Genomic DNA, 227,605 nt, shown 5'->3' with positions numbered 1-227,605 from the left:
CTTGAGAACGGCACAGCTGTTCCATCTCCTCGCACTCCGCTTCTTCCAGGCGGCGTTTCTTCTCCTGAAAAAGGCGGGTCTGCTGTCTCCGCTTCCGTCTATAACGTTCCACGTTCTGCCGGGTACCTTGCTGCAGCGCGACCGCCCGCGCTGCGTCCTTCTTCTCTAGAATCTGTCTGCACTCTTCGTCGAACCAATCGTTCCGTCGACTTCGACCCATATACCCGACGTTGTTCTCCGCTGCGTCGTTAATGGCTGCTTTGACTGTACTCCAGCAGTCCTCAAGAGGGGCCCCATCGAGCTCACCCTCTTCCGGCAACGCTGCCTCGAGATGCTGCGCGTATGCAGTGGCGACATCAGGTTGCTTCAGTCGCTCTAGGTCGTACCGCGGCGGTCGTCGGTACCGAACATTGTTGATGACGGATAGTTTTGGGCGCAGTTTAACCATCACCAGATAGGGGTCAGAGTCGATGTTAGCGCCACGATATGTCCTGACGTCGATAATGTCGGAGAAGTGCCGTCCATCAATCAGAACGTGGTCGATTTGTGATTCTGTCTGCAGTGGTGATCTCCAGGTGTACCGATACGAGAGGCTGTGTTGGAAGTAGGTGCTGCGAATGGCCATATTCTTGGAGGCGGAGAAATGATTTAGTTCAATTGGTTCGATCCTAAAATGCTTTTATTTTCAGAGTCCAGAATGAAATCAGCGTTGCGTTGGTTGAAATCACCGTACATATGAATATTAACCTCTGGAGGGAGTCGTGATAAAATTTGTTCAGCACAATAGAAAAAACTTGCCTAGGTGCTGTTATTAGCATGGTATGGTAGGAAATACACTGAGGCAAACACGTGTATTTCACCCAAACATGCTCAAAATCACGGCACGGAAAATGCTGGGTAAAGCGTATCATTGGTACTTCACGTACCTGAAGGAATAAAATAGACCCCATCTCGTGGTCTTTAGTCTCTTACCCAGCAACTCCTATCCTCAGCTCCTTGTGGCCCTGCCGGGATACGTGCAACTATAGGGAAGATCGGGTAACCAACCCCGGTGGGAACTATGGTAGTATGCTATGTGCTGGGTTTACTAAGCATATGTTCTCCATGTTAGGAGCGGCTGATCATCGTCCGAGTGTCAGCGAGGGACTCTAAGTGAAACTGTGCACCATGGTCCACCGGAAATAAGAAGGAATGGTCCTCCGGAATTTAGGGGGCTTGGTGTCAGGCCCTGCAGGCAATCACGCAACGAATAATCAACAAGAGAGTACGGACTGGAACAATCGGTGAAGACCACTGCGACGAAAAGGGACTAGCGATTGGAAACTCGGTTCGTGGAACTGCCAATCTCTCAACATCATCGGGAGCACACGCATACTCGCCGATGTGCTCAAGGACCATGGATTCGGCATCGTAGCGCTGCAGGAGGTTTGTTGGAACGGATCAATGGTGCGTACGTTTAGAGGTAATCATACCATATAACAGAGCTGCGGCAACACACACGAGCTGGGAACAGCTTTCATAGTGATGGGCGATATGCAAAGGCGCATGATCGGGTGGTGGCCGATCAATGAAAGAATGTGCAGGTTGAGGATCAAAGTCCGCTCTTCAACTTCAGCATAATCTGCGTCCATAGCCCACACTCCGGAAGCACTGATGATGATAAGGACGCATTCTACGCACAGCTGAAACGTGAGTACGACAGCTTCCCAAGCCACGACGTCAAAATCATCATAGGAGATTTGAACGCTCAGGTTGGCCAAGAGGAGGAGTTTTGACCAACTATTGGGAAGTTCAGCGCTCACCGGCTGACGAACGAAAACGGCCTACGACTAATTGATTTCGCCACCTCCAAAAATATGGCCATTCGCATCACCTACTTCCAACACAGCCTTCCGGATCGGTACACCTGGAGATCATCACTGCATACAGAATCACAAATCGACCACGTTCTGATTGATGGACGACACTCCTCCGACATTTTCGACGACAAGACATATCGTGTCGCTAACATCGACTCTGACCACAATCTGGTGATCATTCGATCTGGAAATTGGTTCTGATCAAGGATGTTATCGATCATTTAGTAATCTGTGTTTTATCATTTAGTAGTTTGTCCATAACATATTCCAGAAGCTAAATAAAAAAATGTGCTGTTTGGTGAACTTCGAGCGCGAAGGTTTTTCTACAATTCTGTTTAACAGTTCTTTCTTTGAATTTCATTAATAACGGAGCTGTAGCGCTAGTAGCAGTAACTTATACTAAATGGTTGAAATTTGGTTATCATTTAGTATGAGTTACTGCAACTGGCCTTAACTCAGTTAATAATTCTTTTCTGATTGCTCGATTGAGCCCAGAATTGCAAAAAAGGCAGTTGGTATGTTACAGAACAATTTTTACAGAACAATGTACGATTACAAATGTGAAATTACAAAAATTCGTTTGTTCACATTTTTCACATTTGTCATCGGATAATGTTAAAATCCCTTGAAACAGATAAATTCGTTGCACTATCAAGCACTTTATTTCTTAACATCCTTTTACATCCGAAAAATGCGTATGCTTTTCATCAAAGTGCAAACTGTCATACGAAAGAGCTGTCGATAGGAGATGCGCAATGAGACCCCAGCTCTTCTTTGAAAGCGAACCATTTTATGAGTCGCTCAAAATCATAAATATTTATTTTTCGCCTAGCTTCTCTTAGAAAACTTCACTATATTCAAATAAAAACAACTCACGATTGCGTGAAATGTTTTTCGTGGAGCTTATTGAGGAAACCAATCTTTCCAACGCTGACAATTTTGTTGTTTGATCTGGTTTGGAACCTAATCAAAGGTTTAATTTTATAAAACATATAATTGTAAAAAAGGTAAAAAAAGCTAGCAATTAATATCATTATTATGGATCACCTGAAAACAATTTCAGATCGAATCAAGCTTGGAAACGACTTTACATAACCCTTATTATTGGTATATATATTGATTTTCATCTTAAAAATCACTAAAATCCCAGAAAACACGATAAAACATGAACATTTTTTCATGGACATTTGCGATAAAACTAGCATGTAAATTGTGGTGAAGTTTTGGCAGCCAGCATTGCTCATAAGTAATCAATATTGATCCAAAAATCCCAGGGCATGTTAGTAATACTATTTGAGAGTACAAAAACGAAAAATAATATGGAGATATCTAAAAATATTGTTTTTGACTTTTGGCCAGGATTTGTGCAGAAATACTTCTCAGTGCAGCGTTGCCGGAAAAGGATGAGCTCGATGGACCCCACTTGAGGACTGCTGGAATGCAGTTAAAGCAGCCATTAACGACACAGCAGAGAACAACGTCGGATATGTGGGACGAAGTCGACGGAACGATTGGTTCGACGTAGAGTGCAAACAGATTCTGGAGGAGAAGGACGCAGCGCGGACGGTCGCGCTGCAGCAGAACGTGGAACGTTATAGACATGAATGCTACATCGTCCCGGCCCTAAGTGGGGGTATGGCGAATGACCACAATTCACACAAATTGTTGAAAATTTGTATGATCAATTGTCTACGCTGGGGGAGGGAGTTATCTAAAACTGATCAAAACCTGTCCACGTGGTATATGGACAACCCCTTTGATTGAGTAAGCGGACAAGACCTTGAAACGTCCAATCATTCCTGAAGCGATCGTCTATGCTGAGGCAACGACCACACCTGACGATTGGTAAGCTACAAAGAAGATGCCTCTATGATGGATGATTTTTCTGCTTTATCGGTTAATGAACAACTCGTGAAAAGACTGCTGCAAGGTAAAACACTTCCGTTGCCGGTAGCAAATAGGTACGTTCACGTCAGGATCCTTGCAAGCAATCCGTAAAAAAGGACAAGTACACTGATTTTCAATGCTCTTGGAACCATTCGTCCAACTTCGGTTGATTATGGGGAAATTCGCCAGGCGAAGAATGGCCCGCATAATGAAGATACTTTAAAAGACATCGATAAATAGATAATGGAGCGATATTTGTGATATTTTTTTCAAAACAGCTATGATTATGAAAATGTATTTTTATTTTAAATATATAAATCTTCATATGTACAGAGTGAATATAATACAGATGTTCGACAGCAAAATAAATAAAATCCGGTCATAAAATACGCGCACAGCAATGGATACGTAAAACAGCTTTAAAAGCGTATAAAAAATCTGTTCACATCTTAAAAAGTAGAAATTAAATTGGCCTATTCCGTATTACTCTTTTTACACGAAGCTGCTAGTTGCGTGGTCCAAGAAAAGACTCCTCGTCTGCGACTGTTGTGCCTGCTGTTGCTGTTGCTGAGACTGAGAATGCCGTTCTAATGAGCCTCCCTGCTGCTCAGACGACCGCCTTTCTCTGCCACTGCTATTGCTACTGTTATTGTTATTATTACTAACACCGTTTTGACTACTACTATTACCACTAACACCATTCCCATTTGAGCTAGTTGATAAGTTGCATAGACTGGTGCTCATGCTGCTGCCCGTCGCGACATTACTAGTGCTAGAGCCTGGCGGCGCGTGACCCCAGTTGGACGGTTTGATGGGGAGAATTTTTGGCTTCGGTGGCAAAGGTGGTGGCCCTTTCTGGTTGTCCGCATCGCTGCTACTGCTACTGCTGGTAGTGGTACCGGTGTTGCTACTATTGGTACTGCTTGAGCTAGCGCTGCTGGTACTCGCCGTTAGATGATGATGGTGCTGCTGTTGCTGTTGTTGATAGTGATGAGTCATACTACCGGGCTGATGATGATGGTGGTGATGGTGATGGTGATGATAAGTCGAATGGTAGCTGCCCGAGGGGTTCGTGTCCTGCAACTCGGTCGTACATCCGGCGCTGGATGACAAAGGGTCGTAGCTATCGCCTGCGTTCAGATGAAAAGTTGACCCTCGATGGTGCGTTGAGCGGGATGTGGGAGACGTTTCGGGTGAGTTGCATGCATTGGGACCATGGGTGAAAACTAAGGTTGTATCTGGGGGAAAGGAGTAGAATAAGAAAAGTATGTTTATTATTGGCTTTCAGAAACTAATCTACATTCAACATAACGACGCTCATCCACATATATTGTGCTACCGTTTCTCAAGCTAGTGTAACTCTGGAAAACAACAATGACAAGACGCGATACACTAATTAAGTAAGAAATTGTATGGTTCTAATTAATCTCCTTCCCCATAGTAAGTTTTACTGATATAATAATTTTTTACTCGGACCGTAAACAATTACAGAATTCATGTATTTTTTTCACATTTTGTATTAACCCTTTCGGGACGGATGGGTCATATATGCCCGCTGCCCGTCATATAGCGCACTGGACATATATGACCCAGCCGTCATGAAAGATTCAAACCACTTGCCAGTCGAAAAATGTTCGAATGGTACATACGGAGTGAAATAAAGGAAAAGCAGTACATCGTAAGTACTTCGGCGCTGATAGGATTCCGTTAGGGCTGAACAATAGCGGATCGAATGTTTCGACTGCGGATGATCCTTTGCAAATTCCGGGAGTATAACTTGAAAGCCTGGATGAAACAGGTTGATGCGCTTTCAAATTCACTGTTCAACATTGAACTCAAAGGTGCGTTTAAGAGATCTGACGTGCACAGGAACGGCACTATAATCGCTCGGTCGCAAATGCTCCTTGACTTTGCTAACGACATCGACCTTATTGGAATCGTTCGCATGGAAGTAGGAGGATTTTGTTCTATTGACGCGGATAGGCTCAAGCATTAACTCTACTGAGTCAAAGTTCATGATTCCGGGTAGTGACTGAGGTAGACCTTGTGGTATTGGTGCTGAGGTAGTGCTAGAAGGGGGTATGTTTGAAATTGATGGAGACTTGGTCTACCTTGAAACGCTTGTGACATGTAACAATGACGTTTTCCGTGAAGTGGAAAGACGTATGGGCCAGTAGGAGAATTAGTTCGATATTCATTGCTACAAGAGACCAAGGAATCCTCTGCATTTCCATGAGCGTCACGGGAAAGGAATAGTAGGTTACTTGGGAAGGTAATTCATGGGAAGTACCTTGGTGAAGCGACTAAATATTTATTGTGAACGAAGTTATTTTAAAGACACGAAGACGAAAATCGTGCTTCAAATCAATCCAACGCGAAATGAATGAACTTCGTTTAATAAGTTTCTACAACACGATCGATTCCGCACTAATAAAATTTTTGGCTCTTCGGCGCAGAAATTATTTTTTCCACTCCGCGTTCTCCCGGATCAATCGCAAACTTATTTAACAAATTCCAAGTCTTTGAGACACCATTCTTTCATCTCGCGTTCTCCCGGACATGCTGGCGTCACCATCACCAGCACGATCGGACCCGCTCTAATTACTATATAACGCATGACAATCTATCCCACCAACAGAGGTAGCATAATAAAGTGGAAGATAAAGCTGTTCCTGTGCTAGCAGATGATGAACTAGCGGAACTACGGAGTTCAAGAAGCGTCCTTGCTACAACCGTGGAGAAATTGTGTAACAACTGGTGTCGAGTCAGCAGCCTTACTCCATTGCAACATGCTTGGGCATACGTGTGGAGATTTGATGAAATAACCAATACGAAGAAGAGAAATCCTATCTTCAAGAGATTATACAACATGAGGAATTCAAAACGTAGTTCAAGTACTTGCAGTCAGGAGATATAAAGCGAAACAAATTGACGAGTCCAACGGTTTCATCAGAGTTAGCGGACGACTGAAGTACTCAAACATTCCATACGAAGGCAAGCACCCAAGGATGTTATCGATCATTTAGTAATTTGCGTTCGATCATTTAGTAGTTTGTCAATAACTCATTCCAGAAGCTGAATTTCAAAACGTGTTGTATGATGGACTTCTAGTGCGAAGGATTTTCTACAACTCTGCCTCTGGTTCGTTGTTAGAATTCAACTAATAACGGAGTTATAGCGCTAGTTGCAGTAATTTGAACTAAATGATTGGAATTTTGTTATCGTTTAGTCTAAATTACTGAAACTATAGCTATAACTCCGTTACTAGTGTAATTCAAACAACGAACAATTTGGCAGAGGTGTACAAAAACTAATGGCGATAATGGCGATAATGAATTCACGTTCAATGTGCTCCTACTCGGACGACCCAAACGATCCTCAGGCTTTAACGCTATCGCATTCTTGATTGGGCGCCTTCATATTGTAGAGAAGTAATGTTAGATCACAACAGAACAAGCTGAAGCAACTCAGCTCAGTTTTTGATACCGAAGGCAGTGCATTCGATTCAGATTTTCATTCGTTCGACAGTAGTTGTTGAAATTAGGCTGCATCACAGCCACACATCCAGGCAAGGACAAGGTGGTACGAGTGGCCATCGTCAAGAGAAAAGGACAGTCTTTGGCCACTGTCTGTTTCCGGATGTTGAATCTATCGATCCGAAAAATCAAGAAAAATACAAATCAATCAAAATATATGAAAACAAAAGCAGAAATAGAAGAAAATAGAAATTTTTCGTTAATATTTTTTATTCGTTAACGGGTTTGGTAGTCATATGGCTACTTTGCTAATGGATATGCTGTGGTTTTCACGCATCGTATGTGACATCCGTGCACTCAGTACCGCCGCCAGAAGCTCCAGACGCGGAAAAGACACTTGTTTCAAGGGGCGACTTTCGCCCGGCTCATCACTAGCGCGCACTTCACCTCTCCACGCACCATGGCACGAAAATATGCCACACATCCGTACCCCGTCTCACCCGCGTCCGCAAAAATATGCAGCTGTACGTCACGGATTTCATCGGACCTCGCAGTGCCGAAGTAGCTGCGCGGCAACTTAAACGCCTAGACATTCGCCAACATGCAGCCAGTTCTCCACAGATCTGGAACCATCATTTTACCCAGGATGGTAACTGGAGCTAGGAATCCGGCCGGATCAAATTGTACCATGACTATGCTGAGTACCATCCGTTGGTGGGACGTTCTTCTCCTCGGAGGACTTTGGAACACTCGAACTTCGAAGCTGTCTCAAAACAGAAGACGCCTTCGATCGTATCCCATACTACGCCCAGCACACGTTCATACTATGCAGCCTTATCTTCGATAAAGTGTACTACCGACTCACCGCTTTGCTCGCCAACCTCCTGCAGGAACGCATTGGAGTTAGATACCCAGTTCCTAATTCGAAAACCGCCACACGAATGAACGTATCTCACTTCGTTGGCTCTCTGGATCGCTTCTTCCACGGTGTCCACACTGTCGTAGTAATTGTCCACGTAATGACGTTTGACTATTACATCTGCTGCATCCGGGTACCTCTCCGCAAATTGCTCCGCATTGATGTTCTTAATGTACTGCGCCGAACTGGGCGAACACGTGGATCCGAAAGTCGCCACGTCCATCACGAATATCTGTGGGGCCTCAAAGCTACTTGACCGGAACAGGAATCTCTGCGCCTGCTTGTTCTCCGATCTTATGCGGATTTGGTGGTGCATTTCCTTTTCCACTTTGCCTGGCTTTCGTGGGTTTATCACGACGTTTAGGGGCAGGTACCACACAGCAGATTAAATTGTCTCCATCAACTTTGCGTCGGTTACTTTGTGTGCGTATCCTTTCTGCTGGTACTCCTCGATCTGCCGACACACATTCTCCTTCAGCGCTGGATTCCTTTCTAATTTTCGATCGAGTGCATGCATTCGCCGCAAAGCCATTGGGTAGCTATCGGGGAATTTCCGGACGTCGCTGCGCCACAACAGCCCAGTTTCGAAGCGATGGCCCACTCGCTGTGTTGTCACTTCCAGGATCTCCCTAGCACGCTTCTCTTCCACCAGTTCTGGAACTGCGAACGATGCAACCGTTGTTTTTTTCCAGCACATACTGCTCCCGCATTAAACGATGGAGCTCCTGATTGCTCACCGGCGCGGTAGAATGAAGATTCAGGTATGTATGAACGCTGGCACTCCGTTTTTCGGACCCATATATTGTCCATCCGATCTTTGATCCGTGCGATCAGTTCGTTCTGTCTACCAACCAGAGTGTAAAATAATCGAAAATTTTTGGTGAAGTCAACCTTTCTTAACTTGTCAGCTTACTTCCAGACACATTCATAGGCGGCTGTCAATATTCCATTGAATATTAGTCATTGAATATTTATGTACATTTTACAAATTGATAAATTATTTCGAATATAAACACGTTTTAAATGAGTGGAGTAATTTTTCACATAGAACTGAATCCGATTTGCATCCGTGAGGCACTTTTAATGGTAAACATCAATATAAACAATGATAATTGTGTTTTTTTCTGCACATAGTAAGCACACTCAGTGACAGTTGAATGAATGAGTTCGTGGAATAGTCGTCTGACTACCCCATAAAACATTTGACAGATCGGAAATTTGCTGGTACACCGACGAAGTCGGGTGCCGACGAAACCAACTGTTTTTATCACCGACTAAATCGAGTGTTGACTTTGGTGTCGACGAAACAAACTGTTTTTATCACCGACGAAATCGGGTATCGTAAAAATCAACCTTCATGAATACCAACTAAATCTGGTGCCGACCAAATCATTTATATTGACAACCTTGTTAGTCGGGTGGCTCATAGATATTATCTAAATCGACGTATCAATCGACAGATTAAGTAGTGTTTATATACCTGATTTAATCGGGATAATGGATGATAGATAACATTGTATTGTTTACTTATACATTTGTTGTGTTTGTTGAGCAAAAAATGTTTGTTGAAATTAGTTAAAGTGTGAATATCTATATTATCTAAGTTGAAAAATATGGTGCAGTTCAATGGCAAGTACAGGGGTAGACAAAAAAGTGAAGATAGGCGATTTTTTTTCGAAATTCAAATCAGCAAATAACTTTGCTTAAAATAAACCGATTTTGATAAAACCTGGACCATCGGTCGCGGAAACTCTTCCATTACCAGAGATGCTCCGGGTTTTCCGAAGGCATGTTAAAAATGCTCTATTATTCTGGTTATCATTTTATGTTACGTTTACTATGTGTAATTGTATTTTCAGCTTTCTTCAAAACTAGAACTAATATGACGACTAATGCTGGTTGTACATTGAAAATCCGTCAACTATACGCAGAGATATGGCCATCTCCATGAAAACGGTCTGTATGTGTGTGCGCAGTATCGACATTTTTTCCGGCAACTATCCTTGTCTCGCAACAAGTTTCGTCGGGAAATTCTTTTTCTTATTAAAAATTAGCCGGAACTATGTGCTCATAGGCTATGGTCGAAATACATTCTTTTATATGTTTTCTTCTTATATTAATGAGTGTAAAATTTAGCATGATAAACCAGTTCTTGACTACAACATTCTATTCAATAACAAATAAAAAGTCTTGCTCATTTTTGGGCATTTATCTTAATAGCTATACTCTTTCACCTTCATCTGATTTGCTCGCAGCAAGTTGCATTCGACGAGGATTCCTATTCCACTTCCTATGGTAAATTGGCCGGATCATACTAGGGAATCTGATGCTAAGGTGAAAATGCATAATTCAACAAGCACCTAAACAAGTTTTTGCCAGATTATGGAGGCTGAATCGAACAGTTTCCAAAGATATTCGATTGTCAGTTTCCCAGTTTCCTATCTACTTTCTGTTATGTTAAGATTCATTTAATTTTTATGCGTATTTATTTTTGAACTAATTGATAAATCTCATTTTTATTATTTGCATTCATTTTCTGCCGGTTAATCCCAACGAGTGGCAACTATCGACACCAGGAAGACGACTCCTAGCCTGATCCTTGCATGTCGCACTTATAAATACATAAACGCCGGGATCTGAGGCCTTTTTGTCCTATCTGGAAGAAGGCAAGGCAAAACTAACGCCAACGGCGCCGACCGGAATCCAGGCATAATATGGTGTGCGGCAAGCTCTGCAGTGCAACTCAACCACCAGTTTGTTTGTCAACTAAATCAACTTATTAAATAAAAATAAATCACCATATTACGTCGGGTTATGTTTGTTTTCCGATTTAAAGATCCGATTTATGACTTATTTTAGAAGATGAAAAACAACCGATTTCATCGGGAATCGTATGCTATTCATTTGAATACAATTATTGATCGGAATATTTACTTGCTTTTCATTAGCCGATTTCGTCGGCTATATTTTATTATTTGATCAAATCAGTTGATTAATCAACCGATTTCGTCGGCTATATTTTATTTTTAAATTGGATCAGTTGATTAATAATGTGATTCTTTAGGTTTTCATCGGTCGATTTCGTCGGTTTTATTGCTTTTTTGCGCTAAACTACGTTAGCCGATTAATCTGCCAACTAAGTAGTTTCAAATCTGGTGATTTGGTTGGCCGATTTAATGTATTGTTTAATCGCTAAACGCCCCTGTTAAGCTCCCATAAGCGTCTGTGCAACAAACAACCGATTCGTCGGATACAAAGTAGGCCGATCCAACCGACGAAAACCGACTAAGTCGGGGGAAAAGTCGGTGGGATGTTTTATGGGGTATTTCATTTTATGTTTTGAATAATCTTGCGATGTTTGTCAAAATTCGGACTGAAGATGCTTCATGAAGATGAATATTTTAGGCTCTGCTACCAACACGTGACTCCAATTTCTGTAGGTACAATTTGCACGCGATGTAACAGAGGATGATGGTTTCTTTGGCAACCTCGCACCACACACCCGATCTTTGATGAGCAGCGACTACTATCATGTTTGTTCAAGCAGACTCCGCACAGTTTCTGCCTATCCACCTCTCTAAGCCTCTCGGCGATATTCATTCGCCGGAACTCATCGCAATTTCTGATCAGATGATCCGTTCGCTCACAGATCCAACACGGCCGACTGACTGCCTCGCTTCGCAATCCTTCGCCCCGCTTCTGTTCATATTCATGAACATGCACAAACTCCTTCTTCCTAGGATTTTCTCTCCCAGGACGCGCTCGCGCATTCACTGACAGTAGTGTAAACTCCGTAACCTCGGACACATCCGAAACGATTACGATTTACTCAACTTCGGCCATTTGTTTATATTTTCCCTTTTTACCTCTTCAACGTACAGTCACTCTTAAAATACGCTCAGTGGAAGCTCAGTTTCAAAGGAAATTAAATTGTTGGCTCGGTTGTTTTTAATGCATTTCAATATTCATCCCTTCCTTCAATGTATGCGTACATAAAATGGTTGAAATTGTTTCTCTAAAGTTTATTTATTTAAAAATAATCTCAAAATACGCCTGTTAGATGTGACAAAATTGAGCGTACAGCGAATTTTTTTTTAATTTTCTTTGTTAAATATCTTTGCTGTGCATATGCACAGCACATGTTTCGAAATGGACAAATTGATATGAAATTTGCGAAAAAGAATCCACCTGTCTTGGAGGGACTCGAACCCTCAACCTCCTACTCTCTAGATAGGCGTGATAACCCCTACACAACAAGACCACTTAAAGGTCACGTTTGCGGAAAAGCCATCAGAATCCGAGTACCAACCTCCACCGCGGTTAGCTCTTTGATTTGTCCAATCTCCACATGTGCTTTACTGTTGTATATCCACAGTCAAGCGAGTGCACCTTGCCTATTAAACGAGAGGATCGCACTCCATGCCCCCAAAAACGGACTGGGCGGATTTGTATAGAGCCTTTCAACCGTTCACATTGTGGGTTGGTTTGCGGCAAAGCGGCAACGGCAGAACGGCAACGACAGTTTTAGAACAATTTATTCCGCTCTGCCGCAGTTCCGTTTTGCCGGATTGCCGTTCACATTGTGTTTGGGCACTTATGGTTCATATAAAGCCTACTTCGATGTTTTAAAATCTATTGGATATTGGCTTGCCACCATATATCATGTCACTGCAGTCATTCCAGTTTGTGTTTTTTCTCTTTTGTTCACTGTGTTTAAGTTTTCGCTTCGTCGCATTGACGTTTTCCCCCGGATCCATCATGGGAGACTCGGTGACCGACTCGGACAAACCCCTCCAAGAATATTCTGGCAAACAACGTGTTCTCGTCGTTGCCACTTGACGACGCCGGCAATCCGCCAAAGAAGCACAAGAAGCAGCTGTGTTTGTGAATGGCGATCCGCCGGATTTGCACCCGAAAATTCGCCAACTGATCGAAAAGGGGCTAAATTGTACTTTTCGGCTCTGCAGCGAAGGCGTGAAAGTGATGCCGGCAATAATCAATCCGTCGTGGAATTTCTCGAGGTCCACAAGTATGAGTATAGTACCCCACTCATGACCACCTCGGCATGAAGCCGTTCAATGCTTTGCTGCGAGAACTCCACGAAATAAAGGAAGAGCAAAACTCGAAAGTTGAGACCTTAAGTCAGTGGCCATGCACAAGATCGCTTGTCACGACAAGGCGAAGAAGTATCGCGACCAGCTTTACCTTGTCCATCTGGAGCACGGCTAGACCGCCTGGAAGAACCGGAAGCTGATCAACGTCATAAATTACGATACCGGCCAATATACCGCAACATCACGCAGTTGGTGCGCTTCAACTTCGGGCACGGCACCCGGAACTGCTGCACTGCCGTAATCTGAAAAAGTGACGTATGCGCCAAATTACAACGTACTAGTTTTCCATTTTTCTGTTAAAGAGCACGATGAGTACCGTGACCTGCCCTAATTCCGCGCATTGCCTAATACCGTGGATTTTATCCAAATTGATAAATATAGAGGTACTGTCTGTCAAACACATCACATTATTTGGTTGAATGCACAAATATATAGCAGAAACTATTAGCAAATTATTATTGTGGGTATTTGTGACGTAAATTAGGCGCTAAAAAATAAATGTGAAAATGTATGGCTCGACCAGCCAAAATTTTCATTCGCTTAGCAAAACGCTTAAAATTAAAGTTATATTTCCAAGTCTTGTAACTTAATGTTTTAATGATATTTACTTCCAATATCTCATTGAGCCCATTTTTACAGCTATAAATTATGAGCTGGGTACTGAAATGGTATTTAAAATTCTTGTTTTTGCATTTTTATTGATCAAAACAATTGTCGCGGTATTAGGGCATCTTCTTCGCCAGTAGTGCCTAATACCGTGACTCGGCTATCGTGAGGTTGATACTCAGAAAAATAAAACGTAACCATCACATTGGATACATAGACCACTAAACAATATCGTACAGGTATTGAAATATTCATGTTAGATATCTACGACATTTTATGCGTAGGATAACTATAGGATAACTATAGGGGAGCATCATCCAGATGAATTACATTTTGCGATATGTATTATTGCAGTACTTCCCCAAAGAGAAACTTATGTTGGAAGACTTGAAGATGATATACATCTAATGAACATGCAAATCGTCTTTATTGTGTTATTCAGCACATACGAATATGATATAAATTTATATAAATATAATATGCATATGCGATATTTACCACAGACTATACACGCAAATAATTTTCCTGTACAGTTTCCTTTAGAAATGTAGGTAGAGTATTTTTCATCTAGATACAAATCTTCCTATTGTCTTTTAATCTACTTAGACACTGGATTGGATATCATCTATCTAAAATCTAAATAAATGTGAAGTAAATTATTTGAAAAAACAATAAACTCCGTTAATATTGAGAAGTTGCTAACTTCCCAAGGAAATGATTATTTTTGTGTAAAACAGTAATTTTTTATGACGTTTTTTTTAGTATGACCTAATAATTCAATTGAAATTTGTATATGATTTAATTATTTACATATTTTATTGTAAATGTGCTCTTAAGTTCGTCATTTCAGCTTGTTTGATAGGGCACGGTATTAGGCAATTTTGTGCGCGGATTTTTGAATCTTCTTCGAAATGTACACGGTATTATAGCCTATTCAGATTACGCCATTAATGACATAATAATTGGCGTTTCAGGGTAAATACGCTTTATGATGACATTATTTACGTAATATTCCATACATTTTGCGCTGTCAAAAGATACCCGCTAAAAAGAGTCATGAAGAATTTATTACGAACAATTATTATATACGAGAGAGCTTTCGTTCTAACTGGAATGCAGGGAGAAATTCAACAAAACAAAACTGACAAGCATCACGCTCTCTTTGCCAGAGAGAAAATTCTCTCTGTTTTCATTTCGTTTCGTAGTTGACAGTCATGCTCTTTCTGTCGCAGCAGGGTCGAATGCATGTTCGATGGAAATCTTCTGAGCGCTGAAGAATAACTCGGATTGTGATGGTTTTGTGGAAAGCGTTTTATATGATAAAATATAATGATGATAATTATTTATTCTCTCTAGAATTAACATGAAGTATTTAACTTAAACCTAGATTTTATAGAACAAATCGAATAAATTTTTAAAGTTCAAGGGCCAATGCGGAAGACAATTTAAAACGTAGGAATGGTTGTAAAACGAAAATATTTGATGAATAAACATGATTTCATAAATTGTTTTAATTCTGCTCCTTGAATGGCTTAATATACTTTGGATTTCAACATTTTTCACGTGGGACAACTGTACGATTTGAATGGGATGTATATATAAAGTAGAATAACCTTAAATAAAACATGGATTGGTAATGCATTAATTCATCCAAAATCCAGTTTAAATTATATCACATTCACACGATTCGATTTTGTTAGAAGCTGTATCATTGATTGTCGAGTAGAACGCAATGGTTCAGTTTCCATTTTTGAAAAAAAAAAATTGCTGAGTTGCCCTTCATACATGGAGATACTGGTGGAAATACATTTTAGTTCGATAATATTTCTTGAAAATTGGTCCAATCGTCCATTTTTTGTTTATTTGTGAGAATTCCCAAAAGTATCTACATTTTTCTATCAAATCTCCGTTCGATCATAGTACAGAATCAAAATACTTTTTAAACTTAAAAATAAATTGAGGAATAGTCTGATTCCCCGAAGAACGGCGCACCCAACTAATGAATGTAGCTTCGCTCATTATCCTTAATGAGAGCTTCAAATATTCTTCGAAAATTCCTTTTCATATTTTTTTTTTATATTTTTTTTTCGTAGAAACTTTGTTCAGAAAAAAATGTTCAATTGTCGCCACACAAATGCTTGATTTCGCAAATTATATTTGAAAACTCTCCTTGATTTCAACCCTGTATTAGCGTGTAAATGGGGAAAAATGGAAACGTCAAGATATATTATCTTGCTGCAGTCTGAACACCTCGTAATAATTGGATACCCTCTCACTTAACAAAGTCATAAATAGCCCAATCTGAATAGGCTATTATAGGCATATTCATAAGTCAAATGTCGAACACAGTGGCGTAGCCACGGGGGTGGTTTTGGGTATAAAACCCCCCCAAAGACAACATTTTTGGAAAAAATTTTTTTTTTCAAAAAAAAAAAATGTTCAGAACCCCCCCCCCCCCCCCAGACCAATTTTCTGGCTACGCCACTGGTCGAACACTATTTCCTTCATTTTTTATGAGTTGAAGTACAAAACATATTTTTCCCTTCGAATGTATTTAATATTGATTGAAGCGACATAGTTTTCAAGGGTGATTGTTACAAATTAAATTTTATATAGCGAATTTATTGTGAACACGTTCTTAACCCCACGGTAATAGGGCATGTCACGGTACTACTCTGCCGCGATTCGCATAAGAGTCCCATGTCGATTTTTGACGATTTTAATTTTCTTCCAGAAATAAGCTTAAAATGACCTTATTTCTAAGAAAAACTAATAAAATAATTGGATTTGTTCTAGAAATTTGAAAATCAAATCCCACTTGTGTTGTCCCATCTTGCTATTTATTCGCATAACAGTCACATTCCAGATTTTAATACACTTTTGCACAAACAAATAAATGTAACTAAGGTTCATTTATTAGTTCCATAGCAATGTATACAGATAAAGAATATTATGTTAAACTTTCAGAACGATTGCAAGTTTTATCAATTTTTTAGATTTTTTTTAATTTCTCCATGTAAAACGAGTTTGAAAACTTCAACGGCATATTACTCAAGGTCTAGAAAACTGACATGGGACGCTTATGCGAATAGGGGCAGTACTCATTAACACCATTTTCGGAAAATGGTTAAAACGTCACTTTTTCAGATTACGGCAGTGCATTAAGCCGCGCTGCAACAAGTTTTTTTTACAACCAAGTACTTTCCCAAGCGGGCGGAATTCCTGGAAAATCGGAAGAAGGCTTCCACCCTTCCTATTCGGCTGCGCGGATGTAAATCTCGTTTCGACCTGTTCTTCACTCTTGGCATGCTCATCTTTGAAACGCTTTGTCTCTCAAAGGCAAAACCATTGAGCTGAGGGATTTCCATGAGGAGAAGGAAATAGACGTGGCGTTCATCACCGAAACGCACCTAAAACCGATTAATGCCGTTCTACACATAATTGTTATCCCATGTTACTTTTGATGAAACATGTCAAACTTGAATCAATTTGTCCCACTGAAAAAATGAAGTTGTTGTTTGATGATAATAGAGACTGAAGACCGTTTAAATAAGTAGTGATTCGTTTTATGCCCTGGCAAAGTGCTGCCTACGCTCATAACATCCCAACAATATTTGATAAATTTAAAGATCCAATCGATTCTGAAACTAGTGGAACAAATTGACTCGAGTTTGGATTTTTCCATCAAAGGTAACATGGGACAATTATGCGTAGAATTGCAGCGGAGGTAAACGTCAACATCCCAGACTTTTGCATCGTGCTATAGAAGAAATTGATTCCTCAAGGAATCTTTCTTGTATTTCAGTGAAAAACTTAATTGAAGAACTTAGATCATTTCGGAATTTACAGAAATGAAGAGAAGAAATCACGAGACGAGCCAGCCCGGGGCTGAAAGTCTCGCTAATAAAGACAAAAAAACGTTTATAAGAACAAAAAATCTTTCTTGTACCTATCTAACTAATTAAATAATACTAAATGTTTCAACAAAACTACGATGAAGTTCTAAAATCGAAATAAACAGTTTGCAAATATGACGACGTACTCTACTTAAAACATGACAACACTACAGATTTCTTCAAAATGAACGACACAAACAAGTGCTACTGATAGCTGTGCAAAACCGAATGACACATAATACCCTACTACCGTGAAGATAAATACCATATTGCTGTCGGGATCGACATTTCAAGAAGGATGCGTCCTCATTTAACGCTCATGATCATCTCGATAACACTTGAAAAGCTTCCTACATTGGCATATCGAAGAACAAGAAAACATATGTTCAATAATTGCCTGGAAACGTAGAAAGTAATTATAATAAACCTACCTGCATAACTGTTCTCCGACTGCGATCCATTGCCATTGTCGTCCAACATCAACGGAGACGCATTACACCGTAGCGAAAGATTGTTCAAGTTACTCTCGCTGGAAGCCGTATGAACAGGGACAACACCAGGAGACGTTGGGCTACCCCCACTCCCTAGCCCTCTGGTGCAGGTGATGGACAACCGTGGGGCCGGTTGTGGTCGATTGATTTGCTGCAACGATCCTCCATTCGTGCTGCAACTCAGCGGAAAATCAACCGATGCGCTAGTTGTGTACTCCGGTCGCTTCACGCCGGGTTTCCGCGACAGCTTCGACGGCTGAGCTACCCCAGTGATATTTGCGGGCATGCTTGCCGGCGCTGTAGTTGTAGCTGCCGGCTGAGCACTGGTTGTAAAATTTTCTTTGTCTTTCAGAAAATCCGGCAGCTCGAAGTTTATCTCAGTTCCACGTTGATCCTCCAAGCGAGAGCGTTGCGCACGTTTTAGCCCTTCGAGCAGCTCTGTAAATAATTTAATAGATTTATTTAATTTAAATTTAAAAACATAGGGAAATAAGGCTGATTTACCATCGTTCTGTGAACGCGTTGGCATCTGCAATTTCACTCCAGCCTTCAGCTTAGCAATTATGGGTTTCTTTGTTCCAACGTTACTGACACTTTCCCCACCATCCTCCGATCCAGCTGTAGAGCATTTCTTGCTTTTAGCACCACGGGCACTGTCCGACGGGGCATTGGAACCCCGCCTGCGGAAACGATCTCTCCGAGTCGACGAGCTGTCCGATGTGCAATCGTCTGGAACTTTTCCGTTAGCAATTTTGCCGTTCATTAGCTCGTTAAACACCTTGTTTGTAATTTCATCCAGCATGTTGAGCTCCTGTTTGTTATCATCTTTCAAATCTTCCTTGCTCTTCAACTGCAAGTTATTATTGTTATTGTTATACGACTGATTGCTATACATATTTTGGGACTTTTTAGTAATGTAACTGGAGGTGCTTCCGTTGGAAGATGGCATTGCAAAACTGTGCGGCTGGGATTGTGTTTGTTGATGGTGCAATTGCTGTTGGAAGTGATTGATGATCTGTTGGTGCTGGGAGGTAGCGATTACAGGCAGCGGTGGTACCTGACTTGCGTAAGCCCTTTCGGATCGCGATGCGATGGTTCGTGTGAGGTCCTGATGAAATTCACTTTCGTTTCCATTGCGAACTTGCAACCACAGTCCATCCACGCTCGTAACCGGATAAGTCATATCCAAATAGGCATCTTTGGAATAGACATTCATTTGATCCAACTCGTAGTTATATTTTAACAGTATGGGTCGCAGGACGTCGCCCAATGGCTTAGTGGCTTTACTTTTGACGGAAATCATTTTTCGGTTCGGAAGGCTTAACTTGAACACCACCCGTTGGTCAATGTTCACCTCCTTCCCAGCAAGACTAGAAGATGGACCATCCAGGTCCAAAGGCTTGTGATTACCGGCCAGAAAGGCTTCATACGCATTGTAAACGATACCACGCTTTTCCAGCAATCGCTCGACTAGTTCCTTGATTGTTTCGTTGGACCGTGTTTGAACAACCGTTGTTGCTCCATTCGACAATATCACTCGGCACAAAATATTACGGGTGTCGTCCTGATCGTACGACTTGCCGATGGCGGCATCAAAGCTAAAATTACAAAATAAATGTTGACATAATACGATGTAAACGCTTCAAATAATCCAAGCAATTTGATGACAAAGTACTCACCTAGCTAAGGAACTCCTAGAACTATGAATATCACTAGTAGAATTAGTGGACATAACCTTTAGCGTATTACTACTGCCTCCGGTTCCACCACCGTTAGAAAGCGAAGATTTTGCGCTTTCTTTGCGGCCCTCGGACTCCGCGCGGTCCTTAGACTTGCACCGGGTCTTACGGTGCCATGGAAGCAAAGATTTCCGTCGCCTATCCTCAGCATTACTCAACGACTTCTTCAGTTTGGTCGTACTTTGTAGTGCGAAACCGATCCTCAGCAATGGATCCAACTGCTCTCCCGGATAGGGCAAAGGGTGACCTTTCGCTTCTGAATCCTGGCACGTTTTGTACATGTCCGATTTGATGAACCGTTGATAGCTATCGAACTTCATCAGGTTGAAAATTTGCTTCTGAGCGGCGGCAAACAGAGTTGGTTCTGCCTGGGGCAGATTTTCCTTGGCAATATTCCGAGCGATCGAGTCCACGTTCACCGGCTCACTGCAACCCGATTCGAGGTGCTTGGCAAAAATGGCTTGGGCCTCCTTAGCGCGTTCTTCCCGATCCGTAATCTGCCGATAGCGTTCACACGCCGTCCAGAAATAGATATTTTCGGCGGAGAACTCCTTTTTAAGAAATTCCTGAAGTAAAAGTTAAATATTAACACAATTCAGCTTGAGCATGCATAGATAAGACTATCCATCTACTTACTGAAAACGTGTGCAGTCCAGCTGCATCCTCTAAAAGTTTCTCAAACGAAGTTCCCCAGGATGCGACTCCTACCGGACCTCCGCTATTGCTGCCCGTGCCGGCCGTCTGCGTTGAATCGGTCGTTACCGTACTGCCAGCGTCAATGTACGGGTTGTATCCACTCTTGGTCGAACTGTAGTCATCGTCAATGGATTTGGTGTAGACGTCGCTCTCCGAAGCTGCCAGCGATGAAGGCCTCCGGTGAGAGGAACCGGGTGTTCGTTGGTCACCCGATCGGGACCGCAGCGATGACTGGCCCCAACGGCGAAACGGCGAAGCATTGTGATTGATTTGTTTGTTCTGAAAAAGTTTATACAAAACAGGATAAAAAATAGATCAGATATTGTGTGAAGCAATGTAACGCATTTCAATTATTTGAAATAATGAACACAGCTTTAGGAAATATGGGATCAACATGTTTGGTAGCCCTAAGGCACGAATGATAAGGGTAAACTTAAATACGCAAAGTTTAAAATACACCACACGTGCGAAACTTTCACCACCATCGGAAAGCTTCACGCGGCAATATGAAGCTCGCAGACATAGAGCTTGAGGCAGCTTTAAACTTTGTATTCGAAATCAGAGTCTATTCACAAATTACGTAACGCAAGAATCAGAGTTTTGACCCCCTCCCTCCCCCATATAACCCATTAAGTGAAAATTTTAAATGCAGGCTTTTTTTGAAGCATATGGGTTTAGGTATTTGTTTGAACACATGATCCACGGTCGATTACAATGCAGCTAGTTGAAACCAGAGTCTATTAGGTATATAGAGTTGGGCAAAGAGGATCTTCTTACACTTATTCTGAATGATGCTCTTGTGGAATTGTAGAATTGTGGTATTTTGTGTATTATTTGATTGTTTTAAAAAGGGGTGCTCATCTTGCCCCATATGAGATAAATTATTCAATCTTTTTAATCATGGTCAAACATTTTACTGTGAATATTTAAAATGGCTCTAAAATATTCGTTGAAGACATATAACATGTGTAGTTGGTCAAGATTTTCATTAAAAAATGTTCATGTTTTTAAAAACTTTATTTTTTAATGCTGATTTCTTAAAAGAAAATTCAAATTTTCACCAACTTTCACTAATTCATCTGTTTTTTAGAATCATTTTATTTTTATAATATTTTTTCAGTGTCAAGTCTTATGTTGGACTATAGTTTAACAGTGCACTATGGTCCAGGATTCAGATTTACGCGAAAAGATGCATTTTACGCCAAAACTATATTTTTTAGAAAAAAATGTTCTACAAAATTGATGGAAATAGTAAGGCCATCTTTATGGTGCTAGAAAATATTTTTTTTAAATTCTCGGAATACTGACAAGTTATGTTCTACAATGTTGTAGCACCGCTTATTCCAATTAATTTTGCTGAAAAAGCTTTTTCTGTAGCTCTTAAGTTGGCTGCTTGAGAGCAATTTTACCTAATTGGATTACGGTTTGCCTGAAAAAACAGTATTTTTATCTACTTTTTTTGTTTTAGATTTCTCGAAAAAGTCGTCTTCGGGTGACTTTTAGAGCTCAAAAAAATGGTGGGTCAATATGCTCAATATCTTTTTCCGATCAAAAGTTATAATCGTTTTTCTGTCAAAATTACATTTTTTTCATAAGTTGATATCTCCGGTTAGGGCAGACCAAAAAAATATATTCACACGGCATCTGAAAGAGAAATTAATATTCTTTATTATGTCAAAAAATTAAGGATATGTTATTTTTTTATCTCAAGTTTCACCAATTTTACTAAAATCATGTTTTTTTCAAATAAATTGATATAACTCGACAACGGAAGAAGATACAGACGATATTCTTATAGCAAAACACGCGTTTTAAAAAGCCTCAAAAGTTTTCAGAAGGTGACATCCGTGAGAAATGAAAAATGAAACGAGCAGATCATAAATATTCTTTTTTGAGGGACACCCTAATCCTGGTAAGTAAAATTACTCTAAACAAGTGAGCTTGAGAGCTACATAAAAAGTTTATATAGCAAAGTTGATGGGAAAAAGCTGCGCTACAACTTTGTAGAACATTTTATGTCAATTTTCCGTAAAATGAAAAAAAAATTCACATTTTTATAAAATGGCTCACCCTATTTTTCAGTAACTTTATAATAAAGGCCCAAGTATTCAGAACAACTTTGTAGAACATATTTTGTTTCTTAAAAGTATGCTTCAGACCGAAAATGCATCTTTTCTCGTAAATCTTGCAATACGATGATAATGATAAAATTTATAAAAAGTGTTTAAGCTGTAGATTTTTTATTTTCCATTTCTCACGAATGTCATCTTCTGAAGACTTTTGGGGCTTTTCAAAACGCGTGCTTTGCTATAAAAATATCGTTTGTATCTTCTTCCGTTGTCGAGTTATATTAATTTATTTGAAAAAACATGATTTTAGTAAAATTGATAAAACTTGAGATAAAAAAATAACATATCCCCAATTTTTTGACATAATAAAGAATATTAATTTCTCTTTCAAATGCTGTGTAAATATATTTTTTTGGTCTGCCCTAACCGGAGATATCAACTTATGAAAAAAATGTAATTTTGACAGAAAAACGATTATAACTTTTGATCGGAAAAAGATATTGAGCATATTCACCCATCAAAAGTTGCATTTTTTTGAGCTCTAAAAGTCACCTGAAGACGACTTTTTCGAGAAATGTAAAACAAAAAAAGTAGATCAAAAATACAGTTTTTTTGAGGTACACCCTAATCCAATTAGGTAAAATTGCTCTAAATCAGCCAACTTAAGAGCTACAGAAAAAGTTTTTTAGCAAAATTGATTGGAATAAGCTACGCTACAACATTGTAGAACATAACATGTCAATATTCTGAGAAATAAAAAAAAATATTTTCTAATTTTTTTTATATGATGGGCCACCCTCTTTTTTGGTAAAACCATAATGATGGCCTTACTATTTCGAACAATTTTGTAGAACAACAGTTTTTTCTAAAAAATATAGTATTGGCGTAAAATGCATCTTTCCGCGTAAATCTGAATCCTGGACCATAGTGCAGTGGGGCGATCTTGCCCCGTCCTCCCCTATCGAGGCCCAATAGCCTCTCGGTTTCTTATGGGACATGGAATCCAATGTTGCTTACAAATCCTGAGAGCTGCACTAGAAATTGTTTCGCCGGTTTTCAGTTCTCGTGTATTTAAATTGCGGAATTTTCGTTTTTCCGTTTCGAAGATATGCCTTCCAACAACCATTAATCGGAAAATTAACTATCTCCAATTTGTCTAATTTATATATCATATGAAAGTAGGGCCCTCCTTAGCCTTAGTAAAATGCGCGGCTACAAACCAAGGCCATCCTGGGGGTGGCTGAGTTCGATTCCCGGTGCCGGTCTAGACAATTTTCGGATTGGAAATTGTCTCGACTTCCCTGGGCATAAAAGTATCATCGTGTTAGCCTCATGATATACGAATGCAAAAATGGTAGCTTAGCTTAGAAACTTTGCAGTTAATAACTGTGGGCTGCGAGGCGGCAATGTCCCATTGGGGGATATAATCAAGGATGTTATCGATCATTTAGTAATTTGCGTTCGACTTTGTATTGTACATAATATGAATAGCAATCGGTAAATCGAAGGCTTTTGAATCCTGCGTGTCCCAACCAGCACAGTGTATCGGGGGCTGTGAGACAAAACAAAAAATAGACAAAACGTCGAATAAACAAATTTTTAAAATCTTCATTGCAATCTACCTGATTGAGACAAAATGTTGAATAATATGTTAAGATTATATTACTGAACCAAAATCAAAAATCTAAAAACAAATGACTCCATTTGAAAGGCATGAAGGCCCGGAAAGCTCAGTAGCTTCGTTGCCCCTTTCAAAAGGATTGTGAGCCTCCTTTCAAGAGGATTGTGAGCCTCCTTTCAAGAGGATTGGGAGCCACCTTTCAAGAGGCTCGGAAGCCTCGGATGCGCGGATGTCTCCTTTAAAGAGGCTCGGATGCCTCCTTTCAAGTGGCTCGGATGCCTCCTTTCAAGTGGCTCGGAAGCCTCCTTTCAAGAGGCTCGGAAGCCTCCTTTCAAGAGGCTCGGAAGCCTCCTTTCAAGAGGCTCGGAAGCCTACTTTCAAGAGACTCGGAAGCCTCCTTTCAAGAGGCTCGGAAGCCTCCTTTCAAGAGGCTCGGAAGCCTCCTTTCAAGAGGCTCGGAAGCCTCCGTTCAAGAGGCTCGGAAGTCTCCTTTCAAGAGGCTTGGAAGCCTCCTTTCAAGAGGCTCGGAAGCCTCCTTTCAAGAGGCTTGGAAGCCTCCTTTGATGTGGCTCGGAAGCCTCCTTTCAAGAGGCTCGAAAGTCTCTTTTCAAGAGGCTCGGAAGTCTACTTTCAAGAGGCTCGGAAGCCTACTTTCAAAAGGCTCGGAAGCCTTCTTTCAAGAGGCTCGGAAGCCTTCTTTCAAGAGGCTCGGAAGACTCCTTTCAAGAGGCTCGGAAGCCTTCTTTCAAGAGGCTCGGAAGCCTCCTTTCAAGAGGCTCGGAAGCCTCCTTTCAAGAGGCTCGGAAGCCTCCTTTCAAGAGAATTGTGAGCCTCCTTTTAAGAGGATTGTGAGCCTCCTTTCAAGAGGATTGGAAGCCTCATTTCAAGGGGATCGGAAGCCTCCTTTCAAGAGGCTCGGAAGCCTCATTTCAAGGGGATCTAAAGCCTCCTTTCAAGAGGCTCGGAAGTCTCATTTCAAGGGGATCGGAAGCCTCCTTTCAAGAGACTCGGATGCCTCCTTTAGAGGCTCGGAAGCGTCCTTTCAAGAGGCTTGAAAGCGTCCTTACAAGGGGCTCGGAAGCGTCCTTTCAAGAGGCTCGGAAGCCTTCTTCCAAAAGGCTCAGAAGCCTCCTTCCCAGAGGCTCGGAAGCGTCCTTTCAAGAGGCTCGGAAGCCTCATTTCGAGAGGCTCGGAAGCCTCTTTTCAAGAGGCTCGGATGCGTCCTTTCAAGAGGCTCAGAAGCCTCCTTTCAAGAGGCTCGGAAGCCTCCTTTCAAGAGGCTCGGAAGCCTCCTTTCAAGAGGCTCGGAAGCCTCCTTTCAAGAGGCTCGGAAGCCTCCTTTCAAGAAGCTCGGAAGCCTCCTTTCAAGAGGCTCGGAAGCCTCTTTCAAGAGGCTCGGAAGCCTCTTTCAAGAGGCTCGGAAGCCTTCTTTCAAGAGGCTCGGAAGCCTCCTTTCAAGAGGTTCGGAAGCCTCCTTTCAAGAGGGCCGGAAGCCTCCTTTCAAGAGGCTCGGATGCCTCCTTTCAAGAGGCTCGGAAGCTTCCTTTCAAGAGGCTCGGAAGCCTCCTTTCAAGAGGCTCGGAAGCCTTCTTTCAAGAGATTTTCCGCGCTGCAAAACACATGATATCCATTGCATAAAAACTCTCTATTGCTCTTTGGTACGTTCTATCTTGGAATACGCTATCGTTGTATGGACTCCTTACTATAAAAATAGAGTTCAACTATTAAAAAAAGACCAACGCAAGTCTATTCGCTTCGCCCTTCGAAGATTTCCATGGAGCGATCCGTTGAACCATCCGCCTTATGAAGATCGATGTAAGTTAATTGATCTGGAGTTATTAGAAACACGTCGGAATGTTTTAAAAGCCTCGTTCATTTCTGATGTTCTTCAGACCCACATTGATATTATGATACTATAAATAGTGTGTGTCGTGTGTTCAATCGCTGTTACCTTGTTTTTGGACTTGTCGCTGATTTCCACTTGCCCCGTGTCACCAATAAGAATCGTTATCGTAAGGTGTTAGCTAGATAGTTAGTTGTAAGTTAGTTAGTTAGATAATATATTAAGCAAATTTTGTATGCATCATTTGGTATTTTGTATACTGTTGATATAAAAAGAAGAGGAGGTTTTGCGCCCATTTGAGAAAGAGCTTTTAATAATAGCTCTACTCAAATGGGCTTTTTCCTGCTCCAGAGAATAAATAAAATAAAAATAAAAAATAAATAAATAGACCATTGAACTTTGTAGTCTGTTCCTCATTTTGGATAGTCTTTGAAACTAATAAAATTGTGCTGTTTCTCATACTGTAACCAAAGATTTATAATATTTTCTCTAACTTTTGATTTCGGCGCCTCCATGAGGCAAGGCAAGCGCCCTTGGCGGGAGCAACCCGGCCAACCACACGTTACGGCGCGAGTTCTTGTTACTTGTTTCTCATTATTGATTCATTTTTTTTACTACTACAAACATCGTGGTATTTTCAGGGGAGTTTCGGACAACTTTTAGAGGAAATTCGTAGAACTTTTCGAGAAACGAAAAGATGAGATGTTGAAGAATTTCTCGACGAAATTTCGTAGAATTTGCAGAAGAAAATATAAAGATTTTTTTCGTGGACATTTTGAAGAAATTTATAAGAAAATTTGAGAGAACTTTCCTTAGAAATTCCGGGGAGTTTTTCTTAAAAACTCCAGAGAATTATCGAAAAAATACTGAAGAATTTCCCGAAGAATCTTTGAAAAATAGTGAGAAAATTTTGAAAAATTTTCCTAAGAATATCTAAAGAGCAATTTTGAAGAATTTCCCGGCAAATTTCGGAAGAAATTCGCTTGAATATTCTGAAAAGATTCCTGAAAAAATCGGAAAAACACCGCCGTCACTGAGTAAAATGGGGACCAACACCGTCATCCACATCTAGCCCATTGGCCTTTCATTCATTTCGTTATGATGGGATGAACATGGGAGACAACTCTTTTGTCTTTTTCAGTAATTCAAAATCCTGTATGTCGAAAACTATTTTCACTGCCAATTACTTTTTGAGCCCTAGGGGGGCTAATTTTTTTCTAGGGAGGACTTAGCCCGCTACTGTGCCGAGATCTACTGTGATATTCTGCTGTACAGAATCCACACAGAATCTATTTTTAGATTTCCATTGCTCATTATTGTTGCCGTTGCCAGGCCATCAATGTGAGTGAGCAATTCCGAGGGTGAAAATTATGTAAAACAAGCAAAGGCATGCAGTGCCTTGTGCAAATATAGCTTTCTGAAGATTTAAGCAAATAAGTTAAAAATTCTTAAGTTTAAAGCTTGGAATCGTATATAAAATAATTTAAATTTGTAGCTCGTTTATTTTTTTCTCGATTTCATCATGTTGCCTTATTAAGTAGTGTGGGTGTTTTGCATCATATTCTCTTGTAAACAAAAACGTAAATATTCAATATTGCAATATAAATAAGTATTGGAGTTATTTGACATTGGGGGATAAATTCATCCCCCAAAAAAGAACAAACAGGCAAGCCTGTCAAAACCCCGGAGTGCCATGATATAAACATAACAGGGACTGAAACGCAAGTTATTGAAACTAACGATTTGAGAAACGTTATCAATGTAGCCAAGAAAATATAACTTAGAATTAGGAATAGAAATTAATGTTGAGTTTTTTTAGTATAATTAATATGTTATAGAACAGCGGTTCTCAACCTTTTTCTTGAGAGGTTCCCCTCCAAACTTTCGCATAAATTGAGGTACCCCCTCTTGAAAGTAGGCTTCCAAGCCTTTGAAAGAATAATTCCGAGTCCTTTGAATGGAGCCTTCCGAACCTCTTGAAAGAAGCTTCTGAATCTTTTGAAAGTAGACACCTCTAGACAAGAGGCTTCCGAGCCTTTTGAATAGCGGTTTTCGAGCCACTTAAAAAGAGGATTCCTTTGCATCTTGAAATGGCGCCTTTTGAACGAAGAATTATTTAGAGCTTCTTGAAAGGAGATTTCCAAGGCTCTTGAAAGGAGGCTCCAGATTCACTTGAAAGTAAACATTCGAGCCTCAAGGAGCCTTCCGAGCTTTTTGAAAGAAAACTTCCGGCTTCCGAGCCTCTTGAAAGTAGGCTTCCGGGCCTCATAAACGAGGCTTCCGGGTCTCTTGAAAAGAGGTTTCCGGGCCTCTTGAAAGCAGGCTTCCCAGCCTCTTGAAAGGAGCTTTCCGAGCTTTTTGAAGAGAACCTCCCAAGCCTCTTGAAAGTAGGCTTCCGAGCCTCTGGAAAGGAGGATTCCGAGGCTCTATAAAGTAGGCTTTCGAGCCTCATGAAAAAGGCCTCCGAGTGTCTTGAAAAGAGGTTTTCGAGCGTCTTGAAAAGAGTCATCCGAGCCTCTTGAAAGGAGAGTTCCGAGCCTTTTAAAAAGAACCTTCCGATCATCATGATAGGAGGCTTTCGAGCTTTTTTGTAAGAAGGCTTCCGACTTTCTTGAAATGAGCCTTCCGACCTTTTTTGAAATAAGGCTTCCGACCCTCTTAAAACGAGGCTTCAGGGTCTCTTGGAAGGAGACTTCCGAGCATCTTGAAAGGAGGCTTCCGAGTCTCTTGATAACAGGCTTTCAAGCCTCTTGAAAGGAGCTTTCGGAGTCTTTTGAATAGAACCTACCGAACCTCTTGGAAGTAGGCTTCCGAGCCTCTTGAAAGGTCAACAGTAAGGTCGTCTTCAGTGTCACATACTTAACTCGACTTACGAAATACGTATCTGGCAAGGTACAATCAAGTGTAGAATTAAATGGGAAGGTACAAACTCGTTTTAGTACAAGTGAAGACATTCCACTAAAAAGTTCAAAATAATTTTCGCAACAAAATTTGATTTACTGATCGCCATGCATATTATGTACAAGACAAATTTTTGAAATAAAACATTCACAATTATCAAAACTTCATCAATAAGTTTCGATTGGAATTTAATACGTCCGCCATCACGCATTTTTGTCCGAGATACCCCTAGGGCCAGCGAAGGTACCCCCAGGGGTACATGTACCCGAGGTTGAGAACCGCTGTTATAGAAAATAGAAATTATCGTACTACTTTCCTGGGCATAAAAGAATCATCGTGTAAGCCTTATGATATACGAATGCAAAAATGGTAATACGGCTAAGAAACCTCGCAGTTTTTAACTGGAGAAGTGCTGAATGAACACTAAGCCGCGAGGCGGCAATGTACCAGTGGGGGATGTAATGCCAATGAGATGAGATGATTGATTTGGGACCATTGTTCCATTGACGCTGAAGGTCTTAGGGTCGATTTCTTCACCTCCGCTTAGTGCTTAAACCCGGTTTAATCGTATGGGTAAGCACCGCTTAAGAGTTAAGCGGAGGTGAAGAAATTGGCCCTTAAACGACAAAAACCTAACCGTGTAAAAAAACTGTATATTAGAAATGAACAACTACAAAGTTTTCCAGAAGAAAAATTTAAATTTACTACAAAAATTTTTTTTTTTTTAATATTAAATTTTAAATTGAAGAATGTAAGAAGGGATGGATATATGGAATACGAATTGATAAGGGAGGAAATCTTGCAAATCGGACCATCCGTTCGGGAGCTATATTGCCTCGAAGGAAATGCGAACTCATTTTTATATATAGAGAAGAAGAAAATTATTGTTTTATCGGCAATTTCTTAATCTTTTATGCAAAATTACCAATTTCTTAGAAGGAATATTCAGTTAAATCGAATAAAAAATATAAAATTAATGCATGAAAATCTGCTGCTGTTAAGATTTCGGTGAATTGAAACAAAATTCACCAAAATCTGTAAAATGATTGAGTTTAACAATTTTGTGAATGCCACGCTCTAGCGCCCATTATTGGATGTAAATAAATTTCATTTTTCAAGCAATGGAGTGTTTAGATTTCTTCAATATAGTCCAATATTTATAGAAAAAGGATAAAAATCTTTAAAATCGGTTGGAAAACGGCTGAGTTATTAGCCCATACTTCCTGACCACTTTTCGTGACGGTCTCAAATTTGAATCTGCTGAATGACCCCCCTATCTTCCCGAAGGACGTAATCCTACGTCAAAAGTGAATTTTTTAATCCAAACGCTTTGTAGGAGAAAGATAGATATCGTCTATAACAGAATAGCAATTTACAACAGCAGTATCAAAACAAATATATCAATTAGTTGAAATGTTAATCATTGCGAAGACATTTCTGTACCAGAGAAAGTCCCATTCCAAATGCAGAACGCGTAAAGGAAAGATGAAAACACAGATTTTCTCAGTAGATACAAAGCCCAATAAAGTTTGCTTACGTCATCGTTGTACGGCTGAACCAGCTCCACCAAAGACGACCTCAGCGCCGACGGCACCACCAACGAATTATCCTCCGACGAAGTGTCCGTGGTACTCGAAATGATTGAGGAGGCCGTCGTCGCACCACCCCCGCTGGACGACGACGAAGACGTAACACTGTTGTAGATTTCGTCCTCCTTGATAAAGCCCATCACAAAATTGAGGTGATGATCGTGACCCGCACTGGTGAGGAGCATCGTCGATGCCGGCGTAGTTGCTGCGGGGCCCGACAGCAGCGATAGTTGAGGTGGTGGAGGCGAGCTCAGGAAGTTTCGCCTGCGCTGGTACTGCTGGAGCTGCCGCAGAGCACTGCCGAGGCCCCGCAACGAACCACCGCTGCCAGCGCCGAACGAGGACGGCGTTGAGGAGGATGATAGCGAGAGTGGAGTGGCCGACGACGTCGGCGAGGTCGATGATGAATCGCTATTATTGTTGTCAATTGTTGTTGTTTGGGGTGATGGTGCTGCCGATCCGCTGAAGTGTTGACCATTCATTCGCATTCACTTTGGCACCGGGTTTGCTTTTAGTTTTGTGTTGCTTTATTTTTAGAATCGAATACTTCAGGCACTTCCTAATCGAGTTTGTTTTCTTTGGATTGTTATACTTTTCTTCCACAATTGCCACGTATTGGAACTGGTTTCTTGCGATTATGCTGATTCTGCATTCTACTTCTCTACTAACACGTTGGCTTCATTTCGCTGCTTGTTGTTTCTTTTCACTTCGCTAATTGTTTCAATTCAACGTTATTATAATTTAATGGAAATTAGTCTTCATTTTTATTCTCTTCATTTTCTCACCGTGCGACTGCTTCTTCCTCACAAACTAACTAAATCACATTGCTTCCGTGAGTCGTTGCACGATAAAGCCAAAAACCTCAGGCCTGAAAATTCAATACATTGACGACTTGATGTGGAGCTGGAGAATCCCAAGAGCAAGCAAGGTGTGTCCAGAACCGTAATTGTTGAATAAACATAAACTTTAATCTTTTATTTATATCAACCAACATCTACGTTATTTAGATTTTTCTATATATTGGAATACGTAAGTCGGATTTTTATGATATATTGTTTATTCGACTGTTAATAATGGATGAACAATGTCAAAAGATTATTTTTTAAAAAAGAAACGATGTTCGTTTTTCTATAATAACGTTTTTGGGCACACCATGCGGTGATTAAGAGAACTCCACCGCATCCACTTAACCTGTGCCGGCGGTAGCAGCCCGTATTTGGCACCGAAAGATAATGAAAGGAGAATAAAATGCAGAGGACATTACGCACGCCAATATCAATGAAAATCAATTGGGCAAGAATCTGTCGGATTGGAACAATTTGTGCAAACCAGCAACGAAAATTACTGTCACCACAGAGGTGATTCCCACAATTTAATGCTCAAGGTGAAACCAGTTCATGCTTCAATTTTTCAGTGCTACGTAGTAATCCTTAAAAATTCGCGCATAAAATACAATGCAATAATGAAGTTCCATTGTGATTCTTTTTTTCTTTTCAACGTTCACGTAGAAATAAATCCGCAATTTCGTTACCAAAGATTCATCCTAAAACGGTCAATCACATTCACCTCTCTCTTAGCATTCGATTTTAAAACCCGAAAAAAAAAACAAATCTATCAACGTAAATTTTCACTGACAATTTGATTGGCCATTTCGCTCTTTCTTTGTCCCGTCGATCGAGGTCAAAATTATTTTGACATTTTCCGCATTTTATTAGCCACTTTTTTGGGTACTTTCAACGATTTTAATAGCAACGTTACTTCTCGAATATCGGGTTTCTTGAACTTCCACGTTCAAGCGGTAACTTTGTAATTTTACGATCTGCGTCGATTTGTGTTGTCTCCGCGCAGTTAAGAGAACATACTTTCGAAAAGAAAAAAAAAACTCTTATGAATTGCCGCCGGTAGAAAATCCTTACCGAAATGTGGCATTGTTAAAGGACTAGTTCCGTTAGTCGATCGTATCATCAGAAATACAAAGTTTAGTTCTTATTTGTCTGAAATCATCATTTAAATTCAAATGGCAAACCAGTGTCAATAATCAAGATCATATTGGGAGGCATATAAAATAAATTTATTACAATTTACAAAACAAAAAGTTGATTCTGTATAAAACTCCGGACTGCGATCAATTGCGAAGGCTATCTGCTTCAATGGGCATAATTTGCCGCTACCAGTTTCCAAACATGTGCGTATCCTACATTCCGTAACGATGAACCGGGTCCGGTACCGACAGAGATAGGTGTAGTTCAGCAGTCAGGCCAGCGCACCTACAGAAAAGGTGGGCAATCAATCCGATAGGGTTCCCTTTTTCGGCAACGATCTTGCGAGAGATTCTATTGACCATGATGGGTGAAATCACAGCAAAGTTGACGTAGTGCTAAGTACCGTTTCGATTCATATTCCGAACACTTAACTCATTTCGGAGGTCTGTATGTCACATGAACTAAAATATTTTAATATATTAATTGTTTCCATCGGGTAGCACAAGAATAGAAGTTTCATATAAGCGCTTGATATTCATATGGTATTGATTGTAACATATCAATACTGTATGATGTTATTCTGCGAAACATTATCGCAAATGGCCCAAAGGGCCCTCCTTAGCCGTGCGGTAAGATGCGCGGCTACAAAGCAAGACCATGCTGAGGGTGGCTGGGTTCGATTCCTGGTGCCCGGTCTAGGCAATTTTCGGATTGGAAATTGTCTCGACTACCCTGGGCATACAAGTATCATCGTGTTAGCCTCATGATATACGAATGCAGAAATGGTATCCTGGCTTAGAAACCTCGCAGTTAATAACTGTGGAAGTGCTTAATGAACACTAAGCTGCGAGGCGGCAATGTCCCAGTGTGGGGATGTAATGCCAATAAAGAAGAAGAAGATTATCCCAAATGCCGAACACGTATAGTAAAAATTGTCTTAAATTCCGAACACTTTGATTCAAATTACGTACGGTACACCACCTTAAAAGCATTAAAGTAAGAGAGAAGAATATATGAATCTCTTTTATTGGAATGTATTCAACCGTCTAAGACTAATTAAGTACTGTCCATTTAATTCCACCAGTTAATTTTCGTTATCTTTGCAGATACGTATTTCGACCACAACTGTGTGGTCGTCTTCAGTGCCTCGTACTTGACTCGACTCGACGATAGTCGTAAGTAATAGCAAAATGTTTCAGATTAATCTCCACGGAACGAGTGTTATAAGGATGGATATAAGTCTTTTTGGGTTTTGAGACAAAACGGTACGTTTATTTTTTCATTAAGATCATCGTTTGCGAAAGTAAATTGATGGCAAAGGATTACAAATAGTTGTGCAAAAATACATTAACCGAAATGAAAATCATATCACTTTAATATGGTTATGTAGATTCTTCGGTTTTAAGTTTTGCCTTTCTCGTACAACAAAGTTATATCGAAAGGCTATATGATTGTTCCGAAAAAGAACTTTTGATAGAAGGCCCGGAGACCCATAGTGCCATATACCGATCGACTCAGCTCGACGAACTGAGGTGATGTCTGTATGTGTGTGTGTATGTTTATGTGTATGTGGGTGTGTATGTTTGTGTATGTGTGTATGTGTACCAATTTTGTAGACACACTTTTTGGAACTTAGTATCATCCGATTTACTTGCATTCGACGCGGGATGCGGTCCCATTGTTTGCTATTGAAAATTAGCTCGATCGGACATTGCATTTCGGAATTATTAGAAATAAGAAATTGAGCAGCCTTTTTATTGGTATTTATCAAACGTAATATATGGTCACGTTAGAATAAAGTACCGCTATCTACACCCTTTGAGAAGTGGCTTTACACCGATTCTCAAAAATACGCCCTTAAAATAGTTTCACCTTCAATAAAAAAGATGAGGTAATACTGATTTTGACCATGCATCAACACTTTAAGTGGCTAGTGGCTACCGCTTCTGTCTATAAGCAGAAGGTCGTGTGTTCAATTTCAGGCTCGTTCCTTCCTACTTTGTATTTCTATCTTGGTTCTTTCTGTGTTTCACGTTCTACCAAAATGATTCCTACTGTTAGTTCCAAAAAACCCCTCCAAAACCAAAAAACCATCCTTCCCCTTCCTAAATCAATAACTGTGGTAACGGATGAAAGTGATACTACTACTCTTCTACAATGGTTCAGGCTTTTACCACCTACGAATTTGTGCGAATTGCTCAATGGTAATGCAAATGCTTCTACAAAAAAATAATTGTTGTAGCCAAGACGAGTTCAGTACTATTCCATTTAATTCTTCCACGTTGTAACCCTTACAGGTGCGTATTTAAACCCTAACTGTGAGGCCATCTTCAGTGTCTAATACTTGACTTTAGGAATGGAATAGTACTAAAATTGACTTATGACACGTGAAGACATTCCTCTAAAAGAGCTTAATAATATTCATTTATTAGATTCCCACCCAAATATATCCCGTGCCTCAGCCACCGAAACATCACTTTACTGAGATTTCGGAAAAATCATGTTTGCTGAAACTCAGCGATGTCCACCTTTGAAAAATAATCAAAAAAAATGCTAATCTCGGAGAAAAAATAATTGTCGGTGCTGAAGCTTATACATATTTTTGCTTCTACTTATGTTCGAGTTCAGTTTGGTTCAGATATCTGGTTTCGTTGCGTTCGGCATTTCAGAGTTTTACCTTTAAACAGAGCTCAAATCAATCAAGGTGTCCAACAAATCCACCAAATTCGTTTCAACTCATTTCTTAATTATTGAGCGCTCAGGAGCTTAGAGATTTAAGTCATTAGCTCTGCAGCTAGCCGAAGGTTGATTGAGTTGCGCTTAATAATCTACTTCATTGACCTACTCTACAAGAAACTTAGTAAAGAATAGGAGGGTCATCACTCATAAGTATTAACAATGATATCCGGCATCCTTTTGTAGTTACATATAATGAACTGCCAAGTTGATACCCGGAAAGGTCGGCTGGTGAAGTTTAATTTGACGATAAAAAATTATTTTCCTCTTAAAGCGTTGGAATTGGCTTTTGAGGTTTTTCAAGAATTTTCGTTTATTTCCAAAAGGGTTTCTAACAGGGATCCAACTTTGAGACATTATTCTCAAAGTTGGCATTTCTCAGAATAACGAAACGTTTTTGAATTTCTTTTGCAAATCTCGCCAAATAATTTTCAACGCGGGATCGCGAGTTCTTTGGTATTGCCTTCGCCTCGCATTTTTAAGACGGATCAGTAGCTGAAGATCGTTGTCAATAATAATGGAGTTGAGTCTAATTTCACATTAAGTAAGTGAAATGCCTCTGGTTTCGACAATTAAATTTGTCAAAGATTCGAGAGCATTATCAATATCACTTTTGTCATCGAGAGGATATCAATATAAAAATTCATATCTATATATGTTTAAAATAAATCCCAATCAGCTCTATGATAATGAAAAATGAAGCTGATTGGATTTCGATTGGAAGAAAAACAAGTTGGTCCATTGGGATATTGAATAGTATAATATCCCGCAGAACAATCTTCAAATAAAATTTTACCCTTGGAATTGCTTTGAGCATTCTTCCATGAATGGTGTTTGGCATTGATGTCACCAATTATGAAAAAATTGGATGTGTTGTGAGCAGGGAATCAATATTCGAGCAACGCCTAACAATATACCCTTTGTCATCAACAGAGTTTGTTACTGACAAACACACCTCGCAACAAGCCTTTATCAGAACCCGAACACAATATGACAAGAATCATTTGCCTTGCGTGTTCCGACATTTCCGAGAATACGATGCTTTTTTTTGTAATCAAAGTTGGATTCTCGAATATTTTCATAAAACAAGTAACTACGATAGAAAAAACGAAATTTGCTGTAGAGATATTGCAAAATAACGGAATGAAAAGTTAGCAACAAAATTGTCTTCTCTTTTGTTACTGACAATTTTTTTTGGATTTTTTTTAACTTTATTAGAGTGATTTTTAAGTTGTATACAAAGTTCATCACTTTTTTGGAACTTTGTCATTATTATTTCCGGCAAAAACCATTGCCCATTGCAATAAAAGAGAATTGTCCAAAATTTGTTTTAACAGAAACTCCCGAGGTTTCAAAAACTTTGATTTCGAAAGAAAAATATAATTTATGGCTCAAACCTTAGTCTATTATGCTGCATTTGAGCATATTTATTATTGTACATTCCCCCCACAATCATGGAACACTTTTGCAAAAAGTCATAATTTCACAATCAAATTCACTATTTCCAATGGTAAAATGAATTTCAATAAACAATATTAGATATCTATTTAGCAACCCATCATAAATTTGATTACTTTGTAAGCATTCAATGCTTTATATTTGATTTATTTGAAGATTTTTTTTAAAATTAAAATTTCATAATTGTAACCACGACAATATTTTCCCACGATTATGGAACAGTTTGATTTTTCCTCTATAATTTGCGATCAAAAGCAATAATTGTAGGATGGTTTCATATTACAGCAATTGCATTGGTGGTATGAACTAATTTGTAGCTAATATTTGCATTAAAACAGTGTTGTTTACATTCTTCGCCATGTTGAATACAAAGTGTTCCATAATATGGTGGTTCCATATTCGCCATCGATTGGAAGTTCAGTTTTTTTTAATCAAACGTATTTATGATTGGATATTTCATAGCAAATCGAAAGCTTAGATCCTAACTATGATAATGATGTATTAATATCTACATATGGTTGATTTTGGAACGTTGTAGAAGTAATTGAATGTTGAGAACATCGTTAAGCGTTCCATAACAGTGAGGAGAGTGTACATCAGCATATACTGGAGCTTTAACCAATATTATGCCATCATGCGACTTGCCTACTTTTGGTTATTGTGCCATGTTATTAAAAACACAATTTCTTATTGAAGCCGCCAAAAGTGTCGAGCAAAATGGATAAAATTTTGGCTAATTTTCCCAATATGAGCTTTATAGATCAACGCAAAATGAACTACCCTAAGAAATTATGACGTTTGAGCGGGTCGTAAATGAACTCAAAATGAACCTTTGTTCGAGTGAAAACCCAGCTCAAGTGTCAAAATCCATTTGGTGAGTGAATTTGATGAACTATGGTATATGGTCCAATGCACCGAATGAAAACAATGACGTTTGAGCGGTGCGCTGTTTACTAAAAATGAACCCTTGAATAAACTCAATGAATGAAAAAATATTCATTCTTAGTAAACAGCGCACCGCTCAAACGTCAATGATGAACTCGGTGCCTTGGACCATACGTGGATGCTGTTTTCAGCCCACTTGCGACAAGCGTAGGGTGACCATATTATTTTTTCCAAAGGAGGACAATTCACCCAAATCGTAGCGAAAAAGGAGGACATTTGGTTAAAAAAATATCGATCGATTTTTGATTTTAAAAACAAAACCAAGAGATCGCATTTCAATGCAAATAAGTGCACAAGTGCAGGCCGTATACGTATACTTTTCGTGAACTCAAATAGAGGAATGCGCCTATATTGCGGCCACATCGCACACTTATTCGCTAGCATATATGCAACTTTGTTTTAGCTTGGAGATACGACATTTTCTTCTTCTTTATTAACATTACATCTCCAGATGGAATATTTCCAACTGCCGTTATAGTCTGTATAAACTATAACACCTTCTTTGTAATGGTAAGATTTTAGCTTCAACTACTTTTAAAATCAAAAGTGAACAAATGTTGAATAGTATTATGCTGGCATGTTCAGCGATATTCCACAGAAATTTAACAAGAAATGCTGATCGTATATTATTTTGGACATTTGGCAATAGAGCTTGAGCTTGATCGACTGCTCGTAGTTGCTACTCCATTATGACCAGATCAGCTGTTCTTGCACAGGGAACCAACAGATGTTTGCTTGGGACTAGCACGCATCTTCAATGTACAAGTGCTGGTGATCTCATTTGTTAGGTCATACTGGCGCCTGCCACGTCAGAATGCAAGTCAATGTAGGGAAGGGGGAGGAAATGATGATACAATCACTCGCCCACTGCAAGCCGAATATACCTCTACACTTGTCACGAGTTCATGCGGAATTTTGTTGGAATTTTTGGGTTAGGTTCGAGAGGCAGAGGTCCATCTTGGTTAACGAGCTGCCAATGTGATAGATAGGAGAAAGCAACTGATGGATTACTTCTAGGAGATTACTGCTAGAATACTCAAGTTGAAGGTATAGGATAGAAATGGAAACGGTATGGAAGTCCATTTCCAGTTCTAGCGATTGCTAGAACATGAGAAATATAGAGAAAGATACAAAGTAGGAGAATGGAATGGACCTGGGATTGAACCCACGACCTCCTGCGTATGAGGCAGAAGCAGTAGCCATATGACTACCAAGCCCGTTATTATTTTGGACATTTGGCAATAGACTGGAAAAACATTAGTTTCTATAAGGACCGAACACAAGATGCTTAGTAGGCCTGTGGATTTTTTTTTCTTGGATGCCATTGAGAATCGCAATTTAAGGCATGTGAATGAGAATAATATCGTTAAGGTGATGCGGGAAGCACGAACAATCATCAAATCGTCATCATTTTCATCATTGAATGCTAATTTTTTTACCAACAAATGTGATTTTGAAAAAGTATAACCGGCCCATGCTTACTCGCAATCTACATGCTGATACATTTACAGTTACATCAAACAACTGGAAACAGAAATACCCCGCTCGAAAATTACGTGGTGATAATGCTAGAAAGAGACAAAAGATAGGAAAAATAACACGGTGTGTTGTGCCTCGTCGAGTCACCTTAACTGTATCACCAAGGTTTCGACTGAAGAAATTCAAAACTGTTCAGATTCAGACAAAAGAAACTCAACTGTTCAGATTAGTTCAGATTTCTATTCCATTCTAGGCATGGCATAGATGCTGCTCTTTGCCCCACATATTCAAAAAAAAACGAACCGTGCGATGTGTTTCAAAGGCAATTCGATGGATGTTTACTCGAAGAAAGTTTTAAAAAGCACTTATATTTTTCCTAATCCATTTTTTCCAAATCGATTCTTCTGCTATCTTCGACACCTGTGTTAGCATTTAATTTTTGATATTATCATTGATTTTATTCGAAAACTCAAAGGAAAATATTTCAATATTTCAAAAAGCGAAAAACGCAAACATGTGCAATTCGATTAATTTGCGAATGGATCTCTATTTCAGTATTGTTCATTAAACTAGAATTTCTACACAAAAGTTATTAATTCAACTGTTTTTTGAAAATATTCAAAAAACGGGCTTGGTGGTCATATAGCTACCGCTACTGGTTCAATCCCAGGCCCGTTCCATTCCTCCTACATTGTATCTTTTCATATATTTCTCATGTTTTAGCAATCGTTAGAACTGGAAGATTAGTTCTATCAGGTAACTGTTACAATTCGAAATAAGCCGAACCTCTGCCGTAAAACCTAACCCCAGATTCCAATGAAATTCCGCATGAACTCGCGGCGAGTGCAGAGGTGTTCTCGGCTTGCAGTGGGTGACTATTTGCATCATCAATTCCTTCCCATCCTCGATGACCGTGAGGACGTGGCCAGCGCCGTTATCGACCATCCAAAATACTAGAACTCTCGGACTGTGCACATTCAGGTTGGATCGCAAAATCCCATGCTTCCATCCTTTGGTTCCCTGTGCAATTGCGATTGTTCTGGTCGATCACGGAGTAGCAACTACGAAATGCACGGTCATCATGCTCATGCTCATGTTTTTTGAAAATATTCAAAAAGGAGGACATTTAAGCGTAAAAGGGGGTGATATTTAATGAAAAAGGAGGACATGTCCTCCTTTAGGATACCGAACATGCGAAAGATAAGAATGGATTGCTGTTTGGTTGGTTGCAATTTTACTTACGTTGAACAAAGGCAGCATCAAATATATTATATTAACAATATGGTTCACTTCGAGTTTTCCCATACATCGAAATGGCGAACAATTTGCCGGTGATAACAACATCATCTAGCGAGCAAAGAGGAATCTAAACATGTTTTTTCTAGCTTGTGCGGGAAACCCTCCTGCCATCTTCCGGTGAGTAGTCACACATTTGTTCGATGACATTTTACAGTGTGGGGATGTCCATACATTTTTAAATAAATCGATTACCGGAATATCGACTTTGTTAAATGCAAACACTACTGTAAATATTGCGATGAAGCTGTGCAATGCAGACAAACTACAATTTTGCTTCAATCGTTCAAACTGTGAAAGCCGTTCCGCAAACATTAAAATAATTTTTCCACTGTAAACATTTCAATCATTTTCTTCAGCAAGAAATTTGATTAATTATCTATGAATATTATCGATATTATTTCAATGCATCATTCTTCTTCCTCTTCGGTGTCCTAAATTCCTACTGGAACTTAACACCTGCGTTTCAACATATTGTTTTATTAGCATTTTCCCTATTATGAATGGAAAATTTTCGTTGCTCACCATTGATTGAATGAATATGTATCTTGAGCGGAAAGCAAGGAAGATGACACTCTCCGATTGCGTTTTGTTATGTTGCACTTATCATAATGGGTATGATTATTATGTTACGTTTAGACATGGAAAGTGAATTGAACAAGTCGCTTGGATTAAACGCGTCCAAACACCTTCGTTCAAATCACTTGAACGGACAGTAAGTCAATTCACTTGCCCTTTCAAAACGTAGCATTACGGTGAGATATTTCCGCTAAAATTAATTAGCTAATTTTATTGTGCTTTCTCGATTTCGTATCCAATATCAGATATTTTTTGGGATTTAATAGATTATTTTTCGATGATTTTGCAAAAAAAGCTAGTTGAACTTACCCGACCTTGCTCGAAATTATACTGCAGTCGCCTCTTCACCTCTAGACACGGCATACAAAAAACAAGGCAGGCACATCACGTATGTAAACATTCAGTTTGAATGTAAATATGTGACGTCACTGCTATCTGCGCATAAGCTGGATCGAGACGATGCTCTACGGTCGCAGCATGCTTACTTTTGTACTCCAACATGTGGCGATAAAATATGCGTCACATTCGAAGTGTCATTTTTCTAACGAGCCTACCTTGTTCTCTGTATACCGTGACCTCTAGATATTGAAGGGGCCATCGAGATAGGGAGAGATCGAGGAATGGAAGAAAATTTAAATGGGTACTAGATCCAAAAAAAGCTTGTTGCTATGCACAACGACAACAAAACAAATGTCATTACTTATTGTTGATGTGTTTGTTATCGTCCAAAGATGGTCTAGTAGCCTTAAAATTTGAACATATCTACCTAAGGAGAGTGAATCCACAACAAAATACGATTACAACACATCGAGATAGGGAGGTTACCCAAGCAACTAATTGGTTCACTATGGTTCACATCAAGTTCCAAGCATGCTTAACGGAACTTTAAAGTTCACTTAAAGTTCCGTTACATACAAAAAATTACTTAAAATGAGAGCTGATTAAGCCAAAATAGCCCTTCTTATCCGAACTTCTGGTTGCTTGGGTATCGAGGTGCAGAAAGCCAAAATGTGTGTAAATTGAAGGGACCGTGGAAACCATTGACATAGGGAGAGATATCGAGATATAGAACATCGATATATTTTGCATTCTTACTGTCAATTGTGGAGTTCATTCAGCGATGCACTCTAGAACATTTTTTGCGCCATCGTATTTCCACAATTTCTCAACTTTCTCCTCAAAATTCGGTAATATTATACCTATCTATACCTATAGAAATACAGCGGACCTGAAGACGAATCGATTAGTGAGAAAACCGTACCAATCGGTCAATCCGTTCGTGAGTTATATTGCCTCAAAGGAAATGCAAACTCATTTTTATATATAGAGATTGTACCACAAACGTAATTATATTTGAATTGTATTTGTATCAGACTCTCATATCGGGCAGATTGTTCACAAAATTTCGTTTCTCCCTGTCAAATCATATTAAAAAATTGATAACGATTTGGGAATTCTCAAAAATGGGATTATGCATGCTAGTGTGTATGGGGGACCTTTACGACAAAAAAATGAGCATCGCTAATACATTTACTACGTAAAAATATAGCTCTAAAGCTTTTATTTCGTGACTATTTGAAAAAAATCTACCGAGGGGTCCCGAATAACTTTTTTTTCTCTCTGAAACGGAACCTTTTAGTTGAAAAATTGTCAATTATTTACCACGTCCCTATTAAATGAGATTCCTCTATTTGTTTTCTTCCAATCATCACATAAACAAAGGAGGAAGCGATTATTACCAAGTTATAGTCTAAATAACTTCACTTATCATAAGACGACTCTCTACCTTCCCATTTAATTCCACCACTTGGTTGTACCTTGACAGATACGTATTTCGACCTCAACAGTAAGGTCGTCTTCAGTGTCTTGTACTTGACTCGACTCGAGTACGAGTCAAGTACGAGACACTGATGATGACCTTACTGTTGAGGTCGAAATACGTATCTGTCAAGGTACAATCAAGTGGTGGAATTAAATGGGAAGGTACAAACTCGGCTTATGACAAGTGAAGACATTCCACTAGAAAGCTCAAAAATTTTCTTAACATTTTTTTTACGTTATGTTATTTTAAGCCTTATTTATCTATTATAATAAAAAAGAATTGAGATTTCCTTCCTGACTATTTAACTCGGGTTGATCGATTTGCAAGATTTTCTCCCCAATCAATTCGTTTTGGGATCCGCTAGGTTTGTATAGGTTGGTTGGTGAGTTGAACGGGGAAAGGTAAAAAATCAATAGAATACAATTTTGGGTCAGCTGTTATGGAAAACATTTGAAACACGGAACACCCGGGCAAAGCTGGGTATTTTTCGTCAATTTTTTTTTATTATCAAAAATATTGGAAATAGTTAGAGATTGTGTAGTAGTTTTACATTGGATTTGGATTTACAATTAGACGAATTATTACTATTAAATTTAATTTCAGAAATTTGAAATCTTTCTCACCAGATATATGATTCGGATTTGTCGCAGACTAAACGTCTGGTTTGTTGTTGATCGTACATCTCGTAAATCGAGACTGCGCCCTTTCTTGTAGATATGAATATGAGGCCATAAGGCCAGATTGGAGGCGTTTGTTTCTCTCTGCCAGATCATTTAAATTCAGAGTATGAATGATACCAAGAACTTCTGAGGCTTTTGTATTGACCACCTCGCGGACTTGCTACCTTAAATGCGTTCAGATTCTCCCCAAAAAGATGTTTTTCGATTCGCTCGCCGAGTTTATGAGCGAATTGTTCCGCAATTATTTTACCGGACAGTCGCTGTTTATTCAGCTACATGATTTTTCTCTCACGCGTAGTGTTCCGAGTCGGTATTTAGATTTTTTGTACCAGTCGAGTCCTTGACTTATTTAAAGTCAAATTTCGCAAAGAACCATATTATTTGATGCTTCTAACTATTAAAACAATTAAATCTCAAACATCAGAAAAGTGTTGCATCGAGGCGCGCTGCAGATATAGGAACAAAACAGGCAAACAGCAAACTGGTGTAAGAGCAGAGAGCAACTACAATGCAAGAAGTGAATAAAGAATGGTAACTTTAACAGCAACCTGTTTTACCGTGCCTCAATTTCGATATGGTACACCAGCAGTGGTACCATTCCGTCGGGTACAGTTCAACAAGCAATTTCAAATTTATTATACATTTTAACAAAAATAATGGCTACCACACTTCAGCTACAACATTTGATTTTCGGATAGAATTCGAAAAAATTTAATCGATTAATTTCCCAGAAGAAACATCCGGCATCCCTATTTTTTTCATGATGACATTTTGAAGTGCGTGTGTATAACGATCCTCATATTTTGGGTAGTTTAATTATAACGTGTATCGACCTTTTTGGACGCGAGTTGGCGCCACATGTGGTGTCGCCTGAATTTCGTGAGAGTGAATCATATTGTTAATATAGTATATTTGGCAGCATGCAAACGAAAGCAAAAAATCAAAACTCATGCTCTTCGTGTGGCGATACGTCCGAGAGATTTTTTTTCCAAAACGTAAACAATGCGTTAGGTGGGAATGCCGCAAAAACGCACCAACGGAGATATTCAATTGTCAACCTTATTCTAGGCAATTACTTGCTTATTATTATGCATAAACAGCTAGAACTCTGCCTCTTATCTGATATTATTACGTCAAGATACATGATTACAATGATTGGATGTTTATTTTCGACGCACCGTACATTGATAGTTTTAGTTTAGTAAGTGCGTCTGATACCACTCCTCTCTAAGTCGATCAGCTGTTGTGAATCCTCTCAAAAGTCTTACGTGTTGTAACTTCCCGAGTAAGAAAAAACGCTTTTCCCATACCATATTTTGAATAATTGAATAATTATACTTTTTGCAAGCGAATTGTCTGAATTATGATGGAAGAATTAGGCTTAAAACTATCCACATGAAATGATCTTTGAAGTTCTTCAAATAGAATAAGCGATCCTGACCCATTATATCGTCGGATTATTATATGAGCAAATGTTAATATAATTGAGATATTTTCGTCGGGTTATCGTTAGAATGTTTCGATTTTTGATTTTCTCCTGCTGCTATGAATCGCATGCCGCTATTCGGCAACGGGTGCCCCCAATACAGTCCAAAAAAGTTTTGATTAATCGTGTCGCTGTCAAAATGAATGTTCATCCAAATTTATTGCGTTTATCAACTTACGGCACTGGGTGGGGTTTTGGGAATTTCTCCCACGCCTGTGGAAATGTTCCCATGCAACACGGACATGGGACATAATGCAGGCCTTCTCCAAACTTTTCATATTATTTAGTTCACTTTTGTTAAAAAGAATTAAATGAAATTCTAGTACCAGAAGTACCAGAGCGAGATTTCTTTTTCATCTTAATGACTTGGACTGGTGTAAATTGAGAAATTTAAATTTTAATCTCATCCAGTGATTTATCATCACTGGCGAGACCTTCCAATGCCGCTTCTCAGTTAAATACTAAAGAAGACGTTTGCGATCATAAAAGGATCCCGGCAAAACGCGACAGTCACCCTTCCTGGCCATCTGGAATGAAACCTTGATCCCCTGAAGGTTACTCAAAATTTCATTCCAAAAGCCAGAAAAATCGGTAACAGATACCACAATTGGCGGAGTCATTTGCTTCTTCGCATGAATCGAATCATCTGGGCTGGAGGTAGATTCGATTTGCTCATGTATTAAATCAAACGAATCGTCATGAATTAAATCGAACTGATTATTCAGTTCGATAGGAGACAAATATTTTTCAATGTTAGAGTTTAAAGAATTTTCTGAAGTTTCCAGCTTCCTTCTATTTTATTCCGCGCTTTGGCAGGACGATCTTGAAACTTTGCTTCTTGGAAGTGGAGAATTCAGAGATCTCTTCAGATTTGTTTCTGGAGAAAAACTTAATAACTTCTGGAAAAATTCTTGAGATAATTTTATGAGATATTCTAAGAGGAAAAGAAGAAGAATTCCTCGAGAAGCTGAATCAATAGTTATTGAAGAAACTGCTTGGAAGCGTTTCTAGGAAAACGCTTCATTCTCGAAAAACTCATGGAGAGCGTTCATTAACAAGCCATAAAGTACATTCAAAGTTAATTGCCTATATTCCGAGTATTAAGCGACCAGGAGTGGAAATCAATTACTATGTCTGAAACTCGATTATGCATATGCACAACATGTGATAGATTTAGTTCGGAAAACGTATTAGCTTAGCGGGTACTGAGAGAATTAGTTCTGAAAATGTATTGCGAGAGTTCGGCTACGTGCCCGGTGCTGGGTATTTGTTTTTATCAGCACCCGCAAAGCTGCGGAGGACGACGGAGGTCCTTCGTAGCTTAGTAGGGAAAGCACCTGCCTAGCGTACTGGTTTCGTGGGATCAAACCCCACCGAAGTGAGCGGTTATCCTCCAATACCTTTTCCGAACTAAATCTATCACATGTTGTGTATATGCATAATCGAGTTTCAGACAAAACATAAAGATTCTGTCATAACCAGGGTTCGTACTTTTCGTTTCGATGAGACAAAATCAAGCGATTTTCGGGAAGATAAACGAAAATCGTGCCAACTTGATGAAATTCTATTTTAGTTGCATCATTTTTATGCCACACTCACTTTTCGCGAGAATATTCGGGAACCAGTTATACAAAAATTATAATCGAAACGGAATTCGAACGTAGAACACCAACAAAAATGTCGTTGGGATGTGGTCACTTTAGCCATACTATAAAGCCAACATGTTTAGCAATCGGTGATGGCACGAAAATGATGATAGAAGTTTGAAAACGTCACGAGCAAATCAACTTTTCACGGCACTGTTACTGTTAATGAAGGAAAAATGGTTATTTCTCTCTCACCCGACCTTTTTTTCTCGGCGAAAATCTGCGTGAGTGAGCATTCTCTGCTCGTGAAGTGAGAATGAGTGAGAATTACTATCCCTGGTCCATAATTATGATTAACTATGATTTTCTTTTTTTCGGGAAAGCAACACAAACTTATTTCTGTTCAATGTTGACAGAATAAAAACAGTTGTTATACAGAAACACTACGTATGAATAATGAATAAAAATAACACAAAAACCATATCAATTATTTATCATTGGTAAAATTGGCGCTTGGCTTGCTAATCATTTGACTGCAAACATTTAACCGACATTTGGCAAACAATATAAAACGTGAAATTAGCAAAGCAATAACATTACTATTTTTTAAGCTCTCTTCTAACAGCTTCTTTAATCAAATCAAATATAGCCGTTTCGATCCATCTACTACGTTTTCTCATGATTCACGTTATGTCTGTTGGATGGGAGCAATACCTTTTTTTTTCCACTGAACTACCTCAATACCTACTTTCCGTGTTCTCTGCATACCATACCGACTGACTGCAGCAAATTCCATCCGTTTTGTACAACTTCCTCGTATTGTTGGGGGAGTTTCTACCATGGGAAGCAATTTTTCATTCGCCTCAACCATCAAAGGGAGCGCTTGTATTACGAACAACGTACACCTCGGTGGAATGAACAAAATGTTACCCGAAACAAAAGTCGAGTGAGAGTTCGTCTGATTGTTCATTTTTGATGGGTCCAAATGGGGCCCCCCTCATAATTCAATCAAGAGCACACGTAAAACGGTTGATAACAGTTCTGATTTATAAACCCCAGCTCGGGTGATGCTTGATGATGATGCATTGGGCACCATCGCCACACGGCTTGTCGGCTGCCCTGGCTGGCAATCGTATGAAACATGATGTCAGCTATCCGAATCGGAAGTCGGCGACGCATTAGGCCAGGGGCTTTCGAAGGTTATCAATGTAGGCAGCTGTTTAGAAATGCGACAGTGAAACAATTTAATTCAATATAGTCGGTCTTAAAACGACACTTTTGTGGGTTGCAAGATGTAATAAAAATTCCAAACCCAAACAGTCTTCGTCTCGGCTGTAATCTGGAAATAGTGAAAAAATGGAACAAGCAATAAATCTTAGGCAACGATTACAGAACGAGCACTGCTTTGTAAACGGCATAAAAACGGTCGATTTCTCCACTTCTGAGAAATGAAGAAATGAGCAAAACAAACAGCAAACCAAGTGACGTATCGTTAATCCAATGGATAATTACCATACGAACAATGGACCTCGCGGACCGTCAATAGACGAGCGCTTGTCTCCTCTGAAGTGTTCAGGAATTAGGGTGGGTGTAATTTGTTTTCTTTGGAAATGCTTTGGAAAAATAATTTCACAGCCATGGTTAAGAAGCTTATGGCCATCTGGGATTAATTGAATCGAGAGATATAATTACAAAAAAGCAAAACACACGTGGTTTGCTGATGCTGCATTTTATTAAATTTTCCATCAGACTTGTGCAACAGTTTTGAAAAAAAAACTATAAAGATAACAAATATGTAAATTCTGTTTGATATTTCCCCCGAACGATGACCCACTCTAATACACTTACTATCTCACATTCCAAAATGAATTGGCGCGAAATTTCTTTGTGACATCCAGCTGGATTCCCACTGGCGGCAACGGTCCTGAAGATATATCGAAGTCAGTGGGAACACCGACGGAAATTTGCGAGAAATTGTTGCGCAAACGAAATGTAAACACATCGCGTCGGTACGTGACAGCTTTCTTTGCTGCGAGTCTGAGCTACTCGGAATCATTCACCAAGGCTGCCTACGTCTCTTTCGAGCACTGGCGGTGAAATATTGGAAAGTGAGTTCATGAACCCATCTCAAGGTAAGTAATGGATATATGCGTTTTGTTCCGTTCAGCGTCGAACCAAAAATATTTTTCATAACTGGTATGGCTAAGTTTGATCATAGATATGTAACCAAAATTAAATAAATTTTATTCGGTATATAATGTGAGTGTGCTTTTCTCAAAACGATTTATTGCTTAATTTCAAATTGGATGCCCGAAACTTAAACGGTATTCGTTTGTCTGGCTAGGGATCGCTGATGTTTCGTGCCGAGAGTATCCCACTAATGAGCTGGAAGTTCATTTTATGATTTGAAAAGAAAATCCAACAAAACTTCATACGTTACGTGTACATCAAATCTTGATCAAAAATGTTCAACCTTATAAAAATATAGGATGTTCATTGCGTTCTGTATGCTCAACATAGTCTAATCACCTTAAATGATTTAAATTTCTCAAGAAACAACTTAGACTGAAAAGTCAGCTGTCTAACGAAGGCAATGACATCATTCGAGGAACGCGCAATTAGATTCGTGACGCTATACCCCAGTTGATTGGATGAGTCTCTACGAAGAACATTTCGTCACCGATAACTAGGTACATGGTCAGCTTCGATGCGATAGGAAATCGTGAATCGAACGGAACGAAAAAAGGTTTTAACGTAGCCTACATATAACGTTTCAATGTTGAATCACTTGTACCTCACTTGATATTTTCGAATTTGTTTTATCGCTGGTCATGAACGTAAAAATGTGTCCACCGTCAAAAGGACACCGAACGACAAGCTTTGTTATCTTACATTTCAATTATCGGCGTTCCGTTTGTCTGAGCGACGGAATTTCAGGACAGTGATGCGCCTTTTGTATGTGGTCTATGAGATGAGTCACGCAAGAAAAAATAGAAGTATGATTGCACTTGTCACTGGAAATTGAAAGTCATTGGTATATTAGCAGTAAGCAAATCACTGTATGAGGCTTGTTTCAAAGTAGGAACTGCTGAAGCGATATCTGACGGACGTACAAATACCGTCAAGATGCCAATCATAATTGGATTGTTTATCAAACGAAATATTAGGTTGTCTGTATTTCATAAGATAGAAAACGTTTTATTTCATCTCCAGCATGTTTTCTTGGAATTTGCTAAGTCACAACAAAACTAAATGGGTGAATATTATAAAGAATTAGAATAAATCACTTCCAAAATGGCAATTCAAACAATTTTATTGGAGCGGTGTACATATTTATCAACAAAACATTTTCCATTTCAAGCGTGCTCAAAATCAATTGCACTCCTGATATTCTCAAAAGACCAAATTGCTTTTGTCATTTATAATTACAAAGCTAACCCACTGATGTCGGTCGGTCGCTACAGGCCGTAAAGCTACCGAATTTATGGACTGCCAGCCAACAAACGTGACAGCCGCTGCATCTGAACCGGGCCTTTCCATGGCCATTTTTGGCCCTCTTCACCGGCTGTTGGGGCGCTGATCGTAAATCAAACGTTTTTATATATGTGCTTTGCTCTTTCAAGATTCTCCCGCTTGGAGATCCCAGGAAATCGGGACTGGAAGCTGGTGATGGAAAGCTGTCAACATGGGCGACAACGCAGCGCAGCGGTAGCGGCGAGATGCGAGTCAAACAACTATCACGGCCAGGGGTGAGATTTAATAGCTTACGATATCTGGATTAGGATCGGTTTCTAATGTTCCTTTGATGATTGGAGGGTTTGCCGAATAAATTAAAAATGTGTTGCCGAATGATTGATCGTTTTAATGCAGCAATAAAATTACTGCATATATGCGAAAGAGGGAAGACAATTTCTCTATCATATGCGATCACACGTGTATTAAAATGCAAAACCGTTGAGCTAAGCCTCTCTTGATTCACCACAAACAGCACTTTTTTTCCATTATGGAACTTGAGGCCGTCTAACGATTGAAGCGAATTTTGTTGCACTCACTTGAGCAGTAAAACGCGCCCGTCATGTGGTATTTTAATTAAAATGAATGATATTAACTGAAATGCGCGACACAATGAATGTTGAACGCGACCGGAGGCGTGTACGATGCAAGGCGACGAATATTAATGTGCATAATTGTCGGCTTGATTGGGGCAATAATCCAGCTGTTGATGTTGGGATAAATTTAAAAACACTGGTACTTCGTGCGCCATTTCTAGTAGGAAAAGACGAGTTTGCTGGTAGATTATTAAACTTCATCATCCATAAAATTATGTTTGTTTATGATCTCTTATTCTGAATAAATGGTGCACTAGAAAGAGATTAGTTCCAGCAGAAGCAAATCCAAATTTTCTCTTAATTCACATGATTCTGTACACATATGACATTTTTGTGAATTTTAAGTATATTTTCATGCACATAATATTGAGGTCATGAATATAAGAGCAAGATTCAATTTAATTTCACGGATAGAAATCCGTTCCCCGAAATAAGAAAATGATTCTTGATTTGGGGAATCCATCGTGTTTTCATGTTGTGAAAATACACCATAAATATTATTTAAGATTTCACAATTTATTTCCGCGTAACGTATCCAATGAGTTACGAATTGATTGTTGAGATTGAAAAATAAAAAAAAGTCTAACACAGGGCTCGATATCATATTAACAGGTTTCAAGGTATTCATAGAGAAGGGCTTATGAAAAATAAAAAAAAATATGAGGGGTACGTGACGTTATAAAAACGTTTGGCATAACAGACGTTATACATAATGGACGTTAGGCATAATTTACATTCCCGATTCTTTATTTCACACGAGGTGGTTTAGGATTGTGCCCGGATTATAAATATGTCCAAAAGTAACATTTCTTCAAAGGAGGCTTCCGAGCCTCTTGAAAGGAGGCTTCCGAGCCTCTTGAAAGGAGGCTTCCGAGCCTCCCGAAAGGAGGCTTCCGAGCCTCCCGAAAGGAGGCTTCCGAGCCTCCCGAAAGGAGGCTTCCGAGCCTCCCGAAAGGAGGCTTCCGAGCCTCCCGAAAGGAGGCTTCCGAGCCTCCCGAAAGGAGGCTTCCGAGCCTCCCGAAAGGAGGCTTCCGAGCCTCCCGAAAGGAGGCTTCCGAGCCTCCCGAAAGGAGGCTTCCGAGCCTCCCGAAAGGAGGCTTCTGAGCCTCCCGAAAGGAGGCTTGAGGCCTCGAAGGAGGCTTCTGAGCCTCTGAAAGAAGGTTTCTGAGCCTGAAAGGAGGCTTCTGAGCCTTCCGGAAAGGAGGCTTCTGAGCCTTCGAAAGGAGGCTTCTGAGCCTTTCCGAAAGGAGGCTTCTGAGCCTTCCGGAAAGGAGGCTTCCTGAGCCTCCTGAAAGGAGGCTTCTGAGCCTCCTGAAAGGAGGCTTCTGAGCCTCGAAAGGAGGCCTGAGCCTCCTGAAAGGAGGCTTCTGAGCCTCCTGAAAGGAGGCTTGAGCCTCCCGAAAGGTGGCTTCCTGAGGCCTCCCGAAAGGAGGCTTCTGAGCCTCCTGAAAGGAGGCTTCCAGGCCTCTTGAAAGGAGGCTTCCTGAGCCTCCTGAAAGGGGCTTCTGAACCTCCCTGAAAGGAGGCTTCTGAGCCTCTGGAAGGAGGCTTCCGAGCCTCCCGAAAGGAGGCTTCCGAGCCTCCCGGAAGGAGGCTTCCGAGCCTCTTGAAAGGAGGCTTCCGAGCCTCTTGAAAGGAGGCTTCCGAGCCTCTTGAAAGGAGGCTTCCGAGCCTCTTGAAAGGAGGCTTCCGAGCCTCTTGAAAGGAGGCTTCCGAGCCTCTTGAAAGGAGGCTTCCGAGACGTCATACATAATGGACGTTAGGCATAATTTACATTCCCGATTCTTTATTTCACACGAGGTGGTTTAGGATTGTGCCCGGATTATAAATATGTCCAAAAGTAACATTTCTTCAAAGGAGGCTTCCGTGCCTCTTGAAAGGAGGCTTCCGAGCCTCTTGAAAGGAGGCTTCCGAGCCTCTTGAAAGGAGGCTTCCGAGCCTCCCGAAAGGAGGCTTCCGAGCCTTCCGAAAGGAGGTTTCCGAGCCTTCCGAAAGGAGGCTTCCGAGCCTCCCGAAAGGAGGCTTTCGAGCCTCCCGAAAGGAGGCTTCCGAGCCTCCCGAAAGGAGGCTTCCGAGCCTCCCGAAAGGAGGCTTCCTGAGCCTCGAAAGGAGGCTTCTGAGCCTTCTGAAAGGAGGCTTGAGGCCTCCTGAAAGAAGGTTTCTGAGCCTCCTGAAAAGAGGCTTCTGAGCCTCCTGAAAGGAAGCCTGAGCCTCCCTGAAAGGAGGCTTCTGAGCCTCTTGAAAGGAGGCTTGGAGCCTCTTGAAAGGAGGCTTGAGCCTCTTGAAAGGAGGCTTCTGAGCCTCTTGAAAGGAGGCTCTGAGGCCTCTTGAAAGGAGGCTTCAGAGCCTCTTGAAAGGAGGCTTCTGAGCCTCCTGAAAGGAGGCTTCTGAGCCTCCTGAAAGGAGGTTTCTGAGCCTCCTGAAAGGGAGGCTTCTGAGCTTCCTGAAATAAAGCTTCTGAGCGTCTCGGAAGGAGGCTTGAGCCTCTTGAAAGGAGGCTTCAGAGCCTCTTGAAAGGAGGCTTCCAGGCCTCTTGAAAGGAGGCTTGAGCCTCTTGAAAGGAGGCTTCTGAGCCTCTTGAAAGGAGGCTCTGAGGCCTCTTGAAAGGAGGCTTCAGAGCCTCTTGAAAGGAGGCTTCCAGGCCTCTTGAAAGGAGGCTTGAGGCCTCTTGAAAGGAGGCTTCTGAGCCTCTTGAAAGGAGGCTTGAGCCTCTTGAAAGGAGGCTTCTGAGGCCTCTTGAAAGGAGGCTTCGAGCCTCTTGAAAGGAGGCTTCTGAGCCTCTTGAAAGGAGGCTTCTGAGCCTCTTGAAAGGAGGCTTCTGAGCCTCTTGAAAGGAGGCTTCTGAGCCTCTTGAAAGGAGGCTTGAGGCCTCTTGAAAGGAGGCTTCTGAGCCTTCTGAAAGGAGGCTTCCAGGCCTCTTGAAAGGAGGCTCTGAGGCCTCTTGAAAGGAGGCTCTGAGGCCTCTTGAAAGGAGGCTTCTGAGCCTCTTGAAAGGAGGCCTGAGCCTCTTGAAAGGAGGCCTGAGCCTCTGAAAGGAGGCTTCTGAGCCTCTTGAAAGGAGGCTTCTGAGCCTCTTGAAAGGAGGCTTCTGAGCCTCTTGAAAGGAGGCTCTGAGCCTCTTGAAAGGAGGCTTCTGAGCCTCTTGAAAGGAGGCTGGAGCCTCTTGAAAGGAGGCTCTGAGCCTCTTGAAAGGAGGCTTCCTGAGCCTCTTGAAAGGAGGCTTGAGGCCTCTTGAAAGGAGGCTTGAGGCCTCTTGAAAGGAGGCTTGAGGCCTCTTGAAAGGAGGCTTGAGCCTCTTGAAAGGAGGCCTGAGCCTCTTGAAAGGAGGCTTGAGGCCTCTTGAAAGGAGGCTCTGAGCCTCTTGAAAGGAGGCTTGAGCCTCTTGAAAGGAGGCTTCTGAGCCTCTTGGAAAGGAGGCTTCTGAGCCTCTTGAAAGGAGGCTTGAGCCTCTTGAAAGGAGGCTTGAGCCTCTTGGAAAGGAGGCTCTGAGCTCTTTTGAAAGGAGGCTCTGAGCCTCTTGAAAGGAGGCTTCTGAGCCTCTTGAAAGGAGGCTTCTGAGCCTCTTGAAAGGAGGCTTCTGAGCCTCTTGAAAGGAGGCTTCTGAGCCTCTTGAAAGGAGGCCTGAGCCTCTTGAAAGGAGGCTCTGAGCCTCTTGAAAGGAGGCTTCTGAGCCTCTTGAAAGGAGGCCTGAGGCCTCTTGAAAGGAGGCCTTCCTGAGCCTCTTGAAGGAGGCTTCTGAGCCTCTTGAAAGGAGGCTTCCAGAGCCTCTTGAAAGGAGGCTTCCAGGCCTCTTGAAAGGAGGCTTCCTGAGCCTCTTGAAAGGAGGCTTCTGAGGCCTCTTGAAAGGAGGCTCTGAGCCTCTTGAAAGGAGGCTTCCAGAGCCTCTTGAAAGGAGGCTCTGAGCCTCTTGAAAGGAGGCTTCTGAGCCTCTTGAAAGGAGGCTTCTGAGCCTCTTGAAAGGAGGCTCTGAGTCTCTTGAAAGGAGGCTTCTGAGCCTCTTGAAAGGAGGCTCTGAGTCTCTTGAAAGGAGGCTTCCTGGAGCCTCTTGAAAGGAGGCTTGAGAGCCTCTTGAAAGGAGGCTCGAGGCGTCTTGAAAGGAGGCTTCTGAGCCTCTTGAAAGGAGGCTTCTGAGCCTCTTGAAAGGAGGCTTCTGAGCCTCTTGAAGGAGGCTTCCAGAGCCTCTTGAAAGGAGGCTTCTGAGCCTCTTGAAAGGAGGCTCTGAGCCTCTTGAAAGGAGGCTTCCAGGCCTCTTGAAAGGAGGCTTCTGAGCCTCTTGAAAGGAGGCTCTGAGCCTCTTGAAAGGAGGCTTCTGAGCCTCTTGAAAGGAGGCTTCTGAGCCTCTTGAAAGGAGGCCTGAGCTCTTGAAAGGAGGCCTGAGCCTCTTGAAAGGAGGCTTCCAGGCCTCTTGAAAGGAGGCTTCCAGGCCTCTTGAAAGGAGGCTCTGAGCCTCTTGAAAGGAGGCTTCCTGAGCCTCTTGAAAGGAGGCTTGAGCCTCTTGAAAGGAGGCTTCCAGACCTCTTGAAAGGAGGCTCTGAGCCTCTTGAAAGGAGGCTTCTGAGCCTCTTGAAAGGAGGCTTCTGAGCCTCTTGAAAGGAGGCTCTGAGCCTCTTGAAAGGAGGCTGAGGCCTCTTGAAAGGAGGCTTCCAGGCCTCTTGAAAGGAGGCCTGAGCCTCTTGAAAGGAGGCTCTGAGCCTCTTGAAGGAGGCTTCTGAGCCTCTGAAAGGAGGCCTGAGCCTCTTGAAAGGAGGCCTGAGCCTCTTGAAAAGAGGCTTTGAGCCTCTTGAAAGGAGGCTTCCGAGCCTCTTAAAATGAGGCTTCCGAACCTCTTGAAAGGAGGCTTCCGAGCCTCTTGAAAGGAGGCTTCCGAGCATCTTGAAAGGAGGCTTCCGAGCCTCTTGAAAGGAGGCTTCCGAGCCTCTTGAAAGGAGGCTTCCGTGCCTCTTGGAAGGAGGCTTCCGAGCCTTTTGAAAGGAGGCCTCCGAGCCTCTTGGAAGAAGGCTTCCGAGCCTCTTGAAGGGAGGCTCCCGAGCCTCTTGAAGGGAGGCTCCCGAGCCTCTTGAAGGGAGGCTCCCGAGCCTCTTGAAGGGAGGCTCCCGAGCCGCTTAAAGGGAGGCTACCGAGCATCTTGAAAGGAGGATACCGAGCATCTTGAAAGGAGGCTTCCGAGCCTCTTGAAAGGAGGCTTCCGAGCCTCTTGAAAGGGGGGCCCTGAGCCTCTAGAAAGAGGCTTGAGAGCCTCTTGAAAGGAGGCTTCTGAGCCTCTTGAAAGGAGGCTTGAGAGCCTCTTGAAGGAGGCTTCCGAGCCTCTTGAAAGGAGGCTTCCGAGCCTCTTGAAAGGAGGCTTCCGAGCCTTTTGAAAGGAGGCTTCCGAGCCTCTTGAAAGGAGGCTTCCGAGCCTTTTGAAAGGAGGATTACAAGCCTCTTGAAAGGAGGATTCCGAGCCTCTTGAAAGGAGGCTTCCGAGCCTCTTGAAAGGAGGCTTCCGAGCATCTTGAAAGGAGGCTTCCCAGCCTCTTGAAAGGAGGCTTCCCAGCCTCTTGAAAGGAGGCTTCCCAGCCTCTTGAAAGGAGGCTTCCCAGCCTCTTGAAAGGAGGCTTCCCAGCCTCTTGAAAGGAGGCATCTCAGCCTCTTGAAAGGAAGCATCTCAGCCTCTTGAAAGGAGGCTTCCCAGCCTCTTGAAAGGAGGCTTCCCAGCCTCTTGAAAGGAGGCTTCCCAGCCTCTTGAAAGGAGGCTTCCCAGCCTCTTGAAAGGAGGCTTCCCAGCCTCTTGAAAGGAGGCTTCCCAGCCTCTTGAAAGGAGGCTTCCCAGCCTCTTGAAAGGAGGCTTCCCAGCCTCTTGAAAGGAGGCTTCCCAGCCTCTTGAAAGGAGGCTCTAGAGCCTCCTTAAAGGAGGCTTTCGAGCCTCTTGAAAGGAGGTTTTCAAGCCTCTTGAAAGAAAGTTTCTCGAGCCTCTTGAAAGAAGGTCTTCGAGCTATTTGGAAGAAGACTTCCGAGAAGCGTAGAAGGATGCTTCTAATCCTCTTGCAATTAAGCAACCGAGCTTTAGTGAAAAAAAAAACTTTCATGTCTTCCAAACGAAAGATTAACAATAGAGGTAATATACTATAGAGGACGATTGTCGCTGCGGTTCCCTTTGTTATCGTCCCCAAACATGTTGGATATCTATCTGTCAAAACGTACTGATTTTTCCTTCGTTGACATTTAGTGCCCTATCCTCGCCAGCAAAATATGTTCCGCCAGTGACGACAGCAACAATCTTCCTCTATAGTTTATTACCTCTATTTTCCGAACCATTAGATTCTCGATTTTAGTTCAGAAGCATATTCTTAACACATTTTTCATCCTTTTGTTTCGAACAGGTATGTAGATTGCATTAAAGATTTTTGAAATTTGTTCATTCGACGTTTTGTTCCGCAGCCCTTCATACATTGTGCTGGTTGTGGAAGGCAGGAATCAATTGGCTTTGATTTATTGATCGCATTGCATATTATATACAAGACAAAATTTTGAAATAAAAAATACACAATTATTAAAACTGTATTAATGAGTTTCGATTAGAATTGTAATACGTCCGCCATTACGCATTTTTGTCCGAGGTACCCCCTAGGGTCAGCGAAGGTACCCCCAAAGGTACATGTACCCCAGGTTGAGAACCGCTGGTCTATACTATTAACATCAAATTGATATCTCCGTGGAATTGGATTAAACGGAAACCGTCTGAGGTAAAAGATATAATGGAAGATTTAGAAAGTACTGAGAGTGATGATCGATCTAGATTTTCACTTTTGATAGTCTGAAAACCATAGAAATTTGAATTCAAGACCTGAGTTGTACATCGCTTTTGTGAATTACGCATTTATTTTGGAAAATCAAAAAAAGTCAATAGACATTTGGGGTAACGAATAAGCAGCAAAGTAGAAAAGTCGCTATAATACTTTAAGCAAATTCCCTTTAGTTTGTATTGCTTGCCATCATTTATATCGATCACCGCCTCACTGGAAAGAAAAAAATAATTTTTCAAATGGAACTTGTTATTAAAAACACTAACAACTTTTGTTTCTGACATATTTCAACTTTTTGATAGATTTGTTTCAGTTGTTTCAGATTTTCAATTTTGCACTTTGGTGCATAAAAGTAGCATAGGACAACGAAAAATAATTTTTAAAAACCAAATCAATATGATCGAAACTTAGGTATGGTAAAATTCAAGTTATACCTGAGCTCGAGTCCTTTCAGCAGAATTGGTTCACAATCGAGATCTAGATATCCAAAGTTGACCATTTTGTATGAAAAACGCCAAACAGGGTTATGCAGGTTACTGTATTTGAGGCCAAGTTCAGGTGCAACGACGAAGTAACACAAAAGTGGTTTAGTAAGTGGAATACCTATTTTCCAAACCAAGCAACAACTTTTATGTGCGTAACAGTACCTTGATATAGTTTCAAAGTAGAAAACCCTTAACCATATAGCATACTGTACCACAGCATCTGTTCAATTCGTAGCACTCTCTCGCTATGACCAATTATAAACGCTAATGATCAACAGTACGATCTACACTGCCTGCTAGGGCTCCACTGCCAAGGAAACGAAAGAAACTAATCGTTTAATCGGATCAGATGGGGCTAATCTCCCTTTGATCACCATTTCAAACCATTACATCAAATTAATTCGCTTCGTAGGTATTCTCGACTCGATTAGAATACACACGGAGTAGGCATCGGTGTTGGTCGTCGGTGGGTCAGCCAGCCAACCGGTGGTGTTGTTCAGGAAACCCACCCAAAAAAGGAAACGGAAAATGCGACTTGCTTCAACAGACGCGGACCGCCGCGCTCCAAGGTTGAAAATATAATTGGAAAATGGGTCAATTATCGTGTACTTCTGTAGCCTCTAATGCTGGGAGTCTAAGGTACGATACGACTTCGTCGTCGAGCGACCAATCGACGAGGCCGATGGCCATGGAGGCCAATTGTGGATTCACATGTGTTCCACCGCATACGAAGCTAAATGTAATGTATCTCCAAATGTATATCCACAATGCATTTGAATATGTACGCCGAAACGGCGACAGAGGGAGTCATCAACCTGCATCCGCGCTGCTACGATCCGAACAATTTTGAATCCAGTGGTGCGCATGCCGCTGAACTGCATAGATCTGCTGCGGCTTAGAGATGGCCGATGCAAGAGCGGACTACTTCTGTGCACCGTACGCAGACAGAGACACGTTTGGTTTTGATGTATGCAAAATAAAAGGCGAAAAAATGGTTGGAAACTTCTCCTAATTAATGATAATCGATTCAAATTGCTTGCACAGATCTCGGCTCTCCGGCTGGTTGGCAAGACTGACATTTGAATTGAATTCGTCGTTGTACATTTGTGCATTTTTGTTTTTACCATTCTGCTTCTCCATTAGTTTCGTAATGACTTCGGGTTGTTGGACCCAAGGGAAAAAGGGCTACTCAAAGAGTCCAGCATCCGTTTCGCATGATAATCCTACCCACTTTATGTTTAATTTATAGTGAATTTTAAGCTCGGCATTTCCTAGGTATAAAGTCTGAGTAATGTGAGCTGAAATGGCATCATGACCTACAAATTGGTACACAATGAATTCTTCGTAGTTATACCGTAAACGAGGTTGATTGGTTTTCGTGGTAGACACAAATTAAAACCGTTTGTGAAATAATGAAACGAGCCTGTCAATCAACTTTAAGGCTACTATTTTAATTTATTTTATAAGCTGGTTTTCATAGCATTGCTAATAAGCGTGTTTAATATGAGTTAATATAGTGCATGAGCGTGATGTCCTATCGGTTGGTACAACATATTATGGGTAAGATGTTCAAACTACTCGTGATGATATCATAATGCCACTTTCCATCTATGCAGGATGCTGATTACATAAGCGATGGGTCGCGTGATTCAGTTTCTATTGAATAATTTGGTTATATTATAAACGTCTACACATCTATAGAATTGCTGGACTTTCTTTTTACTCGTTGAAACAACTAAACAAGAACACGTCTATCCGTCCACGACTGTTGCTACTTGTTTGTGACCGAATCAGCTATGCTTTGACATTTTTGCTTAATATATAATGTAAAGTATTTACTAAACTAAAAATATTAAATTCATAAGTCATTATGAACATCAATTTATGTATTTGAATAATTGTTGACAATTGTTTATGCTCACAACAGGCTTTTAATTAAAAAGAGTAAAATTGAAGTATGGAAAAAATCACACCAGAGATTGATCTTCCATTGTTCACCATATTTCAGATGCTCACGGAGAAATTGGCTTCGGTGGCTTATTGTCTTCCACCACGCTAGGCTCGGTCGACGTTTCATCTCGCCCATCAGCCATCGTCGAAGAAACCAACACATTCATGCCGACGGTTTATGAATGGTTTTTGTACGAGTCTAATTTCCCCTCGGTCTGATGAGTTTCAACAGGGGGGTCGTCCGCTTTGAATGACGACTATGACAACGTCAGGCAGTGGCAACGCCGACGGTTGATGGTGGTACGCAATCGAGTGGAACTCGGCTTGCGAGTGCGCCGCGCCCGCTGCTGCTGCTGGTGTGGTGCTTGGCTCGGCTGTGAATTGCTCGTTCACGGTCGCCAAGCTTACAACAGCCCGTACGGACCCCTGCTGCACCGGGGGTGCGGAAATAATTGGGAAATTTTGTGGTCATTTCCTTTGGAATCAATACAAAAATTAAACGAAAAAGAAGCATTGAAGCACTAACGGTGGCTGACGGTCCCAGGGTAACTGCTGTTGCGTGTTATGAGGTAATATCACTAAAAATCCACCCGCTGAAGGTTTTACCACAGTTGTATCGCCGATCGAGGGTGGGAAATGGTAGAAACATGATGGCGTTAGATGCACTTTCTCCGTGAAGTATGCGACAATTGTGCGCCATCGGACAATAAACTTTACTGGCCTCGCCGTCAACTTTTCATTAGTTGAATGTAAATTGCATTATGAAAAAGTTTTATTATTCACAACGATTTCGTTTATTATTAAAAAATAAAATCAAAGTCTTGCGCACATTATACTGTCGTCGATTTTAAGACCCTTTTTTAAATTAGAACGTTTCATGATTACAAAAAGAGCAAATGCATGTAAAGACAGTCAATTCATAACTATGAAAATGCTAACGATTATACGTCAATCCACAAATGACATATATCAACGTTGCTCGACATAAACCGAAATAATTTCAATGCTAGTTTTAGCGCAAATGCGCATGAAACAATGCAAGGTTCACGTTTTATCGTATTTTTCTTAGTTTTCAATGACTTTTAAGATAAAAATCAATATAATTATAAATAATGCGGGTATACAAAACGTGTTCAAGCATGATTAGATCTGGAACTGTTTTCAGATGATCCATAATCATGATATTAAATGCTAGCTTTTTTATACCTGTTTTGCAATAATATGTTTTACAAAATAAAACTTTGGATTAGGTTCCAAACCCGTCCAAGCAACAAAATTGTCAGTGTTGGAAGGATTGGAGTTTTCATAACAAGCTCCACAAAATGTTTCGCTTCCAAAGAAGAGTGAGACTTTGATGAACACACCGATCTATAAAAAGCATACGCATTTTTCGGATGTAAAAGGTTATTAAGGATAAAAGCGGTTAATTTGCATTTCGTATTTATTGGATCTACCCCATTTTGATAACTATAAAATATTATCCAGGGACTTGAATATTTACTGATGACAAATTTATATAGCCAAAATAAACAAACAAAGTACAGACATTTCTCACATCTCATAAGAAATAAGACGTGAGAAGTAGGAAGCGAATTGAAACATGAGAAGTATAAAGTGAAAAGTAGGAAGCGAATTAAAACATGAGAAGTATAAAGTGAGAAGTGAGAAATGATAAGTGAAACGTGAGAAGTGAGAACTAAGATGTGAAATTCTAAGTAAGAAGTGAAAATTGAAAAGTGAGAAGTGAGAAGTAACAAGTGAGAAGTAAGAAGTGAGAAATGAGAAGTAAGAAGTGCGAAGTGAGAAGTGATAAATGAATAGTGAGAAGTGCGAAGTGAGAAGTAAGAAGTAAGAAATGAGAAGTGAAAAATGAGAAGGGAATAGTGAGAAGTGAATAATGAAAAATGAGAACTGACAAGTGAGAAGTGCGAAGTGAGACATGAAAAGTGAGAATAAAGATGTAAGAAGTGAGAAGGGAGAGAAGTACGAAGTGGGAAGTGAGTAGTGAGAAATGAGAAATTCCAAGTGAGAAATTAGAAATAATAAGTAAGAAGTGAAAAGAGACTACTACCCACTTCTTAGTTGTTACGGCACATATCTCACTACTCAGTGCACACTTCAATTTCCCAGTACTCACCTCTCATTACTCTGTACTCACTTCGAACATCTCTTTTCTCCCTTCTTAGCTCTCATTTTTCACCTTGTACTTCGAACATCTCACTTTTCAATCCACTTAATAAGGAAACAAATGTTAATTTTTCGGTCAAATGGCATTCAGCCAAATGGCGTTCAGACAAATGACCCTTTCGGCCAAATGCCATTTGGATAAATGATTCTAAACCATATTTCTACATGCTAAGGAAAGTGTTTACATTTTGTAAAAAAAATGTGTTCCCTATCTCAATACCTCCCTAACTCGATATCAATATCAATATAGAGAGTTTACTGTAGTTTAAAAATCAAAACTCAATATTTTCAATGAAATAATATTTAGTACAATTTGCATGGGATTTCAAAATTTAACCGTAAAGTTGGTATGTGTACGACAGCGCATCACAAAAAATAGACAGCCTAATTTTTCCTAATTTATATTTGTTCTCTTCTTTTATTTACGAGAATAAATGTTATGAAGAAACTGGAACAGTTTAAAAATCAAAACTCAATCTTTTCGATAAAATGTTTTTTTCGTACAATTTACATGGAATTTTAAAAAAAATATATTAGACCTATGTACTCAGATTTTCACGAGACATATAAAGCACACCAAAAGCTTTCGTTTAGAGGTTGTTGCGATGATTTCTGGCGTTTATACACCCAAAACAAAAAGTTGTGACATTTTTTGCATTAAGCGTTTTGTATCAAATCTCGCATGCAAACCGCTCAGAGAATATTATATTTGTTATGCCTGCTCATTGCATTAAGTCGGTTTATTTGGCTTCGATTAATACATCTAAACGACTTGCGTTGGTTCCTCCAGCAAAAAGAATATGTATCGTGTACAGGAATGTAACTTCGACTCACACAATCTTCCCGACTTCGTTGAACTTGATGGCTGACAAGGACGCAGATAAGCACTGTGTCAATTCTTCCAACATCATCCTTCTCTTTCTCTATTACCCTTCTAGTTGTGATTGTGATGATAATTATCACATTCACATAATACAGAACGAGGATTATGATGGTCTTCTATTACTGCTTCTCTATAATCCGATGTATAGTCCAGATGGCTAGCGCGTTGAATTTTTGATACTGGGAATTTCAAATCTCTGTATATACACTGGAGGAAATAAGTAAAAAGACAAGCTCGGTATCCATACAAAATGGTCATGTTGGGAGATCACTATCTCGATTCATAGCGATTCGATTGGGCTGTTTTTTTGCCAGCAGGCCTTGAATGACTTTAATTCTTATTCTAAAAAAAAGTTTCATTGACGCATATATTCTGCTTATACGCGTTTCTGTGGTGTGGTGTCTTTATTATTATTTACAGATACGCAAGTCAAAGTCAATAGAGATGTATACAATTCACTCAAAGACCGAAAGTTCAAGTTGAAAACAAATGCCTAGTAAAATTTTTGCCAAATCGAATCGCTACGAATCAAGATTTCGATCCTCAAACCTCATGAAAATGTATGAAAATCATGCTTGTCTTTATACCAGAGCATTAATGATTAATCATAGATTTAATCATGATTAATGAATAATGCGTTATTTAATCATTATTCATTAATCATAATCATCCAAAAAATATGATTTAATCATTAGTCACTAATCGTCAATCATATAATTTTACATTCAATCATTAAATACTAATCATATTCATAATTGTTTCGAGTTTATTCATTAATCATCAATTTTAATCATTGCATACATTGCTTTTATTCATTAATCTTTAATCAAAATCATATAATGTTATACCTTTCAATAACCCAATTTGAAAGAATGGTTTCTTGACTATTGATCACTATGCAAATCATTCTATTTGATTATTCATTATCACTATTCATTAATCATATCGATCGTTAATCATTAATCATACACATATTCTGTCAACATTTAATCACGATCGGTAATCGTTAATCATACTTCAAACGTTTTATCATAATCATAATCATAATCGTTAATCATAGAGTTAAATGATTTAATCATTACCAATTTAATCATTCATTGGAAGCTTTATTTATTAACGCTCTGCTTTATACTTATTTCCGGCGGTATATAACACGAAATTGGCATTGTCATTCGATAATGGAAAGATCGATTTGTGCTAATTTTTGTTTGTTTACTTATTTAATTGGAAACATGTTATGATAAAACTGTAAAAAAAAGGAAGAATCATTCTGTTTCCTAGATAAATTGTTTACACAAAAAATTGAATCAGAAAATAAATCAATTTTTGCCAAGACAAAGTTCGCCGCATCAGCTAGTATCTCTACATATAAACATGAAATGGTTGGTGTTCGTATCCGCATAACTCAAAAACGGTTTGATTGTTTTCCCTTCAATCCTTCAGCAGATACGTTCGTTATAGTTTCAGACGGGTTTATGTGATACATTCTCATGCGAAAATCACGAAAAAAAAAGTTGAGTTATTCGTGAAAAACTACAATTGAGATTCGTATTGAACGGGCTTGGTAGTCATATGGCTACTGTTTCTGCCTCATATGCAGGAGGTCGTGGGTTCAATCCCAGGACCGTTCCATTCTCCTACTTTGTATCTTTCTCTATATTTCCCATGATCTAGCAATCACTAGAACTGGAAATGGACTTCCATACCGTTTCCATTTCTGTACTACCATACCTTCAACGTGACTATTCTAGTAGAAACTGCTAGAATTCGAAATGAATGAAAAACTCGTTTCCTACATCCAATAAGAAATTCTATCAGTTGCTTCCTCCTATCTGTCACATAAGCAGCTCGTTTACCAAGACAAACCTGTGCCCCTCGAACCTAACCCAAAAATTCCAACAAATTCCGCATGAACTCGTGGCAAGTGCAGAGGATATTCGGCTTGCAGTGGTCGAGTGATTGCATCATCATTTTCTCCCTCTTCCCTACATTGACTTGCATTTTGACGTGGCAGGCGCCAGTGTGACCTAACAAATGAGATCACCAGTACTGGTACAATAAAGATGAGTGCTAGTCACAAGCAAACATCTGTTGGTTCTCTGTGCAAGAACAGCTGATCTGGTCATAATGGACAAGCAACTACGGGCAGTCAATCAAGCTCAAGCTCAAAAACTAAAATTGAGATTCGTATAGAATTTTTGCATGGGCAGTTCACAATGCGCTTTTTCGCCTACTATGCAGGACAACGTCTGCCGGGTTAACTAGTTCTGCATATAATTTAAGGACAATCGTCACGGAATCTAAAACTGAAAGCACTCGCGTTTTCAAGGGCACCCCATTCAAAACGGAAGCCACGCACAACTGTCATTTTTATTATTCGACGCAGCAAAGTTGAAATAATAAAAATGACAGTGTTGTGCGTTGCTTCCGTATTGAGTGTAGTGCCCTTGAAAACGTGGGTACATTTAGTTTTGGAAACCGTGAGGATTGTCCTTAAACAATGATTATAAAGCAAGTTCTACAGCATTGTGGTAATAATATTTGATATGAGCTCGAAGTTTTCCGTAAAACTGCAGCGTTTTGAACTTCAGTACCGATGCATATGGTCAAAATCAATATTATCTCACTTTGTTTTGCTGAAGCCGAAAATGATTAAGAGCCGCACCTTTGAGATTCAGTGTACGCAATTTCTCAAAAAAACATAAATAGCAGTACCTTAATCTACAAATCTATTTTTAGAAATATCAGAGTAAAAAACGACTGCTTTATTTCTTCTCACAAGCAATGGAGTAGTAAGACATGCACTAAACAAAGTACACAGGGATACTACAAAAGTTCAATTAATGGCGGAATAGTAAAAAATGATCTAAATAATTCCTAGACAGATTTTTTGGACTCGCAAAGCTTATAAATCTTTAGTAGGACCCTCAAACTTAAAGGAAATCAAAATTATGAAGACATTTTTAAAATAAGATTTTTCCAGTAACGCAGTAGTGGTTGAATAACAAAGTTTTCTAGATTTTGAACTCAACGGGGCATGCCGAAGAAATTTTTGAAGCTCCAATAAAATAGAACCATGATTTTCTAATCAGAAATTCAGTAATCTACATTTTCTGAATACGAGACTTTAATTATAAGTTTAATAAAAAATGGGAGACTAAAATGACTGAGACCTAGACTAAAATGTTGAGTTTTTGGTTCTGAACATTATTTGATTTACTCACAACAGGTTGCATTCGACGGGAAATGCGGTCTAGTTTTTGGATATTAAAAATTGGCCCGATAGGCCAGAGTTATTGAGAAAACATTGTTTTTTGCCAAGAATCCCCCTTGGAATAAAAAATGTACGATCGATTTTTTTTTCAGAAATTGCTGCAATGCATTCAAAAAACCGCAAATAAATATGGACTTATGGAAATTGTGAACTTTATCACCCAAAAGTGCTATTTCGACCTCTTTGATGTTTTTTCTCCTTTTTTAGAATGCGCGCGAAAGGCACCACCAACACAAGGTGGATTAATCTGTTTTTTCTTGTTTTAGCATATTGTTTTGCAAGTCATTTTTTCACGTAGATAGTTTATGTACACAAGGTAATTTTATCCAAATCAGCCAAAATTCAAGAATAAGCAAAAGTAGAGCAAAATCAATTATTCGTACCATCTTATTAAGCCCCGCTTAGGAGTATGGCAAGCGAATTTAACAATCATGAACGATTTTCAAGTATTCCGTCATTGACGACGCTTGGTGCGTTTTGGCAGAACCCCAACCAATTAAAGGATTTCGAGGCCTGCAGCATGATAAGAACAGGCGGCAACTCCGAACTAATGGTGGAACCAAATGAGGAAGCCTTCGGTTTGGATTCTACACACTCAAACTGGTAGATCGATACAAGGATCTTAGTATGTTGTTCAGATTCCGTTGGGTCACACGTAAATCACAAATTGGTTGATAATTGACGAAAAAGTAGACCCAAAAAACAAATTTGACAATTATTGTATAAAATCGTGGGATATACAATTATATACAATTCTGTAAGCTTTTAATACAGAATATAATACAAAGCTGTAAGATTTCAATACAACAATTGTATTAGAATCTTCCAAAAATTGTATTTGCCACATTATTATACCGTTTCTGTAGGGTTCTTGTGCATAACTGTATTAAAATCTGCCATCGGCTCTGGTTGGGTGTTCAAAAATCGCAATTGAACAGAGAAAAAATGGAGTGAACGTCCTTTAAAAATGCTGCCTTGCAGGCAAGAAGTACGTCATACGATTAGCACGACATGTCCAAAGAAAGTAAAGAAATTACCCCCCTGAAATAGCTTCAGGCGAATCGAAATTTGTGCCCAGTCAGCCCCAGCATGGTCTAGCTTTGTAGCCACCAGCGCATCTGCGGAAGGGCGGGTGAGACCCCAACAACAAAATACGTTTTCACGCTTCAAAACCATATCATGAAGGTACAATGGGTATCGCTTTACCGTATTGTGAAACTATCGCCCGTCGTCGTTTAATCTCAGCAGCGTTTGGAAAGTCATGGTAAACTTTAAAAACAATAGCGCTGTCTGAGTTTCCCATAGTTTTTTTTTTAATCTTGTCACTACAGTCAGTCGAGAAGCGCCTAGTTCAGTGGATGCCGTTGTGGAGCGCACAATTTGTTCCGGAAACTTTCCCAAAAGCACAGCAGCATACGCTATTTAGTTGAGGCCAAACTCACACGATCCATTATCTAGTCGTGGTTATAATCCAATCCGCCCCTTCCCCTGCTCAGCATCATCTAACAACAATTCAAAATTTGATGGGATCATTTTATCGCTTTCCCTTCTCATGGTCTCTCACTAGTCGCATGCAGTTAGTGGCTGCAGCAGAGGCAACCCTTCGCATGATCTTCAAGTTCTGCTCATCAATTTCATACTAGTCGTCTACTGATCCTGTTTTCAAGGTTGCCGATCAAATTTAGTTGATTTTTAATTTTATCATCGCCCTTTTATTAACGCTTCCATACATAGTGAACGCGATTTCCGTGAATTTTGAAAAACTGTGCTATGAAAAACTGCTTTCCTCTTTCATGCCAATCTAAATGTTTCGTGTGCTGTAAGATAGCGAAATTCAATTCAACTTTTACTCTTCATTTCGTAATAGAATCAACATTAATTGTTTCACTTATTCGCCTCCTCTCTGAATTTTGTTATTACTCTTCGACATGTTGTATATTGGTAGATTCACGGTTTTAACACTTGGTTGCTCTATGCAATGCTTGCGGAACACGCACATTGTTTACGGTGCTGATGGCTCGCTACTCGTGAGACTTACGAAAAAAAAAACACTCTAGACACTGTTACTTAAACGCCAACACCACGATCATGATCACGATCGAGCTCGATGGCCCAATTTAGAAACAACAACGTTGAGCAATCTATACGCATCAAGATCAGCGAAGCCACTCATCAGAACAACACAACCAGCAAGTGAACATTCTTCAAATGCTTTTCTTCAACCAGTTTCCTAGAATCGTTAATTCTTCTGGCAATTAAACGAGCGAAAATCCTCCTTTGCACTTCAAACAAACCGAGATAGACGATCACAACGCTTAAATTTCAAACGACAATGATCAAAGCATGATCCCCCTCCGAGAAAAAAAAAAAAACGATGCAATAATGGTCAACAAACTTTATCCAACGGCACCCAGGCTGGGTACAGGTTGTATCAATCGAACGCGCATGAAAACCGCCGAAATAACCGCGAACCGACCGCCAAGGTTTCTAACGCGAAACTAAATCCCATCCAGCGCTGCGGACGCATTCGAACCGTGTACGTTAGTTGCTTTAATCGACGAAAACAAAAATCACACTCTCTTGTTGTTTTCGAGTGACGGCCTGGCAGCAATCTTTTTCTCAGTTCATTCACGTAGCAGTCAGTGCAGTGCCAGTGGTGCGGCATCAAGCTTTCGGTTGTGGAGCAGCGAGCGGTTCATTTCTTGTGCTTTTGCTCCAGCGACATACAACAGGGTGAGCCATTCAGCCAAATGCAACTGTTACTCTTGGATATTATGGATACTGAAATACCTACGTCCTACTAGTAGATGCAAAATAGTTTTTCCACAATTTGGTTTAAGAACTTAGAAAAATTTGCATACAATCACGGCGTATTCAAATTTCCTAGATCCTATATAACACAAATTATTGTATACATTTCGTATGTAAAAAGTTTCATTCTATATGGTCACAAATTCCTCACACTAGGGTCGCTTTTTACGCGGGTAGATTTCGTCAACTTCTCTGTTAACATTAATTTCTTCAACTTTCTAAACACCACCTGACTTTTCTTTGGTTTTTTGGGGACTTTTGGTGGGGTCAATTTTTTTTTGTTAAATGCAAAGGCCAGAATAAGCTAATAACAACCGCGTAAAAAGCGACATGATATGGTGATATGGTAATTATTACAATTTTCAAGATTGAAGAAAAAGACAAGTCGTGGTGGATAGCAATTGACAAAAAAAAAACAAACTTTACAAAAAATATTTCACGTTCAAAGGAACTTTGATATTACAATGTGTCATAATACCAGACATCCATGTCACCCATTGACTCACCCTGCAGATAATATGTTCGCCATACGATGGAACAACCAGTTTGAATTCATGACGGCCGAAACAGGGAAATATGAACATGAATGGAAATGAACGAGCTACAGGTCGCGTAGGAAAAGAGAGCCGCTGAAGCTTTGCTATGAATGAATGAAACCGCAAGGAATATTGCCAGTCTGCTAGCGAGAAAGTTTGTACTTGAAAATGAAAACAAAATTTGTTGAAGCATATTAAACTAATTACTTGTTACTTATCCACTTCAACTAATTTCAACAAAATATCAATATAGCGCTCAATATATGACGTAACACTAATAAAAATCAATTAATACCAAATATAATATTTCCAAAAATATTCAAAGAAATGTTCATAAATTAAATAGTAATAAGACATTTCGAAATTGCCTTTTTTTTCCATGAAAAATACAATTTGTTATAGAAATGAAATTTTGCATAAACACAAACAAAATCCACTTAATTCACCTATCAAATATTGCGTCGGTTTCATGAATTATTAAGTATAATAATAGAAGAATAAAATGTCAAGATATCATAAAAGGATTCTTCTTCTTCTTATTGGCATTACATCCCCACACTGGGACAGAGCCGCCTCGCAGCTTAGTGTTCATTCAGCACTTCCACAGTTATTAACTGTGAGGTTTCTAAGCCAGGTTACCATTTTTGCATTCGTATATCATGAGGCTAACACGATGATACTTTTATGCCCAGGGAAATCGAGACAATTTCCATTCCGAAAATTTTCTAGACCGGCACCGGGACTCGAACCCAGCCACCCTCAGCATGGTCATAAAAGGATTATTACCCTATAATCTACGCGTTGCTATGTCACTTAAAAAAATAGGCGAAAATGTCTGTTTTCGTTTTTATTCACAGAAATGGTGAAGTATGACTCCCTCATAGGCTATAAGTAAAAGATAGGGTAACGGGAGATAATGTTAGCCTAGGATGTAACGTTGGCTCATCACGCAAATCAATCAATAATTCAACGATAATACATCGTTTTGTAGAGAGATATTTATCACTTCTTCTTTTAAAAAATGTATCAAGCATGTTTTACATTACATTAAGCTACATTCATGCACTTCTTCCACTGATAACGCAAAAGCTTGCGTGAAAAATCACTTTGACTAGGTTTCTTAGCAGCCGCTTAAACAGGCAGGCTGTGCAATTTTTTTTCTTTTGCCCAATGAAGTAGTTTTCTCAATGGACTTACCTATTTCCGTACATTAGATGAACGGATATTAATCACGCTATATTAGCATTCATATTAAACTCGCAATTTTAATTAGTATAGTGAAAAGACCAAAGCGACACGATTAGCCAAAAAAAAATTGGGACAATATTAGGAGCACTTGTTGCCAAACTTCAGCATACGATTTCCATTTAAAGCAGCACATCATACTTGCCTACCTTACGACTTTTACAAACAACTTATACACGCTTAAAACGATTTACACAAATTTATGTTCTATTCACACAAAACGGGGCTCTCCTATTATGAGTAACTGCCATGTAACTCATTTACAGGGTTGTTACGGAGATCCTGAAATATTTTCCGCGCCAACTAAAATCCAATCCGCGCCATTTCTGCGCGACATGAAATCTATTCCGCGTCAAATCCGCGCGATCCTGATCTAAATTTTAAGCAAATACACGTTAAATGTCAATTTATTGAACGTCTTCTCTTCAATTTCTTTTTTTTACAATATTACTGATTTCAAATAGGTATTTAAACTGTAACATATGTTTGTATCAAAACACTAATAGGACTAATAAAACCGCAGTAAGTATTACAACCTTACTAAATGGCCTTATTCACCACTAGAAGTACTGAATCTAAGGGAACAAGAACTAAACAGTCAAAACTATTTGCATAAGCACCGCTTTTTGGATTAGATGATGGCTTTGGCATGTTTTGTTCCGTTATTGTCAGGTTTTCTTTTGTTGATAGAACTTTATAAAATTCGGCACAAGGTACGTTGATATACAAATAATTGTTAAGGTGATTATAGAATGAAGCCAGAAATCGGCCGTTTTGTAAACCACGTGCTTTTCCAATAATTTTTTCAAGAGCACGAGATGAGAGAACCATAACGCGTATGGGGCTGAAATAATGGTAGATCGTTTGCTTGGTTATGCTGAACAATCATAATTTGAGTTTCGGCACTGTACGAAAACTATTACGCCAGATTTGGGCTTATAGAAATGTATGTAGATAAACGTGTGGTGAATTTGAAATTCACCACGGGCTTCATTCTATAATCACCCTAAGGCCTGATAAAGATAAACGTGGCAAATATTAAAAAATCTGCCAAAACCGCAATTTATTTTGAAGTAATTAATTATGCAGCTTTGTTGTAGTTATTGATCATAAGACAAACTTGCGTAGATATTAAGGAATTAGACAAAACTTCTGTAAAACAATTTAAATCAAGAAACAAAAAAATACAAAATCTAACATAGTTGCTCAAGCTCCGTTGATTTTTAAGTCAGAATCATTCGTAAATTCCTTCAAAAATTCTATAGGAATATTTTTAGAAATACGGCAGAATAATTTGCGCAAACTCCAACAGCAATTAGTTCGTTATTTCTCTTTCAATTCTTGTAACCATTCTTACTGGAATTTCATTTAAAAACTTCGAGAACTCCAGTAGAAATTCATTTTTCGTGCGCAGATTCATCCCAGAAATTTCTGCGGGTCATCCTCCGGAAATTCTCCCGGGAACTTTCATGGAAATGTTTGCAGAAATCCAACTGCCCTTGAATCTGCTGAAGTGCAGAAATCGCTCCAAATTATATGTGGGAATTCCTCCGAGTATTCTTACAAAAATTCCCCTGCGAAATTATTTTTTTTAATAAATAAATAAATAATAAAAATAAAAAGACAGAATCACCGTCTTCGAGCAGAGGTCGCACAGACTGAACACTTAACATCTAGCATGAGACAACGGACAGGACATTCACACAACACCCAGTGGACCAGTGGAGAACTTTTTCACTTTACGAAAAGTTTTCTCCTTACCGGGGCGGGAATCGACCCCACACTCCACAGCTCATGCTTCTAGACGATTGACGTCGCTAACCGCACGGCCACGAAGCCCGGAACTCATTTGGGAATTTTGCCGTGAGTTCAAGTAAATTCTCCACAAATAACCTGTGGAAAATCTTCAGAGCTTACTTGCAGAAATCCCTTCATGAATACCTACAGAAATCGCTTTAGAAATTCTTGCAGAAATTGATTGGTGACCTTCTGCGGAAAAACTCCCGGTTCTATTTTTGAGCACTTATTAAAGAAATTTCTAAATCAAGAAGTCTATTTTACAATTTATTCAACTTGTCATAAGACGAGTTTATACAATCCCATTGAATTCCACCACTTAATTGTATCTTGACAGATGCGTATTTCGACCTCAACAGTAAGGCCGTCATCAGTGTCTCGTACTTGACTCGACTAGTCGATTCAAGTACGAGACAACTGAACTTCTCTTTCTCAACAACATTTACTAAAGAAAATAAAGCCCATCTATAGACAGGCATCAAACTAATTTTCAAATAAACTTCCTTAGATTTAGCATTTTATTTATTAAATTTTCACCTAAAACTAAATTCGCGCTAAATCCGCGCGAAACCCTAAAACCGCGAAATCCGCGTAGTCGTAACAACCCTGCATTTAGTGTAACTGACACCGGTTTTCGTTGAGTTCAGTGAGCTAAGCAGCAGAAATCGGACCTAACCTCAATTGCATGTTTTGAAGTTTACGTTAAAAGAAGCCAATTTTCTCAGATGCTTTTTCAATTAACTCCAAAAAAGGTATTATTTGTTGCGATGCATTCTGGAGATAATCGCCATCTTGGCGATCCAAAGGGACTTTGACAGCTCGAGGCACACATATCACGCATCGCACTTGCATCTCTCACACAACATTTTCACACATATTGAGATTATGTCGTGGCATTGCCGTAATGTGTGAAAACTGAAAAGTAATCATGCGATGTGTAAATTACTTTAAGCGTGTATTGAATAATGCATCAAGCTTTTATGGGCAGCAAAAGCATCCACCGCCGGAGCGAAGATAAGGAAAATTTCCGAACATAAAGTCCATTTTGCTTGAGACTTTTGATGGCTTTAAAAAGAGATTGTGCACAAAATTTGTTGTTTTTGACTACTTGGCGTAATAATTTAAAGTAAGCAAGTCGCCTGGTAGCATAATTTAGGTTAAAGCTTCAACAAATTAAGATTTACAACGATAAAGGTGCCCAACTATAGTATAACAGGCTAAGATTTGAGGCGTATATTCTATTTAATAGTTTCCAAATGCTCCACAGAGAAGAATCATGTTTAATTTTTGTTAAATAAACGGTAGTGCCCATAATGTTAATACAAACGTACTCAATCATCATTGAATAGTATCAGAAGTCGAGTCGAGTCAAGTAAGAAACATAGCAGACGTCCTTACAGTTGAGGTCGAAATACGTATCTCTCAAAGGTCTTATGACCAGTGAAAACATTCCACTAAAAGCTCAATATATTTTTCTAATAAAATCAAAAATCAGTTTTAGTACAATTGAATCATCAGAATACGGTACCGGAACAGGAGAAATTAACTCAATAATACCTTATTCTGTTATTGATACCATACTCTGTTATGAACTAGTCTTGAATAAGAGGTAAAAAAAACAAAAAGAATACCAAAAGATAATACGCACAATACTTAACATAACATACTCTTTTATAATAATATCAAACGCATCACGAAGTATTATTCGTTTGGTATTGAAATACCTAAGTATGTTATGCCAAAAGTATTTTGCATATAAATTTTGGAAATAATTGTTTGGTATTTTACCACTTATTGTTCAAATTGATCAACTTCCTTTAGTTCGTTTATTTTCAATAACAAATTGAACAAGTTGATTCTATTTGTTCAATACGCTCAATTTGTTCAATTTGTTCGATTTAATCAATTTGATCAATTTGTACAAATTGATCAATATCTTTTAGTTAGTTTATTTGTAATAACAAGTTGAACAAGTTGATTCTATTTGTTCAATTTGTTTAGTTTTTTAAATTTGTCCAAATAATTCGAATTGTTCAAGTTATTCAATTTGCTCAATTTTTTTAGAATGATCTTTTTTTCAATTAGATTAATCTGTTCAGTTTGCTCAATTTTTATAGATGGTCACAATTTGAAAATTCCATAGCAAGGACGATGTTTTTTTAAGTTCATTGAAATTAAGATGTATGATTTATCTAAACTGATCGAGATACAAAAAGGAAGTATTCTTTCCCATTGAATAGCTCTTGTACCCATAAAATTATTGATACACATAACTTTCGCGTCAAATTCATGACGGTAAATTTTAAATACTTCATGGCCGCGAGATTTTATAGTAGTTGGCTAAATGGAATCCAAACTTGCGATACAGAAAATATCTTAGTTTTATTTTAGGACGATGTATATTGATTCAAATTAATATACAACGGAGCAAAAAGTGGTAGAATTTAAATTGAATTCTACAATTGAAAGGAAAAAAGAAAAAAAAATCATCGCATTCAATAGTTTACACAGTTTTACTGATTTCCATTCCATGTAACTACAATGTAGTAATTATTTGTGTTCCATATATTCACGAAAAATATAAATAATTCAAATGGCTGTGATCAATTTCGATCACTCCAAATGAACGTTGTTATGATCAATGGATAAATAAGTAGGTAATCAAGCCTTCCACCGTCGACTATTATCTGTGAGAACGAAAATAGCAAAATCAAGTTTAGCGTCAAACCTTCAACGGTGCAAACAATAACACTTTCTTGGTGACAAAATTAGTAATAATATGTGATCAAATTTGTATTTTTTTTATGATTTTATTAAATTTATTTTATTTTGTATTTTATTCTATCTTGTCTCAGAGAGCGAGTAATGGCGCTTAAACCTAGGCATAAGAGCCAGGACATATGGAAGAAATTCCTGTGTCCCATCCCTGGAAGTTGGATCAGCAAGGAGGGACACTAATCTTCTTAGCAAAGTCACTCCCAACGTCACCTTTCAATATACTCCCTAAATATGGAACGGTTGGTACGGCTGTCCCCGTTTCTTCCTACGTACAAATACCAACATTTTAAAATTTTAAAAATTTAAATGTTAAAAACATATTGAAACAATCTCATTGTATTAATCCTTTTCCGGAATTAAAAAAACAGTTGGTGACTACGAAAATAATATATTGAATATAATAAGCAATATTTCTGCACTGATGTCCGCACATTTTTTCACTCGCGCACTGGGCAGAAAAGAATTAACTTAAAACATCCCGAAACTATTTCGGCCAAGACTGCTCAACACAACACGTACCAAACACTCGCGCACATTATAGAATCTTGAGCCTCAACTCCAAAGAGACCCGAAACATTAAAATGAAAAAAATCAAGTTCCGGTGCCGTAGCCAAAATCACAAAAAAATCAGCAAAAATAATAAATAGAAAATTCGCTGTCAAAATATACAACACATTCGACCGCGCACAAAGCCTACTTCGAATCCTAGTTCATTTATTCAATTTTTTCAATTTGTTTAATTTTTTAATTTTTAATAACAAATGGAACAAATCAATTCTATTTGATCAATTTGTTCAATCCGTTCCATTTTTTCAATTTGTTTAATATGTTCAATTTGATCTTTTTTTAATTCATTTAGTTAACGAATTTGTTTAATTTTAATAATTCCCATATTTATCCAAAGTGTCCATTGTTTGTTGTTATTTCATTAGGTTTAGTTTAGTTCAGTTAGTTTAAATAGTTGATTTCGTTAAATTTGAATAATTTCACCAGTCGTTAGACGAGTTTACTATTGTACCTTGCAACAAAATGACAACTTTCGTGATCATCTTTCAATGCTTTCATAGATGTGAAAATTTTATCCGCAGTACAAATAGCACGTGCTATCGAAGCATTCATCGCCACAATCCACCACGTGGCGAATTTTCAAAAATATCAAAGTAGTTTTTTTTCTGGCGGTATATTTTTCTTAGGCGACTATTTGGCGCTCATTTTCTGTTGCGATTAAAAATAAGCGGAGTAGATTTTTTTATGAGCGGTACAGTACTATTCCATTTAATTCCATCGCGTTGTAATCTTTACAGATACGTATTTCAACCTCAACTGTAAGGCCGTCTTCAGTGTCTCGTACTTGATTCAAGTCGAGACACTGAATCTGGCCTTACAATTGAGGTCAAAATACCTAGATCAACATTTGAAAAGGGCGTAACAGCCAAAATTTATTCCTTCTGATTCTTTGTCTACATATACAGCTATATATGTGGACAAAGGATCAGAAGGAATTATTTTTGGCTGTTACGCCCTTTTCAATTAATTCAATAATCAATTTTCTTTGGAAAATTTTATTCAAATTGTTTTGTTTGTTTGAACTGTTGAATCAGATTTATTACTTTAGTTAGTTTATTTATCCTAATTTGATTATTATGCCTTCTTCTTCTTTTTCTTCTTCTTATTGGCATTACCTCCCCACACTGTCGGCCTAGACCGACACCGGGAATCGAACCCAGCCACCCTCAGTATGGTCTTACTTTGTAGCCGCGCGTCTTACCGCAGGGCCAAGGAGGGCTCCCTAATATCTTTAAATTGATGAATTCGTTAAACATGACCAATTCGTGTAGTTTGTACAAACTAATCAATTGGCTTCTAATAGTGGTTTAAATATTGCCGATTCAATTATTTTTTCAAATTTATCTAGATTACCGATTAATCTAACATGCACCAATTTTCATACATTGAAACTCTTTGGATTGACCCAAATTGCTCGATTTACATGATATCGTCAATTTATCAATTTTCCTGACGTAGATGATATTTCAGATTTCTGAATTCCCTTTTTGCTAGTTAATCTACGACATATGTATATTGAAGTCGGTTTTCACACGGGGGAGACCAAAATCCCCGTAAAAAAGACGCATAAAATGCGACCCCACTGTACTCACATAAACCAATTTGCCGATTAGACCAAATTATGGGACGTCGATAAAATATCCTATATCGAACAGAGAATCGTTTCCAGCCTTTTCCTTTTCGCAATGTAATGTTTCTGTCTGATTTATTTCATATGGCCGTATTTGCCATGCTTGCCAAGATACAAGACGAAACAAAGGACGCCCGACTAGAAGAGCATAACAGAAACTGAACACAATATTAACATATTGTGATATTTATAACTTATTTTGATACAATTTTGTTCTTAGTGGCCATTATCTTTCAAATGTTGTAACAGGATTTTATCATAATATGATTTAAAAAATGCTTAACACCGAATCGCCCAACAGTAGGCAATTAAAATAGATGTAGCAAAGTCTTCCGGCCATATAGATATCACAACGCTGATATAACTTGCAAAGGTTGCCTTATTTGTAATGTTGTTAGTTTCATGTTCTCGAAAAATATTCTTGTTCAGACAAAAACATATGTTTTGTATTGTTGATCACAATCTGGAGACCTATCACGAACTGTAAAAATGTGCAACTGCACAGAAACAATATTTTTGTATCTGATTCTGTTATAAATTTCTAACAAAATATGTTATTTTTATGATAAAATTGTAACAAAATTTGATAGTTTTTTGTTTCCAGTAGTGTGATTTTTGATAGAAATTTAGATATTTTAACAACATCCTGCACCACGTTTCTAACAAATTTTGTTATAAAAATTTAGTATAACATAATAACATAGGTTGATATAATTTTGATATGACCTTCTAGTCGGGTGTCAACAGAACCCAAGAAGTTGAATTTTTTATACGCTGGTGTGTAATTTATCATATCAAATTATTTGATATTTAATTTGTGTTTTGACAATATCTAAGGCAAACAAATGTTTCTTAAGCAATGAACAAACTACTAATTCGAATACAGTAAAACTACTATGTATAAGCAAACGTAAGTAACAACGCGTGCTAAGAAAACAAAAATATTGTGTTCACCATTTCTAATAAAATAAAACCTCCAACACTACTTACATCATCGTCAACCAAATTTGGCTCACTCACCTGTAACGAAAAGAAAGAAAAAATCACTCGATTAATCAACAGTCTATACGTTGACACAATTTAAAAATAGCTTGCATTCACAGTTGCTAATCGATGAACGATTCGTTTGCAATCAAATTTGCTACAGAGAGGTGTTTTTTTAATAGCGATGAGCAAGCAAACATGGTAAAAAAAACGCGGGGCAAAAAAACTTTCTTTGCGGTCGGCTGGAATCACCTGCTCCGATCCTCTACTTATCCATGATAATACTATTGATGCCCACGCTTTAACCAACGGCTATGTAAACAAGCGGACTTCTCCAAACGTGCGATGGTTTTTTTTGCTTTGTCCGACAGGTTTCGGAATTTTGATGCCATGTGTGCCAAAACTCAAAAGCACCGCGATGCCCAGTACTTACTTGTGCAAAATCGACGAAACTCGTTTGCTTAGCTTAACCCTAAAGCACTTGAAGTGAGTATCATGATTGTACGAATACCATCCTTTAGATATAAATTAGGATTCAAGCCTAATGTTGGAATTCTATAATTAAGAACAAATGAAGTTTTATACTTACAAATAGCTCAATTTGTATTTTACAATATCCTAGAATTGTAAAAAAGAAATGCAATCATTTTGTCCTCAATATAAATCCGCTTTCAAAATGGTCAAACTGTTAATTAGACACGAATTTCATCCGTTTATGAAGTCCTATCAATGGGGGCACATAAAGGTGTGTTGCACTACAAACATAAATATTAGTGGCAACAAAACTGTTGGTGGCGAAGTAGAGCCAAGTAACCAACCAGCAATGAACACCCGCTGGTAGAATTTTGTAAATATAGGAATAAGCAATGCAACACGTCTGCATGCGTGGTATAGGGAGGAGAGTGCTTTAGCTGTGATAGATTAGAGAAAAAAGGCAGTGGTCGATTTAACGAAAGTAAAATTTCACCAAACAAAACAAATGCGTATATTAATTGCACGTGCCTATTAGGGTGCAACAGGCCATAGTGCCTATATGCGGAATGTATAGCAATCAGTAGACAAAGTGTGTTTTGGATTGCACCCCGTTTGTGTCATGGATGAGTGCGGGTTCGGACCGTTGTAAACAAGCGTGAAATATCGCTCTCGCATATCTCAGAATTTGTAAACAGGTGATTTGAAGAACAAACAACGAGCGCGCGGCTATTGCTATCTTATTTGGTGGCCATTAAACCGATTGAGGAAGGTTGAGTATGTGGCTCTTGCGGGCAGAAAAAGGCGAATGGAATGAGAATAAACGAATGAAAGTCGTACAACAGAAGATCGTGGGGCAACAATTCTCGGTCTGTCAATATCAATCCTAAATATTCATATTTCCATGACCCCTCAAATATCATCGAATCTACACCGTCAATTGCGCAATTTATGCGGTAAACCATTTTCACATACACCATCGTATACATTTTATTTATATTTCAATTAGTTAGACATATTGTCTCTTCCGTCCAAATGCAAAAACTGATTCCCAAGAAAAAATATGATTGTCAATTATGAAGGCAAGTACTTTGTATGTGTGTAGTCAATTCACCGGCTAGATGCTTGCGCAATGAACCTGGACACTAAGTTGGACAAATCCATATTTTGTGAGTGTGATGTCTGGGTATAGTGAAATGGTATCACTAATAGGGGTAGGCGGGGTAAAATGGGCAACGGCTTGTTTATCCCATGTTTTAAGCATTTCATGCTCTCCGAACTATTTTAAATTATGAAACAACTATTAAACAGCTAGATTTTGGCCAAATTCTGGTAGCTTACCCAAACAAAATGCAAGTTTGATGTAATTTCGGCACTGTGGCATTTAAGCCATGAAAACTTTGGGTTAGTAGTTTTGAACCATTTACATCGTTTATGTTCCTTGTTATAAAGCGGTTCTGGTGGGTGTAAGATAGTTTTTTTTCGAATTCAGGATTTTACTATGGACGTAAATTGGTCATGTCGACCGGGGGTAAAGTGAGCAATGCAATGTTCTGACAGAGAAATGGAGATAAACTATCTCAAGTTTCTACCTAAATCGGTTCGGTTGACAGTGTGATTATTTATAAATCAGATTGAGACAAGGTAGAGGCAGCTGAAGGGAAGGGGAATTTGATTATTTACGCTCCATAAACATTTCGTACTATTTATTCATTTCTGAGTGAATATTTCCATACAATGCACCAAGTTCACAGAAAAGGCCATATATTAGATTTTTGTCGTTCGATCTATATCGATATAGATATATCAATCAACTTAGTAAAAGCTCTAGTTTCTGTAAAATAATATAACAAGTAAAATTATAGGCACGCAGAAAATAGCATTTTTGACAGCCCTCAAATAATCTAAAATTTCTACTGCGGTCAGAACATGATTTTGGACCAGTTTTCCAAAACTAGATGAATTTTCTACCGAACCATGCCAAAACCATTTGAATTTTGATAAAATTTTGCCCGCCCTATCATTTTGTTCGATCCTGACACGTCTGCTTGTCTGTGAGAACGAAGATTTTTTACCTGTCATGTAACATTTTGAATATTATTAGGTTATGTATTATGTAGGTATGTATTAGGTTTCAATTATTTTGACCAACTTATTTGCTTTAATTACAAGATTGTTCACTTTACCCCACCGCCTGATCATTTTACCCCGCCCAAAACAAAATTGGATTGTTTTGGACTAATTTTAAATGATCAAAATAACATATTTGAATATTTTTTTATTCACTACAGGCTTTGATAACCAATAAGATAAGCTTCGACACACCTGCATTGAACAATGCAATGGGCTTGATGGGCACTTGATAAACAGCAAAAGTTCTTAGGGTGTCCAATTTATCCCTACCACCCGCGCAAACGATCTTCTAAAAGAAGCCATGCCTTTATGCACGTCATCATTTATTATTTCTATTTACATTCGCTTTTTCCTTACTTTGTTCTCATTTATTCTTATTGAAGGTTGGGCATCTTGAGTATCAACAGTCAATTTATAGCTCGGCAGTAATTGACACTGATAGCAATTGTATCCAATAAAAGTTGACCTGCTTTGACCTAGGTCTAGGTCAGATCGTTGATTTTTCATTCAACTAAGCAGAAGCGACGAACTCGATAGCAGTAGTTGGTATGAAGTTGGGGTGAAAAAAAAACCAAAAACTAATATAAAGAGCCAGTTCGCGAGAAACGCGTCCCCTTTTCCAAGGGACATTGCAACGCTGTTCTTCGATTCGGATGAAATTTTCAGAATTTGTTCATATATGTAAAATGTTTAGTCGAAAAGACCATTTACCCGAAGAGGCCAGGACTAGACAAAGAAACATTATAATTGGTCAAAAGCGTTATGGGCACGAACATGAGCATTATGACCGTGCAATGTGTAGGTTAGGGCAGTTCACATTTCAAAAATGTTCGAAAATTCCAACTCCCATATGTCTATTAGCATCATTTTGATAATATAGGAGCCCTGGCAAAATTTCAGGGAATTCGGTGGCCATTTAGAGGTGGCGCGAAGTCAATTTATGTTTATATGGAAATTTGTATAGGAAAAACTTAAAATTTATTCAAATCCCCCTACAATTCTTAAATCGTGATGAATTTAAAAAACATCCCCAACCTCCATTTTTGGAATCTATTTGAGCTCAACCAGTGGGTAACTCATTAATTTTGATTTATATTGCCACTGCTACGTTGAGGCTAAATACACCATTTTAGCCATTTATCCCATATTCACACTGTCAATATAACCGTTCAATCCACTCATAACTAATGTGTTAACCGGAGGTCTCATTTATATAGATTCCAAAAAGGGAGGTTGGGGATATTTGTTTAAATTCATCACGATTTGACAGTTCTAGGGAGACTTGAATAAATATTAAGTTTTTCCCATACAAATTTCTATATAAACATAAATTGACTTCGCGCCACCCCTAAATGGCCACCGAATTGCCTGAAATTTTGCCAGGACTCCTATATTATCAAAATGATGCTAATAGACATATGGGAGTTGGAATTTTCGAACATTTTTGAAATTTGAACTGCCCTAGTGTAGGTGCTACTCCGTAATACACTAGAACTTGTACAATTGCACAGAGAACCATGTGAATGGGACTTGTGAATAGCTGAATGAAAAAAACTGCAGTTGCCCTTTTTTTAAATATTTTTTACGAAATCAGGGAAAAGTGATATTAAACAAAATAGCATAAATCATTACGATTTTGTTAGTGGTGCACTTCAAATGCCATTTAACCTTCCTAAAGCTATGTCCATTTAGAATCCAGAATAATAAAACATCTGTATCTAGGTAACGGATTGACATATAAATAAGGTTAATACATCAAAACAAAGGTAATTTACTGTACTTTTAGGAAAACAAATAAATGCAAATCATTTCTAGTTTTTTTGTGACAATTAGCACTTTCATTCTTTATTCCTCTCATCAAACGCTGTACACCTCCGGAGACAACTTCCTTGGCACATTAGTTCCGTATTTTGGTCATCTGAGTCGCGTCCCGAGCTGTTTATCCACTTTTCTCAAGCTTCCGCTTCATTATGTCCCGATGGGCCTAAACTAGGGGCAGTTGGGTGGATTATGTTTTTATTGTTGAAATCTACATTATTATCGCGGTACAACTGGATGACTTCCCGGCTGTAATGGGAACTCGCCAAATCTGGCCAAATCTTCACGGGACCTTCATTGGCTTTCATGAAACTTAGTACGCGGTTTTTGAGACATTCTTCCTTGTAGAGATTAGAGTCCATCGTCTTATTCGTCACGGACACTTTGGTCTTTGCCCTACAGCTGCATATCCCTCGCCAAATCATCAGTTGTGTAAGCAAACTTAATCTCGCAGGAACTACTCCTCGTGCCGTCGCCATGCAGATTTTTCGGCCAGGAAGCTATCCTAAATTTATTTTGACGTAGGTTCCACCGTCGATGAGCAGGATTATCAACGGGGGTGTGCAGATTTTTTTCTCTCATCTCGGCTTCTATCTGGAATAATTTTTGACTCGCTGAACGAAACACCATGAAATTTATACCACAGAAAGTGGGCGCCTAGGTGGTATGCCCATAAAAAATATTGGTGGTATGTCTGTAAAATAATGATTCCGGATTCTAACTGGACAGAGCTTTAGTGCATTAAAAAAAGTGGCACATTGTGCATTAGCAGGTCAAAAATGACCCCAACTTCAATTCGCTAACAAAAGTTCATTTTCAAACATGATTTTCAATCTTTTGGAACCAAATTGAAAGTATGGATTCCACGGATGTCGTTACGGACTGGTTTTTGTTTGTAATTTGGTCATGCTGGTTCCCAGGAATCGGTTTTGAAGGAACATAGACTCTTAGGCCAACCTTCAGATTGTTTCCTAAAGATTTAAAATTAGTTCGCAAATGATCTTTTGGGAGCGAACTCAAGTTGGGGGTCATGTCGCTAATGCACAATGTGTCCCTTTTGTTGTTATGGCGTTCCTAGAGGTCGCTGAAAGCTGGCTAACACCCAAAAATTTTCATTTCCAAAAGATAGGAAAAGTCAGAAAATCTCATTTCGTTACAAAACTGCACAACGTTTTTAAATCATCTCTGGGCCAAAATAGACCGCAATGCACTAGGCAGGTTAAAAATCACTTAAATAAAGTACAGGGCTGTTACAGACTAGTCGAATTCCAATCCGCGAAATCCGCGACTAGCAAATTGAAAACTGCGACTGTAAAAACAAATCCGCGACAAACAAAAATATGGTTTCTTACTTATAATTACACGCCTTATAATTTCTAAATTTTTCAATATTTTTGCTTTTAATCTATTGGCATATTCGTCAATAGAAAACAAAAAGAAAGAACATTCACTAATTTATGTAATATCTAAAACTGCATAGTTAACGCCTTAACCATATCATAAGCCACAGAAAATATATGTGCAGCGTTGAACTATGCCCGGAAGTAATTCAATGTTGCCGGGAAACCCCCCATTTGAATCGATGTTGTATCATTGCATTTCTTTATAAGCAAGTTGTGCAGATGACAGGCTGTCATAGGTAAATACCAGTTAGATCAAGGGCTATATTTGAATTATACTTTTTAGTACGCTATATAGTATTCTTCTAATCTCTACTATCGTTTTACAAGGCCTTGGACGCATCAATAATCCGTCAAGCTATTTATTGATCAGTCATTGCATTGTGTACTTCCATAAATCCGCCAGTTAGGAAATAATATAAGACTAATTTTTTTTAAAGCAAGCGATTCTCTACAGAACTCTGCAGAGGCCCGAGCAAAGCCTGACGAATCTGGTTTGAAAGCATTCAGGCGAAATGAAACCAGAAATGGACAGTAACGATTCTACGGCCTACGAATTTTTAAGAACTTGGATAATATTCACGATTTGAAAAATGATGTCATTATCACTACGTATGAGATAATCCCAAGTAACATTTTAAGTTTTATAACGCTCTTAAAGACCATAATTTACTCTACAAGAGTGTTATAAAACTAGTATAAAACCAAAATGTTACTAGGGAATGCATGGGTATTGCTAAGCTTATACAACACGGCAGACTCGATACGTTGTTCATTTCAGAAGAGTGTCAAGCGACGATAACATGCACTAGACATCGCAGAAGAGGCCGTAGGCTTCATGTTAGGCCACGTACACGATAGCGTTATGCCATCTATAGTGAGCATTACAACGTCGTATGTCCTATCCATCGTAGGATTCGTTTGGAGTCTCAAGGCTCGAATTCAGTCAGACAGTATGCTGCAACTAAGTAATACGAACGATGGAACGACTCTCAGTGGATATACGAACAGCGAGGAAGCTGAAGCGAAGGTAATGGAACAACAACTAGCAAAACAAAAGCTATTGGAATGCATAATATAACAAAGGATGAATACTGAATGGTTTGAATGAGATGCCTGCAATAGTCATCATTGAGCATGGTACAAAACTAGACGCAACTGATCGTCGCGTCGGGCAATTAAAAAATCCTCTCGTTCAACCGACGATATTCGGATTTCTGCATATCGCCCCAACCATTGAAAAGCAATCTGATCCTTTTTCACAAAAAGAAAGGTCGAACAATCCACAAGGATTTTCGGTTTTGCAGCTAATATCGGCGAGAATGGTCAAAATGTGACATTCCCAACCTAGACATCAATCCTTCAGCTTCAGCAGCAAGTTAACATACCACCAGAGTACAGCATGCATAGAAAAGATTACTGAGAGACACTCGAGGATGCAGATGAACCATAGGTATTTGTTTCACGTGATGAACTTATAAATTAAAAAAAAAACATATTTGCACCACCCTAGAAAAAAGCTATACAAAGCGGCAGGAACCCCACAATTCCAGTCCTCAGGGAGAAGCCGGAGCCGTCGGACCTTATCATCACAATTTGTGTCTATTTTATAAGTGTTTTTGTGTGTATTTTTTTTCTACCAAATTTTATCCTTACAATCATTTTAATGTGGTAAATTTTAATTCAAATAACTGGCGAAGCCCTTGGTTGACTCGCAAGACGGTCCTTCTTGTCCGGGCTTCCTCTTAATTAAAATGGCTAAATCCTTCTAATTCCTTTCCGCATTGGCGTTGAACCTAAAATTATAAATTTCAAAACACCTAAATAAAGACAGCTTCGATCAGCTATCAGTTCCGTCCCGGCAGTAGCAGGTGTGAATATAACTAACTGCGTTTGATCCGACTTTATCGTTGACCCTTTATGCAGCACAAGCTATCATAATTGTAATTCCGCAACTAGCAGCACAAAAGTTGTAAGCAATAAAATAAATAGCTCTCGGCATTTCGGTAATCCAGAAATGCAATATGATCGATCTGACAATTCGACAGACTTTCTATGTGTCCTCTTAAACCATACGACCATCCATTAGTGTTCATTAGGGACCTCCATAGATATTAACTGCGAGGCTTCTAAGTTGAGATGGGCGAACGTTCACGAGCCGTTCATTTGAATCGGTTCGTGAGAAAGAGCGAACAAACCACGACTCTATGATTTTGAGCCGCGGCTCTCAAATGAACGGTCGCTGTTAAAATGAATCAATGGCTCAAAAATAACGATCGCTGGTTCCTTCGTAAAGTCGTTCAATTTTGGTGTTCAAGAAAGCCTCGCGCTTTGAGAACCTTGTTTACGGAATTTTCTTTTCATTGTCGGAAATCCTGCCCATTTTGAATACATGGGTGGCTAATTTACCTGCCCGTTTATTTAAGAGCATCTATTCCCTCACATTTGGGACGAAGGATCTGATTGATTCCCTCACATTTGGATCTGATTCTTTGACGAAAATATTGACGTGCAAGTCAGATAATTGATGCATGCGCTAAAGTAGAGACAATGCCTTATTGCTTTTTTGTGCGTTAAAGAAGCATTACACCTCAGGTGAATTTTCCGGAACACTTTTGGCTCCCAGGTTAAAATACAGGCCGGAATTTCGATTCTATTTGTCAGAACCCTATCAAAAGCCTCCAGCCTATCGTTTTGAAAATATGGGGAACAAAATGCAAGGGCAAGATTCCCGTGGTGTGATGCTACATTTACGCCGGAAATCATCAAGAAACTTTGTTATTAACGGCTTGCCAGGATTTGCAGAAATCGCGCCCAATAGATAACGAACAACGATAAAAGGAAGACAAAATCTGTACCGGATCATAACAAGCCATGTTAACAAATTTATCAGACTTGTTTACAAGTGCGAAAAAACAGAATCGGATAGGCAGCCCACAAAGAGAAGTGATGATTCTCGCTTTGTACTCGTTCATTCTATGGACCGCACAGCTGTGTAGAACAAGATGAAATGCATCATCAGAACCAGTGCTCCCCGCATTTGGAGCTTTTCACAAGAAAATTGCCATGAAGTATAGCCTCCCGAATCAGTTCTATATCATGACAGCTTGCGAAAAAAGTCTCTCGCGGTATGCTACATATCGTATATGTATACAGAGATGAAAAGTGAGAGACTTGTTCTTTCTCTTTAGGATTCAATCCCTGCTGCTTGCAGGCTTGATATTTGTAGATAATCCAAAAACTAAAAATAGCAACAGAATTAACGTGCGTTGATCACTGCAAATGATTGGTGAGCAAGATTCTAGATTTATCTTTTAATACAATTTTCGAAGATGACAAGAATTTCGCTGACGTGAAGGACAAAAAAATTTACCCGAATGAAATCGGAGAGCAAAGAGCACATACCTTCTCACAGTTTCCTGATTCTAAATGTAGAAGGATTTAAATGAACTTTGGACTAGACGAATTTGTATTGCAAACAAGCACTTTAACATCAATACAAACATAGTTGAATGTACAAGATATCATATAAAAGTTTGCTTTTATGCTTCATTTGCAAAAAACTACTTTGTAATGAGTCAACGAGCCGTTCGAATGAGTCGACTCATTGTGAACGCTTGGCTCAGAGCCGCTCACTTGATTCAACCATTTTGCCCATCACTATTTCTAAGCCAAGTTACCATTTCTGCATTCGTATATCATGAGGCTAACACGATGATACTTTTATACCCAGGGAAGTCGAGAAAATTTCCAATCTGAAAATTGTCTAGTTTAAATTTAATCCAATATCAATCAACACAACACCCAATTCAAATCGTATCCAAACTCAATCTATTTAATATCATTCCAATCATTCCAAATTGAATTCCAATTTCAATACAATCCAAAAACAAAGCTAAATTTAATACAAATAAAAATGAATGCAATTCAAATTAAGGAGGCAGTTTGCATATGCCACCTGACATTTGTTTATTTTATTTGTTTATTTGAATTAAAAACTGATACGGTCGTATCACTTATCAAAGTGAATCCACATCCAACGATGCCTGCCGACTAGCTGATGATTCTTCCTGTGGTTTTTGTGGAGACGCAGAGGTAAACACGATCTTCAAATATAAAAAAACACCTACTAATATTCCTTTCCTCTTCCTTACTGACAACAAGGATGTGGCCAGTGCCGTTATTGATCATTTAAACATTTGAGTCACTGGAACTTGAACACTGAGAATGCTTGATCCTGCAATTTCACTGATTCTGGTCAATCATCAACCAATCATCAACCAAAGATATGTGTAGTCAGTCAAAGCTAAGCTAATATGTATGAATGTAATCTAAATCAAAGCAAAACTCAATCAAAATCCAATGCAAATCCAATTCTAATGCTAACCAAATCCTACTAAAATACGAAAAAAAATGGGGAGTTCTCGGTCCTCCTAAAATGTGTAAAAAACGTAAAATGAGCACCTAATGAAGATAAAACTTCTCAATATCCAACGAATGTCTCTACGTAACATTTGTGAAGAATATGCACTGAAGTCGAACAACCATATCAGTTGCAATGAACAGGTTCAATCGGTTAACAATATCCAAAGGCTGTACAACAAAACATTAACCACTTCAACTCATAAGGTTGAAGGCTTTGACATAGTCACTGACATTCAATTGCTCAGTCGGAAGCAACTATTTCAAGTGCAGTGGTGCGCTGCTGGAGCGTATCGAAACGGAACGCAACAAACCTGTTCACGTATGTACGTACTATGCAGGGCTGCCCACCACCACATCAAGGACCGTTTCTTATTCGATGTCATTATATCGAGCAGTATGCTGCTGATGTGAGGAAGCACTTTGTTAAACAAAAAAGTAGAATTTCAAGTATTCTTATTTCTAATTTAAATTGTTTGAGTTTGATTTGTGGCTTTCTGCATAAACTAAATCATAACTAACGCATTTTGTATACAACAAGGCAGCTCCATAGAAGATATTCAAGACGTTCGCTTAGACACAAGAAGGCGAGTTTCCTGCCAAACAAACCCGTGCAACAGCTACTTTTAATCAGCCTGGGGGCCACGATATGAATGTGGTTGCAACTGTTGCACAGATATAGGAATGATGGAGAACAATCATCATAAGTACGGAGAGAAATAATTCATTTGTTTTATTCCCCTCCTCCGTCCTTCGAAAATAGCATTACCTACGCACCAACGAGAGACGTGGAAGCCAATCCGGATAAACTAGAGAAAAGATCAGAGCAAATAATTTATGGCATATTTTTACAATCAATGCAAGAAATGCTGTACATAGGTTGTTGATAAATATTCCTCCATCGGTGGAACATAAATTGCTCGTCGGAAAGGGGAATGCTGATTTTCCGTTGGATTTTCCCAGTCGGGTTCAGATAACGGTTGTTGCAAGATTTTCGAAATAAATCTATGTCAAAGTGTTCTTTTTAAGGGAAAAAGTCAAACAACCTATAATCACATTTTCATGCATGAGCTACGGCGGTTGAAATGTGCGTCATCACTCATTACAAGTAATCAAGAACAAGACTTGCGTAAATTGATGCCTGCACTCTTAATCGAATCAGAACACGTGTTTGATGTGAGAAAACATGGCTCTGAATTCTGATATATGAAGTCCGAAGTCGGTTCTATGCTGGTAATAAAGAGAAGTCTAATTAGCTGATATTAGCGATTAATGTAAATATCTAAGAAGAATAAGCATGTTAAATAGGAATTATGCTCACGTGCGAAGTTGTGTTTATTGTATAATTTATAAGTTCTCGCATACTGTGGGTGAAGTCTATTTAGTAAGCAGTAAGCTCGATAAGTTCCATTTAACTGTAAATGCGATCAGAAGATAGTGCAGATTTCATTAGACTTTTGAAATGTTGTAAAAGTATTACTGAATGGTGCAAGATCATATTTTAATAAATTGTTTGCAAAACTGGCGTTAAACTTTTCGATGTATTCGACACATATCAACAATCAACACTCGACAACCAGTATACCCCTAATGTGCCTAAAAGTAATCATTTTTTTTCAACAAATGGAAACTATTAGGAAAATACATTCCGGTTTTCCAGAATAGGTGTAATTTTAATGAAAACGTTGAGAAGCTAAAATTGCCAAAAAAATCCACATATGCGTTTTCTCGGTCTAACGTTTGGAACAGTCACCACCAAGACACTTCATAAACTGACTAATTACGCCAACAGCGGTCACTTAATTACTGCTACTAATGTGAAGCGGCAAAGTTGCGCAAAGAAGAACCGGAAAGGCTAATCATTTGTAAGTGCCATCCAGATAATAGGGAAATTATCCACAATACCTTTGCCGCCATTACCCACCTATGCATTACAGCGAACAATACACCACTTTCATCCGAGAATCACACGCGACAAATCCCGTTCACATGGATTTGCCAGTTGAGCTCATGTTCTCGACGCGACAGCAACGTGAGAACTGGGAAAGATGTAAGAAAAAACCGCGAGCTACGGCGGAAGTAAGAGTTCTAAAGACATCATCCAGGGTACGAGTAGAAAAACTGAATATATTTTGCCACAACAAGCACATGTTTCGTACCGATCAACTGAGTGCGCATTCTTACTTCACTCACGTGCAAACGAGTAAACGGGTGAACAAGGGTAATTTTATTCGTTTTTTTTGTGCTGATGCATTCGAGGACCAACAACGACCGTTTGAAGTTGTGTATAGCGTTGTTCAGACAATTGAATCGCATAGGAAATCGTTGCTCATTTCGATTCTTCAACTAAACTACGAATGGAATAAATTAAACTAAAAGGGATAATGGGATTGCTGTTTGCACTCCTCCTTTTCCGGTATCCTGTTCCTTTTAAAACTGAAGGGTTTTAATTTAAATAAAGGCAGTTTGTATGTAGTTTATAAATTACAGGCAAGCGTGGGCAATTTTGGGGATGCTGAATATAACTACCATTCTTCTGCCAAGCTTCCAATCGAAAAGATATGTAAAAGTATCAGATTAGTATTTCCATATCATTGTGAAAGAATAACTTTTTTTATTCGAGTATATTCATTGTTCTAGTATGGACATTGGACTTATATCATTTGAACAAACCAAGATATTTATAGCATTACAAGTAGTACATTTGTTTGATGCATGCAAAATACACATTAAAGCACTTATGTAAAGCACTCCGATACTGAAAAATGGTATTGATGTGGCGTAGTATATTGGACTGATTCTTAGGCATTTCGCAGCAAAAAAAAACATAAATATGTATTACTTTATCTACGCTTGTCTCTTACTCGGTAAACACTAGCTAAATGATAAGACATCATCAGAAAACGCATGTTATGAATGATGAAAATGATCCATCAAAAACACGAGAAAGTGTGAATTTTGTTTTTCATTCATTCGTTACTCAACCCTCACATACGAACATTAAAAACAAATTGATTACACTCTAATGTCTGTTTTTATATATCTTATCACATTACTCATATATCCGGCCATTTTTTATGGAGGATTTCGTGGATATAGGGAAGTGGTCAGTATTTCCATCATACTATTGCGCTTCTGCAATTGAAACAACAGCTCTACAATTGAGTACAATGTTCATCCAATAGAAACTATTCGAGTAAACACACAGCAGGGTGACCAGTGAATTTTGAATTTCAAATTCCCGGTTATTTCTCGGTTTTCTCCCGGTATTATGAAAAATTTCCCGGTACAAAAAAATATATACAGGTAATCTTCGATATAACGTACCCCCGATTTAACGTACACTCGATATAACGTCACTCGATATAGCGTACATTTTTCCCCGTTATAACGTACACTTTGAAAATTAATTTTGGGTAGTTCTTACAAAATAATTTACTAAATTATTATGATCATTCAAGTAGGGATGACATTAATTGTATGGAGCCTAATTTTATCATCTAGAGGCATTAATTACTGTTTTCCCCAGTTTACACTATTCTCAGAGTTCTCCCGAGGTATTGGATGATATTGAATTAATGAGGTTTAAGCATGTCTATGGACAAATGACTAATTGATATTAGTTAAAGTCAGAATTGATGACGGGTTGTTTTCAGGTCTAAGTCAGCCAATGTCGAGTAAAGTATTGGTTTTGTAGATCCAGGCTTGAAATTTGTACCAGATTATTTTTAAGTTAATCCGAGAGGGAATTCTTGGAGGAGCTCCCAAAATAATTTATGGCGAATTTTGTGGAGGAAATCCTGTAGTGTAGGAAATTCTAAAAGAGCTCCAAAAAGAATTTCCAAATCAATTTTTTGAAAAAAAAATCTGATTGAATTCATGAAGCAATTAACAAAAACTAAAGAAATTTTCGGAACTAATTCGTAAAGTAATTTCTGGTGGAATATTTTAAAGAATTTTCGATGGAAATTTTGAAGGAATTCCTAAAAGAATTTTCGAAGGAGTTTCCTGAATGCATTTTTAAGGAACTCATAAAGGAGTTTCGGAAGTAACTCCAAATAGAGATTGCGAAAAAAATCCTAGATTTCTACAGGCATTCCTTCAGAAATTTCTTCAGTAGCTTCTTCCAGAATTCCTTCTGGAATTGTTCCATCTGGATTTTCTCCTGAATTTTCGTCGAAAATAGCCCCAGGTTGTTGTTCTTTCGGAAAATGGACCAGTAATTTATTCTAAAATTCCTCCAAAAAATCCTTTGAAGATTACTCCAGGATTTATTTCTGCGATTCCTGGAGGGATGTTTTCAAAACATCTTCCAGAAATGAGTCTAATTTCCCTTAGACTTTCCCATAGAAATTCCTGCAAGAATTCCTTCTGAAACTCCTTCACCAATACTTCTCAAAAAAGTTTAGAATAAAATTCAAAGGAATTCCTGGAGAATTTCCAAACGGGTTTGTTTGTGTTGGTTATGTTATGTGATGAGTGTTGCCGAGAAATTCATGAAAATGAAGTCTAATGCGCGAATTGTCTAATGCGCGAATTGTCTAATGCGTGAAAATGTAATCTGATTGAATTGTGAAAGGCAGGTAAAACTCGTCTTTATGTGTAGGTTTTTCCAGTACTTTAGCTGCAGTGGAGCAGGTCATGATTAGCCTCCACCACCCTATAAGACCGCATCCAAGCACTCACCATAGTCTTCCAACCCAACACCAGAGGGCCAGAAGCACCTTCGCTAAGTTGCGTAGTAGGGGTGGCGTAATTGGGTCGATACTATGAGACGAGGTGACTGACCTGGAAAAGGAGGTCATGACCGTGGGATGCGTTCACTATTACAAAGTATTTTAAAGCGAATGGATGTTATAAAGTTACATAGCTACCAAAGTTGAAAGTTGAAGAGTAGAGAAAAAAGTGTATGGAACAAGAGAAGGCGTTGAGAACAACCCCACTGCTTTTGGGTTGAAAACCCGAGCAAGAACCGTCGTCATTCCCTGGTTCCGTAGTCGGCCAATTCCGTCGATAGTCGATCGTCGGAAGATACCCCAGCTTCTCAGGAGATACCACCAGTAAGCCCGCAGCTAACAGTTTAACTAGCTTTAAGAGAGAGTGAAAACAGAAGCAAAGTGAAGCTCTGTGGTTTTCGCTGCAATTGATTGCGCGAGTTTCATGTCCGCAAGTTGCTTGAGGTGAACATGCCTACCCTGAGGTCATTGGTTCAGGAAGTCTCAGCACAGCGCAAATTCCTGAAAGATTTTGTAATTGAGCTCCTGAAGGAACTTCCGACATTCTTAGATTTCTTCAAGAATTTCTTTGGGCATTGCTTCAAGATTTCCTTCAGAAACTTCCCCAGAGATTTCTTTAAAAAATCCTCCGGAAACAACTTTGGAACTCCTCCTCAATGTTTCTTCGAAAATTGAAAGAATGAATTTTAAGAATTATTTCAGAATCTAGCTCAGGAGTTCATTCGGAATTCAAAACTTCCTCCTGGAATTCTTTCGGAAATTCTTCGAATCATTCATTTTGAAATATATTCACGAATTCAAATTCTCCGGAAATACCTTCCGAAAGTCCTTTAGAAATATCCACAGAATATATTTTGGTAATTCTTTCTGACATTCCCTTGGGGATTCGTTTTGGAATTCCTTTACAAATTCCTTCGGAAAATTATTAAGATTTTGAAAATTCGCGTAGGAATTGTTTTTAGATTTGTTTTTTAGATTTTTTTTAATTCATTTAAGAGTTCCTTCAAGAATTCCACCGGAAATCCCTATGAAGATTCTTTCACAAATACCTTAAGAAATTTCTTCAGAAATTCTCTCAAAAATTCCTGTTAGTGTTGAACTTATTTTCTAAATTAAAAAAAGACGTTAATAAAAATTTAAAAAAATCAGGATTTTCTAAAAAGACCTCCAGAAATTCCTTTAGAACTTTCTCATGCAAATCTGTCAGAACTTTCTGCAGGAAATTACTTGGGATATTGCTCAGTTTTTTCAGCAACTCTTTCAGAAATTTCTTTGGAAATTTCTCTGGAATTTTGTTCAGAATTTTCAGAACATTTTTAAACATTTCTGATGAAATTCCTTTGGAATGTTTTTCGGTAATACCAGCGGAAAATCTTTCGGAGAATTCTATCGATTTTTTAGGAATTTATTTGGGAAATAGTTTGGAAATACCAATTTCTTGGGAAATCCTTTTAGGAAATCTTTGACTATTTCGTTCAAAATACCTTCAAACATTTTGTTGGAAATACCTTCAAGGAAGTATTAAAATTTCTGGAAAGTACATCCAACAAACGGATAGAATTCAGGTATTTTGTATGGTTTTATTGAAGAAAAGAATTCCTAAAGGAATCTCTGAAAAAAAAATTAAAGGATTTCCAATGAAAAACAGCCTACATTTCTCCAGACTTTTATTTAGGAACTTCTCTAGACATCAGATTTTTCTTCAGAATAATGTTGGCGTAAATAATACAATTTCAGTGAAAATATTCAATTTGGCGAGTCACGTGCCCTATCGTGTCCTTGTTTAAATCCACTAAAGATACTCAAATGAATATTCATGCAAACGGTGCAACGAAAAGCAAGCCTTGTGTTTCCTGTGCCTCTTAACCTCTTATTTCCTGTGCTTTATATAGATATAAAATGAAGAATTCAATTCTTCGGGTACTTTTTCTTAGTAACGAAAAAGTTTGTAGGAATTGTTCACAAGAAAAGTTGTTTCACACTGCTAGCTGAGCCTTATATAAAAAAATATTATTCTTTCATAATGTACATGATAGTACAATATTTAAGTAGTGTAAAATAGGGATGACTACTCATGCTTCGATATAACGTACAACTTAGAAATCGATATGTACGTTATATCGAAGTTTACCTGTATAAGTATTAGAAAAAAAAATCAAAAACCCACGAATTCATAAATATTAAAAATAGAAAAGAATTTCCAAATAAACAATTATACTGCAACTGCAAAATTAAATGTAGAAGAGTGATTTTTGCTGGCTAAATAATACTATTTTTTTACTCAATTAGTTTGATTTTTTATTCTATAGTAAGTATGAACTCATGACAAATTATTTAAACATTGCGATTCTGCAGAAAAATATCGAAAAATATAAAAAAAAAACCAACTTTATTCACCGAGTGGTGATACTGCCTTTCTTGCTTTTGGCCAAGACACCAACCTTATATGGCGCTTTTATAGTTAGATTCTATTTCCTTAATAACCTTCAAACGCCATGGTCTATCGTTATCAAATTCAATAGTGATCAACGGTCGAATGCAATCGCAATCATCCATATTATTTTTTCTCAAGTACGTGCTTTCTTTTGTAGACCACAGTATCGAAGTGTGTTTATTCACTATCTGATGATTGCTACAACGACTCAAATTGATAGCGTATGGCTATTGCGTCTAAGTGTAGTAGCGCTCGGCTTTGTCCTGCACACTTAAAGGACAATATATGACGGATTCCCACCGGTAAGCAGTGGATATTTTGCATATTTTATAAATATTATATCTATCTATTCCAAATGAAAAAAATACAACATTCCTCCAGAGATTCCGCCGGGAATCCTCCCTCCCAGCATACCGAAGGGAACCTCCAGGAATTCTGAAGGAAGCCTCCAGGGATTCCGACAGTAATGTTCCAGGAAGTCCGAAGGGAATGTTCCAGCGATCCTAAATCTATGTCAACGGGAATCCTTCAGGGATTCCGACGGGAATATTTTAGGAATTCCAACGGGAATATTCCACAGATTTCGACGGGAATGTTCCAGGGATTCTAATGAGAATCTTCTAGGGATCCTCCATCCTCTAGGAATTCCGACGGCAATTTTCCAGGAATTGGAACGGGAATGTTCCAGGGATTCAGGCGGGAATGTTCCAGAGAATCCGATGGAAATGTTTCAGGGATTCCAATGAAAATCTTTTAGAGATTCAGAATGGAATCTTCCAGAAATATTGACGGGAATGTTCCAGGAGTTTCAACAGGAATGTTTCAGAGATTCCGTCGGAAATCCTCCAGGAATTCCAACGTTAATGTTCCAGGAATTTCGTAGGCAATGTTCCAGGGATGTAGAAGCAAATCGTCGAAGGATTCCGAAGCAATCTGTCGAGGGATCCCGAAGCAAATCGTCGAGAGACTCCGAATTAATCCTCCAGGGATTCCGAAAAGAATCCTCTAACGATTTCGAAGAGAATCCTCTAGTGATGTTGAGGGATTCCGAAGTAAATCATCAAAGGATTTCGTAGCAAATCATCGAATGATTCCGAAGCAATTCGTCGATGAAGTCCGAACTAAATCTTTGAAGCATTCCGAAGCAAATCGTGGATGTATTTCAAAACGAATCGTTGAATGATTCCGAAGCAATTTGTCGAGGGATTCCAAAACAAATCACTGAGGGATTTCAAGACAAAATGTCGAGAGACTCCGAATCAAATCTTCAAGGGACTTCGAAGCAAATCATCAAAGGATTTTGACGCGACTCGTCGAATGACTCCGAAGCTATTCGTTGAGGGATTCTAAAAAAAAACGTCAAGAGACTCCAAATTAGATCTTCTAAATTTCGAAGCAAATCGCCGAAGTATTCTAAAAAAAAATCGTCGAGGCTTTCCGAAGCAAATCTTTGAACAATTCCAAAACAAATCTTCGAACGACTCCGGAGGAGTTTCGAAGCAAATCAACGAGAGATTCTGAAGCAAATCCACCATGTATTATGAAAGGTATCCCCCACATATTTCCAAGGGTATCCATCAACGATATTGAAAGGAATCCAGTGTGAATTCTTCTGGATTCCGGTTGGAATACTTCGTTGATACTGAAAGGAATTCATCTCGGATTCTGACGGGATTGTGGAGATTATCATGCTGCTATGCAAGTGGAAGTGTGCTGGAAAACTGTTACTCCAATCCGTGATGGTTGACCACAGGCATTGAAAACAATCAGATCATGAGGAACTATCGACTAAATTTATGCCAATTTGATGCTCTACTGCAACCTAATCGATGATGCTGTCTAGATCGTTGAAATTTAACGTTCGTTGATTCAAAGTTTAAAGATCTCCATCGCTCACCAATGGGAGACAACTGAGCGAAGCCAATCACTTGGTAACCTAACAATGAGTGTTGTTGCCGCACGCTGTTAGAAAAATCTTTTCAGGCATTAAAAACATTTAGTCCGCTATTAGAATAGAACTCTCATACACTGCATGGAAGGCTTTGATACTTTCTCTCCTCCATCCCAGCAACTTGAAAGCAGAGTGAATCAAGCAGAACACCTGATGTGTTTTGATGTTTTAGTTTTATTCTAGTAGAGCAAGCGTAACACGAATGCTCAAGTCATTATTATTATTATTGTCTTTATTAGGGAGACTTTCAGCCCGAGACGTTCATGGATACCATACCAAGTTTGGCTTGGCGAACTCTGTTGCTCGTTGTTTACGCAGCAACGATCGCTCATAATCGTTGTTTGGTATCTATCTGAGCAAGGCTGTTCAGTTTTAAACAGGCATTGCAATATCATCTGAGCACAGGATATTATCTTTTCTTCTACAAAGATATTATCCCTAATCAAAGAGCACCCTGGAAAGATGTTATATGAGCATTTCATGATGATCCTGATTTTTTTTTGTCCATTTCATTGAACTTTTGTAGTATACCCGTGTCATTTGTTTAGTGCATGTCTTTCTGCTCCATTTCTATTGAGAAGAAATGAAGTACCGCCAACGGGGGTGTCATTGGGCCAAAATGTGGTATGCTCCAAATTAATGTTACAAAGCTCTAGTAGCTAACATTGGAATCAAGTTTTAATTAGTTTGGTACAAGCTTGAACAATGAATTTACCAATGCGTGGGGAAAAAATTTTAAATGAGGGAAATTCTTCAAAGTTATATCAAGACAAAATTTTCAAAACGACTTATCTGCTTTTGTAAACAAAGATTCAAACGCTACCTGTTGATGGTGTTAGTTTGCGTGGGAGAGCCATCAGATTCGTCAAATCGTCGTTTGAATCTTTGTTTACAAAAGCAGATAAGTCGTTTTGAAAATTTTGTCTTGATATGTTGTATAAAATTGGCCCATTCTCACCCCTCACGGGGGGTGACATTGGGCCAAGTACAATAAAGTTCAGCGGTGACGATGCAACGATTCAATCGTTCATTAAAAATAATTGCCTACATTACGGCTCTTACCAACTATGTATGGCAAATCAATCAAAGGCTTGGCCCAATCTCACCCCTTTTCAGCGTGCATTGCTCGTTGCTAAGAAAAACCCAGGCGGGTGCTAAGCTGTCAAATTTTCGTTGCCACCAATCGAGCGAATGCCGACGGCACTAACACCAAGCCATAGTCTATGAAAAATAAACACTGCAGTGAGTGAGAATGTTCTGAAACGCACAAAGTTTGGATAATGCAAGAAACAACTGTTTCTGCTCACCACAGAGTTTCTTCTACCAACATAATTATTTATGTGCATATTTCGCGTAAGGAATAAAGTGAAAACACTACATATTTACGGGTTTGGTGTATTTTTGTTCGTTGCGATCTTTAATTTAATATGTGCTTTCGACACCACTCTCTCTTGTAAAAACGGTAAACAATACAAATTTTTACAAATACCACCAAAATTTATAATAGTATATGAACATTTTGACATTGGAGTATAAATTTATGCGCCAAAAAAGAGGGTACTGTCATACTTGCCAAACTAAATATGAAAAAAAATCCGTTGTCCCCCCTCTGGAAAAACCAGAACCGCTATATAAATATTCATAAAATTCAATAAAACAATAACAGATTATCGTAACATGATAACCAGGTATCCATCGATCTAAAAACTAGTAATGTAATAGATTTGTGGGGCATTTCTGACACTATTTTAATACGGGATCATTCGATCAATAGTTTTACATTCAAATTCCAAGCATTATGGTACGAGCACAATTAGTTCTTGGAATTTGTTTTGTGATTTCCTAGACGTGAATTTTACTATAATTTCGAACCGTTTGAAGTTTTGATCAAAATTCGTAACAGTTTCTGAGATATTAGGAGTTGAAACATTTTTCGTTTTTGGCCCAACCTTACCCCCTAGGCCTAATGTCACCCCGAACGACGGTAGTCATTTTTTATTCATATATTTCTCAAGATTAATGTAAGGCCTCTTTAGATTAAGGTACCGCTATTTATACCCTTCGAAAAATGGCTTATACGAACTCTCAAAGGCGCGCCGCTCAATCAGTTTCGGCTCAACAATAAGTGGGATAATACTGATTTTGACCATGCATCGGTACTGAAGTTCAAACATATTTTTGCTTCTTCTTATGAGTTCCGAATTCGTTTTTGTATAGAGATCTTATTTCATTGCATTTGGCATTTCCGAATCTCACCTTTACACAGAGCTCTAATCAGTCAGAGGGTTCAGCAGATCCACCAAATTCGTATCCACGAATCATTCACTCACTTTAGAGATCCGGATCATTTTAACGGTTCCGGATCTAAACGCCAATCTCAAGTTAAGGACGGCATATTGTCAGCTTCAGTGTTGTACCGAGCCTGGCGATATGACCGGATTTACACCGTTACGCACTACTTCAGAGTATCCATATCCCAGCGTAACGGGAAAAATCGGGATCCTGATAGCCAGCGCGATTCAGGGATTGTTCATGTTGCGAGGGCGTTGCTACAACAAATGAAGTGAAAAAATGTTTCTCCATGGGGAACATTGCACTTTGTTTACTGAGCAGATAGATAGCTAAGATCGATATCTCTTCATACCATCAGTATATTTGCTCAGAAGATCGAATGATGAGATAAATTGCAATGCCTGGTTTTAAAGGCTCATCCTCAAATGATTAATCACTAAACATATTATATGAAAAGATGCGTCTCTTCTCGTCCAAACACATTCCAGAAGACACCAAGCATTCAAAATCGTCGGTTTAACCCTTTCCTTCCCATGGTAGCTGTAGAGCTCCATCAAATTTTGCACCTTCCAACATTCATCGATTTATTTCAACAACAAAAAGCAGTATTTGGCACAACTTTATGGTTTCATTAGACTGCAAATATAATCAATTTTGAGTAAAAATAGTGAAACTATTGAAAACAATTAAGTAACTATTGATTTACAATCAAAAACTTTTTTTTTCGTTTTCCACTAATTTAAAATTTCCAAGTAACTTTTGTTCTAGCATTTTGACGTAAACTACGTCTAAGGGGAAGACTCAGATACAGGGTGTAAAACGGAAATTTCCAAATTCGAGACCGTCACGAAATTAGGACAGATTTCAAACGCTAATAGCGTATTTATCTTTCGATGGATTTTCGAGATTTGCTTATCAATAGATTCGGAATCTCTCCAGCAATTTGCCAATTCTATTGATACTATTGTTTATCAACGTTAAACTATTGAAAATGTTTTTTTTTTCCAAAACGGGTGATAAATTCAATTCCGTTCATAAATCCCCAACACGGACATCAGATTGCAGTAAGGTACGGGCCTTTTGATCCACTGCTTCGTTTTCCCTGTGTATAAAAAGCCCCATGTTTCGCGTGCGCGCGACATTTTCATTCTGGATGTCACGGAGAACGGACCAGCGCGGATCCAGCGATAACGCCTGTGGTTTGGTCTGTTGTGGTGAAAACTCATGGACGATTCAAATCAAGCCCAACTCAGCACCTAGAAACTCATGGATGAGTTGAATCATCGTATGTTTTCTGTATGTATGTAGAATCACGAGCGCACGTCAAACGGAGAAGCTGCAAAAATGTATTCTCATGGATGACTATCTACTAAAATTATGCCTTTCTCTGAATCGTGCTCTCGTGATTCTACTACCGACGGAAAACAATCTGCCATCACCAAGCAATTAAGTTTTACTTTGATCAAAATTCATCTCGCCTCAAGTTGTGACTTAAAAGCTACTTTCATTAATGGTAGCCAATCGTTAGTAGGGGAAATTACGGCTTTGGCAGGTTTTGTTCTATTATTGTCAGGGGTTTTTCTGTAACTAATTATGCTCAAATTTGGCCTAAACATTCTTTTCATATAAAAGAATATTGTGGCCAAATTTTATAAAATTTGGTCAACAAACCCCCCTAAGCAAAAATAAAACAAAACCTGCCAAAGCCGTCATTCCTCCTACTTCATACAAGAAAAATTAAACTGAGCGCTGCTTATGTTAATGACGACGACCGCGCGACCCACACCATCATCGGGAATAAAATTTCCGGTAGGAGCTCCGCCGATGCCGAAGGTGATACCACGGTCTGCTCTCCGCGACATCTCGAACGAAATGGCTCGTGCGCGCGGAAGAGCTGCTTTCTTGTAATCAATATGTGCTATGATAATCATGAGTCATCAACAGAGTTTGCAGATAACGGAACGCACATCAACAAGCATTTTGGAAGCCCCCAAGCCACCCGTCACAGTCGAGCAATTCAGTTCTACATCATTAACAGTTTGTTCCAGCCATCCAAGTCGTTCCGTTCCTGTGTACGGCACCGGTGAGGGGGCTTTCACACTTGCAAACTCAGGCAAGTACGAAAAAACAAGAGCTTCTTCGAGCGTTCAATTCCGTCATATTTGCAGCACTACATCAAATGTTAATCTTTCGACCGCTTCATCCGATCATTCCACGGCGAATGTATCACAACATCAACCGAGACGCACCGTAGAAAGCTTTTTGGAAGGCCCTGATCTCCTCAACTCAGTCCCGCCAAACGCTGTCAACGATCATCGTAGTCGTCTCGGTCCTGCAGTTGAGGCAGGTGTCGGGGTCTTCCAGCCAGCTTGCCAAGGCAAGTATAAATTGGATTCAACTGTCGAACACGTACTTCTGTCTGATGCTTGTTCTCTTAAACATAGCTCGCCAACGACCGATTCGTTCACCGATCAACACCACATATCAACTACGAATCAAGACTACGCAGAAGCATGCTTCGCGGATGCAATCATGCCTCCGACAATCGATCGAGCTGCTGTTGGACGTGGACCCTCGACCAACGGGATGGTAAATATATATTATCAGAATGTTGGTGGTTTGAACTCGTGTTTGGACGATTACTTGGTGGCTAGTTCAGATTGCTGCTATGACATGTTAGCTTTCACGGAGACATGGCTCACTGAAAGTACTATTTCTAGTCAAGTATTAGACCGCCAATACGAAGTGTTTCGTTGCGATCGCGGTCCACATAATAGCAGAAAAGTTCGTGGCGGTGGGGTTCTCGTAGCCGTTCGCCGGGGGCTGAAAGCACACGTGATCGAAGACGTGGCTTGGAAAACCGTGGAGCAGGTATGGATTGTGCTAGACCTTGCAGACCGCAAGCTATTCTTTTGTGTCATCTACATCCCACCGGATAGAACGCGTGACAGTTCTTTGATCGATGCTCATACGCATTCAGTTAACTCGATCGTGGACCAAGCTTCGCCCTTTGATGACATCGTCATCATCGGCGATTTCAACATGCCGGAATCAGCTGGCGAGATTCTGGCAACGGTTTCCTCTACTGCGACGCTGGCCATTCTATGTTTAACTCGTGCACGACGAGTCTTCTGGACCATTACAGCTCAGCCACACTTCAGCAAATCAACCATATTTCGAATGAAAATAACAGATGCCTGGATTTATGCTTTGCTAGTCTTCGTGACACTGCTCCATCAATTTCATTATCTCCTGCGCCGTTGGTAAAGTGGGTTGCTCATCATCCACCACTACACATTATTATCGAGAAACACAACTTAGTTGAAGGCAAAGACGACATTCCACCTGTTATTTACGACTTCTGGAAAGCAGACATCGGCAGCATGGACCATATTCTTTCGACACTGGACTGGGATGACATATTGCATGCTAACAATGTAGATGCTGCAGCTCAAACTTTTTCCCATGTTCTGTCGTACGTGATAGATAGACATGTTCCCAAGCGAAGCCTATCTGTTAACCGCACTCCGTGGCAGACACCTAGACTCCGGCAGTTAAAAAAGCAGAAAAAAGCGATTCTGAGGAAGTACTCCAAGCACAAGAGTCAACCACTTAGAGACCACTACGTGCGACTCAATAATGTCTACAAGAGCGTCAGCCGTAGATGTTTTCTTCGCTATCAGAACAGCATACAACGTCGCTTCAAGTCCCAGCCGAAGTCTTTCTGGAAATACGTTAAAGAACAGCGCAGCGAATATGGGATTCCTTCTTCAATGCAATGGAATGGTGCTGTTTTATCCGACCAAGAAGCCATATGTGATCAGTTCGCATCGAAGTTCTTCGGCATTTTTTCGCAAGAAACTCTAACCGCTGAACAGATTAACGCCGCATCATGTATTACTGAGCCTTCAGGCTTCATTATGCCTATTATTAATATCAATGACGATTCCATAATGGCAGCCGCAGGTAAACTGAAAACATCGACTTGCGTTGGACCTGATGGCATTCCATCGGTAATATTGAAGAAGTCGATTGGTAGTTTGTTAACCCCGCTGCTTAAGATCTTCAATATGTCGCTCGCTACTGGAGTGTTCCCTTCCTGCTGGAAAAGTGCATTTATGCTTCCTGTGCACAAAAAGGGTGATAGGAGAGAAATCGATAACTACCGTGGAATATCGTCCTTGAGCGCTGTTTCAAAACTCTTCGAGCTCGTTGTGATGGATCGACTACTTTTCCACTGCAGGCGACATCTGAGCATTGACCAACATGGGTTCATCTCGGGACGCTCAACGACATCAAATCTTTTATGTCTCACCTCCTATGTGACTGACAGTATGCTAGAGCGAGCGCAAACTGATGTGGTGTACCTAGACCTTTCAGCAGCATTCGATAAAGTCAGCCATCAAATCGCTGTTGCAAAGCTTGAGAGGTTTGGAATACAAGGGACACTTTTGAACTGGTTCCAGTCCTACCTAAGCGACCGTCAGTCGTAAGTAGTCTTAGGTAATTCCACTTCGGCATCGTTTCCCATCACCTCTGGCGTACCGCAAGGCAGCCATCTTGGACCCATTATCTTTCTCCTATATTTCAACGATGTAAACGCAGTAATAGAGGGACCTCGGCTATCCTTCGCTGATGACTTCAAAATCTATTTTAATATACGCTCTGAAGTAGATGCACAGTTTCTACAACGGCAATTGGATGCCTTCGCCGATTGGTGCCAGAAGAATCGTATGACTGTTAATCCTGACAAATGTTCAGTTATTACGTTTTCTCGACTAAAGAATACACAAGTTTTAACTATTTTCTTTCTGGAGTTTAGTTGGAAAGGGTGGACGAAATTAAGGACTTGGGGTAATACTAGACTCCCAGTTAACATTTAAGCAACACGTATCTTTTGCAGTAGATAAGGCTTCCAAATGTCTGGGATTTATCTTTCGGATAACAAAAACGTTTTCGGATATTTATTGCTTAAAGGCACTTTACTGTGCCTTAGTGCGTTCGATACTGGAGTATGGCTCGACTATTTGGAGCCCATTCTACCACAATGGAGCAGAGAGAATCGAGTCAGTTCAACGGCGCTTCATTAGATTCGCACTCCGTCGACTACCATGGCAAGATCCACTGCATCTACCAAGCTACGAGGACCGTTGCCGACTAATTCGTCTGGATACCCTTGCAAGGCGGAGAGATGTAGCTAAAGCTCTTCTAGTTTCCGACATCCTCCAAAACAGAGTAGATTGCCCGAGCATTCTAGAACGAGTAGACATTTATGTAAGACCTCGAGCAATTCGGAACAATATGATGCTGCGACCACCATCTCATCGTACTAATTATGGAGTGAATAATGCTATTACTGGGTTACAGAGGACATTCAACCGTGTGGCTTCAGAGTTTGACTTTAATGTATCAAGAGACGTGCTTCGAGCTAGATTTTTTACGGTGTTAAGATAGTTTTAGTTTTTGTAATATTTGTTTTTTGTCAATGCACAAACCATCATTGGGGCTTCGAAGCCTGTTGATGTAGAACCACCCAAATAAATAAATAAATAAATAAATAAATAAAGTTGAACCTATAGCCACGCCCCTTTGGTGAGTGGGTGACGGTTACCTAATATTTGCAGTCATACCGGACAACAAAGAGGCGGGACTAATGAGCCATCTTTATTGATTATAAGAAAACTGCTCTACCGCGCGCGCGTGGCATTTCAGCACCTAAAAACTCATGGATGAGTTGAATCATCGTATGTTTTCTGTATGTATGTAGAATCACGAGCGCGCGTCAAACGGAGAAGCTGCAAAAATGTTTTCGCATGGATGACCATCTACCAAAATTATAAGTCTTTCTCTGAATCTTGCTCTCGTGATTCTACTACCCATGGAAAACAATCTGCCATCACCAAGCAATTAAGTTTTACTTTGATCAAAATTCAATGCGAATAAATTTATTGCAACGTCTCTCTCCGACAAAGTGCGCAGAATTGAATATGATTGCGTCGAAAAGTAAAGTTCGCAACATTCTGACTTTGGATTTTTTGTTATGACTGATTGGAAATGCGTATTATTGAAAACAAATTGGACTATTGAAAATAATTGGTTATTATCATTGCACCAAAAGGTTTTTCGTAGTTTACGTCGGGCGGTCGTGTCTTGCATACAACCCTTCTGATTTTTTCATAGATGATTTCTTCCTATTGAAATCTTTGAAAAAAAGTCGTAGGAAAGAGAGGGTTAAAAGTTATTCAATATTGATCATGAAATCGACGAGATCGAAGTACTTTCCAAAGAAATCCCAAAGAGTTTCTCTTGGAAATTGCAAAGAATTCACTGTAGAAATCTTAAAAAATGTTGTGCGAATTCCAAAGATTTTTTTGTCAAAAGAATTTAAAGAGAAAGTTTTAAATAATTTCGTATCAAATTCCAGAGAATTTATCGAGGAAATTAAAAAAAAAACTACGGGGAATTTTTGAAAAAAAATCTGTGGAAATTCCGAAAAATTTCCCATGGAAATTCCGTAGATTTTTTCGTGGAAATCCCAAAGAATTTTCCGAGACAATTTTGAAGAATTTCGATTTCCTATTTCTGAAGAATTAATCAAGGAGAGTCAAATGATTTTTTTTTTTGAAATTTCAAAAGAATTTCCGTGGAAATTCTTCAGAATATTCTGTTCAGAATTAAGAAAGGATACACCACTGTCTTATAGCAGCTAGTAGAAGCTTAAACTGCAATTTTTTTTAAATTAATTTAGGCATGACCTGGTGTTGTTTATATACCTACTTACAAAGAATAGTTTCTCCTGTAATCCTCTTGCAATGAACTCCCAAACTATGACTGAGCAGTCATAGTTTGTATATATAGGGGAACTGTTCCGATTTCCATCTCACTGAACATATATTCATCTCATCGCAAAACAAAGAAATACAACACCAATCTTGTCGCTTCTTTTTGCTAACCCGCGTGCTCACTGGTGAAAAAAATCACAAAAATAAGAAACAAACCAAATTCCTTTTCATTGCTTTGTTTTTGATGGGATGGAAATAGGAGCTATGGGATGCCGAACCGTTCCCCTAGTATATTTATATAATATGATTATTTTCACAGTAGGACGTATATAGGTTGCGAGAGGGGAGTTGAAATAGGGGTTGTTTTGTATTTTGAAACTACAGGCTTGTATATCAAATTCATGAATTCAAATGAATGTTTTATTGTTATATGCATACAAAACATATATTCATACAAAACATGATTATGAAGAAACATGAACGTAGCTGGAATGGAAGGGTAGTAGGGGTGTTCTATATATTTAATCTTAATTCCATAAATAAAGCTCACAAACTTCTCGATTCAAGAACTTTCCCATGGCAGTCCGTTCCTCTCTTTTCCTACCATGCAATTATTTGATCGATTGTCAATTAAGCTGTTGCATTTGAGACAAAATGTTCAGATTTGCCATTTATATCAATCCAATGTGGTTCCAAACCTGATGAAGCAGTCGCTCATTCGACAGACGAAATCGTAACCTCGCCACCATAGAACGATGTGTTTGGGTGCATAACAAGGATTGCAGAATTGTTCCCAATTGATAATTAACGACGTGAAAGACATGAAAACAAACTGCTTGTCACCTGATTTTCTGATTTTTTTATGAATTTCCACTGGCAATTTATCTGCATATTTAAAGAATTTCTTCAGAATTTCAGCGGAAGTTTCTTTTGAATTTCCACCGGAAATATTTTTTAAGCTACGCAGAAGTTTATTTTGAATTCCCACGAAAAAATCTTCAGCAACAAACGGAAATACGACTGGCACCAAGTAGAGATAGCAAGGATCTGTTAATGGTTATTATACGTGCGGATCATTGCCTATTTTATTGATTCTCAAAACCCCTTTTTGTCTTTCTCGGACACGAAGTATACCGAAAGGCTATATGTTCGCTCCAAAATACAAACATATTTTGCCTGCAGCGACTCAACGATAGAATCGCGGAGACTAGTTGCGGCGATAAAATCGCTTAGGTCTGGGGGAACTTGTACATTGTTTCCTATCGAAAACTGGATGGATCAGTTTCATTGCTTTCTGTTGAAAATGGACTTGATCAAACTTTGGGGTCAGAAATAATGGCCAAAATACTATTTTTTGTACAAAAAGCGCATGAATAGTCTAGCTACTTTTTGGCACCTATTCTCAACCAACAAGTTGCATTCAAATGGGAATCCTGTCTTATCATTCCATATTTAAAATTAGCTGGATAGGACTATGGATTCCAAAGTTATTGCTAAAATACATTTTTTCCATAGTACAGGGTTTTTCCTCAATAATTTCTAACTACACCACTGCAAATAAATTAAAACATAAGTTTTTCGTTAATTAATTGCAGATTCTTTTTTCTGGTGATTCGATTATCCGGAGGATCCAGAATGAAAAAAATCGATACTCCAGATAATCGAGTCCGACCTGTATTGATTGTTCAGATCTAAAAGGAATATGACCCACGAAAAACAAATCAGAACACGTATGATCTTCCTTCGTCATCAAACCGCAGATGATTATTACCTTCCATCTACGTTGGAAAAATATTTCATCTAGAAACCTATTGTTTACAAACAAAACCTAGAAATTAAACCGTGCGAACCGCTGCCAACAGCTGCCGCCGGCAGACCACACACAGATTAGTTACCTCACTACGTCCCGCCACTCTATGTTTTTACTCCGCGGAATCAATCAACGTACACATAACTTCGCATGCGAATTAGAATAGTTCAGCTAAGCCCCACAGCACCCGTACCACACACTGCCGTCACTGCGTCGTCGGTCCGCCGTAATCCCCCAGTATTCAACAGCTAATTATTGACCTGCTTTCCTTTTTTTTGCACAGCATCGCTTCTCCATCGCTCGCAGTTCGATAAAATCCTATCTCATCTCTCAAAGATTCCAGCGAAATTCTTCTCGCCGCTAAAACAATGTACCCAGGTTAGTTGGAACGACCGTATCTTCCCATCGGATGAGTTGATTGCAAGCAATTTGCCTAGGTCTAATAATAGACCGACCCGACGCGGAAACCGGACATGAGCTTGGGTTGGTTCAGTAGCCCGTGCGTAATGCGTTCGCACAATTTTCATACAAATTGGATCTTTTCTTTTAACAAGCAGTAACATTATTTGGGTGTGGGCAAAAGGTCTTCAACAAATAATTCAGTAGATTTATGTGAAGAAAATTATTTTGAGCTTTTTAGTGGAATGTCTTCACTTGTCATAAGACGAGTTTGTACCTTCCCATTTAAATCCACCACTTGATTGTACCTTGACAGATACGTATTTTGACCTCAACAGTAAGGTCGTCTTCAGTGTCGCGTACTTGACTCGACGACGACGACGAAGTCGAGTCAAGTACGAGACACTGAAGACGACCTTATTGAACCTGTAGTTGAAAGTTGATCCTTTAAAAATCTTCTGATAAGTCGACGGACTTAAGCCAAATACACTGGCATTTTTATTGAATTGATTATTGAATTCATATTGTGAAAATCAATGGAAATAGTAGAGTTCTACATGAAAAAAAAACAAATTCAAATAAAATAAAATAGAAATGAAGAAAAAACATGGTAAAAAATTCAAAAATTTATGCAAATTGATCAATTTTTCAAAATTTCCAAACAAAAGATTCTTTTGACCACCGAGAATCAAATCCGACACCTTTAGCTTAGTACCTTCATCAACTAGGATACTTATAAATAAAAGTGAAATAATCTAGTATAAACTAATAAAAAGATACTCACGCCAATCTTATCCAAACTACGCACCGAAGCTTCGTGCACATTGTGAAACTGAACGTGCGCCTCCTTCATGATGGCTACTTCCTCTTCGTCGGACTCACCAATGTCGGATGTCATCGGAGTACAGCTCAGACTGCGTGCCTTACAGTGGATCGGATCGCTAACGGAGCGCTTCATAATGCTGGTGGTTGATGCAATCAGATTCTGGGCCAGCTCTGAGGCGACGTTCGTCGCCTGTGGTGGATCAATCTTGAACGTGGGAACTATCGGCGCTTGCATTTCGAACGACGAATCAGGCGAAATGTTGAACTGCACCAAACGGGTCGCAATCGGGTGTGGTTCAATTTCGTCTTCCTCCTCCTCGACATCCGAGTGCGATGGTTCGCATTCGTAGGAAAAGTCGAAATTTTCACCCCAAACTAGCGTACGGTTGCACAGGTCCACCGTGCGAACCGTGCCAGACCATCGTCGAAGGTTTTCCTCTGTCAGCGTTGGCGAATTACAGCGACTTGCGTCGGAGCTGTTCTCACTGGTTAAAGATCTTTTGCTTTGGATTGGTTTTTGTACTCCTTCCAGGCTATTGCTTTTTTTCTTTGATGAGAAAAAATGAAGCAAATTTGAGTGGGAAGACTGTTTGGGCAGTTCCGAATTACGTCGTTTTTGAAATCGTTTCCTCAAGGCTAAAGGCGTTTTGAGTGCTTCTTCGAAAAATGCTTTGGTAGAAGACGACTTCCGGATGCGGTTGGGAGATTGCTGAGGAACATCCGGAGGCTCCGGAAAGAGCTCTTCCGGATTGAAAGGTTCCACTTCCTTGCGAGGCTCCTTTTGAAAACATGTTTCATCGAGTTTTAAACTTTCCTTGCTGCTGCACGTATCATATTGATCCTGCTCCATCGATTCGAAATCGGAATCAATGAACGATGCATCTGCTGGAGGTGTTGATAGATTCAATTTGTAATCAACTGCTTTTGGCGTATCTTTAGTAGCATCAGTTGAATCACTAACAATACGAGCTTTGATCGGAGTGGAGCTTGGCAAGGACAAAAAATCCCTTGGTTCGTCTACGTCATTCGATACCGTGAAACGCACGCCTTTCATCTCATCGCAAATCTTTGGCTTTTTGAACACTGAATCGTTCGCAGTCGTATCTGACCCCGAAGAGCTCAGACAATGTTTCGAATCTGAACAGTTTTCAATAACACTCAATTCATTCCGTTCTAGGCACGAACGCTCACCTTCATTATTGTTATTCACAATACACTCATTTTTGCAGCAAACACTTGTATTATGTTGGCTTAGATCACTGAGATATTTCCGAATTTCCAGATCCGAGTCTTCACCCGCAAGAATCTCTTTGGAACTCTTCAACTGTGGCGTCTGATTTGGCACTCCCAGCAATGATTTAAACTCCAACACATTCTCAAACGACGAGTCGTTTGCCGATTTCAGCAGAGTAATAAAATTTTTATTGAGTATCGGCTCCAATATCGCAGCTTGATTGCATCCCGAGGGACACTCGAAAACACTTTTTACACTGGTTGTCACCTCAATCGTACTACCTCCGCGATGAGCGCCCTCACTACATTCGCATTTCTTCGTCGCACTTCCATCCATCTTCTTTGACGTATTTGACACTAACGTTTTCATAATAATCGTTATCTCGGAAGTTTTGGTAGTCGTGACATTCGTCGATGAAGGAACCACGTTCTCCTTCGATTCCTCGCCGCTACTTGTGACCGCGATTGTGGCGGTGTTTTGCGTACAGCTCGCCATCGCTTCTTATCAACACGTTTGGTTATTTACACTACGATAAGCACTGCCGAGAGATACTTTCTTCTCTCCAAACACTAACGTTTGCCCTTCATGTTACCGCAAGCCTACCGCACTTGGGAAAGACCAAATGTTCTTGACACACATTTGTTTTTAGCTTAACGTAGCCAAGAACAAGAACAGTGTCGATCAAAACTGATAAAAATGTTCTTGCAGCGAAGAATTCAACGCCTCGAAGCAGCCGCGAGCCGCTGACTGCGTTAGATTCCAGATCGGAACTAAAGCTTGCGGTTTCTAGACGCGGATCAGTGCTGATTGATTCTCTACGGTTCATACTAAACACAAGCGCTCCGACGGAACACACCGGTTAATCATTAGCACGCGTAAGGAATAGCAAATGCGGTTAATTGCCATACGATCCGCGTACGCGTTAGCTAACGATTGATCACAATAGAATTGTGGGAATCGTCAGAGGGTTCTTTATACTTTCAGACTGCGGTTAGACCTGTGCGCCGCCAGCATCGATCATCATTTTCTCGCGAAGGTGTCACAGCAATAAAGCTTCCTTGCTGCCGCGTGAATTTCTTCCGAACCAATTAATAAAAAGGGGGACTATTCTATCAATAATAAAATAAGTCGATAGGCTCAACTAGAGAAATTTATCTCGAATACAATCAATCAGTCAGATAATCTACAAAATGACTAAAATTTGGTTTGGGTTTGAATATAAAAAGTAATAAAAAATCTCTCATTTTCCATCTAGCTGCAATCTGCATACACTCGCGAGGTAGCCGATCGTAAAAGTACATCTCTTACAATCCGATTAAAGAATGGTCAAATTGGGGGTTTATACTTGATGTTAAAATTTCCTTAAACAAACTATGATATAAAATGTGAACGGTTCTGATAACTATTAACATTTTAAGTATTTTAACTAATTTTAACACAACTGTGGAAATTCGGCATGTATGGACTAATGTAGGCAACAACGAACTAGCAAGAACGAAATCTTTTATCATAGTTTGTCGGTGAGGGCTGCTTTCAAGATTATGTTTTGTTCAGTATTTATCTCTTTTAATCGTATATTATTATCATTTGAGGTCAAATTTTGCAACCACTGCGTTTCACGATTTTTATTTTTAAGGAAACGATTCTGATGAGCCGATAAATACATAAATCGGCTTACCCAACAAACTCGTTAAGTATTAGCTGCCCATTAGTCGGATAAATCGACTAGCCTAATATTTACGTGAATTTTTCAATTTTGGTGATATACGAACAATGTGACGCCGCTGCCAACATGAAAATGATCCATGGCTTTGGACCAATGATATTCTAAACGGCGCAAAGATCTAACTATGTGAAAACGTACATCGTCTGCGAGCTTCAAGTCGATGCAAAAGTACAAAGCTAACACAGGGATAGTATGTCTGAAATTCAGATTTTTTGGACAAGGTAGAAAGAAAATATTCACCGGTCTTAAAATGGACCTTCTTTGATTTTAATGTAATGTAAACAATTATACTTTTATTAGGGCTCTGAATCATTGGGCGAATTAAACTTCAAGTGCCAGTTTGAAAATTAAAAAAAATCACCTGGTAATAAGAACTGCAGGTGCTACCCAGCAAGTCGAATAAAACATCTACCAGAAGTTATTCGATAATTATTTAACTGACACTTTTTATTTTATTTTGCGTTTAATTCGGAAAATGAGACAGACCATAAATGTTCAGTTGAACAAAATCATGTTTCATTGTGTTTACAAATTTCAAATAGGTATCTGATACTGCTGCCAAAATTGTTTGTTCTATTTTTAAATTCTGTTAATATTTTGGGAAGAAAAAGGAGTTTTCTCTAATATGTTTAATGTAGAAATAACATTTTTGCCAACCCATACGTTTATGGACAAATTTAATGTTATTGGTTTATTGTAATTGACTAATATTATCAAAACGAAAACTTTCCTACATTTCAATTAAACGGCGAACTAGAAAGTGTCCTGTAACACCCCTGCCGTTGATGCATGAGTGTCTTATTCGATTTACTCTCCTGTTGTACAGAGTAGCCTACTTACGTTAATTCTACAGTGTGATCCCAGACATGAGTATTGCGTGCGAGGAACTAAGTTTTCAGGTTATGTACCGTGAAATGGATCACTTTTGTACGATTTTATTTTAATATAAAAATACAGTAATGCCAAAAAATGCGAAACAAATTTCAAAAACCAACATATTCCCCACCGTACTTATAATTATATAACTTATTGTTCCCTACCGAACAATAATCCGACAACGTTGTAGGTATCAACGCATAAAAATATTACAATATTTTTTAGCGTCTTTGCAGAAATTACACAATTATTAAATGTAATTATTTGCCCATTCGCTCTCACTACGCAACATTATTTGTATCAGAAGATACGTACTTCCATCAATAACAAAAGACTGAAAAAGTTTTAAAAGTAGGAAATAAGTGTTGATACAAATAAGTGTGTGCAGTTGAGGAAAAGAGGAGGAAATATTTGTACAGCAAATAACTGCCTGTAAGTATTTGATATAGCATTTGCAGGAATAGAGATGAGAGTCGGTCGCAAGAATGTGCTAACTTTATCAAATTATCCTCTCATAAATTATCTTAAAACTAGCTGACCCGGCGAACTTCGTCTCACCTAAAATTGATTAATTTACAGAAACATTTATTTTTGTATTCAAAATTCATTTGGAAGGAACAGATCCAGAATTATGTTTTCATATCCAATGAATATCCAATTCTTGTAATAAATAATGAAGGTAACATATATAACATAGCTCTAATCAGTCTATCTATTATCGAATGATGATGTCAACTTCGAGAAAAGTTTGGATTTATATACCTACTACAAAAAAAATATGAATAAAATAGATTCGATATACCACTTAGTAGTTTTATTTGTGAAATTATTGAAAAGATTGCCAATCGTGAATATAATTAATACAATTTTCCACCAAATTACGGTACTTGCACACGAGTTTGTAATTCGAAATTTAATGACATATGGTAGATTCGTGCATCAGGCAGATTCAAGAAAAATTCTCAAACATTCAGAATTATACAACAGCAAGAATTCTGATCTCAATCGTTATGTGGGCAACGCTGTCGATTATTTCATAGTTGACGTAAGATTAATCGCATTTCAAAATAAATTTCAGATAATTAAGGGCCAAATATCGCTAACCGGATTTATAACACACTTGAAATTATAAGCAATACATGAGTGTGTGTCAGGGTTCGGATTTCTCACTCACTCACGCGACAACAGATCACTCCACCATGCATTTTATCCGGATAAATTACAGTGCGATAAACTCCGGCACAAGCGATGGTGCGAAAAATGTTATCCTTCTTCCCATGTTTCGCGAAAATCAAATGCTGCTTACTTTGCCTCTCCAAGCTGATTGAAGCTGACGATGCGCCACGATAAGCAGAAGGTTCAATACAGCAGTTTTTCCCATCGCTTTCAATCAATTCATGTGGTGTGGTGGCGTAGTTTTAGTGGGCGCTCTGAACATTTTAAAATTGTTTTGGGTTCGAATCCCGTTGCGGTCCTAAATTTTGTAGATATAGCTTGTAAAATTTATCTGATCTGATCGACGAGAAGGAAAATTTGTGGATTAAAATTAAATTATCCGGCGATCCGGCGCTCACGAATTTATCACCCGCCATTCTATCCGGATAAAAAATGTTGTGTGAGAATACTTCCTCACAGGGGGACCATGAAAAATCACACTTCGCTAAATGGATTAATCGCAGGTTTTTGTTCATATGAGTGAGAATTCCGAAGCCTGGTGTGTGTTCAAATTAGTATGAAAAAAAAACTTATTTCAAATTTGTCCAGTTATTCCGCTCTATTTGATGACTTGATGGTCTGGACAAAATTTCAGCCAATCGGTAACCTTTTGGACGGTGCTAAACTCGTTGGAAGTGTAGGGTATCTGTTCCTATATCAATAACAATAAGGCAAAGTGCATATGGAATACATTAATTTCTCACCCAATAATCAAGAAACATGAGAATAATTATGCTCAGCTCACATAATTTTTAGTTGAAAACAATTTGATGACTTCTAAAATGAAATAAATATCAATAAATATCATAAATATGAAGTATTGACCTGAAAAACATAACTACCGCCATGTACCTATTTCAATGACATTCGAAAACAGTTCATCTTATGCCTGTCTTCTTCTTCTTCTTATTGGCATTACATCCCCACACTGGGACAGAGCCGCCTCGCCGCTTAGTGTTCATTAAGCACTTCCACAGTTATTAACTGCGAGGTTTCTAAGCCAGGTTACCAGTTTTGCACGATGATACTTTTATGCCCAGGGAATTCGAGACAATTTTCAATCCGAAAATTGCCTAGACCGGCACCGGGAATCGAATCCAGCCACCCTAAGCATGCTCCTGCTTTGTAGCCGCGCGTATTACCGCACGGCTAAGGGGGGACCCTTAGCATGAAAATGACCAACCACTGGCAGTGTTGGTAAAATCACTCATAAATCTCAATCAACGAGCGCTCCCGTGCGAACGAAATCGTCTGCGATTTTAAAGGAATGCATCACGCTTGAATTTTTCATGCCAAAACGCATCATTTCACTCATTTACCAAAAAAAATCATTTTGGTTTAAAAACGCATTTGAAATCAATTTGGGGGCAATTTATTGCTTATACATAAAAGAATATCTAATATTTTAAGCGACAAACGTTAATTCATTGTTTTCAACGAAGGAGAACAAAAGAAAACCTACGATGATTCAAATGGATGATTCAACTCATCCATGAGTTTTTAGGTGCTGAGTTGGGTGCGTTTCAACTCACGCTTGATTTGAATCATCCATGAGCTTTGAGATTTTGAGTTTTTACCAACACTGACCACTGGCCCATTACTAGCATCTTGGACAATAAATATCGATGATTTCAGTAACATTTGATTATATGTTAAATAGATTTAAATAACATTCGAAAAAGACTGGAAATTTAAAAAATCGGTCTGATCTATCTTCAAACCGTTGTATCTCAGAACCGGCTGCACTTAGGAAAAAATTGACGTATACCTTTTCTATTGGAAATTTAACGTACTTTCATAAAATCAAATTGATAGAAACGTAAAAATAATATTTCAATAATTTTTGAAAAACCAACTTTTTTAAAAAATATCTAACTTTTAAGTCCATCATTTCTCTGGGCCCTGTTAAACCTCTATAAAAAGCTGCATGTATCCGCAAGTAGGTTCCACCAAAGCGACCGTATGCCCAAGTCCTGGTGTTAGGTAGGACGCTAAACAGACCTGCCCTCCGACAGGAGGTTTGCGAAGGCCCAATAAGTCGCCTTTAATAACAATTATTACGAACGACATAGAAAATAATACGACTCGATACAGTGGGCAACGACCAACAACACGATTACGATTGGAAGCCTGGAACATGGAACTTCAAGTCGCTAGGCTTCGCAAGTTGCGACAGGATAATCTACGATGAATTACATCCCCGCAACTTTGACGTCGTAGCGCTGCAGGAAATCTGCTGAACAGGACAGAAAGTGTGTGGAAGAGCGGGCACTTTCTACCAAAGCTGTGGCACCACCAACGAGCTGGGAACCGGCTGCATAGTTTTGGGCAAGATGCGTCAAAGCGTGATTGGGTGGCAGCCAATCAACGCAAGGATGTGCAAGCTGAGGATAAAAGGCCGTTTCTTCAACTATAGTCAACAAACATCATCAACGTTCACTGTCCATACGAAGGGAGACCCGACGACGAGAAAGAAGCGTTCTATGCACAGCTGGAGCAGACAAACGATGGATGCCCACTACGGAACGTCAAAATCGTCATAGGCGACATTAACGCTCAGGTAGGAAGGGAGGAAATGTATATGTAGACCGGTCATCGGACCGAATAGTCTGCATACCGTATCGAACGACATCGGCCAACGATGCATAAACTTTACAACCTCCCGCGGAATGGTAGTCCATTCCGCAAGAATATCCACAAGTCCACATGGAAATCACCTAATCAAGTAATGGAAAACCAAATCGACCACATTCTAATCGACGGTAAATTCTTCTCCGACATCAAGAACGAACACACTTACCACAGTGCGAATATTGAATCCGACCACTACCTCGTTGCAGTATGCCTGCGCTCAGAACTCTCGGTGTATAACGAGCGTCGAAGTCGGACGCCGCGGCTGAACATTGGGCGGCTACAAGACGGTAGAATAGCCCAAGAATACGCGCAGCAGCTGGAAGTGGCACTCCCAACGGGAGAGCAGCTGGGCGCAGCGTCTCTTGATGGCTAGAAAGATATTCGATCCGCCATTGGAAGCACCGCAACCGCTGCACTAGGTACGGTGCCCCCGAATCAGAGAAACGACTGCTATGACGGCGAGTTTGAGCAGCTAGTTGAGGAGAAGAATGCAGCATGGACGAGATTGCTACAACACCGCACGAGGGCGAACGAGGCACGATACAAACGGGCGAGGAACCGACAAAACTCGATTTTTCGGAGAAAAAAGCACCAGCAGGAAGATCGAGACCGTGAAGAGACGAAGCAACTGTACCGCGCTAATAACGCACGAAAGTTCTATGCGAAGTTAAACCGTTCACGTAATGGCAGGGCTGGTAGCGATCGATACCGCTCAAAATAGTGACTTTAGTGACCAAAGCTGACGAAAAAAGGAACCAAATAGTGACTTTCAGCTGCAAAAAAGTGACCAAATAGTTACTTTCAGTTTCAGTTGAAAGTTCGATGATACGAAATCAAGCGTTTTTGGGTCGAAGGAGGATTTTTTTTTTCGTAATTTGTGGTGGAAAACATCTTACACTCACCACTCTTTTTTTTTAAAACGAACTCAGAAGAGAAACGAAAATCGTACACGCTAACTTTTATCTACTCAGTGCCTGAGCAAAATTGTAATCCCCTTTCTTTTAATCCCACGGAAATTTATTATTATTATTGTCGTTATTTAAGAGGCTTTCAGCCCTTAGCTGGCTTACCTCTGGCTGCATACGGAAATTTTCACGCCACTGGAAATGAGCCAAACATGGTTATCAATCATAAGACCTGTTTTTCTTTCCCGAAAATGTTTTCGCGGCGAAAATCTGCGTGAATGAGCATTCTCTTCTCGTGAGAATGACTGAAAATTATGATCACTGGATTAGCTGAACACATACTTAAGAAAGATGCAGAGAACTCTACAATTTGTCATAGGTGCCACGAGAGTTTTTGGAATGTTTAGTGCGATAGGAACAGCAGTAGGGATCATTTTGGTAAAAAACGAAACAAAAATTATGATAATTCATGTACAACGAGCTTGGGATTGAACGTTGGACCTCCTACTTATAATGAGAACCATACTCTCTGAACTTTTTAATATTTTTCCTCCAAAATAAGCAGATTCTTCGACTTGCTGTCCGTATTCCGTCCGTATTCATGAACTATGGAATTCGACACCGCATGCAATCGTCAAAATTGGAGAGACTTGATCTCTTTTCTATGCCTTCATTACATCTGTAAAATCTACAAAAAATAGCCGCTTTATATTTTCTTGAATGTTTTCGACAAATTTTTATATGGATGACTAATGAGGGATCAAGTCTCCTCATATTGGGACAACAACTCAAAATTCAAATATCCTGAAATTGTGGTGGAATGTTGGCATTTTCATCAGAAAAGATCATTTAGCATATTTATGGCTTTGTGCTGTAAAAAAATGATAGCATTTGGTCATTATTGGGAGAAGTTGTTCAAATTGTGCAGTGCATGGCCACTGAAAAACATCTTTAAGAGGGATAAAACACAGTAAATAATAGAGTCAATAGGGTTGCCAATAAAAGAAAAAATAACTCGCATAACATAACGATCATTTGTTTAGACGATCTATTATCAAAATATGCTATAATAATACCACTTTAGTTCTTGGTAAAACAGGGGAGAATCAAATCTCCCAATGAATCAATTCTCCTCACCTTCCCCTACTGTATAAAGTTTGAGTTTAAAAAAATCAAAATCGGCAGGTCTCCTGCTTGCATGACGGTATACATTGTGACGTTAAACACCTTCAATTAGCTACTGGTGAAATTCCAATAAGAGCGACGAGTTAAATGACTGGCGAAGTTTCAGAGCGATCATTTTTCCAAGATCCGTAATTCTATTTCCGCCATGAGCATCATCCGACGGATACATAAAGCTTCATTTAAAAAAATGTTAGTCAATAGTTTCAAAATAGTTGAAAATAGTGACTTTTTGCGAGAAAAAGTGGTTCAATCAAAGTTAATTGCCTATTTCCGGGGATTAAACCACCCGACTTGGACGTTAATTTACAATGTTATGGAAACTCATATGTGAATATGTACGTTATGTGGAAGATATTGATTTGAAAATGTATTGAGGTAACCACTTTCCCTTCGATGGGACTCGAACCCATGACCCTACAGTACGCTAGACTGGTGCTTTAACCAACTAAGCTACGAAGGACCTCCGTCGGCCTTCGCAACCTAGCGGCTACTGAACGAGCTCGAGATTCCCAAATTGGACGCATAGTCAAATCACTCGCAATCCATTTCTCAAGCCAATACTTCCACATGTGTATTGTACACGTCCACATTAGAGGAGCGTGAGTATTTAGAATGTCTGGCGGCTATACACACATTCTTCATCAGCAACGGTACTGATCAAGTGAGGTTGTGTAAGCTATTTGCCAGTCGGTCGTCAAGCTCAGACCCGACCGCATTGCGTAGGCAAGAGCACGCAACTCAGGTTCAGTTCAATCAAAGTTAATTGCCTATTTCCGGGGATTAAACCACCTGACTTGGACGTTAATTTACAATGTTATGGAAACTCATATGTGAATATGTACGTTATGTGGAAGATATTGATTTGAAAAATGTATTGGAGGTAACCACTTTCCCTTCGATGGGACTCGAACCCATGACCCTACAGTACGCTAGACTGGTGCGTAAAAAGTGACTTTAGTGACTTGAAGTCGAAAAAAGAGACTTTTTAGTGACTTAGCGAAAAAAAGTGACCAAGTCACTAAAAAGTTACCCACTACCAGGCCTGTAATGGCCACGTACCACAGCCCGATATGTGTAAGGACATAAACGGGAACCTTCTTCAAACGAGCGTGAGGTGATCCAAAAGTGGTGGTATCAATACGAAGAGCACCTGAATGAGGATGAGGTTCTGCCGCATGAGTGGATGGAAGGTGTCGTGTGTCCTATCTACAAAAAGGGCGATAAGCTGGATTGTAGCAACTACCGTGCAATCACATTGCTGAACGCCGCCTACAAGATACTCTCCCAAATTGTATGCTACAGACCAGGTATTCGCCGAACGTCAGGTATTGCAGAAATGCCGCGAATACAACGTGCCCACACATAATTCCCAATTATTTGGTTTCACCGACCACATGATATTATGGCACGTAACTTTCAGAGGATGGAGGTAGCCTACGTCAGACCGAAAAGCAAAGCTAAACGGATTGGATAGTCATCAACACGTCGAAGATGAAGTACATAATAGGAAAAGGCTCAAGAGAGGACAACGTAAGCCACCCACTACGAGTTTGTATTGGTGGTGACGAAATCGAAGTCAGTGGATGAAGAATGTGTACTTGCTGCGCTCACTGGTGACCTCCGATAACGATACCAGCAGAGAAATTCGGACTCCACAAGACGCTCCGATCGAATAGAGTTCGCCGCCGTACCAAACTGACAATCTAAAAAACGCACAGTGTCCTCTACGGACACGAGACCTGGACGATGCTTGTGGAGGACCAACGCGCACTTGGAGTTTTCGAAAGGAAAGTGTTGCGTACCATCTATGGTGGGGTGTAGATGGCGGACGGTACGTGGAGAAGGCGAATGAACCACGAGTTGCATCAGCTGTTGCGAGAACTATCCATCGTTCACACCGCGAAAATCGGAAGACTGCGGTGGGCCGGGCACGTAGCCAGAATGTCGGACAGTAATCTGGTGAAAATGGTTCTCGACAACGATCCGACGGGAGCAATAAGGCACAGCGGGCAAGGTGGATCGATCAGGTGGAGAACGATTTGCGGACCCTCCGCATACTGCGTGGTTGGCGAAGTGCAGCCATGGACCGAGCTAAATGGAGAAGACTTTTATGTATTGCACAGGCCCCTCCGGCCTTAGTCTGGTAATAAATAAATAAACATTCGAAATGACATCGATATGACGTTCTAAGTAGGTTGTTCAGATAGCGTTGGGTCACACGTAAATCTCAAATTGATTAATGATAATCTTGGAGAGCAAACCTTAAAATGTGTTAACTATTTGAAAACCCATAGGACTAGAATCCTTAAGAACTCAACTTTACCAAACTGATTCTCCAAAGAGGTCCTAGAATGCGGTTTTCTTTACAAATTGCTCAATAAATGGTGTGCGAAGTGCAGAGTGGAGCAGCATGAACATCTATTGTGAGTAGTGGATCGTCGGATTTGCAACCAACTGTGATTTTCCATAAAGTCTCAATTTTTATAATGTGCTCAGGCACGATCAGTGTTGTAAAATGTCATCGGCATTCATTTCCGAAATCTGCTAGGGAAGACATTGCTATTATGAATTCTGAGGCATGGGGGGGCGATATGTTATTCAAATGACATTATGTCAAATGACACTGGGCACAAACAAACAAAGAAACGAGGAATTTTAGATCGTGAAATGACAAAAGTACTATATAGCAAATGGTTGGATTAAGCAATGCTGGGAGTCACTATGGAGCAAAATTGAATGCAGCGGAGGATCCGAAAGATGAAGCGCATCTAAACACAATTCTGGATTGCCGAATTATAGTATGATCGATTTGTCAGGTCAACAGACGGTATTGAGATTCTCACGTCCGAATGTGTGAGTGGCGATAAAAGGAAAACAAACACTCCTAGATGGTGCTACTCAGCAAAGTTTGGGTAAAAATGAGTATATTTCCATATATTTTTTGACTCCTTCGCAACCATCGTGATGACTCGATCAATTTTGAGGTTATGAGCAGAAGGAAAACAAACATCTATTTACACATGCCGAATTGCACATCAGTGTGCGAACGTTAAACGTCACTCATCTCTATATCAAATATCATGTGGTTATCAATCAACAATACGATAACTAAAATATTATTAGGGTATACTATGTTTGGATCCCAAAGTTTCGCTTATTCATCATAAACTCATATAAATAAAAAACATTTTGAATTTTCTAGAGAGTGTAAATTCAGATCCGCGAGTTTCGCGACAACATTGAAACGAACCGCGATTTTCGCGACTGGAAGAGCAAATCCGCGAAATCCGCATCTGTTGTCACAACGCTGTAATTATAAATCAATAAACCTCATAACCACCAAATTTTGAAGCAATTCGACCAAATTAATTATGAAATTCCTCTCGCAATGTGCTACTGATCGTATGTGTGTATGCAGAGATAGAAAGTCGACCCCTAGTTCATGTGAATAACATCGATTCGTAAAGCATTGCATCAATATGTCATACGAATGCATCTAAAAAGCAAAACTAACCCATTTCCACGTATGCAGCACCACATATGGTGCGGAACCTCGTTCCTGTTAGGATCGCATGTCGGCAGCCAGTCGGCATGCTTGTGTTTATTTATTTAAGTTATGACATACATCCAGAAACCGCTTCTTGTTCCACCACTTGCGTACGAAACCGGCACTTTACGATCGACGGTCCCCCACCGTTCGGTTTCCTATGGGGGACAACTGCTTCCACAGCTCTATCAAATTTCTTTAACTACTATCCATTTGGTGAGTTAATAGTTAAGCCGTTGTTTCACTGCATCGTTAGTCATTCAAAACAGTTGTACGGCGTATTACCGCACGGTGTTATTCCATTCGCCATCCCATCACCGTTTCACATGTTTTAACGAATGGTGCCATAGTGCACAGTCACCACTGATCATCACGGTAAACATTCATAAGTGCTGGCGGAGATCACTCACGGTGATTCACCCTTTTGGTTGAGATCAATTTTGCAAGAATTACTTGTCACTTGTACACATACTGAGCTTGTATCAGCGAAACAAACATATCAGCTTCTTTTTGAATAATCATATCCTCCTGATCGATACCTCTTGGGTCTCACAAAAATAATAACTCACTATTCCGAAACCGCACTAATCGATAAGTACTCTTCCAACCATCGATCCATCGTCACAAACATCCGCAGGTAAACTAACTGACTCAGTCCAACAATCGCCGTGCCCGGTGCTTGGGGTCCCCTTAGCTCGGAAACTAATTCCCTTTTCGATCGTGCAGTAGTAGCATCAATAACGGCAGCAGCAAGCAATGGCAAGGAAGAAAGACAGGCTCACACGCGAGCAAACTACCGTAAGTTAAGGTGTTTTCAAGACACAAATATATAATTCGTCGAATCTACACACTGTTAAATAAGAGAAAAGGGGAGATCAGTCTTGGAGGAACACGGCAAAGCCGAACCCCTAGACTATATACATAGGCAGTCAGTGCAATGACAAATTTCATCGGAAACAAAATCGACGGCACATGCCAATAGCACGGGCAGGCAAGTGCCAAAAACTACAACCTGCTGTCGCGCGTCCCCTCCGAGACAAACGAAGACATGGAAAAGCAGTTTCAAAAATAAACCTTCCACAGTTCCAGGTTGCATTAGGTTAGGCACGGCTGAGCTGTCCACCCGCCAGTACACATGGGGTGTGTAGCGTGCCGATAAACAATGTGTTAGGCGTACGACGAACGAAGGTAGTAGGATGATCCTTTGCCACCGCAAGAAGCCGGCTGTTCTTCGATCAAGGTAGACAGAGGAAAGAATTCTAGACAGGGCAGATTAGTAAAATTGGTATATGTGGTTTTAATTTGGTTAATATTGAGAATAAATTTGGTTCAACCTATTATACATGCACCACATAGGGGAGACTGGGGAGACTTGATCCCCTTTTCTGATTCCCGATGTATCACAGCAAAAAGAAAAACATACGCGATTTCCACACAGACTCTCTAAGGAATAAAGTATTTGACTTTACTGATGTATGACAGTCCTTAAATTATTGTTGTTATTGATACACAATCGATTTTTTGAAGAGCTGTCAAAAATCGACTTTTGAAGGGGAAATTGATCCCTCTCCAAGAACTTGCTGTGATAAAATTAGAAAGGTGCCCTCAGATTTTTAAAATATTTTCCTTCAAAATACGCGGAATTTTCGAATTGCTGTGCGTATACATGAACGATTTTTGTTATTGAATTCGACAGCAAATGCAATTTTAAAATATGGGGAGACTTGATCCTCTTTCTATGATATCTACGCAATAAGTAATTTTTTCTGCCAACCCTTCATCAAATCTGTCAAATCTACATAAAATTAGAAGCCTGAGAACAGATTTATATTTTTTTGCCAAATTTTTGTATGGGAGACTAATGGGGGATCAAGTGTCCCCATATTGAGGTAATAACTTCATATTTATGGCTTTGTGCTGTGAAAAAACGAAATCATTTGGTTATTCTTATGAAAAGTTGTTCAAATTTTGCGTGGCCAAAAAAAATCTTTAGGAAAGTCAAAACATACAAATCGCCCTGCAGAATAAATTCAATCCAAAAAATAACTAACCGCCAGGGATCGGATTTCTCACTCACTCACGCGACAACAGATTACTCCACCATGCATTTTATCCGGATAAATTACAGTGCGATAAACTCCGGCACAAGCGGTGCGAAAAATTGTTATCCTTATTCCCATGTTTCGCGAAAATCAAATGCTGCTTCACGGTGTGTCTGTGACCATTATTAACGAAAAAATGTCCATCCATTCTGATCTCGCCTTCGAAAGATATAATATCCAGGCGTCTGCTATGAAAATTTCAAAATCTTTCATCTAGGGAATCGAAAGTTATAGCAGTTACAAATTTAATGATTTTTGCGTCCGATATCTCACTAATATGCAACCATATATACCGTGAATTTCCTCCTGATTACATCCAAATAAATTATCATCAAATATGCAATTTGCAACCTCAATCAACTATAACCTAAAACCTATTCTTTAAATAATAGAAAAAAATAACAAAGGATGTTAGAGATAACATTGTACAAATATCGATGGCAAAATAGACAATACAACCAAAACACAGTATTCAAATTACAGAATTATTGCACTTCAATCTCCTAATCATACCAAAGTGTGAATATTGCCTATGACAGACAAGTAACTACACTCTGTATGATGATTCTGCTTTTATTAAATATGATAATAGTTGGTAACAAAGAATATCGCGCTGAAATAATGTTGTCTTTCATGGGTACTGGGTAGTTAGTAAGACTAGTAACCAACATTTAAACAACAATGTGCATCATTTGTTGTCAGCTATACAACATCATCCAGTTCGATTCAAGCAGTGGTACGAAAACGAGTTCCATTTGAAAAAAATGGGAAAGGCTAGATCACCCGAGAAAAACCGCCTTTTCCGAGAACGGTAGACGGAAAAAGCATATATGCACCACTTTGGAACGTCTCAACAATTTAACTGATTTGCTGAAAAACAATGCATTTACTTCATAAAATATATTTGTACAATGTTATCTCTAACATCCTTTGCTATTTTTTTCTATTATTTAAAGAATAGGTTTTAGGTTATAGTTGATTGAGGTTACAAATTGCATATTTGATGATAATTTATTTGGATGTAATCAGGAGGAAATTCACAATATATCTGGTTGCATATTAGTGAGATATCACACGCAAAAATCATTAAATTTGTAACTGCTATAACTTTCGATTCCCTAGATGAAAGATTTTGAAATTTTCATAGCAGACGCCTGGATATTATATCTTTCGAAAGGCGAGTTCAGAATGGATGGACATTTTTTTTCGTTAATAATGGTCACAGACACACCGTGGCTTACTTTGCCTCTCCAAGCTGATTGAATCTTACCATGCGCCACGATAAGCAGAAGGTTCAATACAACAGTTTTTCCCATCGCTTTCAATCAATTCATGTGGTGGCGTGGTTTTAGTGCCCGCTCTGAACATTTTAAAATTGTTTTGGGTTCGAATACCGTTGCGGTCCTAAATTTTTGTAAATATGCTTGTAAAATTTATCTGATGAAGCGACGAGAAGGAAAATTTGTGGATTAAAATTAAATTATCCGGCGATCCGGCGCTCACGGATTTATCACCCGCCATTCTATCCGGATAAAAATATTGTGTGAGAATACTTCCTCACAGGGGGATCATGAAAAATCACACTTCCCGCTAAATGGATTAATCGCAGATTTTTATTCATATGAGTGAGAATTCCGAAGCCTGCTAACCACATAAAGGTCATTTGTTTAGAGGATCTATACTAAAAAATACGCTAGAACAAAACTACTTTAGTTCTCGCTAAAACAGGGGGTGATCAAGTCTCCCAGGGGATCAAGTCTACCCACCTTCCCCTATATTTTTAGAAATATTTTTATAATTATCTGAAGCATACACTCAAAAGCAATGCACAAAACGGATTTTACCAATTTTAATACTGTTACTATTTTCTTCAGAAAACAAAAACTTTTTTGGCCAAAATGAAAATTTTATATACAAGAACAAAGTGGGCCTTGTATGCGATCGGTCGGAAATTTTGACGATACGTTGTAAAAAAAAAACCGTTTGAAAAAAAGAGTTGATTTAGGATTGTGTGATATGTTTGAGGAAATCTGCGAATAGTGTTATTTTCTCGTTTAACAACCCAACATTTCAACCGGATCTGGTGAGTATGTTCCGGTATAAATTGGACAGATGGATCCTTATGCTGGATAGATCGGAGTTTATCCAAAGTTGAATGTTTTCGTAAGAGTATGTGCGAGTGCCGCGATAGAGCGATCAAAAACCAGAGGAGCCAAAGTCTTAGCCCGTCAACGATACGCGGCTCTTGAGAAGGAAGTAAAATGCTCATGTCGACGGGACAAGCGAGCGTGGGCAGACTCTCTGGCCGGCGAAGGAGAGAGAGCCGCCGCAACCGGGGACATTCGCCTCCTCTACCATATCTCACGACGCTTAAGCGGGGCGAAGATAAATGCAACGATGCCTGTGAAAGACGCGAATGATCAGATATTGACCGACCCAACTGACCAACTGAAACGCTGGTTCGAGCACTTCGAACAACTTTTTCCGATCCGATCCTAAGATCCGACGTATAACACGCCTCAATACCGATGCTCCATCACTGCTATAGATTCAAACAGCCATCCAAAGCATGAAATCGAATAACGCCCCAGGGGTCGATCGCATATCAGCCGAGATGCTCAAAGCTGACCCCATGATATCCGCTCAACTACTGCATCGTTTATTTCGTAATATCTGGGACACCGCAACTTTCCCGGTCGATTGGATGCAAGGTATCTTAGTGAAGGTGCCCAAAAAGGGTGACCTGACTGTATGCGATAACTGGCGAGGCATTATGTTGCTGTGTACCATTCTCAAAGTTCTATGCAAAATTATCCTAGCCCGGATTCAGGAGAAGATCGATGCGACTCTCCGGCGACAGCAGGCCGGATTCGGTGCCGGAAGATCCTGTGTGGACCATATTGTCACGCTCCGCATCATTCTGGAGCAGGTCAACGAAATCCAAGAGTCCCTTTACTTGGTATTCATGCACTACGAAAAAGCTTTCGACCGTCTCAATCATGAGAATATGTGGGGCGCCCTGAGACGCAAGGAGGTTCCTGAGAAAATCATCGGCCTCATCGAATCACAGTACGAGGCCTTTTCATGTAGAGTACTGTACAATGGGGTCCTGTCCGACCCTATCCGAGTCGTAGCTGGTGTGAGGCAAGGATGTATTCTATCACCGTTACTGTTCTTCATCGAAATCGACGAGATTCTGGTATATGCGATTAACCGTGAACCAAACCGCGGGCTTTTATGGCAGTCTATAACCATGGAACACCTAAACGACTTCGAATTGGCTGATGACGTTACACTCCTCGCGCAACGGCGCTCTGATATGCAGAGTAAGCTCAACGACCTTGCCGAGCGCTCCTCTTCGGCAGGTTTAGTCATCAACGTCAACAAAACCAAATCGTTGGATGTAAACACGGTGACCCTTTCCAGTTTCACAGTATCCGGGCAACCAGTGGAGAATGTTGAAAGCTTCCAATATCTTGGGAGCCAAATGGCGTCAGACGGCGGTACCAAGATCGACATAGGCACACGGATCAAGAAAGCAAGGGCTGCCTTTGCGAGTTTAAGAAATATCTGGAAAAACAGGCTGATAAGTGAACGCACCTAAATACGAATTTTCAACTCTAACGTGCTGCGAAACATGGTGTGTATCAGTGGAGAACACTCAACGGCTGCAGGCGTTCATTAATAGATGCCTGCGGTATATAATTCGGGCCTGGTGGCCTCACTACTGGATCTCAAACAACGAGCTCCATCGTCGTTGTCACCAGAGGCCGATAGTAACAGAAATTCGGGATCGGAATTGGGGCTGGGTCGGCCACACTCTACGTAGGGGCGGAAACGAAATCTGTAAACAAGCATTAGACTGGAATCCAGCGGGACATCGCAGCAGAGGCAGACCCAGAGGCTCATGGCGGCGAAGCCTCAATAAAGAAATAAAAGAAGTCGACCGAAATCTAACCTGGCAACAGGTTAAAGCGATAACCGGGCAACGCTCAGGATGGAGATCTTTCAAGTCGACTCTTTGCACCAACGGAGGTGTACAGGATCCATAAGTAAGTAAGTAAAATGTGCGAGGTCGCATAAGGTTTTGGTATTTTGGTACTGGGTGGCTTTATTTACGGCTAGTTACCACGGCCCCACCTCTTTTTGTAGTATGTAGTATATTGCTCAGTATTTTTCAGTATGGAAGCTGAGAAGCCAGTGAAAATTTGAATATATCGACATAGGTAGAGAGAATACTGAACAAAATAGTCCAGAACACATCGAGAGAGAGAGGTTATCGAGACGTAGAAAACACAAACGTAAAACACGAGACAGAGAAAACCATCGACATAGGGAGAGATATCGAGAAACTGAACATCGAAATGTAGAGAGTCAACTGTAATACATATATAAAGCTGATTTGGCTAAAATACGAACTAGGATCCAACATATAGGGTTACTACTCTTGGACTTCATCTCATAGCTCCGATATTCATCTCACGAAAAACAATGCAATGAAAAGGTATTTGATTTGTTTCTAATTTTTGTGATTTTTTTCAGCAGTGAGCACGCAAAGAAGCGACGAAATTGGTGTCGTATTCCTTTGTTTCACACCATCTGTTTATTGATTTCAAGGCAGCGTACGATTCAGTGAAACGGAATGAATTATGGCAAATTATGATTGAACATGGTTTTCCGGCGAAACTGATACGGCTGATTCGAATAACGTTGGACAGATCGAAATCAAGTGTAAGCGTTGCGGAAGAGGCTTTTGTGCCTTTTAAGAGGTAGACAGCGAGGATTGGACTCACGATCAGCAAAATGAAGTACATGGTCGCTGGCAATCAACGTGGGTTCATTAGTGGTGGTGGTAGCGAAATGGTGCTGGATGGTGATAAATTTATGTTTAAATTTTTAGTTATTTTCACAAATTTGGATCAGTTTACGCTATGGAAAGACAAAATGCGTGAACGACAACCGTTATTTTTTTAAAGCCTTATAAAATCCTTGACAGGCACTCCGAAACGATTCATAATAAACCACAGGCGTCAATAGTTATTTCATGAAAACATTGTTGCTTGTGGTATTATTTAAATACGAAATGAAAAGAATGTCTAAAATTTTCAAACATTTTTGGAGTGACAAAATCGGATAGAAAACGGGATGAAATCGGGTTGAAAACGTGATAAAATCAAGAGTAAACAATATCGGAAAGTGGCAGAATCGGGTCTACACTGTATTCTGAATCCTCGTCCATAAATACGCATTCTGGCAGAAAAAACGATTTTTTCCGGAAATGTATGATTTTTTTCGTTTGTTTGAGAAGCAATATATGTACAGTACACGAACTTTGAACAGCAACTATGGAGTACTGCTTGCATTTTTCGAACTGGAATTGCCAAAGTTTTGCCAAAAACTATTGATCTGTATCGAAAAAAAAATCTAAGATCCGATTCCAAAAACCAAAATGGTCCAAAAGATCCAAAATGGATATATACAAATGATTCAAATGTCATGCTTTATTCATTTATTTATAATAAATAACAAATTCAACGTTGGAGCATTCGTCTCTTCATGACTAAATTTCAGCATACAAACACATCCATGCTTCACTGTAGGTAGGGGCTCACCCTGTTGTTCGTCCTGTCATTAGTGATAGCCGTAAAACCAAGGGAACCGCGATGAAGACGACATGTGCGTTGCAGCGTATCCAACACCACCCGCGCGCAATCGTACGCTGTACATCGTCTACGTACCTATCACATATTGCATCCTATCTACGAACATCCGTCCGGTGTTCGTGGACGCACACACACGGTCAAGATAAAAAAAATGTTCAATCAACGACTCTTCAGTCTGTTCTGTTGACTACTTAGAAGCGGGTTATTCAAACGAGACCTGCATTGCGAACAGCTTGCTGAATGAACGGCGTCGTTTCTTCCGAACAAATAAAATACGGGTGTACGCGACCCTGAATTAGTCATTTCTTCTTTTGACTGAAACGACGACGATGACGATGATCCTTTCCAGTTGATTATTATAGAAACCAACGCGAGAATGTTTATTTCGGTATTTCTTTGGAATATGAGTCAATGTTGTGCGACCGGAGGTTGTGCTGTGTGTGATTTTGCAGGTAAAGGTTGGGGAATTTTCATGATCCTTGTTATATTTATGCCTAGCGTACAAAGAAGAGGTAGATTAATCTTCTTATCTAGTGTGGAGTGTGGGTTCGATTCCCGCCCCAGTAAGGAGAAAACTTTTCGTAAAGCGAAAAGTTCTCCACTGGTCCACTGGGTGTTGTGCGAATGTCCTGTCCGTTGTCTAATGCTAGATGTTAAGTGTTCAGTCTGTGCGACCTCTGGTCGAAGACGGTGACCCTGTCTTTTTTTATCTACATCCCAGCTTTGGAAGACATTGCCAGATATTAACCCCTTTGTTGCAATAAATTAATGCAGCTCCTAGTTGTACTGTACATACACACGAACGATTCCCAGTCAGACAAAGGATATAATAACAGGAACAAACAGAAGGTATAAGAACAACAGTTTTTCTCGCAGGAAAAACGACGCTATAAAACCAGGAACTTATTTACATTTTTGCACATGACTTGGATTCGGTTCACCAGCAGACCAGCGCAAAATGCCAGTTTCTTCCTTATCGAAGTCCTTAGCTGGTTGGTTGACCACGCTCCGAGCCGCTGCTTGCGCAGTGAAGCAATGCGTTCTCCCTGTTAAGAATTATGCATCTTTGGTTTTCACTTTCTTCCACCGCCAGTTATCGATGGACTTGTACGGGTATAATTAAGTCAGCACAGTATAATAAAATAAGGGTGGGTAGAACTTGATATACAGACGGCGAATATGTGTAGGAATCTTGCCGCAGGTTGCATATATGTATATAATGAATAAAGTGGTAAATGAGACGGAAGGATATAAAACATTAGAGAAGAAGCAAACGCATAAACGAAATAATAAAAAAAAATCCGCTATGAACAGGTGTAAATTTTTAAACGAAATGGAACAGATGCATCATTTTTGGATAGATTACGGCGAAGGATTCCTGCGTACGTTAATATGCCTCGATTTTTCCTTGGCACGTTCCTGGTGATCCATTCAGCACAGAGGGCTGTAAATGTGTCCTGCGTTCTCTCAATAATCCATAATATATAAATATAAACTTTTCAGACCCGTTTTTACTGGAAAGTGGAAACGATACATATGACATTGCATATAGCGATACTCTATATCATAACATACAGCTCGTAATCTGTGGTAAATATTTAGTAACCTTGTAAGTTCGGTACACTATACGCATCACTCCGGAAATTAAGAAGTACAGAGCACAGCCGACTTTTTCTAAACTCTTCCAGTTTTATCCGTCACAAAAATAGTTTGCATACATACCACGCAAGTTGAATTTTCTTAAATGGTAACCCACCTGTAAAATAAACAAAACAAAGTAATTAATGGAAAATGTCGTACACGTAAAGATTATTTATAAGTATTATTATTATTATTGCTAATTACCACAAATTACGAATGAAATAAGAGATAATACGACTTTGCCGATCATCAAAGACCCAGGCGACGACTCTATAAGTATGTTTAAGGTGAAGGTACTGTAGTAGTATTGGTGTCGTATTTATAAAAAAAATAAAGCATATTAGTAGGGTGGTTCAAGAAACGACTTAGCTCCACCACGCTCACTCGACTCCGTCCCATGCTCCGAGTGTTCTCCAAAAGCCGATTTGAACAAAAACTGGTTGAGCACAAGCCGGTTCAAGTTTGTATGAAAACTAGTATGGGAAACTTAGCCTTTTATTACACTGGCTACAGCGCATCCAGAGAACCCACATAGGTGAAAGCAACATTCCAGAGTCTTCACTGAACGAAAATCGCACCGCAGGAAGGATCCATTGATTACCTAACGCAAAAAATAGCATTTTATACCCCGCTCACCCCCATTTCACACTTTTTGTATGAATTATCTGCCCCTAGTGTGATAGATATCACAGACAAATTCTGGATATTTTGTTGAAATACACGTTTCACTGATGCCTACTGAGAAGCCTAATTATCCTGCTAAACAATCTTAACCTTGATTGAAATCGACTCCCAAACTACTGGAACGACCATTCAATATGCATTGTCTATGGAGTTAAACTCTTGAATATTTCATCCAGTCATATGGTCTCCCCCCTCGCCAGCGCCCAATGACGGAGTGCCACAATCAGAATAATGTAAAATTCAACCTCGCCATATCAACTGTCATACAAACCTGAAACGACCTGTGCACGGTAAGCCCCTATTCAAACCAGCCCAAACCATCGAACGACACCCAAAATATGAAACATAATCGACTGAGCCTGGCGGAGCAAAATCATTTTTGAACCACCCTAAATATTAGTTTGCTGCGATCGCTCAGCGATCAGTTTTTAATCGTTTTTTTCGGGCAACAATAGCAGTTTATATTAAGTTTTCGCTTCAAATAAGTGACTGATTCCAAAAAGTAATGTTTAATTTGTATTCTATTAACATTTCGGGCTGCTCATGTGCGGAGAAGTGAGTAAAAACTTGATTTTTTAATGCCCTTTGAGAAGAAGTGAAGTGCAGTGATAAACCCACCAAATCGCGAACGGCTATTAAATTGGCACGAAACTGCTGATTTATGATATAATTCGAGCCGAAATACAAAGGACTCATTGAAGAAACATGTTCATTGTCACGGGAAGTAAATAAATATGCTGTGAACGGATTAGTAAATTGAATATTAAACTACATAGGACTACATGGAAGGTCCGCTGCCATATTGACTGCCATCCTGGTACTGTTCCAACTATGTCCTTAACATAAAAAAGGCTCATCACAGTGCTACGAAAAATTTCAATATTGTAATTGTTTATTTTGATAATATTGATGTTGAAATAAACTCATCTCTTTCTAAATACGCTTGAATTTGATCAGAAAAATCATTGTATAAGGTACCCCCTAACAAGTGGGACCTAAAAAACCCCAGGCTTCCAAAAATCTCACACATACATGGGTTGGACAGAATGATCGGGACAGGCAAAATTTTATCGAAATTCAAATGACCATAACTCTGTGAAAAAATCAACCGATTTCTTTGATTCTTACAGTGTTCGACTGGAAAATTAATCAAGTTTTGAGAAATTGTTTTAAATCCATGTTTAGACCGCTGGACACAGAAGATAATCCGGATTATTTGAGGGCATGTCAAAAATGCCAATTTTAATATTTTTAACATAAACTAGAGCTCTTTCTGAGTTGATTGATATATTCATGTCACAGCTCGGACAACAAAAACCTGAGATATGGCCGTGAAACCGGTTCCACCCATTATCGCACGAGAAAGGCAAAAAATTATGGGAAAATGGTCGAAGACGGTGTTTCTGTCTTCTTCTTTTTTTAATTACTAAACTACAAATATTTCGCTCCTCAAAGGTATACGAGCAAAAACACGGAGGAACAAAAAAATACTCAATTTTCAATATTTTTTAAATAATTTTAATAATTTTGAAAATTATTTGAAATCACGTTTAAACATGCATTGACGTTTATATCATTGATCGACATCAAAAACATTTAGAAAGCTGAACAAATGAAAATTACAAAAACCGTAGAATAATCCACCTTGCGGTGATGGTGCATTTCTTGTGTATTATAATTCAAGATAACACATAAGAGTATTTTTTTGTTAAATATCTTGGCTGTACATATGCACATCACATGTTTCGAAATGGACAAATTGATATGAAATTTGCGAAAAAGAATCCACGTGTCTTGGAGGGACTAGAACCCTCAACCTCCTACTCTCTAGATAAGCGTGATAACCCCTACACAACAAGACCACTTAAAGGTCACGTTTGCGGAAAAGCCATCAGAATCCGAGTACCAACCTCCACCGCGGTTAGCTCTTTTTTTGTAAATTGAATATCTTTCGGATGCTTGATTCGTCCAATCTCCACATGTGCTTTACTGTTGTATATCCACAGTCAATGTGCACTCGCATTGTTTATTGATACAGGTTTACAATGGCTTAGAAATTGAGAAAAAAGTTTCTTTTAAATAAATTCGTTCTTGTACATGAATAGCGTAACAAAGTTGGGAGTGTAACAGTGTTGGTAACTGTCCATACTACAAACAATGGGTTCCCGAACCAAAATGTTACAAAGTGGAGGAAAATTACAAATTTTGTATTCACAAACTAAACTCCACTCCCACCGGCTTTTTCCTATCAATAAAAGACAAATGTTTGGTTTTGCGTAGTACTCATTGGTATCGTCCATTAATAAGTTGAGTTAATTTTTTTTATTCGAATGGATTATGAGGCTTTTCCAAACCTATCTCTCAGCGCTCAATATCACCATGCACTTATTTGAGTAAACGTAACGAACAGTTTGCTCTCAAACACGGTTTCCTTCTACCACCTTCAATTGTTCGTTTATTTGAAAGGCTTATTTGACGTGAAGCGTAACGGAGCGAAAAATCTCAAAATGAATATAAAGAAAATTTAGTGAGGATAATTTTACACCTGCTTAATCATATGTCCCCGAAGCTAATTTTTGAATGCAGACCTAATTTCTGTCATAGGGGAGATAGATTCAGTTATTTCCATCAATTCACATTTATTTTCGTTCATTTGAATGCATTGCAGCATGAGGCTAAGTACAAAAAAGTGTGTCTCATATTTTTTTGTACACACACACACGCATACATACATACACACATGCATACACACATACAGACATACAGCATTGATGACTGCTCTACTGGCGTTCCCGGACATGTTTAGGACGGTAATGCAAAAATGCCTGGAAGAAGGCAATTTTCCAGATAGATGGAAGATACAGAAGCTGGTGCTGTTGCCAAAACCAGGTAAACCGCCTGGGGATCCAACATCGTACAGGCCCATTTGCTTGTGGGACACCCTCGGAAAACTCTTGGAACTGCTTATTCTCAACAGGCTATCAAAGTACACAGAAGGTGAGCGTGGTCTATCGAATATGCAGTTCAGATTCCGGAAGGGTACATCGACGGTGGACGCAATCCGGGCCGTCATTCAGAGGGGCCGAGATGGCCTCTAAGCAAAAAAGGAGAGGTGGTCGATACTGTGCTGTCGTAACAATCGATGTTAAAAACGCGTTCAACAGCGCTAGCTGGAAGGCTATCGCTGAAGCACTGCATAGTATGCGTGTCCCGGCGTACTTATGCAGGATTTTGAAGAGCTATTTCGAGAATCGTGTCCTGACTTACGAAACAAACATCGGGCAAAGGTCGATCAGGGTCACAGCAGGAGTGCCACAAGGTTCTATACTCGGACCCATTCTTTGGAATGCGATGTACAATGGAATACTAACGCTTAAGCTGCCCAAAGGAGTCGTGATCGTTGGATTTGCCGATAACGGGTGAGAATCTAGAGGAAGTGGAAATGCTGGCAGCTGAAACGATCGATATAATCGAAAACTGGATGGCTAGTGTCGGTTTACAATGGGCTCACCACAAAACAGAAGTTGTTTTGGTGAGTAACTGCAAAGTCGCACAGAGTGTGGAAATTTCTGTCGGAGGGCACGTAATTCGGTCTCAGCGTTCACTGAAACACCTGGGGGTGATGATAGACGATCGGTTAAATTTTAATAGCCACGTTGACTATGCCTGCGCGAAGGCTGCGAAGGCAACCACAGCGTTAGCCCGAATCATGCCAAATGTTAGGGGTCCGAGGAGTAGTAGAAGGCGGCTTTTGGCGAGCGTATCATCATCGATCCTAAGGTACGGCGTCCCCGCGTGGGGTAATGCGCTCAAAACCAAGCGTAACCAGGCAAAGCTAAAATGTATCGGCTCATGGCTATGAGAGTCGCTAGCGCCTATAGGACTATATCGTCGGAGGCAGTATGTGTGATCGCCGGGATGATTCCCGTCGGCATAATGCTGGCTGAGAATATTGAGTGCTACCATAGAAGGGACATTAGAGGTGTGAGGAAAACAATGAGAATAGAATCAATGGCCAAGTGGCAACATGAGTGGGATAGCTCGGACAAAGGAAGGTGGACCCACCGCCTCATTCCAAACTTGACGAGTTGGGTAAACAGAAAGCACGGCGAAATAGATTTTCATCTGACGCAGTTCCTGTCGGGACACGGATGTTTTAGGAAGTATCTACATCGCTTTGGTCACGCACGTTCACCATGCTGCCCGGTGTGCGAGGATGCGGAGGAAACACCTGAACACGTTCTATTCGAATGCCCTAGGTTCGAGACCATACGAAGAGAAATATCAGCTTTGAGCGTGGAGAACATAGTCGGTGAGATGTGTCGCGATGAAGCCACTTGGATGTCGTCAAAAATGTAGTATCGCACATTCTTACGGAGTTGCAAAGAACTTGGAGACGGGACCAGCGAGGTTAGGTTATTGATTATCAATCTCGTAATAACTTTCGTCGCCGGGGAGGTGCGTCGGTGTAAGCTAGATCTACCGTCGGGGACTAAGCCGAGTAGACCGTGACGCGTAAGAGTACCGGGTTCGGGTCGTCGAGGCGCCATTGAACCGGACGTTATGCCCCACCCGGAATCTCTGGATAGACTTCAGCACTTGACCGGTCACTCGCTGAAGTTAGAAAGGACTGAAGATTGGAGAAGACAAATTAGATGTTAAGAGTAGTGCATTCAAGTTGTAAGCAATATTGTTAGGAAGAGGACCATTTCAGCGTAGAATAGCGTAAATTTCCGCATGTCAAGTTTTACGCGCTGTTTATTTTTCATTATTTTTTTCTGTGTAGATCCGCCGCCGGGGATCATCTGAGTAGTCCGCGACGGAACTGGGAGCTAATTGGCTCAACGTTGATAGATGATGATGAATGGCACGAGAATGTTGTTAAAAGACTATGATTAGACCTATATCAGGCTAGGAGCTGAATGGCTCATGGACAAGGGAGAACAGATCCGGGGGAGATTCCGCCGCCGGGAATTTTTTCGTCGGTGTAGGCCAGATCCATCGCCGGGGACTAGGTCGAGTAGATCGCGACGCGTTGAAGGGCCGGTTTCGGGTCGTCGAGGCACCATTGAACCGGACGCTATGCTCCACCCGGAATCTCTGGATCGACTTTGGCACTCGTCCGGTAACCCGTTGACGTGAGAAAGTGCATAGGACCTGCTGACCAGGTGTATTAGTGGTGTTGAAAACGAAACAGCCTTCCACGGATGCGGGTCGTCGGTTTCGGGGGAGCTTCCGCCGCCGGGGGACTCCCCGTCGGAGTAGGATAGATCCGCCGCCGGGGATTATCTGAGTAGAGTGCGACCACGTTGGGAGCTAAATGGCTCGAAAAGGAGATGGTGCTGAATGGCACGAGGAAAAGATAAAGAATTTTGTGTGCTTACTGGTACAAACAAGAGAGCCAAATGGCCCAGAAGTAAATAGAAAATCGAAGAGAGGCGCCGTGAAACGTGCCATTTTGGGAGGAGTACATTTAGTACTGCCTATCCCCCAGAAGTAATACTGGAAGGTTGTCCCGGGGGGTTCAGCGTATTAGGGGAGAGGGTAACTCAAGTAACCTTCTGTTACTTGGGTGGGTTTAGTGGGTCCGGCGGTTTGGCCTTCTGCCTAACGCGTCAACCCCACTCCCTGAGTGATAATTTCAGGTGTCTGTATGCAGATTTGCCTTTATCCCTCTATAATAAATAAAAAAAAAAAAACATACAGACATCACCTCAATTCGTCGAGCTGAGTCGATTGGTATATCACACTATGGGTCTCCGAGCCTTCTATCAAAAGTTCGGTTTTGGAGTGATCCTATAGCCTTTACGTATACTTAATATACGCGAAAGGCAAAAAAAATAAATGTACCCGTCTAAAGGATATCTTACATCTCGGGAAAATTTTCCGCCGGATTTTGATCTCCGTGCTCACTCAAGTCCCGGGAATTCTTCCCAGAACTCTCCCGAAAAATTGTTCAGGGATTTTTTTACGGGAATTCTCCGTAAAATTCCTTGCGAAATTCGTCTGCAAATTCATCTGGCTATTTTTCCAGCTATTCTTCCGAAAATTTCTTCAAAACTCTTTCGCAATTACCCTCGTAAATTCCCATTGAAATACCTATGGAAATTATTTAAGGAATTCTCCCGGAGAATCCTGGAGTTCTCAAAATGCCTGCTGGTTCTTCGATTACTACACATTCCAAATGGAACTTGGCTTGCTTTTAGCATTTCCTCAGTTATTGATTGAAAGCTTTTCTATGCCCGCCATTGCACGACTATGTATCTTGTGTAGCAAGTACAATGGATACACTATGCCCCGGGAGTCGTGAATGTGTTCCAACCGAAACCAAAATACTTGATGACGATCATTGAAAAGCAATGGTAACTTGTTCAATGGAAATGCTGGCCAGCGAGCAAGTCTTTGTAACATGGCAATCAATTATGCAAATTGAAATGTGAATCTACTTCTAAATTTTCTACTATTTTCATTTATTACTCGCTTAATATCGAGCACTAAAATGAATGTGTAGCAGCAACTTCCCGACAAATTCAATCCAAATGGACTACCAAATAACACAAAGTTTGCATAAATTGCGTCGAAAAGTAAAAAGTTATCATAGGGCATATTATACCGTCTTACCCTAATAGCTTTTCCCGGTAGTTCAAGGTCATGATGAAGCAATAGCATTAGTATGGTGCCTCAAATGGTTTTCGATTTACTTTATACTTTCATTCATATTAAATCGTTTATAACTATTGATATCAGACATTGTCACAAAGTGCAATGGCTTTATTACTTAAAACAACAACAGAGCAGTAGGTTTATTGGAAACACAACGTTCTTCAAGAATTCTTACCGATAAATTCTCTGCCGAATTAAAACCACAAACTAAGCTCCCTAGCATTGTTTTTGGACGACTGCAACTGGTGACACACTTTTCAACACTTGACGCCCGACTCTCGAGTATAATCCACATATGTATCACAGCTTACGAGAACAATATCACAGCACTTGAAGAAGAGAAAATTATTACATCAAATATTTCACAATTTATGTGTTCTAAGTTGAGCTCAGAGTTTTTACGATGTTTGCTCCACCGAAACATACAATATTCCGAACTGTTTTAGGCCACCTTCAACTCTATCGGAAACTGATAACAGTAGTGATGTCACAGATTGGCAGAATAAAAACACGTAAAATTGAATACGTATGTCATTCCTTGCCATTCACACTGAAAACATTTTCGCTTTCACACTGATGTTGGTTCATTTGCTGCTCAATTCACTGCGTTGATATCAATCATTCCGATAAACATGTGATTTGAATCAATGGGATGGCGAATGAAATATGACCTCCCGGATGAAGAGAACAATCGAACCGATAAATGAAAGTAAATTAAGTAAAAATTAAGAAGGCTACTACACCAGAATGGCAACTCTTCTAAGCTGTCATTCGTGTTCGGTGGTACACAAATGAGCACCAATCATCTGCAACCGGCTTGTGCAAATTGACCTGAAGATCAAAGCCTTTTCCGGTTATTAACACCGATGATCAGACGAACGTCACCCACTGGTACATGAAGGCACTCAATTGATTCCAATTAAAGCCATTTTTAATTCAATCAACTTCAATTCCCTTCACTTGCACACTTGCCTATATTTATAATATTCACTCGTGCGTTCCGCCGGCAATGGAGAATAGACAACAGGCACCCTTCCCATCACGTATCATATGTCTTGTGACTTCTATGTTAGTTCCAGCAGGCAGCACACTTTCATCATAAACATACGACGATTCCACTTGAGTCACCATCTCAGGAAATTTACTGACGGCAGTTAACTACTGTAAATAATCCAGAACAGAACCGGAAATGAATTTGACATTCCAATAATGGGACTATATGTATATCGGTCGGATAAGGTTCACTATAAGTACATGTTCTTGAAGAGTTTTCACTTTCATTTTAATAAGCTTTGCGTGATAACATTCCTTTAATTTGCTACTTAGACATCAATGGTTCCTATTTTTATTATAATTTTGCACGCGATACAATGTCAGGCACTATATAGTCAACACTAAAAACAGGACTGATCGTAACCGATAAGTTTCGGATCACGATTCCGAACCCGACAACCACGCGCGTTGCACTGATCCAATAACTATTGGAGCTCGGTCGTTCCTCATTACAGACAACCACCAACGGGAGCAACGTACATTACCCTTACCGAACGTGTGCGGGTGCGTATGTACTCCGCAGCAGCTAACTACGGTGCCATAACTTCGGTTCATTTGACTTTTCTCAGGCCATTCTAGAGCGGTGGAGATGTATGCGCTTTCACCGCCCAGTCAGACGTCTTCGCGTGACACGAACCAGATGCCCCCCAGACGAAGATCCATTCATTGCTCATCTTGCGCGGTATCCCGCGAGGCGGAATATGCAATGCGCAAGCTAAGCAAGTTATAGTAGGTAATAATTTGCTACCATCTAGTAGTGTTTAGGATGTAGAACATTCACGGTATTCATTTGTGCACATTTACTCGATTGGACAAAATATTTCTTGATGGTTTCGGTTTCTAATATGTTTCAATAAAAGAGGCATGCAAATGCAACTATAGATGATGATGATGATTACTACCGTCTATTGTAGCAAGGCACTGCCGATAACACTGGCCATATCTGACAAACGATTTGATCATGATTATACTATAAGCAGAAATACTTATGCGAATCAACGGGATGAATAGAGAATCTCCTTCCAGAAGAAAGTTCGTACACACAAAATTATAATCTAGCCCTCGTTTCCCAGATTGACGCAATAGATGGGGAGAAGAGCCCGCCCTTTATCCACGAGATATTAACAACAGGAAGTTGGCGATAGGCATCCAATAGTTGCAAAAAAATCGGGCAATAACATTAGCTTTAGCATTAGCATTAGCACGGTGTAATTCGTAGATTGGAAACTAGTGATACTCATGTTCTACATTTGAGATCCTTATCTAGAATGCTATCAGAAATCAAAAACGGGAGTGGCTACAAATCCAGACCATGCTGAAGGTGGCTGGACTCATTCCCGCTCAGGTCCAGGTAATAATAACCTTGGAATTGTTTTATTAACCCAGCTGTGAGGCGGCAATGTCCCAGTAGGGGATGTAAAGCCAACAACAAGAAGAAGGCAATCGAAGAATTAAGGGTACTGATTGTTACACTATTCGGTCTATTTGATAAGCTGTTCGAAAATTGAAGCATTTATTTATTGTTGGTTTCACGTAACTACATCAGCTCAAGGATTCACCACCCTGTTTTTGGTCCTTCATAAAGTAGATTTAACAATTTGAATCTACATGCAGAATTAGAATACTGCTGGGATGTTTGTAAACTTAGAACTTAGAACATCTATATAAAAGAGAACTAAAACATTTAGTTGATTTTCAATGCGTTTTTCGTCAAAAACTTAAAAACGGCATAACTTGAAAATCTCATCAACGATTTTTTTAAAAATTTGTCCAGAACCGTAGAATTATAGTAGGAGTCGAATGGAGCCTACCATTTGAATGGTATATTTTTTTTCATAATAACGGTAAATGAAGCACCGTGCTAGTAGGACAATCGTAAGGGACAATATACGGAATATCAGGTAGAAATGACAGAATGCTTCATTACTTATTCAAAACTTCCATCACTTGTAACTATGAAACAATCAGCCATTGGCTGTGATTTTATTCTAAACATTCTAATGAATACCGTAATTCTACTTGCTTTTATATATGTTCACGTGTGAATTATAGCGAAGCCTGTTTCTATTTGTTCCTCTTTTGACTGGTGCCGCATCAAAATCAATGACTGGCATCGTCAAAATTCTTGGAATTTTATAATCCCATTGGATTATATTATGTGGGCATCGATGAAACACAAAGTATTCGGTGATACATCATTTACAGCCTTTTGCAAATAGAAGCCGGTTGCGACAATGCAAAAGGGCTTGTTTTTGACTTGAATTTTGAATCTTACTTTTCTTCGCATCGATAAAATTTTCAAATCCAGTTGTCAAGCGATATTGAGATTGACCTGTTGTAGAAAGAAAAGACCGCATCGTGCTTTCGTGCTGTGCGGTTCTTTCTCTCTTTGCGGAAGGAAGTTTTTAATACTACCCGAAGCTATTTTAATTTCAACAGTGCTTCTCAGCGCTATTTGTACCCACTGATCCCGTTACGATCTCTGCAAGGACCCGTGCCTTCGTTTTACGTTGGACCCGTTTGCGGAAGTAAAATCGTTGAGCAAATCGAATCTAGCCCAGGTGATTCGATTCATGCGAAAAAGCAAAGGATTCCGCCGATTGTGGTATCTGTTGCCGAGTTTTCTGGCTTTAGGAATGAGATCTTGAGTAACCTTCAGGGGATCAAGGTTTCATTTCAGATTGCTAGGAAGGGTGACTGCCGCGTTTTGCCGGGATCCTTTGACGATCGCAAACGTCTTCTTCAGTATTTAACTGAGAAGCGTCATAAATTCTTCACATACGACGACAAAACTGAGCGATTGTTCAAAGTCGTCTTGAAAGGTCTCCCCAGTGATGACAAATCACTGGATGAGATTAAAATTGAAATTTCTCAATTACTTGGATTTTCACCAGTCCAAGTAATTAAGATGAAAAAGAAATCCCATTCTGGTACTTCCCAGAGGGCATTTCTCAAGAATTTTATTTAGTTCATTTTAACAAAAGTGAACTAAATAATATGAAAAGTTTGGAAAAGGCCTGTATTATGTCTCATGTCCGTGTTACATGGGAACATTTCCGCAGGCCTGGGGAAATTTCAAAACCCCACCCAGTGCCGTAAGTGCCAAAAGTGGGGTCATGGAACCAAACACTGTCACATGGATGCTAAATGCATGATTTGTGGTGGAACCTCTCACGCCAAGGACGCATGTCCTGTGAGAGAAGATTCCAATAAATTTAAATGTGCTAATTGTGGGGGCAATCATAAATCCAATTTCTGGGAATGCCCTTCACGCAAAAAGTTTTGAATTCCCGTGCAAAATTGATGACGGGAAATTCCAATCGGATCCCAGATTCGACGGGTAGAAATTTTCAAACGCTCATATTTCGAAACCGGTTACCGGTCGAGCAATTCATACCCACCACAATTCACAAACAAATTTTGCCGCTCGTCAACGGGTAGCAAGCACTTCAGTAAATTCCAATTTTTCGAATGTACCTACGTATGCAAACATCGCTGCTGGTAGACAAAATTTCTCTTCTCAAAATGAGGTTTATACCCATGTCCCAACGGAAAATAACGGTCATGTTGCCGATTCAGGTAGCATGACTGCTACCGATTTTGATTTTTAACTGAACAATTGCATCACATGATTGATGCAATGTTCAAAGCAAATACCATTCCTGAAGCTGTTCAGGTTGGTATAAAGTACACACAAAAAATTGTTATCGGACTCCGTTTCAATGGATGCAAATAATTGTGTGAAAGTTCTAAATTGGAATGCCCGCTCTCTAAAGGGTAAGGAAGATGAATTATTCAACTTCCTTTCAGTTCATAATGTGCATATTGCCATTATAACTGAAACGTATTTAAAACCAGGACTCTCCATTAAAAGAGATCCAAACTATTTTATCTACACTCAACTAAACTATCTTAGGAACATCATAAGCCTCGTCTTATGAAGCGTGAATAAATAATCCAAATTCATTTTCATTGCGTCTCTTATGATAATTATTTGCCTGTTATGGAATTCATTTTTGTATCTTATGAAGCTCATAGGAGTTATTTGTAGAAAAAACATAAGAGTTTTCTTATGATTTTCATCACCACTCTTGATGTGAAAAACTCATAAGACAAATCTTATGAAATGAGAAGTCAACATGGCGGAATGTGTGGTAGACGCATAGTTCTCATCGAGGTCCTCATCGCAGATTTATTTTACACGGAGTTCGGAAAAAGCATAATTAACATTATCCACGATATTTAATAAACATTTCTCACGTGCAGAGGAGGAAAATAACCGATGATTAAACAAATCACAAACATAGTTGGCGATTAAACAACGGTCCTTGTGTGATAAACCATCTCAACGGAATATGAATCAGATGATCTTGGAATTATTCATATTTGTATATTGCATATAGTGTCTTCCAATGTAATGATACTTTTTACGACTTAGACTGGTTCAATTCGCGAATTAAAATCAAATCAAACCTAAAAGTTATAGTTCGAATATTGAACAATCACGCGGTTATAAGAACGGCTAGTGCTTCTCAACGAGAACAATGGAACATCTATCGAAAATTATTCGATGTAAAAAAAATCTTACTCTTCGAGCAGGTTTTTAAAATGATTAAACTGTTCATTTAAGTTTAATTTGATTTTAATTTGCGAATCCGATCAAATCCTTAAAGAGGAAAATATAATTATACAACGGTTTGCAGCGATTTCTGTATTTCTTTCCCTTATGATCTCGTGAGAGAGCACAGCATATTTAAAAATCGTGTTGAAAATATTATGAACCTCATATGCAAAAATGGTCGATGTTCATAAGATTCCCTTATGAATTCCTTCATGGGCTATAAAAAAACTTAATATTTTCATAAGACAAGCTTATGAAAATCATTATCAATCATATAACACACAGTTCATAAGAAAATCGTATAAAATTTGAAAGAAATTCTTATAGCAAAAAAACATAAGATGTTTGTATGATTATCACTAGTTTTCTTGGCTGAGTGTACAGAAATGATCGTCTTGACAGCGCCTGTGGTGGGGTCACCATTGTCATTAATAGACGTATCAAACATAAATTATTTTCTTCGTTTGAAACCAAAGTTTTTGAAACCTTGGGAGTTTGTGTTGAAACAAATTTTGGTCAATTTTCCTTCATTGCAGCCTACTTGCCTTTTCAATGCAATGGGCAGCAAAAGAATTTGTTGAAAGCTGATCTTCAAATTCTGACTCGCAACAAATCAAAATTCTTCGTAATTGGTGACTTCAATGCCAAACACCGTTCATGGAATAATGCTCAAAGCAATTCCAATGGTAAAATTTTATTTGAAGATTGTTCTGCGGGATATTATACTATTCAATATCCCAATGGACCAACTTGTTTTTCTTCCAGTCGAAATCCTTCTACAATTGATTTAGTTTTAACGGATTCAAGTCAGCTGTGTGGCCAATTGGTAACTCATGCTGACTTTGACTCTGATCATCTTCCTGTGACATTTGAAATCTCACAAGAAGCCATTTATAATCCAATCAGCTCTACTTTTAATTATCATAGAGCTGATTGGGATTTATATAAAACGTATATCGATAGGAATTTTGATGTTGATATTCCTCTCGATACCAAAAGTGATATTGATAATGCTCTCGTATCTTTGACAAATTTAATTGTCGAAGCCAGAGGCATTGCAATTCCTAAATGTGAAATTAAATTCAACTCCATTATTATTGACGACGATCTTCAGCTACTGATCCGTCTTAAAATGTGAGAAGAAGGCAATACCAAAGAACTCGCGATCCCGCGTTGAAAGTTATTTGGCGAGATTTGCAAAATGAAATTAAAAAACGTTTCGCTATTCTGAGAAATACCAACTTTGAGAATAATGTCTCGAAGTTGGATCCCAGTTCGAAACCCTTTTGGAAATTAACAAAAATTCTTATAAAACCTCAAAAGCCAATTCCAGCGCTTAAAGAGGGAAATAAAATTTTATTAACAAATGGCGAAAAGGCTCAAAAACTTGCTCAGCAGTTCGAGAGTGCCCATAATTTTAGTCTAGGTCTCACTAGTCCAATTGAGGATCAGGTTACACGGAGCTTCGAAGACATTCTCGATCAAGAGAATGTTTTTGACCCTTCGTTGGGAACTAATTTGGATGAAGTGAGATCTATTACTAGAAAATTTAAAAATATGAAAGCCCCGGGTGATGATGGTATTTTCTACATACTTATCAAAAAACTTCCTGAGAGCTCTTTATCCTTTTTGGTTAATTTATTTAACAAATGTTTTCAATTGGCATACTTTCCAGATAAATGGAAAAACGCCAAAGTTGTTTCAATTTTGAAGCCGGACAAAAATCCAGCTGATGCTTCTAGTTATCGCCCAATCAGTTTGCTTTCTTCAATAAGCAAACTGTTTGAAAAGATTATTTTAAATAGAATGATGGTTCATATTAATGACAATTCTATTTTTGCTGATGAACAATTTGGTTTTCGCCATGGGCATTCAACCACTCATCAGTTATTAAGAGTAACGAATTTAATTCGGCTCAACAAATCTGAAGGATATTCGACTGGAGTTGCTCTTCTTGATATAGAGAAAGCATTTGACAGTGTTTGGCATGAAGGTTTGATTGTGAAACTGATGAATTTTAATTTTCCTCTGTACATCATTAAACTGATCCAAAATTCACCTGTCATAAGACGAGTTAAAACAATCCCATTGAATTCCACCACTTAATTGTATCCTGACAGATACGTATTTCGACCTCAACAGTAAGGCCGTCTTCAGTGTCTCGTACTTGACTCGACTTCGTCGACTTCGTCGAGTCAAGTACGAGACACTGAAGACGGCCTTACTGTTGAGGTCGAAATACGTATCTGTCAGGATACAATTAAGTGGTGGAATTCAATGGGATTGTTTTAACTCGTCTTATGACAGGTGAAAACATTCCACTAAAAAGCTCAAAATAATTTTCTTATGATCCAAAATTATTTATCAGATCGCTCACTGCAGGTAAACTATCAGAATTCTAAATCTGATAGATTACCTGTAAGGGCTGGTGTCCTCCTAGGCAGCATACTGTGGCCCATATTGTATAACATTTTTACTTCTGACTTACCTGATTTACCACCAGGGTGTCAAAAATCTTTGTTTGCAGATGACACGGGCCTTTCAGCCAAAGGGCGAAGCCTTCGTGTCATTTGTAGTAGATTGCAAAAAAGTTTGGATATTTTCTCCATTTACTTACGAAAATGGAAAATTTCCCCGAATGCTTCCAAAACTCAGCTTATAATTTTCCCACATAAGCCGAGAGCTTCTTATTTGAAACCTTCTAGCAGACATATTGTCACTATGAATGGGGTTCCAATTAATTGGTCTAGCGAAGCTAAATATTTAGGACTTCTGCTAGATCAAAAATTAACTTTTAACTCACATTGAAGGCCTTCAAGCCAAATGTAACAAATATATTAAGTGTCTATATCCACTTATAAACAGAAAATCAAAACTTTGTCTTAAGAACAAACTTTTGATTTACAAACAAATTTTTAGACCTGCCATGTTGTATGCTGTGCCAATATGGACTAGTTGCTGCAATACCAGAAAGAAGGCACTCCAGAGGATTCAAAATAAAATTTTGAAAATGATTCTGAAGTTGCCTCCGTGGTATAGTACCAATGAACTTCATAGAATTTCTAATATTGAGACATTGCAACAAATGTCCAACAAAATAATTTCCAATTTTAGACAAAAATCGTTGCAATCTTCTATTGCAACGATTAACTCCTTGTACCCTTAGTATAAAATAGGTTAAGTTTAGTTTAAGTTGAAAACATTGTAATTCCTACATGGTTCAATTCAACCAGAGGAAAAATTCTAACTGCCAGAGGCAATTGAAATGTATTAATAATAACTAAAAAGTAACATAGCAAATAAGGATGATAGTGTTAAGAAAACACGGAACACCTAGTCTAAGAGATGAATGCATGTATTAGATAATTAGCAAATAAAATTAGGTAAAAAAAAAAAAAAAAACCTGTTGTAGAAATGGAGAGCTCATCGGAGTCGGATCTAATCAACGTACATTCTGATGTCGACGAATTCGTCTGGGATCTGAACAGCGACGAAGAGCTTTTTGAAGAGCATCCGTTTGCATACACGCTCATTTCGATTTTACTCACCGATGAGTAGTTTTGTATTGCCGTCTCTTTTTATCCCACAGAAATTTTACTCACTTTTTAAAAAAAGTGGAACTACTCAAATTGTGAGTGGTTCCACTTTTTATCAAAAGTGAGTAAAATTTCTGTGGGAAAAAAAGAGACGGCAATAGAAAACTACTCACTATTAAGTAGAAAAAAAAATGAGCGTGTACGAAGAGGATGAAACGACATTTTTTAACAAATCAGGAGATTTTAAGTGGTATTCCGAAGTTCGTAAAAATGATGCAAAACTTGAACGTGACAAAAGTTTCAATCTAAGTTTAAGTAAAATAAGCATAAGAATAATTGTGAATTTATATAATGTCGAATCAACAGCCAATAAATAAATAAATAAATAAATAAAATAAGTTTACCTAAAAAAGCATTTATGGAGTTTTTCGACGAGGAGATGTTAATGCTATAAACAAATACGGAAGCTGCTGCAAGGAGTGATACCAATTATCGTCCCTAAATACACGACATGTTTCGGAGCAAAATCGAAAGTGTCCCCTTTACAGGTTCCCTGGGGGCATTCCGGGCGTCACAAGAGTGGCCAAATTGACCATAGACCACTTTTATAACAACAGCGAGTATATTCATGAAAAATTGTGGAGAAAGAGCCGTCACACGACATGTTACGGAGCAAAATACAAATTGTCCCCTTTACAGGTTCCCTGGGGACATTTGGAAGCTTCCTGGGGATGTCCGTATGGAAGACTAATTTTCGGAAAAATCGCTATGAGACTCGTTATTAGTGTGGCAATATTGTTTTATACTGTTTGATATGGGTTTCATAGAGAAAAATTGAGTAACTGGCGAAATACCCCAATCACCAGTTTGCTGGTACCCCAAGAGAATCTGGAATAATTCCGGAACCATCCAGAAAGTCCGAGAAACTCAGTGTGCAGCCAAAACTAGAATAAAAATTGGACCTTGTGTCAAAATTTCATCAAGATTGAAAAAAAAATAAAAAAGTTATGATTTTTTCAAATATCTCTGTCTTTCAAATGTCGCTGTCTCAAAGAGCCTGGCCTTTTGGGTGTTAAGGATGTTGATCGCTCAAAAGTTCTCACATTCCAGCTTGTCGCCTTTCTTGTAGATGGGGCATATAACCCCTTCCTTCCACTCCTCCGGTAGCTGTTCAGTTTCCCTGATTCTGACTATCAGTTTGTCCAGGCAAGTGGCCAGCTTTTCCGATACCATCCTTACCAGCTGCTTTATTGGTCTTTAGCTGTTGTTAACTTCCCTCAATGTAGGTGCTGGTTGGCTTCTATCGTCCGCTGAACTGACGTAGTCATCTCCTCTGCTACCTTGACTTTCACTGCCTGTACTCTCAGCGCCATTCAAATGTTCCTCGTAGTGCTGCTTCCACCTTTTGTTCACCACACGTTCGTCCGTCAAGATGCTCCCATCCTTATTCCTGCACATTTCGGCTCGCGGCACGAAGCTTTTGCGGGATACATTGAGCTTCTGATAGAACTGATAGAGCGTGTTTCTTGAGAACGGCACAGCTGTTCCATCTCCTCGCTTTCCGCTTTTTCCAGGCGGCGTTTCTTTTCCTGAAAAAGGTGGGTCTGCTGTCTCCGCTTCCGTCTATAACGTTCCACGTTCTGCCGGGTACCTTGCTGCAGCGCGACCGCCCACGCTGCGTCCTTCTCCTCCAGAATCTGTCTGCACTCTTCGTCAAACCAATCGTTCCGTCGACTTCGTCCCATATACCCGACGTTGTTCTCCGCTGCGTCGTTAATGGCTGCTTTGACTGTATTCCAGCAGTGAGCGCAGAACTTTCCAATAAACAATAAACGGTCTAAACTCCTCCTCTTGGCCAACCTGAGCGTTCAAATCTCCTATGATGATTTTGACGTCGTGGCTTGGGCAGCTGTCGTACTCACGTTCCAGCTGCGCGTAGAATGCGTCCTTATCATCATCAGTGCTTCCGGAGTGTGGGCTATGGACGTTGATTATACTGAAGTTGAAGAACCGGCCTTTGATCCTCAACCTGCACATTCTTTCATTGATCGGCCACCACCCGATCACGCGCCTTTGCATATCGCCCGTCACTATGAAAGCTGTTCCAGGCTCGTGTGTGTTGCCGCAGCTCTGTTATATGGTATGATTACCTCTAAACGTACGCACCATTGATCTCTTCCAACAAACCTCCTGCAGCGCTACGATGCCGAATCCACGGTCCTTGAGCACATCGGCGAGTATGCGTGTGCTCCCGATGAAGTTGAGAGATTTGCAGTTCCACGAACCGAGTTTCCAATCGCTAGTCCCTTTTCGTCGCAGTGGTCTTCGCCGATGGTTCCGGTCCGTACTCTCTTGCTGATTGTTCGTTGCGTATGTTTTTTTAAAGGCTGGCTTGCAGGGCCTGACACCAAACCCCCAAATTTCCGGAGGACCATTCCTCCTTATTCCCGGTGGACCATGGTGCACAATTTCACTTAGACTTTCTCGCTGACACTCGGACGATGATCAGCCGCCCCTAACATGGAGAACAGACGCCGTTGTGAGGCGATCCTGAAATGGAGAACAGACACTCAGTAAGATTTGCACCTCCGGAGAGGAGCAACCCCCTCCCCCCCTTCCCTGTCAGCATATGACCATAGTTCCCACCGGGGTTGGTTACCGATCCTACCGATAGGGATAGGAGTTGCTGGGTAAGAGGCTAAGGACCGCGAGATGGGGTCTGTTTTATTCCTTCAGGTACGCGAAGTACCATTGGTACGCTTTACCCAGCATTTGCCGTGCCCCCATAATTATGTGTTCCATATCTAGATGTTTCCCTCTAATATAGACTCATAATACAAGGTAAACAAAACTCAGAAAGCACAAGAAAACCAATAAGAAGTTCATTCTAGCAACCCTATAACCAAAGATCGGCGGAGTGAAAATCTGTCGAAATGGCAACGTATGAAAATGCCTGAGATCGTGAAAATTATACTGGCAGCACTTTTTGCTCGCTTCTTATGGATGCAAAATGTAAACAAGTCGAATTGGAACCGCTTGTAACGGTTCGATTGGAAACAAGATGGCGTCTTCGCCGATCTCTTATTCTAGTATTTCTAGTTCATTCGTAAATTCCATTATGTGCTGGTCTAACACCGTGGAGGTATAATCATAGTAGCCAGAAACAGGAATAAACAGAACAGATGACAGTTAGTCTCGGTGAGTGGAAGACTGGAAGAACACGGATGCAAATAAAGTGCGCTACTAAAAGTATTGTTTCCTGTCATCCTTTATATGTAAACCTGAAGACCCAAAAGTCTACAACTATAACGATTTATTCGTGTCAATCAAATCAACAGAGTTGCCAATGACTTACCTCATCATACCGCAGATTCGGTTCACTATACGTTGCCTCCAGAATCTTGAAGCCACTTAGTCGTCGTTCCTGTTTCCGCTTGGACTTCTCACACACTTCAGCCCCACTCACTGTACCACTTCCAGCGTCACCGACACCAACACTATTATTATCCTCCTGATGTTTCGTGCTACTTCTCAGCTCCTGCAAGCTCCCCCAAATGGCGGAGAACCCCCCACTAAGCCTTTTCGTAGGTCTACTTCTTCGGTCACCTCCACTAGATCCATGTTCGTCTTTACCACTATCCTTGGACTGCTTACGTGCATCGCCCACCAAGGCAACACTGGAGATGTTCTCGAAACTCATCGACATGGGCCGCGACAGTCCAAACACTTTCGGGCTAAGCTTGTAGGACATCAGTTGCGAGCTGGACCTATTGGACGAGGACCCACAAACGGATGCATCGTCCACTGGTTTACCGGCAGCTTCATTTTTATGAGCACAAGCTTTCTTCGATCGTTTGATGGGTTTCGCCGGCTGTAAGAACACGTGTTCCTGCTCGACTGGTGTGAACGGCTTATCCGCCAATAGAGCTAGATCGTTGATGGAGAGCGGGGCTTTCGAGTCGAAGATTTCCCTTTCGAGAGACAAAATCATATCGTCGCAAGATCGAGCGGCGAGCATGCTATTTTTCACGTTATCATTGTTGCAACACTGGAGATCGAGGAATGTTTCTTCGAGCTTGGGAACATCAACGGGGCGTTCTTGAACAACGTTGCCTAAATCGTCGACGGTTTTTCCGGATACCCATCCATCGTCTAGTGTCGCGTGTTGCGGATAAAGCGATTCATACTTGGGGAGGGATTGATCGTTGAAACTGTTGAGAGCGTTGTCTTTACTCGGAGAGCGGTCAGATATGAACGCTTTTGTGTCCGGACGAGCTCGTACCGTTAGACGATCGATCAAACCAGAGGTCGATGGATAATTGTAATCGGCGGATTTTGATTTGCCGTGGTATATCTGAGGACAGAATTGATCAGGACCCAAAGTTGAACGAATATTCCGTATAGGGTCTAATTTTGGAGGAACCTCGTGGATAATTCCGGTGGGACGATTGGGTAATGCACCAAATGGGACAGATTTGCGAAAATGTGCACGAACGTTAGCTATCTGATGATTGGATATACCCGGAAAGTCTACCACAAGAATTCTGTCGGAGATGTTGCGACAGTCATTATGAAACCCAATACCGGAGTCCGAATTGCTAGACGTCGTTGTTATTTCACTGTGATTACTCGGCTGGGGAGAATTTGAGACCAGTAGATCATGAGCATCATCAATAGCTCGTGGGTTCAGACGAGGATCGTTGATTGCTCGATGATAGCCACGTGGAGCTTGATCTAGATTGAGACTTCGTGCCACAGGTGGTTTGCCGTACGGAACACCCTCCGGTTTGATAGGTGCTTTAAGGTTGTACATGCTACGAATGAGATTGACCACGTATTCCGAATTACTAGGAAATTCTAGGCACAGGTTTGTAATTGGATCTTTTGTACAAATTATCTTGAATAAATCAGCCTTTTCTAAATGTATGGGATGATCAACAAGTTTGGAATCAATGACAAACACGTGACAACTGTTGGAAATTACAAGATCCTTCCTTTCATTGAGTATTTCTGAATTTTCACACATTAATCCGTCGGCGTAGATAGCAGATGTAACCAGTCCAAAGTATCTGTTATCATTTTCACTGCTGCTGCTCACGTAATTCAATCGAACTGATGAATATTTGGCAATCACTGCATTGCTAGTATTGATCAAATTTAAACAGGACGGAAGGATCGTCATTAGAACGGTCGTTGGATTCCGTTTCTCTTGTCTCATCTTTCTGATGCAACTTCGAACCGTTTGCAATTTAGAACTTGTCGCTATCTGCTTAGGCATTTCAATGGTACCGAGGTAGCCGACAACTGCTTTGTATTCCAGCAGAACTTCCTGTTCTTCCCGAGTTTGTGACGGTCCTGCTCGAGGTTCCTCTTCCTGAGCGAGTTGAACCGATCGTACCATTGCACTCACATTTGAAATATCACAGCTGTTGCTCGCGTTAGGACTATGAATTACATTGTAAGCCGTTGGAGAATCGTTCACCATTATTGATGCGGCACTTTCACATGTTCCTACCAGATCGGCTGGAGATAGATTGGGCTGTTTCCCAACGACAGTGGTCCGATTGAACTTAGTCTTATGATGGGGATACTTTGGTCGAGCCCTTTGCTGACTGCCCTGAAACAGAATGTCATCATCCGAACTGTCCGAGTAATAATTCTCCGCAATTGCCATCTTAATTGCTCCACAAGTATTTCCAATAAGCTGTACTACAGCTTCATGAGGCAGCCTCGATACGTTCAGACCATTCACCGAGATTAGGAAGTCCCCTGCCCTCAGTCCGGCCAAGTCGGCTGGTGAATTCGCCACAATACACGACAGAATACATGGCTGCTGCCCGGAAATTGTGAATCCGAACCCATTGAATCCTCTGTTGACCTCCACCGTCCGAATGCCGTAGCTGGGACGTTTTTTCCTTCTTCTGTGACCGTGCATTCCGATTGTTAGTTCCCGATCAATTTCCACGATCTAAAAAATCAAGCTTTTTAGTACATTTCCTCAGTGCTTTGGGGAAAATCACGGAAACATGGTAACAAGGCCATACTCATTTCACCCCCGGACTCGATGTTCAATTTGTTGCCTTTCACAAGTAATCCACCGATCGTCGATCGTCCAATTATTTTTGCTGTTGTGAAACACTTCGATGGATGGGCCTGCTGCTGCATTCCTTTCCACTATTTATCACGCATACACATGTACAAAAATCTTTAACTATAGAAAGCTGTCATTATCTTCGAACATTACCCAGGTTCAACAATCTTCTTGTGGACAAAGGCTTTTCATTTTATTCAGCACTGTCTCATACCAAATCAGCTTCACCTTCCAAAACTTGGTACCCTTCAATAGATTCGTTCAGTATTTTGTATTTTGTTACAAGTCACACAATTTCATAATCCAAACTAGCAAAAATTAGACACCAAAACACGCATACAATCGGAATTTTTATGTTTCTGCCTCTCATCTCTCATCCACAATATTCATGACCACGAATGCGATGCTGCGGACCAACCGACCCGTTCCTTGCTGCAGGCGAATTGAAGTCACTGAGACTTTTTTTTGTCTTGCCTTGGCTCCGATATTGTTCAATTTTCAAACGGACTTTTAACCCCAAATTCAGCTTTTATTTTGATCAATTTTATAAACGCCTTCCACTAGGTATTGCCATCCACTGTTTTATTAAGGTTTTTGAACAAAAACAAAACTTTGGGACGGTAATTTTGCACTCGAAATCGCGGGACATAAACACAACCACCTAAACCAGAAAACGAACGACGATCGAGATTTTCTTCGTTGGTTTGGTTTACTTTTCTTCCACCCGTTTCTTTTTGATCTTCTCTTCATTACATATTTTCATCGGCGTGTTTGCTTTGTGCAAAGCGCCCAGCGCAAGCCGTTTGCGTTTGACGTTTGTTTTGGCATCATTATTTTCACTGAAATTCGAAACAATCCAAAATTAAGTCATTTTCACTCAACTTGACAGCTACACGGTTGTTTGCAAAAACCCATTAATGGGTGAAAAAACACCCATTTTCGCTAGAAGTGCCTCTCCCCATTTAATGGGTAAATCCAAAAGATATTTTAGTTACTAGATAAAGATTGTCGCTGTCGTCGCTGTCCGGAACATCTTTTGCTGGCGAGGATAGGGGAGCTAAATGTCAAAGAAGGAAAATCCATGCGATTTGACAGGTATGTACCACACATGTTTCGGACAGCAGAACAAAGGGAACAGTAGCGACAATCTTTATCTAGTAACTAAAATATCTTTTGTAAATCCTGTTTACTCATTAATGGGTAAAAGAGGTTTCTGTCAATAGATGGGTATTATTTTACCCATTAGGAAGAAACAAAATTGCTGGAAAATGGGTAAATAAATACCCATTTTTGAAAACGATTTTGTCTCGCCGCAAGCGAATTTTTCCGGATTTATAATAAATTTTTCAAGTAAATTAAAAATCAGTTAAATTTAAATTTTATTTATCAAATGTATCAACAAGTACATGTATATCAAATACTTCTTAGGGCCGATTTCTTCACCTCCGCTTATACTAATGACACACTGGTGGTATTCGTACCATGGTACAAGTTGTACCACTAGTGTGTCACCTTGTACCATGCTGGTACAACGTGGAAAACCATGGTACAATATGTACTAGGGTATATAACCGTGGTACTTGTACCACCAGTGTGTCTTTAGTATTAGTGCTTAAACCAGGTTTAAAGGCCCAAACGCAATATAACGGAACGGCGACGGAAACGGCAAATTTGACAGAAAATATATGGACTAACTGTCAAATTTTCTGTTTCCGTCGCCGTTCCGTTGTATTGCGTTTGGGGCTTAAGCGTATGGGTAAGCACCGCTTAGGAGTTAAGCGGAGGTGAAGAAATTGGTTCTTAAGGTGCCGTCAGACGTTGCAAGCAAATCACTCGCAACGAGCATTTTGCTCGCAGAAAGTGACAACTGTCGAAAATTTGCCTGTCTGACTACACTGAAAGTGATTGCATGCAAACAAATAACAACTCGTAAGCAAACGCTCGCTTGCAATGTGTGACTGCTAAGCGTTAAAAATTTTCAACTCGCAGAAATGAAATTGGGTTGTTTAGGGGTACATATGTTTTTACATATTCTGAATCTGCATAAAAAACTAAGCCTAACCCCAATTTTTCAGAATTTTTGGAGCCCCGGAACTATTTTTAATTTGCATTTGAAATTTATATGGGACTAAAAATTTGTTCTTATGCTGCATGGGCCAAATGTCATTCTATGAATGTTAGTGTCATTCTATCGATTAAAATGGCTTATTGTTTGCTGTATAAAAATGTAAATAAAAGGTTTACAAACAAAATAAAAATATGTCGGAGATCAGAAAAGCATGCTCTTTATATTAAACTGCAAAAAACTCGATATTTTTCTGAGCTAAACAACCCAATTGCGCTTGCTAGTGCAGCACTAGCAAATTTTTCGCTCGCAAAAGTGAAAATGTTTTCAGGTGGCAGTGCCCGTATAAAAATGTACCATAGAGCTTATCGAACAAACAATACATGTTCCATTTATTCTATGGTAAACAATAAATTCAATGGTATGCGTATTGTTTTGAAATTTAGTATCAAAATTGTATTACTGTTTTACAGTGAGTTTATAGTACAATATATGGTAACAATTTATACTAATGTATTTCTAATGTATTGTAACAGATTTGCTTAGTATCTAATTTTGATGTTTTTAATTTAGTCTGATGGTGTTACTAAAAAAAAACTAGATCCAATATGTATTCCCGGTGAAGGCCGTTTAGTATATAATCCAAGCACAGATCCTCGCACAGATTCCCGCACAGAATAGTAATGAGATCAATATTATTACCATGTTTAAGTTATTCAAAAACTTTGGAAAATCTTTCTGTCGAATTTTGGTGTATTTTAAATAAGAGATATTCATAATCATCCTTCCTCCCTCCCCGCGCATTGAAAGTTCATAGGAATATTTATTTTCAGTATCTTAACATGTAAGCGCATACTCGTTTTGGCTAATATGTGCTTTAGAAAATTTCACACAGTTGTTATCTCTTTTTGAAATAATAATATCCCACCCAACTCATAATTATTTTACAAGATCCAAAGTAATAGCGTGAATATTATCATGTTATTATTGTACCTAACATTTGTAAAAACGACATGCATTCCCTTCAGGCTCTTCAAATCCTTCTACAGAACATTATTGATTAGCTTTGTGCAAGCGCAATGATGAAGTTTTCTTCGAAATAGCATTGCAATAATTGGTTTTATGCCGAGAATAAGAGTCCCTGCCGGGAATTTCCAATCGTTATCATTCGGTAGTGGTACCTACACAGAAAAAACAAACATTATTTTTACAAATATTTTGAGCTTTCTATTTAAAAAGTAGCTAGTTTTCTTGAAAATAAAAGTTTTTTTTTCGGAAACGAAAGTTTTGCTTTTGGAAAAAAAATATTTTTCGTCGGGTTCCAGTATAAATTTAAAAGTTCTTCTTTTCAATCCAAAAACTGTTAAACGATCATTTCCCCAGACGAAAACATATCTTCTTTGACAGATAGTAGTTGCGCAAGAAAGAGAGGAAACTTGTTTACACTGTTTGTTTTATACTTGCGCGAAAAAACAGTTCGTTGTGGAATTTAGCACGGTTTTGTGTTTTGTACAAGTCCCGGAAAAAGTACGTCGAATAAAAATGGTACCCTTAATACATCCATCATCATTGCCAGAAAACACCAAACAGCATTGCCAAACGTGTTACAAGGGTTACAAGTCCGTAACGCTGATAATCTTATGATATCAAAAGGTAGGTGTTATTTACGATAACAAAAAGAGAGGCAGGCGTTTTGATCATATAAATAGAAGTCACAGTACCGGGGCTGGTTGGCATTGCGATCAACACGATATTTATTTCCTTTCTTTTCTTATGCATTTATAGATACATATTATCACCGAGAGGAAATTAATGTTGCAATCCCCACAGATAGCTACGAAGTGCACATTCATCTTGTCCAGGAGCTGAATCACGGACTGTGGGAGATGCCGCAGCTTGCACCGTCGGAGAGTAGTGAGGAAAAATGTTCAACATAATGAAATAAAATGTAAAAGATATACATTTGATTTGATTATTTATATTTAAGATGGAGAAATGACTAAGGGGTAGAAGGAGGGGAGGGGGGTTTACTTTAGTTGAAATGAAGATATTTTGCTCTATTTGTTACAGTATAAACATTTTGCATTTGACAGTTCTACTATTTAATTTTGAATGTTCAAACTTTTAATTTCAGAGCGGCATGCCACTTTTGGTCCATGGTTGTTGAAAAAGTTTGCGTACTTTTATTATGAACATGTGGTACTCTCTACGAAAAAGAACCAACGTAACTTTTTAAATTTACCAATGGTTTTTTTAATTTTATTATTGAATTTTCTTTCTGTGTATTCTCAAAGTATTATATGATGGAATAACTATGTCGTTATCTTTGTCGTCATCCTTAGAGTTTTTACTCATAATACAGATAATAAAAAAACACACCTTTACAGTAGAATTTTCGGAATCGTAAATCCACCTGACGGTTCTTCATCATTTGGCCATCAGGGAAATATATACTATAGTGATGGAATTAACATCCTACAATCGATTAAACATAATTTAATATTTTTATCTCTGACGCTAGATTGGGCAAGTGAATTGAACAAGTTATTTGACTGGTACGTGAATTAAACATCTGAAAAACTCTATAATTCACTTCAATTGAACCAATATTAAAAACGTTCAACTTGGTTACTCAATTGAATTCAACAGAACTATTCAAATCACTTGCCCATTCTAAAACATTACATACCTGAAAAACATCTTCGCTGCCAACTCAATCCCCTCTAACGATCTCTCATGGACCAGTGAGGAAAGACACAGGGACACACACAACACTACAAACCATCATTGGTTCGAAACGCAAAATTTAAATAAATGCAAAAAAATAAAGAATGTAAACATGTCAAAATATTATTTTTGGCGGAATCAACTTTTAGTTCTGCTTTACCGACCTCGCATCCAAACTGGAAGAAAAATGTGAAATATGTCACACATTTTTTTCCAGCTTGTAATATTTCATACAATAGAAAAACATTATAGTCTATAGTTTTTCAAATAAAAATGTATGGAAAAATGCTAAATTTTGTATTGTTACGATGCTTAACCACCCGTATATTCTATTACGAAAACTTCGATTACGATTCATTGAATAGTTCATTACAATAAATCGTATTGTGATTCTACAGTTATGCCAACATTAAAATTTAATGGAAACCTATTGTTTTCAATAGTAATGTTACATTACGTTAAATAGTTTTTGTATTATATTTTTTATTCGGGTGTTGCACTGCAAAAATAGGAATGAAATTAGATTCTGTGGCCGAAAAACAAGTTTTTCGTTTTTGTTTATATTTGCATGAGAGTAAATCTGGCATTTGCTAAAAGTAAAAAACTGCTACGTGTGACTGCAATTGCAAGTGCTCTCAGAAATCATTCGCTCGCACGAGTGATTTGCTTGCAACGTCTGACGGAGCCTTAACGCTGTATAGTCCGCACCTAAACTAAGCCGGGGTCAACCAGGCGAATAGCCAGTTAGTATGACTTTTAACCTATTTGGTATTTAATTTTTTCAGAGTGTAATCGTGTATTTTTCTATATAGTAATGTCGAATTCGTTTTTAAACCTGGGTCAGTGCCAACCCGAACCCTGAATAAAAAAACATTTTCAGGTCCATCTGTCATTGGATATGTTGGTGTGCGTAGCATCGTGTTTGTTTTGATTTGAAACATATGATCCAGGACATCCAGTGCACTAGCAGTGCGTTGGCCTTGACTTATCAGTACATGATAAATAAAAGTGTTCAAGTGCGTGAACTGTTTTTGCGGATAATGGAATTTACTTTTGGGCGGCGGATATATGTATTTAATTATTTACACTCAGAAGCATGTAATAAAAATTCCTCCTGATAAAGGTAGCCTCACACCTCGGGAATATTTTCCGCCGGATTTTCAATGGGGCCGGGATTTTGATTTTTCGTGCCCTTTCAATAGTCCAACATAGAAAACATAACAACGTTTTGCTCCGGAAGTTCCTTCAGGAATACCTCCCACTACAACACTCCCCCCCCCAGGTTTCATCTCTACATGTTCCTTGAGGAAATCCTACGAAAGTTCCTTGTGGATTTTTCCGGAAGTTCCATGAAAGATTCCTCAGAAAGTTCCTTGAAGGATTCATTCGAAGGTTGAAGGATTTCCTCCGAAAGTTCGTTCAGGATTGTCTCCAGAAGTTCCTTCGGGATTTCCTCCGGAAGTTGCTCCAGGAAATCCTTATAAGTTCCTCCGGAAGCTCCACCAGGAACTCCTCCGGAAGTTCCTTCAGGAATTCATCCGAAAGTTCATTAGGAATTTCTTCATTAATTCATTCAGGAATTTCTTCGAAAAACTTCCTGCTTCCTGGAGGAGCTTCCGTAAGAATTTCTGTTTTAGCTTCCGGTGAAACTGGTGAATGACTATCGGGGGAATTCCTGGAGGATTTTGCGGAGGATTTCTTGGAAGAACTTCCGGCAGAACTCCTCCAAGAACTTCCAGAAGAGCTACTTCCCTTCCAGAGGAATTCCTCAAGGAACTTCCGGAGGAATTCCTTAAAGACCTTCCGGGGGAATTCCTTAAAGACCTTCCGGAAGAATTCCTCAATAAACTTCCAGAGGAGTTCCTAAAGAATCTTCCGGAGGAATCCCTAAAGGAACTTCCGGAGGAATTCCTCAAAGAACTTTCCAAATTAATTCCTGGAGCAACTTTCAAAGAAAATCCTGGAACAGTATTCAAAGATATTCCTAGAAGATTTTCAAAGGAATTCATCTCGAAGGGATCTCTTGGAAAAAAAATATGGAGGAATGCCTGAAAGATATCAAGACAAGAATTCAAGAAAGAATTACTGGAATAAAATGCTGAAACGCACGAAAGAGTTTTTGGAATAATTTCAAAAGAAATTCTGCATATTATTAAAGAAAGAATTCTATTCGGTATTCCTCAAATATATTTGTCTGACAATCCGCTAAGATTTTGTGAACGGGTTTCGAGGAGAATTTCCAAACTAATTCCATCCACCGACCTAATTTAGAACACAATCTGTGAGGAAAACCCTGAACGAACGTATGAATAATTAGTAATAATAACAATTATTTTTTAAACTGAATCTAGACAACAGTACCGGATTAATTTCATATAAAACTACAATAATAAATATAACGAAATTCCTGAAAAAAAAATTCAACGCGCATTTTATTTGAATAACAGATAGTTTCGTTTTTCCCTCCTGCTTGTTTATTCCGCCCAGTCCCACGCACTCATATGGTTTTGACAGTTGAAGTACAGTTGTATTGGTGAACCCAGTGCGAAACCGTGAAACAACACAGTGCGAACCCGACAGCTTTGGGGTTGGAACTAGGGCGAACCTAGTTCCAACCTGAGCGAATAAAAAAACACTTTGACAGCACTTAGGTTGGAACTGGTTCCAACCTAGGTTGGAACTTTTTAAAAACGAATTCGACGTAATATAGCTATAGCGTAATATTTCAAAACCCCTTCGGACGCAATGGAGTGCGGCAACGGAACGGCAACGGCAAGCGGTTTGTCGACGGTTTGTACTAAAAAAATTCCGCATCATTGCCGCAGTTGCAAAACGCAATGCATGCGGATTTGCCGGACAGATTTTATATGACGTTTCAAGTTTTAAAGGAATTCTGATTTTTTCAAAGATGATTTTAATTATTTCTAGAGACGATTTAATTTCAATTATTTAAATAAACTTTTAAATTAATTCTAATTGATTCAGTGACTGCTTTAAATATATCAGAACCTCGATCAGAACAGTAGGAATACTATTTTTTGATGTCTTGAACCGCCGGCAGTTCCTGCAGGAACTGCAGAGGCTCAAAAGTATTGTACATAATTCCAATAAGGAAGCTCCATCACCAATTTCTCCAGAAGATCCATCACAAATCCCTTCGAAAGTTCCTTCAGGAATTGCACCGGAAGTTCATCAAGAAATTGTTTCGGAAGTTTTTGCTGAAATCGCTCCGGATATTTCTCTGGAGAAACCTCCAGGAATTCCTTTGGAAGTTCCTACATGAAGATGTTCCAGAAATTTCTTCGGAAGTTCCTTATAGAATTCCCAGGAAGTTTGTCTAGGAATTCCTCCGGAAAATCCTCCAAAAAGTTCACAAATTCCTTCGGAGTTCCTCCAGCGCTTCTTTCGGAAGTTTCTTCGGAAGTGGCTCCAGAAATTGTTCCAGGAATTCCTCCAGAAGTTCTTCCAAAAATGCCTCTGGAAGTTCCTCCATGAATTTCCCCAGAAGCTCCTCCAGGAATTCCTTAAGTTTCTTCAGAAATTCCTTCAGAAGCTCCTGCAAAAATTCCTTCGGAAGTTCCTCCACGAATTCCTCCGGCAGATCCTCCAAGAGTTCCTCAAGAAATTCCGCATGGAGTTCCACCAGGAATTCCTCCGAAAGCTCCTCCACGAATTCCTCCCGGATGTTCCTCAATATTCTGTCGAAAGTTTTTCCAAAAATTCCTTCGGAAATTCCTTTAGGAAATCCTTCGGAAATTCCTCCAAGAGTTCCTCTGGAAATTCCTACAGAAGTTCTTTCGGAAGTTCCTCTAGGAGTTCCTCCGGAAGTTCCTCCAGGAGTTCAGCCGGAAATTCCTCCAGGAATTTCTCCGCAAGTTCCTGCAAAAATTCCTTCGGAAGTTCCTCCGTAAATTCTTCCAAAAGTTCCTTCGAAAGTTCCTCCAAAAGATCCTCCGGAAGTTCGAATGCTTCTCCACGAATTTCTCCAGGAATTCCTCCGCAAACTCCTCAAGATTCCTTCAGAAGTTCCTCTAGTAATTCCATCAGACATTCCTTCGAAAGTTCCTCCATTAATTTCTTCGGAAGTTCCTCCAGTAATTTGTTCGGAAGTTCCTTAAGAAGCTCCTTCAGGAATTCCTTCAAAAGTTCCTGCGAAAATTCCTTCGGCAGTTCCTTCGTAAGTTTCCCCAAGAGTTCCTTCGAAAGTTGCTCCAAGAGTTCCTCTGGATGTTCCTCTAAGAGTTCTTCAGTAAATTCCTCCAAAAGTTCTTCAAGAAATTCCTAATGGAGTTCCACCAGGAATTCCTCCGAATGCTGCTCCACAAATTTCTCCGCAAGTTGATCATGATTCCTTCGGAAGTTCCTCCAGTAAATCCTCCAAGAGTTCCTCCGGAAATTCCTACAGAAGTTCTTCCAGAAATTCCTCCGGAAAATCCTCTAGATTCCTTCGGAAGCTCAGGAATTCCTTAAGAAGTTCCTCCAGGGATTCCTTCGGAAGTTCCTCCAGGAATTCCCCCAAAAGTTCCTCCTGAATTCCCCGGAATTGGTCCTGAAGTTCCTCCCGTAATTCCTCCTGGAGTTCTCCCGTATTTCCTCCGGAAGTTCCTCCAGGAATTTTTCCTGGTTCCTCCAGGAATTCCCCGGAAGTTCCTCCAGGAAATCCCCGAAAGTTCCTCCAGGAATCCCACGAACGTTCTACAGGAGAACCTATGAAAATTCATCCAAGATTAAAACTGGAAAGAACTCCCGATATTCCACCGGAAGCTACTCCTATATATCTTTGGAACGGAATTTCTCCTTGGAATTCCTGGAGGAACTTCGAGAAGAATTCCTAGAGGAACTTCCGGAAAAAACCCTGGAGGAACTTCCGGAGGAACTTCAGGTGAAACTTTCGGGGGAAATCCTAGAGAAACTGCCGGATGAATTCCTGGAGGATCTTCCGGAGGAACTCCTGAATTCCTGGGGGAACTTCCGAAAGAATTCCTGGGGGAACTTCCGAAGGAATTCAGAGGGAACTTCCGGGGGAATTCCTGGAGGAACTTCCGGAGGAATTCCTGGAGGAACTTTCGGAGGAATTCCTGGAGGAACTTTCGGAGGAATTCCTGGAGGAACTTTCGGAGGAATTCCTGGAGGAACTTCCGGAGGAATTCCTGGAGGAACTTCCGGAGGAATTCCTGGAGGGACTTCCGGAGGAATTTCTGGAGGAACTTCCGGAGGAATTCCTGGAGGAACTTCCGGAGGAATTCCTGGAGGAACTTCCGGAGGAATTCCTGGAGGAACTTCCGGAGGAATTCCTGGAGGAACTTCCGGAGGAATTCCTGGAGGAACTTCCGGAGGAATTCCTGGAGGAACTTCCCGAGGAATTCCTGGAGGAACTTCCGGAGGAATTCCTGGAGGAACTTCCGGAGGAATTCCTGGAGGAACTTCCGGAGGAATTCCTGGAGGAACTTCCGGAGGAATTCCTGGAGGAACTTCCGGAGGAATTCCTGGAGGAACTTCCGGAGGAATTCCTGGAGGAACTTCCGAGGAATTCCTGGAGGAACTTCCGGAGGAATTCCTGGAGGAACTTCCGGAGGAATTCCTGGAGGAACTTCCGGAGGAATTCCTGGAGGAACTTCCGGAGGAATTCCTGGAGGAACTTCCGGAGGAATTCCTGGAGGAACTTCCGGAGGAATTCCTGGAGGAACTTCCGGAGGAATTCCTGGAGGAACTTCCGGAGGAATTCCTGGAGGAACTTCCGGAGGAATTCCTGGAGGAACTTCCGGAGGAATTCCTGGAGGAACTTCCGGAGGAATTCCTGGAGGAACTTCCGGAGGAATTCCTGGAGGAACTTCCGGAGGAATTCCTGGAGGAACTTCCGGAGGAATTCCTGGAGGAACTTCCGGAGGAATTCCTGGAGGAACTTCCGGAGGAATTCCTGGAGGAATTTCCGGAGGAATTCCTGGAGGAGCTTTCGGAGGAATTCCTGGAGAAACTTCCGAAGGAATTCCTGGAGGAACTCCTGGAGGAACTTCCGTAGGATTTCCTGGAGGAACTTCCGTAGGAATTTCCGGAGGAATTCCTGGAGGAACTTTCGGAGGAATTCCTGGAGGAACTTCCGGAGGAATTCCTGGAGGAGCTTCCGGAGGAATTCCTGGAGGAACTTCCGGAGGAATTCCTGGAGGAACTTCCGGAGGAATTCCTGGAGGAACTTCCGGAGGAATTCCTGGAGGAACTTCCGGAGGAATTCCTGGAGGAACTTCCGGAGGAATTCCTGGAGGAACTTCCGGAGGAATTCCTGGAGGAACTTCCGGAGGAATTCCTGGAGGAACTTCCGGAGGAATTCCTGGAAGAACTTCCATAGAAATTCCTGGAGGAACTTCCGGAGGAATTCCTGGAGGAACTTCCGGAGGAATTCCTGGTGAAACTTCTGGAGGAATTCCTGGAGGAACTTCCGGAGGAATTCTTGGAGGAACTTCCGGAGGAATTCCTGGAGGAACTTCCGGAGGAATTCCTGGAGGAACTTTCGGAGGAATTCCTGGAGGAACTTCCGGAGGAATTCCTGGAAGAACTTCCGGAGGAATTCCTGGAGGAACTTCGGCAGGAATTGCTGGAGGAACTTCCGGAGGAATTCCTGGAGGAACTTCCGGCGGAATCCCTGGAGGAACTTCGGGAGGATTTCCTGGAGGAGCTTGGGGAGGAATTCCTTGAGGAACTTCCGGAGGAATTCCTGGAGGAACTTCGGAAGACATTTCTGGAGGAACTTCGGAAGACATTTCTGGAGGAACTTCGGAAGACATTTCTGGAGGAACTTCGGAAGACATTTCTGGAGGAACTTCCGAAAGAATTCCTAGGGGAACTTGCGAAGGTTCCTGGAGGAACTTCCGAAAGAATTCCTGGAGGAGCTTTCGAAGGAATTTCTGGAGGAATTTCCGAAGGAATTCCTGGAGGAGCTCTCGAAGGAAGTGGAAATTCCTAGCGGAACTACCTAATTTATTAGAAACTTTTTTTCAAATTAATTTGTTTAATTTTCGATTTTCATTTCCATTCAGAGTAATTTCCTTCGGAGTTTCAGAAAGTTTTCTCTTGATATTTGAGAGGAATTTTCTTGGTATTTTTTTGGAATTTCATAGAACTTTTTCGTTACAAATCAGTGGAAATCCCTTGTAGATTCAGAATAATTATCCAACAAAGCTAATTTTCATGGTAAATTAAGTTAATTTTCATGGTAAATTAAGAGAAAATTTTACATGGAATTTTTCTCGGAAATACAAAGGATCTGGGAACTCAAACTCACAATTCCAGGGATTTAATTTGGATGAATAGTGGATGTTCTATTGAAATTGGATTTAGGGAAGATCCATTAATTACGTAACGCAAAAAAAATGGATATTTTCAACCCCCCTCCCCTCTATGTCACACTTTTTGTATGAAACATCTAAAAATTTTGTATGGATCGTCACACTTTGCTGAACCCCCCCTCCCCCCTCTAAGCGTTACGTAATTTGTGGACGCTCCCTTACAAGTAGAACGGCGATTTTATGATTAATAATATAATCATTATTGTTTCTTCGAGGTTTTCACGATTTCCATAAATAATTTTATTCATTTTCAGCAATCCAGTTTAATCAAGTGGTCCTGATTATGCTTTCTCTGAAGTTCTCTGCTACTGAAAATATAATACAAATTTGAATAAAATCACTTCATGCTAAAAGTAAACAAATCTTTCCGCAATACCGCTGCCGCATTTTTTGAAAATTTTCAAAAAATATGCGGTTTTAGTACATTCCGCATTTGCCGTTACGCACCATTGCGTGCCGTTCCATATACAGCCGTGTATTCAAAAGTGACAGCTGCCGCATCCTGCCGTTGCCGTTCACTGATAAAAAAATACACGTTCGATTCATGTTTTTCGGAATATGGATATTTTCAATCGGCTTACACCATCAAGTCTGGTGTACTTCACATCGATGACATGTTCTTCACAAACTCATTTCATATGTCAATGTTTATGTCGTATTCCATACTTGTTCCACCATAATATGATGTGCATATCAATGGATACCGATAACAAATACACATTGGTCGTATATGTTCCAAAATGTGAATATTTCATTTCAATTTACACCATGGAGTCTAATGCATTTCACATCACTAAGATGTTCTTCACAAACTCAGTTCAAATGTCATTATTTATAGCAATTTTCATACTTGATACACCACGATTTCTTATGTTTGTCTATGAAATGTTATAAACTTTCTCAAACTAATAAGAGATGCATTCAAACAAACTTAATTGTGTTACTTTTTCAACGAGAAAGCACATGGTTCGAAAAAAACGCTGTAAACTATAAATAATTTCTCCGATGAACATGGACGAAATCAGGAGTAAAATCGGTAGGTTGATAGTTCCACCATTGACGAATACATAGACGGAGGGGTGGCCATTTTTCCGGGCACCACTATATACCCCTGGGGAGTGACGGATTACAATTATTACAATCACTCGACCATTGAGAAGCCCCTCAATTCGAACCACGTCAGTTTGACAACAGTTGTTTTTGGCTACGATCAGAGTCTATTGCATCATGACATCATCTGTCATGACAGTTCAATGTTTTTCCCTCGCGTGTCGCACAACTTTTTCGGTTGATTTTATTCATTTTATTTAAACAAAGTGTTTGCTTGTCGTGAGCATTGTTGATGTTTTGACCATTTATCTGCTACTCGGAAGAAAGAGTACGCACCCCGAGTCCGACGGCTCCCGGCCCGGATCGTCTCTGTCACTACGTAATATCGCCGGCAATGAGGGTGCCGCCGCTAGTTACCCCCAAGAGCAAAGTCCCAGGTACCGAGGTGTGCATCGAAGTATAATATTAATATCTGCATCGAGCACAAAACCTATCAAACGAGCCTCCAGTGGCAGTGTAACCTTACGTGTCGGACCGACAGCAGCAGTGACCGCTGCCTGGTGGCGGTGGCAACAACGCGATGCATCGGCAGCCATTGGGTCCGGTCCCACGGCGGTTGACAACTCCGGCAGTAATAATCACAGCTCGAAGGCCAGCAGTGGCATCTCGGAACGGATGTCAGTTAGCAGTAATTTCAAACGACAGAAGAAGGAGAACACTGCCAGATTAGCCGCACAAAACCAGAGGCCGGCGTCGAGCATAACCAAACCGCTCCAAACCATTCACATCGGCAGATAATTCATCGATCTCCAGCCCGGCGAAACCGCGTAGCACCAGTTCGACTCCGGCAACGGCAACCGGACGGTTGGGCCCAGTGCCGGCGGCATGATGCCAAGGCGGTCCACGACGCTGTACGAGAAGACGTCCTCGACGGAAAAGACAAATGCCACCACGGATAACACCATGGTGAATCTCAATAGTCTTACACCAGCCGTTAATTATTCCAGACAACCGGTTGCATTTCCCAGGAATATTCCATCGCGATCGATTTCCCACTCGGGTCAATCCAGATCCCGTAACAGTACGACATATGCCATTGCCGGAACCAACGTAGGCGACTCACCAACGTAATCGGCAAAACTTTCCTGCAAAGACTTACTACCAACTCCAACACACGATTCGAATGTCCTGCACCAACAGGAACGAAGTAAATTTGTTGTTTTGCGTGTGCAATTTATCGGAAAGCACGAAAAGGAACCGCTGGCAGTTAGGTTTATTGATATTGGAAGGAATTTAGAAACGCTCAGGAATTTTACAGAGAAAAAACTATCTCGTTTTAATTTGAATTGTGTGTTAATGTTAATGAATTTCCCCAGGATTCCTGAAAGAATCCTCCGGCTTGAATGGTTGAATGATTGGTTGCTTGATTGGTTGATTGGTAAGTAGGCTGGTTAGTTGATTAGTTGTTTTGTTGGTTGCTTGAAAGGTGGATTAGTTGATTTCTTGGTACATTGTTTGCTTGGTTGATTGGTAGCTAGCTTGAATGGTTGGTTGCTTGATTGGTGGGTTGGTTGATTGATTAGATGCTTATTGGTTGGTTAGTTCATTGGTCTTCTTCTTATTGGCATTACATCCCCACACTGGGACAGAGCCGCCTCGCAGCTTAGTGTTCATTAAGCACTTCCACAGTTATTAACTGCGAGGTTTCTAAGCCAGGTTACCATTTTAGCATTCGTATATCATGAGGCTAGCACGATGATTCTTTTATGCCCAGGGAAGTCGAGACAATTTCCAATCCGAAAATTACCTAGACCGGCACCGGGAATCGAACCCAGCCACCCTCAGCATGGTCTTGCTTTGTAGCCGCGCGTCTTACCGCACGGCTAAGGAGGGCCCACTAGTTCATTGGTAGCTTGCTCAAATGGTTTATTGGTTGGTTGATTGATTGGTTTGTTGCTTGATTGATTGGAAGTGGGCTTGAATAGTAGGTTGCTCGATTGGTTAGCTGGTTACTTGATTCGTTAGTTATTTGATTGATTGGTTGCTTTGTTGGTTGAATGGTTAGTTGCTTGATTGGTTAGCTGGTTACTTGATTCGTTAGTTATTTGATTGATTGGTTGCTTTGTTGGTTGAATGGTTAGTTGCTTGATTGGTTAATTCGTTGCTTGATTGATTGGTAGCTTCCTTGAATGATTGAATGTTTGGTTAGTTGGTTGAATGGTTGGTTGGTAGCTTGCTTGAATGGTTGGCTGCTTGATTGGTTAGTTGATTACTTGATTCGTTTGTTGTTTGATTGATTAGTTGCTTGATTGTTTGGTTGGTTGATTGGTTAATTGGTTGCTTGATTTATTGATTGGTAGCTTGCTTAAATAATGGTTGAATGATTGGTTGGTCGGCTGGTTAGTTGATTAGTTGTTTTGTTGGTTGCTTGAATGGTGGATCAGTTGGTTGTTTGGTTGGTCTATTTGTTGGTTGGTTTATTGATTGTGTTTTGATTGGTAGCTCGATTGGTTAGTAGGTTACTTGATTCGTTGGTTATATTGTTGATTAGTTGCTTGCTTGATTGATTGATAGCTTGCTTGAATGGTTGGTTGATTAATTAGTTGCTTGGATGGTTGGTTGATGGGTTAGTTGCTTGATAGGTTTGTTAGTTCATTAGTAGCTTGCATAAATGGTTGATTGCTTGATTGGATGGTTGCTTTATTGATTGGAAGTGGGCTTGAATGGTTGGTTGCTCGATTGGTTAGTTGGTTACTTGATTCTTTACTTATAAAGTTGATTGGTGATTTGGTTGCTCGATTGATTGGTTGCTTGATTTGTTCTTCTTCTTCTTATTGGCATTACATTCCCACACTGGGGCAGAGCTGCCTCGCAACTTAGTGTTCATTAAGCACATCCACAGTTATTAACTGTGAGGTTTCTAAGCCAGGTTACCATTTTTACATTCGTATATAATGAGGCTAAGACGATAATACTTTTATGCCCAGGGAAGTCGAGACAATTCCCAAATCCAAAAATTGCCTAGACTGGCACCGGGAATTGAACCCAGCCACCCTCAGCATGGTCTTGCTTTGTAGCCGCGCCTCCTACCGCACGGCTAAGGATGGCCCCTGCTTGATTTGTTAGTTGGCTGAATGGCTGGTTGCTTGATTGGTAGTTGCTTGGTAGGTTGGTTGTCTAATTGGTTTATTGTTTGGTTAGTTCTTTGGTAGCTTGCCTAAATGATTGATTGCTTGATTGGTTGGTTGATTGGTTTATTGCTTGATTGATTGGATGGTTGCTTAATTGATGGGTTGGTTGATTGATTAGTTGCTTGAGTGATTGAAAGTGGGCTTGAATGGTTGGTTGCTCGATTAGTTAGTTGCTTATTTGGTTCCTTGTTTAGTTGATTAGTAGTTTTATTGATTGCTTGAATGGTGAATTGATTGGTTGATTAGTTGGTTGGTTCATTGATTGCTTGGTTGATTGGTAGCTAGCTCACTAATAACTGTAGAAGTGCTTAATGAACACTAAGCTGCGAGGCGGCTCTGTCCCAGTGTGGGGTGTAATGCCAATAAGAAGAAGAAGGTATTGGTTACCAAAGTTTCATGGTTTGCTAAGAACGGAATTTCAGTTCAATGTCTGGAAGCAGTTACGGTTTTACTCTAGTCATTCGATAATAAATAGAAACCGGAAGCAGCTGTTGATCGTCGCAAACCTAAAAATATGGTGGCATACTCCGACGGCCTTGTGTTGGAACCAATAAAGGGGTTCAGGAATACAACATTTGCTTTACTACGACTACCGATGCAGAAGATTATGAGAACGCCGGCGCTCAGATCCTCCAAAGAAGCAAAATGGGAATATTGTCTCGCCAAATTCGGAAACTCGTCGAGAGCAGGAAATTAGTAAAACAGCTAATGAAAACAATATTCGCCAGATGCGCTCAATTTTTCATTTTTCATTGATTATATTTACGGAGATTCATTTGCATGACTTGGTGACTCGCATTGCTGCCCACACTACCGTAATATGTAATAAATTACCGTAATGATTACGAATACATACCTATTTTAAGATCACTTCAAAACGAACTTTTGTTGAGAGGCCCGAAGATCCATATTGTTACACATCAATCGACTCAACTAAGTTGCTGGATTGATTGATTGGTATGGTAGCTTGCTTGAATGGTTGAATGATTGGTTGCTTGAGTGGTTGACTGTTTTTTTCACTGGTTGATTGATTGGTTGTGGTTATTTAGTTGATTGGTTGATTAGTTGGTCGGCTGGTAAGTTGATAAGTTGTTTTGTTGATTGCTTGGTTAATTAGTTGTTTGGTTGCTTGATTGGTTGATTAGTTGGTTGGTTGCTTGATTGCTTGGTAGATTGATAGCTTGTTTGACTGGTTGGTTACTTGATTGGTTGGTTGATTATTTGGTTGGCTGCTGCTTGATTTGTTAGTTGGTAGTATGGTATGGTTGATTGGTTGGTTGCTTGACAGGCTGATTGATTGGTTAGTCGGCTGGTTAGTTGATTATTTGTTTTGTTGGTTGCTTGGTTGATTAGTTAACAAGTTGATTGGTACCTTGCTTAAATGGTTGGTTACTTGATTTGTTGGTTAGTTGGTTGCAGCTTGATTTGTTAGTTGGAAGAATGGTTGATTGGTTGGTTGCTTGATTGTTGGTTGGTTGCCAATCCAACCAACTAATCAGGTTATTTGATTGATTGGTTGCATGACTGGCTTCACTGGTTGATTGAATTGTTGGTCGGCTGGTTAGTTCAGTTTTGTTGGTTGCTTCAATGGTTGCTTGGTTAATGATTAGTTGGTTGGTTGCTTGATTGCTTGGTTGATTGGTAGCTTGCCTGAATGGCTGATTGCTGGATTAGTTGGTTGGTTGCTTAATTGGTTGATTGTTTGCTTTACTGGTTGATTGAATAGTTGGTCGGCTGGTTAGTTGATTGCTTGTTTTGTTGGTTGCTTGAATAGTTGATTGGTTGGTTGCTTATTTGGTTGATTAGCTTGTTGGTTGCTTGCTTTGTTAGATGATTGATTGGTTGGTTATTTGGTTTCTTGATTGGTTGACTGGTTGGTTGGTTGCTTGCTTGATTTGTTAGTTGGTTGAATGGTTATTTGCTTAATTGGTTGATTAGTGGCTTAATTGATTGATTGGTAGGTTATTTGGTTGTTTGGATGCTTGACTGATTGATTGATTGGTTGGTCGGCTTGTTAGTTGATTAGTTGTTTTGTTGGTTGCTTATTTGATTGATTAGCTTGTTGGTTGATTGGTTGATTAGTTAGTTGGTTGATTGGTAGCTTGCTTGATTGGTTGGTTGCTGGATTAGTTGATTGATTGATGGTTGGTTACTTATTTGGTTGATTGGTTGCTTTACTTGATTGATTGGTTGTGGTTATTTAGTTGATTGGTTGCTTCATTGGTTGGTCGTCTCGTTAATTGATAAGTTGTTTAGTTGATTGGTTAATTAGTTGCTTGCTTGATTGATTGGTTGGTTGCTTGATTAGTTGGTTGGTTGCTTGATTGCTTGGTTGATTGCTGCTTGATTTGTTAGTTGGTAGTATGGTTGATTGGTTGGTTTCTTGACATGTTGATTGATTGGTTAGTAGGCTGGTTAGTTGATTAGTTGTTTTGTTGACTGCTTGGTTGATTGTTTAATAAGTTGATTGCTGGATTGGTTGGTTGTTTAGTTGATTGGTTGTTTGATTGGTTATTGGTTGTTTGCTTGAATTGTTGGTTGCTTGATTGTTGCTTGGTTGCTTGATTGGTTGATTGGTTGGTTGCTTGTTGGTTAGTAGGCTGGTTAGTTGATTAGTTGTTTTGTTGATTGCTTGATTGGTTGGTTGATTGATTGGTTAGTTATTTGGTTGATGGGTTGGTTGGTTGCTGCTTGATTTGTTAGTTGGTAGAATAGTTGATTGGTTGGTTGTTGCTTGATTTGTTAGTTGGTAGAACTGTTGATTAGTTGGTTCCTTGATAGTTGGCTGGTTGCTTTATTGGTTGCTTCATTGTTTGTTGGTTGCTTGGTTGGTTATTTAGTTGATTGGTTGCTTGATTGGCTAATCCAGCAATCAGCCATTCAAGCAAGCTACCAATCAATCAAGCAACGAATCAACTAATCAACCAACCAAGCAACCAATAAAACAACATATCAACTAACCAGCCGTTCAGCCAATCAAGCAACCAAACAATCAACCAGTCAAGCAAATTACCAATCAATCAATCAATCAACCAACCAATCAACCATTCTACCAACTAACAAATCAAGCAGCAACCGGGTTGGTTGGTTAAATCAACCAAATAACTAACCAATCAAGCAACCTAGCAATCAACTTATTAACCAATCAACCAAGCAATCAACAAAACAACTAATCAACTAACCAGCCTACTAACCAACAAGCAACCAACCAATCAACCAGTCAACCAACCAACCAAAAATTAAGTAACCAACCAACAATCAACCAACCAATCAATCAACCATACTTCCAACTGACAAATCAAGCAGCAACCAACCAATCAAGTAAGCTACCAATCAACCAACCAATCAAGCAACCAACCAACTAATTAACCAATTAAATAAACAACTTACCAATTAACGAAACGACCAACCAATCAACTAAAAAACCACAACCAATCAATCAAGTAAAGCAACCAATCAAACAAATAAGTAACCAACCACCAATCAATCAACTAATCCAGCAACCAACCAATCAAGCAAGCTACCAATCAACCGACTAACTAATCAACCAATCAACCAACAAGCTAATCAACCAAATAAGCAACCAACCAATCAACCATTCAAGCAACCAACAAAACAGCTAATCAACTAACCAGCCAACCGACCATTCAATCAACCAGTAAAGCAAACAATCAACTAAAAAACCGACCAATTAAGCAACCAACCAACTAATCCAGCAATCAGCCTTTCAGGCAAGCTACCAATCAACCAAGCAATCAAGCAACCAACCAACTAATCATCAACCAAGCAACCATTGAAGCAACCAACAAAACAACATATGAACTAACCAGTCGACCAACCAATCAAGCAACTAATCAATCAACCCGTCAATCAATCAACCAAATAACCTGATTAGTTGGTAAGATTGAGAACCAATCAACAATCAAGCAACCAACCAACCAATCAACCATTCTACCAACTAACAAATCAAGCAGCAATCAATCAACCGATCAACCAAATAACCAACCAATCAATCAACCAACCAATCAAGCAATTTATCAATCAACCAATCAATTATCCAACCTACGAACTATTCAAGCAAGCAACAAAACAGTCGAGTCAAGTACGAGACACTGAATACGACCACACAGTTGTGGTCGAAATACGTATCTGCAAAGATGTCAAAATAATTGGTGGAATTAAATGGAGAGTCCTAAACTCGACCAACCAATCAATCAACCAGGCAAGCAACCAATCAATCAAATAACCTGATTGGTTGGTTGTATTGGCAACCAACCAACAATCAATTGGTTGACTAGTTGTTTTGTTGGTTTCTTGATTGGTTGATTAGTTGATTGATTGATTGATTGGTTGGATACACACCAAAATCATAAAAAGTTTTTCAGCAAAATGCTTTACTGAAGAATTATCAGCAATTTTGAAACTTAATGAAAATCAGTATACCGATTTGTCTTAACTGAAAATCAGCATACTTTGCTAGATTACTGATCTTTCAGCGTTTTTTTCGACGGGCACTGCTGTCAAATTTTAGGAAAAATTAGCCATTTTAGCTTGGTGATTTCTTTTCACAATTATTGTTTGTTGTAATATTTGTCATTTTAATCCATGATGAAACCGGTAAGTAGGGGAAATGACGGCTTTGGCATGTTTTGTTATTGGCAGGGGGGTTATTGGCAGGGTCTATTATTGGCAGGGGGTTTTTGTGGACCAAATTTTATGAAATTTGGCCACAATATTCTTTGATATGCAAAGAATGTTTAGGCCAAATTTGAGCCTAGTCAGTCATAAAAAACCCCCTGCCAATAATAGAACAAAACCTGCCAAAGCCATCATTTCCCCTACTTACCGGTTTCATCATGGATTAAAATGACAAATATTACAACAAACAATAATTGTGAAAAGAAATCACCAAGCTAAAATGGCTAATTTTTCCTAAAGTTTGACAGCAGTGCCCGTCGAAAAAAAACGCTGAACGATCAGTAATCTAGAAAAGTATGCTGATTTTCAGTTAAGACAAATCGGTATACTGATTTTCATTAAGTTTCAAAATTGCTGATAATTCTTCAATAAAGCATTTTGCTGAAAAACATTTTATGATTTTGGTGTGTAGAACTGTTGATTGGTTGGTTCCTTGATAGTTGGCTGGTTGCTTAATTGGTTGGTTGATTGCTTCATTGTTTGTTGGTTGCTTGGTTGTTTATTTAGTTGATTGGTTGCTTGATTGTCTAATCCAGCAATCAGCCATTTAAGCAAGCTACCAATCAATCAAGCAACGAATCAACTAATCAACCAACCAAGCAACCATTGAAGCAACGAACAAAACAACATATCAATAACCAGCCGACCAGCCAATCAAGCAACCAAACAATCAACCAGTCAAGCAACCAATCAACCAAATTACCAACCAATCAATCAATCAACCAACAATGAAGCAACCATCCAGTCAACCATTCTACCAACTAACAAATCAAGCAGCAACCAAACAATCAATCAATCATTCTACCAACTAACAAATCAAGCAACCAACCAATAATCAGGCAACCAATCAACTAATCTACCAATCAAGCAATCAACAAAACAACCAATCAACCATTCAAGCAACCGACCAACATTCAACCAACCAACTAATCAACCAATCAACTAATCAATCAACCAATCAAGCAACCAATCAACTGAATAATTAACTAGGCAACGATTCCAGCAACCCACCAATCAAGCAAGCCACCAATCAACCAATCAAGCAACCAACTAATCAGCCATTTAAGCAACCGACAAAACAACTAATCAACTAACTAGCCGACCAACCAATCAATCAACCTGTCAAACAACCAATCAAGCAACCAACCAACCATTCTACAGTTCTACCAACTAACAAATCAAGCAGCAACCAACCAATTAATCATTCTACCAACCAACAATCAATCAACCAACCAATCATGCAAACCATTCAACTAAATAACCAATCAATCAACCAACAAACAATGAAGCAAACCAAACAACCAACTATCAAGGAACTAACTAATCAACAATTCTACCTACTAACAAATCAAGCAGCATTCAACCAATCAACTAATCAATCAATCAATCAACTAATCAACCAGTCAAGAAACCAACAAAACAACTAATCAACCAACCAGCCGACCAACCATTCCATCAAACGGTAAAGCAAACCCATCAACCAAATAACCAACCAACATCCACCAATCAGCCATTCAAGTATGCTACCAATCAATCAAGCAACGAATCGACTAATCAACCAACCAAGCAACCAACAAAACAACATGGCAACTAACCAGCTGACCAACCAATCAATTATTCTACCATCTAACAAATCAAGCAGCAATCAATCAAATAACCAACCATTCAAGCAAACTACAAATCAACCAATCAATCAAGCAACCCACCATTTAAGCAAGCTACCAATCAACCAAGCAATCATTCAACCAACCAACTAATCAACCATTCAAGCAACCAACAAAACAACATATAAACTAACGAGCCGACCAACCAATCAATCAATCAGTCAAGCAACCAATCAACCAAATTACCAACCAATCAAGTAATCAATAAACAAAAAGAAACCAACCAATCAACCATTCTTCCAACTAACAAATCAAGCAGCAAACCAACTAACCAAATAACCAACGAATCAATCAACTAACTAATCAAACAACCAACCATTCAAGCAAGCTACCAATCAACTTATTAACCAATCAACCAAGCAACCAACAAAACAATTAATCAACTAACCAGCCGACTAACCAATCAAGCAACCAACCAATCAACCAGTTAAGCAACCAACCAACAATCAAGCAACCAACAATTAATGCAAGCTACCAATCAACCAAGCAATCAAGCAACCAACCAGCGAATCAACCAATTAAGCAACCAACCATTCTACAAACTAACAAATCGAGCAGCAAACCCATAAACCAAATTACTAATCAATCAAACGACCATCCATTCAAGCATGCTACCAATCAACCAACCAACCAATAATCAAGCAACCAACCAACTAATCAATCAATCAAGCAACCAACCAATTAGCCATCCAAGCAACCAACAAAACAACTAATCAACTAACCAGCCGACCAACTAATCAAGTAACCAATCAACCAACCAGTCAAGCAACCTATCAATTAAATAACCAACCAATCAACCAAATAACAAAACAACTAATCAACTAACCAGTCGACCAACAATCAATCAACCAGTCAGGCAACCAACCAACTATCAACCATTCAACAGATCTACCAACCAACAAATCAAGCAGCAAACCAACCAGTCAATCAATCATTCTACCAACTAACAAATCAAGCAACCAACCAACTAATTTACCAATCAAGCAATCAACAAAACAACTAATCAACCCATAAAACAACCGACCAACAATCAACCAACCAACTAATTAAGCAATCAACTAATCAACCAACCAATCAAGCAATCAATCAACTGAATAATTAACTAATCAACCATTCCAGCAAGCTACCAATCAACCAATCAAGCAACCCAACAATCAGCCATTCAAGCAACCAACAAAACAACTAATCAACTAACCAGCCGACCAACCAATCAATCAACCAGTCAAACAACCAATCAACCAAATAACCAACCAATCAAGCAACCAACCAACTGTGAAGCAACCAACCATTCAACAGTTCTACCAACTAACAAATCAAGCAGCAACCAACCAATTAATCATTCTACCAACCAACAATCAACCAACCAACCAATCAAGCAACCAACCAACTAATCAATCAATCAAGCAACCAACCAATTAGCCATCCAAGCAACCAACAAAACAATTAATCAACTAACCAGCCGACCAACTAATCAAGTAACCAATCAACCAACCAGTCAAGCAACCTATCAATTAAATAACCAACCAATCAACCAAATAACAAAACAACTAATCAACTAACCAGCCGACCAACAATCAATCAACCAGTCAGGCAACCAACCAACTATCAACCATTCAACAGATTTACCAACTAACAAATCAAGCAGCAACCAACCAATTAATCAATCATTTTACCAACTAACAAATCAAGCAACCAACCAACTAATTTACCAATCAAGCAATCAACAAAACAACTAATCAACCCATCAAACAACCGACCAACAATCAACCAACCAACTAATTAAGCAATCAACTAATCAACCAACCAATCAAGCAATCAATCAACTGAATAATTAACTAATCAACCATTCCAGCAAGCTACCAATCAACCAATCAAGCAACCCAACAATCAGCCATTCAAGCAACCAACAAAACAACTAATCAACTAACCAGCCGACCAACCAATCAATCAACCAGTCAAACAACCAATCAACCAAATAACCAACCAATCAATCAACCAACAAACAATGAAGCAATCAACAAACAATGAGCAAACAACCAACCAGCTATTAAACTGATCCAAAATTATTTATCAGATCGCTCACTGCAGGTAAACTATCAGAATTCTAAATATTTAGGACTTCTGCTAGATCAAAAAATTAACTTTTAAAAATCACATTGAAGGCCTTCAAGCCAAATGTAACAAATATATTAAGTGGCCACTTATAAGCAGAAAATCAAAACTTTGTCATAAGAACAAACTTTTGATTTACAAATAAATTTTTAGACCAGCCATGTTGTATGCTGTGCCAATATGGACTAGTTGCTGCAATACCAGAAAGAAGGCACTTCAGAGGATTGTTCCTCCTCGGACCACCACGATTACCTTCCTTGGTCTTCCTTCAGTGAGGTTGTGACATGTTCGTTTCAACAATTCTGTCAAAAAATCGCATGACGGGAATGAGTAGAGCACACCAGTTGCTTCCGTTTCTTTATTGAGTAAGGATATAACGCCGGCCGCTTCTTTCTGCTTCAGGTAGGACACGAGATAACGCAGTGGACGCGTCTGAACGCTGGCATCATCCGACGATGCTAGCGATGACGTCGATCCCGGCAGGCCGAGGAAGATTGCGTGCGACGATGACGTCGATATGCGCTTCTGCACATCTTCCAACTTGGGTTGATCGAGGCGTAGTCGCTGAGTAACACGAAGGTGGTGTTTACCTTCCTCGTCCTTCATCAGGCTGTCCACTATTCCGTTGTCTCCGTCCGTTAGGTGCAACTTGGCGGGGAATAGTGAAATCTTCAAAATCAGCGCCCCTTGTCAGACTGTGGTAGATTTCCGTGCCACTTCTGGTAACGTTCTTGCATTCAATAACATGCCATTCCTACAAGACTGCGTCGCCTCGGTGAACGGGAACGAGATCTATCGATTCCTGGTTCACGTGATCCAGAACGACGGCGTGAATCATATTCGCCATCGGCTCCTGATCGACGCCATTCATCATTGTCCCCGTGGTGCGATGGGCCATCACGATGAAAACCGCCACGGAAACCACCACGTCCGCGGAACGGTTTTCCACCATAGCCGTACGATGAATTTTCCTCGTATGATGCACCGCCTTCCGGATATTCGTAGTCGGGGCCGCGACGATACTCACCGCCTTCCTCAAAACCTCCACTGCTCTTCGAGAACGATGGTGCTGTTCCGTTATCAGCAAAATCGATACGAATACGACGATCCGGTGCCCCTAACGGGAATCCACGCATTTCCTTCACAGCAGCCGTAGCAGCATCAATAGAATCGTACAGAATGTAGGCCTGGGTGTCCCTTTTGTTATATTCAAACTTTTTGATGGCACCAAAACGGTCGAACTCACGCTCCAACTGAGTAACGAAACGAATAAACAACAAACGAACCGAAACGACGTCACAAGGTGAGGGAGAAAAACAAACAAACTGTCAAAACGTCAAGAGGGGGTAAGTCAGCGCTCGTAAAATATTTATGTAATTCGTCACCCACGAGGGGTATTTTCTTCAAAATGAAGAAGAAGACATGGTGCCCGATTTTCTGATGGCTTTGTACCGGACATTTTGGTCTATGTATTCGTCAATGGTTCCACTATAGTGGAACATATTATAATCACTGTTGCGATTGCGGAAGGTGACGATGAACTCCGATTCTTTCAGCAGACAGGAAGACTCATTTGTTCCTGAGGGTCAGCTACAAAGCTATTAAATAAAACATTTATTACTTAAGCAAATCTAAGAAATACATTCCTACTTACTAATTCGGTGGCAGCATGTGAGAAATTTGTAATTTCTTTCAATGCGCGCACCTCCTCACTATCGCAATTCAGTTTTTGTTCTGCTTAGAAATAGCGCACAATTATGAAGTTGTAATTCAGATAGCTTAGGGTTCCTCAAGTAACAAACTAATTTATCATTAGTACTATCATAGATATAATAATCAAGATGTTGGGGTCAGAGCAAATTAGTACTTATTTTATGGTTCCATGTACTAAGATTTCGGTACCCAGTAAAACAAAGCAACGCTCCAACAAAAAATTGAATTGTTCTAATTTTCTACTGTTGTCAAGGTTATCATCCTGACTGTTTATTTATTATTTTCCTGTGGTTTGCGGCTATTCTACGATAATTTTAATTTTCTTCAACATTAATATTTTTATTTGTTTTCAGATAAACGCTTAAAACTGTGGAATTTATTGCAATGTCTAAAAGGTTGAGGAATTGAATCGATAGGTGATTGGCCGAGCCTTCGGGGATTTTCTTCCGAGCGGAAATCAAGAAATGCGTTCTCCAGCACTTGTAAGGGGAAGTTTGGTTTCTCAACGTCAGCTACTTAAACACCACTTTCGAAAAGGAAGGTTGCAGATGCACGATACGTCTCCGGTCGGAGACTCTTGTATAAGAGCGGGTGCTAGGCTTGACACTCTCTGGAACACTCAGCTTCTTCAATCTAAAAGAAACCCAGAAAGAATTCGAAACCAAACAACACCATGCAGAACGTAGTAGGATAAGGGAGCGATGGTGCTGACCTGACACGTGCCGTGTCGCTTAGCAGACGATGTTTGACTCGAAGGAAGCAGCGAGTTTGCGTCGGTGGCAATCTACCTGTCGGATCACGACGACGCCTTGCCGCCGGTGGATTGACTCAATATAGGCTACGTGCTGGTGAGCCTCAGGTTCAATCGGGACGTCGTATGATGGCCGTAACGATGATAACGGTGGAATTCACGTTCGTGTGGATCTCACCAGACGATGGTGCGCAATTCTCCTGATTCTCGCACTATCGAAAGATGGTAGACAGCCACTGCACTGGCGGCACATTCTTCGAGTCGGTTTCGGGGTGGTTTCGTAAGGCAAGGACAACGCAACGGATTTTCCCACCCAATCGTGCTCCTAAAAGATGGTTTACCATAGGTGACGGTATTTTCAACAATAATACCCACGCCAGGTTAACTTGGTACCAAAGACATAATATTATCTGGTTTATCCTAGGTCGAGGCTTGGTTTAATCGAAGGGACTTGAAATTCACTGACACAGGCCAATCTAGTAGCATAACGATCAACTTATAACAATAGTGGCCTATTGTTTAAAATCACGTGGCAGTTATCTTCGGGGTTGGGCAATAAATCACGGCTTCGACCTGAGAATCCCACAGAGCCACGCATTTGCACACTTAAACCACCTTAAACTATACTCGAGTATTTAGCAGCTCTTAAGCTAGGCCTAATCCTCATTCTGGTTGGAAAGGCGGTAAGACGCACGGCTACAAAACAAGACCATGCTGAGGGTGGCTGGGCTCGATTCCCGGTTCCGGTCTTTTTTCGGCTTGGAAATTGTCTCGACTTCCCTGGGCATAAAAGTATCATTGTGTTAGCCTCATGATATACGAATGCAAAATGGTAACTTGGCTAAGAAACCTCGCAGTTAATAACTGTGGAAGTGCTTAATGACCACTAAGCTGCGAGGCGGCTCTGTCCCAGTGTGGGGATGTAATGCCAATAAGAAGAAGATTATCAAATCAGTAGAAAGCCGAAATGGGCCATTAGCGAAGTTGCATTTTTCTCACAATCTGTACGCTATACCTAACTTCGGAAGTGGTGCGCTGTTTTCATTTAGTGATGCGCTATACAGCGCACCACTTCCGAAATTTGATTTAATGTATGGATTGTGAGAAAAATCCAATTTCGCATTGTACTGAATTGATAATATTGATGTAACAGATCGGTCGACAAACACCTGAGATATGGCCATTTCTGTGCGGTCATATCTTAAAAATCTGATTAGGAAAATCATATAAATTCCTCGGAAATCTTTTTCTATATTTCTTGGATAAACCTTCGGGAAATGCTGCTCTTATTTAATGAAAATTTCTTCAACACTTTCATGGAAAATTTATCTAAATTTATTTGAAGCTTCACAAATTTTGTTTTATAGTTTAACCGAAAAATATTTTTAAAGTTTTGAGAAACATATATGAATTTTCACGGGATTATTGTTTGCATTTCCACAAAAGATTCATTTGAATTTCCAAGTGAAATGTTTTTGATCTTTCACAAAGAAAAAATCTTTCGAATTCGCACCAAAATAGGTGCCTAATTTTCAAGAAAATTTTGAAGGAATTCCCAATGGAATTTTTATTATTATATCTTTATTAGAGAAAGTTGCAGCACTCGGCTGGCTCATCTCTGGAACACCAATGGAATTTATTAACATTCCAATGGCAATGAATTCTACATTTTCGAAGTTGATTCCTTACATTTTCCAAAGAAAAATCTTCCGAACATGTAAGAAAAACTCCTTTGGTTTTCCACAAAATTTTCTTTGAAAAATCAGGATTTTTTTTAATTTCGGAAGAATTTGTCATGGAAAATCACAAGAATTTAATTTGGGTGGATAGAAGAACAGCGAGGGCAGATTTTTCGTTTGTATACTAAGCGGTACTAAGCAGATAATGCCAAATTGAAATTGAAATATTCGTTCCAAAATATAGTGTGATCGGTTACGTTGGGCCATTTTCCCCCATAGGTGTATTTTAGACCTTTCTCCCTTATACCAATCATATTTTTATTGTTATGTCCTTTAAAACTATAAAGTACGACACCCATTTGATGTATTTGAAAAAGTTGAAGTTTGCAACTTTGCTCGGAATCAGGCTGACGGACTTCACGGGAACGGCTATGTCTCAGGTGTTTGTCGACTGATCTGTGACATCAATGTATCAATCAACTCAGGAAATGCTTCCCGTCTAACCCTAGCAGAATCATGAAAATCGGTTGATATTTCAAAGAGTTATGGCCATTTGAATACTGACAAAATTTTGCCTGTCCCGATCATGCCTCGACTTGCGAGTCAACTACCAGATACTGAAGACGATCTTACAGTTGAGGTCGAAATACGTATATGTAAAAGTAATACGAGGTGGTGGAATTGTACTAAACTTGTCTTATGACAGTGGAAATATTCCACTAAAAAAGAGCTAAATAATTTTCAGTTTTCTATGTTGTTAAAAAATGTATACCTACTTATTTACCCATTGATGGGTTTTAGCCAGTAACCGTGTTTGGTTTATAACCTCTATTCACTCTCCACATGCTGGCAGATCGAAATGGACTAGGGAATGGATGTCGTTACATAGAAATTAATATTTTTTGTCTCCAGGAAAATTCAATGGAAATTCCTATCGAAGTTCGGAAAAAAACCCTTCGATGATTCAGTAGTGTTTTCTTTAGAATTGCATTACATATTACATAAAGTTTCTGATTCGACGGATGTCTTGCTGTACATGTGTTAGAAGCCCCCAATCTCGTGACCAAAGTATGTCGAAGGTTTTTTGATAGAGGAGTAGTCGCACAAGCATATTTTCTTTTTTTTCTATCTTTAATTTCGATGAATTTTTTCAAAACGCATGAGCTCTCGGGATGGTGTTCCTGTTGTACAAAGGTTGTCAAATAGTTCTGAGCGATTGGCTGCGCGATCGATTGACGTTTTATGTGCCTTCAAAGCGATTCGAAATACCCCAATTTGTGTTGGAATATATTGTGGAAAAATCTATCATGGAGCAGGCCAGAAGTGTTTGTTCTGTTGAGTGACGGCTAGTCCAACCTAAAAGAATGGGAAGTTTTTCAATGCCGGTGTTGCCACAAGAGAATGCAACTGGCAGTCCGGAGCAGTAGTATGTAATGTTAAAGTGATCTGAAATTGTAACCTGAAAGGTAGTGAATTATTAGCTAAGCGAGGTGCAATCCTTCAGACGTAGAATCAATTCTTACATTTATGTCATGTCCACATAGGCACATTCAACAGTTGATTCTGGAACCATAGAACTAATAAAGGTCACTGAAATGTAAGTTCAACCGATATTATCTAGGTACACTATCTCATACCCTACAAAATGATACAAAATTCTAGTTTTGAAACGTTTAATAAGCTGGAAACAAGAAAAAGTGTGCGGAATCTACAGCTGGTAAAGACGCTTCCGGCAGAAAAGGTTGGCACCTTTTGAGCGTGCTTTGTTGGCTGTCTAGGATTTTGCAGCTTGGAAAAACTTGTGTCATTCCCCTCGACCAACTAGGTACACCAGATTCGCCCTGGAATGAGACTAGTTTAATGCTAATAGAACGTTAATCGTCAGGCAAACCCGTTTCGCAGGCGATTCGTGCAAAAACGTTGTACTCTGATTATCCATGCTGATGTAAGTAAGTCAACTATCGCATTCCAGGATCGGTCAAAACCTCCAGTTGGCGTCTTTTCAAAGATCTATGAATTCCGGTGTGTGAATCGGTGCATCGGATCTTCGGAATTGTGAACCGTAATCGTTTATACGACAGAGAGTCCGCGAAACTGGCCACTACACACCACTTCTGCATCGGTATATGCCTCCACCGGCTATTATTTTTGTAGTTTGTTTTAGTTTGAAAACAATCTACGAAAATGTTGCTATGACATCAGTACTAAAAAATCTGAAGGGCATTAATAGATTACGTACTGAAGCGACGCTTCCATGTCTGGGTACCGAAGACCGTTCAGAGCATGCGAAACTGGAACCACGAAAAAATCACCAGTTTCATATTGATTGTTGGTACTATGTTCAATTTGGGCGCATTATTATGCGCAACAATCACCATGTATTTTTTCATCTCCTCATAAGTACCCAACAATCTTATATAGCAGCGGCCAACAATCCAACCGCACCAGTCGTACATCGCTTAACTACAACTTAAACAGAATTAGCAACCGTCGTCCCATCAACAGGTAATATTTGATTATGATAAGTGCTTCTATAAGTGGCTAGTTCTATAACTATATTCGTCTTTTAGTAAACAGCCGGATGTATTTGAGTATTCCAATTCCCTCCTGAGCTTTCCTGAGTCTTTCCTGAGCTCGTGAAACATCAAATAATGGAATGCTTAGAAGATCACCGTAACACTTACTACCATCTTACAAACAGGTAAGCATTTATTTAATACACAAGATAAATCGTCCGTGCCTCAACTCCCTCAATAAAACATATGTCCTTTCTCATTAACAGTAAATCCATACAAGTACATCCACCAAACCAACATGGAATTTGGAAGCTGTCGCAGGACAGTAGTGAAGGTTTACTTCCCGATGGAGACGGTGGGGATGGGGAATAAATCAAGATCGGACTACGACACTCACGGCATTTCAACCAGAAGCATCACCTACCCATAGGAACTTTTATAACCGGCTGATTGATGCAAATAATGCTAAGTCATAACTTTCGTTCTATTGAAGAGGAAGACGGCAAGACTCTCAAGCGCTGGTAGCCAACCAATTCATTTTTATTAATTAAACGGAGCAATTTATTAATCATATATATTTTTTACATTCGTTTTCATTTTATTATAGTTCCGTTAGAAGGACGAAAATCGATGAAAGTTTTTTTTCTATAACTCCATTGTTGATTCGGTGAAGTTATAGCAAAACAAATGTTTCTTCAATTGGGTTTCGATTCGATAACGGAAATCGGATTCCGGACGGAATTTGCATATACTTCATCATTATATAAATATGAAAGAAAACACGAAATTCATTTGTTAACAAATGAAGTTCATCTCGATTATACTTTAAAGTCATGCATAAAGCAAGCGAAAATGCCAAATGATTCAATTGAATTCGATTTGATTTACACGTTAACATCGTGTGGATGGTATACGAACGGATGATGAGTTTCGAATGATCGATGTCGTAAGTTTTACACATGACATTGATTTGCTTTGACAATTTGCGCAAATGTATGTGTTAAACACACGGTCCTCTCGTGTATTTTTTTTATAGTGTTCCGTTGCCGCACTCCATTGCGTTTCCCCCTTTAATAATTGTTCTAAATTTTAGAACGTTTCGGTAATTTTGTTTTGCTACGGTTTTCCTTCCTCGTGTTCGATCGTTTTCATGGTTTCAAATTCGAATTAAAATTTTATATCGTAAATTTTTGCCGAATTCTTACGGAAAACCCGTAAATTATACTCTAGAATAGCAAACACTGCTTGAAGTTTGAAATTAAATGTTAGGATTTCTTTGCCGCGCTTCCATAGTGCCGATAGTTTCGAAACCCCGCAGCGTCTGTATTGCATCTAATTGCTTACATCGGTATTCCTCGGTTCCATCCTTTTCTGGGGCAAGACCTGCTATCGAAGCACCCTTTCTTGTCCAAATGGCCGAAGCAGTTGAACAAAAAATTACCTGCGAAAAAAACCGAAAGGAAGAACGCTATCAACAAAAACGTTTGCAGCAAGATGCAAAAACTCGTTACAATGGTATGGTGAAGAAGCGCAAGTGGGAAGATCCTCCGGCAGATCCGGAAGCGGTCCGCAATTTTGATCCGGCATCTCGCGTTAAGAAGCGAAAATGTGTCATAGTGATGGGCTATTCGGGAGTTAACTATTCCGGAATGCAGCGTAATCCGGGAATGAAAACCATCGAGGAGGAACTGTTAGTGGCAATGCTGAAACAGGGTTGGATCAGCGACGAGGCATTCAACCAGCCGCAACAGATTCAGTTCCAACGAGCGGCCCGAACCGACAAAGGAGTGTCGGCAGCGACGCAAGTTGTTTCGATAAAACTGCCAGACAATGTGGACGTTGATGCCCTCAATAAGGATTTGCCGGAGCAGATCCGGGTGTTTGCTGTCAAGAGGGTGACCAAGGGCTTCAACTCAAAGTCAAATTGCGATGCACGGACTTACACTTATACGCTTCCGACGATTGCATTTGCTTCGAATGAGGACAAGGTGGACATGGCAAGCTATAGGGCTCCGGAAGATCGATTGAAACTGGTCGCCGAAACGTTAAAGCTGTACGAGGGAACGAAGAACTTCCACAATTTTACGAGTCGCAAAGAGTTTGTTGATCCCTCGTCAAAGCGGTTTATTATGTCCTTCGAGTGTGAAGCTCCTTTTGTTCCAGAAGGGTCTACGACCGAGTTTGCAACTTTGAAAATCAAAGGACAAAGTTTTATGTTGCATCAGATTCGGAAGATGGTTGGCCTCACATTGGCCGTTGTGCGCGGACTGACACCGCCGGAAACTATTGAAAAGGCGTTCGAAGAGCAGCGATACGGCCTTCCAACTGCTCCTGGTTTAGGTTTGGTACTGAACAGAATTCATTACGAAAAGTATAACGTGCGCTACGGCGAAGATGGTTGCCACGAAGCGTTGGATTTCCAAAAGGAAGAGGAGCAGATTCAGATCTTTTTCCGGAAACATATTGCTGCGACGATCGTAAAAACAGAAGAAGAGACTTCATCCATGCTTGAGTGGCTCGAGACATTGCCATGGCATAGTTATGAACCCAGAGATGAGAACGAGCCTCAGGAGTGGAAAGGTAAGCGAAAAAGTAATGACGAAGATGATGATGATGAGTAGGGAGAAGACAGTATCTATTATATAGACTAGAAATATATTTCAAATCATTTAATTTTCTCAAATGCATCTCACCTAAAATATATCCATGATTTCAAATTAGTCTAATCTGTTGCTTCTAAACTTGCAACGGCCATTCTTAGAACACCTTCTCTAGTTTTGTTTCCCCCAATGAATCCTGTTTGGTGGCAGAATGTGGCTCCTTCCACGCCAGATGTCTTTTCTAGCTCTGAATCGCGAATTCCACGCCATGGAGCTGCCAAAAACTTCCTACATACAAAACTGGCCGGTTGAAGAGGAACGCAAATCACTCGCCAATCGTTTTCTTTGTTGTAGTAAATAACGTACTTCGGCACTCCGGAAATATCGTACGTTTCTTCCAGTTCATACAAATGCTCTTTCCACGGACAAAAGTTTTCCAATTCCAAAATTTCTCCTGAAGAGTGCACGTCCATTCTTCTCTTGACTGCATTTTCAACCAGTTCCCTAGCTGGCCACCATCTAACGGCGTAATATAAAACCTTGTCGATGAACTCTTTTCCAACGTAAGCCTTCGCCTTCTCGAAGCGCTTCATGGCGTCTGTATCGTCTCCAGCATCCTCATTCCATGCCGGGTTGAAGTGACTGACGCGGGCGCTCAGATGCGTGTTGATGGAATAGGTTGGCTCCCCATCAAACATGGGCACTCCGTTATCGATGGCATCGATCTCAGCTATCAGAGTGTCGTACAATTTCCGATACACTCCTCGAATCATCTCGTCATTCTCATTATGAATTTCATTCGCCGTCAGAACCCGCCGGATCACGTCCTCTCCGAAATAGGTGTATATCAAACCGGCGGAACTTAAACTAAAAATTAAACAAACGTTCGTTATTTAATCGAGCGATTCACGACTTTAGCCAAACTTAGGAATTTCTTTACTAGCAGAATCCTTCCAACCCCAAACTATTTAATGTAATTTTGACAATAAGTATGGGAATAACAAGCATAAAATATAGACACTATGCCTCAACTTACCGAATGTCTCGTTTGACCTTTATCTCCGGCCTTAAAATGTTTAACGTGTCCTTGAAGCTTGCCTGATGATGATCAAACCGATTCTTCTCCCGGTCAAATACAGCTCCGACATCTACCACGATATCACACTGATCCAGCACCTTCTGATCCCTGGTTCTCGTTATCTTGGCGTCGGCATATTGGGGTAGTTGCTGTAGCATGAAGCACGCCAGCACTTCATCGCAATGGAATATACCGTCGTGCGTTCCGATCGTCAGTTGGCGGGTGTCGTCCTCTTTGAAGCGTTTCAAATTCTGAGCATCGGTAGCCATTTGGAGGGTTGTCAATCTTCGTTTGATATGTTTTGAGATGGAAAGTTTACTGACGAGTAACGTTGTCCGCAGCTGAATGCAGGATGTTGGCGGAATTCCGTTTCCCGTACAAGCAGGTAGTCGTGCAGCAAACCCGGGAACTAATTTTGACAGTTGGCGAAGCATTTTGTTAAAGGTGACAGATATGGTGATCGTGAGGGTTTGGGTTAGTTGGTATAAGACTCACTTGTCATAACGCGAATTAGTACTTCTTATTCCAAAATAAAATATAGAAAAGTTCAACTTTTGGCAAGTCAATTGAATTCAACTGAGTTGTTCAATTCACTTGCCTTGTCTAAACGTAGCATTAGCCTAAAAATAGCCACCATGTCCCGGGCACAGTGTGTAGATAGACCGCTGTCAGTTGCATGAGATGTCAACAATCGTCAACAACATCAATGATTGTAGCTTGATAATTAAAAATATCCACAACAATAAAAGAGCAGGATTTATTTTTAAATTCTGCTCAAGCTTTTCAAGGTGAAATAAAAGACAAATTGTTGTTCTGCATGTAAGTAAAATCAAAATTGATCATGTAGATAAGTTTTGAATGAATTTCATTAGTTTCATTAGTCATATTTAATGAATATTCTCGATTAAAGTTGCATATTGAAGAAAGCTAAATTTGGATGTTTTATGATGTTAAGCTTTTTTAGATTTGACGTACGTTGCTCGGCGTTGGTGTTGGTGTTGGCTACGCTAAACATGAGCGCTTAGCATAGGCCTGTCATCAACAGACATAGCCTGCTGTCATCATTGAAACGCAGTATGAAAAAATATATAGCCCCATATGCAGGACATCCTGGCTACACGTAAAGAAAAAAACAAAAGATATTTTAGTTACTAGATAAAGATTGTCGCTACTGTTCCCTTTGTTCTGCTGTCCGAAACATGTGTGGTACATACCTGTCAAATCGTATGGATTTTCCTTCTTTGACATTTAGCTCCCCTATCCTCGCCAGCAAAAGATGTTCCGGACAGCGACGACAGCGACAATCTTTATCTAGTAACTAAAATATCTTTTAAAAAAAACTATGACAAAAAACTATTCGAAAATACTAATACACTTCATTATGCCACCTAATGAATGATCCCATACCAAAAAGCTAAGGCCGGTCCCAATGCTAAAGTTGCAGTTTCAGTTTGGTACTGCTTGATGTTATAAAATTTATAGCTGTCAAAATAAAACTACAACTTGGTGCCCGCAACGCACAGTTGTAAACAAAATAAAACTTGGTTTTATTTTTCCAAAAAGCCAAAACAAAACAAACTAACATTTTTCGATGTAGTTTTTACCTCGCATGCGAACAATAAGGAGTTTGTCTATCATCTAACACACACAAACACTATTACGTGAATTTGACACTCAGTTTCATTCCCGTTTCAAATCAGCTCATATTACAACAAACCAGTCGAGCAGTTGTAAATCAGTTTCAAAAAGTGCTCAAAAAATAAAATTACAACTCTGCGTTGCAAACTGGTAGTTTCAGTTTCAGTTTGATTTCCAAACACGCCATACAAAACCCAACAGCATTGCGACCGGCCTAATAATCTAATAAATTAATGCAATGGGTCGTATGAATAAAAAGTAGTAACATTTTCAGTAGTAAATGTCACTTGTGGAACATGTTCGTATGAATCCAGCTTTCCACGCTCACCATAATGGCGAACGCTATAAAAAGTTTGACAATAACTGTTTCCCGACACTGAACTGGAATTTCGATCAGAGCAAACATTGCTATCCCCGTTACCAACGACATCCATTAGGTTGTTTATTTTTAAACAACAAGGATATTTGCGCAAGAATTAAAGTTGTCAATTAAAATCATTAATAAATTTACTAATTTCTCTCTCATTTCAGACATTATTGATACCAAAACTATATGATTGATGCCAGAACATATGATTCATACCATATTACTAAATGCTCTGACAGGAAGTTTACTGAACTGGAATTCCAACAGATAGTATTGGATTTTCCTATGACCCCTGTTATACTCACTGTGCCCAGCTCTCAACCACATATCGTGTCCTCAAATTTTAACAATAGGGCTCCACTCTACTGACTCTAGCGGTTTGACATAACATCAAAGTTTTTTTTTCCCAAGACCCTGCGATAACTGTCGCTCTATGTTCTCATGATTGTTCTCTACACTACATTTTCCAGGTAATCCCCCAAAGACGAATCCTATACAAATAAGCCATAAGTCACAGCAGAAAACGGTTCCAAATTCTCAATACAGCATTTTAAGCTGGGAAGAATTATCAACATGAGTAGTTTTAAGAGAAAATCTATCGGACTTTGCATTACCCTTCTCTCGTTTTCTGACACCAATGAACGAACTCCGTGACGAATTAATACTTTTGATAATTGAACATTATACATTATTCGTCATGATTACAGTGATTATAGCACTGCTTTATGCATAGTTTTGTTTTTACAATAAAGCATACCTCAAATACGGCTGTACGCAAAGTACGGACTATGCAAAAAAGAATGCCAAATACTTCTTAATAACTACAGATAGGGTTATTCCTAATACATATTTGAGAAACGAATTTGTTTTAAAATAACTTCACAATGTATTCATGTTCTCTTATTGATCGTGGGCCGAATTGAACAAAAATTGACGGCAGCGACATATTTGCTATACAGGCAGAAGGAATCAACATCATCTCTAGCATTCTCCACCTCAACGGTAAATAAGCTGATGGTACCGAAATGTCATACAAATGAGCAAGAAGATGTCACCGCCATACAACTTTGTCGCGCCAGTTTACGGTTTCTGAACGATAATTATTAGAGTAGCTTCACAATATCTGGAATAGAATGTTTAATGATTAAAAAATAGAAACATGAATATGAAATCGATACGTGTGTATATTTTCTTGTTTATAGAAAAATAACAAGTATAAGGTTGTCGTTAGCGACGAAAAACATCATTGCATGCTGAGTCGAAAATTTCAGTTCAGTGTCGGGAAACAGTTAATGTCAAATTGTTATAGCTTCCGCCATTATGGCGAGCGTGGAAAGCTGGATAAAAGAGATTTTACTACACTACACATTTCGAACATACTACAAACTACTGATTCGGTATGAATAAAACAACACGGTAAAAAACCAACACGCTCAATTCAACTGTTCTATCTATTGAATGTCCAACTTTACAATCACTATAACTGAAAGTGATATTCATTTGGTCTTGGTGTGCTGTCACACCTTTCAGAAGTGCTTGTGTTTCACGTTCTACCAAAACAATTCATACTCCCACACAATCCCAAAACATCCCGTGGCACCTATGAGAGGTCGTAGAGTTCTCTGCATCTTTCTCAAGTAGGTGTCCAACTAACCATCCTTCCCCTTCCTCAGCATTCGCAAGGACGTGGCCAGGACAGATCTCGACTATTGGAGAGTGCATTGCTTCCATCTAAGAGATAGTGATTAGTCCCAAATGATTATCTGTGGTAACGGATGAAAGCGATGCTACTCTCATACAATAGTCTTGGCTAGTACCGCCTACGAATTTGTGCGAATTGCTCAATGCTAATGCTAATTTGAATAACAAGCATGACAGATGATCGATGTCACACATACTTTCGCAATCTTATTGGAACTGCACTGAAAATGTTCTTTTATTATTCCAAGACTATCTTTAATAAAGACAATAATCGGTACGGTACTCATTTCAAGATTCTTGTATTGTAGGGTGTTGTCCATACGATACACCGCGCGGCTGTTGTAATGTTTCCAAAAGCGCATTTGCACAAGATTCCACGCGGCGTTTAACATTCGAAAGGAACAACCGCACCTTAGAAAACCCCGCAATGTTATCTCCCCATAAGAATCGAGTATACCGACAGCAAAAAGTGCGGTGCGTCGTTTCCTGTGGGGAGCACCGCGTGTACTTTTGGGTAAATGCGTTAATACGTTAATACCATGGTACTTATACCACCAGTGTGTCATTACTAGAGTGAAATCAGTAGTGATTCAGTTTCATTCCAAATTTTCGACCACTATTCTAGTTTGCATCTGGAGCAAAATAGAACAAACATGTTGGTTTCTCCAGCAGTGTTCCATTCATGTTTTTCAAATTTTCAATTAAATGAAATCATTGTTGTTGTCAAGAAAGGCGCCGTAATTGCAAAGTGGATTGATCCGTAGATAAAATGACACATTCATACACCAAAACAATTGAAAAATATTTGAATCTCGTGATTCAATCGTGGTTCAAATCTGCAGAAAATAGAACGGAGCGTTATGTCAGTTTTATTTTTTTGACATTTCTCGCTTAACTTTTCAAAAGGACCTAAGTAACATTTTTTTCATGATTTAATTTGAATAGCGCAATCAACAGAAAAACATGTAATCTTTTGATTGCAGTACTCAAATTAATTCATGAAAAAAATGTTACTTAGGTCCTTTTGAAAAGTTAAGCGAGATTTGACTGGTATTAAAAATAAATCTAGAACAGCTGCTGGGAAAATTAATGTTTCAGATTCATATTCAAACTGATAGCCCCGAACGATTTGAATTACTGCTGATTTTACTCCTACTTTAACCCTATCCCGTCTGTGCGCGTGCAAGAGAAAGATGATTAAACGTCAGATAGCCTTATTATGTGGTGCAAAACGTTGCACTTTTCGGTGTAGCTACACAAAAGATATTTTAGTTGCCAGATAAAGATTGTCGCTTCGGTTCCCTTTGTTCTGCTGTCCGAAACATGTGTGGTACCTAACTGTCAAATCGTATGTATTTTTCCTTCGCTGACATTTAGATCCCCTATCCTCGCCAGCAAAAGATGTTCCGGACAGCGACGACAGCGACAATCTTTATCTGGTAACTAAGGGTCTGTCTCAATTGGATAATTATAAACTGCAATTAAACTTAAAAGTGACAGTTCAATAATTATCGAATAACCCTGCTCGCAGAGCAAGATTACTTTTGACAGATATCGAATCATTTTCCATCGATGTCCTATTGGAATTGCTGGGTAGCACCAGCCATTCTTATAAATGGGTGATTTTTTAATTTTCGAACTTGATGGATTACTCAGTGTACGAGACGCGGTTATAAGCGGAGCCGAACTCGGACAACTTTTGCCGGGGAAATAGTCTGATTATTAAGGAACGATTCAATGCCTCGGATACTCTTTCACTTAACGTCTTTATTCGTTCACAAGCTATAATCATAACAAACATACAATACACATAAGAAGTTATGCTTCGTCAAAAAGTTACACACACATACTTAAACATGCAACTGTCATCGTCATTACCAGGGGGCTACCACTACTTCATGTCAACAGAACTGTCACTTTTAAGTTTAATTCTCCAAATGAGACAGATCCTAAAATATCTTTTAGCTACACCACAAAAACGAAAACGACTGATTGAATATAATCATTAATGGTATGTTGGACTCCGTATACCAAATAAACTTATATAAGTTTGCTTAATCCTATATGCAAAGTTGCACGTTGTTCTAAAAAAAAATGTTTGTTTTTCTGCGACACAAAAGAGCTGTCAAAGTTTTAATTATTGTTGTTATTTTTGCGGTGAAATAAATTTGTAAAATGACATTTTACGTGCACACGTAACTGCAACTGCTTCAGAAAATTCAGCGAGTGGAAAAAATCCCATAGGATAACAATCTTAGAAATTAAGAAATTAGTGAGAAAGCTGTAAAGAAATCTCGAAAGAAACAGAGAACAAAATCGTGTAAATAGTATAGAAGCAGTTAAGAGGAGTGTAAATAGTAAATTAGCAATTAAGTGAAGTGTAAATAGTATAACTAGTAGTTAGTAAAGTGTAAATAGTAGTTTTAAATAAAAAGAAACTGTAAATAAAAAGTGCAAATAGTCGGATAAGTGTAAATATTAGCATAAGAATCTGTTGAGAGTAGTTAAGGAAAAATGTATAGTAAAAGAATGATGACGAGGCAAACAGTGAGCGCCACAACGAACCCAAAATCAAAGGAAATCACAAGGTCGAAGAATCCAAGAACAAAAATGACAGGACAAGCGAGTGAGCAGCCGGTGCCACCCACAGATGTATTCTTCCTGGAGCCGTTGAAGTACGAGGAACCGATCCCACAACACCCAGCTTCAGTAGGAAAATTTTTGGTGGACTCTGGATTCCGGAAGTGCAAGGAAATAACAAAAATTGGAAAGTTCCGGTTCAAATTGCAACTGGATGGTAGAGTTGATCCCACCCAACTGTCGAAAATAAATTTGGCGGCAAGAAACCTCACTCTCTACACCCCAAAAGTTCAAAACCAAACCATCTGTTTCGTTCCCAATGTTCCTTTGGATTTCTCTGACGAGGAACTGACAAACGAAATTGCCACGGAGTTCGCGGTGCACAAAGTCGAACGGGTGCTGAGGAAAGACGAACAAGGACAGCTGAAACCTACCCGAAACATAAAAGTTACCGTTCAAGGTACTGAGATACCAAGGTCGGTGAACATTTTTGGCGTAAATTTCCGGGCGGAAATGTACATTTTTCCGGTAAAACAGTGTTCGGCATGCTGGAAATTCGGACATACTCAAAAAAAATGTGCCGGGAAACCAAAATGTAGGATCTGTGGGCAGGAGCACCATCCTGACGGTGAATGCGAGACCCCCCCCTTCTGCGTCAACTGTAAACAGGAACACGCATCAAATAGCAATACATGTCCAGAAAAGGAAAGAAGAAAGAAGATCGTGAAGGAAATGCAAACAAACCGGGTGCCGTATGGTGAGGCTGAAAAGTTGTACCCAAAGACGCAAAACCGTTTCGAAGGATTGGTAGACGAATCAGACTTCCCCGAAGTAGGCGCCCTGACTCAAACACAACACATACTCTTTGGCACGCGCCCAAAAAGATTAATGAGGGGAGGAGGTACAAATGGGCCGAGAAACGACACACCGGAGCAATTCACCCAGTCTACTCAGTTGAACCCCAGGGAAAGCTACAGTGCTGTTGTGAGAGGAAATCCCCATAGGGTCACAGAAATCGAGAAGTTCCTGGCACGATTGAGGCAAGATGTCCTACGTCTGTGTCAACCCCAACTAGGACTGGAAGCAATAATTGAAATACAGAGGAAGTTGAGTCATAGGATCCAACAACCCCGAACAGAAATCGAGACGGATGAGCTGCTAATCGAGGTCAGCATGGAGCTACAAAGACTAATCCAAGAGGGAACACAAGACACGGAACAACAGAATAATTCACTCAATCGAACCAATGGACCGTAAAACTTTCAAAATCATCCAACACAACATTCAAAGCATACGAGCAACCGAGAAAAAAGAAGAACTCTATACATGCATGACCTCGAAAAACATTAAAGCAGCTTTGCTACAAGAAATTTGGCTAAAGGACAAAGAGCCTTTCTACTTCAAACATTATCAACTTATCTCCTGCAGACGTCTGGAAGGATACGGCGGTGTGGGAATACTAATTAGCGAAGACATCGGATTCGAAATCCTACCCTTCCCAGAGTTTAATTCACTCGAAGTAGTTGGTGTAAAAATAACGAGAGGTTTCGACCCCGTCTTTCGAATATCGGTCTACCTACCACCCACAGGAGTACCATCTAACAACTACAAGACAGAACTTGAAACCTTTTAGAATTGGTTAACGAACTGAATGGCGAGGTGATTATAGGTGCAGATTTCAACGCGCATCATCCTTCATGGAGCCCAGAATTCCCAGCATGCAACCGCGGTAAACTTCTCCGTAGCTTGATCGACCAATCGAGTCTGGTCCTACTCAACGACGGAACACCAACTATGATCAACGCACCAGGTGGTAGAGATTCAGCAATCGACCTCACACTCACAACTACGGGTCTGGCGAGAAAAACTAACTGGACAGTACAAGAAGAGGAATTTGGTAGCACATATGACCATCCGCCTGGAAATTGGTCATGAAATCCCGAAAAACGAAAAAACCTTCACCAAAATCAATAAAAATAAATTGATCGAGGAATTAAACAGCATCAGACCGCAGTTCTTGTATAACCCTGAAGAAATGGTTACAACGATCGAAGCGGCAGTCAAAGCCTCTTCTTACACCTTCAAGAACAAAAAAATCAACTTTCTCAAACCTTGGTGGACGAAAAACATCGGAGAATTGTATGCAGCAAAGAGAGATGCACTCCGAAACTACAACCGGAACAAAACGGAATCCAACTTCATCTTTCTAAAGCATGAACGCGCTCGTTTCAAGAAAGAAGTAAGGAAGACGAAACGAACGTATGTGAGAGGACTAACTGAGAAAATCGACGAATCCACACCTGCTAGGCAGCTATGGAACCTGGTCAAAGGAGTGGACACTGCACTGACAGGGAAATATAAGAAACTGGTGGATCTGACGGACGATGAAGGTTTGAACTTCATGGAGCTGTATTTTGGAAACAAATTCCGTCACCTACACTTACCGAGGACCAATACTGAGAAAGACCTAGAGGGATACGAAATGGCACTAAAAGATGAAGAGATCCTCCGAGTGTTACAAAAGAAAAACACACTCTGCACCTGGACCAAACGGTTTTTCATACGATGTGTTTAAACAACTTAATCCGGAAATGCAGCGGAAAATCTGCGAAATGTTAAGTCGAGTCTTTGTTACCGAAGAAATACCAGAATCATGGTGAACTACGGAGGTAAGACCGATCCCAAAGAAGCCAGGAGAAGCCATACAAATAAACAACATGCGACCTATAGCCCTGATGAACATCGAAATCAAACTAATAAATTCCGTCATTAAGGACCGTCTGACAGAAATTGCGACCTTGAAACAGCTAGTTCCACAGCTTTCTTTCGGATTCAAAACACATGTCTCGGCATCCACGTGTGAAAACTACGTGGTAAATGCGATTCATACCGCGAAAAAATCGAAAAAGGAGGTCTTTGTCGTTTTTCTGGATGTTAGTAAAGCGTACGACTCGGTGAACACCAGTACCTTGTTGGAAGTCCTGACTAAGGAAAAAATACCAGACAAACTAATTTCCAGGCTGTTCGAATACTTGAAAAGTCGCAAAATGCGACTAAGGACGGAGTCAAATATCATCGAAACCGAGATCTCAGAGGGCTTACCGCAGGGCTGCCCCCTGTCCCCCTTGCTCTTCAACCTTTACACATCTTCTCTGCATGAGCTCTCCACGGAAAATGAGGTATTGGTTCAATTTGCGGATGACTTCGCAACGATTGTAGTAGCAGACACGGTCGAGGAAGTTGCGGAAAACTGCAATATCTTTCTACAAAAAATCTCCGACAAACTGACGTCCCTCAACTTGGAAGTAAGCCCGCACAAATCAGCTGTAATCCCGTTTACCAGGAAACATGTCGACCATATAAGGATTAAGATGAGAGGAGCAAATGTCGAATTAGCAAATACGCATGCGTACCTAGGGTATGTGTTAGATCGTAACTTGTCGCACAGAAAACATATTGAGTCAGTAGTCGAGAAAGCTGGGAAAAAAATAGGTCTAATGAAGATGCTATCAAGGAAGTCCAGTGGGGCCAATCCCGAAACGCTCGTGAAAATAGGAAATGCACTAATCCGGAGTAGAATGGAATACGGAGCATCAGTCTACGGGAGTGCAGCAAAAACCAACCTTAACAAACTACAAGTTATGCAAAACGCTTACACACGGAAGGCAATGAACCACCTTAACAGCACCCCCATTCACGTAATGCTAACGGAAGCAGGGCAACTGCCGATCGAACAACGCATCGAAGCCCTGACCAAAAGAGAACTCATCAGAACCATGTGGTACCAAACTCCACTAGTGGAATTCATAAGTAAAACTTTAGACAGAGAAATTGGAAACGAATCATATCTGACAGAAACAGCAGACAAACACGCAGACTTGTTATATCAAATCCACCCATCTGACCGAGAAATACCCTATTTCAAAAGAATGCGTTACTTTGAGCGAGTGGAGTTTGATAGGATCATCAGGACAAAACTATCGGAAGACCAACCAAAGAAGAATCATGGAAATACAGCACTGTGGCAAGCGCTTTTCCGAGAAAAAATGCAGTCAACATACCAGCAACACAACAAAGTCTATACCGATGCCTCCAAAACAGCTACGGGTACTGCATTTGCAGTCTTCGACGAAACCGACGGAACAGTAATCAGTGAAGGTATTAACAAGAATTTCACCATCACGAATGCCGAGCTACTAGGATCCTTAAAGCAGTGGAGTTGATAAAGGAAAAAGGCTACAAAAGGCAGTGATCCTCACGGACTCTAGAAGTGCATGTGACATGCTACTCAACCAGCAAACATTGGAAGAAAACTACATCGCAGCAGAAATCTACAAAGAATTCTATGGCACCCGTGGCAACACAATTCGAATCCAATGGGTCCCAAGTCACAACGGAATAAACGGAAACGAAATAGCCGACGCAGAGGCCGTAGCCAAATCAAGAGAACCCCAAACCTATTTCAACGGAATAACGATGAACGATGCCCTGATAGTAAGCAAAGATGAAGTATGGGAAGAATGGACTAGGAAGTACAAGACACTTTCGGAAGAGAAAGGAAGCTGGCACTATCAACTTCTCGAACAACCCACCAAAACCATATGGAACAAAAACCTTGCACTCAACCCAGAACAACTAAAAACCCTAAACAGAATTAGAACCGGCCACTGCCTAACTAAAGACAAAAGATTTAAGTGGGGGTGGGAGATTGATGATCAGTGTGAATGGTGCGACACCACGGAAGACCTACAACACATTCTGTACGTGTGCCCAAAGTACAACCATAGCAGAGTAGACTACCCAGCGTTGGAATACATGAAGCCCCTCCAAGATATTCTACGGGAAAAAAATGAAGAAGATCTGAAACAGATTGTACAGTTTCTAAACTCCAACAAGATACACATCTGAACACAAAGTGAGAAGTATTGAACACCATGCAACAAACCCACCACAAAACTACAAAAAGAACAGAATAAAACCTACTACTACAAGGCGGAGGCAAGATGGACCTACGGTGGTCTTAGCCAGTCGGAAAGACAAAAACAAAGAAAAAAAAAAAAAAAAATTTGTAAAATGGCCCTTGTGAGCGCTGTAAAATCCGGATTATTCCGAATAAGTAATACAGTAGCTAATCATACTCGTACATTTACTGTAACAACTGTGAACAATCTAAAAGAGAGTAAGTATCCTAAATAAATTAAGTAAAACTATGCTCCTAATACCAACTTTCGCAGTCAGAGAATCCACCCAGAAGAATTCGCTGGTCATCAGTGCAGAGTATGTCCCATCGCCGCGAGCTGATCAGATGCTGAAAGCGGTGACAGAAGCCGGATGCGTTGGCGGGCAGCGATTCTGTCCACAGTGCAGCTTGGGTTTGGACATCAAGCACACGGACGTGTTGATTCTCAGCCAGTATCTGCGTAGCGACGGATGTATGCTGCCTCGTCGGGTGACTGGATTATGTAAGCGTCAGCAGCGACGAATCGGCTCGCTGGTAATCATGGCGCAAAAAGCCGGACTGATGCCGAATATTGGCCCATCGTGGAGCAAAAAGGATCCCAAAAAGCGATACCAGTGGAAGAAGTACAATAAATATTTTGACGAGAGTACTATCAAATGTTAGGGGGAGTAGCTGTTTATATATTGGAATAAAATAGTGGATTTGGAAACAACAAAAGGCCCATTTTCTGTCTTGAATTTATTTCTGAAAAGATTTTACGAAATTTCTGACACGGTGAGTTTTGGAATCAATCAGAGCTTGCTCTAAGACTTGTATCAAATGGACCAAACTAGTTGGGTCGGTTTGCAGCAGGACTTCTTTCCGAGTGGCGCTACGTTCGTCCGGTTCGACCAACTCGGATGACTGGAGACACTCCTTATGTTCGTTGACCACCTCGCTGTCCAGATGCAGCTTCATAGCAATGATGGGTGTGGCTTGCTTGTTTAACGATCTGGAGGCCACCTTCGCTTCTAGTCGCCATTCCAGATCCCGAAAGTGCAACTCACTGTCCGGGGAATGTTTTAAGATGTTCTCCACCAGGTTCCTCTTGCTGCTGATGAACTGCCACAGGATAGCGATCTGGCCATCGGTGAACTGGAGGGTACTGAGCGTTTGGAACTGTTCTTCGGTGATGTGCAGCTTGGTGCAATCGATTAGAAGACATACAAGCGCTTCAACGCAGGACTTGATAGTGTCGAATGTCGTATCCAATTTTTCTGCAACGATGAACCAGAGTGAAACTACGAAGTTGTAACATGTTGATAGCGATTCGAATGTTTTGCTTACTTGCAGCCACGGAACATTTTTTCTCGTTTATGCCATTGCTAATGTATTCGATGGCCAATTTACAAAACTCGATGAGCACTGTGTGTAAAGGAAATATTGATAATGTAGCTATAATTCGACAATTTTAGTCGAACGAAATGGCTCTCACCTTCCTCGGGTTGACCTAAAACGAATTTGAGGTGTTTGTCTTGTCCCTGTTTAATCAGGTGAGCCATAATGCACTAAATTTATTTATTTAAAACACTTTCGCAAAAAAAACATTCACAGGCTCAACATTTGAAAACATCCTATACATATAATAGAGCTTTGAATTTTTCTGCACTGAAAAGAGCATTGTTTGTTTAAATTAAACATCGACAGATTTGTATTGAGACGTGTTTTTTTACTATGATGTAGAAATCAATATTTAACATTGTTTTACCACGTCTTACTTTTTTAGGTTTTTAATTTTGTGATTTTCTATTTAAATGTAAGGTTATAAGGGGCCGTCCACAAAGTACGTCACGCCTCTAGGGGGAGGGGGGGTTCTGAGCAGCGTGACGATCCATACAAAAATTTTGGGGGTTTGTTACAAAAAACGTGACGAAGGGGGAGGGGGGGTTGAAAATCTCCAATTTTTGCGTGACGTACTTTATGGATCTTCCCTAATCTGTTATATATAATCATAGCAACAAAAAAACTTTCTTATTAAGGTTCCCCCAAACACACGCGACGCGACAGTCGCGACGCGATTCTATCGCTTGGCGACAGCGATTTTGTCGCCGTTGGTATGAAAGCGTATAGAACTTGCCTGCAGTGACTCAACGATAGAATCGCGGCGATCAGTTGTCGCCGTCGCGGCGATGAAATCGCTTAGGTCTGGGAGATTTTATTCCATTTGCTTAACTTTTCAAAAGGACTTAAGAAGAAGACTTAAAATAATGTTATTATTCATGAATTAATTTGAGTACTGCAATCAAAAGCTTTCATAATGTTTTTCTGTTGTTAATGCTCGATAATATAGCTCAAGATAAAAGATATTTTAGTTACCAGATAAAGATTGTCGCTGTCCGGAACATCTTTTGCTGGCGAGGATAGGGGTGCTAAATGTCAAAGAAGGAAAATCCATATATGGATCGTATACGATTTGACAGCTTGGTACCCAACATGTTCCGGACAGCAGAACAAAGAGAACCGAAGCGACAATCTAAATCAAGCTCTATCTGGTAAAGAGCGAATGTCGCAAGGGAGAATTCTCTTCGTCAACTTCCCCTCATTTGAATAAAAGTGACAAGCAGAGGATTTCTTTGTAGTTTATCACCTCATAATGCAAGTTCGCATTGTTTTCTACTGCTTGTCACTTTTATTTAAAAGAGGGGAAGTTGACGAAGAGAATCCTCTCTTGTGACATTCGCCCTTATTCCAGATAGAGCTTGAAATATCTTTTCTCAAGATGGTCACTTCCGCATATCTCTGAAAACAGGATCTCTATGTAGCGTATGTCAAACAAAGCGACTTGCACAAATTTTGTTGCTTTCATTTTTACACCGGTTTTAATTTCATTTCGATCGAAATTTAACCAATTTAACGGAGATTTACATAAAATGAGTCTCAATTTTGGAGAAATCGTAGAACCATCAACCCGTGCCTTCTGGGATGACTACGATGAGGGAGAAGAAAATCTAACACCCCTTCAGCCGTAAGTAATTTTTATTTTTACCAACCAAATTAATTTCCGTGGAGCCTAAATTTCAGCCTCGAATGGGAATGGTTGAACGAGGATAACGTTGAGCAACAACCGGCCAGTATCAAACACCTGTTGATACTGGAGGGGCCGAGGATTTCCGCTTTTGCTGGCACCGCTGTGCTGAAAGGAAGATCGCCCATTTGTCAGCTCAACAGCGGAACAATTAGCGTTTACTACGTCGTAGAGAAGGGCTTGCTGGTTTGCGTTTCGGAGGAACAGGATTTGAACGCATTCGGGAGGGCGACAGAGAAATTGGCCAATTGGCTGGACAAGGCCGAGGAAGTGATTGCCATTTCGTTCCAACCGTCGGTGATGCACAAGGGAACGACGGGCAACGATTCGGAGCAGGTATGCTTCATAAGAAGCATAAATGGGCAGCTGAGCAAAATTCAAAAACTCGAGGCACCCAATGTTATCACGGGACTGGCTGGCGGGGCCCTGAGTTACAGGAAGTTCAAAGATCAGAAGGCATCCGTTTATGTGTGCTTTTTGGATTCGTGTGTACTGGACTCTGTTTCGGCCAAACCAATCCTTGGATTGTTGAAATCATTGTCAATCGATTGCGACGATTCCTATCAGCTGAAATTCAAGGTTGGTTCGAATTTGTATTTGTGAATAAATAAGCTGAGATTCTTAAAATCCTATCGGTTTATTTTGCAAGCATAATATCTCCTCCCTGGACAAAGGTTCAACAATTAAACAATGTCATAGTTGGTTCAGATTTGATTACCAGCGAGGAGGAATTGTCTTGGTAGGACTGCTTCCAATGCTCTTCACAGGAGCATCTGAACCACATTTATTTTGTGTTCTCCAGCACCATCTGCCACTGCATGCACGAGAGCATGGTTCTGAAGATAAGTTGGTATGAATTAAATTGATGAATTCCCAGTTGAGTCCATCCAATGTATCTAAGCCATATAGATGAATGTGTTGATATCGTCGTCGTCCCGTCGCATGTACTTGTGCTCTATCAGCCACTCGAGCTGTTCCTTGATCATTTTCTTTGACGGTAGGAACATATTTTTGAGGATATCCACTAACTCGGCCTGAAAGTCAATGATACGGTTCAATACCAAGAAACTTATTTTAGCTAATATGTTGATACGTACCTGCAATGCAGCGTTGCTCAGTCGTTTTCGCATCTTCATGATCTTTATGATGGCCTCCTGTGTGCGAAGTATCCGCAGCTGCACAATTGATTGATTGTCTTCCTGTTGGGATCGTTCAGTGCTCAATTGTAACCGCCCGACCAGATTGACCTTTCCTCGCCGCTGTGGCTTTCCGTTTTTGATCAGCGCGAATTCCTGATTCACCCAGAAGAGGGTGTTCTCGACGAAATCCTTTGGATTAGCCACCACCGGATCATACGAAAGCAACTGTCGCTTTAGCTTTGGGAATGCAACCAAAGACCAAAGTGTCCGGCGCAGTTCCGGATCGGGAAGCTCCGTTGCCAGGCGCAGGTTTTCGTAGGAAACTTTGTCGTTCGGGCGTTGATTCCAGGCAAATAGCACCGCCATCTGGAAGGTGGTTACATCCAGATCGAACCGTCCGGAGTTGTTCGCGAAGGTGATGGTTCCGTTGCTCATGTGATGATACCAAAGCAGCTTTCGACCGGAATGTTTCTTCTTGTAGAATTCCTCCACCTCGGGAATGTAGTCTTCGAGCTCGAGCGGTAAACTGACGGATACCCGTTCGGAGCCACGCGCCCAAGCTCCGGCGTTTAAGATTTTTATGTTGATGGCATCGTGTCGTGTCGTTTGGGAGCGGAATTGTGTATTCAAATCTTCACTAACCTGCGATAAGAGGATCAAATTATTTATTTAAAACAATTAAATTTCTGTCAAAAGTAACAATAGTACGTCGCATACGTTCATACTGACCTTTATATCCTGGAACATCCTAGCTAGTTTATTGACGTAGTCAGCCGGCATGCCGACCTCCCGTAGCCATTCTACCATGTCTTCCTCTTTCTCACTATCCGCACTTGAATCGAGGATCAGTCTAAATAATAGAAACGAAACAATATTACTGTTCTAATATTTATCTACCGGAAACCGCAAACCTACCTTCTAGTCAGATGCGCCTTGTGATAGCGCATGAAAACGTCCTTATTGCTTATGTATTTGAGCACCAACAGTACGTCCTTCAGGCGAGATTCGATTTCCTCGGTGGTGAGCCGCTTGCTGAAAGGTGTCCTCCGTAGCAGCATATCACAGTAGTTGGCCAACAACTCCGGACATTTTGATTCGGGAGTTGCCGACTTGATACCGCGTGCCATTGCCGTAGCCGAAGTCGGCAGTTCCAGCTTGAATACCGTAATATCATTGACCACCGTCTTGAATGCCTTGTCACGTGCCGTCAGAAACCGGGGATCATCGTTGAAGGCTTCCTTAACCAAATTACTGAAACGGCGAAATAATTCTAGCAGTCTTTCAACGTACTTTTCCGAATCCTGGGTTATGACATCGGCCGCGGCTACCATATCTGCCAAACCTGCCTGCACAATGTGATTTTCCAGATCGCGAAGCATGGGATCGACCCCACCGGCCACTCGATCCAGCAAGCGAAACATTAGCTGCAATCGTTCTGTTTCTCGGCCTTCTATCAAGGGAGGACATTCCGCAAGTAACGTTGGTAAATGATCGCCAATCAGCACTGTAACGCAACATTGCGCCAGAGCGGTTATGCTGCCTGGTTCCAAGTAGCGTTCAGCACGTGCTTCCTCCTCCCGAAGCTTTGCATCGGCATATTCCATGAAGCTCTTTACCCCGTCTGCCTGTAGCTGCTCACTGGCTTTCAATCGGTAAAATGCCGACGTGGCTTGCAAATACGCTGCTTCGAAGTTCTCCCGATAGATTTCCAATTTATCTTCCGTGTTGGAACAAAGATTAACGTAGCTTTCGCGAACGCCGATCACCAATTGTGAATCAAACGCTTCGCCGTTTCGCTCAGCATGCACCAGCTTCATGGCCGAATCCTGCAGGCGATGTTTTATGTTCATGAAAATGCTCTGATTCCACAGGTCCAGCATCAGCTTCCGCACGATACTATCGTCCGAATGGTTTGATTTTTTCGAGGAACTGCTACTCGAGTTGTGCCCGGATGACTGACTTTTGCCCTACAAGATAAAAATGGAAATGATATGGCATTTGAGTGATATCGCAATCACGCTGCAGACCCACCTGTAAAGCATTTTCCAATTGCCAAAACGGCAGTGGCAAATAGCTGCTCTGGGTGAAAAATTTCCTCCATTCAACGATGTATGCCTTCAGTAGAGCCTGCTCCTCACGTTGCGCCAGCACCCGACTTTGGGCCTGCTTAATGAACGTCACAATGTCCTCTTGCAGGCAGTCATGTATCTTTAGCGGTCCCTTGTCGTCCCATAGGCACACCAGGTGCACTGCATAGAATAGCTCCTGCCATTCGGAATGTGTGACCGGTTCCTGCTTGAGAAGGTTTAGCACTATCGGTCGCATTTGGGGCCATTTCTCCTCGAAAGACGTCTGGTTGTTCTGGAATAGAAGAAACCAGAAATTAGAATGACATCTAATAAAAAAACTGAATAAAGAAAACTGAATTTGAAGACGAGTAACCTTCTCAGAGCTCATTAAGTAAAACTGTTTGGCGAAACAAATGAAAAATGAAAGGCAAATCGATAACAATTCGCTAATTTAATTAAAACAGAAAAAGACTTTCCCCGTGAGGAAACTTTTACCCATTCTGTCATTCTAATACCTATGCAGTGTGTTGCGCTTAGCCGATTTGTCTCAATTTTTAGAATTTTTGTTTTTGCAAAGCCTTACTTACTTTGTCTAGCATAATAAGAGCTTGTCCATTATCCTTAATTCCAGGGTTTGAATCCAAAGGAGAATGAGAGAATCTCTCACTTATACCCATGCGATAGGTAGCATACCGTGAGAGACGTTTTTCGGTAGCTGTTACGATAATGAACTGATTCGGGGGCTACAACCCATGATAAATTTCTTTCAATAAGCCTCAACTGCGGGGGGCACCGGTTCTGATTATGCATTTCAACTTGTTTTACACAGCTGTTGGAAAAACATACGGTCCCCAACATGAAAAATGAGCGTAAACAAAGCGTTTCATCAAACCTCATCGGTGAGGGCCGCCTATCCGAATCAGTTTTTTTTTTCAACCTGTATATACAACAAGGCTGGTAGCGATGAATACCGTTCAAAATAGTGACTTTAGTGACCACCGATGACGAAAAAGTGACCAAATAGTGACTTTCAGTTGCAGAAAAAGTGACCAAATGAAATGAAGTGAAGTTTTGAACCGGGTATAGAGCTATAATTCGTAGATTACTAGTGTTTCATTTTCAAAACGCAACAAAAGCATGAGGATTACTGCTATTGGATACGCCCATCCACATCATAAGGAGGGAGAGGATGAATGTAAGAGTACCAAGAGTACCAACTCTCATAAGTACCACGAAGTTGAGGATGGTATTCCTTGGATCAGTCAGGAGCTAGCAACCCAAGTAACCATAAGCACTATATTACGGCCACTATACGACTGTTCAAAAACATTAACATTAAGATAGCACTATATGGCTGATTTGGCGAAATATAGAGCTTTATTGGTTACTTGGGAATGTGGCCATGGTACCTCATATTAAGTAACATACCATAAGAAGGAATCTACCCAGCGTCACGGGAACGGTAGTGAACTACAAATTGTGTTTCAAAATTATGTTGATAATTACAACAACATTTGTTGTTCAACATAAGCTCGTAGTTTTCTATGTAACAGCCAAAGAATCATATAAAATGATCTATTTGATTCCTTGACGGTGAACTATTTGGACTCACAAAGCTTATAAATCTTTGGCAGGACCATTTGTTTGAGAAATATAAAATAATTAAAATAATGAAGAAATTTAAAAATACGATTTTACCTGTTATTAAACAATGGTATAACAATAAATTTAAATGAAGTTTTCGAGAGTTTGTTCTCGACTTGGTATTCTGAGGAAAAGTTTAAAAATCCAATAAAACGATGGTCTCTTATTACTTATTTGATGGGCTACAGCTCTTCGATGAACCTACGCCGAATGGAGTATCCTTCTCCACTGGACTCGATCCTGGGCCAATCGCTTCCAGTCGCCCTGAACATTGAGCGCCCTCAGGTCCTCTTCAACTGCAAAAAGCCATCGTGTACGCGGCCTTCCACGAAGCCTGCGGCCTCTTCCGGGTTCTCTACTAAATATTATCTTCGCTTGACGTTCTTCCGGCATACGAACAACGTGACCAGCCCACCGTAGTCTGCCGTGCTGTATAAGCTTAATAATATCCACCCCTTTATACACCTGGTACAATTCGTGATTCATGCGACGCCGCCAGATACCGTTCTCCTGTTTACCGCCGAATATTGTCCACAGCACCTTACGCTCAAACACTCCGAGAGCTCTCCGATCAGCCTCCTTTAACGTCCATGTCTCATGGCCGTATAAAGCCACCGGAAGAATCAGAGTAGTATACAGCGCGAGTTTTGTTTTCGTTTGCAGACTACGGGACTTAAGCTGGTTACGAAGTCCGTAATAAGCCCTATTTGCAGCTGCAATACGCCTTTCACCTCGCGGATAACATCTCGGTAATCTCGAGTTTTTTGGGTATCTATTCTTAATTGTTAATAAACGAAACCTTTTTATAAAAATGTAATATTTCTGAAATAATTTCAATCAAAAAGTTTTGAATCTAGTGGCTTGTGCTAGAATTACTTCTGACATAACTTGCTCTACATTTTTTAAATTGAGACTTCATCTCGAAGGGTCGCAAGGCTGATTTAACAATCATAAACGGATTTAAGGTCACTCCTGACAGCATCTAAGTTTCAAAGTGCTCGCGTTTTCGGGGGCACACCACTATGGAGGCGGCGGACAACTGTCATTTTTGTTGATTCAGCTTTGCTGACAGTTGTGCGTCGCTTCCGCATCCCCCGAAAACGCGACCACTTTGAAACTTGGATTCTTTCAGGAGTGACCTTAACAACCATCATCGACGCCCTTATCGCTCATTATTCTCCCTGACGCTGCGAAACATCAAAAATATTCTTTGTCATGTGATGAAACTGAGGCTGTTCACTGTCTTTGTCACCGGATGGTATCAACGATTACCAACAGACGTGGTTCTGATTTCCATACTCTTCAATTCTGTACTTTTTACTTGAGGTTAGTCTTTCGCATTTTAACAAATTCCATTCGTGAAGATCATAGTTGACATGAATCGGAAATAAACTCACGATTTTCACAACACACTTGGAACTTCTTTGGTGCATATTTCTCAAATTTAATATATTGCTACCAGATTCACATCTGAGTAAGCTGATAATAATAGGTAGGGGAAATGACGGCTTTGGCAGGTTTTGTTCTATTATTGTCAGGGGGGTTTTATATAACAAATTATGCTCAAATTTGGTCTAAACATTCATTGCATATCAAAAAATACTGTGGCCGAATTTCATAAAATTTGATCAACATAAACCCGCTTGACAATAATAGAACAAAACCTGCCAAAGCCGGAATTTCCCCTACTAAAGTTTTTATTTTGAACTTTTTTACAACAGGCAATGCAAAAATAGTGACTTTAGTGACCATTTTCCGAAAAATAGTGACTTTAGTGACTTTTGGATGCAAATAGTGACTTTTTAGTGACTAGACTCAAAATAGTGACCAAGTCACTAAAAAGTGACTCGCTACCAGGCCTGATACAAGTGCGATAGTTTTGCTCTCAAAGGGAAGAGAAGACCACCAGCTGTCATCGAGAGAAAAAGTAGAATCACCGACAAACCGACGTGCCTTCCCATATACAGTTCTTGAAATTTCTTGGCAATTACTCTCCTTTCATTACCTAGCTCCATCTGTGCGATGGTTTACACAACAGCTCTCACAAATGTGCGGGCAAATTTGGTCATGCACTCTTTAATTTATTTCATCAGCTTCCACATAATAATCAATATTCGATATTATAAATATCAAGAGTTTTATGATAGGATTCGTTAGCCAAATGAAAAACATTCGATTTTCAAAAATGTGTGTAATTATCGTAAAGACTTAAATGTCGATTTAAGCATCGAAAAAGATTTTCTATTACTTGGTTATTTTTATCTTCATCGCTGTGTAGATTGTTTGAAACGTGCATATAATGTTTACGTCCACCAGCTGGTGGATTGCGTGCATTTTGCTTTTTCTTTTTCTTGGCTTTTTCTATCAAAAGAACGTTAATGCCAGTAATGACAGAACGAGTTACTACACTCGGAGTAAAACTATTGTAATTTTTTTTGCCAATTTTGGAATCAGAGAGGCCCGTCGGTTTGTCGGTGGTAGAATCATTGAAATTTCCCACGGTGTGGTAGGCTTACGGCAGGTATTTTCGTCTTTCGTCATAGTCTCGAAAACCAATAAAAGAGACATTTTTTTGCCGAACTCATCCGTACCGAATCGTAAGTTTAGGATAAACGTTCTGCTAAAGTGTAGTTCTAGCAAATGGACGTTGCTTTCATAAGTTTTGGCCCATACGACGATGGACGAAAATACCTGCCGTGTCCCTATAGGAAATGAAGTATATTTTTGTTATAAAACAAAAAATTAAGGACTTTTCTCAAAAAAATCTTGGTTTACGGGATTAGAATTCCAAAAGCACACAAAATAGATATGATATCTCGATATACGATTGTATGGACAGGAGAACTGGTCGACTCGATTGGAAGACCTCTAGAAGGTTGTTGAACAGAAGCCCACAAAAAAACTTACGTAATTAGTGTGCGACCCCTACCCGGGAAGCGGAAATTGCACATTAACAGTAAATCGTGATATTGATAACAAAACATGATATTAACTAGTTTGAAATAAGAGTAAGTATAATTTTATAATACAGCCGATCTGATTATAACTTTAAAACACTTGAATTTGAGGCTGTATATTTGAAATGAATTATGAGAATTACCCACTCGAAAAAAGCATCTACAAACCAGTTTTTTTAAGCGTTTGTCGCGTTGGGAGGCGAACAATGTTGTCCTAAATTTTGTCCAAAATTTCGATTATAAACGATTATATATTCTTAATTCATTAAGTGCAACTAATAGAGGGATATTTGAATATTAAAAATGTCATATTAATCTGTCAAAAAAACACGCCATAGCCGCAGGAGCACGCGCACTGAAAATACTTTGGAGTATTTTCACTCTGAAGCGAGCATTATCTGAGAAAATAACGATATGTATCTAACAGAATAAGCCTTTCTTTATCAGAAAATGGAATAAGTTTTAGGGGAAACGTTTGCATTGTACAGATTTGAATCGCAAATCATTTCCTACCCTTTTTAGAAGAAAGGTTTACTGGAAATAATGTCTTAGCTTCCCTTTCACAGCAAAAGACTGTTAGATCGTTAGTTTCAGTACGAGAAAGTAAAGAAAACATTAGACATATGAACATTCTTTATGTAATTTTTTTAATGGCTCATCAATTGTAATTTTTTAAATAATTTCTCCCTAGGTCAACGGTTTCGCGCAATACAGGCACAGCTTGAAATCTGAAAATGTTCAGAAACAACGATAAAAATTTTCAATCAAAATAACTTTAATGTTTTTGTAAATATTTCGAATTCCATGGATGTGTTTGTATCTGCGTTGATACATTAGGATTACTTTTATGTGTGTCAATAAAAAAAACTTGAAAAAATCAATAAATTCGAGGTATACCAATTTTTCGGAAACTGGATTTTCAACTCGAATTTCAAAATAAGCATAAATTATTTTGATGCATTGTGAATTTCGACCTGTCTTTGTCTTTGTCAAGTGTTACTTCATACTGTTTTCTGTGCTTTGCAAACGTAGTGGAATTAAATGGAGAGTACTAATAACTCGTCTTAGACGGTTGAAATACATTGTTTTACATAATCAAAGCCCTATCAGACACTTTTAAAAATTTCCGGGAAATTTTTGAACAGCCTACCGGGAAAACCGGGAAAACCGGGAATTTATTCTGCCGACTAGAGCGGTCACCCTGAAACAAGTTAATATCATGTTTTGTATCAATATCACGGTTTCTACCCGGGTAAGGTACTCTTGATAAATTGGAAACCTTCAAGCGGTAATATTGTTGCGGCCAACAAGGATGAGATGAGTATTGAAACTATTGACAAAAGCATTCTAAAGCCACGCTGTCGGAAGAGAAAATCTGATCTTTAAGTCAACAATGAAGCATGGTATACATTCCTTAATGCAAGTGGTGATATTGTGGAAAAGGCTGGTAATGATTGTTGCGTATGTGCGATGGGAAAACACTCTTGATTTTATTGCGGATATTGCGGAAGGTTAGCAAAGTGACTATGGTAAATTTTATTTCGTAACACATCTGGTAAAGGTATCTACACAAGAATTTGGTTACAATTTGTTACACAAAATTATGTTTATAATTTAAACATCGATCAGCAAGTTCTACAGCATATTCCGTAAAACTTCAGATTGTATGTAAAATGACAGAATGATATAAAATGATCTAATCAAGGATGTTAACGATCATTCAGTAATTTGCGTTCGATCATTTAGTAGTTTGACAATAACACATTCCAGAAGCTGAATTTCAAATTATGTTGTATGGTGGACTTTTAGTGCGAAGGTTTTTCTACAACTCTGCCTAATGGTTCGTTGTTTGAATTCCACTAGTAACGGAGTTAGTAACTTAGACTAAATGATAACAAAATTCCAATCATTTAGTTTGAGTTACTGTAACTAGCGCTCTAACTCCGTTATTAGTTGAATTCTAATTACGAACCATTAGGCAAAGTTGTAGAAAAACCTTCGCACTAGAAGTCCACCATACAACATATTTTGAAATTCAGCTTCTGGAATGTGTTATTGTCAAACTACTAAATGATCGAACGCAAATTACTGAATGATCGTTAACATCCTTGGATCTAATTCTCGGGTACTTATTCAAAAGGACGTATGTGATTTTGTAAACAAAGATTCAAACGTCGATTTGTCCAATCTGATAGCACTCCCGACCATCACCACATACAGGAAGGGGAAGCCTTCAGCTACCTGTTAGTGGTGTCGGTTTGCGTGGGAGCGCCATCAGATTGGACAAATCGACGTTAGAATCTTTGTTTACAAAATCACATACATCCTTTTGAATAAGTACCCGAGAATTGATAATTCTTAGACAGAGAATTATTTGGACTCAAAGTTTTTTTAGTAGCACCCATTGTTTATAAAACTTAGAGAAATCAAAATTATGTACACATTTCTCCAGTAGCAAAGTAATTTAATAACAAATTTGAATACAGTTTTAAGATTTTAAACTCGATATGGCACCTAGGAAAGTTTTGAAGCTCCAATACATTAGAATACATTAGAAATATCGAATTTCTAGTAAACTGTAATTTCCAAAACGGGATACTAATGAAGTTATTTGGGAGGCTCGATTCAAAAAGATCTTTCAGAACTAGAGTAGGTAATTGTTCTGGTCATGGTCTGGTCTGGTCATATGGCTACCTATCCTTCTTCAAACGCAGGGCCGTTTAATTCTCCTACTTTGTATCTCTCCCTATACTTCTCATGTTTCAGCTAATCGCTGGAACTGGAAACCGATTCCATACTGCTTCAATTTTCTTGTAAACCTTCCACTAATTATTCTAGCAATCTGTTCTAAGTGGAAAAGAACAGAAACTCTCGTTTCCATTCGATTTATTTCGATCACATTGTCAACCCAATGCATTTATTAGCCATAGCTCCTAACTCCCAAATTCCAATAAAATTCCGCATAAATTGAGAAGTGCAGCGTCACTTTCTAGTTTTTTGCCTTTCTCATATACTAAGTATATTGTTTGTAAAGAAGCCTATAATCAAACATTTTTTTAAACAATTTCCTGCCTTAGTTCACCGCTCGCTTTTGTAAAGTCTGTTTTTACGCACAGTTGAAACGCCGTCTAGTCTGGCCTGTGCCTGAATATCTAGCTTCTGACCTATCCTTCTTCTCACTTCCTTTTTCAATACTATTATTGGATCGCGAAGGATCGCACGGCGGATTAAACAATCATAAACGATAAACCACCGTAATGTACTTTTTCGTCATCGACGTCCTTATCGCTCATAATTCTTTTTGACGTAGAAGATCCTAGCTCGACATTGGCGTTGTCATGTGATGCAGCTCTATCTGTTTTTAATGTTTTAATCACCGGAGGATGTTTTGGCTAACCGCTTTTGGTTAAATGAAAAAAAAAAGAACTGATTCCAATACTCCTCAATTCTGTACTCTGTACACGAGATCACCACTTCACAGTTTAACAAATCCCATTCATGAAGAAAAGATTATAATTGACCAGAATCACAAGTAATCTGCCGATTCTTACAATAAACTCGGTGCATTTTAGTGTATATTTAAATTTTATATATTGTTAACAGATTTACATTTGAATTGGTTGTACAAGTTAACTTCTGATCTTTTCCACAATTAGCGGTGCGGAAATAAATTGTGACTTTAGTGACTATTTGATGCAAATAGTGACTTTTTAGTGACTAGATTGAAAGTCACTAAAAAGTGACTCGCTAACAGCCCTGCAGTTATACTCCGGAATAGACTGGACTAGCTGAGCAATTTGATGAAAGACTGAAAAAACCTTTCTGGGTAGAATCTGTGTCGACGGCAGTATATCTTTTGGACTCTAACACGAGGGCATGAAGTCACACCAGAAAAACTTTGGAGCGGAAAGAAACCGAATTTATCGCATGTTAGAATTTTTGGTACAGAAGCCGTGGTACATGTTCTGAAAGCAAACCGAAAAGTTATCCAGAGCCGAGATGTAAGATTCATTGACGGAGGAGTCATTGATAACCGTACCTACATTGAATCGAGAAGTTCTCTTTGTTTGCTTGAAAAAGCATTATATAGTCCTCAATATTAGTTGCGTCGTTTACCTTGTAATAGTCCCGTCGAACTCAGTTTCGACAAAAAATAATTATTTAAAAAAAAAATTCTAAAAGGATCTGGCCGTACACTAATTACGTAAGCATTTTTGCTGGGTTTTTCAACCCCATCCCTCCCCCATGTAAGATTTTTCCCAAACAAATCTTTTTTTTTATTTATATGGAACGTAAGAAAATGGCAGACCCATCCTGGGGGGAGGTGCTTACGTAATTAGTGTACGACCCCGTATACACATTTACTCAGACTACAGCCAGAGTGGTCTTTGATGTACATAAAAGTCGTTCTCCAATTTCAGGGGTCCGCAAGTCGTCTTGCACCCAGTACATATTGGAATTTCTCATTTTCAATGAGAGATGTCACGCGATGTTTACATATCTTTTAATTTTAATATAAAGCACAACATCCTTTCAAGACTGCCTTTCATGCGAAATTGATCAAAGAGCTCACGATTTTTTCATTTGGTCACCTGAAATAGAAAAAGGCGCTTTGCTCTCTGTCTTATGATGATTACGATTATTTGCAGTACTGCTCGCTGCACACCTCGCCTTCTTGTGGTTGTCGGATCGTTGAGTAGAACCATTTTCATCGGATTACTGCCCGACATTCTGGTTACAGGTCCGGCTCACCGTAGTCGTCCAATTTGCGGAGTGTGCATCTTGTGGTTCATTCGTCTCCATCACGTACCGTCCGCCATATATGTTACGCAGGCCTTTGAAAACTTCAAGTGCGTGTTGGTCCTCCACGAGCATCGATCAGGTCTCATGTCCGTAGAGGACTACCGGTCTAATGAGCGTTTTGTATATAGTCAGCTTGATACGGCGGCGAACTTTAATCGATTGGAGTGTCTTGCGTAGTTCAAACTATGCGTCTTTTCTTGAGTACCGTTCCTAGTGCTGCGGTTCCGGTGCTGCCAATGGCGGATCGAATACGGTGCTGCCGATAGCGGATCGAATATCTCTCCAGCCATCTTCAAGCGAAGCTACGCCTAGTCTTCCATTGGAAGTGCCACTTCCAGCTGCTGCGCGTAGTCTTATGGGCTAGTCTAGTATGTTTGTTCCAGTTGATGATGCTGTAGTTGCGTTAATTGGCTTCCCCCCATTGACGCGTTGGCGCCATTTGATTGAGTGTGAAAATTATTCGATACACGCACGAAACTAGTGACAAAATTCGATGAAAATTGTTCTCTATGAGCTGCCGATGCTTTCGGTGAAAGAAATGACGTAAAAGATTGCATAATCTGGTTCATACGCCCAATCAATATCAGACCTGTCTACATCGAAACACGGCAATTATGTGACATCGTGACATCCCCTATTACCGTGGGGTTAAGAACGTGTCCACTAGGGTGGCTCAAATTAGTATGGGAAAAACTTTGTTCAATTTTTTTGATGGGCCGCTCTCTTATTCGGTTCTATTTGATGCCCCGATGCTCTGGACAAAATTTCAGCCAAATCGGTCAACGTTTGGGCGGTGCTAAACTTGTTGGAAGTTTATATGGAAAAATGTATGCAGAAACATCCAAAAACAGTAAATTGCAGCTGGACTACACAACTTACGATGAAGAACTATGATACTCATTCAGATCTTGGAGAATTTAATACAGAATGTTATGCAGAAAACCGCGAGAAGATTTGAGTTTGCCCGGCTAAGTTATTAGCATTTCTCTGCAGTGGGGTTTGAGCAAATTTCGTTTCTTTTACCTTTGAAAAGAAATAAATTCACCCCTACAACCCTCCAGTAAAATGCTAATATCTTTGCGTAATAAACTCTAATCTTCTCGCGGTTTTCAGCATAATATTCTGTATTTTATTTTACAAGAACTAAATGAGTATCATGGTTCTTGATCGTAAATTGTGCCGTCCAACTGCAAATCACAGTTTTTGGATGTTTCTGCATACATTTTTCCATATAAACTTCCAACGAGTTTAGCACTGCCCAAACGTTGACCGATCTGGCTGAAATTTTGTCCAAAGCATCAGGGCATCAAATAGAACCGAATAAGAGGGCGGCCCATCAAAAAATTTGAAAAAGTTTTTTTTGAGCCACCCTAGTGTCCACAATACATTGGCTATATTATATAAAATTTTATTTGCAACAATCCCTCATGAAAATTATGTTGCTTTTATCAATATTAAATACATTTGAAGGGAAAAATATGTTTTGTACTTCAACTCATAAAAAATAAAGAAAATAGTGTTCGACATTTGACTTGTACTAAATGTACTTAATACCGCGAACATCCAAAGACGATTCCAAGTACCGCGCAGAAAATTGCCTAATATCGTGCCATATCAAACGAGCTCGAATGATGAACTAAATAATTGAATCATATACAAATTTCAATTGAACTATTAAATAGGCCATACTAAAAAAACATCATATAAAATTACAATTTTACACAGATACCTACTGGAAAATGAATCATTTCCTTGGGAAGTTGTCTGACAATTTGTATTCAGATGAATAATACTCTACTTTTCTAAAGGAAACTATACAGGAAAAATATTTAATGAAATGATAACGTATTCTTATATGCTGAACGACACAATGAAGACGTTTTGTGTATTCATTAGATGTATATTGTATATCATCTTCAAGTATTCCAACAGAAGTTTCTGTTGTTTCAATAACTATACGATACTGTCTAGTCGTCTATGTATCCAATGTGTTAGTTACGTTTTATTTTTCTGAGTATCTACTTCACGGTATTAGGCACTACTGGCAAAAAAGATGGCCTAATCTAATACCGCGACAATTGTTTTGATACATAAAAGTGCATAAACAAGAATTTAAAATCCATCTTAGACGATGGAATACATATCACTAAAAAGAGCTTCAAATATTTTTTCTGAAGAACTTTAAATACCATATCAATACCCAGCTCATATTTAATAGCTGTAAAAATAGGCTCAATGAGATATTAGAAGCGAATATCATTAAAAAAATGAGTTACAAGACTTGGAAATATAACCATAATTTTATGCGTTTTGCTATGCGGATGAATAATTTTGAGTGGTCGAGCCATACATTATCACAATTATTTTTTGCGCTCAGTTTTCGTCACAAATATCCACAATAATTATTTGTCAACATTTTCTGCTATACATTTGTGCATTCCACCAAATAATGTGGTGTGTATGACAGACAGTACCTCTATATTGTTCAAATTGGATAAAATTCAGGGTATTTGGCAATACGCGGAATTACAGCAGGTCACGGTATATGCTGCAGTTTTCAAAATAAGCCGTCAGACTGTAGAACTTACAATAAATAAAGGCACTATCCAGTGCTGCCGGTGTCGACAATAGGGCCACTGTATGACGAATTGCAACCTAGTTGCGAAATACGTAAAGTTCGGAGAATTTCACCAGACCTTAGAGTGCACTCTACCAATACAGCTGCAGGACTTGGAGGTCAGGAAAAGTATGAGACTGGCCCCGAGGAACAATTCTGTGAAATTCAACAGTACCAGCACACCACCCCAAAGAGTAGGTAGCGATTTGAGCCAGCTTCTAAAAAGCATAACAAACACGAAACTCTCGTATTCTCAATCCAACTAGGGCAACTCAGCACTGCGAACAAAGGCGTAGGATTGCCAATCCGGACATGGCGAGTTCGATTCGCAGTCCGGTCTAGAATGTTATCGGGTGGGAAACATTCCCGACTCCCTGGGCATAGTGTATCCATTGTACTTGCCACATAAGATACATACCCTCATGCAATAGCAGGCATAGAAAACCTTTCAATTAATAACAGAAAATGCTAATAGAATAATAAGTTGAAAAGTAGGCCAAGTGCCCATAGAAGAAAAAGAAGTAACTCGTCTTATAACGAATGATGATATTATTGTTGTTAAATTGATTAGTTATATTGGTGTCTCGTTTAAAATATAAATATATTTCTAAAAAAAAAGTCATGACGAATAGTGCTTTAAACTTAACATGAACAATACAGCACTCAAGGCAAATCAAGGCCTTTCTCATGGCCACTCGTACAGTGGCCTAACGAAGGTCAGCATAATATTTACATACCTTCAGCATGATTATTTCTTCGTCCGCTTGTTATCGCCTTTCGCTCAGCAGTGACGTGCGCCTTCTAGTTATTCAACGTTTCACACCTAAATCCACACCGCAGGGCCAAGTTGTCTTTGTTGACCGGTCGCTACTTCCTTAAGATTTTTTCTTTCTACCGCGTCGTCGAGATTCAATATCTCCAATCCGATATACAGCTTTTATTTGCAGAGACGCATAATCGAGACACCGCGGACTGGGGTCCGACTTATATGTTGCTTCAATATTCCTCTTGATCGAATTATGAGATGTCGATCCAATAAAGGGATTTTTCTTCTGCTCCTCCTGATGAAAACGGCAAAGGGACAGGGGCCGTGGAGCAGAATGCTGTCGTAGCCGCAGACAATTTTCAGTGTTTATTTGACGAAGCGCTAGAAACCGATTACGATTTTCTGGATTTTGCAAGCAGCAGGTACTCGCATGATACGAATCATATAGAACCAGTTCTAATGCGTAATCACTAAACTATGTACAAATGCATCACTGCGAACCAACAAAACGGATAACTAGCCGATTCACAATGAATATGTAATAATTTTGCCTGAACACTGTGTTTGCCGCAGGATTATTTTTCGAAAAAACTTTCTAAAATTCATGTGACAGTTGGCTTGCCTGACAGCTCAGCTCGCTGAACTGACAAGCGACCAAGATAACTAAAGATGCGGTAAGGTTCAACTTGTATTGTGTGGATTATGTTTATGGATTTTGAACCTTTGGAACATATTCCCACAGAGAACAGACGTTCACCTTCGTTCGTGCATCAGTTCAGTTGTGTAAAGCTTAATTTGCACTGGTCATTTTGAAGTATGTCGTTATGCCCCCGCTGTGCGGTGCTAGTGTGCTGATAAATATGATGAAAATTTGCCGTGTTTTACATTTGTGTTCATTCTGAGCTGCCCCTCGGTGGTAGCACCATATACGCCATCGCTTAGTGAGATTGAGCTTGTATGTCGGGCAGTCTGCGTTGGCGGCGCTGAGATGCGATTTGAATCTTTACAATAGAGGTAATAAACTATAGAGGACGATTGTCGCTGCGGTTCTTTTTGTTTTCGTTCCCAAACATGTTGGGTACCTAACTGTCAAAGCGTACTGATTTTTCCTTTGTTGACATTCAGCGCCCTATCCTCGCCAGCAAAAGATGTTTCGCCAATGACGACAGCGACAATCTTCCTCTAGACGACAGCGACAATCTTCCTCTATAGTTTATTACCTCTATTATCTTTACACACGTTTTTAACGCAATTTTGTTCGAGCATCCATATATGTTCTTTTATATAGGGTAAAATGCCCAATAGTGGACCCCCTAGTAGCGGAATTTTGATCTTCCTGTCATAAGGCCTAAACATTTTCAACATATTAACTCTGTTGGATATCTAACAACAAGCTCTGCATCCCTTCTTTACGATATATACATAAAACACCCAAATACACGACGTTATTCGTTGAAATTAACATATTAAAGTCTAACTGAATTAGTCCTATAGTAGACCCCCTGGGGGTCCATAATAAGAAATTGCTTCCCTATAGTCGACACTTCATTTGATTTTCATGTCCCGTTTCGGGACGTTCTTCTTCCCTATTATGGACCCCCCAAAATATTCCTATAATGGACACTCTCGTGTTTATTTTTTATAGAATTGTAAAAAATCATCTAATTTGACTTTCCATAGCATTTCCAATGCATGTAATCACATCATAGGACTGTACGGTAGGTTTTCCCTATAGAATTTCATAGCAAAATGTTGACATTGTGCAGTAATAGTGCAAAACTGGCTGGAGGGTCCACTATTGGTTGGGGGTCCACTATTGGTCACTTTACCCTATATATATATATATATATATATATATATATATATATATATATATATATATATATATATATATATATATATATATATATGAATCAGGAGGTCATAGGAATGGTTGGTGCTACCCAGCAATTCCAATATTGTACTTCCAGTTGAAAACCGAAGTGAGCTCTCGCGACAATCGAGTTTTCTCCCGTTTCCTTTTGTCGCAACTACGTCGTGACTAGAACGCATCATGGCGCATGGCGAAGGCATAGATGCGCACTAGTCGCGATGTAGTTGCGACATCAGAAAATAAGGAAAAACTCAATCGTCGCGAGAGCTCACTTCGGTTTTCAACTGGAAGCACAATAAGACATTGATTAAAAATGATTCGATATTGTCTGTTTCCTTGGTAAAAAAACGCGCCGACCATTTTTTAGGAACTATCAAAATCGTCGCCAACATCTTTATTCTAAAATTATGTTAGTTTTATTAGGAAATAATGTCAATCTGCATTAAAAACAGGGCTCAATTTTGGGAAATAATTTGATTATTGAGTATATAAAATTTTGTTCACAGTTGATTTGACAGATCTTATGGCCATTTCTGCTGGCGACGATTTTGGCGTCAATTTGTTTTGCGACGATTTCAAATCGTCGCGGCCGATAAGGTGGGAAATTGATAATATTGCTTTTTGCATTGAAACTTTTCGTTTCGTCGTTGAAAACAATGACATTTGTCTTCAGCGACTGCTTCCCCGATAGACCTTTTGTACATGTTTACTGTCAAAACTTGCATTTGACAATAAAAAATTCAGCTAAAAGCTCTATTTTTTGACATCGGTGCACTCACACAAACAATCGACATTTATTGTCAAAAATCAGGGTTACCAACTCTATAACTTTCCCCTTGTCGCCGAGTCTGGCGCTGGGTGCTCAGCGCGGAAACCCAAAGGTGGGAATAAAATTTTGGGATTTATGCGCAATATCTGTCAAAAATAATCTTGATCTGCGAGCAGGGTTATTCAATAATTATTGAACTGTCATTTTGAAGTTTAATTTCAGTTTAATTCTCCAAATGAGACAGACCCATGTAGGGGTAAGCAGGGGGGGAGGTGGTTGGGACAAGATATAGGACTGAAACCATGTTTCACTCAAAAGCGCTCCCAATGTGCGTTAAAAAATAATACGCGCCTAAACTTTATAAGTGAAAGCATCGGTGGAAGCATATTCCATCACGTAAACTGGGGTTTCTTTTTACGTGATTTTTATGCGGGTCATTTTTCCGCGTCTATTTTTAAGCGGATTTTTCAATAAGTTTAAGTGGGGGTTTAAAAGGTCGTAGAAACCGCTAAAAATTGATTTTCAATGAAGTCGTTTTACACGATTTTTGGGGTTAACGCATTTTTAAGCGCCTTGAGTGTACGCTACACTCTGAGAAAAATCTATACTAAATAGATTAAAAGTCATTCTAACTGGTTATTCGCCTGGTTGACCCCGTATTAGTAAATATAAATGCAACATAAACGAGCTTAGTATAACTTTTATGTTGAGAATGTATACTGTAGAGCAATCCTCATACCACCGACAAACCGACGTGCCTCTCGAATATCGTCTTTGGCAAGAACATTTGAAAGATATTTTCAAATTGACAGTAACTCGTTCTGTCAAATAACCTGTCAACAATTTGTCACTAATATCACTAAGCTGTCATTTCTTATGTTTACATCGATTGTGTTGTTTATCTTTATGTTGTTGATTGCATTGTTTGTGTAGCGGAAAAATGGGTCGATCGTGTGAAGTAAAAAATTGTTCCAACAGCGAGCCAAAATGTTTGGGAAAGTCCTTTTACAAGTTTCCAACCGACAAAGAACTGTAAGTCTAGAGTCAACAGCTGCGGCTCAATAAATTAATAGCTCAATACCTCATGCAGTTGCGGTGTATGGATAAGATTCTGCGAATCTCCGGAACTGGAATGCATCTTTACCTCTACTGGATCGGAGTTATTACAACGCAAGCGGATCTGCTCGGACCATTTTTCTGAAACTATGCTCCGTGATCCCGGAAGGCATGATAAAGGGTAAGAATCAATAAACTAAGTAGTTGTATTTTGAAATCAAATTTCTGCTTTTTAGTTTAAGAATCGGAGCAGTTCCCACAGTATCCACCTTTGATGACACCTCAATAAGGTGCATATGCTCGACTACGTCCTTTGAATTTGAAGATGACAATCAGCGTACAGAAACTGAACACTTTTGTAATGTAGAATACCTCGATGGTCACGCACAAGACGGTTCACACTCACGAATATACGAGCCGCTCCGAATGAATAACGACGATATGCAGTTTATTGTTATGTATGACGCTAGTCATTCTAAAATTTCGGAGAATCAGTCAGAATTCGAACTAATATCGATGGATGAATCGAACTGGAGCAACATAAACACAGAACTTGTGAGTAATTCATTACTTCTTCCTGAAAAAGACGTCTGGAATGCAGGGAATACAAGTGTTCAAGTGTTAGATGAGGACGAATTCGATCTGCTAATAGAAGATCTAAACGGAAATACAATAGTGGAAGGTGCAATCGAGATTCTGAAAGAAAAGCTTCGTTCGGCAAGAGCAACAAACAGTTTGTTAAGGGAGCGATTGAAAGTTCTCCGAAAACAATTCTACGCTTCAGAACGCAAATGGAAAAGAAAAGATATTGTAATTCAAAACTACGACAAAGAATCAAAGCACAGAGCTCTAATCTCAAACAGATCCGAAAAGATTCAAGAACCAAAAAACATCTTTTAAAGGGAGTTCGAAATCATCCGGTTCTTTTGAACAGTTTGTCGAATGCATCCAAGAATCCCAAGGGAAGAAGATACAATCAGCATTTCAGAAAATTTGCTACGTCATCCTACCTCTGTGGCCCCAAGGCATATCGAATGATTAAAGTTCCAAGGCACTGTGTCTCCTCCAAAGCGGACCATTAAGAAATGGACAAATGAGATTCGAATTGGCCCTGGGTTGAACTCCACAATTTTCCAAAATTGAAACAAAGGGTACTGACCTCTGCGAACAAGATCGTTTGGTTATCATTGCTTTAGACGGTATGAAAATAAAATCGAACTTATGTTATACTGCAAAGAACGATACATTTCACGGGTTCCCTAACACCGGTTCCAAACGGAGAATTGAGAAAAACGATCCACTACGATTGGCAACCGAAGCGGTGACGGTTATGATAAGAGGAGTATTCAATAACTTCAAACAGGTAATATTTACGGTTATGTAATACAAACATTGTAATTTTAAAGATTTTTCTATAGGGTCTAGGATATTTTTTAACTCACAACACGCTCGGTAGCGATCAGCAACTAAACATTGTTTTTGAAGTGATAAGGCGAGTTAGAGAGGCAGGCTATATTCCAAAAGTTCTAGTGATGGACCAATTTGCTACTAATTTAAAAATGGCCAAAGATGCAGGAGTAACCATCGAAAGTCTCCGTGGATGATGAAAAAGTATACGTTATGTGGGATTCACCGCATCTCATTAAAAACGCTCGAAATATGCTTAAAAAGTGCAACGCTGTTTTCGATGGTCAAATCGCTAGCTTCGACGACATTGAACAACTTTACGCGATTGATTCACTGGCCAACCCAAGGTTAGCCCCAAGATTGACTGAGAAACATATCAAGTTACCTCCATTCTCACCAATGAACGTTTCGATGGCCGCTCGTACACTTAGTGAATCAGTAGCAGCAGCACTCCTTCATTATTCTAGTACAGGCGAACTTGATCAGCGAGCTGAACAGACAGCTACATTCATAGCTATACATGATAAGCTTTTCGACACATTCAATTCTGGACAAAGGGACTGCGTTTCTAAGGTATGTCTTATATTTGAATGCATAGTTATTCAATTTGTTGAAAGTTTGATTTATAGATATTCAAGGCAGCTATCAAAGAAGATTCATGTCACTGGGACTTTTTGGAAGCTGCCAAAACCACTCTCAGTAAAATGTACTTCACTGATAAAACGTGCTTTGATATTACAAAGGTAAGCTGCACTAATATTTAAGTTCTAAGCTTTTGATTGATGATTTTCCACCCATAGGCTGCTGAACAATCGAAAAAATTAACTGTAAGGCAAAGGCATCCGAATTATGTTAATGGATTAACCAACAACATAAATGTTCTAAAACTACTATGGAAAGAGCTGGTGATAACATACAAATGCGATTATCTACCAAGTAAACCCATGATGCAAGACTGCCTTGAAAATTTATTTTCCGAAGTACGTCGCCGATGCGGAAGTAATGACACACCTGATGCACTGCAATTCGGTGCAGCTTACAAATATGCAATCGTAGAAAAGAACAATTTTCTAATCGATGGTAGTAATTGCAAACAGGACTCGGTTCATCCTCTTTTAGATGAGAATGATACACATGAATGTAGCCACGATAAGTCGATAATCCGTTATAAACGGATTCCGTTAGATATAACGGTACCACTTGAAATTCCTATGAAGGAATTGAATGGCTTAGTATATGTACTTGGAGCCTCAGTGAATAAGTTATCTCACCGGAAGTGTCACAAACAATTAACGGATGAAGAAAACGGTCCCCCAGTCGACGCTATGTACAATTTTTGTAATATTAAACAAATTACTGCAGGCAGAAGATATAATATTCCAAATAATA

At 39.7% G+C, this 227,605-nt stretch overlaps 8 protein-coding genes, 1 long non-coding RNA gene and 1 pseudogene across 18 annotated transcripts; 6 read left to right on the top strand and 4 right to left on the bottom strand.

Moving 5' to 3' along the window:
* Positions 1–4,030: 4,030 nt before the first annotated feature.
* LOC134227123 (regulator of G-protein signaling loco) lies at positions 4,031–156,330 on the bottom strand. Of its 7 annotated transcripts, none has more exons than XM_062708404.1 (8): positions 68,821–68,945; positions 31,492–31,574; positions 30,655–31,417; positions 20,624–20,962; positions 19,928–20,553; positions 18,753–19,846; positions 18,189–18,686; positions 4,031–4,984 (listed from the first exon to the last, which is right to left on the bottom strand). In XM_062708404.1, the coding sequence occupies exons 3-8, from the start codon at positions 31,192–31,194 to the stop codon at positions 4,239–4,241; spliced, it is 3,843 nt and encodes a 1,280-aa protein (XP_062564388.1). In that variant the 5' UTR covers positions 31,195–31,417; positions 31,492–31,574; positions 68,821–68,945; the 3' UTR covers positions 4,031–4,238. The 7 variants fall into 7 exon arrangements, with proteins under 7 accessions (XP_062564388.1, XP_062564383.1, XP_062564386.1 ...); XM_062708401.1 differs by lacking the exons at positions 30,655–31,417; positions 31,492–31,574; positions 68,821–68,945 and adding exons at positions 18,023–18,107; positions 152,887–155,499; positions 155,576–156,330 and having other exon boundaries at positions 4,847–4,984; XM_062708399.1 differs by lacking the exons at positions 30,655–31,417; positions 31,492–31,574; positions 68,821–68,945 and adding exons at positions 152,887–155,499; positions 155,576–156,329.
* Positions 8,645–205,743, top strand: LOC134227125 (uncharacterized). Of its 2 annotated transcripts, XM_062708409.1 has the most exons (3): positions 8,645–8,648; positions 204,939–205,056; positions 205,113–205,743. In XM_062708409.1, the coding sequence occupies exons 2-3, from the start codon at positions 204,962–204,964 to the stop codon at positions 205,717–205,719; spliced, it is 702 nt and encodes a 233-aa protein (XP_062564393.1). In that variant the 5' UTR covers positions 8,645–8,648; positions 204,939–204,961; the 3' UTR covers positions 205,720–205,743. The 2 variants fall into 2 exon arrangements, with proteins under 2 accessions (XP_062564393.1, XP_062564392.1); XM_062708408.1 differs by lacking the exon at positions 8,645–8,648 and having other exon boundaries at positions 204,855–205,056.
* Positions 163,160–170,110, top strand: LOC134221949 (uncharacterized; annotated as a pseudogene).
* Positions 186,977–187,638, top strand: LOC134219776 (uncharacterized). 2 transcript variants are annotated; one of them, XR_009981659.1, is made up of 3 exons: positions 186,977–187,117; positions 187,190–187,313; positions 187,395–187,638. It is a non-coding gene; the product is annotated as an uncharacterized LOC134219776 (long non-coding RNA). The 2 variants fall into 2 exon arrangements; XR_009981660.1 differs by having other exon boundaries at positions 187,041–187,117; positions 187,183–187,313.
* On the top strand, positions 188,234–189,801 carry LOC134227173 (pseudouridylate synthase 1 homolog). Its single transcript, XM_062708487.1, has one exon. It carries the CDS (start codon positions 188,391–188,393, stop codon positions 189,747–189,749), a length of 1,359 nt encoding a protein of 452 aa, XP_062564471.1. The 5' UTR covers positions 188,234–188,390; the 3' UTR covers positions 189,750–189,801.
* On the bottom strand, positions 189,783–191,241 carry LOC134227174 (MYG1 protein). The gene is made up of 2 exons (XM_062708488.1): positions 190,765–191,241; positions 189,783–190,595 (listed from the first exon to the last, which is right to left on the bottom strand). The coding sequence occupies exons 1-2, from the start codon at positions 191,238–191,240 to the stop codon at positions 189,851–189,853; spliced, it is 1,221 nt and encodes a 406-aa protein (XP_062564472.1). The 5' UTR covers position 191,241; the 3' UTR covers positions 189,783–189,850.
* On the top strand, positions 196,569–202,769 carry LOC134226347 (large ribosomal subunit protein mL66). Of its 2 annotated transcripts, XM_062707067.1 has the most exons (3): positions 196,569–196,690; positions 202,169–202,271; positions 202,327–202,769. In XM_062707067.1, exons 1-3 carry the CDS (start codon positions 196,688–196,690, stop codon positions 202,713–202,715), a joined length of 495 nt encoding a protein of 164 aa, XP_062563051.1. In that variant the 5' UTR covers positions 196,569–196,687; the 3' UTR covers positions 202,716–202,769. The 2 variants fall into 2 exon arrangements, with proteins under 2 accessions (XP_062563051.1, XP_062563050.1); XM_062707066.1 differs by lacking the exon at positions 196,569–196,690 and having other exon boundaries at positions 202,115–202,271.
* Positions 201,356–202,018, top strand: LOC134226346 (uncharacterized). The gene has a single exon (XM_062707065.1). It carries the CDS (start codon positions 201,374–201,376, stop codon positions 201,998–202,000), a length of 627 nt encoding a protein of 208 aa, XP_062563049.1. The 5' UTR covers positions 201,356–201,373; the 3' UTR covers positions 202,001–202,018.
* Positions 202,776–203,706, bottom strand: LOC134226345 (COMM domain-containing protein 2). Its single transcript, XM_062707063.1, has 3 exons — positions 203,527–203,706; positions 203,379–203,456; positions 202,776–203,308 (listed from the first exon to the last, which is right to left on the bottom strand). Exons 1-3 carry the CDS (start codon positions 203,591–203,593, stop codon positions 202,791–202,793), a joined length of 663 nt encoding a protein of 220 aa, XP_062563047.1. The 5' UTR covers positions 203,594–203,706; the 3' UTR covers positions 202,776–202,790.
* LOC134227124 (cullin-5) lies at positions 205,735–221,736 on the bottom strand. The gene is made up of 6 exons (XM_062708406.1): positions 221,083–221,736; positions 208,287–208,616; positions 207,171–208,222; positions 206,985–207,105; positions 206,214–206,897; positions 205,735–206,150 (listed from the first exon to the last, which is right to left on the bottom strand). Exons 1-6 carry the CDS (start codon positions 221,089–221,091, stop codon positions 206,013–206,015), a joined length of 2,334 nt encoding a protein of 777 aa, XP_062564390.1. The 5' UTR covers positions 221,092–221,736; the 3' UTR covers positions 205,735–206,012.
* Between the last annotated feature and the right edge of the window lie 5,869 nt (positions 221,737–227,605).

Source organism: Armigeres subalbatus, chromosome 3 (genome assembly GCF_024139115.2).
Source record: "Armigeres subalbatus isolate Guangzhou_Male chromosome 3, GZ_Asu_2, whole genome shotgun sequence".
NCBI classification, from domain to species: Eukaryota; Metazoa; Arthropoda; class Insecta; order Diptera; family Culicidae; genus Armigeres; species Armigeres subalbatus.
Note: the sequence above shows the minus strand (reverse complement) of the source record. Positions and strands in the feature narration are given on the sequence as shown.

Excerpts from the sequence above, each read along its gene's own strand:
- LOC134227123 (XM_062708400.1), bottom strand. The coding sequence starts at position 155,466 with ATGCACGGTCACAGAAGAAGGAAAAAACGTCCCAGCTACGGCATTCGG. Across the intron at positions 19,847-19,927 it reads TCTAGGAGTTCCTTAGCTAG|CTTTGATGCCGCCATCGGCA; the intron begins GTGAGTACTTTG and ends TTGTAATTTTAG. Across the intron at positions 4,985-18,188 it reads GTCGGAGAACAGTTATGCAG|ATACAACCTTAGTTTTCACC; the intron begins GTAGGTTTATTA and ends CCTTTCCCCCAG.
- LOC134227173 (XM_062708487.1), top strand. The coding sequence starts at position 188,391 with ATGTTAGGATTTCTTTGCCGCGCTTCCATAGTGCCGATAGTTTCGAAA.
- LOC134227174 (XM_062708488.1), bottom strand. The coding sequence starts at position 191,240 with ATGCTTCGCCAACTGTCAAAATTAGTTCCCGGGTTTGCTGCACGACTA. Across the intron at positions 190,596-190,764 it reads AAGGTCAAACGAGACATTCG|TTTAAGTTCCGCCGGTTTGA; the intron begins GTAAGTTGAGGC and ends TTTAATTTTTAG.
- LOC134226347 (XM_062707067.1), top strand. Across the intron at positions 202,272-202,326 it reads TGTGAACAATCTAAAAGAGA|TCAGAGAATCCACCCAGAAG; the intron begins GTAAGTATCCTA and ends CAACTTTCGCAG.
- LOC134226346 (XM_062707065.1), top strand. The coding sequence starts at position 201,374 with ATGCTACTCAACCAGCAAACATTGGAAGAAAACTACATCGCAGCAGAA.
- LOC134226345 (XM_062707063.1), bottom strand. The coding sequence starts at position 203,593 with ATGGCTCACCTGATTAAACAGGGACAAGACAAACACCTCAAATTCGTT. Across the intron at positions 203,457-203,526 it reads TTTAGGTCAACCCGAGGAAG|TGCTCATCGAGTTTTGTAAA; the intron begins GTGAGAGCCATT and ends CTTTACACACAG. Across the intron at positions 203,309-203,378 it reads AAAATGTTCCGTGGCTGCAA|AAAAATTGGATACGACATTC; the intron begins GTAAGCAAAACA and ends TCATCGTTGCAG.
- LOC134227125 (XM_062708408.1), top strand. The coding sequence starts at position 204,857 with ATGTCAAACAAAGCGACTTGCACAAATTTTGTTGCTTTCATTTTTACA. Across the intron at positions 205,057-205,112 it reads AATCTAACACCCCTTCAGCC|CCTCGAATGGGAATGGTTGA; the intron begins GTAAGTAATTTT and ends CCTAAATTTCAG.
- LOC134227124 (XM_062708406.1), bottom strand. Across the intron at positions 206,898-206,984 it reads GGATGTTCCAGGATATAAAG|GTTAGTGAAGATTTGAATAC; the intron begins GTCAGTATGAAC and ends CTCTTATCGCAG. Across the intron at positions 206,151-206,213 it reads TGAGCAACGCTGCATTGCAG|GCCGAGTTAGTGGATATCCT; the intron begins GTACGTATCAAC and ends ATTGACTTTCAG.